The 288,358-nt window shown below is 44.6% G+C and overlaps 3 protein-coding genes across 7 annotated transcripts; 2 read left to right on the forward strand and 1 right to left on the reverse strand.

Annotated features, from left to right (window-relative positions):
- The first annotated feature begins 100,760 nt into the window (after window positions 1–100,760).
- LOC118701504 (protein C18orf25-like) lies at window positions 100,761–211,146 on the forward strand. Of its 5 annotated transcripts, none has more exons than XM_054517765.1 (6): window positions 100,761–100,873; window positions 119,778–120,585; window positions 145,280–145,396; window positions 147,360–147,542; window positions 199,282–199,408; window positions 207,489–211,146. In XM_054517765.1, exons 2-6 carry the CDS (start codon window positions 119,871–119,873, stop codon window positions 207,565–207,567), a joined length of 1,221 nt encoding a protein of 406 aa, XP_054373740.1. In that variant the 5' UTR covers window positions 100,761–100,873; window positions 119,778–119,870; the 3' UTR covers window positions 207,568–211,146. The 5 variants fall into 5 exon arrangements, with proteins under 5 accessions (XP_054373740.1, XP_054373742.1, XP_054373739.1 ...); XM_054517767.1 differs by lacking the exon at window positions 207,489–211,146 and adding an exon at window positions 203,934–205,538 and having other exon boundaries at window positions 100,763–100,873; XM_054517764.1 differs by lacking the exon at window positions 207,489–211,146 and adding an exon at window positions 202,612–205,538 and having other exon boundaries at window positions 100,767–100,873.
- A 103-nt stretch (window positions 211,147–211,249) lies between these two features.
- Window positions 211,250–223,101, forward strand: LOC118701489 (uncharacterized). The gene is made up of 3 exons (XM_036406120.2): window positions 211,250–211,339; window positions 211,796–212,501; window positions 220,421–223,101. Exons 1-3 carry the CDS (start codon window positions 211,250–211,252, stop codon window positions 220,504–220,506), a joined length of 882 nt encoding a protein of 293 aa, XP_036262013.1. The 3' UTR covers window positions 220,507–223,101.
- Window positions 223,102–280,451: 57,350 nt separating this feature from the next.
- LOC129046995 (clumping factor B-like) lies at window positions 280,452–283,115 on the reverse strand. Its single transcript, XM_054517751.1, has 2 exons — window positions 281,874–283,115; window positions 280,452–280,466 (listed from the first exon to the last, which is right to left on the reverse strand). Exons 1-2 carry the CDS (start codon window positions 283,113–283,115, stop codon window positions 280,452–280,454), a joined length of 1,257 nt encoding a protein of 418 aa, XP_054373726.1.
- Between the last annotated feature and the right edge of the window lie 5,243 nt (window positions 283,116–288,358).

A 288,358-nucleotide genomic window follows, 5' to 3' on the forward strand; every position in this document is an offset into this window, starting at 1 on the left:
AACAGAGTGCTGAGCCTGCAGAGATGCTGAAAACCTTTGTTGCCCCTCACCCTGAGCAAAGATCTCATCTGAACCAAGACCGCGAGCCGAGAGTCAGTGGAGAGTTGCGAAATTGGGATATAGCGCTGCTACTCCCGTGAGGGCGAGATCTCCAGCTCTGCCCCTAGTGGACAAAGCTGCGCATATCCTTCTCCTCCGAGCTAACCTGGGAGAGACGACTGAGACTGCAGACCTGTTGAGCTTCCCAGTCTTGAACTGATCACGTTTTAATAAAAGCATTAAAAAGAGAAAAAGTCTCCTGCCCTGTTTATTTCAGCTGAGGACTCATCCAGGATAGCCACGCCCGAAGAGGAACCAGGACTGGCCATCTTGGATCTTCAGGACAGCTGGCTATCAGGACCAGAGAGATCGGCTCGGGACCAGTGACACCAAGGAGCACCGGACTGGTGAGAAATCCAGTGGCAGGAGTAGGAGACGAGCGAGTGTGTGTGTGATTGAGACGAAGGCCGGCAGCTTGGACCCTTGGAGCAAGAATGGACCTCTTAGTACCGCGGTTCCGGACTCCCGCTGATAGTGGAGCCCTGGAAAATATTAGAAATAGTCTTTGAAAATATTTGGCTTTGTGTTTTCTCAGATCACTGCACCTGCGTAAGCAGTATGATAAAAGATATAATTGTTAGATGTGCTGATTGTTTAGTAATTAAATATAATTATTATATAACCATAAAAAGAATCGTGAGAAACTATGTTGGAAATTTAAAGGGGGCTATGTTTAGCTGAAATCTGTGTATACAATAGAACAATATAAGTTTAATAATTAACATGAAAGTTATGTAATGATAGAGTATAAAACACGTTCACCTCGAATGTATGGTCGAATGTATGGTCGGAATCAGATTTGGGTGGAAATTACCCCTATTCCCAGAGCTCTTGAATAAAAAGCACCGCATATAATCACTTATGTGATTATGTGTTTTTGAACACTAACACCGCGAGGGGGCTGGCCGAGAATGGGGGGAAGCGCGTGGAATTAGCGTGAGCGAGTTGTCCCCTAAGGGGGAAAGAGGCCCCCCCCCCCCCCCAGGCATGTGGAGGAAATAGTGTATGAGTGGCACGCACCCCCAGAAGTCCTGACAGAGGGAAGTCAGGCAGATTGCAAGTCCCTAGGAAGGTTTGGGCAAGTTCACAAGCCCTGCAGGCAAATTAAGTCCTGACAAAGGGGTCAGGCAGAAATCCCAGCGAAGGAAGCTGGGGTTTGTTTTTAAGCCCTGATATGGTGCGGCCTAACATTTGGAAGGTTAGGCAAACTAGAAATCAGGCAGTTGTTTTTCCTGACAGAGGGGCGTCAGGCACGAACCGGCTTCTTACGCTGGGGTTTCGTGTTTTTAAGTCCTGATAGATATAAGACCTGACATTAGTAAAGTTAGGCAATCAAGAGATCAGGCAGTTGTTTTAGTATAAAGTCCTGAGCGTCAGGCAAAAATATGAAGTTCAGTGAGGAGGCTGAAGCTCCTCAAACAAGATTTTTCTTGAGATTACCTGTCAGTAGAGGCACATTTGGGATTTTTTTCTGTTGAGACCCGAAAAATGGGAAAGTGTAATAGTAAGAAGACAGGCAAGAGATTGAGGAATATACCTCCCAATAGTCCCTTAGAGGTACTGTTAGAAAAATGGGATTCTATAGAGACCACGGAGGGATTAGATAAAGTGAAGATGATCCACTACTGTGTAGAAGTCTGGCCAGAATTAGAGGTGCAAGGAAGATGGCCTTGGTGTGGGACAAAAGACAAGTGGATGTGCCAACAACTGAGTCATTATCTGACAGCTCGGAAGGATACCATTCCTGAGCAATTACTGTATGTAGCTTGCTGGTTAAAGACCACTATTGAAGATGAAAGTGTGAGAATTTGTAAGGTGCAGAAGAAGAAAGATGGGAATGAAGGAGGGGATGCTGAGATTGGTAAAAGATGGGACCCCCTAGATTATTTGCCTCCTGCTGCCCCTCCACCTTATAATCCTCTTCCTCAGGCACCTCAAATGGCAGATCGGGTTCTTCCCCTGGCTGCCATCTCATTACCGCCTCCTCTAATTCCTTCTTCTACCTCTTCAGCTTCCTCTATAGTAGACCGGGTATCTCCCTTAGTAACCACTCCCTCACCACCCCCTTTGGCTCCTCCAGTTCCTTCTGCACCACCACAAGTGCCTACTCCACCTGCTGCATTCTCCACCCCTTCTCCAGCTCCACTTAATATGTACCCAAGCTCTTCTCCCCCTCCTATTGCTGTCCCTTTACCTCCTCCTAGTTGGGACACAAATACCTCCTTGCCCGGTAAACAGTTATCACAAAATACACCTGCTGATCTGCAGAAAGTTCAGGGTAACCCAGATATCCCTCAAACTAGTAGTTTGGCATCTGAAGATGGGCCGTACTGTAGTACCAGATCCAAGACCTCCAAGGCAGAGAGACTTTTTCCCCTCAGGGAAGTTCCTATGGGAGGAGTAGTGGGAGGTGTTGGCTTCGTGAATGCTCCTCTAACAGCTTCTGAGGTGAGAAGATTCAAGAAAGAGTTAGAGCATTTAGTTGAGGACCCAGTGGGCATAGCCAACCAAGTAGATCAATTCTTAGGTCCCAATATCTACACTTGGGAGGAGATGAATTCCATTCTAAATATATTATTTTCCCCAGAAGAGGTCCAGATGATTAGGGTGACTGGCATAAGAATCTGGGAGAAAGATAACCGTCCGGGACCCCAAGTGCCATCAGGTGAACAGAAATTGCCACTAACAGATCCCAGCTGGAACCCTAATCAGGAGGAAGGGAGGAAGGCCATGACAGAATATAGATCTTTGATAATATGGGGGATCAAAGAGTCAGTTCCCAAAGGAACTAATACCAAATTGGCATTTGAGGGTGCACAAGAGAAGGATGAAGCTCCTGCTACTTGGCTCAATTGCCTAAAGCGGAACTTCCAATTGTACTCTAGAATAGACCCAGACACCACAGAAGGTCATGTGTTACTAAAAGTCCAATTTGTTACCAAATCTTGGCCTGATATATGGAGAAAACTGGAAAAGATTGAAGATTGGCAAGAGAAAGACATAAATGAGTTATTGAGAGAGGCATTAAAGGTGTATTTAAGGAGAGAAGAAGAAAAAGCAAAGGCCAAGGTCAAGATCATGGTTGTGGTAGTTAGAGAAAGTGTGAGGTGGGTGAGTCCACCACCAGGAGGAGGCAGAGATAGGCCAGTATTGTCAGGTACAAGAGGGATGGAGAGGCCTCAAGTCCCTTTGAGTGAACGACACTGCTATTATTGTCAAGAGGCAAGATACATCAGGAAGTTTTGTAGAGAACTCAGTCTCAATGAGGCAATAGCCAGGGAACAAGAAGCCTTGGAGAGAGTTCTCAGAGGTGACGATTAGGGTGTCATGGGCTTTACACTTTAGAAGACCCAATGCAATATCTAGCAAAACCCTTGGTAAACATTGAAGTGAGACCCCTAAATAAAAAATTTGAATTTTTAGGTAGATACAGAAGCAGATAAGTCCTGTCTCAACAAAGTACCAGAGAGTATAGTGAAATACCCAAAAACATCTGAGGTTAGACAAAACAGCTAAGTAGAAAGATATCCAATAGCACTGAGACTAGACAGTAGCACTTAACTTATAATAAGTGATGTGAAAGTAAAAGGTACCTTATTGTTGTCTTGTTGTGTATGTGAGAGTGAGTCACAAAGTCAGCCTCAACTTCCTGGGCAGGTGGGAAGGGGGCAGTGGAAAGGCTGTGTGTGACCTGCAAACCAGACTAGTGTTCCCCAGACGTGAGAAGGGGCCGTAGCTGTAAGAGCATGAGTAACACGCAGACAGCCTCACAGGTGAACGGGCACCGGGGGCAACCAGAGTCAGGGCCCTTCCAAGAGGCCCAGTGATACTGAGACCTGTGGGCCAACCCCAAGGTGAGGGGGGCCACAGAGACCCGTGATTTTCTAGCAATAAAGATCCACTTTGTGTCTTGAGAGTGTGAAGGAATGTGTGAAAGTGAATGTAGACGAATTAAAGTATAGGTAATGTAGATTGTGCATTATAAGTTTTACCACATCTCCTTGGAGGGAAGTGTATTGTGTTGAAAAAATAGTGTGAGAAAAAATTTGTTTTAAGTGTAAGGGATTGAAAGAAAAGTAGTATTTAAGCTGTTAGTGAAAGTAAGAAACAAAGGCAAGAGATGAATAGATAAGATCTTGAAAACAGAAGAGAAAACCCGTAAGTTAAATACACAGAAAATAAGAGAATAAAAGCACTTTAAGAGTTAAGTTAGCTAACAGAAATACAACTCCTTGCAAAATACAGAGTATGCAAGAGTTGATGAGAGAAACATTCAAGCTATGGAAAAAGAGAAATTAACCAATTATACATTAACTGAAGAAACTGAGCTTTGATAGAATCATAAAATAGCAGACCATTAATGCCTATATTTTAAAGCCCGTTTCAGGTACTCCTCATTGCTAATTCGACTGTGCAAACCAAAGGAAAAAACTTAGACCCACATCACCAGATTCCACATCACTCTCACCCCCTGGCATTAGACCACGATTCAACATCAGTTTGTCCCTCTGGCACTGGACCAGACTCCACCCCATTCTCCCTCTGGCATTGGGCCAGACTCAACATCAGTTTTTCCCTCTGGCATTGGGCCAGAGTCCACACCACTCTAACCTCCGGGCACTGGACAAGAGTCAACCACATCACAAGTTAATTCACCCGAGTATACCGTGATAAAAGGACCAAAAGATTTAAAGTTAACTCTCAGAAGGAAGAGTCAAAAAGACTGAACTGTATGGGAAAATAATTAGTATCAGAGCCCTAACATAGCTTAAAATGTTTCAAGACAGTTCTGTGTGTAAAATAAGTTTGTAAAAAAGTTTAGGACTGTAAATAAGTACTTCTAGTTAAGTTCTCCCAGTTTAGTTCTAAAGACTCCAGGTTAATCCTCTACAGAGCACTCCCCTAAGAGAAACCAAAATTGGTGGGGAACAGACCAAGAGAGGTTTAACCAGAGAAGCAGGTAGAAGAGACTCTAAAGAGCTTGGAAGCTTCTTCTCAGTAAAATTCCCCAAGAGGCAAGGCCGGGTGGGCAGGCTGTGCAAGATGACCCATACCGGACTCTTGAGAAGGGTAGTAATGATGGCTCTAATTGCTGGTGGTGCTCTGGGGAGCCCAGGAGAGCCGTGCAGTAAGTGCTACCAACCCCTCTATGAGAAGGAAGAAGTAAGCTCCTTGTCTAGAGTCCACACCAATTCTAACCCTAATTGTGTTAACCTCTCCCGATTAGTCCTTTATCAGAAAAATAAGAGAACGTATTAGATAGCGCAGAATACTGCCACTTTTAGGCAGCCACTCCTGGGAGAGTGCCCTATAGGAGAAGCCTGGTTGTGCTTTGAATGTGATGCTGCTGAAGTAAGTTCAGTAGATCTAGTTAAAAGAAAAGAAATGGTAAAAACAGTAAGAAAGATGGTTTGTAACAAGTATTTAGCAGTAAAGAATTCGGCTACACGGCAGATCCCAAGAGATCCAAATAAATTAGAGTCTGTTGAGAAAAAAGAAAGAGACAAGTGTACCCACCATGAAGTATATGAATGTTATGAGTGTACTGAAAAAGAGATAAACCCCTTTTGGGAAATGAAAGAACTGTGTAAATATTGGGACTGCCCAACAGAAACTGATAACACATTTCAAGAGAGCCCTAAACACCTAGTTTTGATCTCTAGTACTACAGCATACACTAAATTGTCAGGAGACTGGTCTGGCAGCTGGACCGCTAGAATGATAAAACCAGCTTTCTTCTTATTACCCAAAGAAACTGGATCAAGTTTAGGAGTTGCTATATACAATGATTTAAGAGAAACCAAACAGAAGAGGCAAAGTGCAATAGAAATTGAGAAAATCCAAAGTTGTAAAGGCCAAGTTCAGACCCCAATATCTATGTTAAACAGAATCATCAGGCTCCAGGCAGTATTAGAGAAAAAGAATGCAATTATTAGAAACATTTCAAATGAAAAAAATTAGCATGTGTAAATAACCAAGAACAAACTCCTACACTTGATTCCAGTTAGTGAGATAACCTATAGATTTTCAAAAAAGATGTATGGGAAAAAGTAGTTTTTCACACTGTGTGTATACTTAGAAGATTGCTCTTTTTGCTATGCTTATTTCCCTGTTTTATTAAAATAGTAGTATTGGCTGTGCAGACCAACCTAAAGATCTTAAAAAATTCTAACCTGAAGAAACCAAGAAAGGTAACAAAGTTAAGTAACCATGATTACGAGCCAATGCAGAATTAAGAGATTAGAATGATGTCTAGACGTGAAGAACAGAGTGCTGAGCCTGCAGAGATGCTGAAAACCTTTGTTGCCCCTCACCCTGAGCAAAGATCTCATCTGAACCAAGACCGCGAGCCGAGAGTCAGTGGAGAGTTGCGAAATTGGGATATAGCGCTGCTACTCCCGTGAGGGCGAGATCTCCAGCTCTGCCCCTAGTGGACAAAGCTGCGCATATCCTTCTCCTCCGAGCTAACCTGAGAGAGACGACTGAGACTGCAGACCTGTTGAGCTTCCCAGTCTTGAACTGATAACGTTTTAATAAAAGCATTAAAAAGAGAAAAAGTCTCCTGCCCTGTTTATTTCACCTGGCTCCCCATAACCTCCCCAATTCCCAATCCCTATCCACCTGTCATAGCTGAAAAGAGCTTGTCAGCTAGAACTTTTATCCCGAAACCCCTCCAACCTTTTAATCATTCTTATCCAATACCTGTCTACTCTTCATTTCCCTCCCGTCCTCATCGAGTAGTTTTTACAGTTGTGCTTTTCTAGTTTAAATGTGTGTTCATATTGCACATTGTCCTGTTTTCAGTTTTATAAAGCAGGGGCCTGTCAGGTCACAATGGTAGATCCAACAAGAAGCAGTTTTCATTTGTTTCTTTAATAGCGAGTGTTCAGATAGTATTAGACTGCTGAATCAAAATCGCTGTTGGGTGTATGCTGTCCTCAGTAGGTTCTGAGGTTGACTGATAACCTAAAATGTGTCTGGGAAAGTATTTTAACGGTTTTTGTGGTGAATGCTCCCTGAGTATAGGTAGTAGCTAAAGACAAATTTCCTTTTTTTCTGTTTGTTTTTCTTTTAATGACCTAAAATCGGGGGTCTTCTGGGTTCAACCGGTTGGAAGGTGAAAGCAGCGATAAAGCTCAGATCCAAGGGTGAGAATCTGAGGCCAGAAACCAGCCTGGAGTCCAGGGGGCTCCAGGTGATTCCCTGTCCCTGAGAGGGGGAGCAGAAGTCAGCGCCATAGCCTAAAACTGGGGGCTGTGGTGGCCCGAAAAGCCAGTTGGAAAAAGCTAGACACTATTGGACCAGTCACGCTGAAAAGGCCAATCCCAAAACTCTCATATGAGCTTAGTGCCAAAGGCTGAAGCCCTTTAAGCACTTGCCCATGCTTTAAATTTGTTTAAAATCTGCAATATGGACCCACATAACCAGTTTATTACAACTAAATGCTCATTTTATCTTTGTGCTGTGTTAAAATAACTGTACCTTGCCTTTTCCCAGAAAAATAAAAAAGGTTACTCCCCACCAGCTGCAAAGTATTTAGCACCCTTTCAGAACTGAACAATACCTACCATCAAAGGCAAACATCAAGTCAAATGGACTGTTTAAAACATAATCTTCACTGCAATTGTATTTATTTTTATGCTGCAAAACTGTGTAATTACTGCTTCATTTCATAAAATTTTAATTGTCATATTTCTCTTTATCTTTTCTTTCTAACAAAAAAAAGGTGAATTGTGGTGTTACATTTTGGTTAAATGGTATGCTCTGTCTCACCCCTCGAAAATGTACGGTTTATTCCAAGCCTGTGATCCTCCCCTGAAGTACCATGTATCTATCTGTAATCCCATTGGCCCAAGTCTTATTTTGTGCCCACTTTGAATCTCCCTGTTAAGCTGTGCGAGGGAGACCAGCCCCTCTCTTAGCTCTTTCCTCCTTAGGCTCTCCCTCTGTCCCCCCCTCCCACCCCCTTCCCCCCTTCCACCCCCTTCCCCCCTTCTGCCTCAGAAACTATGCTGCTCCCGGGGGTGGGACCCCCAATAAACCCTCATCTAATTAGCACCCTCAGAAGCTGTGTGGAGTCTCTTTGCCTGCCTGCTGCTACCAGCGAACATGCAGCTTAGGGGGGCCCCCCAGGAACTCCCCGGGGACCACAAATGAACAGCAACAGGGAGGGACTCACAAGGATCATCCAGTTCCAATTGCTTAAGTGTCTAATTAAGCAGCTGTGCTTAATTAGATTATATTGGCTGATAAAACCCAGAAGCAAGGAAAGGTTTTATCTCTCTACTTTCCCCAGGATATATGATCTGTAGCTTGGGGGCAGATGAGCTCTTCAAGTTCTTTCTTGTGGTTCCTGTTTGGCGTTTGCAGTTGCAGAGGAACCCAGGTGACTTTATGATGGAGTGGGAGAGCAGCAAGGGGATGGCTTGGCTGGGTTTCAGCAGTACATTTATGACTTCTGGAGCTTGGCAGCCCACAGCACACCTTGGAAAATGGGTGTTGTTTAAATGTTACTCGGAAAGTGTTGGAATTCAGGACATCCCTCTGGATGTCCTAGATTGCCAGGACCCCTGCCAGGGGGCTCAGAGACCCTGGCACAGAGCCCAAGACACCTGTGGTTTTGATTATGACCCATGGAGCAAGTTACCAACCGTATATGAAGATCTGCAAGCCACAAAAGTGTAAGTAGAATAATAATTAGTTTGTCACGGGATGAAAAATAGATTTTTAAGGTTTTTAGAATGGTGGTTCAGGGGACAAGATGGAGGAATCTGGGCATGTCCAGCCTTTCTCCTTCTTCTTCTTGGCCTCCTTCTTCTTCTTGGTCTCCATCTTCTTCTTGGTCTCCATCTTCTGCTGTGATGTTGGCACTTTTAGATTAGTTTAGAGTACAAGCTCACTGTCTAACATAGGTGATAGGTATTGGAAAGTAATTGTAAATATTGTACGCGTAGTTTTTAGTATAAAAAGATAACACTGCCCCAGGGGCAGGCAGAGTGCCTTTGTCTGTCCTGCTGAGCAGACCTCTGCAGGCCAGGAGAAAGAGTTTTATAGATAAAAAACAAGAAACAACCTTGAGACCAAGAACTGAAGAGTTCTGACTCCTTCTTCGACCTCCAAGCTGGGAAAAGAGACTTTCTAACATATCTTGGGGTCACTCTGACCAGCTAAAGTCCTGAGAGGAAAGTAGAGTTTCTATATATTCCTTCTGCAGAGGATGCTTAGTCATATGCCTACAGATGCTGCCATTGTATGCATGGGGATGGATCTTAAAAACTTATTCTTCAGTCTGGAGCTAGGGGAAAACTTTTGGGCTGGGGAAGAGATGGGAGCAGGGAGGGAAGAGCTCTGCTTCTCCTGCCAAGAGCTGGGTGAGGGAAGTCAGTCTAGAATCCTTATGCACCAAAGTGCTCTCACAATCGACTTTGATATGGGAGCATGGCTTGGGGCTGCTCATGGATCTGCTCCACTGATGAGCTAATTCCCTCCCATTGTCTTTGGGGAACCACAAGTGCTGCAGAGGAGAGGCAGCAGTGGTGGTGATTGTCCCCTAGAAGCTCAGGCAAGGGGTTGTACCACTGGGCCACTCTGTAGCTGAAGGACCCTCTGCTGTTCCCTTCCCACATGTTCCTTTCTAGAGATGTCCCACCAAGACTCCCATTTCCCAACCTCATTTCTTCATGGTTGAGTAGTTCTTATTGCTTCCTAACTGAGGTAACTAATGCTGAAATAACTTTGTTGCTGATTTTAGGGGTTCTCTAAATACAGGCACAGTCTAGTTAAGAAAGGAGACGTTTATTCTGCACAGGGTGTGAGGTAGAAGTTACCACAAATCAAGCACACTGAGGGATAAAGTTACATCTTTTATACAGTAAAATTTACATGAACCCATCTATCTAATACATATTCTCTACCTACCTAATGAATATTTATTTGTGTGATGTAATCTTATGCAATGCTTGAAAGACCAAGTTCTTTTCTGTATTAAACAACCTAAGCCTGTGGACTGCTGTAATTCTGATAAGGACAGCAGAACAGAACAGCACAACCTTGTAGCAATAGATAAAGGATGTAACTTAGACAAAGAGAAATCATGCAAAATGCAAGCAGGATGACAGCTCAGGTCTGCAAGGCTGACAAAATAGAAGTTATGCAAGACTTATTGCACTTACTTAAAAGCAGGGATCAAAGTGATGCCTAAAGAGGCTGACCTGGAACAGATGCTAGACAATGTTAAAGGAATAAAGTAGGTATTTATTAAAAGGCCTTCAAAGGAAACACCTTGGGCAGTACAAGAACCCAGCCGTGGCTATACACCCAAGATGGACCCAAGATGGATGCAAGATGGACAACTGATCATGAGTCTTCACACTTTTATAAGTTTTGGTGCATTTACATATTGGGGTTAATTGTCCAATTACAGCTTCAGATTATGAAGTTCCATCCTCCCAGTTTTCTCTCCTCAATTCGCTGTTGTTTACACCTTTTCGGCCTGAAGCTGCAACAGCGTCCTTGGTTCTAGGGTTGGAAAAAAATTGTTTTGTCTAAGTAAGCTGTGAAGAGAACTTACTAACACTAAATATGAAGTTCAGAGTTACACAGTAAGGCAGTATAGAATCTGAAAAATATGAAAGCTAAAACTTAAGGCATTATTTACCCCCTTTAGAGTCTTGACAAGGCCTTTACCTTGTCAAGTCTCTATTCTAAATATCTACTAATAATAGGTATTTAAAAACAGATAAGTATCTAACAGTAGTAAATAACTAACAATGATAAATATCTATCAACACTAAATATCTAACAATAGATAAATATCTAATAACAGTAAATATCCAATAATAGATAAATACCTATCACTAATAATAATAAACAGTAATAAATTGAGGCTGCTCCGGGGTTTTCAGGGTCCCCCTGAAAACAGCTGGGGTGGGTGTCCCAGACAGAGAAGTGCAGTTAAGCACAACCTGTCTGGGCCCCTCAGGCAGGCTCCAGGGCCTTAGGCAATCTTAGCAAGCTCAGCTCTTAAGTGAGATCAGCTCTTTAGTGATTCTCAGCTCATTAGTGATTTTCAGCTCTTAGCTTGCTAAGTGCCTCAGCAGCAGACTCTGGGAGAGAGAGAAGTGCTGTATGAGGTTCTACAGAGATGTCTTTATTGGTATCTTTTGCAAAGGGTCTCAGTGACAGCTCTTGTGCCAAACTGGGCAAAAGTAGGAGTTTATATAGGGTATAGGAGTTTTAGGAAACAGTCCAATAGTAAGGGTCGAGGAGAAAGTGACCTATCGTCTTACAGAGAGATAACAAGGGTCTGAAGGCGGAAGAGGGGTTTCTTAGGTCCAGTCATCATGACTAGGCATTTATCTTAGACAACTGACTGCCAGGGAGGCCTTGCAGGCCCTGTGCCTGCTACAATAAATATCTAACAGTAGTAATGTCTTGCACAGTCGGCTATCATGCAAAGAAGAATAATGATTAGTATGAGGAATTCTTTAGACACAGAAGAGGAATAATTTAAAATGTGTTTTCATCAGCATCAGTCTCTGTTTTTACAATTGTTTCTGGAACAGAAGTGTTGGGAAAGATGAAACAGGAAAGCCTTATAAATATGATTGCCTGGCAAAAGATTTTGAGAATATAGAAACTATAAGCGAGATTGAAATGAAAGCAAGCTTTGAGATACCAATCCTTAGTCACTGAACAACTGGAAAACAATGGTGTGGCCGGCTGAAGGTAATCCCCTTTTGATTAGACAATAACGTCTGCTTGCAGACAGGTCCAAGGGTCAGAGCAGACCCTACTAGCTTGGCAGAAGGGGTCTAAAGAGTAGTTTTTAGGGTTTAAAATGTTACACAGTATGGTAATGTGATGATTCTTATAGGCTGTCCGTAAATGCTATAGGATTTGTATCTTGTACTAGATTGGTTAGTGAAAACTAGAATATTCAGCACAGAAGAAGATTTATTGTATTGTAACGGGAACTCTGCTCTCTTACTCTCTTGTCCTCTCTTTCATCCTCTCTTTTCCTCTTGCTCTCTCTCGCTCTCTCTCTCTTTCAGGCCTGCTCTGAGCTGCAGCTGGCAGCTCCAAGCAGGGCCCCTGCACTGACGCCCTTTGCAATAAACTGCAAGTTCCAAGACCTGGCTTCAGAGATCTCTCGTCTCTGTCCGTCCTGACCGTACTACCCACTGTCGCTCCTCCACAGAAGCCTTCTTAACTCTGGAGCAGTTAATCCAGGGTCTTTTGCCAGCAACTTTGACTGTGGTGAGGGTGGTCAGCAGGACTTGGAATGGTCCTCTCCACTTAGCTTGTAGAGGATCACTGTCCCACTGCTTAACATAGACCCAGTCTCCAGGTTGGAAAGGATGTGCAGGTGTATCCAGTACTATTGGTCTGGAACACACAATGTAATCCTGGAGCTTCTTCAAAGTGGAACCTAAAGCCATTAGATATCTCTGCAAATCAAATATCCACTTCATGTGAATTTCACTTGGAATATGAGGAATCTAATATGGTCTGCCATACAGTATTTCATGGGGACTGATGTTATCCCTCTGCCTTGGTTGTATGCAACTTCTCAGTAAAGGTATAGGCAAGGCCTGAACGCATGTCATGGATGTTTCCTGACAAATTCTGCTAATTTGTGTTGTAAGAGTCCCATTTGTCGGGAATCGGCGGAAGAATTGCAGCACACAATATGCGTGAACAACAAATCTCAAAGTTTATTGATAGCTCACACATATTTATATTGGTGTTAATGAAGCTTATACATATTGCAAAGCTGAGCTCATTATTGGTTAAAATACACATGAATCAACCACACCTACTTCTATGCTCTAATGATTATTTTGTTTCTATGTTTACATTCTTGTGGCTATTCTACCTAGGCTATCTTCATTTTTCTGGCAAAAGATTTTCTCCCCCATCTTCATGTTGCAGCAAAGGTCACCATGACCCTTGTCAGTGATTGGACACTGACTATTTAATCCCCAGCTTGTTTCCCCTTTCCTTATCCAACGGTATCACATCAAAGTGGCCTTTCTCAGCTAGCCAATTATCCACAAAGCTCTCCACATTTCCCCCGTTTTTCTGTTGAACAAGCATGGTTTGATTGAATGTGGCAGATATCATCTTTTGCACCATATTCTGTAAGCATATACAAAAACACGGTAAAATTAATACTAACAACAAAGCTACAATGGCTACTACAATGCCAACTTTAACAATAGAGCATAACCATGATCCTAAGCTTAAAGATTTGAGCCATCCATCAATACCAAGGCCTGATTCTACCTGTAAGTTCCCAGTTAACCTCCTCAACTCAGAGAGCTGTGAGTGAACAGACTGTGCATGATCAGAAAGATTCATGCAACACATGCCCTCAAATTCTTCACAACCATGGCCTTGGGCAAGTAAGAGAAAATCAATTGCAGCCCTATTTTGAAGTGTCGCATGGCAAATAGAATCAACATCAAGCAAAAGACTAGAAATTGCCAAAGAAGTTGCATTTGTTTGTTTAGCAAGCCAACATCCTAACTTGTTTAAAATAGCATGAGCACCTGCTGCTGATACCCCTGGAGTTAAGAAAGATGCTGCAACTATGGCCGCTGGAGACCAAAACTTTACATCATCCCGGCAGTCTGCTGCAAATGCATGAGCCATTCGTTTGTTTCTACGATGGCGGCTCATGTTCAGTATCATGGACATGTTGGGTGTAAGTAGAGACAGCCGTCCAATTGTACATGGTCCCCCGTGCAGCATGGATGGGATACCGGCCCAAGCACGGTCTCCGCATATCAGGAAGTATCCTGCTGGCAATTGAATAGGATCATTTGATGAGACTGACACTCTCTTTGTCGTATAATTGCACCAGGCCGATGCATTACGGTAGACAGCCATGCTGGAAGTTACAACATTAGAATGGTTTTTCACTGACAGCAGGCTTCTATAGTTAAAATGAATACATGCATCTGCCATCACTGACCCTAACAGCTCCAACTCCTGGGGTTCCTGCGGTGCTATAGGAAAGTGAGAAACCCATTGATCCCAATTATCCACACTCGTCCTAGCATTGCTGACCTTACAAGTTGGTATATGTGAAGGGCACGGCCAGGGATCTGCTGGCAATCCAACCAAACAGGTTGTGAATGGATTGCCAGGAGAAGATAATGACAGGCAAATAGCCTCCTGTTTAGTTAAGTTTGCCAGGGTGACCCATATGTTAGTCTTGGGCTGAAGTGGGGCCCATGCCTGATGGTCTACACTGTCCACAAAAGAAGCGAAAATTAATAAAGCAATAGCATAAGGTCTCCATCTCACCCTGATCTTTCCAGGCACTATTTTGAACCACCCAGCCATCATGTCTGTCACAAACTTTTAAGAATATCTCTTTTTTCTCAGATTTAGCTTCTTTAGGTCCTTCAAACAATCCTTCCACACTTGGTTGGGATCCTGACCTTCTGAAATAGGACCTATCACACTTGACTGTGACAGAGGAATATTTTTACCACACTTAGTCTGTAAAATGCACGACTGAGATTGCCCCAAAACACGTTTGACTAAGTGTTGTGTTTCCCACCTAAACCATGCAAGGATTTTCTGTTCTGGGGATTCATACAACTGTAACCCTTGGAGGCCAGGTAGTCCTGTAAACATTTTAAGTTCTCTTTGCCAAGAGTTTAACTGCCAATAGAAACTACACTTTCCACACCACAATTCAGATAATTGGGATTGATGTACCCACTTAGTTTCCTGACAACCTCCACAAAAAAGCAGTATCCATGCAGCACAATATCTATCTTGACACTTAATACAAGCTAAATTTCTAGGCCCTTTAAATTCAAAATCAGAAAACATTGAATGCAAGCTTAATATGTTATCAATAGATTTACACCGATCAACTGCTCGATCGATGGCAGAATTACACTGTCCTTTCAGTTTAAGAAGTATCGGTCGAAGGATAATCAACAGCCTCGTCTCCACTCGCTGACGATCTTCTTTGCTCAGTTGATCGAGGTGTTTCATCTAACACAGCTGCTCAGGTCCATTTAGCAGGTACCCACAGAGATCCTGTAGGGGTAGAAACACAAAGATATCCGCGGCCCCAATATAACACTTTAGCAGGACCTTGCCATTGTCCTGTTTTAGGATCTCTGTATCTTACCCATACATCTTTCTTCACACCATCTGTTTCTTGTACATAGTGACGAATCACAGCAGGAACCTTATTTTCCCCGAAAACACACAAGTGGTTCAAAACAAACAAACACTTTAACAATCTTTCTTGTGGCTCTCTGGTATCCATATATTTACTCAGATATCTTTTCAAAGTACCATTTGCTCTCTCCACAATCGCTTGCCCTGTAGGAGAATTAGGGATGCCTGTCACGTGTTCTATCTCCCACATTTGCATGAATTGCTTTATTCTTTTGCTACAGTAAGCAGGCCCATTATCTGTTTTGATGCGCTGTGGCACTCCCATTACTGCAAAACAACTACTGAGATGTCTCTCTACTCGCCCTGCTTTCTCAACCGTCTGTGCTGTGGCCCATATAAAATGACTGTAAGTGTCTATGGTAACATGCACATACTTCAACCTCCCAAACTCAGCAACATGTGTGACATCCATTTGCCAGGTCTTGTTTGTGCTCAGCCCTCTTGGGTTAACTCCCAGACCTAGTCCACAGCCTCCATTATGATGACTACATATAGGACAGGCTTTGACTATTACCCGTGCCTCCTCCATAGATATCTGAAATTCCCTATGGAGGCCTTTTGCATTCTGGTGGAACATGGAGTGTGCCTCTCTGGCTATGGTTTGCTTGGGAATTGGAGTTGCGTGTGTGATTGAGACTAATTTATCTGCTCGCATGTTACCCTGTCCCAGACCAATATCCCATTTGTGACTTCTGATATGGATAACACAAAAAGAATGCTTTCTTAGCTTAATTGCTCTCTGCAACTGCATAAACAGTTCATGCAACCTCCTGTTTTGAACCTCTTTTATAGAGGCATCTTCTATTCACTCACACACTCCTGCAACATACAAAGAATCTGTTACAATGTTGAGAGGTCCAGAGAAATGCATCATGGCCCATACAACAGCCAATAGCTCCATCGTTTATAAAGTATCCATCTCGGTAGCTTGGAGTATATGATGATGCCATTGTCCTTCTTCTTGCCAGGTCACTGCAGCAGTTTTGGATTTTCTTCCTGCATCTGTATAAACAGTTATAGCATCCGATAAGGGCTTTAGTGATCTTTTTGGACATTGAATCCAACCCCACTGTCCTATCCAATTCAATGGTATATTGGGAATATCATCAGTGGCAGTCACACTACCGGCTCCCAATAGAGCCTCTTGTAATTCCATGCTGTTTGTTAGGTACCAGGTCAATGTATCCTTCTTCATTGGTATCTGTATCTGATCAGGTTCCTTTCCCGTAATCTGTAACGCCTGTTCACGACCCTTTTTGAGCAAATCAGCCAAAATTTCAATTTTTTGAAGAAGGGTTTTATGTTGTTGAAGTGGAGGAGATATCCATTCCAAGGCCCATATCTCCCCCGTTTTTCTGTTATGCTAAGTAAGTGCACCCAGTAAAAATTTTGTTCCACACCAAGCTGTCAGCTGTATGGGAAGGTCAAGATCACGTCTCCGAACACTGCCTTGTGTGACAGTCCAATATCTGTTGCAGTGTCTCAACCTGTTCAGGGGTTATACGAACAGGCTGTGCCGGATCAGTTCCCTTTAGCAAAGGTCGAAGTTCATCTAACAGTTCATTAGGGATACCGACAATGGGGCTCAGCCACTGTAGGTCACCAAGCAATTTCTGAACATCATGCAATGTATGTAATTTAATGTGTAATTGCAATTTCTGAGGGGTAACAATTTGATCAGTAAGTATCCACCCTAAATATCTCCAAGGTGCAGATAATTGAATTTTCTCAGAAGCTACAGTCAGTCCATAAAGCTTCAAAGCATCATATATTGCTTGAATTTGTTGACCTGTAAAAGGTTGTGGCTGCGCAAATAAAATATCATCCATATAATGATAGATGATTGTTTCAGGCCAGGCATGTCGTAAGGGTTGTAAAGCATTGTCAACATACAGTTGACACAAGGTGGCGCTGTTGCGCATGCCCTGGGGAAGAGAAACCCATTCAAATCTTTTGTCTGGCTCTTCCCTGTTTAGAGCTGGCAGAGTAAATGCAAATCTCCGAGTGTCTCGAGGGTGAAGAGCAATAGTAAAAAAGCAGTCCTTCAGATCAATAATCAAAAGTGGCCAGTCCCTTGGCAACATAGCCGGATTAGGTAATCCTGGTTGTAAGGCTCCCATAGGCTCCATTTGTTCATTTACAGCCCGCAAATCATGTATTAAGCGATACTTCCCCGACTTCTTTTTAATAACAAAGATAGGGGTATTCCATGGGCTTGTTGACAACTGTAAATGTCCTTGTTTATATTGTTCATATACCAGTATGAGAACCTGTTCGAGACTCTCCCTTTTTAATGGCCACTGCTTAACCCAGACTGGAATGTCCGTGGTCCAGGTTAATGGGATTGGGAAAGTCCATGCAATGGCCTTTAGCCCAAAGGGTGCTCATTTGTCAGTACTACTCCCATCTGAGCCAAAATGTCCCGACCAATAACGCACTGCACAGTAGGAGGCAAAGGTACAACTGATAAAACACTCCGCACAGTTTTGCCATCAATAGTCACAGATAGCATGGGTGTTTTTCTTGCAAGTGTCAGGCCTCCAACTCCGGTTACTGGCATTGTGGATGACTGCAATGGCCAGTTGTGGGGCCAAAAATCCGGACTCACAATGCTGGAGTCTGCACCAGTATCTAACAATCTTTCCAAGGTTTGCCTTTCACCCCAATAATCCAAAATTACAGTGCGCTTTGGTCGTTCATTCAGGTTCATTGTTAAAAGAGTAAGCCCCCCAGTGGAACCAAATACATGCTCTCCTCTCGACTGTGCTTGACAAGGGGGTAAAGTTTTAGCCAACTGTTCCAAAGGAATCAGTTGAGCTATTCTTTGTCCTTTTTCTATTTGCATAGGTGGAAAAAGAGTATGCACCATAACACAAATCTCTCCTGTATAATCAGCGTCTATTACTCCAGATAAAACAAATAATCCCATCATGGTAGCCGAGGAACGACCTAAAAGCAAAGCTCCCATAGGTAATCCATCAATAATGAGTGGTCCTTTTATTCCGGTTGGAACCTTTTCTGGGTGGTCATCAAAGTTATGGTTGCTGCGGCTGCCACATCCAATCCGAGGCTCCCGGCGGTGGCTGGTTGAAGGCAGGTTGAGCTGAGGTGTTGACAGCAGCTACTTGTGTCTGAGCGCGGCGGCTGGTGGGCGCGCTGACTCACCCGTTTCCCGAGCGGCGTCTTCAGGCTCCGGTGTTGTGGGTATCCAAGCGACAATTGTGACACCAAACACTGATTGCGGGACAAGCCCGTCGCGTGTGCCCTATACCTCCACACCGGTAGCATTTGAATCGGCCAGTAGATGGAGCTCGTGGAGTATTTATTGCTGCTGCCTGGAGTGGAGCGAGGGCGGCTAGCATTTGGCTTTGTGATGATGCTGCCTGTTTCTGTAACCCGACTCCTATCTCTTTAATAGCATTTACTAACATTGCTTGTGATCCCACTGGAACATTTGCCAATCGTTCTAAAGCTTCCTCTGTAGACCAATTAGCTCCCAGGGTATTTAACACATTCTTAGTAGGCTGATTACTGTTCTGGAGAGCACATTGCTTTAGCAAGGTCCCTTTCATGAACTCAGGGACTCCTGCCCGTTCAATAGCGTTGGCTACCTTATCTATAAAAGCTCCAAATGACTCATCTCTATCTTGCTTTATTCCCATGTAAGAAGGAATTCCTCCCGGCTCCTTTATTCTATCGATAGCTAAACGTACCAACCGCATAGCTTCCCTACATTTTTCAGGACCAATTAATGCTTGTGCTTCCGTTTGAAGAAAAGGCCCGAGCCCCATTAATTCCTCCAGCGTTACCCCATGTAACGAGTCGCCTGGTTGTCTTGCTATTGCGACTCATTGCTGACAGATCGTCTGCCAATGAGCATTGAACAAAAGCTGCTGATGCTGAGTGAAGATAAGCTTCACTAATGCCCTGCAATCTGCCGGCAGCAGAACCTGAGTGCCCCAGATGTAATCCAGCATTTGTTTTGTGGGCTCACCGGTTACTCCAAATTGACTAACCGTGGATCGTAACTGTGATAACAATTTCCAATGCAAAGCAGTTATTGTAGCCTGAAACCCTCCCCCCACCAGGGGAGAATAAATCACTGGACAGGAAATTTCCATGGCAGCTGTTATAGCCTCGTCATCCCCCGTGTCCATGATTTCTTTTGCTACCGCTGCCCATGCCTCCCTTCGCTGCTGTGCAATGGCCCCTGCTAGGTCATTTTCTGACCCAGGGATGGGCGCATTACTAGGAGGAGGAGGTGTAGGGTTTGACACAGGGGCAGGCGGTATCCCATCCATGCTGCACGGGGGACCATGTACAATTGGACGGCTGTCTCTACTTACACCCAACATGTCCATGATACTGAACATGAGCCGCCATCGTAGAAACAAACGAATGGCTCATGCATTTGCAGCAGACTGCCGGGATGATGTAAAGTTTTGGTCTCCAGCGGCCATAGTTGCAGCATCTTTCTTAACTCCAGGGGTATCAGCAGCAGGTGCTCATGCTATTTTAAACAAGTTAGGATGTTGGCTTGCTAAACAAACAAATGCAACTTCTTTGGCAATTTCTAGTCTTTTGCTTGATGTTGATTCTATTTGCCATGCGACACTTCAAAATAGGGCTGCAATTGATTTTCTCTTACTTGCCCAAGGCCATGGTTGTGAAGAATTTGAGGGCATGTGTTGCATGAATCTTTCTGATCATGCACAGTCTGTTCACTCACAGCTCTCTGAGTTGAGGAGGTTAACTGGGAACTTACAGGTAGAATCAGGCCTTGGTATTGATGGATGGCTCAAATCTTTAAGCTTAGGATCATGGTTATGCTCTATTGTTAAAGTTGGCATTGTAGTAGCCATTGTAGCTTTGTTGTTAGTATTAATTTTACCGTGTTTTTGTATATGCTTACAGAATATGGTGCAAAAGATGATATCTGCCACATTCAATCAAACCATGCTTGTTCAACAGAAAAACGGGGGAAATGTGGAGAGCTTTGTGGATAATTGGCTAGCTGAGAAAGGCCACTTTGATGTGATACCGTTGGATAAGGAAAGGGGAAACAAGCTGGGGATTAAATAGTCAGTGTCCAATCACTGACAAGGGTCATGGTGACCTTTGCTGCAACATGAAGATGGGGGAGAAAATCTTTTGCCAGAAAAATGAAGATAGCCTAGGTAGAATAGCCACAAGAATGTAAACATAGAAACAAAATAATCATTAGAGCATAGAAGTAGGTGTGGTTGATTCATGTGTATTTTAACCAATAATGAGCTCAGCTTTTGCAATATGTATAAGCTTCATTAACACCAATATAAATATGTGTGAGTTATCAATAAACTTTGAGATTTGCTGTTCACGCATATTGTGTGCTGCATTTCTTCCGCCGTTCCCGACATTTTACTACCTTTCTTAGATGTTTAAAAAGATTTTCAACCATGAAATGTGTGTTTTCATGTTGACTGAGCTAGCTCCTGAAGGATCAGGGATGTGACTACAACCTGATTCGCTGGTGTAACAGCTCATCCACTTTCTGTGATCTCAGCTTTAAGAAACTTGGTTTGTGATCTGCTTGGTAGTATTTTGGGGTGAACCCTGACAAATCAATCTCTTTTTGTGGAATTACTGCAAGAATACCTTTTTTTCTGCAATTCCTCTTGCTGCTTTTTCAGCAATACCATTTCCCAGTTCTGGAGTGGTTTTCCCTTTTTGGTGACCTCTGCAATGCGTGATAGTTACTTCTGTGGGTTTTTTAATGCTCTCTAACAGGGGGCAAGTATTTGTTCAGCATGTTTGATTTTATTACCTTGAGCCTTCAGAAGTCTTCTCACTTTCCAGATGAATCCATGGGTGTGGACAACACTAAATGCATATTTAGAGTCAGTCCATATATGTTGCAGTGTGATTTCCTGTTTCACCTATCCCAACCCCCCCAGGTGTACCAACCTTCCCCCTCCCCCTTTTGCCCTCCTCCTAAGAGCTGTCCATCAATCTTAACATTCCAGCAAGGGCATCGTGTGGTTGGCAGAAGTTCAAAAGATGCTGCTCAGGTCTGGGCTCATTGACCTGTCCAAGCGTCTATATCCCTTGAGCCTTCCCCTCCTCCCACCTGGTTGGCCCTCACCTGTCCCTTCCCCTCCGCCTGTCCCCAGGGCTTAAAAGGGGATGAGACCATGCGGCCCAGAGTTCTATTGCGAGCTGTTACCACATTCAGAGGTCTACCATCCTAAAATAAAACTCTGGATTAAGACTCTACGATAGAACCCACTCTTTTCTCTTCACTGTCGCGTGAACCTTTTCCACCAGAGGTAAACTGAGTTCCTACTTTGCCTGGATTTGTTCTGAGTGCCCAGCTGCAGCATCCAGCCGGACAAAGGTATCTCTGAGGTAAAACGCCACAGCTGCTGCCTTTGGTCCAGCAGCGAGTGCTAGACAAAGCCAGGCACCCCACACCCGGAAACATTGGGATTTAATATTCTATACATATATTTACATTATTTCCATTGCTCAGGTCTAGGGCTCTCGTTAGTACAATCAGTTCATCTTTCTGTGATGTCATATCTGCTGGCAGGGCCTTTGCCTCAGTTACCTTGTCCTGAGTGGTAACTGCATAGCCTGTCATTCTTTTGCCATTTTTCATTAAGCTGCTCCCATCTGTAAAAAGCTCCCAATTTGGATTTTCCAGAGGCACATCCTTCAGGTCAGGTCAGCTGGAATAGATCTCTTCAATTGTCTGTAAACAGTCATGCTCAGGCACATCATCAATTAAGGTGGAGGACAGAAACATGGCAGCATTAACAACAGAAGTTGTTTTCAAGTTAACTGTGCTGGTTTTGCATTGGAGCCACCCTCAGAAGTGATTTTTTCTGAGTGGAGCTGCTGAGAGCTTCTTTCATGCCTAACAACACCAAATAGTGACTAGTTTTGAAGACTGACAACCACTTAGACCACTTAAACAGTTAAATCTGCCTCTGTGAATACACATATAAAAATGAACAAACCCCAGGATTTCTGTCTTTTCCTTCTGGCCTGGGAACAGGTAACAAGGCCGGTCTGGCCCCTGTCTCAGCCAGGCCGGACCCCTTTTCAGGGAGCCCGCTTGGCCCCCATCCCAGCCTAGCTGGGCCCCCAGTGTCTGCCAGGAAGGGGGAGGGGAGGTTATCAGCCACTGAGATCCTGGCTGCTGCCCCCCCAGCGCAGATGCCAGAAAAAACCCTCTACCGTAAACAACTCCAGCTGCAACATGACGTGTTGTCTGGCCAAGGGGCTGTCCCAGTGCTGCAGAAGATCATGTGGCTGAGGCCAGAGGCAGTCCTGCAGCCAGTGCAGAGAGTGGCCTTGCAGCTAGAATTGAACGCAGCAGGGGCTGGAGACTGGTCATGCGGCTGATCCTGACACAGCCTTCAGCACGGCTTGAGAGATCACATGACAACCTGTGGGCCTGGGTGAGATTTAACTCTCATTGCACAGATGAAACTTGCAAAGCATTAATCCTCTCTCAAGTGAAAGAAAAGAAAGAGAGTGAAGACACGTAGAAGACAACATGAGACACTGAGGTCAGTAAAGAAGTCAAATTCCAGATGGGAAGGAGAATGAGGAGATACCTTTAGTTTTGGGCTGAAATCCTCTTGTAAAGCTATGGAGAAGAATATAATTGATACATCAGACTATTTTTCCCTGTAACTCATTGAAAAGTTTGGGGGATGAAGTGTTCAAATTGTAGATATGAGCAAAGGCATCTATGCTAAAGAAAGCAGATGTTGAAGTAGCTGTGATCCCATGAGAAGTTTGAACAGAGAGAGAGAGGAGTGATGAAGACCCTTTGCCTCCAGGGAAAGAAGAAGACCTCTGTTCCCAGATATGAAGATGATCTCAGAGATAAAGAGAACCTTTGCTCATGAACATCTCATCCTTAAAATAGTACCCCATAAGTTGACATGGCCCATAAACGCAGCTGTGGGAAGGCTGCAAAAAGATGGGGGCACTTCATGATTGCAGATTCCTGGGCAGCTGCTATTCATGGAAATTAAAACCACAAGAGAACTGTTTTCTTGTGGAGATGTCTCCATAAAATGACAAGAGAGACTCCTCTCCCTAAGTGAACTGAAGAAAAACTACTCTAGAAACGATAAACTGACTGAATTGTTTCTCTATGGTGTTAGTGGAAAAGACAAGATTGCAGGGGGGAGGAAAAGTGTTCTGAAGATTTCATTCTGATTCTTATTATTCTTTCTTTTAGTTACTGATAATAAAGTTTTTTTTATACGCTCTTAAAGTTTTGAGCCTGCTTTGCCTTCCTCCTAATTCTATCTCACATCAGGAAACTAGTAAGTATATTTTAGTGCATGCACTGGTGTTTGGCCAGCGCTAGACCCACCACAGTAACATCATGCTGTTCTAATAACAGTGGTTAGTATTTAAGCATCCAGTAGCCGGACAACCAATGTACTCCCTTTTGTTCGAGTACAGCTGCTGCAGCATGGGGTACATACACTACAGAGTGTCGCCCAAGGGTGAGTTTTTGGGCTTCCTGGATCAAGATGATAGTGGCTGCCACAGCCTTCAGGCACCCCGACCAGCCTTGGGAAACACTGTCTAGCTGTTTGGAAAAGTAGGCCACAGCCCTCCATTAGTTCCTGAGGTGCTGTGCTAGTACCCCCAAAGCCACAGTCAGTCTCTCATATGTAAAAAGTTCAAAAGGCTTAGTTAAGTCTGACAGTCCCAGTGCTGGAGCTGACATCAGAGAGAGTTTTAGTTGTCTAAAAGCTGCTCTGGTTTTTTCAGTCTATATGATAATTCTTTTTTCAGCTTCTTTTAATGTTCCATATAGGGGTTTTACCACCAGTCCATAATTTGCTATCCGCAAATGACACCAACCTACCATTCCCAGGAAAGCTTGCATTTCTCTCATGCTATGGGGCTCTGGGAGTCGACATATGGCTTCTTTCCATTCTTTGCTGAGCTGTCGGTGTCCGTGAAAGATCTCAAGCCCCCAGTAAACTACTGCTTCTTTGGCAATCTGGGCTTTGTCGCAGGAAACTCTGTACCCACTCAGTCCAAAGAAGTTTAATATACTTACAGTAAATTGTATGCAGTCATCTCTGGTTTTAGCTGCAATCAGGATGTCATCCACATTTGAAGAATAACTCCTTCTGGCTCCTGTCTTTTCCAGTCTTCTAATTCCTTTGCTAGCTGGTTTCCAAATATTGTTGGGCTGTTCTTGAAACCTTGGGGTAAAACTATCCAAGTGAGTTGACTTTTCTTCCGTCTCAAGATTTTCCCACCTGAAAGCAAAAAGCTCTTGGCTGTTTTTGTGCACAGGAAGGCAGAAAAAGACATCCTTTAGGTCTACAACAGTAAACCACCCTAATTCATCTGTGACTGTGGTCAAAAGGGTGTAGGGATTGGCTACTACTGGGTGTATGTCCAAATTTTGTCAATTGTTCTTAAATCTGGTTCTAATCGATCATTGTTATTATTTGCTTTCTTAACAGCTAAAATGGAAGTGTTGAATTTGGACTTATATTGCACTAATAAACCAGGTTGGAGAAATTTTTCAATTACAGATACCAATTTCTTACAGTTCTCTAATTTCAAAGGGTATTGTTTTTGCCTTACCGGTGTAGCTCCTGGTTTGAGTGCAATACTCAGTGATTCTGCTCCTTTAGATCTTCCTGGGATATCACTGGCCCACACTATTGGATTGACTGCATTTTCAGCTTCAATGGGAATTTCACCACATTTTTCCTGTATAAAAAGTGCAGCGACTTCAACAAATTTAGATTCAGGAATTGCAACTCGTACACCCTTCCCCTTTTAAATTTAATTTCTCCTACCAGTTTTTCTAGCAAATCCCTCTCCATCATTCAGAGCTTCAGCTGCTTGAGCTTTGCACTACTGTGAGTTGGGGAACTGGGGATTTTTGTTTCAGTTCTGGACAGTCATTCTTCCAATGCCCCCATTTTTTACAATAGGCACACTGATCCTTCTCTGTAGGGGAAATTTTCTTGGATGACTTTTCCTGAGTTGCCTTCTTACTAGGTTGGGGTCTAACTCTTTCATTTGGGCCCCTGTCCTGGAATGCCTTCCAGGCCACTTCTAGCAATTTATCTATGTCTCGAACTCCCTCTATCTTTTGTAGCTTTCTTCTTATATCATTTGTGGCTTGACCCATAAACAAGAGAACTATATGTGCTTTCCCATCAGAGGACTCCGGATCTAGATCAGTATATTTGATGGCAGATTCTCTTAACCTATTTAAAAAATCAGCAGGTGATTCATCATAATTTTGCCTTCCTTTGTAAAGCTTTGACCAATTTATAGCTTTAGGGACACCATGTTTTAACCTATATACCACAAGACTTCGATATAGTTTTAACCTCACCATATGTTTTGGAATGTTCACATCCCAGTCAGGATTTTCTAATGGGAATATTTCTGAAACTGTGCCTTGGATCAATCCATTAGCTATGCTTGCCTCTATTGATGTTGTAATCACTTTATTAACCATTCATGTCTCAGTGGGATCAAGTAATGTGTCTAACATAGAGTTCAAATCAGCCCAGTCAGGGTTTTGTGAGGTAATGGCCCTTTCTACTAATGTTGCCACCTTAACTGGATTCTCTTTATATTTCCCCACACTAGTCTTCCACTGCTCTAACTTGTTCTGAGTAGAAAAAGCTGCCCATTTTTTTAAAGGTTGCAGAGTTCAAAAGTTAAACCAATTGTTGCCAAGTTGGAGTTCTAACTATTGTTAATAATTTCATGTTGTAATCTCCTGTTAACAGTTTCCTTTTTAATTACCTGCTCTCAATAGTGCCTCAAGCCGGCCCGCCGCTGTTCCGGCGGGGCCCCACCCCTACCTTTTGGCATGGGCCCGCCCATGCCGGGGGTGACCCAGGACTGGCAGGGCACCCTTTCCCTCAGCGCGGGTCCTGGCTGGGCCGGGGGAGCCCCGTGGGTGATGCCCCCAGGGTGCGGACCTTCCCCGAGGAGCAGCGGGGGCGCTCCCCCTGCCTCGGTGCGGGTCCCGGCTGTGACAGGGGTGCTCCGCGGGGACCGGCCCGGGTTGCCGTGTCCCGTGGGGGCAGCTTCTGACCGGCTCCCTTAGTCAGGCGTCGTCCTGCTGCTTCCTGGAAGATGGCACCCAGACAGTGAAGGGGAAGGGACATCGAGTCGGCATGCAAATGACATCGGATCCAGCATTCAATGGGAGGGATCCCTCACCAAACCTAGCCAAAAATCCCTAAAACAATGAGCCAACACAAAATTGATGAATCAAAGCAATGCCTAGATGTGAAGAACAGAATCTAGTATCCGCCAAGACCTTTTTACCCCTCACCCTAACCTAAAAAGATGTCGGCTAGACAGAGGACCTCGAATGTTGAACCAGAAAGCAAGGGAATTTCCTGATGCTCTTGTGAAGACGGAACCCCCAGCTCTGCCCACAGACCAGTGGACAATGCTGCACTCTTCCTCCTCCTCCGAGTCACGCCTGGGACCAGTGGCGGCATGAGCGAGGACCCGTCGGTTCTCCCCACCCGAGCTGATCACTTTTAATAAAGGCATTAAAAAGGAGAAAGGTGTCCTGCCCGTGTTTATTTCAGCTGGGGACTCGTCTGGGATAGCCACGCCCAAAGAGGACACCAGGACTGGCCATCTTGGACCTCCAGGACAGCTGGCTATCAGGACCAGAGAAAATTGGCTTGGGACCAGTGATGCGGAGGAGCGTCGGACTGGTGAGAAGTATCCGGTGGCGAGAGTAAGGGGCAAGCGAGTGTGTGTGAGTGAGACGGGGGCTGGCAGCTCGGACCCTCGGAGCGAGAGTGGACCTCCTAGTACCGCGGTTCCAATCCCCTGCAAGGGGGCCAGCCGGGAACGGGGGGGAAGCGCGTGGAATTAGCGTGAGTGAGTCGCCTCCTAAGGGGTAAAGAGGGCCCCCCTCCGGGCATGTGGAGGAAATAGTGTATGAGTGGCACGCACCCCCAGAAGTCCTGACAGAGGGAAGTCAGGCAGATTGCAAGTCCCGAGAAGGATTCGGGCAAGCTCACAAGCCCTGCAGGCAAATTAAGTCCTGACAAAGGGGTCAGGCACGAATCCCAGTGAAGAAGGCCAGGGTTTGTTTTTAAGTCCTGATGGGTAAGTTAGGCAAACTAGAAATCAGGCAGTGGTTTTTCCTGACCAAGGAAGTCAGGCACGAATCCCGGCGAAGGAGGCCGGGGTCTCGTGTTTTTAAGTCCTGATACGTAAGTCCTAGCATTTGGGGAAGTTAGGCAAATGAGAGATCAGGCAGTGTTTTTTTTTTTAAGTCCTGAGGGGTCAGGAAAATCTGAAGTGCAGTGGAGGAGTCTGGAACTCCTCAAATAGGATTTTTTCTTGAGATTACCTGCCAGTACATTTTTTTTGAGCAAAGGCACCTTTGTGATTGTTTTTCTGTTGAGACCTGAAAAAATGGGAGGATGTAATAGTAAGAAGAGAGGCGAGAGACTGAAGAATATACCCCCCCCCACAGTCCCTTAGGTGAACTGCTAGAGAGATGGGATTCTATAGAGGCCACGGAGGGATTGGATAAGGTTAAGATGATTCACTACTGTGTAGAAGTCTGGCCAGAGTTAGATGTGCAAGGAGGATGGCCGTGGTGTGGGACAAAAGACAAGTGGATGTGTCAACAATTGAGCCACTATCTGACAGCTCTAGGAGATACCGATCCCGAGCAACTATTATATGCAGCTTGTTGGTTAAAGAGTGCTATTGGAGATGAAGGTGTGTGAATTTGTAAGGTGCAGAGGAAGAAAGAGGGGAATGAAGGAGGGGATGCTAGAGTTAGAGAGAGTAGTAAAAGGTGGGACCCCCTAGACTATTTGCCTCCTGCTGCACCTCCAACTTTTAATCCTCTTCCTCAGGCACCTCAAATGGCAGATCTGGCTTTTCCCCTGGCTGCCAACCCATTACTGCCCCCCTCTAATTCCTTCTACCTCTTTGGCTTCCTCTACCGTAGACCTGGTATCTACCCTAGTAGCCATTCCCTCACTACCCCCTTCGGCTCCTCCAGTTGCTTCTGCACCCCCACAAATGCCTACTCCACCTGTTGCACTCTCCACCCCTTCTCCAGCTCCAATTAACATGCACCCAGGCTCCTCTCTCCCTCCTATTGCTGTCCCCTTACCCCCTCCTAGCTGGGACACAAATGCCTCCTTACCTGGCAAACTCTTATCACCAAATACAGCTGTTGACCTACAGAAAGTCCAGGGTAATGCTAATACCCCTCAAATGAGTAGTTTTGGGTCAGAGGATGGGCCATACTGAGGTATCTGATCCAAGACCTCCAGGGTAGAGACACTTTTTCCCCTCAGGGAAGTTCCTAGGGGAGGAGTAGTGGGAGGTGTTTGCTTTGTGAATGCTCCTCTAACCGCTTCTGAGATGAGAGGATTCAAGAAAGAGTTAGGGAATTTAGTTGAGGACCCAGTGGGCATAGCCAATCAAGTGGATCAATTCTTAGGTCCAAATATCTACACTTGGGGGGAGATGAATTCTATTTTAAATATATTATTTTCCCCAGAAGAGGTCCGAATGATTAGAGCTGCTAGCATAGGAATTTGGGAGAAAGAGAACCGTCCAGAACCCCAAGTGCCATCAGGTGAACAGAAATTGCCACTAACGGATCCCAATTGGAACCCTAATCAGGAGGAAGGGAGGAAGGCCATGATAGAATATAGGTCTTTGGTAATTCAGGGGATTAAAGAGTCAGTTCCCAAAAGAACTAATACCAAATTGGCATTTGAGGGTGCACAAGAAAAGGATGAAGCTCCTGCTACTTGGCTTAATCACCTAAAGCAGAACTTCCAATTGTACTCTAGAATAGACCCAGACACCACAGAAGGTCAAGTGTTACTAAAAGTCCAATTTGTTATCAAATCTTGGCCTGATATACGGAGAAAACTGGAAAAGATTGAAGATTGGCAAGAGAAAGATATTAATGAGTTATTGAGAGAAGCATTGAAAGTGCATTTAAGGAGGGAAGAAGAAAGAGCAAAGGCCAAGGCTAGGATCATGGTTGCGGTATTTAGAGAAAGTGTGGGGGCAAGCAACTCTATCCCACAATCCAAGGTAACAAAAGAGTGGGTGGGTCCACCACCAGGAGGAGGCAAGGATAGGCCAGTTCTGTCAGGTACAAGAGGGATGGAGAGACCTCAAGTCCCTTTGAGTGAAAGGCGCTGCTATTATTGTGGAGAAACTGGACACGTTAGGAGGGTTTGTAAAAAGCTCAGTCTCTATGAGGCAATAGCCAGGGAACAAGAAGCCTTAGAAAGGGTTCTTAGAGGTGACAATTAGGGGTGTCAGGGGCTTTACACTTTAGGGGACCCGATGCAACATCTAGAGGAGCCCTGTGGTAAACTTTGAGGTGGGACCTCTAAATGAATTTGAATTTTTGGTTGATACAGGAGCAGATAAGTCCTGTCTCAACAAAGTACCAGAAGGCATGGTAATTGGTAGAAAATTTTGTGAGGTATTAGGGGCTGAAGGGAAACCATTTAGAGCCTCAGTGATTGAAGATGTAAAAATAATTGGAAACTCAAGACAGTGTAAAGCTAATTTTATTTACCTACCTAAACTAGAAAAAAGTTTGTTAGGAAGAGATTTACAGGTCCATTTGGGGGTTGAGATTGTCCCAAGAGAAGGGAGGATGGTGGTACAAATAATGAAGTTATCCCAAGGAGATGTCACAAAGATAAACCCTGAGGTATGGGCTGAAGGGGGAAAGCGAGGCCTATTAGACATTCTGCCGATGACAATAAAAATGCAAGATGATACGTCACCCATACGGGTTAAACAGTATCCGATTTCCCTAGAAGGAAAGAAGGGGCTTGCCATAGTTATTGAACAACTGTTACAAGAAGGAATTTTGGAACCCTGTATGTCACCGCACAATACCCCTATACTGGCAGTTAAGATAGTTGAAGGGAAATATAGGCTGGTGCAAGATCTGAGAGGTCAACAAAAGGACCATTGCTAGACATCCAGTTGTGCCCAACTCATATAGTCTTCTAAGCCAAATTCCAAGAGAACATGCTTGGTTCACTGCTATAGATTTGAAGGACGCTTTCTGGACGTGTCCCCCGGCAATGGAATGTAGAGATTGGTTTGCCTTTGAATGGGAGGACCCAAGCACAAAAAGGAGACACCAGCTAAGATGGACCCGATTACCACAAGGGTTCACTGAATTCCCCAACCTCTTTGGACAAGCCCTGGAAGGTTTGCTAGAACAGTTTGTTCCTGAAGAGGAAGAACATTCTGCAATATGTTGATGACCTGATGGTGTCAGGGAAGAGAAAAGATCAGGTCAGAACAACTAGTATTAAGCTTTTAAATTTTTTGGGGGGAAAAAGGACTAAAGGTTTCCCAAGAGAAGCTACAGTTCGTACAATCAGAAGTAACATACCTGGGGCACATAATAGGGGAGGGATATAAGAAATTAAGCCCTGACAGAATTTCGGGTATTTTATCTCTCCCAGCTCCAAAAACAAAAAGGGATGTGAGAAAACTCCTGGGCCTGTTCGGATATTCCAAGTTATGGTTGGATCAATACTCGCAAAGTGTAAAATTTTTATACAATAAGTTAGTAGCTCCTGATCCCATAATTTGGGCAGCAGAAGATGATCAACAACTGAAGAGCTTAAAAGACAAGTTGTCTTCTGTCCTGGTCCTAAGCTTACCAGACCTCAGGAAGGGCTTTGATTTTTTTGTGAGTGCAGAAGGGGGTATAGCCTACGGTGTACTAACTCAAGAGTGGGAAGGCTGCAGGAAACCCGTGACTTATATCTCCAAATTGTTAGATCCAGTGGCTAGAGGCTGGCCAGTTTGTATACAAGCAGTAGCAGCTACTGCTATCTTGATAGAAGAGACCCAAAAATTGACCTTACAAGGAAAAATTAAAGTACACACTCCTCATGATCTTAAAACAGTGCTGAACCAGAGAGCTCAGCAGTGGCTAACCGATGCAAGAATATTAAAATATTAAATAATACTAATGAACACAGATGATTTAGAATTCATCACGTCAAATGCCCTCAATCCAGGACAGTTCCTTATGGGAGAGCCTATAGAAAATTTAGAACATAATTGTCTTGAATTGATTAACCTTCAAACAAAAGTTAGAGAAGATTTAGAAGATCAGCCTCCAGCAACTGGAAGAATCTTGTTCATAGATGGCTCTTTGAGGGTAGTAGATGGAAAAAGAGCTTCAGGTTATGCCATCATAGATGGAAAAACTTTACAAATTAAAGAAAAAGGGAAATTACCCCCAAACTGGTCAGCCCAAAGTTGTGAAATATATGCCCTGAAAAGAGGATTAGACTTACTGGAGGGAGACTGGGGAACTATTTTTACAGATTCCTAATATGCATTTGGGATAGTTCACACATTTGGGAAAATATGGGAGGAGCATGGATATCTAAGCTCAAAAGGAAAAAGCTTAGCTCATAAGAACCTGGTCAAGTTTGTATTAGAATCTTTACAGAAACCAACAGAAATAGCAGTAGTCCATATAAAAGGGCACCAAAAAGGAGACAGTCTTGAAGTTAGAGGAAACCGACTGGCTGATCAGATAGCAAAGGAAGCAGCTTTAGAATCAGGAGATCCAGTGAAAGTTTTTAAAGCAGAAACCACACCTGAGGGGGGAGAAAGAAGAGAGGAACCCATATTTAGTGAAAAAGAATTGGAAGTTATAAAAGATTTAAAGTTACACCAAGGGCAACGAGGGGAGTGGTTAACCTCGGATGGACGGGTGTTTTTAAACAAAGCACTTGCTCGGACAGTGCTAACAGAACTACATAAATTGACCCATTGGGGAGTCCAAGGATTATGTGATCATTTCTTAAGAAACAACCTATGCATAGGCATATATGGCCTGGCAAAAGCAATTACAAAAGGGTGTTTAATTTGTCAAAAAATAAACCAGAAGGTTATGAGAAACATAGCACCCAGAGGGAGAGAATTAGCCCTAAGACCTTTCCAGAGCATACAGATAGATTTCACTGTGATGCCCCCAGTGCAGGGATTCAAATATTTACTGGTTATAGTAGATCATCTCATCCACTGGGTGGAAGCCCTCCCAACTAAAAGGGAAACAGCCCAAGTTGTGGCAAGAGTAGTCCTGGAGAACATTATCCCCAGATATGGAATGGTGAACACCATAGACTCAGACTGAGGTCCACATTTCGTGGCCCGAACATTGCAAAATATAATCGAAACTTTAGGAATGGAATGGAAATTACATACTCCGTGGCACCCCCAGAGTTCTGGGAGGGTAGAGCGGATGAACAAAACTCTCAAAAATGTATTGACTAAATTGATCGAAGAAACAAAAATGAATTGGCTAAAGTGTTTGCCCCTAGCACTTTTGAGCATCAGAACAAGATCCCGGTCTGATATAGGGATTTCACCCTATGAAATGATGTTTGGACTGCCATTCTTGTTAACACCCTATAGCACAGGAGACTATTTGGAAGGAGAAGAAGCTACCAGAAAATATTTAGAAGTCATTGGAAGAACCCTGGAAGGACTTAGAAAAAGAGGATACCTCCCCCAAACTTCCCCTCTGGACACAAAAGTACATAACATTAATGCAGGAGATGGGGTTTTGAAAAAATCCTGGAATAGTGGACCATTAATGCCTAAATTTGAAGGCCCCTTTCAGGTACTCCTCATCACTAATTCAGCTGTGTGGACCAGAGAAAAGGGTTGGACCCACATCACAAGAATAAAAGGACCAGTCTCATCTCCGGGCACTGGACAGGACTCAACATCTGTTTCTCCCTCTGGCATTGGGCCAGAGTCCACACCACTCTCACCCCCTAACTCAGGACAAGATTCAACCACATCACGAGTTAATTCACGTGAGTATACCATTATAAAAGGACCAAAAGACTTAAAGCTGACTCTCAAAAGGAAGAGCCAAAAAGACTGATAAACTGAATAAGAAAAGAATTTAGTATCAGAACCATACCATATCTTAAAGTGTTATAAGACAGTTCTGTGCTTAAAATAAGTTTGTAAAAAAGTTAAAGACTGTTAATAAGTAATTCTGTTTAAGTTCCCCTAATTTAGTACCAAAGACTCCAGGTTAATCCTCTACAGAGCACTCTCCTAGGAGAAACAAAAATTAGTAAGGACGGACCAAGAGAGGTTTAACCAGAGTGTTAGCGTTCAGAAACATATAATAACGAAAACGATCATATGTCGGTGCTTCATTGAAGAGCTCTGGGTGTCAGGGGTATTCAACCCAAATCTGACTCCGACCATACATTCAAGATGAACATGTTTTTATATTCTATCATTATATAACTTTCATGTTAATTATTAAAGTTATCTTGTTCTATTTTATACATAGATTTCAGCCAAGCATGGCTTCTCATGGCCCCCTTAAATTTCTAACATAGTTTCTCATGATTCTTCTTAGGATTATATAATAATTATATTTAATTACTAAACAATCATCACATCTAACAATTATATCATTTATCATACTGCTTACACAGGTGCAATGATCTGGGAAAACACAAAGCCTAATATTTTCAGAGTCTATTTTTAACATTTTCCAGGGCCCCACTATCATTGTCCCCCCTTTGAAAGCATTTTCACTTTACTATAGGTGTAAATGTTTTCACTTGATACACTTGATACAGTCCTTTATTTCTCAATTTATACTTGACATTCTTCAAATCCATGGTTGATGTAAACGTTGTCGTGGATGCTATCACGAACTGGAGAACTAGAAGATGGTGGGCGTGGATCTCATGTCAGTGCCTTTATTATTTTCTGGTTCCAGGACGTTTTCTTCTGCATCTCTCCTTTTAAGATGCTGTAAACTGACCAAATTGCTAAGAATACAATTAGTAAGATTATCACACTCTCAAGAACAGATTTAATCCATGAACTCACATTCCACCCTAACCCTTTAAAGACTTTTTTCCCTAACCAGCTTGTAGTCAAGTCCTTTTGCTCTTCTTGTGCTTCATGCTCTATTTGTTTCAATTGATCGATGTCATATTCTACATCTGCAGTTACATTTGGGATGTGGACGCAGCAATGATCAATCCGTCCCTTTAAAAATCCACATACTCCATGCTCTTTCAGGAGTAACAAATCTAAGGCTAATTGATTTTGTAAAGTCATTTTTGTGGTGGCCTGTAATTGTGCGTTTAATTCTTTAAATCCTTCCCGGGTGACTCTTGCCAGTCTATCGACCTGACCTGTAAGTTTGTACAGCATCTCCCTACTCTGATAGTTTGCTATAGGACCAAGTAATGACTCCAGGGCCCACCCAAATTTCACTCCACCAGAGGGTTCTTGCCAAGTGTCATCTGGATTTTCATTGTCTAGAACTTCTCGTCTTTCTCTTATCTGCAGAAGTTCATGTTTTCCGTTAAATGGGGACTTTTTCTAAATTGGACATGAGGTTGGAAGGCCTAAAGTAATCTCCTTTACCTGACACCCATCTACAGGCAGATGTGTTGTCCAGGTGCCATCGCTTCTTGCCCATACAAATTGTCCTGGACTTCAGACTGTACTCCTGGTACATCCTACAACTACTTTATAATTCACTCTGCCTTGTTTATGTTTGATCCCTCTGCAAGCACAACCAATTTGTAGGGCTATTGCCAGGGGTGGCATCTGTTTTATTTCTGCATCATCAGAAGTGCAGTCATAAGTTTTATTACATGCCCACCAACTTACTTTGTCTGCCCTTGTTCTGCTACTAGTGGCAGTGTACATTACTGTTAGATCTGTTTCATTCTCGGAGCCTTCCCACTTTATACACCAAGGGGTGTTTGCCATATATTGGTGTCGCAGACATCTTTCATGAAAAATCCTTTCTTAGGATTTTTCCTTGTGAGAAGCTGCAGTTTCAGCAACCAAAAGTAAACAATAGTTATCTGCTGCTGTGGAATGCAACAGGTAGACCCGTGATTGGTCTCCTGTGGATGTTTGGATTTCCTGACAACTCATGGCAGAGCTGGCTCTTGCTCTGTCTGAGACACAGATCTTTGTTATTCATTCTTTTCTATTCTTAGCTTAGCTAGCTTCTGAAGAAACCTTTTCCTTTCTATTTCTTTTTAGTATAGTCTTAATGTAACATATATCATAAAATAATAAATCAAGCCTTCTGATCATGGAGTCAACATTCTCGTCTCTTCTTCATCCTGAAAACCCTTGTGACCACGGTCACATATTGGAATCTTTGAAGAATACTCACAGACCACACACTGTCCCAAGGCTCTATCTGATCTTTCTGATCCTTGGCCTCACACTTCCATACCAGAGTGGTTTCTGTAACATTTTCTATGATCTTTTTATAGTGTGGCAAATAGCATTGCCATTGTGTGACGCCTCCCAACTCTCCCATAGGGGTTCCTAGTATGCCGTCACTTAGAATACAGACTTTCTGGCCCATGGGTCTCATCCATGGTCCTATTTTCTCTCAAGTTGCCTCGACTTGCCTCGACTCAGGTACCTGTTTGCATGCAATTGTTTTGTTCTTTTGTATTTCAGGTAGTTTTGATGTTATGATTCCCCAATTTACTGGGTCTCCTGCTGCCTTTGGTATTGGCAGACAGGCAGTTATTCTACTGGTGTTTTGCATTTTGGCAAAATCTTTGACTAATCCAATGATTACATTCTCAGCCCGAACTCCATTAGAAACTTTTATCACCTCTGTTTCTGCTTGTACCTCTGTCTTCATTCTAGAATGAAGAGTGATTAGTTGATCATTTTGCATTCCACATCCCAAAGACATTAATGACCATAACGTTAGCACAATTTCTGATAGCATTCTCAAAGTAATTAAACACATCTTATCTGCAGCCTTGTTGGTTCCACAGTTTACACAGTCAGTGATTCAGGATGGATTTTCTTCACCTTGGTATAGCGAATCCAGGGGTCCACGCCGGCTACTTTGACTGCTGTAAAGGTGGTCAGCAGTACCTGATGGGGTCCACTCCACTTTTCTTTCAGCGGTTCTTCGTTCCAGTTCTTGATGTACACCTCGTCTCCTAGATGTATGTTACGAACTGGGTTCTCGAGAGTCAGCAGTCTATTCCACACGAGGATGCTCCGGAGCCAAGTAAAGTTTTCCCGAGAGACAGAACATAATTATACACTTCCTGCTTTCCTGTGACGTGTAAATTAGGGTTAGGCTCAGGAGATTCAAATGGTTTCCCATATAATATCTCATAAGGACTGACTGACATCCCACTCCTAGGCTTTATCCGAATCCTCAACAGTGCTATTGGCAAAGCCTGCGGCCACTGCAATTTGGCTTCTTGGCATATTTTACTGATTTGCCTTTTTAGAGTTTGATTCATCTTTTCTGCCTATCCACTTGACTGGGGTCTCCACAGTGTGTGGAGGTCCCAGGTTATCCCCAGCAATCTACTTACCTCTCTTACTATTGTAGCTATGAAATGGGGCCCCCTATCTGATGATACCCCTAGGGGTGCTGTCACAGACATCTTTTTGTGAAAATCTTTTCTTAGGGTTTTTTCTCTTCTGAGAAGCTGAGGCCTCAGAAACAAAATGTAAACAATGGTTATCTGCGGCTGTGGAATGCAACAGGTGTATCCGTGATTGGTCCCCTCTGGATGTTTGGATTTACTGACCAGTCACAGCAGAGCTGGCTCTCGTGCTCTGTCCGAGCCAGCTGCTTTAGTTATCATTCTCTCCTTTCTATTCTTAGCTAGCCTTCTGAGGAAACCTTTCCTTCTATTCTTTCAGTATAGCTATAATGTAATATATATATATCATAAAATAATAAATCAAGCCTTCTGAACATGGAGTCAACATTCTCATCTCTTGCCTCATCCAAGAACCCCTGTGAACACTGTCACAGGGTACCTCGAACCTGGGAATAATCTCCTGTAGGAACCACTTAACTGTTTCCTTTGCTTGGTTTGTGCGACAGGGAAGGGTTCTGGCCACACAGAGAATGTGTCAACCCCCACCAACAGGGATTTGTATCCTCGAGTTCTTGGCAGTTCTACAAAATCTACCTGCCAGTAGTCTCCTGGCTCTATTCCTATCCGAATTCTTCCTAGCTGTGCCTGTCGCCTAGCCACTGGGTTGTTTTTCAAGCAGATATCACATTTTGACATTACTGATTGTCCCATTGTTAACATCCAGACCGAAATTAAACTCTGCTTTAGCAATTTTACCAATGCCTCTGCACCTCAATGACGTTCGCTATGTTTAATTTGTAGAACTTCTCTCATTATCAAGGGGGGTACCACTATTTGTCCTTGTGCAGTCACATACCATCGCTTTTGAATTCTTTTGTGCATTTAGCAAACGTGCCAGTCTTTCATCTTCTACTGAATATTTTGGTTTTGGAGGCAAATTGAATTGGGATACATTAAGCTTTAAAGGTATCATTGCCATTGTTGTTTGCATCTCTCGAGCAACCTGTCGGACTGCCCAGTCTGCCTTTCGATTTCCCTCACAGATTTTGGAGTATCCTGATTGGTGTGCTTTACAGTGTATAATTGCCACTTGTTCAGGTTTTTGTACTGCTTTTATCAATTGCAGGACTGCATCCTGATGTTTAATGTGCGTACCTTGAGAAGACAATAGTCCTCTTTCTTTCCACAGTGCTCCGTGTACATGCACCACTCCAAAAGCATATTTTGAGTCAGTCCAGATATTTACCTTTTTTGCTTCACTTAATTCTAGTGCCCTGGTTAAAGCAACCAGTTCTGCCTTGTGGGCAGATGTATTTGGTGGTAATGCCTTTGCCTCCACTACTGTACTGATTGTTGTTACCCCATATCCAGCGTATCTGGTTCTGTTTTCCACGAAGCTGCTCCCATCTGTAAACATCTCCCACTCTGGCTGCTCTAGTGGGACGTCTTTCAGATCTTCTCTTGCTGAGTACTTGTACTCTATTACCTCTACACAGATGGTGCTCTAATGGGCCTTCTTCAGTCGTGGTACCTAGGAACAAAGCTGGATTCAAAAGGTTAGTTGTTTTTAATGTGACATCATCCTGCTCAGTCAGGACTACCTGGAATTTCATCATCCTGCTTGGAGATAGCCAATGGCCCCCCTTCTGTTCTAAGACAGTGGTTACCATGTGTGGTACACAGACATCCATGTGCCTTCCCATAGTAAGATTCCTGGCTTCTTGTATCAGCATCACAGTGGCTGCGTCTACCCGCAGACATGGAGGCCACCCGGCACTTATGTTGTCAAGTTGTTTGGAAAAGTAGCCCACCGGCCTTTTCCAGCTTCCCAGATGTTGGGTCAGGACTCCTAGTGCTAGGCACAGCCTTTCATGTACAAACAGCTGAAAATCTTTAGACAGATCAGGTAACCCTAAGGCTGGAGCAGTTGTCAGTGCTTTCTTTAATTTTAGGGAGGCTTCTATTCTGTGGCTTGCCCCAGGTGAATGGCTGCGTCTTCTGAGCTTTATACAGGGGCTTTGCAATCAGTCCATTGTCCATGATCCACAGGCGACACCATCCTGCCATCCCGAGGAAGACTCGCAGCTCATGTAAATTCTGGGGCTCTGGAATAGCACAAATAGCTTGGATACGGTTAGTACCTAGTTTTCGTTGCCCTTGTGAAATTTCACATCCCAGGTAGATCCCAGTCTGTTGGGCAATTTGTGCCTTTCCTCTGGATACTTTGTAACCTCCCATTCCCAGTAAATTTAAAATCTCAATGGTTACCTTTATGCAGGTTGCTTTTTCTTCTGTAGCTATTAGTATATCATCAACATATTGCAACAACAGGTATTGGTCTCTTGGTACTTGCCCATTTTCGGTCCAAATCTCCAGCTCCTTTGCCAGTTGGTTTCCGAATAGGGTCGGCGAGTTCTTGTTGTGTCCTGGTGAGCTGGGTCTTTCTTCCATTTCCTGGGTTTTTCCAGTCACAGGCAAACAGTTTCCTCCTTTCTTTGTCAAGGGGTATGCAGAAAAGGCATCTTTTAAATCAATTACAGTAAACCATTTATATATCTCTTTTACAGATGTCAGCAATGTGTAAGGATTTGTTACCACTGGATAAATGTCCTTTGTTATTTTATTTATTGCTCTCAAATCCTGCACTAATCTAAATTCCCCATTTGGTTTCTTTACTGGAAATATTGGTGTATTAAATTCTACTGTATAATTATGACAGATTCTTGAACCTGTTTTACAGATTCCATGTCTAGTCTGCTTTTATATTCGCCTTAGACCATCGCCTTGGCAACGTTTTCCTGCTGGAACTGATTGCCCTGGTGAAAACCGGTTGTTCAAGTTGCTTGGGCATTCCCTTTTCCAATGTCCCTCCTGTTTGCAATACACACATTGATTTAGGCTTAACCCTTGCATAACTGGTCTTCTACCACTACTACCTCTGCCACGTCCCCTGAAATTTGGGTTCCCTTTTCCTTGTATTTACTGCCAAAAGATTTTGCTGCTGCCTTTTACTAGCTTCTCTTTCGTGATTATTATATACCTTCCAGGCTACCTCAAGTAGTTTATCCAAATTCCGTAATTCCTCCCCTTCTAATTTTTGAAATTTCCTTTGGATATCGTCCTGTGACTGGCCCAAGAATATGAGAGCGAGCTGAACCTTTGCTTGTTCTGTGTCTATTTGGAGATCTGTATATTTCCTTGCTACCTCCTTAAGCGTCTCCAAAAACGCAGAGGGAGAGTCTTTCTTTTCCTGTCGAACCTCATATAGTTTAGATCAATTCATAGTTTTGGGTACAGCATTCTGAACTCCTATTTGGATCCACTCCTGATATTTCCGTAGTCTCCTCATACCCCAAGGTAAATTAGGGTCCCATTTTGGATCTTCAATTGGGAAATTCTCATCTAAAGTTCCTGTTACGAGTCTGTTTCTGATGTCCTCCCTTGCCCTTTCTTTGGCTGCCTTAAGTACCAACTCTTTCTCAGTAGAATCCATCAAAGTATCTAATATTACTTGTATGTCATCCCAGTCAGGATTCTGAGTTTTTATAACCATTTTTACTACTTGTGCCACCTTATCAGGATTTTCTCTATAAGTTCCAGCTGATTGTTTCCAAATAACTAAATCTGCAGGAGAAAAAGGCACCTTTACAAACACTGGCCCTTCCACTCCTACACTTTGTCACAAGGAGAGCAATCACTGTCCGTTTTTGTTTGCCTGTGTGTTTTCTACCCATGACCGGGGCAAGCTTTGACCAATTTCGAGTTCTGTGGGATATCGGTGTCACTGATTCATTACTATTGCTATCTTTTTCACTTGCATCCTTCCCCTTCCTTTCTATCACAGTTAGGTTTTGCTCATCTTCCAAGGAAGAGGGATCAGGTGACGGTGGGAGAGGAGGATAAAGAGAGAAAGGTGTACTAGATGAGACAGGTTCAGGGTTAGGTGAGGTAGGGGCAGACGATGGGATAGGGAAAGGTGAAGCAGGTGGAATAGGGCTAGGTTCTCTTGGTCTTATTGGAGCTACCTGTAAAACAATATCTGTATAATTTTCCCTACTCAGACTTTCTTTCAACGCAAAGTGTTCTAGACAATGTTTCTCACAAACCCTACACTTATCACTTGCAGATGCTCTAACCACCATTAATCCACATTCATCTTGCCATTCTGGCTTTCCCCGTAAATAGAAAAACAAATCAACATACGGAACTTCATCCCATTTTCCTTCTTGTTTACAAAACGACATTAACTGCAAAATAGTGTTATATTGTAGAGTCCTGTATTTTGGCCATTTTCGCCATTCTCCAAGACATATTCTGGCCACCATGTATTACAATAATCAATCAACTTAGCTTTACATAATTCTTCCCCAAAATTACCCTGTTTCCAATGTGCTAATAAGCACCCCAAAGGAGAACTTTGCGGAATAGAGGCATTTCTGCCCAAAATCCCTTTAAGCTTCTCCATCCAAATATACCACAAATGCCGTACCTGTAACGCTTACGGAACAGCGCCTAGGCTTGTACCACCAGGAATTCCTTTAGCCCAACCAAGTGTAGCTTTTGCTACATCTTATTGGCAGGCACCCAAACCAATGTAAAAGCACTTTACCTCTCTCCCGGGGACGTTGTGAGCGGCAGAGGCGGGTCGCGGCCGATTAGCCCCCCCAAGAATCCCTCGGTGCTGGCTTGGAACGTGATCAAGTCGTGAACTCGCTCAGCAACACTCACAAGGTCCCATCTGGGTCGCCAAAATGTTAGCGTTCAGAAACACATAATCATGATTATATGTAGGTGCTTTATTGAAGAGCTCTGGGTGTCAGGGGTAACAACCCAAATCTGACTCCGATATGCATTCAGGATGAACATGTTTTTATATTCTATTGTTATATAACTTTCATGTTAATTATTAAACTTATCTTGTTCTATTGTATACATAGATTTCAGCCAAGCATGGCTACTCGTGGCCCCCCTTTAAATTTCCAACATAGTTTCTCATGATTCTTCTTATGATTATACAATAATTACATTTAATTACTAAACAATCATCGCATCTAACAATTATATCATTTATCATACTGCTTACGCAGGTGCAATGATCTGGGAAAACACAAAGCCTAACATTTTCAGAGTCTATTTTTAACATTTTCCAGGGCCCCACTACCAATAGCATCCACTTGAATATTTGCAAAAGCCAAAACTATGTGTTTATCACAATTCCTTTTTCATTTTCTATCATTGCATGAATTGTTAGATTGAAATCTAAAGTTAATATTCCCCATTCCAAAGGTTCTTCTACTGATTTTGGTAACAGTAGGCATGTGTATTGGGTCTGGTTGAGATAGAGTTCATTTTCCCTTAGCAGCCCTCACAGTGCTGTGCTTTCTATCATGTGAGAAATGGCTGATCACTTTTAAAATTTCAAAGGTTTCTTAAACTTTAACAAAAAATACAACAAAAGGACTAAATACGGAAAAATTACAGTCCTGGGTGCAAGGATTAAAGCACCATGTGCTCATCTACAAAATGGATGCTCCGCCTTTTATATCTCTTGCCCCTCCCAAAGTCTTGACAGTCAACTACTTCCTTGTCGTCCAGTGGTGGAGATCATTTTCTTACATCTTGATTGGAGGTCAGGGGCTACCATAGTGTGAAAAATGCCAATCCTTTGTTTTAAAATTTTAAAATATTAATAGTAATAAAATGGTTATAAAGATAGTAATGCAAATTAGAGCAATAAGAATTTGGACAATCAGAGTTAGGACAATAAAGAACAATAAAATCCAAAGAATAACAAACATTTGGATGCTTTCCTCAGAAAAGCATGTCCGCTAACAAAGGATTAACCCTTAAAAGCAATAGCCTGTTGCATATTCATTTATCTCATACATGATCCAAACATTCCTTTCAAACTAGGGATTTTTCTGTTTATTGTCAACTTCTCCCTCTTCATCTTGTAAATCATGGTTTGGCTCCATGGAGTCTGAAAGGAAGTAGAAAAAGTCTGGTTCTTCCTGATAAGGAGGCAATAATTCTTCTCTTTGGGATTTTAGTGTCTTGTTCCTGTTATCTCTGTGCGAAGAATTTCTTGATTATCTTATCTATTCCTTGAGCTAGTTAGAAAAGTATCTTACATAGCATAATTTCTATTTTATGTTGTAGCTTAAAACTATATTTAACACACTACTTAAAAGGATTCATACAACATTACTTTCTAACATAACACATATTCATTTTAATATTTGCAAAAAGCCAGTCGTATAATACGCATTTTTCACACATAGTAACAAGCCAACCCTCCCCAAATGCCTCAACTACCAAGGCCATCCTGTGATAACAATGCAAGGGGGAGGACATATTACAGTAACATAACTATACATCTACAAAACTCCTCTTAACATACACATAATGTTCACCCCTTAATTGTGAGAGCCAATCATCTCATTACTCATCTGTAACAATTAGTAGCTAGAAATGTGTTGCTAACACACCAGTGTTTTGGCTACTGCTGAGCAGCACTAGCACACCATCAGTTTTGGCTCTCAACATCCCCCTGTCAGAGACTGAAATAGTTCATGCCTCAAACATTGATATAAAGTTTTGCTTATTATAACAAAAGCTGTATAAAGAAGCTACAACTAAAGAAGCCTTCCTGAAAATACCTGACTGGGACTTTGGACTGTACGTTAAACCACTAAGCTTAGATACAGGGAAAACCCATTCTTTAATCATCTCAGGCCTAGGAAAAAACAAACAAAGCTGAAGGAGAGGAATGTATCCACAAGAAAGCCAAACACAACAGAGATTCTTCTCTGGCTGAGTCTAGGATGGGGGAGACCACAACCCACAGAAGCCAGGTTTACACAGACTCCCCCCCTCTGGAAATGAGGTTGCGGGGGAGGAGGTTAAAGGTGTAACCTCTGGTCAGAGACAGTGAACACCCATTCTCCCTTACACAAACTGGCCCAGCTGTGGAACCCCCAACCCCACAGGCCACATACACAGGACATTCATGTGAGAGACAGCTGAGGGTATATCATAATCCATCAAAGACCCTCTGAAGTGGGCCCCCCTGCGAGTCATTCCTGAGGCCTTGCACCACAGGACTGCATGTGATGCAACAAAACCCAGAGTCTGTTGTAAGAGACAATGGAAATTTCTCCCCCCCCCCCCCAGAGTTCCCTGGATTTTCATACCTTCATCCCTGGCCTGAGCATGTATTAACCCATCGGATTCTAAGTTTTTGGGAGGACCTTCACCACAAAGACCAGGAAGTGGCCAGATATTGCTTGCTGATGGGAAGTAGTGAATAAAATTATTGTCTTTTCTCTTTGTGTGAAAAATGCATATTATATGATTGGCTCTTTGCAAATATTAAAATGAATACTATATGTGTTATGTTGGAAAGTTATGTTGTATTAATTTTAGTAGTGCTGTATTAATCTTTTTAAGTAGTGTGGTAAATATAGTTTTCAGGCTATAGCATAATATTAAAATAAAAACTATGTCATGTAAGATACTTTTTGTAACTGACTCAAGGAATGGAAAAGATAACCAAGAAATTCTTCTCATTATCCTTTCTGGATGGAGATACAACAGAATTCCAAGAAAAGAATTATTGCTTCCTTGTCAGGAAGGCCCAGACACCGAGGAACCAGAGAAGATTGATTTACAAGAGGGGAGGGGAAGCTGAAGTTAAGCAGAAAACATCCTATGTTTGAAAAGAATTTTTGAATCATGTACGAGATGTATGAATATGCAACAGGCTATTGCTTTTAAGGGGAAATCCTTTGTTAACGAGCCATGCTTTTTGGGGCTTAATTCTTTGTTTTTATTGTCCTTTATTGTCCTAACTCTGATTGTCCAAATTCTTATTGCTCTAATTTTTATTACTAATTTTATAACTATTTAATTATTATTAAACTTTTAAAATTTTAAAACAAGTGATTGGCATTTTTCACACTTTGCTTGTGTGTGTGCCACCTTTTGCTTCAGTAAAATGCCTTATTTCAACCTCTGAGTTGTTTTCAATTTAATTTCTCTCCCATCCTGATGGAAAGGGGAGTGATAGAGCGGCTTAGTGAGTGCTTAGCATTCAGCCAAGGTCAACCCACCACAGTTCTTCTCATAGGGAAAATCACACTATGAAAAACCAGCGTCCATAAAGGAGACAGAGGAGTCCTGCAACTTTATTCAAATGAAGGGAGTCCACTGGGGCACATGCCCACAGGGTTTTCTCTCTCGAGGTTTTGGAGGATGCAGCCTGCTTTTATCCTAAACTCCCGGCCACATGTTGCACTCTCCCTTTCCCCATTGGCTGAGGTACTAGGAAGGTATAGCGTTCCTGAACCGCCTACCACGTCCCCCTTTGAACCTGGCATTTTACACCAAAGTTCAGACACTCAAGTTTGCGTAGAGCCACTTGTCTGTTTCAGGAGCCAAGCTGTCTGGGTTCTGTAACAAACCTGCTGCTTGAAGTTAATAGAGACATTAAGACCCATTTCAAAGATGTTAACACCCATACCCTCACTCATAGAATTGTTTGTAAAGACATAGAACACACCTTCCCTATCATTTTTGATGCCCAATGTGGGAAAAGACAAAGGTAGTTTTATACATATATATATATATTGCATGCTATAGTAAACAGTAGTTACTGAGTACAAGCTCCTGTGTAGGACATGGAGTGTGTAAACTGCACTGCTTATCTTTTGCTGAGTTTGGGAACATGTTAGTACAAACAGTAGTTCTGGGCTTTGCCATTACGCTGATGGCCTTGTCATGTTGGGGGAATTATCCTCTGTGAACGATGAGGGAATACACCTCCCTCTGCCTGCCTGAGATTGATGTAGATGCTTTTATAATGCAGGCTTCCATGGTCATTTCTCATCCTTACTGTCTTAGTTTAAGACAATTTAAAGGAGAACACTCTGAAATTAGGTGCCTCCCTTTATAGCTTTGAAGCCCAAAACTGGGCAAGAAAATAAAACTTTATAGTCATATGGCTACAGAGCAGATATTGGTTTATTTAGCACTGGGAGTGAGGGGGATCTCTCAGCCACACACTCAGTCTTCTTTAGCCTTCAGTTACATTTTAAAAGTCCTTCTGTGCAACGTCACAATTACAACATATAATTAGCATACTCATATTTGCATAAAGCTGTGTCATGGTTTTACAAGTTTGTTGCTTTCACACACACATCAGTTCCTTCTGTGGTGGTCTTTTGATGAAGGCTTCTGTAGTCTTCCTCACGTTTCAACTTTTTATCTCTATCTTCAGCGCGTGCTGGGTGCTTCTTGTTTTTCAGTCTAATCTGTTTTAGCTAATTTTGCAGTTTACAAGTTCCATTAAAACTTGCTATCTTGCTCTTGATGGTGTTTGTTATCTCACTGGCTTTGCTATCTTGCTTTCTTTGCTATCTTGCTTGCTTTACCTGCACATCTTGTTACAATAGTACTTGTGGTTAACCTTTTGGTACATAGCACTTAGGATTCAGGTTCAACCAATCCCTTTCAACCAATAAGGAACGAATACGAGTAGATTTAAGTGAAAAAATCCCAGTTTGTTAACAAGCAGAACAGCAACAGTCAAGAAATAACAGTGAATAACTACCCGATTTAAAAAGGGCTATATCTCGCGACTCCCCTGAACAAAGAGACACCTAAAAATGCTGGAGGCACCCCTCCCACCAAGATGGCGCTCTGCAGCCGAGCATGTGGTTAGAAAGACAAAGGGAAAGGCAGTGTTAGTCTTCCCCCCACCATCCTGCTTATCTCTCTGGTAGCAAAGTTCTGCTGAGAAAAGACAGCTGGCACCTCAGTCAGGGCCCGAACCTGGGGAGGGACTTCACCCTTCTCTCATCAGGAGACAACAGGGGCAGTCAAGGCAAGGCAGCTGGGCTGAGGTGACTAGTCTTCTCAGCTGGGCACCTTGGTGAGCTAGATTGGCTTGCTGGAACAGGTTTGCTGAAGCGAGGGCCATTGGTGAGTTGGGCGATGCCAGTGGAATTCATCTCCAGGCAGCTCAAAACCACTAAGTGCAGTCTCTCCTAGATGAGAAAAAAACTGAAAAGAGAATCCAAAAAGGAATGTGAGAAACAAGGCTCACTCTTTAAAATTTTAAAAAGTTTAATAAGGGATAAAAGGGACAGTAAACAGTGTGCTGGGTGCTTGGCAACTGCTAGAGGCATGTCACTTGGCTTAAAAGAACTTTCTTATATACTTTTTCATTACATTGGTCAAATGCATATTCATGAGGATTATACATATTCAAACATTCCTTTGAGTTTACATGTTCTGGGAATTCTTTTGCTTGGTTCAAGCCTAGACCCATCTTCTTAAAGTACATGCCATACTGCAAATGAAATTTGTATCTTTTATTTCCCCTGCTTTGTGGTTTGACAGTTCTTGATAACTGAAGGATCAGTTGTAAATTCTTCCTTGCATTCTTTCTTTTGATGTCTAATTACTTGGTTCTTTTCAGTGTTATCTTATTATACAGAAAAGATACCTCACAAGTACATTAAATCAACATGAGCCATTTCAAGAAAAATTATCCGAGTTATTCTCAATATTGTCAGTTAGTTACACAAACAATAGCATTAACTACTTCTGCAAAAGTTAACATTACAATGCTCAAAACATAGTCTCTATTTTAATATTTTGCGAAAGCCCAAACTATAATATATATGTCTAGCCCACTAATATATATAAGCTACACAGGGCATTGGCCACAAAAGCTGACAAATTATACTATATTAAAGCAGTTAAAAGTGATTATAAACTGTACTATATCAAAATCGTTGTGATTAATAATTATTTTCAAAAGCCAATACATAATAGCAAAAACCAACAACTGCATAGTTATTTATAACAGGAAGAACCTCTGCCTAAGGCAAAGAAACCAAGAAGCCGGCGAGGCAAAAACCACGCTACAAAAAAGCATGAGCTACCTTCCTGAGTTGACTTTAAAAGCACCTGTGGTACCATCCTACCCCCAGTTACCTTGCTGCATGGTCTTAAAGACACAGTAACAATTTTTGGCACACATACATATGGAATACAATAACCTTTTGGGTTACCCACAACACTTTTGCAAGTTGTTTAATACTGTTAATAATATTAACTAATATTGTTGGCACACTATGGGATTTGTGTAATCTGGTCTCATTGTGGTGTAAGAGAAAACAAACTTTAGGTGAGGAGATATTGAAATATGCCCTGAGGTGTCCAGTTCCTGGGCGGCAGGGTGTGTAGAAGGATTGGGGCAGGTTTCTAGGGCAGTTATCACCTCCCATAGCCTGAGACTTTACACCTGAACAGGTAATCAACCCTGACAAACTGATGGATCACCTGATAGAAGGCTGCCTTGCCTACCACAATGAAAACCAGAAGCTTCTCACCTTGTACTAGGGCCTGGTCTGTGCCTATCAAGCCACAGTTCAGTACTCTCAGAGGACTGTGGCTGAGGCAGGGACCCAAACTGCATTTGAGGACACTGTGGCTGAGATAGGGATTCAAACCATAGCTACAGTAATTGCCCAAGTAGTGAAAAAGAGAAAAAATGGATAAATCATAGAATATACTGAGTTGGAAGGGACCCATCAGTATGACTGAAGTCCAACTCCTGACCCTGCACAGGACACTCCAAAAACCACACCATGTGACTGAGAGCATTGTCCAAATGCTTCTTGAACTCAGACAGACTTGGTGCTGTGACCACTTCCCTGGGGAGCCTGTTCCAGCACTCAACCACCCTCTGGATGAAAAACCTTTTCCTGACATCTAACCTGAACCTCCCCTGACTCAGCTTCATGCTGTTTTCTCCAGTCCTGTCACTGGTCACAAGAGTGAAGAGATTGGTACCTGCCTCTCTGCTTCCCCTTGTGAGGATGTTGAAGACTGCAATGAGGTCTGACCTCAGTCTCCTCATCTCCAGGCTGAACAGACCAAGTGACCTCAGCCACTCCTCATAAGGCTTCCCTGCCAGACCTTTCACTGTAGAAGCAGCAGCCTGCTCAGGGCATCCTGACCATTTTTAACAGCTCTTCTCTCATGGGAAGGTGCATACCAAAGGATCAAGTCCAGCTATAAATACCTGTGCTTTGACATACAACCCAGAAAAGTGGGCTGTGAATGTGTGTGGGATGAATTATAAGAGGCAGAAACATCGGCTCTACTCTTCTTGTTTTTGTGTGATTGGTCTCTCTTCTACTGGCTGGCTGTGTAGTTGATCCTAAAACTTGTACACAGAAGAAACATATAAATACTCATGTGTGTTTAATAAAGATGATTCTGCTAGATGACAAAGTGGTGGTCTGTTATCCTCAATTGCTACAAAATGGCACCCTCACAAGTATCGGATTTACAAGGCGACCCCGAGCAGGAAGAATGATGTGCAGAACTCCATGATATCAGAAGGCTAATTAATTACTTTATTATGCTATATTTTACTATGAATACTTTACACTGTATTACACTAACAAGAACTATACTAAACTGAAGAACTTGTGACTGTCTGCTGACCAGTCGACACAGCCTGGACCTGATAGGCTAATTAACATAAACAATGTCCACCAGAATCCAATCAAGCAATCACCTTCAGGTAAATAATCTTCCAACACGTTCAAAAACACAGGAGCAGCAAATGAGATAAGAATTGTTTTGATCATTCTTTTCTCTGCTTCTCTCTGTTCAGAGGGCATGTGAATACCACACACAAGGGACTCAAGTAATGAAGGGACACAAACAGTGAAGGGACTTAGAGTGAATCTCCAGGAGCAATGCCCTGTTTGAACTGAGCTGTGTGGCAGGGGATCCCTGACCCTTGTGTCTACCCACTGGACAGGTGAGACTGCGAACGAGGAACTATGGGACAGTGTATGTCTCCCGAACAGAAGCGTTATTTAGAAATTTTGCATAGAATTTTAAAAGAACAGGGATTTAAACCCCCAGCAGTTAAGTTAGCTGCTTTATTAATATGGCTGAATAGCAATTCTAATGTATTCCCCCTGCCATGGTTCCTACAATGCTAAAGTGTGGGAAAAGGTGGGAGCTGAGTTAGAGACACAGAAAAAACAAGGGCAACTGATCACTAACTATATGTTAGTTACAAAGAAGACTGCATATACTCGTCTAAAAACTTTGCAGCCTGCTGAGCAAGTTTGTGAGTGCCCTGTCACAGATATTTTAAATTAGGAGACTGCTTCAAGTGTTAGCAATGTTCATGCAGAAGTGCCTGCTGAATTGGGCGATGAGTATTCTCAGAGGCATGATGATCCTTTTGATCCTGGCCCTATTAATACTGAGAAAAAGCCTGATCTTTATCATCCTTTAACTCCCGTAAAAAATTCGGCTGCTGTGCTTCCTGCTACAGCTCAAGTGTTAGCTAATTCTTATCCCACTCCTCCACTACCCCCATACCTGGTTTTCCGCTGCAATCTCATTCACCCTGACATTTACAGAAAAATGCAGGGAAGAAGACCTAAAAAACAGGAGGTATTTCCATGTTCCTAGCCATGTGTCTCAATTATCAGCCTAAGAAATCTGCTCAGTATGTACAACCTCTGTTTGAATTATTAAAAGAAGTTTGTAAAGCTGTCCGAGATTATGGACTGCAAATGCAATATACTATGGGATTGATTGACTCTATTAACCAAGGGAACACTATGGCTCCTAACGATTAGCGAATGCATTTTAAACTTATACTAACATCAGCACAATATATGTTTTGGCTGGCAGAATGGAAAGATCTTCCTACTGTACAAATTATGGATAATATTGCATATTTAGAAGCAGGTGGTCTTGATGAACTGCCAAGACAAGGCGCATATGGTGACCCTGCAGCCCAAGATAATTTGTCTTGCGCAATAATACAGCAGAGTTCTGAGCTAGCCATAAAGGCTCCTAAAAGAGTCCCAGAGATGGGACAAAAGGACTCTGCATTCATTTGGCAAGGCCCTCAAGAATCATATGTAACACTCATTAATAGGTTGCAGACAGCCATTAGTAGGCAAATAAAAAATGAAGAAGCAGCCACTATATTGTTATTACAACTAGTCTTTGAAAATGCTAATGTGGATTATCAGAAAGCACTGCTCTCAGTAAGGAATGAGCATGCTAATTCACCCGTGCTAATTCACTTGCCTGACGCTGCGTTCTGATCGCGGGAGGAGGGGGTGGCGCCAGTCTCCCATGTGCTCTGATCTCCTTTCCCTCGGCGCACGTCAGGAGTGGCCGCACCCTGCCTCAGCCACCAGCAGGCAGGAGGTCAAGGTTTGGCCACAAGCTGGGGTCCCGGACCAACAGAAGTGGCCGATAAATGTGGACCCACGTCGAAGGATCAGGGTAAAGGAATGAAGGAAGGACTCCTTGTTTGCGTCTTTGAACTGTCTTTATTCTTTCCCTTGACGGGAATGGTGCAGGTGCCGCAGCACCGCAGCTCGAAGGGGAGGCAGAGGCAAAAGACCGCGAAACAAAGAAAAACGGCAGCTTTTAAGGGGAGGGCTGCCTCCTGGGGGGAGACTGACTAACAATGAATAAAAGGCTAAATAGGAGGGGTATGGGGGGGATAAATGTAAACATAAAACCAATAGAGAAGAGGAAGGGAATGGTGCATACCAATGAGTGAAGGGAAATATCATAACTGACAACAAAGCTTCTAGATAAATGGGTATAGCAAATTATGACAGACAAGCTGCAGGGGCAGGATTTTTGAGGATTGACAGGGAAGGATCTGGAAATATCATAACTGCCGTGAAGAAAAGGTGGGAAGACAGGTGGTAAATAACTTTAGGGAGAGACCATTAGGAAAGCTGAACAGGGTTGAATAGGAACAAACCATTACAACATTTTAAACAATTTCTTGAACAAATAAACTTCAAAACCCCACTGCCACATTTGCCTACATCAAAGTCTGTCAGAATGTGGGGACAGAGGAGCACAGAGCATGTGTTTTAGCTGCTCACTTACAGCGAGCCTCTAATACACATAAGAAAATGGGCCCCTGCTGTTTGAATTGCCACCAAGAAGGCCATTTACAAAGTTGTTCCACTTGAGGGAAGGGAAAGGAGGGCTTCTGCCCTGCCCTTCCCCCCCATTCCCCCCCGTGTGTCTGTGATGCAAAAAAGGTTATCACTGGAGTAGAGGTTTGGACTTACCCCTCTCAGACGATGCCCTAATTATAGATTCAGCTGTTCATGTGCTAAATGCAGGGGTTTATGGACCTTTAGAAGAAGGATTATTTGGACTTTAATTGGTAGATCCTCCACCGCAAAGAGCAGTCTCACAATACATGTTGGTGCAATTGATTCAGACTATTTAGGGAAAATTAAAGTGATGGTTTTAACTAACACCCTACCTTGTTTTATCTCAAAACCTTAAAAAATTGCACTGTTGCTATTACTTCCATTTTTTGTTCTGGCAGTCCAAGGGGCCGGTGGGTTCAGTAGCATCAATGTCGTCCATGTCCAGTGGATCCAGCAAATTACAAGTGAAAAGCCCTCACTAACTTTACAATTAAATTACATATCTTTTACAGACTTATTTGACACCAGTGCAAATGTTTCCATCATTTTGGCATCTTCATGGCCCCCACAGTGGCCTCTTAAAACAGCAGATGCCTTAGTGAAAGGCATTGGAGGCCATACAGCCCCTAAACAAAGTGCACTTATTCTTACAGTCACAGGGTTGAATGGATGCCAAGCAACTTTACAGCCATTTGTTTTGCCTTCTCAATTTACGCTGTGGGGCCGTGATTTACTTTCTCAATGGAATATTACTCTTGCGGTGAATGTGGCAAATTTAGCAAATCGGTAACTGATGTAAATCCCCCGCTCAAATTGAGGTGGAAGACAGACACTCCCAGTTTGGTCGACCAGTGGCCATTGAAAGGGGAAAAATTGACAGAAGCTGAAAAGTTTGTTGGTGAACAATCAAAATTAGGACACATTGTACGGTCTGCGTCTCCGTGGAACACCTCCATATTTGTGATACTGAAAAAATCAGGCAACTGGACTGCTTCAAGATGTCAGAGCAATAAATTGAGTGATAGAACCTATGGGTGCCTTGCAACCAGGGTTAACCACCCCTTCAGTGATTCCCTGGGATTGGTCAATTGTTGTAATTGATCTTAAGGATTGCTTTTGTATGATTGCATTGCATTCAGAGGATTGTTATTGCTTTGCATTCTCTTTACCCAGCGTAAACTGTGAGACACCTATGAAAAGGTATAATTGGGTTGTTTTGCCACAAGGTATGAAAAATAGTCTGATAATTTGCCAGCTTTTTGTAGCCAATACCTTGGAACTGATCAGACTGAAGTTTCGTAATGCTTTGATATATCACTATATGGATGATATTTTAATTGCTTCACAACATCAACCTGAGCTTGACACCATCCTTTCACATATGATTCCGAGGCTGGAATTTTGGGACTTACAAATACCTCCTGAAAAAGTACAAAATATGGCACCTTGGAAATACCTTGCATGGTATATAGGTGAGAAATCTATTTGCCCACAGTCCCTGAAATTGGTGCCTTCTGTAAAACATTACATGATTTGCAAAAGTTTTTGGGCACAATAAATTGGGTTAGGCCTATGCTCAGCATCACAAATGAAGAAATGAGCCCTCTGTTCAAATTGATGAAAGGTGATGCTGAATTGTTGTCTGCATGAACACTTACAAACAAGGCACATCTTGCCCTTGAGATAATTGCTGACAAAATCAGCTCCTATAATGGGGCTCATTATGTTGAGGATTTACCTGTGACTCTTTTTGTAATTAATAACACTTTTCAGCATTTTGCCATTCTTGGTCAGATAGCCACAGGCAGCAAAGATATTTATTTTTTAGAATAGATATTCCTCCCCCATACTTCTAAGTGAACAATAACCACTTGTTTAGAAATGTGCCTTGATGCTGTTACCAGAGGCAGACAATGCACCAGTCAAATATTAGGGCGAGATCCTGATATCATTGTCATTCCTTTACAGAGGCACAAATTTGATTCTTTACTGAGACTCAGTAGCTTGTGTTGTCTCTTTTGTTTGATTTCCTAGGGAAAATTTAATTTAATTTACCATCTCACAAACTCCTTCAGTCTCTAAACTCTCTTCCATTAAGCATTAACTCCTTTGTCACCTCAGCCCCAATCCCTAATACCTTAACTGTGTTTATAGATGGATCAGGAAAAACTCACAAAGCTGCAGTGACTTGGCATGATGGAGTCTGTGGCAGCTGTGACTTTAAAGGTCCGCCTGAGCCCATCGTCCCCGCCAGCCAGCAGACGGAGCGGGAGGAGTGCGCAGTTTCTCGGCGCGGCACGCGGGAGCCGCTCCGCTGACAGGGGCGCGCCAGCTCGGCAGTCAGCTCTGCCAGAGGCGGACAAAAAGGCACGGGACCACAGACAGGGAATGGGAGAGCGTCCCCCCGACCGGGGCAAGTCCAGGTTTTATTCCAGAACGCGGAGTAACACCCAGGGGAAGCTGCCGGACCGAAGGGTGGCGGGGGGAGGGAATACACGTGTTATATAGGAGAAACAGGAGGGGGAGAGCTCAGACAGGCAGCGAATGGGGGCCCATGGTGAGCGCGGCCTTTATTAGAGTGACAGAACGGGTAGCCAACCGAGGGAGCTCAAAGGTGGGACCCCGGTCCCCGGCCCAATAATTCCATGTATAGCACCGAAGATGCTGGATAAAAGGGGGGTATTTGGGGGTGACAGAAAGGGCGCGAGTTTCCAGGGTAACCGGTGATGGACAGATAACTGGGAAAGAGGAGGAATTCCAGACAGAACCACTATACAGAAAAAGGGGGTAACAGAACATTCCAGCTTAAACCGGGGGAGCATAATAACACAACACAACATCTCCCCGTTTTTTGTTTAAAAAAAAATAAATAAATAAAAACTTAAAATGAGGTGAACTGAGTCTGACTAAGGCAGCCTGAGTCCGGGATGGAATCTCCGAACCAGGGGTGGCTGAAAGGTGCAGAAGCCCATTGGTCGTCATCCACGGCTGAGGAGGCCTCCGATCGATCCGATTCCGAAGCTTCTGCTTCGCTGTATGGTCCCGGAGCCACCACCTGGTTTACCTCGAGGGTAGGAACAATCCTACCCAGCAGTCTCTTCATCAGACTCCAAATTATAGAACAAGCAACTAAAACAACAACTAAAATAAAAAGAACCAGCAGAACAGTTTTTAGAATTGGCCTCATCCAGGCTGAAAAGCCCCATCCTGAAAAGATGTCCCCCAGCCAGTCTGATGTTTCTTTGGGCTGAGGGACAATCCAGGTGCCTGAAGGTGGAAAGTGGGACCCGAGTGCTGTCACCAGCAGCAGGATGGTAGATGGAGAAAAGGCCATTTGAATGGGTGTCACTGAAACATCAAAGAAAACAGGGTGAAAAGGTGAACTTAAAATTTTGGTTCTGCCCAGAGGGAAACTTAGAGGACATCAAAGTCAAGGGAAAAGGGTTTCTGCCTCCTCCTCCAACAAGCCTCCTCAACCTGTGCCATGCCTCCAACCTTTGGTGCCTTTTTCGGAAGGAAGGGCCTGACCCACTTAGATGGTACCCACTAAAGCCCTGAGGGAGTGGACACGCAAGCGTATCCCCTCCCCCAGGTGACCAGGTCAAAAGGCCCTTTTGTTTTCCAGGTCTCCGGGTCCTTAACTAGGACCGGAGGCCTGGCTTTCAGCTGCAGCTGGTTGTGTTGCCCGAAGTGTCGCACTATTGGAGGATTTAAATTCTCAAAGGAACAGTTTAGAAAATTCATAGTAAAAAGTGCTTTTGCGAGACGGACATGGGGAGATTCTACCTTCACAGCCGTATGTTGTTGCTCTAAAACCCTCTTAAGGCTCCGGTGGGTCCTCTCCACCACGGCTTGGCCTGTTGGGGAATAGGGGATGCCTGTTTTGTGCTCTATTCCCCATTGCTGCAGGAAACTTCACAGTTCCCTGGACTTGTATGCTGGGCTGTTGTCGGTTTTGATGACCTTGGGGATGCCCAGGACAGCAAACGCCTGCACAAGATGTTTTTTGGCGTCAGCTGCCTTCTCACCTGTGTGGGCAGAGGCGTAGACTGCACTGGAGAAAGTGTCCACTGAAACGTGTATGTAACTCAACCGGCCAAAAGAAGGGATATGTGTAACATCCATTTGCCACACCTCGCAGCTAGAAAGACCTCGGGGGTTAGCTCCAGAGCTGAGTGATGGGAGCTGATGGGACTGGCACTGGGGACATGTAGCCACGATCGCCTTGGCCTGTTCGCGTGTGAGCTGGAACCGACGAACCAGGCCAGGGGCGTTCTGATGGAACTGCTGGTGGCTGATCTTAGCTTGACCAAACAGATCTGGGAGCAGGGCCATCTGAACAGGAGCAGCCAGGGCATCAGCTCTTCGACTGCCCTCTGCAATGAACCCCGGCAGATCAGTGTGTGACCTGACATGCATCACAAAGAAAGGTTGTTCTCGGTGGGAGATCAGTTTTACCAATTTTGAGAGCAAGTTAAATAGGGGAATGTTGGACACCTCTTGAAGAACTGCTTCTTCAGCTCTGGACACTACACCAGTGACATATGCTGAATCAGTTACAAGATTGAATGGTTCAGAGAACCTCTCGAAGGCCCTGACGACAGCGTCCAACTCAGCTACTTGTGGAGAACCTTCTACCTTGGCAACATCGGCCTCCCACCGCTGAGTTTGAGGATCCTTCCAAGTCATTACTGACTTGTGGGATGCTCCAGACGTGTCGGTAAACACAGTCAGTGCCTCCAAAGGGGTTCAGCTCTGAATTCTTTTTAATGATAATGAAAATTCTTGATTAAACAATTTGTGGGCTGGCCGATCAACTGCAATTTGGCCGGTGTAACTGTCCAGTGCAAATTGCAACATTTCATTAATCTTGAGCAGTTCATCAAAGGTTTTCTTTTTGAATTGGCCCGACTCTAATTTAATTGGAATGTGGATGCATTCAAAGTCACACCCCGCCAACTCCCTGATCCGCGATCTTGCTTTTCTGATCAATTCTGCCATCAGCTCTGATGGCCGTGTCATCCTTTTGGACCTGTGGTGGCTGAGGAAAACCTACTCTATGATCAAGAGGCGGTCCTCCGAGCCTAGGTCTTTGCCTTTGATAGAATCGTCCCATTGAAAAATCACCCCATGGAGGTGTGGCAATTTCCCTAAGATGATAAATTTGAACGGCCAGACCCGGTTGGTATCTGTGGGCCTGCCTGGCCAAAATGGATTGCTGGATTTTTTCCAGTGCTGCCTGAGCCTCTGGAGTAAGGGCCCTAGGAGAACTAAGCTCCTCTCCCCCTTTCAATAAATTGAAAAGAGGGGCTAGGACATCAGTAGGAATGCCCAGCCAAGGCCTTACCCAGTTCAAAGACCCACACAGCTGATGGGCATCTGCCAAGGTCTTGATATTTGTACGAATAACCAATTTTTGCGGAACAGTGGTCCGCTTATTTATCTCCAAACCCAGATACTTCCAGGGTGGCATCCTTTGAATCTTGTCCTGCTGAAGCTCGAACCCTGCAGCAATCAATGCATTGATTGTCAGGTCAAGTGCGTGTGTGAGTATGTCGTCGGTCGGAGCACAAACGAGGATGTCATCCATATAATGATATATTATTGCATCCTCAGCAGCTGCACGAATGGGGGACAGCAAGGAAGCGACATACCACTGGCAAATCACAGGGCTGTTCTTTACTCCCTGAGGGAGAATACGCCAATGGTAGCGCTTGCTTGGGGCCTCATGGTTGATGGCAGGAACCGTGAACGCAAAATGTGGGGCATCGTCCGGGTGAAGTGGAATATGGAAAAAACAATCTTTGATATCTATAATTGCCAGATTCCAATTTTGAGGGAGCATCTTCGGGGACGGCATCCCAGGTTGGAGGGGACCCATATCTTCAATAATATTATTAATTTGTCGGAGGTCGTGAAGGAGCCGCCACTTATCTTTGTTTGGCTTTTTGATGACAAACACTGGGGCGTTCCACTCTGACATGGTCTCCACCAGGTTGCCTTTAAGTAACTGCTCCTTGACGAGCTCATTGAGCGCCTTCAATTTTTGTATATTGAGCGGCCACTGCGCTACCCGTACTGGTTTGTCCAATTTCCAATTCAGTTGCCAGGTAGAGCGCTCAGCAGCGACCGCTAATTGAAAAACCTGAGGAGCCACTGGTAGGTCAATTCGGGCTCCCCACTGGGCAAGGAGGTCCCTCCCCCACAGGGGTTCCGTATAATCCAAAATGAATGGGCGTATAGACGCCAATTGCCCATCCGGCCCCTTAATTAGCACAGTGCTCTTTGATTGTTTGGCCAATTGAAGACCCCCAACACCACGGACATGACCAGCCACGTCCTGCAATTCCCAATGCGACGGCCATTCCCGAGAAGGAATGATCGTCACATCTGCCCCTGTGTCCAAAAGACCCTTAAGGGGTATTTGGTCTCCTCCCCTCGAGAGTTGACAAGTAATTTTTGGTTTCTCCCGCCCAAGGATCTGAGCCCAGGCCACCGTAGGATGTTCGTCTTGTGGTGGTGTAGAGGGTGGCCCTGGAACCCAGGTTAGCTCAGGCACTGGAATGGCCTGAGCAATAATCTGTCCCTTGGGCAGGAAGAGGGGAGGGCGGACACAGTACAGCCCCATTGAGAATTGCCCCCGGTCTGATGTCAAGAGACCCGGGACAATGTTTACCTCTGATGGTGTGAATTTTGTGTCTCCAACAACTACATACCCACAGTTGATCCGTCCCCAGTTACCTGGGCACTCTGGGCACACAGTCACAAGATGAAAATCGGAGTCCTTCAGATGGAGTGGCCCCGTCAGCTGCAGCCTGAAAGGTTCAATTTTGGAAAAGGTGGTTAGAATAGGCATAGGTCGGAGGCATGATAAGCATGACAAGTCCGGTAAAAAAAAGTCACATTTGGTTGAGGTGGCAGGCGGTTTTCCCTTTTTCCCCTCCCTGCATAATGTGTTGAACCCACCTTATTTATTTCTGCACACAAGGGGGAACTGCGCTCAGTTCCTAGTTTTTTGGCGGGGGGTTCCCTCGAAGTCCCTGCCCCCTTTTAAACTCATAAAACTGCTTCCGCAGGGGGCAGTCAGGCATCCAATGCCCTAACTGTCCACACAGATGGCAGGGGGAAGTACCCCTGAGGACCAGCCCAGGGATACTGGATGGTGGTGGATGGCTCATCTGGGAAGCAGGAGCAGGGTCAACTGGAGTGGCATCCCAGGTATCAGCAGCAGCGACGCGTCTGGGCGGTGGTCGGGCCCTTGGGTCAAGGTCCCCGGAAGCCAAGGAGACTGCGGGTGCAGATCTCCAGCATCCGCTGCAGGGTTGGAGGAGGGTCCAGTGGCAGGCTCAAGATAGCATCCCTGCAGGCTGGATTGGCATTGGTGGAGGCCACTTCCTTTAGGAGTTCTTTCCTGGTCTCCTCCCCCTGCACCTGCGATTCAATGGCTTTCCGGAGACTCTCAACAAAAAGAATGAATGGCTCGTCAGCTTGCTGCATGATCTTTGAATAGGAAATTTGGGGCACCCCTGATGGCAACCTTAAAAAAGCCCTCTCTGCTGCTCTCCGGCTCTCCCTTAATACTTCAGGTGGGATGATTCTGGCCTGGAACTGCCCATCAGCAAAAATTCTCTCCCTACACAGGTGTTCAAGCGAGATGCCTTCACCATTACGATCGAGCCCCATGTGGGGGTTCACCCACAAAGAGGGAAGGATCCCCACCACCTCCCTTCTCCATGCCGCCTCCCACATCTCACATTCAGTGGGGTTGAGGAGGCATGAGAAAAGGTTTCAGAGGTCATAGGGAGTGACTTCCGTTCCTGCTAAAGTGGCCCTTAGAATCCCCTGGAAGTATTCACTCTCCCAGGAGAAATCCTTTTGGGCCTTGCAGAATTCTTTAATTTGGTGGTGGGGAAAGGGAGTCCACTGGGCCTGGGTTCCCCCCGCCCCCTCAGGGTGGTATGAGACTGGAGCCACTGATGGGATGGAAACCGGCTCCGGATCCCGGGTCCCTTCCCCCCCTCCCCCGGATGCCGAAGAGTGGGAACCAGAAGGGAGAGCGTGGGAACCGGAAAGGGGAGGGGAGGGGGAGTGGCTGGAGGACTTGTCGGAGGACTGGGCAGGGGCATCAGATGATGAAGGTGCCGCCCCAAGGGAGGAGTCAGTGGTCGTGGTTTGCTGGTAGAGAGTGGGAGGAGAAAGGGGAGGTGCTGATGGAGGGGGGGGGAGGGAAGTTGGGAGGAGTCTGGAGAGAGGAAAGGGGTTTTTTTTGACCGAAAAGGATTGTGGGGAGAAGATGGAAAAAGGGCAGGAAAAGCCATGTGGCCCCCTCCATCTTGTGCTCCACAGGAGCCATCTTGGGAGGGGAGCTGAAAACGAACTTGAGAGGATTTAACTGGGGATTTGGGAACCGGGAGAAAGGGAGAAGGAAAAGATCCCCTAAGAGTCTGGCCAGGACTCCTAGGCCGGGGGGATTGGGATTTCTGAGAAGAGCCAGGGGAAAGATGACCACCCTGCGCCCTGCTGGAGCAAGCTGCTCTTCTCAGAATCCCAGTATTAGGACAGGCAGGGGAGGGAAAAGGGCTAGGATCAGGGTTAGAGGGAGAACTGGGTTGCAAACTCGAAGAGGACTGTTTTCTCAATTTAGAACCTGATTTTAACAACGTTTTAACTTGGGAGGACCAAAAGCTGATTTTTGCCAGTTTTGTCTCTCCATTTTTTACAGAGTCGTGCAATTTCTTAGTTATAAGATCCCAAAAACTTTATCTAATTGGTCAGTGGAAACTTCAGGAAATTGAGAAAACAGCCACTTTATTAATTTTTTGGACTCCTTTTTTGGAATATGAACCCCCCCCCCCCCCCCCCAACAAGGATATCCCCAACTTGGATAAAGGCTCTCTCTTGAGCTGCTGACTTCTTTGCACCCATTGCAGAGATGTTAAGAGCAGCTCAAACCACCCACCACTTCAGGAAAAGGAAAAAGAAATCAAGAATAGCTCCACGCTGGCCCCTGTTTGAAAAGGGAGTGGCTGCGCAGCCGAGGAAAGAGGAAAATTGCCTCTGCCCACCCAGGGCAACGAGGAATAAAAGGGTTAAAAGGACAGGGGGGAGAAAAAGACTCATGGAATTCCAGTGAGGGCGAAAAAAAAACGTCTGGAGTGGTGTCCTGTCCCGGGACAACTCCTGAGGTGCTTCAGAGCTGCTGTCCCGTCCCCGGGGAGTACAGCGTGCTAAAACGCCGCCGCATTCACCCCCGGGGGGATTTCGCGACCAATTGAGACTGTTTGTCTCGGTACGTGGGTCCCGCGATTCTCTTCGGCGAGGCGCTTACCGGCGCTGCGAGTGCCGAGAGAACACAAAGGGGCCCCACGTTTGGGCGCCAAAATCTATGGCAGCCGTGACTTTAAAAGTTCCGCCTGAGCCCATCAACCCCGCCTGCCAGCAGACGGAGCGGGAGGAGTGCGCAGTTTCTCGGCGCGGCGCACAGGAGCCACTCCGCTGACAGGGGCGCGCCGGCTCGGTGGTCAGCTCTGCCAGAGGCGGACAAAAAGGCACGGGACCACAGACAGGGAATGGGAGAGCGTCCCCCCGACCGGGGCAAGTCCAGGTTTTATTCCAGAACGCGGAGTAACACCCAGGGGAAGCCGCCAGACCGAAGGGCCCGCGGGGGGAGGGAATACACGTGTTATATAGGAGAAACGGGAGGGGGAGAGCTCAGACAGGCAGCGAATGGGGGCCCATGGTGAGCGCGGGCTTTATCAGAGTGACAGAACGGGTAGCCAACCGAGGGAGCTCAAAGGTGGGACCCCGGTCCCCGGCCCAATAATTCCATGTATAGTACCGAAGATGCTGGATAAAAGGGGGGTATTTGGGGGTGACAGAAAGGGCGCGAGTTTCCAGGGTAACCGGTGATGGACAGATAACTGGGAAAGAGGAGGAATTCCAGACAGAACCATTATACAGAAAAAGGGGGTAACAGAACATTCCAGCTTAAACCGGGGGAGCATAATAACACAACAGGAGTCGAGTGGAAGGATCATAATACACAGACAGGCTCTGCACAAGTAGTTGAGCTCAGAGCTGCAGTGGAGGTGTTCCATCTTTTTCCTAACTCACCTTTTAATCTCATAGCAGATAGTGCATATATTACTGGAATACTTCTGCAAATGCCTGATGTTTCTCTGCACTTTATAAATACTGCTGATATAACCCTATTACTTGTTGATTTAATACCTCTCATTCATTCTTGTTGTACACCATTTTTTATCATGTGTATTCGCTCTCATACTAACTTACCAGGTGCCCTAACAGAGGGGAACACTCATGCTGACCGTTTCATGATGACAGTCACATCTAATCAGACATTTATAGCTGATTCAGAATCTCATGCCTTTTTAAATCAAAACACTACTGCTTTATCTAAAGATTATAGTATTTCAATGTCCCAGGCACACATGATTGTTAAGGCTTGTCCTGACTGCCAGCGTTTTTCTTCTCCTAATGTGCCCAATGGAGTAGTACATACAGGGCTTGCAGCCTACTAGTTATGGCAAACTGATGTTACACACATTCTGTCTTTTGGTCAGCAGAAATGTGTTCATTGTTCTATTGACTTATTTCCAGGCTTTTTAGTTGCCACCACACATACAAGTGAATCTGCAAAGGATGTTTGTCACCACCTTCTCTGTGCATTTGCGGCAATGGGCTGGCCACAGGAAATTCACACTAATAATGATGTAGTTTGGTTTTTGCCTTTTTTTCTTTTATATATTCCCTGTATTCTTCACACATATATTTGTAGCTCTGCAGCCTATTGTATTAGTGGCTAGTTTTCCCAGTACTTTTCCATGGCCTTTCCCTAGGCAGAAACACAAATTCCAGAGCTCCAAGCCCCGGGGGGTACAAGGCCCCTATGCTATCTTGGTTCTTCCTGGGAACCAAGGTTGAGAAAAACTCTTCAAGATACATTTTCATGGACAAAGTACAGCTAGTGGTGAAGAGGAGGGACTCCAGAGAAGGGGCTTGACCTGGGGGGAAATTGCATCACCACTTGTCCTCCTAACTGTTGCTTTTTATCAATTATGCTAATTTCCTAAAACCTATAAAAATGTACTCACCCGTAGGGGAGTGGGCTTTTGTAGACATCTTTCCATAAGTGCCACTGAAGGCCTTCAAATAAAGATCCGCTCTTATATTACCTCCTTACTAAAATTATCTCGAGTTTCATTTCCAGGTTGGGAAAAAGGCAACAATGATGGCCCTGCTTATCAATCCAATTCTGTTGCTATGTTTTTACAGGCCTGGGGTATTCACCACTCCTTTGGAATTGCCTGCAACTCCTCAGGGGGTTGTGGAATGGATGAATTGCACACTCAAAAATCTCCTTGTCAAACAGAAAAGGGAGAACTCTGGAGTGGCACTGCAGGATGAACTGGATTTTGCTTCTTTTACTTTAAATTTTTTTAATCCTTTTATTGACCCTTTTGCCCTTACAGCTGCAGAATGTCACTTTAAAATCCCCAAAGATAGGCTGCAGCATCCTAAGGTATTATATAAATTGCTTCCTGATACAACCATCTGGCACAGACCCATTGATCTATTAACATGGGGCCTGGAACATGCTTGAGTTCTATCCCCTACAGGTCCATTGTGGGTACCGACTAAAGCTGTCAAACCGTACCATGAGCTGGAAGGACGCCCAAGAGAATCCTGTACAGGAGATGATCAAATTGAAGCTGACCAGCTCCTCAACAGGGAAGAAGAGTAATAGAAGTGAAAACATAACATGGGGTGATCTCAAGGTTCTGGATGCTGAGACGTCAAGAATGATGCAGCATGTGGGGGCAGAACCCAGTGCTGCAAATACCTTCTTGGCCTATCTGGCCATTGTATTGGCTAACTAGAAAGTAAGACAGTAAGAACTTTGCTTTATGTTTTGCTGTTTAGCTCTTGTGTTATGGGGGTCAACACACAAATTTACTGGGCTCATGTTTATGACCCTCTGGTGTTTCATCCAGTAACCTGGTGGGACGTGGAAATTCACATTTCTAATTACAACTCTAAAATGCTAGGAGGGGCATGGCTCCCTCCATCTGGGTCATTAACTAACAGGACAGATTGGCTATTAGTTGAAGGAAATCAAACTTTTGTAGCAGACTCTTATCCCCTATGCTTAACTCCTCACAGTGACAGCACTTGCACCCCTTTCACATTACACATGAATTTGATAAAAAATTACACTGGCAAAAAGACCACCCTACAAGCAATTGAAATTGCAGGGGTTAATACATCACATAACCCTATAAACACCACCATAGCTCTGAATAATATTCCCATATGTCATCCTAAAGTTGTCTCATCCTCAGTGCATATTTCATGGTCTCCATGCAGGATGGAAAAACCTGAGCAACATCAGATACACTCCCTTAATATATCAGTATCAGAACGGGGCCCAAAAGGTTATTTTTTATGTAACAATGCCAGACTTGATGTGAATAGCTCCTGCTCAGGAAACTTTGGCTGGAGGAATGGAGGATTCTCAGGGTCTGTCACACAGATCTGTGATGCCAATGGTGAATTCCTCCCTCATACAGTTCATTGGGAATTAATGTTCCCCTTCCTGCCTCCATGAATATGGGCTTTGTGTTATTCTTGTGTGTCATCTACATACTGGATGAATGCCACATATCAAAACTCTTGATACCATGATCCACACAACACATCATTATGCATTCTTATTAACAACAAGCATGACAGTTGAGCCTTGTAATCAATCATTTTGCATCACAGCTGTTAATCTTATGTACATTTCCTGCATGACCCCTGAAAATGTAGTGAAAAAGAATTTTACTTCTCTTGTAGTGTCTCAATGTGAGACTCAAAAGCTGAGAGCAAATGAATCTGTTTATTGCAGAGGTAAGACAGCACATATACTCTTAGTGTGAGAATCTCTGTTCAGTTCTTTGCACACAACCCAGTTGCAGGCCTATAATAAATCCATCAGCCTGGCAGTTTGTTTTTTTTTCTCAAGGTTTGCAGGCTTTGAAGAAACAAGATGCCTTTCCTGTTTGTCCTGGTTTAGGGCAAATTTGGGAGAAAACCTCCAAAGGGGCCCCCTCCAGAAAGCAAATCCACACAGCCCCTCCCCCCAACCAGTTCAGGAAGGATTCCTCGGAGAGAAGTGGAAAGAACCTGTTTATTTAATAGGCAAAGCACCCCCCAGCACACAAAATGAACAATACCGGATGACAAAACTCTTTCAACTCTCTGAAAAAGATGACAAATTCAGAAAGTCTCTCCTGGGAGTGGTCGCTCTTTTATCGGTCCCTCTGGTGCTGGGAATAGCTGCTGCAGGCCACAAGGTGCAAACTCAGTGTTTCCCAGGTCCCAGTCTGGAGCAGGTTCGAGTGGTTCCAAGAAAGGGAAAGAAAAACAGTCCAGGGAAAATTCGGACTGCCTAGCTAAGCTAACTAACAAGCAGAAGCAAAAGCAAGAGCAAAGCAGGAACAAGAGCAAAGCAGGAAAAAGAGCAAAACAGAAAAGCCGCACTATGTACTGCCCCATCTGTGTACCGCCGACTTTTGGGGGAGCAAGCAGACTGATAACAAAACAAAACAAAGCTTCGCTCTTCAGAGCCAGTCTTGAAGGCACAGAACATAATATCCAGCATAAACAGAACACACAAATGGGGATACAAGCATCATAACGTCACCCTAGGACACTTTTAAGATTTTGCATATTCTGCTTTCTTCTGTGTTTCCCAGGGTTTTTCTGCAGCGCCAGGCTTCCTGTACCTCCACATGTCCTCCCTTTCATTTTTATTGGGGTCATAGATTAAGATAACCATGAATTGTTTTTGCATGCTTTTAAAAGCTCTGATTATGTTAAAAAGGTCAAGACAGAATATTAAAAAGGATATAATTGCCAGACCACCCAGTGCAATAAAAACCCAAACTCGTAAATTTATCCCAGAAAACCAGTTTTTCAGATGTATCCAAGAAAGATAATTTTTCAGATATGTCAACACCTTCTGTTCCTGCAGAGTTTGTAAAGTTCTGAGTTGATCTTTTAATTGAGTGTGAAGTGACTATATTCTGTCGTAAGGTTTTTTCAAAGGCCACTTGGAGGTGGTTTTTAACTGCCTCCCAATTCTGTTCCGTGCCATTCCATAGAAGAGGAGTGACACATAAAGAATTATGGGTATGTTCCCAATCACAATGCAGGGATAGACGAGTTTTTTGGGCCTCAACTCTCTCACCTACCCATAAAGGAGCACTTTCCAAGGTGTCTAATCCACCCATTAGTTCTTTATCAGTTTTCTTGTGTTTGTTATTCTTTTGTGATATTAGTTAAAGCCTGTCCCACGGTATGGGCAGTTTAACTGAAATTAGTTAAGGCAGAGACAGACACAGAGGCTGCAGTTAATGGTATTGTGGCAGAAACAATAGCAAAGATTGACCAACCCAGAAATTTGCAAACTCTTTTCTTACTCATTTGGATTTCCTCTTGGACTATTCGAGCCAATAGCGAGGGACCATCTTGGCCTTCCCAAGTCTGAGTCAGATTTGCAGGTATCCAAATTTTAGATCTTCTTTTAAATGGAAGAACAGAATAGTTATGCATATCTTCATAGGTTATGCATGATTTGAAAATAAAAAAATCAGTAGATAAAAAATACAAACCATTTCTATAATCTATCAAAAAAATCATTAGCCAAAGCAAAACCATCTGGGTGTGAAGTACAAGTCATTAGTAATTGCTCCTCCAGCAGTGTTACATTAGAAATTGTAGCATTCTTATCTAATTTGATTTGGTATATACTATTGCCAAAAGCAGTTAATGATATTTCTCACAAATGTTTTTGCACATGGGACTGATTATTACATAAATAATACCTGAATTAATGATCTGGCCATCCCACCATCACGCCAAACAATACTGCGGTTTGCCTTTTGGGACAAGAGGATGGTTGTATCGGTCCCACTTTCTCTAAGGATACCACGTGGTCCCCAATCAGTTACCCTCCCATACTGTAAGAATTGTTGTTGTGGCCGTTGTCCTATACATGATTTCCATTCCAAATGCTGTATATTGGACATGGGTGTAAAACAACATTTGGGGAAATGAGGTGGAGTGGCATCCACAGATTTGCTGAAGATAGAATGGCCGGCAATGTAATAGCATTCAATTTTCTTGCATTCTCTGAGTGTACATTTATTAAATGCAATTGCATAGAAAATTTAGCACAAGGTAAAGAGGTACTTGTTTGATTCCATGTTAAGCATATAGGTGGTAAATCATTAACAAAAGTAGTGTTAATACTATATGTATCTACAATATACTGATCTAGGGGTGGAAACCAAGTTCCACCTACATATTTTGTTCCATTGTTGCTTAGGGAAGGCTCTGGATCCCACCAAGTCCGAGGCTGAAACAGCAGAGGTTGAATCATGTGGGCCCAGTAGATTCCTCCTTCTGCCACTTGAAAGCAGTATAGCAGTAGAAAGAAAACAAGATTGATTGTTGTCGTCCTTGGCTGGGTTTGATGTATCTTGCTGGCAGCCAATATGGTCCTGTAGGTAAAGAAACATCCATAACCTCTTCTGCAAGCTAACAGTAAAAGTGGACCTTTCCACTGACCACTATGTACATCTCTGTATGTAATTCTGGGTAAACTCCTTCTCCATCAGCAGTCTGACCTAGGAGCCTTTTACGTGCAGTTAAGTCGTCTCTAGTGGAGAGATTAAAAAAATTTAAAACATAGGGTGCTTTGTCAAGCTGCTTTTGAGGGAGCATACCTGATAGTGGAGCCCTGGAAAATGTTAAAAATAGTCTTTGAAAATATTTGGCTTTGTGTTTTCTCAGATCACTGCACCTGCGTAAGCAGTATGATAAAAGATATAATTGTTAGATGTGCTGATTGTTTAGTAATTAAATATAATTATTATATAACCATAAGAAGAATCGTGAGAAACTATGTTGGAAATTTAAAGGGGGCTATGTTTAGCTGAAATCTGTGTATACAATAGAACAATATAAGTTTAATAATTAACATGAAAGTTATATAATGAGAGAGTATAAAACACATTCACATTGAATGTATGGTCAGAGTCAGATTTGAGTTGAATACTCCTGACACCCAGAGCTCTTGAATAAAAAGCACCGCATATAATCACTTATGTGAGTATGTGTTTTTGAACGCTACATTTTGGCGACCCAGATGGGACCCTGCGGGTGCTGCTGAAGCGAGTTTCGCAACTAGACCATGCTCCAGCCGGCACCGAGGGATTCTCGGGGAGCTCAATCCGCTGCAACAGCTTCTGCCGCTCGCAACGTCCCCGGGAGAAAGGTAAGGTGCTTTTTACTTTGGTTTGGGTGCCTGCCAATAAGACGCAGCGAAAGCTATGCTTGGTTGGGCTAAAGGAATTCCTGGTGGTACAAGCCTAGGCGCCGTTCCATAAGACAATTGCGAAAGCGTTGTGGGTTAGGCAATTTGTGGTATATTTGGAATGGAGAAACTGAAAGGGATTTTGGGCGGCAACACCTCTATCCCGCAAAGTTCTCCTTTGGGGTGCTTATTAGCACATTGGAAACAGGGTAATTTTGGGGAAGAATTACGTAAAGCTGATTGATTATTGTAATTCATGGTGGCCAGGATATGCCTTGGAGAATGGCGAAAACTGGCCAAAATATGGGACTCTGCAGTATAACACTATTTCACAGTTAATATAGTTTTGTAAACAAGAAGGAAATGGGATGAGGTTCCGTATGTTGATTTGTTTTTCTATTTACAGGGAAAGCCAGAAAGCTTGCCCCAGTTGTGGATAGAAAAGACATAAACAGACAAAAACGGACTGTAATTGCCCCATTGCGACAAAGTGTAGGAGTGGAAGGGCCAGTATATGTAAAAAAGCCTTTCTCTACTGCAGATTTAGTTATTTGGAAACAAACAGCCGGAACTTATAGAGAAAATCCTGATAAAATGGCACGAGTAGTAAAAATGGTTATAAAAACTCAAAATCCTGACTAGGATGACATACAAGTAATATTAGATACTTTGATGGATTCTACTGAGAAAGAGTTGGTACTTAAGGCAGCCAAAGAAAGGGCAAGGGACGACATCAGAAACAGACTCGTAACAGGAACTTTAGATGAGAATTTCCCAATTGAGGATCCAAATTGGGACCCTAATTTATTTTGCAATACAGGGGGACTACGGAAATATCAAGAGTGGATCCAAATAGGAGTTCAGAATGCTGTGCCCAAAACTATGAATTGGTCTAAACTATATGAGGTCCGACAGGAAAAGAAAGACTCTCCCTCTGCGTTTTTGGAGACGCTTAAGGAGGTAGCAAGAAAATATACAGATCTCCAAATAGACACAGAACAAGCAAAGTTTCAGCTCGCTCTCATATTCTTGGGCCAGTCACAGGACAATATTCGTAGAAAAATTGCAAAAATTAGAAGGGTAAGAACTGAGGAATTTGGATAAGCTACTTGAGGTAGCCTGGAAGGTATATAACAATCGCAAAAGAGAAGCTAGTAAAAGGCAGCAGCAGAATCTTTTGGCAGTAAATACAAGGAAAAGGGAACCCAAATTTCAGGGGACGAAACAGGAATGGTCAAGGTAGGAGACCAGTTACACAGGGGTTAAACCTAAATCAATGTGCATATTGCAAGCGGGAGGGCCATTGGAAGGGACAATGTCCAGACATGAACAACCAGTTTGGCCAGGGCAATCAGTTCCAGCAGGTTACCAAGAAGATCGTTTTGGGGGAGTATACCAGCTGACTAGACATAGAACCAGCAAAACAAGTTCAAGAGCCTGTTATAAATATACAGTTAGGGCATAAGGAGGTCAGATTTCTAATAGATACAGGAGCTACTTACTCAGTATTGAATGATTTGCAAGGACAAATTGGGGACAAGGAAACAACAATAGTCGGCACTACAGGGAAAGAGGAAAAACGGCCATTCTTGCAACCCCTAGATTTGTGTTTTGGAAACAAGGTTATAAAACATGAATTCTTATATGTACCTGAGTGTCCAATTCCACTTTTAGGGAGAGATTTGCTAGCGAAACTTGATGCGGTAATAACCTTTGAAAATGGGGAGCTTAGAATGAAAATACCTGAATCAAAGACGGGACAGATATTAATGATCAAAGAAAAACCTGTTCCCTCTATCCCTAGGGAGGTTGAAGATGCAGTGATTCCCTCTGTATGGGAGACAGATATACCAGGGAAATCTAAATTGGCACAACCAGTGCATGTAGATTTAAAAGAAGGGGCGAGGGCTGTACAAGTCAAACAGTATCCCATAAAACCAGAAGCATGGCAAGAATAGTAAAGATTATTGAGAAATTCTTGAAATACTGAAATTTAGAAGAATGTGAATCAGAATTTAATACACCAATATTTCCAGTAAATAAGCCAAATGGTGAATATAGATTAGTGCAGGATTTGAGAGCAATAAATAAAATAACAAAGGACATTTATCCAGTGGTAACAAATCCCTACACAATGCTGATATCCGTAAAGGAGATATCTAAATGGTTTACTGTAATTGATTTAAAAGATGCCTTTTCCGCATACCCCTTGACAAAGAAAGTAGGAAACTGTTTGCCTGTGACTGGGAAAACCCAGGAAATGGAAGAAAGACCCAGCTCACCTAGACATGATATGAGAACTCGACGACCCTATTCGGAAACCAACTGGCAAAGGAGCTGGAGATTTGGACTGAGAATGGGCAAGTACCAAGAGACCAATACCTGGTGTTGCAGTATGTTGATGATATACTAATAGCTACAGAAGAAAAGCAACCTGCATAAAGGTAACCATTGAGATTTTAAATTTACTGGGAATGGGAGGTTAAAAAGTATCCAGAGGAAAGGCACAAATTGCCCAACAGACTGTGATCTACCTGGGATGTGAAATTTCACAAGGGCAACGAATACTAGGTACTAACCGCATCCAAGCTATTTGTGCTATTCCAGAGCCCCAGAATTTACATGAGCTGCGAGTCTTCCTCAGGATGGCAGGATGGTGTCGCCTGTGGATCATGGACTATGGACTGATTGCGAAGCCCCCATATGAAGCTCAGAAGACGCAGCCATTCACCTGGGGCAAGCCACAAAAAGAAGCCTCCCTAAAATTAAAGGAAGCACTGACAACTGATCCAGCATTAGGATTACCTGATCTGTCTAAAGATTTTCAGCTGTTTGTACATGAAAGGCTGTGCCTAGCACTAGGTGTCCTGACCCAACATCTGGGAAGCTGGAAAAGGCCGGTGGGCTACTTTTCCAAACAACTTGACAACATAAGTGCCGGGTGGCCTCCATGTCTGCGGGTAGACGCAGCCACTGTGATGCTGATACAAGAAGCCAGGAATCTTACTATGGGAAGGCACATGGATGTCTGTGTACCACACATGGTAACCACTGTCTTAGAACAGAAGAGGGGCCATTGGCTATCTCCAAGCAGGATGATGAAATTCCAGGTAGTCCTGACTGAACAGGATGATGTCACATTAAAAACAACTAACCTTTTGAATCCAGCTTTGTTCCTAGGTACCACGACTGAAGAAGGACCATTAGAGCACCATCTGTGTAGAGGTAATAGAGTACACCTACTCAGCAAGAGAAGACCTGAAAGACGTCCCACTAGAGCAACCGGAGTGGGAGCTGTTTACAGATGGGAGGAGCTTCGTGGAAAACGGAACCAGATACGCTGGATATGGGGTAACAACAATCAGTACAGTAGTGGAGGCAAAGGCATTACCACCAAATACATCTGCCCACAAGGCAGAACTGGTTGCTTTAACCAGAGCGCTAGAATTAAGTGAAGGGAAAAAGGTAAATATCTGGACTGACTCAAAATATGCTTTTGGAGTGGTGCATGTACACGGAGCACTGTGGAAAGAAAGAGTATTATTATCTTCTCGAGGTATGCACATTAAACATCAGGATGCAGACCTGCAATTGATAAAAGCAGTACAAAAACCTGAACAAGTGGCAATTATACACTGTAAAGCACACCAATCAGGAAACTCCAAAATCTGTGAGGGAAATCGAAAGGCAGACTGGGCAGTCCGACAGGTTGCTCGAGAGATGCAAACAACAATGGCAATGATACCTTTAAAGCTTAATGTATTCCAATTCAATTTGCCTCCAAAACCAAAATATTCAGTAGAAGATGAAAGACTGGCACGTTTGCTAAATGCACAAAAGAATTCAAAAGCGATGGTATGTGACTGCACAAGGACAAATAGTGGTACCCCCCTTGATAATGAGAGAAGTTCTACAAATTAAACATAGCGAACGTCATTGAGGTGCAGAGGCATTGGTAAAATTGCTAAAGCAGAGTTTAATTTCGGTCCGGATGTTAACAATGGGACAATCAGTAATGTCAAAATGTGATATCTGCTTGAAAAACAACCCAGTGGCTAGGCGACAGGCACAGCTAGGAAGAATTCGGATAGGAATAGAGCCAGGAGACTACTGGCAGGTAGATTTTGTAGAACTGCCAAGAACTCGAGGATACAAATACCTGTTAGTGAGGGTTGACAAATTCTCTGTGTGGCCAGAACCCTTCCCTGTCGCACAAACCAAGCAAAGGAAACAGTTAAGTGGTTCCTACAGGAGATTATTCCCAGATTTGGGGTACCCCTAGGGGTATCATCAGATAGGGGGCCCCATTTCATAGCTACAATAGTAAGAGAGGTAAGTAGATTGCTGGGGATAACTTGGGACCTCCACACACCGTGGAGACCCCAGTCAAGTGGACAGGTAGAAAAGATTAATCAGACACTAAAAAGGAAAATCAGTAAAATATGCTAAGAAGCCAAATTGCAGTGGCTGCAGGCTTTGCCAATAGCACTGTTGAGGATTCGGATAAAGCCTAGGAGTGGGATGTCAGTCAGTCCTTATGAGATATTGTATGGGAAACCATATGAATCTCCTGAGCCTAACCCTAATGTACACGTCACAGGAAAGCAGGAAGTGTATAATTATGTTCTGTCTCTCGGGAAAACTTTAGCTTGGCTCCAGAGCATCCTCGTGTGGAATAGACTGCTGACTCTCGAGAACCCAGTTCGTAACATACATCCAGGAGACGAGGTGTACATCAAGAACTGGAACGAAGAACCGCTGAAAGAAAAGTGGAGTGGACCCCATCAGGTACTACTGACCACCTTTACAGCAGTCAAAGTAGCCGGCGTGGACCCCTGGATTCATTACACCCGAGTGAAGAAAATCCATCCTGAATCACGGACTGTGTAAACTGTGGAACCAACAAGGCTGCAGATAAGATGTGTTTAATTACTTTGAGAATGCTATCAGAAATTGTGCTAACGTTATGGTCATTAATGTCTTTGGGATGTGGAATGCAAAATGATCAACTAATCACTCTTCATTCTAGAATGAAGACAGAGGTACAAGCAGAAACAGAGGTGATAAAAGTTTCTAATGGAGTTCGGGCTGAGAATGTAATCATTGGATTAGTCAAAGATTTTGCCAAAATGCAAAACACCAGTAGAATAACTGCCTGTCTGCCAATACCAAAGGCAGCAGGAGACCCAGTAAATTGGGGAATCATAACATCAAAACTACCTGAAATACAAAAGAACAAAACAATTGCATGCAAACAGGTACCTGAGTCGAGGCAAGTCGAGGCAACTTGAGAGAAAATAGGACCATGGATGAGACCCATGGGCCAGAAAGTCTGTATTCCAGCTTGGAAGCAGGGGTCCTCTCTCTCCACCTGTTCTTCCACTGGATCACAGCCTCCTCCAGGCATCCAACCTCTCAGCATGGGCACCTCCCCCACAGGCTTTGGATGGATCTCTGCATTCCCTGTGGATCCATGGGCTGCAGGGGAACAGCCTGCTTCACCACGATCTTCTCCACAGCCTGCAGAGGAATCTCAGCTCCGGTGCCTGGAGCACCACCTCCTCCCACTCTGTCCTGGGTTGTAAGATATGTGTGTGTTCTATTGGCCATCTGTTAGAGGTGGGGCAGTTATCTTCTGTTAATTGGGCAGTTTTCATTATCTCTTCCACAACCAATCCTCCCTCTGGAGAGATATCTTCTGTTAATGGACCACTGAGTCTCACTTCATGACTGATAAAATTACATCATCCCATTGTGAGAAGCTCCGCCCAGGGGGAGGACCCAAGCATTCCGACCTGGATAGAATCTGAGATTTAGAACACCAGAAGCAGCCTTTCCCCACTGGATTCCAAGAGAAGCAGCTTTCTTTTCCACTGGATTCCTAGAGGAAGGCCAGGCCCATCTAAAACACCACTGGACCTTCAGAGGAAATCCACACCCTTCTACAGGATCACTGCTTCAACTGAACCACACCTGTCACTACAGGAGGAATGCAGCCACCATTCAAATAGACTGCTACCAACACCCTGACCAACAGGGTGTCAGGTTGTATTCTTACTCTGTCAGAGGTTTCTTTTTTGTTTGTATTATTGCAGTTGTATTTTTAATTTTCCCAGTAAAGAACTGTTATTCCTATTTCCATATCTTTGCCTGAGAGCCCTTTAATTTCAAAGTTATAATAATTCAGAGGGAGGGGGTTTACATTCTCCATTTCGAGGAAGTCTCCTGCCTTCCTTAGCAGACACCTGTCTTTTCAAACCAAGACACCCTCCTTCTCCACTGACCTTGGTGTCACCATGTTGTTTTCCCTCACATGTTCTCATCTCCACCTCTTCTTTGACTAGAAGCAAACCCCATGACATTTGCTTTGATTTTCTTCTTAAACATGTAATCGCAGAGGCATTACCAACCTCTCTCTTTGGCCCAGTTTTCGCCAGCAGCATGTCCATCTTCAGAGCCATCAGCCATTAGCTCTGCTGGACATGGTGGGAAGCTTCCAGCACCTTCTCAGAGGAGCCACCTCTGTGGCCCCCCCGCTACCAAAAACCAATATACAGGGACAAAATTGTCTGACCCATAATTATCTGGGTGAGGCTTTGGGGTTGGAATTTATATCTCTGTTCCCTGGTGATGTGCAACAGACAGTCTTTAAGCAGTTTTTGGGATTTCGTTGTGACTTGCCCCATTATAAGAAATGCTTCCTGACGGCTCACAAAGGCTAACCTGTTCTATAGCCAGTGATGAAAGGTGCTCCTTGGTGATCAGCTGAACACACACATGCTTGGTTTGGTCAGGCTATGCCACCGGACTGGAAGACATCCGTAGTAATGATGTCCCTGTGTCGAGGTTTAGGGCAAATTTGGAGGAGAATTTCTAAATTAGGGCTCCTCCAGTAAGCAAACCCACACAGCCCCTCCCCCCAACCGGTTCGGGAAGGATTTCTCGGAGAGGAGTGGAAAGAACCTGTTTATTTAACAAGCACAGCACCCCCCAGCACACAAAATGAACAATACCGGATGACACCACTCTGCAAAAGATGACAAATTCAGAAAGTCTCTCTGGGGGTAGTCACTGTGTTCTCAGTCCCTCCGGCGCTGGGGCTGCTACTGCAGGCCAGAAGGTGCAGGATCTTGGTGTTTCTCAGGTCCCAGTCCAGAGCAGGTTCGAAATGATCAGAAAAAGGAAAGGAGAAACCGTCCAGGAAGAAATTGGACAGTTTAGCTGAACTAGCTAAAGAGCAAAAGCAAGCAGAAGCAAAGCAAGCAAGAGCGAGAGAGCAAAAGCCAAAAGCAAAAAAACTGCAGTCTCTGTGTCCTGCCAGGCTGATAAGAAAACCAAAACAAAACTTTCCCTCTTCAGAGCCGGTCTTAAAGGTACAGAACATAATATCCAACATTAACAGAACACATGAATGGGGATACAAGCATCCTAACGTCACCCTAGGACATTCCACCCCTTATCCCCATATCATCAACATACTACCACACATATCATTCTCACCCCACAATCAGATCTCCCTGTGGTACACATCGTGTTGTTCCATCTCTTTGCATTATCCACCATGTGCAACCTGGTCCCTGAGCAAAGACAACCCCACGAATGGGTTTGTCTGTACTCAAGGCAGAATTGACCCACACATTCTTCCCTAACAAACCTCTAACATGTACCACTGGGACTTTATCTCCATCTGTTACATTCAGGGACTCAGACTGGGCAGGACCTGCTCGGTTGGTGGAACCTCGGGTGTTAACTAACCAGGTGGCCTTCGCTAAATGCTGCTCCCAATTTTTGAAAGATCCCCCACCCAAAGCTTTTAGCTGGGTTTTTAGTAGTCCATTGTACCTCTCCACTTTGCCTGCAGCTGGTGCATGGTAGGGGATATGGTACACCCACTCAATGCCATGTTCCCTAGCCCAGGTGTTGATAAGGCTGTTCTTGAAATGAGTCCCATTGTCTGACTCAATCCTCTCAGGGGTACCATGTCTCCACAGGATTTGGTTTTCCAGGCCCAGGATGGTGTTCCGGGCAGTAGCATGAGACACAGGGTAGGTTTCCAACCATCCAGTGGTGGCTTCCACCATGGTCAGCACGTAGCGCTTGCCCTGGCGTGTCTGGGGCAGTGTGATGTAGTCAATCTGCCAGGCCTCCCCATACTTGTACTTGGACCACCGCCCGCCATACCATAGGGGCTTCACCCGCTTGGCCTGCTTGATGGCAGCACACGTCTCACAGTCATGGATAACCTGTGAAATACTGTCCATGGTTAGATCCACCCCTCGGTCTCGTGCCCACTTATAGGTGGCATCTCTGCCCTGATGGCCTGAGGCATCATGGGCCCATCGAGCTAGGAATAACTCTCCCTTGTGTTCCCAATCTAGGTCTATCTTTGACACCCCTATCTTTGCTGCCTGGTCTACCTGCTCATTGTTTTGGTGCTCCTCATTGGCTCTACTCTTGGGGACATGGGCATCTACATGGCGGACTTTCACAGGTAGCCTCCCTACCCTGGTGGCAATATCTTTCCACTCATCAGCAGCCCAAATTGGTTTTCCTCTACGCTGCCAGTTAGCCTTTTTCCACCTCTCCAGCCATCCCCACAGAGCATTGGCTACCATCCATGAATCAGTGTAGAGGTAGAGCTTTGGCCATTTCTCTCTTTCTGCAATGTCCAGGGCCAGTTGAACGGCTTTGAGTTCTGCAAGTTGACTGGATCCACCTTCTCCTTCAGTAGCTTGTGCAACCTGTCGTGTGGGGCTCCATACGGCTGCTTTCCACTTCCGGTTCATCCCTAAGATGCGACAGGAACCGTCAGTGAAAAGAGCATAGCGTGTTTCCTCTGGGGGCAGTTGGTTATATGGAGGGGCCTCTTCAGCCCGTGTCACTGGTTCTTGTTCTTCATCTGTGACACCAAAATTCTCACCTTCGGGCCAATTTGTAATTACCTCCAAAATCCCAGGGCGATTCAGTTTACCTATATGGGCGCGCTGAGTGATAAGAGCAATCCACTTGCTCCAGGTGGCACTGGTGGCATGGTGAGTGGAAGGAACCTTGCCTTTGAACATCCACCCCAGCACCGGTAGTCGGGGTGCCAGGAGGAGTTGCGCTTCTGTACCAATCACCTCTGAGGCGGCTTGGACTCCTTCATAGGCTGCCAAGATTTCCTTCTCTGTGGGAGTGTAGTTGGCCTCAGAGCCTCTGTAGCCTCGACTCCAAAATCCCAGTGGTCGACCCCGAGTCTCCCCAGGCACCTTCTGCCAAAGGCTCCAGGACAAGCCATGGTTCCCGGCTGCAGAATAGAGCATGTTCTTCACATCTGGTCCCGTCCTAACTGGGCCAAGAGCTACTGCATGAGCGATCTCCTGCTTGATCTGGACAAAGGCCTGTTGCTGCTCAGGGCCCCAGTGGAAAGTGTTCTTCTTGCGGGTGACCAGGTAAAGAGGGCTCACGATCTGACTATACTCAGGAATGTGCATCCTCCAAAAGCCTATGGCACCTAGGAAAGCTTGTGTCTCTTTCTTATTGGTGGGTGGAGACATTGCTGTGATCTTGTTGATGACGTCTGTAGGAATCTGACGTCGTCCATCTTGCCACTTCACTCCCAGGAACTGAATCTCACGAGCTGGTCCCTTTACTTTGCTCTTTTTAATGGCGAAACCAGCTCCCAGGAGGATTTGGATGACTTCCTTCCCTTTCTCAAACACTTCCGCAGCTGTGTTCCCCCACACAATGATGTCATCAATATATTGCAGATGTTCTGGAGCCTCACCCCTTTCTAGTGCAGTCTGGATCAGTCCATGGCAGATGGTAGGACTGTGCTTCCACCCCTGGGGCAGTCGGTTCCAGGTATACTGCACTCCCCTCCACGTGAAAGCAAACTGAGGCCTGCATTCTGCTGCCAGAGGAATGGAGAAAAATGCATTGGCAATGTCTATAGTGGCGTACCCCCTAGCTGCCTTGGACTCAAGCTCGTACTGGAGCTCTAATATGTCTGGCACGGCAGCACTCAGTGGTGGAGTCACCTCATTCAATGCGCGGTAGTCCACAGTCAATCTCCATTCTCCTTCAGATTTTCGCACAGGCCAAATGGGGCTGTTGAAGGGTGAGTGGGTCTTGCTGACCACCCCTTGGCTCTCCAGCTCTCGGATCATCTTATGGATGGGGATCACAGCATCTCGAGTGGTTCTATACTGTCGTCGATGCACTATGGAGGTGGCAATTGGCACTCGTTGCTCTTCTCCCATCAGACATCCTACTGCAGATGGATTCTCAGACAGCCCAGGCAAGGTGTTCAATTGCTGGATGCCCTCTGTCTCTACAGCAGCTATCCCAAATGCCCACTTGAGTCCTTTTGGGTCTTTGAAATACCCACTTCGAAGGTAGTCTATGCCCAAAATACATGGGGCCTCTGGGCCAGTCACAATAGGATGTTTCTTCCACTCATTCCCAGTCAGGCTCACATCAGCTTCCACCAAAGTGAAATCCTGGGATCCCCCTGTCACTCCAGCAATAGAAACAGACTCTGTCCCCACATGTCTCGATGGAATTAATGTACATTGCGCGCCAGTATCAACCAAAGCTTTATATTCTTGTGGTTCCGATGTGCCAGGCCAACGAATCCACACAGACCAGAAAACACGATTTTCCCTGGCCTCTACCTGGCTAGAGGCAGGGCCCCTCTAAGCCTGGTTATCCTTCTTTCCCTGGGCATATGTCTTGGATGTTCCTTCAAGGGGATCAGACGTGGCATCATCAGCATCATACCTGGTGGTTCGGCTACGGGCAACTGGAGCTGCTTTCTTCCTGTTGGCTTCCTTCAATTCACGCACCCGTCATGCCAGAACAGCAGTAGGTTTTCCATCCCACCTCCTCATGTTTTCTCCACAGTCACGCAGGTAGAACCACAGCTCTGTTCGTGGGGTGTACCTTCTCTGGCCATCTGGGGAACGTCTGCCTTGGATACCAGAACCTCTGATCTGTACTGCCGAGATTTGGAGAAGGTCTTCTTTAATCTCCTCTCTGAGCTTCTTATGATTCTCCTCTATCTTATCCTCTAAGTTCTGCAGACGTGTTTCTACCACTGCAATTCTGGCATGTGTTGGGCCATGCACAGCATCTGCATATGCTCGGAGCTTCCTTGCCATATCCAGCACAGTCTCATCCCTCTCATCCCGCTTCATTATGGCTAGGGCAGAAGCATATTCGTGTGGCCCAAGTCACACAAGTTTCCGCCACATCACAGACGTGCATGGCACCAAGTCTGGGTTCCTAGTTGTCACATCATCTGAGAAGATAATCTCTGCCACTGCCATCTCTCTCAGGCGTTGGATCCCTTGCTCTATGGTCTTCCACTGTGTCTGTTGCATATAAAGATCATCTGCACACAGGTATCTTTGTGCAACACTTTCCAAGACCCGTGCCCAGAGGCTCTGAGGGTTTGCCCCCCTCATCATTCCTTGGTCAATGACAGGATCATGTGATAGGGATCCCAAATGCCTCGCTTCTGTGCCATCCAGAATTGTAGCCTCGCCTGCAGCATCCCAGAGACGGACTAACCAACTAATTATAGATTCATCAGGTCGTCGGGTGTAATCCTTCCGTAAGCCACGAAGGTCCTTCAGGGAAAAGGACTCAATATTTGCATCTGGTCTTGCACCTGCTGCTTTGACTCCTGATTTTATGTCAGGAGGCATTGAGGTTCCTTCTGCTGCATCATCATCATCATCATCATCCACTGGTCGATTGGTCTTGTCCGTGCATTTCCCACTTCTGGTACTGGTAGCAACAGCCATTGGTTTAGCTGCTGGCTTAGGCTCACTATCTGGTTTGGCTGCTGGCTTTGAGCCTGTGGTGTTGGCTGCAGTCTGAGTGACTGGGATAGCTGATTTATCTCCCTGCCCCCCTGCCTCCGTCTGCTGTCCTACAGTCTCCAACAGAGTGCGATAAGCATATGCCAGGGCCCAGCTCACTGCAATGACCTTTCTCTCCTTAGGCTCATCCTGGTATTTCTCTTTCAGATATTTCCCCACCTCAGCTGGGTTCTGAATTTGTTTATGGGGAAAATCCCAGACTATAGGGTCGGAGAATTCCTTCAGGATGTGGCCCATTTCCTCCCATTTCCCACACCACTCAGGATGTTTCACACCTGGGTCTACTCCTGAGTCAGGGGTCTCATCAGCCCGTCTAGAAATCTCAGCCCTCATTCTGGAGAGACAGCAGACTGTATAGAAGAAGGTTACCAGATTGAATACAAGAAAGATGGTTTCTCTAACATTCAGGGGAAACTGAACATCCTTCACTACTGATGCAACCGATTCATAGGAGAAGAAGGAAAGCAAAGGCTGAAAAGCCTCATTCCCTACTGCTCCTCCTCTAACAAACTGGACGAATAACCATAACCAAGAACCATTCATACCTGGAGCAGACCCCAACATGTTTATAAACTTCTTGCACATCATTGCCATCAAGCCCAGCAGGATAGCTATTCTGGTCACTGCCCCTCTGCTGTAAAAACTACGTATGAGGGACAATACTAGAACTATTTCAGGATAGGAAAATAAACCTAGGGACCACAGAGGTATTAAAATCTCGAAAAACCCTAGGGACCAGAAGCACATGCAAGACTTCACCCCAACACTCATCATGAATTCAAAAAGCATGGCTATTAACTGCTTCAAACAAACAGAGTAATGGCAACCAAAATACCCTCAAAACAGGGTTTTTCCACTCACTCTCTCAAGCCCAGCGTTGGGCGCCAAAATTTTGTCGAGGTTTAGGGCAAATTTGGAGGAGAATTTCTAAATTAGGGCTCCTCCAGTAAGCAAACCCACACAGCCCCTCCCCCCAACCGGTTCGGGAAGGATTTCTCGGAGAGGAGTGGAAAGAACCTGTTTATTTAACAAGCACAGCACCCCCCAGCACACAAAATGAACAATACCGGATGACACCACTCTGCAAAAGATGACAAATTCAGAAAGTCTCTCTGGGGGTAGTCACTGTGTTCTCAGTCCCTCCGGCGCTGGGGCTGCTACTGCAGGCCAGAAGGTGCAGGATCTTGGTGTTTCTCAGGTCCCAGTCCAGAGCAGGTTCGAAATGATCAGAAAAAGGAAAGGAGAAACCGTCCAGGAAGAAATTGGACAGTTTAGCTGAACTAGCTAAAGAGCAAAAGCAAGCAGAAGCAAAGCAAGCAAGAGCGAGAGAGCAAAAGCCAAAAGCAAAAAAACTGCAGTCTCTGTGTCCCGCCAGGCTGATAAGAAAACCAAAACAAAACTTTCCCTCTTCAGAGCCGGTCTTAAAGGTACAGAACATAATATCCAACATTAACAGAACACATGAATGGGGATACAAGCATCCTAACGTCACCCTAGGACACCCTGTTAATCAGGAGGCCATTTGTAGGGTATCAGTGCAAGACTCAGAAGCTAAGAGTAAATGAATCTGTTTATTGCAGTTAAGACAATACTTACACTCTTAGTGTGAGAGTCTCTGTTTAGTTCGTCACATGCAACCCAATTGCAGGCCTGTAATAAATCTGACGGCCTAACAGTCTGTTATTTTTCTCAAGGTTTGCAGGCTTTGAAGAAACAGGATGACTTTCCTGTTTTTAGATCATGTGTAATCTTCTTTCTTCTGTGCTTCCCAGGGTTTTTCAGGCCAGCAGTTTCCTCACAATCTCTTACCCCTACATAAACATGAGGAACTATGGATTCCTGTGAATCTTTGTCCTGGATTGCCAAGCAAATTGTATTCTATTTGCCATCTCTATGGCAGTTGTCTTCTGGTAGGTGGGCTGTTTTCCTTATCTCTTCCACAACCAATCCTCCCTCCGGGGAGACATCTGCTGATAATAGGCTATTGAATGTCACTGCATGACTGATAATAACTATAGCATCCCATTGTGAGATGCTTCACCCAGAGGGAGGAGCCAAGCATTCCTACCCAGATATAATCTTGAGTTTCTGGAACACCAGGACTTCTTCTCCACTGGATTTCCCAGAGGAACAGCTGCCTCTTCCACTGGATCTTCAGAGGAAGACTACACCCTTTCTACAGGATCCCTGCTCCAACAGAACCACAGCTGACACTCCAGGACGTCTGCAGCCACAATCCCAATTGGACTGCTACCAACACCCTGACCAACAGGGTGTCAGGTTGAGTTCTGACTCTGTCAGTGTTGGTTTGGTTTACTGCATTGTTTATATTATTTTTTTGTTTTCTTCCCTAATAAAGAACTGTTATTCCTGCTCCCATATTTTTTGCCTGAGAGCCCTTAATTTAAAATTTATAGCAATTCGGAGGGAGGGGGTTTACATTTTTCCATTTCAGGGGAGGCTTCTAGCTTCCTTGGCAGACACCTGTCTTTTGAAACCGAGACAATCTTAAAGCAGAATGGGAAGGAGAATCAGAAGTTGTCTATCTAAAGTGTTTGTTTTCAAAGGAATTCAAACAAAAGAAGAGATTTATTGTTTGTTTGGTTGTTTTTATTGTATCTGCTATTGCTATTTAATTTTGTCTGCTATTGTTATTGCTGCCTTTACAGAATCAGTAAAAACAGCTCATGAAGTTAGTTCTTTAAGGAGTAATTTCACAGCGGGAATACAAATGCAAACAGTAATTGATCAACAAATATTGGCACGCTTAGATTCCCTTGAGGCTGCTCTGCTATGGGTAGGAGAAAAACAAGATGTCCTAAATACTTGCTTGTGTCTTCATTGTGATTGGCAGCATACTGATGCTAGTGTGTGTTACCCCTGTAGAGTGGAACAGTTCTGAAACTTCCTGGGATAAGGTGAAGCCTCATCTAAAAGGGAAATTCTCTATAAATATGGATAAAAACATTAATGCATTAAGAGATAGCATTAGGAAACAACCTCAAAAACTTGAAACCATGTTTGCACAGAGTTTCTATGATACACTTGCTAACAGCTTTGCCTGGCTTAACCTGAAATCTTGGTTTAAGAGTCTGAATTAATGCATATGGCTGTTTGGCGCTTTGGGGACAGGTCTCTTTCCTTTTTTTATTGCAGGATTTCTTTTACTCTGGAGACTGTATTCAATCAGCAAAAAGCCAGAAGTAGATGCAATGGATGACTTTGTGATCAGTTCCTCCTTAAACAAATGAATTGCAGAAAAAGAAAACAAGCTCCACAACTTTGTCAAAGTTGTAAAGCTGGTATGTTTATTAGAGTGCTGGACGCATGTGGGGATCACTCCCCTTAAAAAGATGTGTACCTCTGGGAACTCCAGATCCTTTTTTTATCTCCCTTACTAATCCATTTGCATGGAATTTGACAATAGGTTCATACATATTCATTTTACTGATTTTGCCTTACACTTGCAGCTAGTTACCCTTGCAGCTAGTTTTTTATCAGAAAGTACAGAAAGAACTCCTGGGTCACCCTGCCCTGCCTCCCGCAGTCTCTTCGTCTGTTTGTCCTTCGGCTGAAGCAGTTTCTTCGAGCATAGGTTTTTGCGAGAACAGGCAGTCAGACCAAACAGCTGTGTTTGCAAGCTACCGACTTCAAAGTTCAAGGGACCCCCCCTTTATCTCCAATTCAAAGATGTACATTTTACTTAAATTGAAATGGATTTTAACTCTGGATAATTTCCACTCTGTCTCACAAAGAAGGGGGAGATGTAGAAGTAGTGGCCTGCTAGGGCCATCCTGACTTGGATTAACAGCTCTTCTCCCATGGGAAAGCACATACCAAAGGATCAAGTCCAGCCATAAATACCTATGCTTTGACATTTAACCCAGAAAACTGGGCTTTGAATTTGTGTGGGATGAATGATAAAAGCTAGAAACATTGGCTCTACTCTTCCTGTTTTTGTGTGGTTGTTTTCTCTCTCCTACTGCCTGGCTGTGTAGTTGGTCCTAAAACTTGTTCAAAGAAGAAACATATAAAAATCATGTGTGTTTATTAAAGATAATCCTGCTAGATTACAAATTGGTATTCTGTTATCCTCAATTGCTACACTTCACCATCCTCATGACCCTCCTTTGGACCTTTTCTAATAGCCTAATGTCTTTTTTATATTGTAGTGCTGAAAACTGCCCCCAGCACTCAAGGTAAGGCTGCCCCAGTGCAGAGCAGAACAGGACAATCAGCTTTGACTGGCTGGCAAAAATTAGTTAGTGCACCAGCACTGTCTTCCTGCCTTAGATAAACCCTTCTATCTGTTTGTAGATGTAGAAAGAGGGGTAGCTCATGGAGTACTTGCCCAGGACTGGGGAGGATCCGGGAAACCGGTGGGCTATTTATCAAAACTACTAGACCCTGTCAGCCGGGGATGACCGACTTGCATTCAGGCAGTGGCAGCGACTGCCATACTCATAGAGGAAAGCAAAAAATTAACCTTTGGGGGAAAACTGAAAGTATATACCCTGCACTCAGTTAGAAGTATCCTAAGCCAAAAGGCTGAGAAATAGCTCACTGATTCCCGAATGCTCAAGTATGAAGCCATCTTAATAAATAGTGATTTAGCACTATCGTGAGTAACCAACTCAACCCTGCCCAGTTTTTATATGGAGAACCAGGTGAGGAATTAATACATAATTGTCTAGAAGTTATAAACTATCAAACTAGAGTAGGAGAGAACCTAACAGATCAACCACTCCAAGGTGGAAAACGATTGTACATCAATGATCTTCATGGGTAATAAAGGGGCACAGGGTATCAGGGTACACTATAGTGGATGAAAGGTTAGTAGCCATAGAAAAGGGAAAGTTATCTTCCAACTGGTCAGCCCAATTGTGTAAGTTGTATGCCCTAAAATGAGCTCTGGAAATATTATCACAGAAAAGGGGAACAATATATACAGACTCAAAATATGCTTTTGGTGTAGTGCATACCTTTGGAAAAATTTGGGAAGAGAGGAGGCTATTAAATTCAAAGGGAAAGGGACTGATTCACGAAAAACTTGTTTTAGAAGTGTTAGAAACCTTACAATTACCAGAAGAAGTAGCAGTGGTATATGTTAAAGGGCATCAAAACGACTATGTCTAAGCTTAATTAATCACAGAAATAAAAACTATATCTTTATAACAAAGTTACTTTAACATCACACATATAAAATCCATTTTTACATTTGCGAAAAGCCAATATTATAATATGTATCTATAACAAAACCTTTGTAAATTTTTGGAAGTGAGCAGCATTTCTCACAGCAAACAATTTAACAATTAGCTCTAGCTTAAGCATCTAATATTCATTAACCTATCATCTGCCTAAATTACATCCTGATCAGTATGAATTGCTTCTAACCCTCAGCTGAAATCTTAACTCTTTAAAATCATGATTCAGTAAGCGAGATATATGAGAAACTTTGCAGCTGTAGCTGGAACCACGGAGTGTCCCAGAAGGTAGGGGGTGCGGGGCTACATTGTAGCAAAAACCTGGAGCAGTGGCAAAGAAACAGCGGGGGCTGGGCAGTGACAGCCCAGCTCCCGAACACAGATGGGAGAAGCTCCCTTGAAGGGGAAAAGGGCTTGGGGTCCTGGGATTTCCCCTGAGGCACCTGAACAGATGGTGAAAGTCCTTTTTTTAGTGAGGTAGAGTGTTAGCAAGGTCCCAGTTCAGTGGCTGCTCTTATGAGCAAAGGCTTACCCACGACAGAAGCAGGATAGGGATGAGCTCCAGTGGTGCCAGAGAATTTTCCCCCAGGAAGCAGCAACCTGACTGTCCTCCTCTGAAGCAGAGAGACCAAGAGAGCTAGGAGCTGTGCCCAGCCCCCTTTTCCCCAGCCCAATTCTTGTGGTATCTGTGCCCTTCCAGGAGAAACCCCCCGCTAAGAGAGTTAGCCAGCTGCACCCTTCCCGTGGCAACTTCTTTTGTCTCTCCTAAGTACCAGTAGCTATGGTTTCTGTTATAGATAAATATTATAATATTGGCTTTTCGCAAAAGTTAAAATGGATTTTATATGTGTGATGTTAAAGTAACTTTGTTATAAAGATATAGTTTTTATTTCTGTTGTTAATTAAGCTTAGACATAGTAGTGAAATAGCTATGCTTGTGTTAAAATGCCTGGTTGGATGGGATAACATCCAATGAACATAGGATGAGGGCACCTGCTACAGATATGCTAACTATCAGCACTCACTGTCTGAAGAAAGCATGGACCAAGGCCGGAACTGGAAGTGATAAAGAGAAGGAGCCTAAACCACAGCCAAGAAACATGCATGCTCTAAAAAGGCAGACCCGAGGAGGGGCCATGTCAAATGGTTCCTGGAAAATGTGAACTAGTTTATGGATATACATAAGCGTCTAGGAATATGCAATGGGCTGATGTAAGGGAAAAAGTATTTAAGGGGTATCCCCAATGGTAACAGCGTGGTTTTGACTGAGTGCCAAGATGCACCCAGCTGTAATAACTTTTGCTCTATGGTCCTTGTCTCCTATTGTCCTTTAATAAACTGTTTAAATTTTCACAGGAGCGTGAATGTGTTTTTCACAAATGGGCACTCGTCCCAGATGTAACACCTCTCTCCCAAGACCACCAGGAGATCCTGAGCGAGGAAGGCGCGCCCTGCCAGGTTTAGGCAGCCTCACTCTGTTTCTCCTGGTGTGATCGGCGGTTGCAGGTAGAACACCCAGTGGACAAGAGGAGACACATAAAGCAAAGGAAAAGGGAAGAAAAGGCTCCCTAAAACCACAGTAGCCCCATAAATTCTTGTGCACGAAGACTCGAAGAAGAAAAGGGGATTGTAAGTACTCTTTGGGGGGGCTGGTACAGGGGGATGAATGTGTCTGTGAATGAGACGCGGGCTGGTTATTCCAGACCTGCAAAGTGAGTGATGAGTCTCGCAGACTGCAGTTCCCTTCTTTCACGAGAAAAACCAGCCAGTAAAGAGACGAAGTGAAAGATAAAAGTAGTGAGAGAATCCCCAGGGGTAACTGGGACTGGGTCTCAGGGAAGGGGTGGGACCCTTTAGAGAGAGAGAGCGGAGGGTTTTCCTGGCACAATCCACTGGGAAAGTGGGATAAAAACTGGAGGGGGCCCCTAAACACTCTGCTGGGTTGAGGGCTAAATATGCCCAAGGGCATCCAGGGTTGAACGACACAGCTGGATTGAGGGATACCCAAGAGCATCCAGGGTTGGCCAATAACATTTTGAGATTTTATCATACCTGTGGGTGGATATTAACAAGCGACTTGAGAACAAAGGTACATTATTTTTGTGTTGTCCTGTTGTGAGTGGGAGTGAGCGAGTCATATTAAAGAAATAAAAGTGAGTGAGTGTGAATGAATGAAAGCATATATGATATGGATTGTGGATTTAAAGTTTAACTTTTCTGGAAGAAGGTGGATTGTATTTTTCTGTGCTGTGAAGAGTGGGAGGTGTTCAAGTTGTCTGGGGAATGGATTGGATGTCAGGGGAATGGATTTCTCACAGGCAAATGAGACGGGGAGCCAGAGAAAGGGGCTGGGACCTCCTGGAAATGTTGCCTCTCCCTGTCTCCAGTTTCTCTGCTCATGCCAGGAGCTCCAGTCTCTCTACCCGTATCAGCTTCTCTGCCTGTGTCAGGAGTTTCAGCCCTCCCCGCCCATACTGACCGTGATCACTCCTGTCCCTGCCGTGACTCTGGAGCTGCTTGCTCCTACCTTTGTTTCTTTGTTGATTCCAGCTTTCCTGCTGACTTCTGCTCCTAATTCCATCCCATTTTTGGTTCCAACTTCACTGCCGACCCCCACTCTTGTCTCTGCTCCCTCGGTGATTCCAGCTCCTGCTGTATCTATGGGAGGGGTTCAGGAGGGGGGCAGAGCCCTGGTGTGGTCAGGGTCCCAGGGAGGGACTAGGGATGCCTGTTTCTGCTGCAGTGGGGGAGGGCACCCACACTTAGAGGTAGACTTGGAAGTACTTCAGGGGAAGTGCCCAGTTAAGGTGTGGGAAGATCATGGGCCCCGTTTTCTGGGGAATTAATGCCGTCTGGAGCCTTTGATAACTTGGGAAGCAGGACCCCAAGAGGAATAATTGGAATTTGTGGTTGATTCTGGGGCAGAGAGAACTTGTGTTGGGGAGATTCCAGGGAGATGTGATATGGGTGGTGACACGGTGGAAGTGGCAGGGGCAGAAGGAGAAAGGTTTAAAATCCCTGTCGTTGAAGATGGAGTAATTAGGAGAGAGACTGGCATGGGGATAGGAGATGTCTTGTTGATTCCTGGGGCAGGCATCAACTTGTTGGTGTGGGAAAGACATTTCTGTGCTGTTCTTGTGAGCCAGCAAAGGCTTCTTGATGAGGCAGAATAGAAATTTTCCAGGGTAGAAATCTGTGACGGTGTTCACAGGGGTCTTATGTTGAGGGAAGAGACTAGGATCTGACTCCATATTTCAGAAGGCTTGATTTATTATCTTATGATATATATTACATTAAAACTATACTAAAAGAATAGAAGAAAAGGTTTCATCAGAAGGCTAGGAAAGAATAGAAAGGAATGAATAACAAAGGTTTGTGGCTCGGACAGAGAGCCGAGCTAGCTGGGCTGTGATTGGCCATTAATTACAAACATCCATCATGAGCCAATCACAGATCCACCTGTTGCATTCCACAGCAGCAGATAACCATTGTTTACATTTTGTTCCTGAGGCTTCTCAGCTTCTCAGAAGGAAAAAATCCTAAGGAAAGGATTTTTTATAAAAGTTGTCTGCCACAGAAATCCATTTTGATTCAAGTGAAATGTACATTTTTGAATTGAGTCTGTGCTTAGAAAACATAGCTATTTAGCCTGACTGCAAAAGCCTAGGCTCAGAAAAACTGCTTCAGTGAAGGACAGAGACTGAGGGTGATAAAGAGAGACAGAAAGAGTGCTGTGAGAGCAAGTCAACCTGACCTAAGAATTCTTTCTGATAAAGAAGAACTAGCGGCAAATGTCACGCTAAATTCGTAAAAATGAATATGTATGAACCTATTGTAAAATTGTATGCATATGTATTGGGGAGGAAGATAAAAAAGGACCTGAAGTTCCCAGAAGTACGCATGTCATTTTAAGAGAACAATTCCCACATCCAGTCCAGTGCTGTAATAAATATACCAGCTTTACAACTTTCACAAAAGTTGTAGAGTTTTGTTTATCTCCGCAAAACATTGAAGATAAGGAAAGCCTCATATTTCTCTCAAAGAATTTACCAAGGCTATCACCATGACAACGCGAAGAAAGAGAGAAGAAAAAAGTATAAGCAAGAAGATCTGGACTTTGGTTGGCTTACACAGTGGTGTGGCTCCTTTCACCTTCTGAAAGCTTTGGTTTTTCTTTATGACCAATGGGCAGTGTATGTGTTCGTTAAGTAAATGTAAGCATCTTGTGAAACTATAAAAGCAACATGCTGCTTTAATCAATAAGTCTAAACAGCCTTCTGAGTGACTTCTGGTGCTTTGTGCTGCATGGGGCTCTATAGCAACATGTTGGGGAGAGACTTCCAGATGCAACTGGAAGTGGGGGTTGTACCAGAAGAGGAGAAAGCTGTGGACTTACTTTTAGAGATAAACTATTTGTGCATACACCGTGTGCGGTCCAAAGTGTGTTAAATCAATGGGAAAAAAAGAGGGGAAAAAAAGGGGGGAAAAAAAGAAAAAAGAAGAAAAAGAGAGGTTTGATTTGCGGAAGCAAACAAACTCCACAACTTTTTTGAAAGTTGTAAAGCCGGTATGTTTATTACAGCGCTGGATGCATGTGGGGATTGTTCCCCTTAAAATGACATGCGTACCTCTGGGAACTCCAGAGGTAATCCATGTGCATGGAATTTCACAACAGGTTCATAAATATTCATTTTACTGATTTTGCATTATACTTGCAGCTAGTTTTTTTATCAGAAAGTACAGAAAGAACTCCTGGGTCATCCTGCCCTGTCTTCTGCAGCAGCCTCTCCGTCTGTTTCAGAGTTCAAGGGGCCCTTCCTTATCTCTGTCCTTCAGCTGAAGCAGTTTCTTTGAGCATAGTGTTTTTGTGAGAACAGGCAGTCAGACCAAACAGCTATGTTTGCAACTACAGACTTAATTCAAAGATGTACATTTCACCTAAATCAAAATGGATTTCTACTCTGGAAAATTTCCACTCTGTTTCAGGTTGAATGTTGAAAAAGAAGAGTTGTTAACAGACTCTAGGATGTTGGAATGTGGGATAATGATATCTTGGTACTGGAGGAGGACAGGAGTTTGAATATAATTTCTGTATGAAGGGCAGGGAAGTGCCTTAACACATGGATGTTTGGAGGTTTTTCAGTGCCGAACTGGGGTTCGGGAAGGTTTAGCAGAACAAGCCCTCCTTGAAGGGAAAAGAAAATATGTCGATGGTTTGTCCAGATGCTTACTAAGGAGAAAGAATGTCAGGAGCACCTGGGGATGCCAGGTTGGGGGTTGTCAAGGTTAGGATGTGTTTGGCTGCTCTCGTGCAAGCGGCAAGGTCTTGGGGGCTGAGGCAGGGGCCAATTTATGGGGGCGACCCAGGGTGGCAACTCCCAGTGTTTGCCCACCCAGTGAAGGCGGCGCAGGGCGTGGTTTGCATGGGACGCCACTGGGGGTTGGGGGCTGGCTTGGTTGTGTCAGGGTCCTGGAGGATGTGGGGTTGATGGATGCGCTCGCCAGCCCGGCAGTGGTGCTGGGTGCGGATAGTGCGGGTTTGCTCATGAGGAGCTGGCTGGCTCAGTGACGGAGCTACCGGGGGTGGCTCCCAGCCTGCCGAGGTCCCGAGTCCAGGATGGCAGCCTCGGCAACGGCAAGTGGGTCGAGGGAGAGAGAGAGAAGGAGGGGGTGAAAGGGAGGCAAGGCACGGCCCCAGGGTCCCCACGCAGGTGGCTGTCTGTGAGTTCCCCCCTGCTCCCGGAGCGAGCTGCTAGGGCAGGGTTTGCCTGGGCCAGGGCCGCTGGGATGCAGTGGTGGCAGCGGGGCAAGGGTGAGGGACTACGTTGAAAGGGCTGCTGTGAAAAGAGGGAGAGAGCGGCCAGAGCTAGAGATAAGACCAAGGCAGAGATATCCTTAATCTCTTGCTAATTCTCCAAAACTTGCAAAGTTCGTTTATTTTTAAAGCAAGATTTCTTTTTTCTTTCTGTTTCTTTCTTTTCTTTTTTCTTGCTGTTAGGAGAGGGGCTTTTCTTCTGAGGAATGGGTCTGTGATGCTAAAACAGTTAAATATTGCCCAGAGGGTAAAAAGCAATAGATGTGATTCATCTCAGGACTGTTTTGGTCAGAGAGTTCTCATATTCTGGCCTTAGCCTGTGACTTATACAAAAAAGAGGGGGAATTACAATTTCCATCAGTGCCATACTGTATACTCTGTTTTATTCATCCCAATACTGGACACCCTAGCTGGGTTATAAGTAAATGCTTGAATTGTGGGAATAATTGGTATTGTAGTTCACACAATCGATGCTCTCGTTGCAGGAAGTGTTGAGAACTAAATCTATCCCCTATCCAGATAGAACTCAAAACAACTGAAATAATAACTTTGTTTTGTGGATGGAAATTATTAGTGCCTGTTGAATGAGAGATACCTGAGGAATGGTGGGAAACCACAGTTAAGGAGTGTAAAAAATTATTTGCCTGGAAATTAGTAAAAAGGAAGTGACAAGAGAAAAAGAGAGCAAGCCTGGATTGACCACTGTACTCACCACTGAGAAGATCATATACACCTGCTATGGGTTGCAATCCCATAGGCAGGGAAGGTGGGGGTATAAGCCATGCCAGACCTCTGTTATTCCTTTTTCTTTCACTCATTTGTTTTCTTTTACCTTTCGGGATATCGGCAAGATCGTGTCACAAATGCTACCGAAAGCATTACATGGAAAGAAATCAAAGTTCCTCTTTTATTACACACACCCATGTCAACAGTGACTGTTATAACCCATCCAAATAAAGTACCTGCAGGAAAAACAGGGAAAAATATTGGATTACAAGAAACTTAGGAAAAAGTGGTAATAGATTTGGAATTGAATGTCCAAAAGGAGAGAGATGGATTATAGTCCAAGATCCGGTAAAAGAACAATTAGTAAACAAAAAGGTAAAATCAGCACAGCAATCTAACTCTGTATTGACCCCAAATTATATGCTGAATTGTATTATAAGACTCCAAGCAGTTATAGAGATGATAACAAATAAAGCTGCTCAGGCATTGGAATTAATATCAAGTCAGCAAAGCCAAACAAAAACTTTACTGTATCAGAATAGGTTGGCTTTAAACTATTTATTGTCTAAATTTGGGGGTGTTTGTGGAAAGTTTAATGTATCATATTGTTGAAAGTAGATGACAATGGGGATGTCATTCTGGAAAAAGCAAAAGGTATCAGAAAAATAACCCAGGTACCCATCCAAAATTGGGAAACAATATTAAAAAGTGGCTGGTGGGGTAGTGTATTGGGGATAGAATGGTGGAAGAAATTAGGCTTCTTCATTTTATGTGTTACAATTGTTTTGATATTTGTTCCTTGTTTAATCCCGTTTTATTTGATTACCAGCATAGTCCAAAGAATGCAAGTGGACAAGAAATATTTCTCAAGCCAAATGATTTATAAAGAAAAAGAGGGGGGATTGTTATAGATAAATATTATAATATTGGCTTTTCGCAAAAGTTAAAATGGATTTTATATGTGTGATGTTAAAGTAACTTTGTTATAAAGATATAGTTTTTATTTCTGTTGTTAATTAAGCTTAGACATAGTAGTGAAATAGCTATGCTTGTGTTAAAATGCCTGGTTGGATGGGATAACATCCAATGAACATAGGATGAGGGCACCTGCTACAGATATGCTAACTATCAGCACTCACTGTCTGAAGAAAGCATGGACCAAGGCCGGAACTGGAAGTGATAAAGAGAAGGAGCCTAAACCACAGCCAAGAAACATGCATGCTCTAAAAAGGCAGACCCGAGGAGGGGCCATGTCAAATGGTTCCTGGAAAATGTGAACTAGTTTATGGATATACATAAGCGTCTAGGAATATGCAATGGGCTGATGTAAGGGAAAAAGTATTTAAGGGGTATCCCCAATGGTAACAGAGTGGTTTTGACTGAGTGCCAAGATGCACCCAGCTGTAATAACTTTTGCTCTATGGTCCTTGTCTCCTATTGTCCTTTAATAAACTGTTTAAATTTTCACAGGAGCGTGAATGTGTTTTTCACAGTTTCTTAGTTTTGCAGTGTGTTTTTATTTAGCAGGTTATTGTTTGATTTGTGTTTTGGTAGTCCTTTTGGGTTTTTCCCCCCCCCCTGTTTTAGAGGGACACAGACCTGCCTTTGTTATTCAATTGAGCCAGGTGTTGGTTTATCTGTTGTTACTTAGCTACTTTCCTGCCAAGTTTCAAACCCCTTCCTCCCACATCCAGTTGTTAACCCCTCCTGTCCCAAGCAGTTTTCCTCCCTTGTATTCCCTGCCTTGTGTCTCACTTACAGTTCTCTTGATTAGTTGAACATTGTATCCTCCCTTGAGACCTGCCCCCCTTTATAAGTTGTTGTTTGGTCCCAGTTCTATCACCTGGGACCTCGGTACTTGGGGAATTTACCATCAAATAAAGTAACCCCAGTGCTACCCAGGCCCGTGCTGTGCCTTTTTGTTCCGCGTTGCGCCTCCACTGGTAGCTGGGATTCTGTGGAGCCCCGAAAGAGGGGGACTGTTGCCCCCCCCCACTGTCACTATCTAGCTGGGACATGCAACATTTGGCGCCCAATGTGGGGCTCTACTTGTGACTCTAAGAGGAGCTGCTGTGAGGAAATTTTAAAGCTCCTGGACTCTCTCCCACCCTTTCCGGTTTTCGGATGCTTACCCAGAGGCAGAGAGAGAAAGCTTGCCAGAAGGCCTTGAGCAGACAGCAGCGGGGAGCTGTGTGGCAGCTGCAGGCAAGGCAAAGTGCCTGCACTGGGATGGGCACACCGGGAACCTACAGTGGCCGTGCCCAGGGCTTCAGGGACAAGTCCTGAAGCACCGGGAACACCCAAGTCCCTGGCACTGGTGAGCCGAGAAAGAAAAAGTCCCCAGCCTACCAGCAACCATCAGATTTATTCGGCGAATCCTGGTAAAGAGAGGGACAGGCGCAGGCAGATTTCCAGTCAGTTGGAAGACCAGACACCCGAACTTGGAGGGTAAGCGAGTCAGAGCGGGGTTTTCTTTGTTTTCTTTGGTTTTTTTTCTCCGGCGGGTGGGATCTGTCCCTGAAGGCTGTTGGCCAAGCCCACAGGGACCTCCACATCTGGTTCATTCCCCTCTCTCACTTATCAGAGAGGTGTTCTGTCTGCTTTCTGGTTTTTCCTCCCTCAATTCAGGGCTCTCCCCCAGGGACCTGGGGCATCCCTTGAGAGGGAGACAGCAGAGAACACCAAGGCAGGGCAAAAAAAATTTTTCATCAAGCAGCAGCACGTCTAAATTCCTGTACCCTCTGTCCCTTAGACTTCCTGAAGCCCTTCCCTGTCCTCACTTGGAGCTAGTGTTGGCTGAGCTGCTCCGAGTGCCCAGCCGGACAGTGTTCAGACCTCACTAGGGAACTGCAATGTACCAAGCCCCCCCCCCCCCGCCTTTTTTGTCCAATATGGCGATGGCCACGTCGCTTGGACCATGCTTTCCCTCGCAGCCCTTCTTTTCCAGTCCCGATCTTGCCCCCAGCCCACCCCTTCTGCAAGGGCCACCCCCCCCCCCCCCCCCCCCCCCACAGTATGGGTTGTAGGCCAGTCCCCTTTGCAGGGGAGGGGTGGGACTGAAGCAATCCTAATCCTTCTTCCAGTCCCTCCTCTGGGGAGAGTGTGTCCAGTGGGACCGCCCCTCCTCCAGGAGGGGCTCTCTCTCCCTTGTGGGAGGGGGGCAGGAAACCCAAATCCAGAAAATCCAGAAACTGCCATCTTGCCCCCCTCCCCCAAGATGGCAGTGCCCGGATCCACCTCCCTATCTACTCCCTTTGTTACCTGAGCAGCCATCAAATTTGTTGTAGCATTTCCTGTGAATTAGAACAAATTCAAATTCAATTGGCATTTAATTTTTATAAAGATTTTCCTTGAAAGATTAGACTCTTTTAAACCCCTGAAAAAGCCCTTTTAAATTATAGATTTGCAAGCTTTGATTAAAATAAAAGAGAGACAGTCTAAACAAAATAATGTTTATAATCTTTTTGGTGATTTTTTACATGTTTTTAATAATTTAAGTGTTTTAAACTTTTAATTGTAAAGGTGACTGCTCAGGTTCCCTGTCCATCTCCCTACTCATTCCATACCCAGTTTCCCTTTTAATTTTTATATTATTATGAATTGGCAAAGACATTAATATTGATTTGGTTTATATTTATACAACTTTGATGAGTTCAAAAATTAGGTTATAGAATTACCTTTTATACCCTGAGCATTTCCTTGCTTGCAAAGGGCCCTGCAGAAAGGCCATTCTCACGGTTGTGATAATAAAAGGTGAACTTAAAAATCAAGTGTTACAATTTTAAATTGAACATAAATTTTTTAAGAGTTAATCCCTTCAGTAAAAATTTCTTAACTTGAAGAGATGTCTTCAATTTCATTTTAAGTTACAATATGCTTTTTTAAGATTTTGGGAACAACATGTTTTTATAAAAATAAAATTGTTAATTTGATTAAATTTATAAAAAGTTTAATTATTGAACATGTTTTAAATTTTGAAAAAATATATATTCCCTTAATTCCAAAATTAAAATGTTAGATGCTTTGTTGAATTTGATTTAGTTATTAATTAAGCAGATTTTTTATCCCAAACGTATGTTCTTATATTGTTTTAAAAATAATTGCCTGTCATATTTGGAGTAATTTTGAAATTAACCCAGTTGTTAAGTTTTATATTATAGAAAGAAGATTGTAATCTCACCAAAGTTTACTATGCTATACTCAATCGTGACCATTCGCTGAACTGAACTCTTTGAAGAAAAAGACCTTCAAACTCGATGTTCTCCCATGAATGAAGAAGATAACTGAAGTTTTTTAAGTGCAAATTAAGATAATTGTCCAGAAAATCAGCCAATAAAGATCAGCCAAATTAATGTGATGAACACCTCACTGTTTTACGTTGTATTAAAAAATAATTTGTAATTGTATTAACAATAAGAAAAGTTAAGTTGTTAAAAAATAGTAACCAGGAGCCAGTTTATTTTTAGTCAATTTAATACTACATTTTTTAGTTTTAAATCATAAATTGAAGTAAAAATTAAAAGAAAATTAGGAACTGTTTAGTATGAAATGAATTTTTTTTTATACATTTAACTCCTGGATACTATGAAAGATTAAGTCATTTTAAGTTTACTGTTTTTAGACTTTTTAGAGCCCATTTTTTTAAGCTAACTGTAAGAATAATTGACTCCCCAAAGCAGATTCAAGTTTCAGAAAAATTTCAATTAGTTTTCTTTTGTAATCAGTTACCTGGAAATTCTACTTTGTTTTGTAAAAGGTTCATTGAACAATTAATCCAGCAGTTATCAAAATTGGACACATTTAAATCATTTGTTCCTTTTTCAATAGTTTTAAAATTTTTTACTTGTTTGTATCCTATGTTGTGAAGTATTTACCTTTTGCAAGTCCATTTAAACTTTGACACTTTTTCCCTTGCTTTTGTAAAAAAAACCAAAACTGGCAGATGTTGCAGTGTGTTTTTATTTTGCAGGTTATTGTTTGTGTTTTGGTAGTCCTTTTGGGTTTTTTTCTCCCCCTGTTTTAGAGGGACACAGACCCGCCTTTGTTATTCAATTGAGCCAGGTGTCGGTTTATCTGTTGTTACTTAGCTACTTTCCTGCCAAGTTTCAAACCCCTTCCTGTTGCCCCCCCCACTGTCACCATCTAGCTGGGACGTGCGACATCTTAGCAACAGATGGGACAAAATTCCATGAGAGAAATAAACAAAGGGGAAAATCCTAAACTGCAACACAATGATAGCCAGCCATAGATTTATAGGGGCCCCTCTGGAGCAGCAGAGGAGAGCTACAGGTCTCTATCATTGATTAGAAAGGGGGGAAATGGTGCCTTAAATTTTAGCTTTCATATTTTTCAGATTCTGTTCTTCCTAGTCGTGTAGTTCTGAGCTTCATATTGTGTTGGTAAGCTCTCTTCATAGACTAGGTAGACAATTCCTTTTCTAGCTTGGGGCCAAGGACAACCATTACAAGTTTCAGGCCTAAGAGCATAAACAACAGTGGACTGAAGAGAGAAAACAAGAAGGATGGAACTTCATAATCTGAAGCTGCAATTGGACAATTAACTCCAATATGCTAATGGACAAAAAATTATAAAAGTGTGAGACCTCGTGACCAGTCGTCCACTTTGTGACCATTTTGGGTTCATCTTGGGTGTAGCCCTGTCCAGGCTCTTGTACTGCCCAAGATGTATTCATTAAGGCCTTTTAATAAATACCAACTTTATTCTTTAACTCAGTCTGGCCTCTGTTCTAGGTCAGCCTTCTCAAGGCATCAGTTCAAGAAGAAGCAGGAGAATCAGGAAAGGAGAGGTTGCGGTAACCGTGACTTTAAAAATCCTGCCTGCACCGCCGTTCCCGCCTGCCAGCCGACGGAGCGGGAGGGGAGGCGGGGGGGGGGGGGGGGGGGGGTTGCGCGCTCCGTCGTCAGGCGCGCGCTGGATCGGCGTTCAGCTCTGCCAGAGGCGGACAACAGGCACGGCACCAACAGACAGGGATGGGAGAGTGTCCCTCCGACCAGGGCCAGTCCAGGTTTTATTCCAGAATGCGGAGTAACACCCAGGGGAAGCCGCCAGACCGAAGGGCGGTGGGGGGGAGGGAATACACGTGTTATATAGGAGAAACGGGAGGGGGAGAGCTCAGACAGGCAGCGAATGGGAGCCCACGGTGAGCGCGGGCTTTTCAGAGTGACAGGACGGGTGGCCAAACGAGAGAGCTCAAAGGTGGGACCCCGGTCCCCGGCCCAATAATTCCATTTATAACACCGAAGCTTCTGGATAAAAGGGGGGTATTTGGGGGGTGACAGAAAGGGCGCGAGTTTCCAGGGTAACTGGTGATTGACAGATAACTGGGAAAGAGGGGGAATTCCAGACAGAACCATTATACAGAAAAAGGGGGTAACGGAACATTCCAGCTTAAACCTGGGGAGCATAATAACACAACACAACAAGAGGTCATTTTTTAATGCCTCCAGCCTGCTAATTCTTTCAGTTGTTCTTTGCAAAAAATGTGATAAATGGAAAGGAGCTCAAATATGAGATGAATGCTCTCACCCTGATCTGTGTCACTATGCTTTTCTGTATGCCATCTAAAACTGCATTGCCTGTTCCTGACTGCTGTGTCCTAACATCTGTGCAACAGTATGCACTCCTCCAGGTGTCTTTCAGGAGTTTTGCCTCCAAAGCAAATCCTCCCATGTAAATGCAGATTCTGGATATTTTTTTCCCCAAAAATAGCCAGCTGGGTTGTGGAGGTTGATGTAATTTGTTGGCAGTGCATAACTAAACCTACCTAAGAAAGCAGAGCAGCAGGCTTACAGCCCCCAGGAGCCTGGTGCAGGGCAGGTTTTATCTTTTCTTAAGTGGAGATTTCATTAGCACCCTGAGTGTTCCTACTTATGCTGATACTGCCAATATTGCTTGCACAACTGATGCTGATTGTTGTAGTGCGTTTTTATACTTTGTAATATTTTGAAGTAGTTTTGTTTTGTATCCCCATATTTTTCCCAAATGGTTTATCCCAAACTGTAACCCCCTCCCTTTACCTGTGTTATCCCTCTCCTGGGATGAGATCATCCCCAAACCCCCACCCTGCCTCTCTGTCAATCACTCAGCATCCCATCCCTCCATCCAGAAGTTTCGGTCCAAGTTGTCGAGTGATTAGCCAGAGGCTAGGAGTCAGCCCCCCAAGCCTTGCCCCATACACTGTCCTAAATGTCTATCCCCCAGTACCCATCCCTTAGGGTCACTTATTGGTTGGTAAAATGTTATCTACTTTTGGTTTCCACCTCCCTTTAAATGTAACCTTGGCACATTTCCCGGGGCGCTCTCGGCGGGAGGCCCCCTGAGGTGCAGGAGCTCCTTTGGGACTCCTAGAATAAAACCTTGGATTAACCCCTGCTAAGAGTCGGCCCTTTATCTTCTACCGATGTCTCTGGTGTCTCTTCTGCTGCAAAGGCGACCAGCCTAGGTGCCCTCAGTACCCTCAGGGCACGGGAGAGTGTCTCCCCACTGTTGGCCGTGTCGAGGCTGCCCCCCAGTGTCTGCCGACTCGGGACTGGCCGAGGGTTCCTGAGAGGCTCGCAGAGGGACCGAGACAGCTGATGCTCTTGCAAAGGAAGTTTTTACATGTTTGGTGAGAAGTATCTTACAAAGTAGTTTTAAAAAAGAATCATTAATTCCTGACTACGTAGCTCTACTTTTACTTTAATCTGTCTCTTATTTCTCCTAATATGATCAATTCTTTTGAGGTAGTATGTGGTGTCTGTGTTTTCTAAGTCAACGTATATGATTTGGATGGTGATGCAGGTAGATGCATGCACATGTTTCTATACTACCAACCCTATGACTGATTTTGTGCCAGAAGCAGTGGCTGTGGAGGATCAGGATCCTCCAAGGGTACCTCTGTTGTATGATGCATGTTTAACACTTGAATTTCCCAGGCATTTGTAGGTCCAGATCAGGAATTAGGAACTATACTGAACTGATTGCTGCCATATGTTTTCAAATTGCAGAGCACTACCTGCAATGTATTGTGCAGTTGTGCAGCATATATACCCCAGGGATGCAAAACTAAATACCCTGATTAAGAAACATCAGAAGGATGTTTAATGTATGCATTACAATGTCACCCTAATGGCACATCACCTTCCCCTGCCCAGTCCCCGGGTCTCTGATCTCAGGGAGTGCAGAGGCAGGATCACCAGGATGTTATAAATAACAAATATGGTTATTGGCTTTCGCATTTATGTATTAGCTTTTGCAAGTTATTATTGATCACAAAGCTTTTGATATAGTACAATTTGTAATTCCTTTTAACTGCTTTTTGGTATAGTATAATCTAACAGCTTATGTATGCACGGTATAGCTTATATTAGTGTAAGAAACATATCTTAGGCCTTAGCATAATATTAAAATAGACACTATGTAATGTTAAAATGCTTTTATTCATGTAACTAACTCAGAGAATGGTGTAAAATAATTATGTGGTTTCTCACATTTGTGGACTATCTTATCATTCAGATAAGATAGTAGTGACAAAAACCAGAACACCGAGGGAAGAATTTATTAACTCTTACTCTTATCAGGGAGTACAATAACAACAGGATAGAACTACGAGAAGAAATAAAATATATTGATTTAATCTACAAGATGGCATGAAGACAAGTCAAGGATTAAAACCAAGCAGAAGAATTCCGAGAACATCTAAACTCACAGGAATGTTTGAATATGTATAAACTCTCATGAATATGCATGTAACTCACGTAACCATATACAAGAACATTGTTTTAAGCTAACCGTGTGTTTTTGGAGTATTGCCAAACATCACAGAGCTGGATATTAAACTTTTATCCCTTATTAAACTTTTATTAAAAAAAAAAAAAATTAAATAGTGATCTCTGTTTCTCACAAGGATCAGTGTCGTAAGAAGATGGAGCGTTGGACAAGGGACCGGGGAGAGCGTTTGCGGTGCCGGGATCCTGACGCCTTCACCTGCGTCTCTCCCGAGCTCAGCCCTCTTCGTCGCCCGGCCCCTGCGCCAGGGAAAGACGTTTCTTTCTTCTTGTTTCCTTCAGCTTCCTCCTCAGCTCTTTTCCTTTGGTGAGTCGCTCCGACTACTGTGCTTGCTTTACACACTCTACTTCGCCACTGGCGAACCACCACCCTCCGCTCCCCTTAGGGCTTGAGGGCAGGGGAAGGAGGGGACGGGGCTTCGGCCGCTCTGCGCCGTGGAGTGGTGCTCGTGGGCTCGGCGGCCGTTCTGCGCGGTGCTCAGTTGTTCCGGCGGTGGCGGAAAAAGGAAGTGACGCCACATGCAGAGCCTTGCGGCCTCCGGTGACATTCTGGCGCTGGGGACGCGGAGTGGCGTCCGCGCGGCTAAGACCCAGCTCCTTCCGGCCACCCATGCCCCAGCTGTTACCCCCCTGGTGGAGGCTAGGACGAGCCTTGCGGTGTGCAGGTGAGTGAGGCTGGCGCGGCCAGGGCTCACCCACTGCCCGCTTCTGTAGGGCCGGGCCACCGTGCCCCAGCCGCGGGGGCGCCGGAGCCGTTGCCGTTAGCCCGGCTGCGCGTGGGCGAGAGACGGCGAGGCGCCGTGGGAGAGGCGGATACTGGCCTCTCACTCCCCCAACCTTCCCCCGGGACTGGCGGAGGCGGGAGGGCACACTCCAGGGGCCCGGTCCCATCAGGGTCGGGAAGGCCCGCGCCGGCCGAGGGCTTTTCAGGGAAACATGGGAGTCTGTTGGGAGCTTTCAGTACTGACTGCTTCGGTAATAGTGATCTCCATCGCGGCCCGGCCCGGTACTGGGACCGCGGGATCCAGCCTAGCCGCCTCTTTTCAGCTCTAACCTTGCCTGGAGTCAGCGGATGAAAGCCTCACCACATCTCCTGGAAGCAATTTTGGCCACTTAGTCTTTCCTGGGACATCTGTAAAGTGCTGTGAGATCGTGTTAGCTCTTTCGAAAAAACCCTTTGAAAAACAAGGGGTGTAAACTGCTTCAGTTTTATGCTTCTCTAGTTGTTTTGCTTCTTTGTTCACCTTGTGGGAAGCTATATTTTATGTGGAAAAAAGTTCCAAATTGTTCGTTGCTTATGTAGCCTGAGTTCTCCTTGAACTCCTAATATCTAGGTTGCTGCTGAGGCTTTGAGCAACACAGGCATCCGTAAAGAATGTAAAATTTAACTGCTACCTTTTTCTTTTTAGAAGGAAAAAGGTAGTCTGAGGAGACTTTGAATAATTTAACTATTACCACAATTCCAATATTGAAACTTTCTTTGCCTTTATTTTTAATTGTATTTTTGTATTAGTTTGTTAATAGCAGAATAAGGCAACTTGTTTTAAAGTTTGTAGGTACTTTTGTGAAACCATAACTGTAATAATTTAGTTAAACAAGGTCTTGGTTGTAACTAGTTGCACACTTTAAACCAGCACAAAGTACCTAACTGTTTCAAAGGCTGGGAAAAAATCTTGTCTATAGAGATTCTATGGCATAACTCAGTCCTGGTTGGTATTGTGGTTTGGTTTTTTTTCACTGTCAGGTAATTCTAGCTTTTAAAAACAAATAATTAGTAAATATTTGGACCTTTGAGCATCTCTTTAAAAATGTAAAATTTTTCTTAATTCCCACTCCCAAGAATTTTTTTCATTTTAAGTCTCCTCTGGTACTTTTCAAGACCATAAGACCAAATAATAGTTTCACTTATAGGCAAGGGCTAGCCTATTTTCAGTTTTCAAGCTAATGTTTTAAGTCCAAACAGTAATAGCTCTCCCCTTAGAACAGCAAACAAACATTAAATTTAAAAGGTTTCTCTTAAAGTATCCTACATTGCTTAAGTCTATTAAAAATGTGATGTTTGACCTTGAGATGGATACTGAGTATGGTACTCTTTTGCGGTCTTCATCTTGTGGTTCTCCTGCTTTAGTTAGCACCTGTAATGACCATTTCTATGATATAAGAGCCGAAAGTCAGGCAGTCACAACAGCACAGCTTCTCCGCTACTCTGGAAGAGGGTAACATTGCTTTTGCAGAGCAAATAGGTTTGTAACAAGCTCTAAGGAGTCATTAAGTTACTTGTTATGTGTTTTCTAAGCCCAAATAACTTTCCCCCCCATCCTTCATGTATGGTACAAAAACAGTGAGATGAAATGTGGAGAACTCAGCTGTCTGACAGCAATCATTTTTAAGCATAATTTTCTGAATATTTCTTACCTTTACTGACCTAGCATAGTTTGATGCTGGCAAAAGAAGCTCCAAAGGGGGTGATTATGTGGCTGCTAAAGGCTTATAAAATAGTGCTTTTTGTGGTTCATATATACCAGTAATGCTAGTATTCTGTGTAGGGACTTAGGAGGAGGGACTGTGGGGGTAATGGAAGATAGTACATGAGTTTGGGCAGCTGATATTTATGCCCAAGTATGAGGATAACACTTCTGACTCATTTTTAAGCACTTTATTTTTTAATTATAATGTGTCGACTATTTCTGTTTGCTCTTTAGCCTAATTGCTGGTTGACATGAAGAGGTGCAATGAGATTCCTGAGAAATCAGGAAGAGGAAAGTGACCGTAGTCTTACGCACGATGTGTATTGCAGTACAGCCTGGGCATTTATGCTTTCGCTTGATAAGTGCATGCAGTCTGCCTGCCTGGTAGAAATTAAAGTGCACAAACAACCTGGGAAATGAGTGTATACATTAAACTGGGTACTGTGAAGGGAGGGGAAAAGGTAAGGAACCTGATGCCAACCACAAGGCAGTTGAGAAAGGTCGATAGAGTGATCACAACACAGAAACTAAGCCCTGCTCTAACTGATAAAAGAGAAATAGGAAGGATGTTTGTGTACATTTCACAAATGAGCAGATCACACTGGCAGCTGACAGTGTGGAGGAGGTGGGGATTAATCAGGTAAAATAAGATTGAATTACCAAGAGTAAATATGGAGAATCATGAGAAGCTTTGGACACTAAATGTTAGGGAGATAAGTGGATACAACTTGATCTTGTTATAATGAGACCAAGTTATATACCGAGAATTTGGATGCTTTTGTGTATGGATTCACTGTGATCTGAAAGATTCATGCAACACGTGCCCTTGAAGTCTTTGCAACCATGTCCTTGTGATAACAGCAGGAAGTCAGTTGCAGCTCTATTTTGCAGGGTAACATGTCTGATACTGTCAACGTCTGTTAGTAGCTCACTTAGTACCTGAGACATGGCATTGGTTTGCCTACTCAGCCAACGTCCTAGATTGCCTAACATTTTCAAAGCTTTTGCTGCAGCAACTCCAGGTGCCAATAGTGAGGCTGCTATTCTTTTTCCTTTACTCCAAAAATTAATTAAGCCTTTGAAATCTAGTTCAAATTGCTGGATAAATCTTTTACGCCTAATTTTTTGATCACGAATTAAGGCAATCTCAGGTGCTAGCACAGTAAACCTCCCCAAGCTACATGGTCTGCCTGTCTTGGTTTGAAAAGGTAGGTGTCCGCTAAGGAAGGCAGGAGCCTTCCTTGAAATGGAAAATGTAAACCCCCTCCCTCCGAATTATTATAATTTTGAAATTAAGGGGCTCTCAGGCAAAGATATGGGAGCAGGAATAACAGTTCTTTACTGGGAAAATTAAAAATACAACTGCAATAGTACAAACAAAAAAGAAAAACCACTGACAGAATCAGAATATGACCCGACACCCTGTGGGTCAGGCTGTTGGTAGCAGTCCAATTGAATGGTGGCTGCAGTCCTCCGGGAGTGACAGGTATAGTTCTGTTGAAGCAGTTATCCTGTGCAAGGGTGTAGTTTTCCTCTGAAGGTCCAGTGGTGGTGTAGATGGGCCTGGCCTTCCTCTAGGAATCCAGTGGAGAAGACAGCTGCTCCTCTTGGAATCCAGTGGGAAAAAACTGCTCTGGTGTTCTAAATCTCAGATTTTATCTAGGTAGGAATGCTTGGCTCCTCCCCCTGAGCAAAGCATCTCACAATGGGATGATGTAATTTTATCAGTCATGCAGTGAGACTCAATGTCCCATTAACAGAAGATATTTCCCAGAGGGAGGATTGGTTGGAAGAGATAAAGAAAACTGCCCAATTAACAGAAGATAACTGCCTCACCTCTAACAGATGGTAAATAGAATGCACACCTCCAGCTAAATCTTTCAACCTAAGACACCTCCTCTGATGCAAGATGGAATGTCAGGCCATGCTTTGTTTCCACAAATGAGAAACATCCCAGATCATAACTGTAACTGGGAATCACTGGACCAGGAAAAGATGGGTGAGGTGTAGTTACACCACATCCTTTCATTTTTATAGAGTGGGTTATGTGGGGAAACATCCCACCATGTATTTGATTGCTTTCTTATAGCCTGGACATCAGTGATACTTCATATTAATTCGGGAGTCTTTTTAATATAATGAAATCTAACACAAAAATCCATTTTTACAGAGCTCAGAATTTCCAATTCTTGGGATTCTAGTGGTGCATGTGGTAATTTCCCGGCCCAGTAATCCCTGTTATCAATGGGATTGTGAATCCATTCATTGCGGGGACACAACACACGGATGGCGTACTTGGTTAGTGGCCACACATCCATTGGTAACCCAACTAAACAGGTGGAAAAGGGGTTGTCACAGGTGGCTACTGACAGACACAGGGTTTGCTGCTTAGTGTTGTTAGCTAATGTAACCCAGACATTTTTCTTTGACTGCGGAACTTTCCAGGTCTTAGCAAGGAGTATGGCATCGATCAGAATGGGAGTAGCATGTAGGAGTCCTTTAGGAGTCATGTCTGGTGGAACAATCTGTGGATTAAACTTAAAAATTAATAATGCTTAAGGAGTTAAGAAACCAGTGGTATTAATCAGTAATGGGTAGGAGGTGAGGGATGGTTATTTGCAAGCCTCAAGGTGTCTTTTCTGTAGGTTCTTCCTGGGGTTCTGATGGGTTTTCTCCTCGAGCCAGGTCTTATGAGCTTTCAGAGGACCTATCACACCCGAGATAGCCCAGCTACCTCAAATGGCATAAAATTAGCAGGATGACTTCTGAGGTAGTGTTGGAAACAGAAAAGGTTTTAATAAAAGGCAAAATAACAAAGCTCTTGCAGAGAAAACCCGAGCCAGGGTCAAGAGGTTCTTGTTCCTGCTAAAACACCCCACAAAAGCAATTATTTCCTTTTTTCTCTTCTTTTTCTAGTGAATTACTTAAGCAGGACTTTTTGGCTTCTGTCCAATTGGGTAGCCTTAGGTTTGAGATGAAGTCTCAAAGGTCCTATGAGGTGTCTTTTTACCAAATTGAGGAGAGAAACTTCTGGGCTTTTTTCCTTTTTAAGGAGACAAAGGATAATTTGGTCACTCTGTCAACAGGGGGCACATTCCTATAGGGTTCCTCCTGTTGAGCTTCTTGATGATCTTGTAGAGGCTGCAGATATAGCTTAATGTTCTTTGCTGGAACCCACCAAGGTCCTTTACCTGTAGAAAAACACAAGTATACCCTTTCCTCCAAGTAATTAGAGGAAAGGGTCCTATAATTTGGCCTGTTTCAAGATCTTTGATTAACACTGGGGGGGGGGTCTCTCTTTTAATTGTGCCTGCATTGTATTAGAAAAGTGCCTGATAATTGGGGGATTTGGTTCCATAAAGGAATTCTTAAAAAATTAAATACAAATGTGGCCTTAGCAAGTCTTTCTACTGTGGATAATGTCTCTATTCCTCCTTTTTGTTGTTCTAGCAGGTGTTTAAGAGACCCACGTGTTCTTTCAATAATTGATTGGCCTTTGAGAGAGTGTGGAGTGCCTGTGATATGTTTGATTCCCCACAGATTAAGAAATGGCTGTGTTTTCTGGGAGACATAGGCAGGCCCATTATCTGTTTTTATTTCTTGTGGGATGCCTAGAGTTGAAAATGCTTGTAGGAAATGTTTAATAACATCTTTTGCCGTTTCACCTATGTGAGCAGAGGCAGAGATTGCTCCTGAGAAAGTGTCTATTGAAATATTTATTATATTTAAAGCAACCAAAAGATGCATAATGGGTAACATCATTTTGTCAAATTTGTAAACTGTGAAGCCCTCTAGGATTTACTCCTGCCTCCATAGACAGCAGAGAATATTTTTAGCAGTCAGGGCATGTAGTGACAATGGCTCTAGCTTGGTCTCTGGTGATATTAAACATGCGTGTTAGTGCAAGTGCATTTTTGTGGAAGAATGCATGGTTGAGCCATGCCTGCTTGAAGATGTTTGGAAGTGTGGTTTGTATGGTCATCGCAAGGATATCAGCTTGTCTATTGCCTTCTTCTAGGAATCCTGGCAAAGAAGTGTGAGAATGTATGTGCATGACAAAATAGGGATGCTGTCTCTGAGAAAGAGTAAAAATTATAGTTTTGAACAAAGAGTATAACTGATCGTTAGAAACTGTTTTTAGGAATGAATTTTCAGCTCTCTCAACTGTTATGTTGGTGTTCCTATGTCTGAGACATAACATAAGACAGACCATGTGTGTTTCCTCAGAAAAAACAGCCTGGTTTATTGTCCGGAGCTTTCTTTTATAGCCCATACAAAACTCCCAGGTTGAAACAGGTCATTGGTCTATCTGTGTGCCCCCAGACTCTGAACCAATAAAATGCCTGCACCCTAGGAGAGCTCCCATTGGATGTGAGCTTCTGTCAGTCAGCCCACAGGCTGGTTCATGGAGCTGAGCTGGACTGCTTATTTATAACTTGATTAATGCTAACTACAGATCAGCTTTCAACGCAACACTCAACGATACCTACAACGTAAACAGAATCAGTTACCAAATTAAAAGGGTGTATAAACTTAGAAAAAGCTCTAACAACTGCAGCTAATTCAACTATTAGGGTTGAACCTTCTACTGTTTCAATGTCAGATTCCCAATCGTGTTACAGGGTTTTGCCAGGTTATAACCAATTTATGGGACCATCCTGATCCATCGGTGAAGATGGTTAGGGCATTAAGGGGTACATCACTTTTTAAAGGTTTAGGAATTAAGCTAAGAGAGGAATGTAACAGCCTATGTTTAGGGTGATGAATTGAAATTTGCCCAGTAAAATTTTCATGTGTAATTTGCAAGCATTATGATTGTTGTAATAGCCAATCTAAATATACAGTAGTTGTAGGTAAGAATATAGTAGAGAAATCTTTCCAAGCAAGAGAAAATAAATGTGACCTGGCTCTTATAACAAGCTGAGCCATCATCTCTGGCTTTGTTGTTATGGTTTTGCCAGGCTGGTGGGGTACAAAAACCCATTCTAAAATTAACAAAGGATCAGACGCCTCGGGGTCCCACTGAAAAATTAAAACATAGGGTTAGGGTCCTTTTTCCAAAATAGCTAGCAGGAATGGTAAGTTTGGATTTATTCTGTGTGCCTGATGAGTTTGAATGGCATAGGATACCTTATCTAAGGCATCCCTTGCCTTGTCAATTAGCTGCCTAGGTGAATTTAACTCAGAATCCCCCCTTAACAAAACAAACAATGGAACAAAATCTTCGTTAGTAATTCCAAGCAGAGACCTAACACAATTAATAGTTCCTAACAGTTTTTGTAAATCGTATAGTGTTTCTGGTGTCTCATTTAGTTGCAATGGCTGGTGCTGTACAGTTTGAGAGAGAATTTTAAGTCCCAAATATTTCCAAAGTGATGTCATATTTTTTCTTCTGTGATGGTAAGTCCTGCTTGTTGGATGGCTGTGACAGTGGCTTTTAAAGTTGTATCTAAAGATGAATCATTTTCAACTGCAATAAGTATATAATTCATATAATGGTAAATAATCGCTTGTGGATGGTCTTGGCGAACCGGAGCCAAAACTTTAACCACCAACCATTGGCATATGGTCAGGGAATTTTTCATGCCTTGGGGTAGTACCATCCAGTGGTACCTCTGGAGAGGTGCCTGTCTGTTGAGGCTTGGTATTGAAAAAGCAAATCGAGGGGCGTCATCAGGATGAACGGGAATGTCAAAGAAACAGTCTTTTAAATCTATAACAGTCAATTTCCATTCCTTAGGAATCATGGCAGGGGATGGTAAACCAGGTTGTAGTGTGCCCATGTCTTCAGTGACCTCATTGATTTTACTTAGGTCTTGTAGGAGTCACCATTTATCACTGTTTTGCTTTTGATTGAGAAAGATGGGTGTATTCCATGGGCTTGTGGCCAGTATAATGTGACCCTTTTGGAGTTGTTCTTGTATTAAAGACTTAAGCGTGATGAGTTTTGCTTCAGGGAGGGGCCACTGATCAATTCACATGGGTTTATCAGTTTTCCAGATTAATTTAAGGACGTCACACTGCTCAATGGCTCCAATTAAAAATTTGTCTCTAGGCGCATTCCCCACTGGGAGAAAATGTGTCTTCCCCACAAAATTATGGGGGCTTTTACCATGAAGGGTCTGGTGGTGGTGATATGGCCTTTGGGTCCCTCAAACCTAATCAACTGCATACTTCTCAGGCTGTCGCTGGTACCTCCAATTCCTGATAGCGTTCCTGAAGCAGGTGTAAGAGCCCAGTCGGGAGGCCACTTGGGCTGTGAGATGACTGTCACATCCGCACCTATGTCAACGAGTCCTGAGAGAACAATCTTTTTGGTGTTAAGTTCTAGAGTGCAGATTAGTTGAGGCCGATTGCGGCTTATTATCCTAGTCCACATTACTAAGGATTCTGATGTGTTGTTAGAGTCCTGTTCGGGGAGCAAAATCGCTTGAACAATTACCAGTCCCTGGGGGATAAAGCAAGGTGGGTCAGGGCACATAGCTAACACAGTGATTTCTTGTTGGAATGTCACTGATAACACAGAGGGCAACACAAAAAATCCCTCAGTTCTTGATCTACACATCCCCAAAATTAACAGTTCACAGGGCCAATCTTCAGGCCCAAGTTGACCTGTTCATATGGTGTGTGTAAAATAATCGGTCAGTGTTACTGGGTTGGCACTTGCCAGCTCCAATCTGGAACCTGGGGGCAAGGCTGCTCGTAGCCCCGGGAGGAGGTGTTGAAGCTCTGAGCTACCTGGCTTCCAGTGGTCATGGGCAGAAATGGCTGAGGCATTTGTGTCATGGCGCAGGGCCATTCTGCATTCTGCTGGAAGTTTCTCTAGGCCAGCTTGCCATAACCCCCCTGTTTTGGGTGACATTGGTTAGTGTGAGAGTAACTCCTTTTACGTTTGGAGCAGGCAGGAGCCTTGGCCCTTGCTCCTTGTTGGGGACAGTCACTTTTGAAATGTCTGTGTTTGCCTTATTCAAAACATGGGCCAGGACCTTGTTGTTGTGGTCCTTGGGTGACAGTTTGTGTGGCAGAGCTAGGACCTGACTGTTGTTGAAGTCCTTGAGGAATAATCTGCATTGCTGCCAGAGCCTCTGCTATGCTTTGCCCTACTGCCTGAGCCTTTAGGGTATCCAAGTGTTCCGGTGTTCCAAGGCGATAACAGGCCTCAATCATTTGCAATAAAGTTGGCTCAGGCTCAAGAGGAAGGACACATCATACTTTCTTGCCCTCGGGATTTGCATTTGACATGCCTAATTTTTTAGTAATTTGTCTTTAGCTTTCTCTTCTATGATTTGTTTTTCAATGGTTTGCTTAAGGTGGTCAATGAATTTCATGTATGATTCACCAGGCCCTTGCTTTGTATCTACAAAATCATGTGTAGGTGTGTTACCATCTGGCACTTGCATGAGTGCTTTCTTTGCTGAGTTTTTAATATCATCAAGCACTGCCCTTGGGAGGTTTGTGGCTTGCTCACTGGGCTGGGAGTATGCCCCTTCTCCAGTTAAATGTTCTAGTGTTAGCATTGCCCGTGTTTGGTCCTTAGCACAGTCAAGCAACAATTGTTATAACAGTCTTTTTCACCCCCCTTCCCACAGAGTGAATTCAGTGGAGGATAGCAGCACAGTCATCATATGTTTTAAGTCATGGGGAGTTAATACGTGTGCAGTAAAAGTAGCCCGTATTAGATTGTTAAAAAAAGGAGAATCCCTTCCATGGTCTTTGGCAGCTTTGCACAGTTCTTTTATTTCCCCATAGGCTAGAGGTTCTCATTTAGGCCTAGTTCTCCCCCTTCTCTACTGCACTGGAAAAGCAGTGATTTTTTAAACCATTTCCCAATTCCTATCCTTTACCACATTTGTCTGTATCCTTTCCTATGGATCGATGGAATCACTGGATCCAGAAGAGGTTAGGTCTTCTTCCGAGGAGGAAGGGGAGGATGCAAGCACAGTGTTTTTATTGCTGGATGGGTAAAGGCAGAGCTTGTTCTCCAGCACAGTCACCGACATGAGTGCCACCATGTTGGAGAGCAGCACTTCTGGGACCATGGTGGGCATGGTTCTGGTTTTCCCAGGAGGGGTGTGGCCCAAGGCATGCTGGGAGTTGTAGTCTGAAGCGGGAGCGGTGGGACCCGGAGCGACAGGGGTGGAGCTGAGGGAGGAACCTTGAGGCAACATGGCGACTCGAGTGGCATAGACGTCAGAAGGGTGTTTAGCAGGTAATACAACAGGATATTTGGATGAATAGGAGGGAGGTTGGGATGGTGAAGGAACAGGAAAGGCGGGGGAGGAGGATCCAAGACAGCATGGCCACTGTTGTCTCGGATCCCAAGTGGAGGAATTGGAGGTGGACATGGGTTGGCGAAGTAACGGGGCGGACTGATGTTTCCTTTGAGCATGCTGGCAATGTTGGCCCCATGTCCCAATCTGGAGTAGAGAGAAGGGCGAGAAAGGGAGGGGTACGAAGAGGCAGGAGTTACAATTTGTATGGGCTGCTGTGTCTGGGACGGGCTCCGCCCTCGTATCATATCCTATCCTCCCCCAGGGTTAGAAGGGTTAAAAGCAGTCTCGGTTTGGGAAGGAATCGTGTGTGGTGGGACGGCCCTGGACCTCTCAGGAGCGGTGGTGGCTCTGTGGGGAGAGTCCAAACTAGATTCACACTGCGATGGCGAAGTGGGGGTGGGGCTCAGCGATGGGAGTCGCTCCTCTTCAGCTTTTAGTGTTTTGGAAATCAGGCAACAGACGCGCTGCGAGGGGGTCCCCCCTAGTAGCTAGGTCATAAAGCATGACCCCTACCAAGTCCCAAAAGCCCACGGAAAAAATTTTACAGTTTGTGCTGTTTTCCGAAGCACCATGTGGGGCCAAGCTGGCAGCAGGTGTGGCTGTCCTGCAGGCTGCGGCTGCTGGGCTGGCAGCAGGTGCGGCTGTCCCATGGGCCATGGCTGCCAAGGCAGAAGTGGCGGTGCCGGCAAGCAGGGCTGGGGTGGAGCAGAGCCTGGTGGGCAGACGAGCACGGGGGGTGGCAGCACTGATGGCTACAGTTGCTGAGAAGTTGCAAAATACCCACTTTAGAAGATTTCTTTAACTTACGCTTTTCAACCTTTCTTCTGTGGACTGCTAACAAAAGTTCAAAACGTCCATATACGTCCCTTTCTAATCTTGACAGTCTTATTCCAATCCTGTAGAGTAATTGGGATTAAATGGGGTATGCCCACCTGGTTGGGGTAGGTGCAACAAGAATAAGTGTCCCTTTTCTCCGCTTACTTGCTTTTTGGGCAGGCATCTGAAGGAACCGAGCCAACTCTGAGGGTAGCTCATAACCACATCAGGCCTGATGATTTAATCCACAGAAAAGAAAAAAAAGTCCTACCGGTTGGCCAAGACCCAGACAAACTGAACTGAGAAGGTCCCTCAATATGATGTCCCTGTTCTTGCATGCCAACTGTTGCAGTCTTCGCTCACTGCGACCCCTAGTCCGGCTTGGCTGGGGGGAACATGGCAAAATGAAGGAATGGGCGCGATGGACTTGCCTGAAAATAAAGACTTTAATAGCAAAATAACAAATGTAGAAACCGCATGATTAAGGGTCAAGATCCAAAGATGGGAAGGATGTGGCAAAGGCAACAAGGTATAGGAGTAATCTGAGAGCAATCATGAACGTGAACTTGGAACATGACCTTATTTGTTACGGGTTCCGAACCAACTGAGAACAAGAACCAGAAACCTGACCAAGTATAGAATAGTTCCATTAACATTGATTCCCATGACCACACTCTTCTCGCCATGACCTGACTAGATGTCCCTTTTTCAGTATCCTGTTTCCCATGGTCTTCGGTTGATGCCTCCTGTATATGCTTCTGAGACTAAACCACTATTTATCCCAGCCAGCCCTGTTTCCATATACTTCTTGCTTACTGAGTCCCGGGACCACTGTCACAAGTGTTTTCTTCTTTAGGAGCATTTCGGACATGTAAAGATTGTGGTATTGATTGTTATCAATCTGGTGGGTGCTGAAATCAATTGGTACCTCTTAATACTGGTCAGAAAAGATCAAGGTTTGGTGGCAAGAGCAGCCCAACAGCAGTTGGTATCTTACTGTCAAATTTTCATAATTTGAATGCAACATGACTTTACCTTTAGTGTATTGATACCATTTATTTTTCAGTAGTATGCCTACTGCAAATCCACGTTGCAATATTTAGATTTTATTCTATGAGCTTAATAATTAAATAAACAAATAATATTAGTGGCTTGTGGCTGAGAAAATTACTTGAGGTGAGGGATTGGTTGGCTTACAGCTCCTTTCCAGCCTTTCTGTAGAATTTGGGCATGTCACCTGTTCTCTCAGTTGGCCAGACCATATGTCCTGGTTTCAGTAGTGATAAAGTTAATTTCTTCTCAGTAGCTGTTATAGTGTCGTGTTTTGGATTCAGTATGAGAATAATGTTGCTAACACAGTGATGTTTTGGTTGTTGCTGAGTGTCACAGCTATAGCTGGTCTGTAACCTGAACAGATGAAATAGGCCATAACAGACCCCAACTCCCAGCTTAGTTTGTTAGAGAATAGAAGTAAACAAGTCCCCAGGTAAGACGATAGGTTGGATTCAAACTCAAACAGGGGACCCCAGCCAATCCCATTCAATCCTGAATGCAGAAATCTAATTGGCCAGTGAGCTGGGCAGTGTTAAGATCTCAACCAATCAGGTGTTTGGGAATGGGAATTTTGAACCCCCTCACTAAAAGTTGGCTGTTGTCGCATGATCTCGGCATGTTCAGTTGTGTGCCTGTCTCCAAAATTGCAACAAATGTAACAGCTGAGTAGTGCTTACCCAGGTCAAGGACTTTTCAGTGTCTCATGCTCTGCCAGTGAGGAGGTGCACAAAAAGCTGGGAGCCTAGCTGGGACAGGTGACCCAAACTGGCCAAAGAGATTCTGCACCATAGAATGTCATGTCCAGTATATAAACTGAGGCAGTTACCTGGAAGGGAGGCTAATCACAGCTTGAGGATGGGGTTTGGCATCAGTCAGTGGGTGGTAACTGTATTGTGCATCACTTGTTTTTCTTGGGTTTTCTCTTTTTTATTTACTATTATTATTCTTATATTTAACTTTGTTTCAATTATTAAACTTTTCTTATTTCAACCCACAAGTTTTACTTTGTTTGACTTAAACTGTTGCCTTTTTCCCAACTTGGAAATGAAACTCGAGATAATTTTAGTAAGGAGGTAATATTAAAGTGGATATTTATTTGAAGGCCTTCAGGAGCAGTTATGGAAAGATGTCCACAAAAGCCCGCCCACACAGGGTGAATACAGTTTTTATAAGTTCACCAAATCAGCATAATTGACAAAAAAGCACCAATTAGGAGGACAAGGTCAAGCCTCCCCTTCTCTGGAGCCCCCCCTTCAGCAGTAGCTGTACTTTGTCCATTAAAATGTATCTCAAAGAGTTGTTCTCAACCTTGGTAGCCAAGAACTAAGATAGCATAGGGGTCTTGTACCCCCCAGGGCTTGGAGCTCTGGAATTTGTTTTGTGTTTCTGCCTAGGGAAAGGCCATGGAAAAGTACTGGGAAAACTCATCACTAATACAATAGACTAAAGAGCTACAAAAATATGTGCAAAAAATACAGAGAGCATTTAAAAGAAAAAGATGAAAACCAAAACGGCATCAAAACCTCACACCATAAAATGAGTGAGTTACTGCTCCATGCCAGGAAGATACTGGCTGAAAGTAAAGACATTAATTGGAATTGAATGAAAGTATTTAAGCTTTAAATTACCTGAGAGTTGGCTTTGTTTATTTCCTGTGCTTATACGCGTAAAAAGGTCTGTCCTGGGTTGTAAGATGCATGTGTGTTCTATTTCCCATCTGTCAGAGGTGAGGCAGTTATCTTCTGTTAATTGGGAAGTTTACTTTATTTCTTCCACAACCAATCCTCCCTCTGGGGAGATATCTTCTGTTAATGGGACATTGAGTCTCACTGCATGACTGATAAAATTACATCATCCCATTGTGAGATGCTTTGCTCAGGGGGAGGAGCCAAGCATTCCTACCTAGATAAAATCTGAGATTTAGAACACCAGAGCAGTTTTTTCCCACTGGATTCCAAGAGGAGCAGCTGTCTTCTCCACTGGATTCCTAGAGGAAGGCCAGGCCCATCTACACCACCACTGGACCTTCAGAGGAAAACTACACCCTTGCACAGGATAACTGCTTCAACAGAACTATACCTGTCACTCCCGGAGGACTGCAGCCACCATTCAATTGGACTGCTACCAACAGCCTGACCCACAGGGTGTCGGGTCATATTCTGATTCTGTCAGTGGTTTTTCTTTTTTGTTTGTACTATTGCAGTTGTATTTTTAATTTTCCCAGTAAAGAACTGTTATTCCTGCTCCCATATCTTTGCCTGAGAGCCCCTTAATTTCAAAATTATAATAATTCAGAGGGAGGGGGGTTTGCATTTTCCATTTCAAGGAAGGCTCCTGCCTTCCTTAGCGGACACCTTTCTTTTCAAACCAAGACAAGGTCTGATCATAAAAAATTTACAAACTGTAGTGGCTTAATATCTTATAACTCATCTTCACCAAATAGGCTGTCATAAGTCCAAACCACTTCTAGTTCAGTGCCTTCAGCTCTTAGATAGCTGTAAGAGATGGAGAGATGCTGGTGAGTTGCTGAGTGAGCTACGGAAGTGCCCATAAGACAGCCAGGCTGGTTGTAGTGTCAGTTAAGTAGGCAGCACTGTTACTGGAAAGGAACATCGCAGAGAACTCGAGAAAACAGCTCTCTTATCTGCTGAGAGTCAGATGTCAAGGGTTGTGCAATTTTGGAGCACTGTTTTGCAAGATCAGGTGAATCTCCAATGCTCTCCCTTGCTCCAGGCCCATGGCTGCTGTCAGGCAAAATACTCACCTTGCTGTCCTTCTGGACTCTGACTGATCTCATTAAGTCAACTATCCAAGGTGCATAGCTTTCTTCTGTGAAGTTGAATAACAAAAGGAGTTGATGGGGGCTCACTGCCCCAGCATGTAGGCAGTTCTGTCTCTTAACAGCCCGTGCCTCATGGCACTCATTTCTGCTTCAATATTTCCAAATATCAGCAATAGCAAGGTACATTTGTGCCTATCTGTGCTGGACCAGATTTGATTTTTTTGAGAGACAACACAAGACCTTCTCAAATGAATACTGCTGTACTGAGATAGGTTTACTACTTTGAAGTTACATTGCAGTTGTCCTGATCTGCTAACAAGTTATAAGTGAATAATTCAGTGTTTGATTACTTTCAGGATATTTGAGGTAAATGTTCTTAATCTGAAAAGCATGATTAATTTACTACTATTATGCGCAAGCAATTTAAAATGTGGCTTTTTTGGTGAGCATTACTTTATTGACCATGGTAGAACAATAGATAAACATTTGTTGGAAAGAGGAGATTTATTTATATAGAACAGCATGAACCAGCAGAGGAAACACAGAATACATTTCCTTTGAGTAACAGAAATGGATAGGTAAAGTGGGAAAATTTGTTAAAATCTTATAAAAACATGGCACATCCTTTCCCAGATAGGGGTGGTTAGATGTTTAATGGCTTCTGCATACTGATGTGTTCTATGTGTGCCTGGAAAATAAAATAATTTCGGATGGAAAAATCTAGCACAGACGTTTTTACGGAATTGCCTTTTCAAATAAGTGCAGTATTGGTGCATCAATGAAAGGAGAATAATATTTCTAAGCAATGTCTGATTAAGTATCCATCTGTGTCAGTAAGCATCACAACATTTTTCAGTGCTGTGTTCTCATTTAAGTAAAAAAACTGGTCTTTCTTTAGCATCACCTCAAGATTACTTTTTCTAGTACTGTTACTAGAAAAGTGAGTGGCAAGAAAAGAATGTGATTTTTTCACTATAGCCTCTTCCTCTCTCTGATCTATAAATTTCTCAAGTAGAACTAAATAAGGACATTAGTTTTTCTTTCTTTGAGACAAGGCTTTCCTTGGCATAAACATTTTCCCCTGAACTTTGTTCTTCCCTGCATCAAACTCTGAGTCACAGTAGACTTTTTTTCCACTGAGATAAAGACAAAGTTATATTTTATTTACATACTAATACTTGCTCAAATTTTTGATGTCTAAATAGCCAGCTCAGGGGACCTAGAGAGTACAAACCTCACCAGAGCAAGTATTTTTTCCACGTATGCAGGAACACAGATTGATGTTGACCAGATGTAGTGTTGTGAGATTACTAGTCTCTGTGCTGTCATCTCACTGAAAATATAATTCACTGATCACTGTATGAGGGATCAAACCAGCATGGTTTGAGTAGTGTGAAAAACGCTAATCACTTGTTTTAAAATTTTTAAAGTTGAATAGTAATAAAATGGTTATAAAAATAGTAATACAAATTAAAGCAAAAAGAATTTGGACAATCAGAGTTAGGACAATAAAGGACAATAAAAAAGCAAAGAATTGCGAATGTTTGGATGCTTTCCTCTGGAAAGCATGGGTCGCTAACCAAGGATTAACTCTTAAAAGCAATAGCCTGTTGCATATTCATATATCTCATACATGATTCAAAAATTCTCTTCAAACAAAGGGTGTTTTCTGGTTATTGTCAGCTTTCCCCCTCATCTTGTAAAGCAGTCATCTTTGTCCCCACCAAGTCTGGTTCTTCCCGACAAGGAGGCAATAATTCTTCTCTTTGGGATTTTAGTGTCTTGTTGCTGTTATCTCTGTGTGAGGAATTTCTTGATCTAGCTAGAAAAAGTATCTTACATTGCATAGTTTCTATTTTAATATTATGTTATAGCCTATAACTATATTTAACACACTACTGAAAAGGATTAATACAGTATAACTTTCTAACATAACACATATAATATTCATTTTAATATTTATGAAAAGCCAATCATATAATATGCATTTTTCACAAGTAGTTAAAGTTCCTATTTAATGATGAAAAAAATCTTATAAAAACATTGTAATTAGACTGTTAGCAAGGTGGCAACATGTAGATGAAACATTTTTTTTTTTCTGGCTCATAGTCCAGAGAGATGGAAAAGCAAGTACAGGTGTTCTTATAGTCCCTTTGGAAGCTGCTATGTAGATGATATTTCCAAGTAGGATATTTGTGGAAAGTCTCTAGTTCATTTTGGCTGCCCTTTAGATTCTTGTCAAGCTCTCTTCTTTGTTCTCTGGGCTAAAAGGCTGAATAGTGCAGAAGCTGTTCTGCACTTATTAGTATGAATATTTAAATATATTCATTTTGGCCAGACTGGTACTCTTTTGATATGTGTTTGAACAACCAAATTTTTCCTTGCATATACATTTAAAAATTCTTAGAAAAGCTGGGAGTTGCTCTAGCAGGTACAATACAAATCCCACTGTGTATAACACTTGGTTAGTCATTCAGTCATCAAATCTATGTTTTACTTACCCATGTAATAGAAGAATTATTTGATAATGAAGATTTGTGGGTGAAATAGATAGAAATAGTGATTTTATTACAGTATAGGGATGTATTTGTGTCTCAACATGTATACTCATTTGGGTTTGTTGATGTTGTGCTGTGGCCTTGGAAATAAATTGGTACCTACATTAAATTACACTTTCTGAAAATTCTTATTTTAAGTTGCTTTTAAGAGAGTTTTACTCAGTATTGACAAACATTTTTCCTTTATATGTATGTTCTTGTATTTTCTGGTATGTATTTTATTCCTCTTTTTGTTTTTTGGGAAGTAAAATGCTTTGCTGTGTGTTTGGGGTTTTTCTTTCTCATTTAGCAGATGTGAACTTATCTTTCTTTTGTTGTCTGAGATTAACTAACCTTTCTTTCCTTAACACTGGTGTTTCTCTCCCATAAGTATTTTCATCATTCCCTTGCACCATACAGCATTTCATTCATTAGCCCAAAGGAAGCATGAACTCTCTTTTAATTTTCTTTAAAAATGAAGTTTCAAAGTGGGTTAGGGTGGGCAGAACAACACTGAGCTTTTCACAGCACTTTTTAGAATTGTGGAAGTAGCCTCATGTTGTGCTGCAGATGGGGGGGGGGGGAACAGCATGCAATTACAAACATACAGGAAGCTTGGGATGGATCAGGAATCTGATGAAGGATTGTCCAGGTACTGAAAAATCTTTCTGAGCCATCCATGCTTTCTCGGGCTCTTCAAGTACTAATTGCCCTTGTCTGCAAAAATGCATTTTTTAAAAGCAGTAAATTAAAAATTCTACTGATTTTTCTCATCTACACTTTTTAAAGTGCTGTAAATTTATTGTTTCTATACTTCTAAACCCATAAATTATTTGTTCCATACCATTCATCTGTAAGCAAATGTGTTGAATGAAAGATCTTTATTATATGTTGAATTACAAGTGGAGAGGGACTTCGGCAAGGGGGAATGGCTTCAAACTGACAGAGAGCAGGTTTAGATTAGATATTGGGAAGAAATTTTTGACTGAGAGTGGTGAGGCACTTGGAACAGGTTGCCCAAGGAAGTTGTTGATGTCCCATCTCTGGAAGTATTCAAGGCCAGGATGGGATTTTGAGCAACTTGGTCTAGTGGAAGGTATCCCTGCCCATGGCAGGGGGTTTAGAATGAGATGATCTTGAAGGTCCCTTCCAACCCAAACCATTCTAGGATTCTATGAACATACTGTCTGTAACTGAAAGCAATGTCTTGTTTAGGTAATACTGTGAAGAGCAGGACTGAGTTATTTGGGTAAATTATTCTTCCTCTTCTGTTCTTGTTTAGGCTGCTGTATTGCTGAAGACCTTATCTAGTTCACCCAATCTTCCAGACCATGTGCTCCATGCTTTGAGATCAGGAGGACCTTAGTGTTCTGAAATGAAGATGGAGACAGTGGGAAAAGCAGAACTTGTTGATTCAGTTCCACCAAAGACTTCTGAAAAGCAAGAAACTGATCCTGATGAACATGGACCTATAGAACTTGAGACACAAACTCAGAAAGACAACATGCGTGCTGCAGCAGACTCAGCGGTGCTTTCTTCAATGCCTTGCTTACTGATGGAACTGAGGCGAGACTCTTCAGAGTCTCAGTTGGCATCTACAGAGAGCGATAGGCCAATGGGTGGTCGAGTTTATGAGAGCGACTCTTCTAATCACTGCATGCTTTCCCCTTCCTCCAGCGGGCATTTGGCTGACTCAGACACGTCTTCTGCAGAAGAGAATGAGCCCTGTCAAGCTGAAGGTACTGTAGAGGGAGACCTTTCTGCGGTGTCTGGGGCTGCAGTTGGGAGGAAATCCAGGAGATCCCGGTCTGAAAGTGAAACTTCAACAATGGCTGCCAAGAAAAACCGACAGTCTAGTGATAAGCAGAATGGTCGAGCTACCAAGGTAAAAGGTCATAGAAGTCAAAAGCACAAAGAAAGAATCCGTCTCTTGAGACAGAAGCGGGAGGCAGCTGCTCGCAAGAAGTACAACCTGCTTCAGGACAGCAGTACCAGCGACAGTGACCTGACGTGTGACTCAAGCACAAGCTCATCAGATGATGATGAAGAGGTTTCAGGGAGCAGCAAGACAATCACTGCAGAGATACCAGGTAGAGGATGTTTTTTAAACTGAACTGTAACACATCTGACATAATTTTTCAGCTGTCATGCTAAATTAGATGAGTCACACTTAAGAAAAACCAGAACTGCAGCTCTGTGTAAATTTGAAGACTGCAGTGTATTAAGACATGGGCAAATTTTAAAATCTGTCCTGAGGTTTCAGATCACTTTTGCACACCAACAAAGCATAGAAATGGTAAATTGGAGGAAGGACTATCTTTGAATTCTGGAATTTTTAGATATTTTCATTTATAAGCCTAGATAAGCTCTTGTTAGTGCTGTCAAATCCCATTAGATGGTGATAATCTAATAAATACCTTCTGAAGATAAATAGCCAGCTTTGCTTTAATATCTTAAGACCACAGATTGGCAGCTGTGTTAAAAATAATACAGCATACCTCTTGCCTGTGTTACAGTAAGGCCCTGTTCATTACTGCACTGTCCTTTCAGCTCTATGTTTCAGTGCATGACAAACCTGCTTAGCCTTATTGTAAGTTCTTGCAGATTGCAGCTGGTCACCTATTTTAGGATATAAATATGAATTTGTTTACTCAGGTGCCCAAGCTATATCCACACCTAAATTTTCAACATCTTAGACAAAGCTGTTACCATTTTCCTATGTCATAAGGATCTATAATTTCTATATTTTTAATTTTCTGACACATCTGTGTTAAGATTATAGGCAGCAAATTATAGGGGCCTTCTCATAATTTTATTAGCAAAAGAAACATTAATTCTTCAAGTTTTTTGTCTGCTGAGTCTTTGTTATTAGCTCAAGTGCTGTGGACAGGATTTTGTGTCAAAAATTATTTCAGCATATTATACCACAGAACCATCATCATATGGCAATCAAAAATAAAATCACATAAAAAGAAACTTTTTGGCTTGCCAATTTTTACTAGATTACATGCTTTTATGCCTCTTGTGTTAGAAGTTGGGTGTTATGGCTTTTTTTTGAGATAAATATCAGCTTGCATAGGGCAAGAAGATTTAAAGGAAAACTGCAATAATTAGTCTTGAGTTGCTGAACTAATGTTTGCTAGATGAATTAAAATATTTGCAGCAGATTTTGCAAATAACTGTTTTAACTGACTTGGTTATGGTGAATAATTCTGTCATCATGAGAACTGGGATTTTTCCCACATATTGCTAGGAAGCAGGTTGCGCAAAGTAAATATTTATTATTAGAAAGTCTGTGAAAGGCATAGTCTATAATTATTGTGTAGTAAACTCTTAATAGAGATCTAAAAATATTTGCCAATTTAATAGTTACTCAGACTTCTAGCTTTTATAATTTTATGCCTTTTTCTTTGCTATATTTATACTTTGCTGGGCAATTAAAGCCTCATTTAAAGCCTGTTGAAGAAGACTACTTCATTGAGTTTTGGGACAGGTTTCTCGCCACCTCACAAACCCCACCAAACTTACACAATAAGTCCCCCAGGTTATATTCTTTTTTTTTTAAAGTCATTAAAGGATCTTGTGACCCAGGAAGGCACCACAGGGTATTTTCACATCTGCTTAGATTTCTGACTTCCATTGGAGAGACCTGAAACCACTCTAGTGTACGTTGTGTCACTAGGCTCTTCTGTATTTGAGTTCTTGGTCTTAACCATGAGATGTTTGCAGTGAAGAGTTCCCATTGCAGTACACAGAAAAACTTGATTATTTAATGATGATTATACTAAGGCCCAGTTTTGCCTGTGATGCAAGATATGAGAGTGCACAAACCATCCTGAGGAACAATGATGCTTATTCATAGCACATATCATTTGCTTTATGCTAAATTCCACTTATGACATTCAAATGTTTGAGCTGTCCTTTTGCTGCAATTAGGTGCAATATGTACCTGCCACATTGTGGTTTTCCTTTAAATAGAAATGACTTTGGTTTGTGGGAAATGTTTTCCAAGTACAAGTGAAAAACATTCTCTTTAGACATAAGGACAAGGTTGTCCAAAAATGCATCCTATGCTACTTGTGGTTAATGAAATATTGTGGTCTTAACAGATGCAGTGGAGTTGTGAGTCTGAGTAGGACTTAGAGCTCTCCATTGCAGTGGTAGTTTCACATGCCATTTGCAATCCCTCTTATTGGAACTGGCAAAGTACTTAAATTCTTTTTCTTGACTAGAAAGCTGCTTTAGTGCACTTGGTATTACACTGTGAATTACTTAAAAATTTAGGGAATGAACACATAGAAATTATTATAAGGTATCAAAAACATTACTGGAAATTCAGTGCATGAATGTCCTCTGCACGCAGGTTTAAAGAGGTTTAACTTGATGCTTGAACTTTAGTATCAGGACATAAGCATGAAAAACCTTTTGCAGTTACTTTTTAAAAAGTCTGTATGCATTGATGCATAAGAGTCTTACAGGTAGTCTGTGTTCCCCTCAGTTTTAGTGTATTTGGACATTTCAGCTGTAGTGCTGGTTACTGTCTCAACATCGCTTATTATTGGGACTGATTTTCAACCACTCTGAAAAATAGCTTTGCCAACAGAGATGCTCTAAAATTTTCAGTGACAGTTAATGTGGCCTTCATGTATGAAGGTTATGCATACTCTGGCTCTTAACCTTCTCTCAGTGCATGTATTGTAACAGCCAACAGTTTGCTTGTGTGTGGTCTGAAAATTGAAGTGCCACATTTGAGAATACAGTAGTCTTTCATGTTGTGTAACTAAATTTTGTCCATTTAAATAGCGTGGGTTTGGCTAAACTAGTAAGGTAAGGAAAATGTTTAGTGAATACATAATGCCATGAAGTTACAAACAGAGCAGTTATGCTGTAGAGAGTCAGTTCTCGCTGCTGAACTCAAATGTCCTGTGCATTAAAATACTGTCAGGCTTGGTTTTCTTCTCAAGAAAGATTGAAGAGTAAAGAGTTGAGATCTTACTGGTGATACTTCAATACAAGTATTGTGAGCTCCATAGGACCTAAGCACAATATAAGTTATTTTATTCTGAATGCTTTCTGTGGTGTTAATTTACACCTGAAAATACAGGTTCAATCTAAACTTCAAGGGTGTTACTTAGAATCTTCTCACTGAAGTGAGCAGTCATAAGCTCAGACTCTTTAATTCAAGGGAATGCCAGGATGTTTGAGTTACTGCAGACGAAGAGCAATTTCTTATCTTTTAATGACTGAGCCTCTCTTTTGGCATTTAAGATTTTGCCATTCTTAAACACTAGATAGCATTCACAGCCTAAGAGGATGATCTTTGAATCCTTGAATAGGTTCTGCTAGATCTGCTGCTGTTAAAAGTTTTTCCTTTAAACAATTTTGAATTTGACCATACAAATTAACTCTGAATGAAATTGGCATGAGAGCAAGTTGGGGAATCAATATTTATTTCTATGCAAACACTTTTTTTTGAAAGAACAAAAAGGTTTTTAAAAATTCAAATATAATAGAAAAATATTGGCATTTCACCATTATTGTGCTTTTTACAGCTCAGAAAACTCTGAAGTGAAATAAGGGTGACTCATGTTTCAGGCTTTCAGAAGAATCTGTTGAAAAGTTTGAGTGTTGACATTGAAAATGTGTTGCAGCTCACTTTGTTAAAAAAAAAAGGAAAAAAAAAGATTTTTTTTTAATATTAAGAAATCCAAAGGGGAGGGCACAGTGTGTATGTATGAGGGACTCTCAAGCAGGTTACTTCCTCTCAAGAACTGTACATAGACCTTGGAAAAAGCATCTTGCAAGGGATAAATTTGGTTCAAGTAACTCAGGATGACGCTTATAAGAACAGGGAGGAAAAAAGAATCCATTAAGGAGGATTTGCTGTAAGATACTCATTTGCAAATGTCAGTAAGCATAACAACATGGAGGAATAGACCATTGCTAGTTAGAATGAAGATGTAACATATCTCCTTAAATTGTTGTCTTGTCAGAGTTCCTATATTAAATAACTGTAGATTTGGTTATTATTTAGATGATACTTAATAGATCACATAGTGTCGATGCATTTCTTAAGTGCTGTTTTGCAGGAGGTAGTGTTTTGTGGAGATAAACAAAACTCCACAACTTTTGTGAAAGTTGTAAAGCTGGTATGTTTATTACAGCACTGGACGCATGTGGGAATCATTCCCCTAAAATGAAATGACATGCGTACCTCTGGGAACTCTAGGTCCCTTTTTATCCCTCTCTCGAATCCATATGCATGCAATTTCACAATAGGTTCATACATATTCATTTTTACAAATTTCGTGTGAAATTTGCTGCTAGTTCTTTATCAGAAAGAATTCCTAGGTCAGGTTGACCTGCTCTCACAGCAGTTTCTCTGTCTCTCTCTGTCTCCCTCCCCTTATCTCTGTCCTTCACTGAAGCAGTTTCTCTGAGCCTAGGCTTTTTACAAGAACAGGCAGTCAGACTAAATAGCTATGTTTTCAAACTACATACTTAACTCAAAGATGTACATTTCACCTAAATCAAAATGGATTTCTACTCTGGAGAATTTCTACTCTGTCTCAGTAGTTTTGAAAATATTATACGAATCTTGGCTTCTGACCCCTTTTGTAATTGCAAATTTCTCTGTGTTTTAACTTGGCATAATTAAAAAAACCAAACTATAGAGTTGTAAGTTTACAGATAGCAAAGAGACCAGTTAGATAAATGCTAATATTTTTAATATGAAATGCATTTTTATTAGGCTTGATTTTTTTTAACCCTGAAAGCTACAAATAAAGATTGAATAAGGCTTGTTATAAGACCTGCAAGGGGAGCATTTGAAACACTGATTTGCTGCTACTGTATATTGTAGATGTACTATGAACGATGCCTTTTGAAAATAGTATTGTAGGGTACTATACATTTCAATACCTAGTTTCTTCAGTTTGCAAAACAATTTTATCAACTTTGACCATGATAGTTCATTCTTAACTTTAAAAACCTGGCTAGGTTGTCTCACATACTATCATAAATAGTTTTTATTTAAATTGCAATTAAAACTTACTCAATGTTACTCAGAGGTGTCTGTTCATAAGCCTGTGGAAATCAGAAAGACTGTCATTTAGTTATTTGATTTTAGGATAAGATCCCTGACTAAAGATGATCAGTATCATATTGGATGTTCAATACTAGGAGTATATGAATGGAATGAATATTTTTTTTCAGGGAGGAAAAAGACATTGAATATATAAAAGGAACCACATTTTAGGAAAAAGGTACCATTTTACGTAATTAGTTAAAATGCAGTCAGAGGAATGTTAATTAGTTACTATATAGTCTATATTTATTTTTGAGTAGAAGACATGAATGCTAAATTTCCAGCTTGTCTGATAGGTAAACAGATGGGGGTTTAATAGAATATTTTTAGCCCCTGATGGGTAGTGTTGCTGCTGCTCAGAAAAAAGATGATAATCCTGGGCTTTGTTTAGCTGTTACTGAAGGTCTTATATATACCTCATTTATATAGCTCCAAAAAAAGAATGTGTTGTTTAAGCAATACTGTAATTTAATGTACACACTGAAATCCAAAAAAAAAGATTTAGTGCCTTATATTTTTATTAGTAAATATTTGGTTAGGTTGTGCAATGATTTCTCTCATTCTTAGGATATTTTCTATTATTCTTAAGCTAGAGGATCCCACAAGTTTCATATTTACATATTAAATTGTCAGGTTCTGTTGCTGCTTTTTGTATTGTAATATGATGCTTGTCTTGTTTCAGAATTACCTTAGGTAATGTTTGTGTGTTTGGATGGCATGCACATATTGTTTATTATTCCTCAAACAGGTACAAAGTCTCAGGTTTTTTTTGGTTTTATTGCTTCCTAGATGATTCCTCTAAACATAAAAATATAGATACTGCTGCCTTTTTTATTGATATGTAGAGTAAGGTAATAAGGATGGCCTTTTCTTCTTGCTGCTAAAGTTCTTTCTGATAATCCCAAAGCCAGTCATTTTAACCATCATTTTGATGGATAGAAGGAAGGAGAACAATTTCCTTCGAACTATGCCCTGTTTTCTGCCTTGCCTAGGATTAATGCTAGGAGTGCTGCACAGATGGTGGCTCATGTGAGGAAAGGCACATTTCTAGTTGTTGTGAGGTTGACACCTCTACATGTCATGTGTATTAACCCTGTGATGGAGCTGTGTCCATCAGACCTAAGAGAGGTTGCTTTTACCTCATATATTAGCATAGCATTCACATATCTTTTCATGCTTGTGTGTTTTTGTTATCTTCTTCATTGGTGTTTGTGTTTTCCAAAATTAGACCAAGAGCTTTGGGCTTAGCTACTTTGGATGCTGCAGTCACTATATCAGCCTTTATCTCTATCTCATGTAGAATTTTGTCTGTGTTTAACAGTCTGTTATAAAAGGGTTCAAGTGTGTAAGTACAATATGCATAATTATTCACATTTAAAGTTAATAGTATTTTGGATCACAGCTTAACAGAACTAAACATGTTATTGTATGATGTTTTTTGACACCTTCAGTCGAATTAAAAACAGAAATTGCAAGGGAATTGGACTAATTTAGTTTATTTATAAAATAAAACCTTAGACAGAATTGTCTGAGAATTCTAGAATAAAAATAATTTTGAAGCCAAAATGTCTATTATAACCTAAGTGGGTGTAATTTTTTTTTTTACAGTAATACTGTTGGCTGATATTTTCTAATTCCTCCCCAATTGTCATATCTAAGGGACAGCATTAGAAAAGCTGTTTTCTTGACTTAGCATGCCTTAATAAGCAATAATATGTTCTTACTTAATGATATCTTATCAAATGGCCTCAATGTCTTTAAAGCTGGCTTCAGTCGTGCTGGGGCATCTGGAGAAACGACCAGGGAAATTCCAGGATTGCTTGACAGGGGCACCGTGTGGGATAGGAACTGCATAGGCAATGTCCTGGAAGAGGCCATGAACTGCTTTGCCAAGATGCAGAGGCAGACATGTGACGGTGTTCACAGGGGTTTTCAGATGAGGGAAGAGACGAGGATTTGACTCCATATTTCAGAAGGCTTGATTTATTATTTTATGATATATATTACATTAAAACTATACTAAAATAATAGAAGAAAAGGTTTCATCTCAGAAGGCTAGCTAAACTAAGAAAAGAAAAGAAAAGAAAAGAAAAGAAAAGAAAAGAAAAGAAAAGAAAAGAAAAGAAAAGAAAAGAAAAGAAAAGAAAAGAAAAGAAAAGAAAAATTATAACAAAGGTTTGTGGCTTGGACACTGTGTCCAAGCCAGCTGGGCTGTGATTGGCCATTAATTCCAAACATTCACATGAGACCAATCACAGACCCGCCTGTTGCATTCCATAGCAGCAGATAACCATTGTTTACATTTTGTTCCTGAGGCCTCTCAGCTTCTCAGGAGGAAAAAACCCCAAGGAAGGATTTTCATAAAAAGATGTCTGCGACAAGACAGAGGAGAAATTTCGCATGTGGATAGAAAAGCTTACTCGTCTTGACATGGAAAAAGAAAGCAAGCAACAACTGGAGCCCAGAGAACCTAAAATTCAACTAGTTGTCCAAAGAACCCCCCCTACCACACAGTCAGGGGCTTTCATACAGATGCCTGATAGCCAAGTACTTCCACAGCAGTTGTTTAATTTTTACATGGGCTATCAAAATGTCAATGCTACGTTAGAGTTTCCAGTGATTTTTAATAACAGTTTTCTACCTATCTTTTCAGAGAATGGGAATATTGCAGAGCCTGATCTGAATCAATAATAAACTGAAAAAAAAAAAAAAATCTCATCTTTGCAATTTTGATGTTACTTTGGATTATGCTAAAAACAAGGTTTCCTTTTCTCTCCATATGTTTGTTTTGTTTTCTCTTTTGGGTTTTAATACCATTGTGGGTTTTTTTTTTTTTTTTGGTTTTTCATTTTATAGCGAATATATATGTTGCTTATGCATGTGTCAGCACACACATATAAACACCTTTAAAGATTTGTAGGGGAAACTACCCTAAGCTTTCATCACCAAACTTGAGAAAATAAAATCCTTGTTTAGATAACCCAAAATCAGTAGAGGTATGTTTGCTACAGTAGGAGCATTCATCCAGATGCTCTTTTTGCATGTTAAAACATTTATATAAGTACCAGACTAGATACAAACTTATAGCATTTTCTTAACTATGTTTACTTCTGAGTTTTTCAGCTTGAACATGTCATACATTAGTGTTCTTTTTCATTTTAGGCAGAAATAATAAATAAGCTTACCTTTAAGATTTAGTTATACATAACAAATGTGCACAACTGATTTTTTTTTGTCTCCCAATTAGTGGTTAATTTTCTGTCTAGAATTTTTATTAATGTCTCTGCTGTGTTGCACATGGCATATTTATGGAAGCAGCTGTCTTATATTGTGTGCACAAATAGGCACGTGTACAAATATATATATGTTTGGTTTGGGTGGAAGTAATCTCTCATTTTAGGTGTTTAGTTTGCTGCTCCCTGGATCTCCTGAGTCAATGGGAAGAGAGAAGCACCTACAGAGGATACCTTCTGGCAGTCTTTCTCTTGTATTAGTTGTCTAAACCTTCCTTATCAACAGTTTAGAATAGATAACTTCTGGCTGAAATGAGGTGAGATAAATTACACCCAACTGCATGTGCATGCATGACCTGTGTCCACAAATGACTTCTGCTTTCTTTCTGTTTATGCAATCAAACTGCATTCTTCATGATGGAATAAAAATAGTCTTGTCAGTCCCTAAGATAAGCAGCTGTCAATGGATGGATTGAGCCTTGACACAGGATGTTAGAGTAAGGCCTGACAGTCAGGTAAATAAACTGCAGTGGTCTGGAGATTGCTGCTCTGGGTCAGACAGCAAGAGCTTCTTCTGAACCATGTTTGAATGCTACTGAAATAATTATTTATTTGTGATGGGGAATGCCAGAACATTAGTTTCATTTAATTAATGCAAAAACTTGCTATTGTATGGATCTTTTTATACTAATAGTTATCCTGAATAGACAGGCTTGAAACTGTGATATTTAAAGTTGGATTAATTTAAACTATATATTAGAATTCTCTATTTAATTCTTACTATTATCACTATACACTGGAATTTTATTGGTTACCTTTCCATTGAGACCTATCTTCATGTCAAATAACTTCTCTGTAGCTGCCAAAAATGTATATTTTTCATCAGTTAAACTTGCTAAAAGTTTCTAATGCAAATTAAATCAGAATTTTAGTAATGGAAATTGAAAGTCTTTATAGAAATAGTTTAAGAGAATGCTATATGTCTCCATAAGCTCTGTTATTTTGCTTTTTGAAAGAGACATTTTTTTCCTAATTATTTTAGTGTAATTCCTTTTCTTTCTATGGGAAATATCCACTGTATCTTCTGTAAGTCTGATTTTTTTTTTAAATCTCCCTGAAGTCAGTGGGAGTTTTTTCATCAATTTTTATTGGGGTTTGGATCAAACATGTAACAGAAACTCAAGAAATTATTGTTTTTAATCAGTATATTAACACTGGTGGTTTTACATTATTCTTGGCCTAGACTTACTTTTATTTTAAGTATATGATGCCTTCATTAAAAAAAATTAGATTAGAGAGCTGTATTATTTTCAGAGTAACTGTTGGAAAGACTCTGCAGGAGATCATTTTAAGTACTGGAATGATTTCTTTCCAGATTACCTTCATGTATAATTTTGATAAAGATTTTGATATGAGTTTTTATCTTGGTTTGAAAAGGCAGGTGAGGCAGGAGCCTCCCCTGAAATGGAAAATGTAAACCCCCTCCCTCCAAATTGTTATAATTTTGAAATTAAGGGGCTCTCAGGCAAAGATATGGGAGTAGGAACAACAGTTCTTTATTAGGGAAGAAAATAAAAAAATTAAATAAACAATGCAGTAATACAAAACAACACTGATATAGTCAGAATACAACCTGACACCCTGTGGGTCAGGATGTTGGTAGCAGTCCAATTGAAATGGTGGCTGCAGTCCTACTGGAGTGACAGATGTGGTTCTGTTGAAGCAGTGATCCTGTAGAAGGGTGTAGTCTTTCTCTGAAGGTCCAGTGGTGGTGTAGATGGGCCTTGTCTTCCTCTGGGAATCCAGTGGAGAAGGCTGCCCTGGTGTCCCAAAATCTCAGATTATATCCAGTTAGGAATGCTTGGCTCCTCCCCCTGGGTGGAGCATCTCACAATGGGATGATGTAATTTTTATCAGTCATGCAGTGAGACTCAATGGCCCATTAACAGAAGATATTTCACAGAGGGAGGATTGATTTGTGGAAGAGATAATGAAAACTGCCCAATTAGCAGAAAATAACTGCACCACCTCTAACAGATGGCCAATAGAATACACACTTATCTTACAATCCAGGACAGCTTGTTAGAAAAATCCCTTATCTAAAATTGTGTGCATTTCAGGTAAAAGTTAAACAAGTTATTCTATGTTTGATTGTAATTTAATAAACTTGTTCTCATCTCTTTAGCATTTAATATCCTTCAGGGTAGATTATTTGCTGATATATATGGGAAAAAATAATCAAATGCTTCTGGTGTTCAAAGATTAAATATATATAAATATATAAATACCTTTATGATGATGATAAGAGCAGCATATTTTAAAGCATGACAACTTTACAAGTGTTCCCATGCATGTAGAACCACCTTTTTGCTGTGACTGCTTTCTTTCAATGTGTAAGAGTCCCTGTACTGGCTTAAGAATGGTATTCTCCAATTTAGTGTTCACACTGAAACCACTCCAAACTATTTGCCGCTTGCTCACAGAGAATTGGAGGCACAAAAGGTAAAGATCATGGGTTGAGATAAGAACAATTTCCTGGAAACAGCAATGAGATAAGAAAAGAAACAGTAACAGCTATGATACTAATACCAAAAGTGTACAAGAGAGGTGAGCAATTCACTGTGCAAATGCTCACCACTGTACCACCAACCACAACATGCAACTGCTGCCACATTACCTCAACCCAAAAGGGACCCCTTTCCCCATTCCCAAAAAAACTTGTGTGAAGGAGTATGGAATAACCTCCTGGTCCTAGCCATGACCCATCCTGGCTACTGTAAAAATTAACCCTGTCCTGGACAGAACCAGGACATGATCCAGTACTTATTCTACACCATCTATGTTATGCCCAGATCCTACACCTTCCAACTATATACATATGCGCACATGTATACATATATATACATATACAAGCACAGGTGACATTTCCATAGTCAATGGCTGTTCCCTCCAAGATGTTTGTTGAGTTTATTTAGTCCATGACTGTGGGTTTTATCCATCCTAGATGTCTTTGTGGACAGAAGGGCTTGTGAGTTGTTAGCTGGTTACTGTATCACGAGCTCATGACTGGTGTATCTGGAGCAGTCCCTCCCCATTGTCCATGGTAGTTATGGCATACAGTGGCAGTGTCATTCTTCAACCAATATTATACAGTTCAACATTGGTGACTGTTCTCACCCAAAAATCAAATCCCCTTAAGATATACATTGTGTTTCCCTATCCCTCTGCATTACCCACCCAGGCCCTTGAGCAAAAACAATCCCACAGATGGGTTTGCCTTTGCTTGAGGCAGGACTAATCCAAACTGTCTTCCCTAACACATTCCTCATATATACCATGGGGGACTTTATCCCCTCCTATGGCACGTGGTGGTTTTGATTGGGCCGGGCCAGCTCAATTGGCAGCACCTCTAGTGTTAACTGACCAGGTGGCCTTTGCTATATGTAGATCCCAATGTTTGAAGGTTCCCTCACCCATTGCTTTTAGTGTGGTTTTTAACAGTCCATTGTACTGTTCAGTTTTCCCAGAGGCTGGTGCATGACAGGGAATATGATACACCCACTCAATCCTGTGCTTTCTGGCCCAGGTGTTTATGAGGTTGTTTTTGAAATTAGTCCTATCATCCAACTCAATTATTTCTGGAGTGCTATGTCACTGCAGGACTTGCATTTCAAGGCCCAAGATGGTGTTTTGGGCAGTTGTGTGAGTCACAGGATGTGTGTCCAGCCATCCAGTGTTTGTTTCCAACAATGTCAGCACATAGTGCTTGCCTTGGCAGGTTTGTGGGAGTGTTATATAATGTATCTGACAGGCTTCCCCATATTTATATTTTAACTATTGTCCCCCCCATACCACAGAGGCAATACCTGCTTGGCCTGCTTGATTGCAGTGCATGGTTTACAGTTATGGATAACCTGGGAGATAGTCTCCATGGTTAAGTCCACCCCTTGGTCACAAGCCCATCTGTATGTTACATCTCTTCCCTGAAGACCTGAGGAGTCATGGGCCTACTGAGCCAGAAATAATTCAACCTTATGGTGCCAGTCCAGATCTACCTGAGACACTTTATTCTTGGCAGCTAGATCTACCCGTCTGTTGTTGCGATGCTCCTCATTAGCCCAACCCTTAGGTACGTGTGCATCTACATTATGGACTTTGACAGCCAACTTCTCTACTCAGGCAGTGATCTCTTGCCACAGCTCAGCAGCCCAGATGAGTTTTCTTCTGCACTGACTATTGGTCTTTTTCCATCGGTCCACCCACCACTACAGAGCATTTGATACCATCAACAAGTCAGTGCAGAGATGTAGTGTTGGCCATTTCACTCATTCAGCTGGAGCCAGCTGGATATCTTTCAGCTCTGCAACCCGACCTGATCTGCCTTTGGGACAGTTTGTGATGATCTCCAAGATCCCAAGGCAGTTAGGATTTCCTATCTGAGATTACTGTGTAATCAGTGATCCACTTAATCCACAAAGCACCAGTGGCATGATGTGTGGAAGGGACTTCCCCTTTAAACACCCAGCCCAGCACTGCCAGTCAGGGTGCCAGGGGGAGCTGTGCTTTGGTGTCAATCACTTCTGAAGCAGTGTGAACCCCTTCATAAACTGCCAGTATCTCTTTTTCAGCTGGGGTTTAACAGGCCTTGGATTCATTGTATCCCTGACTCCAGAATCTGAGGCCATGTTCAAGTCTCCCTGGGTACTTCTTTTCAGAGACTCCAGGAAGGACCATTCTTCCCAGCTGTGGAGTAAAGCATGTGCCTCACATCCTGTCCTGACTGGCCCAAGGGCTACTGCATGAACGATTTCCTGTTTAATTTGTCCAAAAGCTTGTTGCTGTTCAGGATCCCACTTGCAATCATTCTTATTCTGGGCCACATGATAGACAGGTCTGTTCTTACTGAAGTTCCAGCATGTCCAGCACAGCGGCACTCAGTGATGGTGTGACTTTGATCAGGCCACGATAGTCCACTGTCAGCCTCCACTCTCCATTGTACTTATGCGCTGGCCATATAGAACTATTAAAAGGTGAATGAGTCTTGCTGACCAATCCCTGGCTCTCCAGTTCACAAATCATCTCATGGATGAGAGTCCAAGTTAGTGTGGTGTTGTCAACAGTGTAGTGTTGTGGTAGTGATTGGTACCTGTTGTTTTTGGAGCCTCAGCAGTCCCACAGCAGAAGGGTCCTCTGAGAGACCAGGCAAGGTATTAAGCTCTCTAATTTCCACTGCCTCCACAGCAGCTATCCCAAAAGCCCCACAATACCCTTTTGCGTCTTTGAAATACACTCTCCTGAGGTAATCTATGCCAAGGATGCATGGAGCCTCTGTGCCAGTCACAATGGGGTGGTTTTGCCATTCGTTCCCTGGTCAGGCTTACTTCAGTTCCAGTACAGTCAGCTGTTGGAATCCCCCTGTCACCCCTGAAAGAGAAATAAACTCTGTCCCTACATATTTCAGTGGCTTAGGGTACATTGTGCACCAGTGTCAACTGAAGCCTTATACTCCTGTTGGTCTGATGCGCCAGGCCATCAGATCCACACAGTCCAATAGATCTGACTGTCCCTTTTGTCCACCTGGCCAGAGGCAGGGCCCCTCTTGTTCTGATCTGATATGTGGGGTCATGGTTGGAGAGAGACCCAACACAACACCGGTGGGTCATCAGCAAACAGACACAAGTTTAATATGGCTGCCCCTTTTATAGGGCTTTGGATTTCCCGGGTTTAGAATTGGATGAGACCTCTCTCTGCCCAGCAGTGTATCTGCATCTCAGCTAGAACAGGGTTGGCTGAGGCCTTTGCTTGGGTTTGAATCCAACCCATCCCACCTTATCTGAGGACTTGTTTTCTTCTCGGTTGGTTGAGTTTAGGGGGCCGCTTCAGATCAGCTGCAATGCGACAACACTGGTCATAGTACTTGTTGCTCACTTCATGTAAATATGCATTGGAGGTCCCTTCAAGAGAATCTGAAAAAGCATCAGCCCTTTTTTCTGTCTGAGGACTTGCACACTAGAAACTGGTGTAGCATTTATCCCTGATGAATTTCCTGTGGCGGGTCTTCTTCCTCTCATTTCACATCCCCATGCTGCTAGGCCAGGGGTAGATTTCAATCCCACTTCCTCATGTCTTCTCCATGGACGTGTGTTGTCATTATATTGCAAAGGTTCCATATTGCTAGAATTTCATACCTCCTTAACATTTCTTGTAGGCAGCTCCTCTAAGCACTGACTCCAGTTCCCCTCAGCTAAACCATCCACTCTTTTATAACACTTTTCTTATTGGCTACAGCTGTGGCCTGTTAAAATCAGGCCTGCTCCTAATATTTAATAATTAACCCAGCTGCAACTCTTTAGGGGGTAAGATTACTTTCTATACTACCTTTATTTACTTATATTCTATCCTCCTACAGTCATGCAGGTAAAACCACAGATTACCTGGTGGTGTGTACCCTTTCTAGAAGGGGAGCGCTTGCCCCAATAGCAGAGACTCTGGTCTGTTCTTGCAGGGCATGGGACATTTCCTTCCTAACTTGCTTGAGTCTTTCAAGTCTGTCTGCAGTCTTGGACAGTTGTTACAGAGCTGAGGTGCAGGTGAGTAGGGAGGAAAAAAGATGCGATTGCTGGAGTCAAGTAGTCAACTAAAGCACTGATTGTTCTTCTTTCATTGACATCAATGCTAACGAGTTGGTGTACGATGATGATACACTGTACAAACTTCCATCACACGGACTGTGTACACTGGACCTCATCTGGATCTAGAGGGGACTGCTTGGTATTTGAATCCCTATAGATTACCTCCAGCACAGCTAATTCTCTCAGATACTGGATATCTTGCTCCATGGCATTCCACCTGCTTGGGTGCACTACTGCATCATCCTTGAGAGAATACCTTTCCCTCACGCTTGACAAGTGTCGCTTCCAGAGGCTGAGAGTTCCTGTTCTTTTACCAATCCCCTCATCAATGCCCATGGATGCCAGTTGCTTGGCTTTACTACCATCTAGTTTCATGTTATGAGCCATGATATCACAGCATGGGAGCAGCCAGGTCACCAGGCGCTCACCTGATTGGTGACAAATCTTTTTGCATGTCTTGCAGCTCACTCAGGGATAAGGATCGGACTATTATCTCTGACTCTGCCTCTTCCTCCTGTTGCGAGGGCCCTACTTTCTTTTCATCCCCCACTAAGCAAACTGATTTGGTCTCGGATTTCTTCTGTACAGGAGTGACTGCTACTGGTACAAGTTGTTCCTCTGGTTCAGCTGCAGTTTGAGTTGCCACAGTGACTGTTGGTCTGCTTTTCTCCTCCTCCCTCTGAGGATTCAGTCTAGTATTGAGCCACGTCCAATAAATAGTAGCCAGCGCCCAGCATGTTTCATAACTTCGTGCCTCTCTGGAATTTCCACATCATTTTCCTTTCACATATTTTTTCACTTTAAGAAGGTCCTGTAGTTCAGGGGTGAATTTCCAGACTATCAGAGAAGTCCTCCAAATACTGGCCCATGTCCTCCCACATTCCATACCACCTATGACTATCCACCTTCGAGGCAGATCTTTGAATGGCCTCCCTAGAAATCTCTTTTGTGACTCTAAATGGGGTGTGGACCTTACTGAGGAGACCTGGCAGACTTAGCAACAATAACATGCTTTCCTTAGCATTCAAAGGAAATTGAAAATTCTCAGAACCTTTTCTACCAGGCCTGAAGGAGGAAAAGGGGGTGAAAGGCTGGGGAAAGTCATCCTCCCCTGTTCCCTCCACAGACTGGGTATGATTATTAGTGCACTCCCAAAAGTAGTGCCTGAAGTAAGGGTAGGAGAGCAGCACTGAATACACATCCCAAATGACACTCATTGCCCTTGATGTTATCATGTCATAAGGTGATATCCCTCAGTACAGCAACAAAGAAATCCTGATCCCTTCTCCCTGCTCTGAAAAAGACCACTGTGATGGGCACATTGCATATACAAAGAATATATACAGGATTAGGTTCCACAATCACATGAATGAACAGAACAAGCAACATTGTGACCAGTGGTTCATTGCCTCATACAACAGATGCTTAGATCAAATTTGTTTCCAACCCGAGATCGAGGCAGATCTGTTGCTATCTCAACCCTTTGTGCCTCACATTGGGCACTAAATAAGACTGTCATGGTTTAGGAATGATATTCTCCAATTTAGTGCTCCCACTTGCTCACTCCACCCTCCCTCTCCTCTGCTGGTCTGGAGAAGAGAATTGGAGAAACAAAAGGTAAAGATTACAGGTTGAGATAACAATTTCCTGGAAACAACATAAGGAACAGTAACAGCAACAATATTAATAACAAAAGTGTTCAAGAGAGGTGAGTGATTCACATGCAAATGCTCACCACTGTACCACCAACAGAGCCTGACAATACCAGACCTTTGTCTGGTCTGGGAAGATCCCTTCCCTCCTTCCCGGAAAATGACCCTGAGGTGGTATAAAGTAACCTCCTGGTCCTAGCCATGCCGATCCTGGCTACTGCAAAAATTAACTCTGCCCTGGCTGGAACTAGGACAGCCACTTAACACAGTATGTGTAAAAGCATGCCTTTAACCTTTTTTATAAAATAGTATATATGGAGCAATTAGGTATTTGTAAACAAATTTTGTAAGGAGATCAGTTTAACTTATTTATCTCTCAGACTGAAACACCTTTATATACAGATCTCATAAATGGATAATAACTTTGTTCGCAATGTAGCCAGTGAAATTTCTGCCAAGCTTAAATGTCTCAGTCAGGTAGTTAAAAAAAATTTGTAATAATTCTGTGTATTAATAGATAAAATTTGGATTTGGTTAGTAAGAGTCAAAATTTAAAACCTTTTAATTTCATCAATTTCAGTTAATTGTTTATTTCAGTGCAAGCAACTTTGAATGTGAAAGAACAAGCAGAGGATGACAGCAGCTGAGCATAGATTTTAAATTTGCGTTCTTTCCAGGATAAAATTATCCCAAGGTACCCAGAAGACTGAGGGAATAGTTCATATAAGATATAATTTAAACCTAATTTCCCCATAAAACCTATCTAGTGTTAAGAACACTTGTGTAAGATCAGTGGTTGTAAATGGTAAATATTAATTTCTTTGGTCACTCTTTTCACTTGCCTCAAAACTGGAGCCAGGTCTTCACCTATCATAAATCAGCTCCTCTGAAATGAAAAGTGTGTGTTGATTTACACAGTTGAATAGCTGGTCCATGAGCTTGTTTTCCATGTGAAGCAGTATGTTTCTCTGTGAATGGAGAGGGGAACCCCGCCTTTCTGTTGTTGTTCTGGTGTAGTATAATCTACCTGATGAAGGATTTGGCAAGCTGTGCCATTAAACAGGAACATCTCTTTTCTTGCTTTGTATTGGGAATTTGAGAGATTCAGAGCCCTGAAGAAACCAATCTTCAGATACCAATAGTAGTGATGAGTCTGCATTTTTAATAAGTGTGCGACAGACTTTGCCATCTCTTTGAGAAAACAGATTCCCAATACATATTTTCAGATTATGTTTTTTTTTCTTCTGGGAATTCTTTTGCTATATTAAATGCAGCCATATGTTTGTCATGATTTCCATTATAAGGTCTTATTTTTAAAGGACATTGACTACGAATTTTTGGGAAGTTAAAATTGCTTCAGCTGAAATTTTCATATAAATTTTAACCTCATCCATTCTGTATTTCATGAAATCAGTCTGACTTATTTTAAGATTATCAGAAGGAAACTCCTACTTTCCAACTCAGTTACATTTTGAATGTATGTTTATGCTCACATCTCAAGAAATTACTTGAAAACCACCAAATGTAACAAGTAGAGGAGAAATCAGTAGTTTTTCACAGATGTGGAGAATCACAGATGATAAGGTTTCTCTAATTTCCCTAAGTTTTATACTTCATAATGGAGTAAAGAAACACTTCATTTTCTTTAAAGAATTTTTCTTATGGTTTCAAAGATTAAATACATTGAGTCAGATTACCTGGTGTAAACTGGTGTAATTCTGGTGTATATTCCTAGAGGTCAGAGAATCATAGAATAGCTTGGGTTGGAAGGGACCTTAAAGACCATCCATTTCCAACCTCCCTGCCATGGACAGGGATACTTTCCACTAGACCAGGTGGCTCCAAGCCCCATCCAACCTGGACTTGAATACTTCCTGGGATGAGGATTCACAACTTCTCTGAGCAACCTGTTCCTATATTGTAATTTTTAATATTGAATTACATGTTTTCTAATGTGGCAGCTGTTCCAGCATAGGAGTAATGGGACACCCGTACCACTGTGGAGTTAGGATTTAGCAGCAGGTGAAACACAGCTTCCTTTGCAAAAGAAAAAAAGTTTGTATAAAGGCTTCATTTAAATGTCTCTAAATGTCAAACTGAGAGCTCAGTAAATGAAAAATTAAAGGATTTTCTCCTAGAATTTGACTATTTTTAGGAATCCTTGAAAGTCCAGGTGTTAGCGTTCAGAAACACATAATCACATAAGCGATTATATGCAGGTGCTTTTATTAAGAGCTCTGGGTGTCAGGAGTATTCAACTCAAATCTCACTCCGACTATACATTTGAGATGATCGTGTTTTTATATTCTATCGTTATATAACTTTCATGTTAATTATTAAACTTATATTGTTCTATTGTATACATAGATTTCAGTCAAGCATGGCTTCTCATTGTTCCCCCTTAAATTTCTAACATAGTTTCTCATGATTCTTCTTATGATTATACAGTAATTATATTTAATTACTAAACAATCATCACATCTAACAATTATATCATTTATCATACTGCTTATGCAGATGCAGTGATCTGAGAAAACACAAAGCCTAACATTTTCAAAGTCTGTCTTTAACATTTTCCAGGGCTCCACTATCACAGGGGCTTTAATGTGCAGTGGTTTTACCGACTTATCTGCACGTTCTTTCCCAGGCATCTGTGCTGCTTCCCTCCCTCAAGTGGGGTTTGGCAAGCAAGGTCTTTAGGAAGTTCTACCCTTCACACTTTTTAAAAATCTGAATATCTGAGATTTTGCTTCAAACATCTGAATTCTCCATTTTTATTTAGAAAAAAACATTGAAGTAAAGGCAGTGAAACTTTTTTCAGTTTTTCCATTGCAAAACTTAACTGAGCAAGGAAAAAAAGAAGTCTTCAACCTTTCATATATACTAGACTTCAGTATAATTTTTAACAGTATTTTGATAAAATAATTCAGGCAGAAATATACATCTCTATTTTTTTAGTTCACAGTGTCTTTTGGTGTTTTTGCAGAATAGTTAGGTTATTTTATCTGAGCTGCCAGAGTTAAGACTGGATGACCAATTTTAACTTCAATGAAACAGGATTATATTTGGTAGTTATTTTACAAATTGAAATGTGTTTACTTTCACTCATTTCTCTTGTTAATATATTTTGCCTCTTCCTGTATCCACATACTGTAAATCTCTTTTCTTTATAAAGTAATATTTTGAGTGTGTTAAGAAATTAAATTCTAGCCCTATTGATATTAGTAGAAGTTTGCTATTGGTTTTAATGGAGCTAGCATTTAATCTCATTAGAAATTAAATTATTCTGTAGTTTTTGGTCAGATCCTTCAGATGAATTTCAGGGGAGTCTTTGCCTGATGAGGGTGTATAAATCAGACCAGTTGAGTAGATATTTCTAAAATAATTAGAGTCTGCACTGTGACCACTGCAGTTACATTTGGAAACAGTAGAACAAATGCACTTTGTAATTTGTACTGTAAAAGCTAAAATATTTGGGCTGATTGATAGAAATAGTACCTTGAAAACATGAAGCTAGAAACCAGTCTTTCTCACAAATTTTGTTAGTTTCATAGTGTTAGATCATCAAAATGAAGGCATGTGAAAAATAGGCTTATTAAGTTAGAAGGAATTTCAAGCACTCTGTTAAATCTCACCAACTGATGGGAGCAATGGATTAGTCTGGAACATCAAAAGCTTTGCATCAAGGCTGTATCAGTCCTTTTTTGGGAAAGTGCAGTTTGTACTTGCAAAAATGTGATGTTTTCTGGAGGGGTATGTAGGGGGTGTGTGTTTGCTGCCTTTTCCTAATGTAAGTGGTATTTACACCCGGAATTTTTTTTTTATTAACTGTCATGGCTATGTAAGAGTGTAGGTTGTGATGGTTTCCAAAAGCCTCCTGATAGACTTTTGCAAGTAAAACTGGGGAAGAGATCTGTCTAATATATCTGTTTCCATAATTAATGAATCAGTAGATGGCATCAGGGTAAATAAATCCTGTAATGAGAAATAGAGGCCACTTCCCAATAATTTCAATGCACAGCCATATTCCATGTGCCTTTGCTTAACACACAATGAAAAAGACTTTATTATATCTTTATATGTAATTTGATTAAACAAATCCAAGATATTTTCCATCTAGTCATCAAAAAGCCTGAAAGAATGAATTTTGATCAGCAAGAGTTGAATTTTTTGAGATCTCTTTTGATGTGATATATTAAAAATGATCCAGTCTGAGAACAGATACTCATTTGATAATGTTGTTTTGATTTTATTATTTTATTATGGTTAAAAAAACAAACCCAAACCCTTTGCTTTGTGAAATTAAGGAAAATTGGAGGAAAGTGGGTTCACCAATAAAGTTCACTTTATGATTTTGGAAGGAATGCTGTTACACTATTTTTTAATGCATTTACAGTGTATTCTTTGCCTAACTCTGTACATTTTGAAATGTAAATACTGTAACCTCAAATAAATAAATAAATAAATAATCATCATAATGAAGTGTTTCATGTTGCTAAACAGCATTAAAAAAAGCACAGATCCTGCCCCCCATCCCCTCATGGGAATTGTTTTAGGGTCTAGCTAGTTTATGCCATTTGAACTGTGCATACTTTATGAAACAGTAGCTCTGGGTCACATTTGAAATAAACAGGGTTGTATTGCTTATCTAAACAAAAAGGCTGTTAGCCTGTAGTCTTTTATATGAAGCCTTTCTGTTTGGATCAAAGTTACTGATGTGTCTACTGTAAAATATTTTAACAAATTTAAGATGAATCCTCTAGGTTTTGACACACAAAAGATTTCAATTACTGTAATGATCATCTGATCTTAAAATTTATATAGGTCTAAGACTCCATTACATGTTTTGTGTAATCTTGAAGTAAATGGCGTTATTGCTTAAATTTAAATGTCAAGTGTAATTGAGGGCATTCTTAACTCCTATTATTTTAAAATGTTTCAGTATTTCCTTTTGTTATATAAAAATACATCCAATTGAGTTTGAGAGATTGAGACAATGCAGTACCTATATTTACAGTAAAGATGTAGAGGTGAGGCTGGAAGAAGCTGTGTCTCTTTTGGCTTTCAATTACTTAGGTGCCTCTGTGTGTCACCGTTTTAGCTTTTGCACATTTCATGAAAGCATTCCTAGATACTATTTTTAAGCTCCTCAGTAATTTGAGGGGACTATTGCTTTCACCAGAGCTGAGCTCTTCTGACTGTTAGCCTTGAGCAAGCTGCAAATCTCTGCTTGCCTCAATTTCCCCCATAGGCAAAAGGAGGTTAATAAGCACCTCAGAGTTCTTTGAGATCCTCTAATGGAAAGCTTTCTGTGAGAGTTAAGTGCTGTAATTATTATTGCTTATATTATTGTACCTGTTATGTGTGTTTTAAAGCTTAGTGTGATATTTACACCTAAATAAGGCTCCACGTCTCCTTCATTGTAAACACACTGATGACTCCAGAGTGCAATTCAGACCACCAAAATTAGACTTTTAATTCTGAAATTATTTTAATCGGAATAGCCTTCTGGAGATATAAGTCTTTTTCCTCTACTTCTAGAGAAAACAGCAAAGTTTAAATCCCATTCCTAAAGCTGGAATTAATCTTGCTGAACTTCAGAGATGTAAAAGTTAGGTGCCTTGGCTAAGGTGGCTGCCTAAGGTCTTTGTGTTTACTAGGGAAGGAAGGGAGATGGTGATGCTCCAGGCTGCAATTTCCAGGCTGGGATTACCTTACTCTGAACAACTTGTCTCTGGCTACAGTGGTAGGGAGTTTAGGTGATGATGAGCTTGGAAGAACTTGCCTAAATTTAGGAAAGCTAAAGTAATGATTTAGAGTCAGTCTCATGGAATGGTTTGGGTTGGAAGGGACCTTAAAGACTCCCTAGTTCCAACCTCTCTGCCATGGGCAGGGACACCTTCCAATAGACCAGGTTGTTCAAAGCCCCATCCAACCTGACCTTGAACACTGCCAGGGATGGGGAATTCACAGCTTCCCTGAGCAACCTGTTCCACTGCCTCACCACTCTCAAAGTCAGTTCCTGTCCAATATCTAATCTAACTCTGCCCTCTGTAATTTTTAAGCCATTCCCCCTTTTCTTATCCCTGCATGCCCTTGTCTAAAGTCCCTCTCCAGCTCTCTTGTAGCCCCTTTAGGTACTGGAAGGTGCTCCAAGGTCTCCCCGGAGCCTTTTCCAGGCTGAACAACCCCAACTCTCTCAGCCTGTCTACATAGATTTAAAGGTCTAAATTCCCCATTCAGGTTCTGCTAGCTAATATCTTTTTGTTTCCTGTGCATTGGTACACAGTGGTTGCAGTGCAAAAGTATGGTGCTTCTTATAGAATCACTGCTTTTAACCTATAGCTGAGATTTTACTGTTGATTCTCCCATTTTACTTGTGCTGCCATTATAATGAAATAAGGGATAATAGGAGCATGGATCTTACAACACAGTTTAGACCACTGAATGTCGAGATGTGGCTCTATGAAAAACATGGGAGCAGATAGCAGATAAGAAATTACTGACTTTTCTATGTTGCAAGCTTAAAATGAAGGTTGATATGTGTAGACATGGATTTTTGTGCATGTGACTTCTGATTTAGTTGTCCTGTGGAGTTAGTTTTAATGTGTAAAATAAGGGAGAATTGGACACTTGGGAACATTGACCCCAAACTGACCTCTGCTTCTGAATTCTTTAAAAATAAAAAATGCAGTCTTTCCCTCCTCCTATTAATATTAAATGTAAACAGCTGGATTTTTCTGCTGGTATTTACTAACTTTCATCTTTGCCTTTTTCAAGCATTTATTGCTTTAGAAGTGAATTATAGCTTATCACCAGGGGATATGTACATCTTCCAGCTACCTTTGTTGCCTTTTTCCCAACCTGGAAATTAAACTCGAGATAATTTTAGTAAGGAGATGATATAAGAGCGGATCTTTATTTGAAGGCCTTCAGTGGCACTTATGGAAAGATGTCCACAAAAGCCCACCCCCTCCAGGGATGAGTACATATTTATAGGCTTTAGGAAATTAGCATAATTGATAAAAGGCACCAATTAGGAGGACAAGTGGTGATGCAATTCCCCCCCAGGTCAAGCCCCTTCTCTGGAGTGTCCTCTTCAGCAGTAGCTGTACTTCGTCCATGAAAATGTATCTTGAAGACTTGTTTTCAACCTTGTTTCTCAGGAAGAACCAAGATAGCATAGGGGCCTTGTACCCCCCGGGGCTTGGAGCTCTGGAATTTGTGTTTCTGCCTAGGGAAAGGCCATGGAAAAGTACTGGGAAAACTAGTCACTAATACAATAGACTACAGAGCTACAAATATATGTGCAAAGAATATAGAAAACATAGGAAAAAAAGGCAAAACCCAAGCTGGCATCACCTTGGCTTCTCAAAAGACACGATTTTTCTTAAACAGATTGTTTAAATTACTGATAAGGGAACCTCCTAATTGTGTTACATTGTTTTGATTCTGGCATGGTTTGTTTTGGTCTGTTTTTCTATCTGTTGAAATCCCATTACAGTAAGTAATTGCAAGAAGTGGCTCTATTGCAAAGAAAATATTATAAAGTTCCATTTTGCTTGTAGTTAATCCTTTTACCTTTTCAACCTGAAAGCATTTTTTCACTTTATTTCCAAGCTGAAGCCAATCTTCTTTATTACTTGGTACTACACATAAACTTTGCATCATGTCACAAGATGATCACATAGTTGGCTAGGGAAGTATTATTTATTTCCAAATTTAAGTGCTCCTGTCCCATCCTTATAGCACTGAAAAGGAAACAGGCTTTTGGGAACAGAGGATTTTTTTATATGCCTTTTCTGCAACTTTTATCTAGTTGTAGTTCTCTGCAACTTATTGTTTGGGCATTTTTAAACACACATAGGCACTTATTGCTTATTTCTTCTTTTATACATGCTGAGAATCCCGGAACTTGCAGCATTGTGGCTATTGTCTTTGTTGGTCGTTTACTTGTGATAGATATGGTTAAAACTGGTGTTGGGCCCTTATGTTTTCAAATGTGATTCTGAAAGACAAGGTTGAGAAAAAAATAGATCTCTGGTGTGATTGCTTTGTAAATAAGCAGCTTGTTTTTTTCCAGATTGGTAAATTGGTGGCTCTTACACTGACAGATGTAATGACAGTATTTAAATGATATTGAAAATATTTTTGTCTATTTGATGTATACTAAATTGAAGTGGAGTTATACGGTGTTCTGTTTGGAAGTGTGGAAGATACAAGAGTGGAGCTACAGATAACAAGTTTATGCTTGTATTTCCTACTGATGAAGACTTTCACACAAGTTATTTCTATGGGTAGGTGATGAGAATATCACTCTGCATGTATATATATTTATAATACATTTTTGCATGATTATACATGTAGGAGTGGTACAATTTTGACTTGAGACTATTGGTGCCTTTTGTCCCAATGCAATTTTATTTGTGTAGACATGTCTATCTAAAAATAAAATTTCACTTCTGCTTTTGGAGATCTGAATAAGAAGTGAGACAAAGACCTGAAGGAACAGTACGTAGCTCCTGAAATTTTAGATAACCTATTGAAAAAATGGGCAAATAGTCAATATTGTACTTGACCCTCGTATCTTCTCCACTTGACTGTTTATTTTTATAGCTCATGTTATATATGTTCACACTGAACTGTAATGATAATACTGAAAGACAACATGCCTCTCTGATTCTGTCCAGTTTTAGCTTATGCATGTAATTTAATCATCGGCTGTCACAAATAATTAACTGAACATCAGCCAGCTTAATTTTGAACTTGGTCTTCCGTTATTTTGTAAGTCTTTTAAAAAGACAAAGATTGCCTTTCAGTTAATTATCATTACTTATTTTCCAGTCATAATCATCAGTTTTTCATGTTGCAAGCAGTTTGACCTTTAATACATTGTCATTTAACTGCCCATTTATTTTTGTGAGGTCTGTTTTAAGTTTCTAATATAACATCATTTTATGAAATTGTTGATTTGGAGGCAGGTCTGATTTGAAATATTTTGTGAATTTCTTCATACCTTGTTGCCATACTGACCTTTAGTATGACTTAAGTGATATGGTCACTCTTCAACGAAGTGTGTTGCTGATCACAAAATAGGCGCTTCTGAAAATAGTGAGTTGAATTATGTTTCAGGCACCAAGTTACAAAAACCCAAACTAAACACAACCAAAACAAAAGAAACCCCACCCTAAAAACCTCAGGAGAAACAGCTTTTAAGAGAATTAAATTTGAAACTTTTTTCTATTTAATCCTTGATTTTGTTGATGAAGCCTTGGCGGAAAGAGTTTTGATTGCCTCATTTGGAGAGTGGGAACTCCAGCCACTTTCATCCACTATGAGTCAAGCTGTAGCTGGGGTGAACCATTTAAGTTAAACTGCACATCCTTTCAGAATTATTTTTGCATTCTCTCTGCTTCTACATTAATCTTTGTCTTGAATTTGACTTTTTTCTGAGCCTCTTCTGTTTCTAGCATGTTTTCCAATTATAAGTGATTTTCATTCATTACAAAGAATATAGTTGGTCCTAACAAAATAGCTTTTTGTTATTCCTCAAGAACAGATTTCAGAATCTAATAAGCTATTTTCTCTCCCTCTTACCTTCTTCACTTTGGTGACCAAAAATGCATATGGTAATCATATTGAATTAAAAGCACATTTATCACTGCATATGATAGTTTTGTTTCTTGTTATCCTTGATTTTAAAAAAACATCACCAAAAAACATTGCTACTTTGAAAAATTCCCTGCCCTTGACAGGTAAATGTTATGAAAGGAAAGTTGCCTAATGTTAAATTTATTGTCACTGGATCAGTTATATCAAAAAGTTAGTCTTATTCAATCAACCATAATGTAATGTAAACTCTCACTTGACTTTTGTAAAATTCTCTAGATATTTTGTCTTGCCAAATTTAATGTCCTGTATCTTATTATTTTTATTTGAAACTGAATTTTTTTAAGATTGTAAATATAATGTCATCAGATATGGAGATGTTGATGCGTTAATGTAAAAGATAATACACAAATAAGTGATAATTTCATAAATGAGTTTTTCTGTGTATGCAAAGGTTAAAATGTCTCTGTAATCTCAGACTATGTTCATTAACTGAAGTTTAATGATTCATATAATGAATGTATCACTATAAACCATAAGCTGCACGTAGGAGATGGTATTAATCCTTAAATTATTGTTCTTTGTACTTTTAGAGGGGGTTTTCACAGTATGCAGACTTCTAATCTGTGTTGTTTTTCTCTACTTCTGCAGATGGACCTCCAGTTATAGCTCACTATGATATATCAGACACAAACTCAGATCCAGAAGTGGTAAATGTGGACAATCTGTTGGCAGCTGCAGTAGTTCAAGAGCACAATAATTCTTTAGGAAATCAAGACTCAGGATCTACCTGGAGAACCAGAGGGCCGCTAGATGAACTGAGTGCTGATACAGGTTTGGTTAAATTCTCTTCCTCTGACATTTGTTCCAACATCTCAGTAGGTATCTCTCTCTTTCTTGGTTTCAGTATTTTTATAGTTTATACAGCTTTAAAAGCTCCCTAAGTGGATTTTTAAATAAAAAAAAAAACCAGTACTGGCGCTTATTAAAAAGGTCTGACATTTATTCCAAAATATAACTCATAAAAATTGACAGATTCCTGCAATGTATTTTTGACACTAATTTTCTTATTTATTTTTTCTCCTTTGTTTCCTTCTAATTACTGTTTGGAACTTAGGTCTGGGGTTTTGGTGTTGTTTTTGGTTTTTTTTAATGAAAATGAGCTAAGCTTGTTACTGAATGATTGATTATGATGACCCATGCCACCAGCTGTTAAACTTGTCTGCTAAAGAAGAGGTTGGAGCCTAGGTTCTAAGGCAGAGTTAGTTTATTTCAGCTCAAGCTGGGTGCCTCCAGAGATAGACCCTGAACAAAGAAATTCCTGGACCTTTATACCCTTACAGTCTGTGCACCTGATCTTCACACACCCTGCACGCATCTCTTGGTCCAATGGTGATTTATAGTCTGGGGTCTTCTAACACATCATTGGATTCTTTCCCCATGTCCATATGGGCAGGCCATTAACTGCTCTTACCTTCCAGCTTGGGTCAGCCTTGGGGGCTTCCAGGGTCTCAACCCTTATCTGAACATATTCAGCCTTTCTGTTTTCTCCTCTGTTTAGCCATCCATGCTAACAGAGTTCATTTAAAGTTCACTGTTCCTAAGCTTTAAGCAGGGTCCACTCATGCCAAGCTGTAAGCAAGTTACAATTAAACTTAAACCTATACAATTAATTTCTGATATTTCATATTTAAATGTAAGCTTAATTTGATCCCGAACAGGTGATAATCTAAGTATTGGAATTGTCTTTATCTTTTTTTTCTTTCTCTCTTCATTTCTTTAAAATACAAGCAGTAAATCTTCCCATATACCTTCTGCACCTTAGAAAATCGGACTGACCAGCATCAGATAAACCTGAAGGGTAAAAAGGTGCTGGTAAGTGAGCTTAGCATTTTATTGGGTTTGCATAGCCTGGTTTAGGTAGTGAGGGGGCTACAGGGATGACTTCTGTGAGAAGCTGCTAGAAGCTTTCTCATTGTCTGGCAGTCAATCCCTGGCATCTCCAAAGATGGATGTGCTGCTGGTCAAGACTGGGCCAATTAGAAATGTTGGTAGCACCTCTGTGATAACATGTTTAAGAAGAAAAAAAAAAAGTTATCATGCAGTGGTAATTGGGGCCAGAGAGGAGCGGAGTGAAAATATGTGAGAGGAGCAACTATGCAGACACCAAGGTCAGAGGAAAAGGAGGGAGAGCAGCTGCTCTAGGCACTGGAGCTGAGATTGCCCTGTAGCCTGTGGCAAAGACCATGGTGAAGTAGCTGTCACCCTGCAGCCCATGGAGGAGACCCACGCCAGAGCAGGTGGATGCCTGAGAGGAGGTTGGGACCCCGTGGGAGGCCCGTGGAGAGAGGAGACCCCTCTGGAGCAGTCTGTTCTTGATGAACTGCGCCCTGTGGAAGAGTGATCCATGCTGCAGCAGTTTGAGGAGTACTGTTGTCCGTGGGATGGACTCATTGTTGCAGCCTGAATTGCTGCTAGTAAAGTCCAGGGTAAAGAAACAAAAAGGGCCTTTGCATAATATCCATAGATGTTTAATTCAGCTGTGCCATGAGATGTTCAGGTCCCAGGCGCACCCACACCCCGAGGGTCCAGCTCTCCCCCCCAGGGGCCTCCCGGGCTGACCTTGGTCTTCGGGCAGTATCAAGGTGAAGGCCAATCAGGGAAATGGGAGGGAGTGGCTCAGGAACACCTATGTTCAGACATAGGAACAGGGGAAGGAGCCAATGGGGTGTAACTTAGGGGATGCCCCCTCAGGGCTTCCACAGCTCCCAATTTTTTATATTATTAAGAAAGCTTCTCTGAAGGATTAACTGAATCAACACAAAATGACAAAAACAATCAAAAGCGCCCATAAGACAATTTTCAAAATGCAAACAATTCTGAGTCCTCAATGTCCAAAAAGATTTTCTGGAGTGTCTTAGAGCTGGCAGGAGGGATGCGGGGTTTTCTTAGCACGGTTTATCAGGAAACTGAGTCAGGAGAAAGTTTCTTTAGCAGGGGCTTTGTCTCCTGTGGTAAAATGGTTGGCTGTGATAGACTCTGTACAAGGTAGCGTAGGTGGTGGTGTGCCTGTTGGAAACTCCAAATAGAAATCATTACTTTAGGAAAAAGATGGTTACTTTAGGGAAACTTTCCTTTCTTTCCCTTCTAATCACGCTCTCTCTGGTATTCTGAAGGAACTCTGGGGAAAGGGATTAGTGGAGGGAGACCATGGGAGAGGGGAAAGGGTGGTAGGAATTTGTGGGAACATAAAAAAGGGGTAATAGGACAATGGAAAGGAAAAGAGGAAAGTGGGAGGGGGGCAGGAAGGCCACAGGAACTGGGGAAGGGTATTAGAAGAAGTGGGACTTATTGGACTGGAAGGTTCTTTCATTATCGACATGGGCCTTTGGATGCAGGACAGCTTGCCAGTATTCTGTGCTCTTCTTGCTTTTAGGCTGTTGCTGGTGCTTGATGGTTGTTGGTTTTGGGTTCTATTTCCTTGGTAGGTGTGTGGAGGACTTCTATGATGTGGATAATATTTTGCAGGTTTGTAGTCTGGTGCATGTTTACTGCCTTGCACTGGAACTCCACCAGGTCCTGTCACATTGGCTGCTTGGGGGCCTTTTCTTCCTTGTATTATATTAAATTCCACAATTTCTCCATCTCCTAGACTGTGGAGGTATTTCTTGGGATTATTCTTTTTTATAGCAGTCTGATGAACAAACACATCTTTGTTATCATTCTGGGTTATGAAACCGTATGTTTTATACATTGAACCATTTTACTGTCCCCAAAACGTTCATGGCAAGGATTTTTTTACCTTTGCCAATGGGTTTGTGTTGGTGTTGCTGGACATGTTGCTGGTGCTGGTGCGCTGCTGTGCAAAGTTTGTTCTGCTCCCGGTGCTGGTGGCCGTGCTCAGGCTCGGCCCCCTCTTGGGGGTCTGTCTCACCTGGTGCTTGCAGGCACTGCCAGTGCGGGGCTCTCAGAGCAGTGACGGTGGGCGGGGGGCTGTGGTTTTGCTGCCAGGGCTGCAGCTCTGAGCCATCCCCCAACGCGGCTGTCTGCCTGCCCCGTGACAGCGGCGCCCCAGGTCCGCCGGTCTCGCCCGCCTGCCCTCGGCCCCTGAGCAGCAGGCTGCTGCGGGGTGGGCTGGACAGCGAGTATCGGCCGGCTCGCTCTGGCCTTGCTGACCGCCGGCGGGGCGGCTGCGGGTTTTCTGCAGGGGGGAGAGCCGCAGTGGGGCACGGAGCGGGGGCAGCCCTGTGCAAGGGGATACGGCTCTTGCCACCCCTGCCACGTCTTGCGGTGCTATAGCAACTGAGGTAAACACGTCCATAGGAGGAGGCGTGGGGACCAGAGGGCAGAACGGGAGACCCTGCGGCCCCTGCCATGCGGTCTCCACCATCTTGGGCAGCAGGAGTAGAGATGGGAGAACCTGGGGGAGTCTTTCCTTGTGACAAGGGAGGGGATGCAGGGGCACGAAGAGGGGAACACGGAGGAGGGGTTTTCAGCTGGTGTTCATCCTCAAGATTCAGAACACATTTCATCATCATACTAAATAAAGGATGGAATTCTGTGTTAGTTTTTAACCTTTCCCAAAGTACTTCCAATAATTCATCGGTTAGGACTAAGTTCTGCGAAATATAAGGAAAATGCTTAAATAACCACTGCACAAAATACTTCAACTCCTCCTCTGAAAAGCAAAAATTTTCTTGAAGAAAAGACTTTTTAAGGTAAACTTCTTGTTGTGTGTGGGTGAGTGTTGTCTCCATCTTAGCCCAGTCTCTTTCCAACACCCGAGAGTACCAGGAGGAAGGAACCAAAATTTCAAACTCACCACACTGGAGTAAGGAAATTCTCAGGGTGGTCTAGTGCAGATGTTTTCCAGGAGAAGAGGTCTCAGACTAATCCAGAGGCCCTACGTTGGGCGCCATTTGTTGCAGCCTGAATTGCTGCTAGTAAAGTCCAGGGTAAAGAAACAAAAAGGGCCTTTGCATAATATCCATAGATGTTTAATTCAGCCATGCCGTGAGATGTTCAGGTCCCAGGCGCACCCACACCCCGAGGGTCCAGCTCTCCCCCCCAGGGGCCTCCCGGGCTGACCTTGGTCTTCGGGCAGTATCAAGGTGAAGGCCAATCAGGGAAATGGGAGGGAGTGGCTCAGGAACACCTATGTTCAGACATGGGAACAGCGGAAGGAGCCAATGGGGTGTAGATGCCCCCTCAGGGCTTCCACACTCATGTTGCAGCAGTTCACAAAGAGCTGTTGCTCGTGAGATGGAGCCATGTCGGAGAAGTTCACAGAAAGCTGTCTCCTGTGGGAAGGACCCTAGAGTGGAGCAGGTAAACAACTCCTCTCCCTGAGCAGCGGGAGAAGCCACAAGTGATGAAATGACCATAACCCCCATTCCCTGTCTCCCTGCATCACTGGGGTAGGAGGTAGAGCCAGGAAGGAGGGAGGGGTGATGTCACTGTTGAGCAAGAAATGACACAGATTCACAAGAAGGCTGGTTGGCACAACAACAGCTTTAATATGAAAAACTCTCTTCTTTTATAGACAGCTTTGACACATTCTACTTGATTGGCTAATTAACAAAAACATCTTTCTCACAGTCATTGAGAGGACCAGAAAAACAGAGTAGGAAAACACTACCTGCAGGTTGTTTATACTAACAAGTTATCATCGTTTCTCTACAACTCCCTAAAAAGTCTCACAAGTCCACTGTGAGAAAAGGAATTTAGTTTTCTTGCTGTCTGACCAGGCTGTCACATCCACAGGATGAGGGGAAGGTGCTTTTAAGGTTTTATTTTACTTCTCATTATCCTGCTCTGATTTTGTTAGTAATAAATTCAATTAATATCTCCAATTCTAGCCTGTTTTGCCTGTGACAGTATTTGGCGAATGATCTCTCCTGGTCCCTATCTCAACATATGAACCTTTTGTTATATTTTCTCTCCCCTGTCCAGTTGCGACAGGGAGTGATAGAGAGCAGTGATTCGCAGAAAGACTCCACAACTCATAAAGTTGTAAATTAAGCATGTATTTATTTGGCGCTGGGCGCATGGGGGATAGTTCCTCCAAAAGCACTCGTGCCTCCCAAGAAACCTAACCCTCTTTTTATTTTATAAAATACTACATATGCATTAAGTTTCACAATAGTTTCATGCATATTAATTGCCTAGCCCCGCTTTGTATTTGAATTAGCTTATCAGTCCTTCTGCGCTTACGCAGTGCTCTGGTGGTCGTCTGGTGGTCGCAGGAGGAAAGGCAAATGAGTCTTCATCAATGTGAACTTTTCCCCTTTTCTTCCTGGTGCATGCTCTTTAGTATCTTGGCTGTAGCCCTAACTACAGTGCTGGTCTAAGCTGGTTTAGAGTCCAAGGAGCCTCTCTTATCTCCAACAGCTTTCAGGCTCTCCCATTCCTTATACCTTGTTTTGGGTAATGAGCTCTTCTTATCAGGATCCCTGCATTCCTTCCTGTCTCATATTCACAGGCCTTGCAAGCAAGTTAATCAAGTTAAGCAACATACATCGTCTAAAACAGCTATCCTGAATCCTAAATTAATTTCTAACCTAAATAATTTTCTAACCCCCATGTCTCAGCAGCTTTGGTGGGTGCTTGGAATCCAGCCAGCATCAACCCACTCTTCCGTAGGGTGCAGTCCTTCAAGGACAGGCTGCTCCAGTGAGGGTTCCTCTCTCCACAGGCCTCCCACAGGGTCACAGCCTCCTCTCAGGCATACACCTGCTTCAGGGTGGGTGTCCTCCATAGGCTGCAGGTTTATCTCTGCATCCCCCGTGGACCTCCATGGGCTGCTTCACCATGGTCTTCACCACAGGCTGCAAGGCAATCTCAGCTCTGATGCCTGGAGCACCTTCTCTCCCTCCTTCTTCACTGACCTTGGTATCTGCATAGTTGTTCCTCTCACATATTCATGTATTCTCACTCCGCTCTTCTCTGGCCACAATTACAACTGTGCAATAACTTTTTTTTTTCTTTCTTCTTAAATATGTTATCACAGAGGGGTTACCACCATTTCTAATTGGCCCTGTGAAAAACACGTTCACTCTCCTGTTAAAATTTAAAAAGTTTAATAAAGGACAATAGGAGACAAGGACCATAGAGCAAAGGTTATTACAGCCAGGTGCATCTTGGAACTCAGCTAAAACTTTCAGGGATACCCCTTAAATACCTTTCCAATTACATCAGCCCTTTGCATATTCCTAGACCCTTATGCATATCCATACACTAGTTTACATTTTCCAGGAACTGTTTTACATGGCCCCTCCTCGGGTCTGCTTTTTTAGAGCATGCATGTTTCTTGGCTGTGGTTTAGGCTCCTTCTCCTTATCACTTCCAGTTCTGGCCTCGGTCCATGCTTTCTTCAGACGGTGAGTGCTGATAATTGGCATATCTGTAGCAGGTGTCCTCATCCTATGTTCATTGGATGTTATCCCATCCAAGCAGGCATTTTACACTTGCATAGCTATTTCACTACTATGTCTAAGATTAATTAACAGCAGAAATTAAAGATATATATTTATAACAAAGTTACTTTAATATCACACATATAAAATCCATTTTAATATTTGCAAAAAGCCAATATTATAATATGTATCTATAACAGCCCAGCCTTGACCAGAGGCACATCTGTCTTTGGAGCCACCAGGGATTGGGTCTCCCAGACATGGAGGAAGCTTCCAGCAGCTCCTCACAGAAGCCACCCCTGTAGGCCTCAGCTACCAAAGCTTGGTCATGCAAACCCAATACATTCTACCCTTTGCCTGTGTGAATCACATATTTAAAAATTATCATTAAAATTTGGCCGGCTAGCTCAGTCAGTAGATGATAAGACCCATAGGGTCATGGATTCGGGCTCCACATTGAGTGCCAAAAAGGACTGTACAGGGTTGACCTTGACTGGACACCAGCTGCCCACCAAGCCACTATCACTCCCCTTCCCAGTGAGGCAGGGGATAGAAAATAAGATAGAAAACAGCTAGTAGATTGAGGTAAGGCAGTTTACTAAAGAAAAACAAATTGCCCTCGCGTAAGCAAAGGGGAAAAAAAATTATTCTCCACTTCCCATTGGCAAGCATTGTTCAGCCACTTCCCAGGAAGAAGGGCTTCAGCATGCATAGCAGTGGCTCTGGAATGCAAACATTGTAAATAACAAATGCCCTCCCTGTCTATCCTCCCTTCCTTAGCTTTTATATCTAAGCTGATATCCTATGGTATGGAATACCCCATTTGGTCTATTTAGGTCAGCTGGCCTAGTTATGTCCCCTCCCAGGGTCTTGCCCACTCCTGGCCCCTTGATGGACAGGGGGGGGAGTAATGTTGAGAGACAGCACTGATGCTGTGACAGCCCTGCTCAGCAGTAGCCAAAACACTGGTGTGTTATCACTACCTTTCCAGCTGCCAATAGAAAGCACAGCACTGTGAGGGCTGCTATGGGAAAATGAACTCTATCTCAACCAGACCCAATACATCTTGGTATACTTCTAAGTGCATGTTTGTCAGTACTGGCCTTTTCTTACAGTCTCTAGGATTGCACATTTGGAAAGCAAAATTTTCAAATCTTTCATCTTGTTCACAAATTTCATCTTCAGCCAGTATCTAGTTTAACAGACATTAAAGGATGGGCACCCATGGGAGAATAACAACATAAACTTTATCTAAGTGAAAAATCTTATTATGACTGTATGGTCGGGCATCCCCATCATCTGTAATTTTGGTCCAGATATAAGTCTTGTGCCTTTAAGAGTGAAAGGGGAGGAGAAGTGGTGGAATGCTTTTTCTTCACTTCCTCCCCCGAATTCCTTTCTCTTGGCATGTGTTTCTTGTGGGCTTAAGAAAGTGGGCCCAGCTAGCTCAGTCAGTAGAGCATGAGACTCTTAATGTCAGGATTGTGGGCTCGAGAAAGTGGAAAGGAGCAAGTCAAAGCTCCCATAGCAGTCAGTAGCGGGATCACACCTTTTAGCCACTGCAGCATAGCCTGGCTAACTCAAAGACACGTAGGCTTCCCTTTTTTTAATTCATGAAGCAGTTGGGGAGGGACTTCTGGAATCTGCCTTTTCAGAGGAGATACCTTTTGGACGTTTCCTCCCAAATTTATTTCAAACCAGGACAAAAGGCAAATATTTTAGACTGTTTTGCAAGCCTTTATGTTGTAGGACAGACAAAACACATTGGACATCATCCTAATGTTCATGAAAAGAAATTAACAGCATAGGCATGTTACTAGGCATGAAATTAATATGGCCAGAGGCTGTAAATTTATCTGTATGTTATAATCTTGATTGACACTCAGCTATGCTTACAGTATTTACTCTGCTAAGCATGGTTTCTCTACTGCTATTTATTTTTTGTCTGAACTTAAAACTATGGTAAGATATGGATGCTCTTTTGGAGCTCCCCTTTATATATCTGGGGATTAATTTGGGGGCTATTTAAGACTCAGCTTGCTTTACTCCTTTGCCAGGCATTACACTGTCAAGCAAAAGGTGCAGAATGGTGATATGTCATCAATACATTAATACAACATAATAAAGTGGGTTGATATCCACACCAGTTTGTGTGAATCAATGGCCAAGGATTATGTTGCTCTTCTGCTGCCTGTATTACCAAAAATTCAGAAAAAAAGCCCCAACTCCTTAACACCAATGTAGCATTAAGAAGCAGGCATTTTTTTTTTGGCCAGATGCACAAGGGGATATGTCCTCCAAAAATTGTGCATGCTGAATACAGGAAAGTTTCTGTATTTTACATACATATTCATTGATTGTCCTAGAATAAACATATGTATGATAATCATTTCCCCAAAACTGTTAACATATTTTCTCTCCCCTTTACGCATGCATTCTTAGTGGTCAGGGACTCCAGCATTATAGCTGACCTGGTAAAGCTGGCAGAACACTAGAGCTGGTGAACTTCCAGTTCTTCTTATGCAATGGGCATTGTGCAGTTCCATATGCCTGTGGTTTTTGAAGAATAAGCATTGTGTTATCTCACCAGGTGTAGACAATTTATCATCTGGTAACATCCCTCCCCTTTGAGACTTGTGAAGCTTGTCTTCCCTTCAAGCCTTCATAAGCCTCACTTTGCTTTTTTACTAACATCATATAAGTTCCTTGTCTTGCATTAGCAATCATGTTTTTTATGCAGCTTAAGGCAAGTAACATAATCACAATTATTACTATGATCACAATTATACTTTGCAAATGTGAGGCCAACCAACCAGTTAGAGGAAATTCAAATCCTTGAAATATTTTACTTAACCAGCTGCTTTCTAATCCTGCCCTTAATTCTCTGATAGATGCAGCAACTGATTTTATTCTCTCTACCTGATCATCCAATTTAGCAGTCACATTCAGAATGTGCACACAAGTATTGTTTAAATTCAAGTATCTACATACTCCATGTTCATGCAACAGTAATAAGTCTGAAGCCAATCTGTTTTTTAAGGTCATTTTAGTCATGGTTTGCAATTGTTCATCTATTTCAGTAAACCCCAACTGAGTTGCATTTGCTAAAATTTCCATTTGCAGAGTCAAATTGTGTATAGCTAGTCTGTTCCTAAAGGTAGATATTTGAGGAGTAAAGATGGATTCTTATATCCATCCCACTATTGTTCCCTTTATCTTTCCCATTTGTGTTACCAGATTTTTGTCAAATTGCTGACTAAAGCTCCCCACAGAACTGGATTTTCTGCAGAGGTTGGTGTTAGCAAACAAGCTGTTATAGAAGTTAAATTCTGTAATCTGCCAAAATCTTGCACTAACTTGAAGACCACATTCCCCTTCCCAGAAGATAAGAATGTAGTTTCTATTATTATAAGTATGCAATTATTTATCATCTTCATCTAGATCCAATAAATAGTATCCTCTTAGAAGATCATATTCTTTACCTAAAACAACAGAATTTATATATTAAAAAACCTACACAGTGTTAGTCAGTCTTGTTTCTGCTGTGTTTGATGTGTGGTTGCTGGTTTTACCTGCATGTGATGAACCCAGTGTTTGATTCCTTCTACCTTGAGTGCAGTGTAGGTTACCAGGAAGACTTGATATGGTCCCTTCCACTTCTCCTGGATTGATCCAAAGTTCCAGGTTCTGATGCACACCATATCTTCTGGTTGGAAAGGATGTACATACAAGTGCAACCCCACTTATCTGTTGATAATGATGTACCTTTTAAGACTTGAAAGAGTTAGTCCCAATGCTATTAAATATTAATTTTAGAAAAACTTTTGACATTTCCCTTGCCTTGTTGGTGTGACATGGAAAAGTTTCTGGCCATCTAGAAAAAGTACCAAAATACTAAAAGTACTAATTCCCATTCTTCCCGGGCAGTTCTTCAAAATGAATTTGCCAAGAATCACCTGGTGAATTCCCCTGTTTTACTAGCCCTGGAGGTGGCCTTCTTCCTTCCTTGAGATTATTAGGCAAAACAAATCACATATTTTGCAACAACTGATCTATGAATTTCTGCCATCTTTGTGCTTACTATATTCCTTTGTAAACTAGTTACCATGTTGTCTATTTCCTAATGTGTTTTGATTTTATTATCTTATACATTAATTGTGGAGGTGCAATTATCTGCCTGCATGAGATTACCAATCACCTTCTAATGATGGGGCTGCCTGTCCTGATTACTATAATTTGGTTTTTGTTCCAGGACATTCAACTTTTGCTAGGTATTAGTGCAAGGATACCTTTTTCAGCAATGTCTTTAGCATTTTTGTCAGTTGAGTCCCTATATTAACTGGAGAGTCTCCAAACTGATGAGCTTTACAAGGGCACCATGGCCACTTCTTTTGACTTTTACTTTTGCATACTGTAGTAGTTGACTAACTTCTTCTTTGTACTTAATAGGAGACATCTGTGCCAATAACAATCTTCTTCCATATGGTTTCATGGGGGAGTGTATTATTTCAAAAATATATTTTAAATCAGTCCATATGTTTACTCTTTTTCCTTCAGTGATTTCTAGCACTCACTGTAAAGTCATTAATTCTGCTTTTTGTGCTGAAGTGTTAAAAGGTAAAGCCTGGGCTTCTATTACCTGGGTCAAGGTTCCCACTGCATACCCAGCTACCCATTTTCCATTTCATACCATGCTGTTCCTACCAGTGTGCACATCCAGTTCTGGCTCCCAGATGGAATCACTATTGAGATCCAGTATGCCAGAACATACTTGTTCAATAGTTACCATGAAGTCATGGCACAAAAGTATCTGGGCTTCTTCTGAAGCTTGGAGAAACATGGCTGGATTCAAAGCAGTGGTTACCTTAAGTTCAACATTGTCCTGCTCCAGTAGGGCAACTTGGTATTTCAGCATTCTGCTGGCGATATCCAATGTCCTCCTTTTTGTTCCAAACCAGCTATTATTATGTGGGGCACATATCAGCTTTTGTGTGATTTGTGGAAGCAAACAAACTCCACAACTTTTGTGAAAGTTGTAAAGCCGGTATGTTTATTACAGCGTTGGACGCATGTGGGAATCGCTGGATGAATGTGGGAATCGTTCCTCTTAAATTGACATGAGTACCTCTGGGAACTCCAGATCCTTTTTTATCTTCCTCTCAAATACATATGCATGCAATTTCACAATAGGTTCATACATATTCATTCTACTGATTTCATGTGACATTTGACGCTAATTTTTCTTTATCAGAAAGAACTCCTGGGTCATCCTGCCCTGTTTCCCCACAGCAGCCTCTCCGTCTGTTTCAGAGTTCAAGGCCCCCCCCCCTTATCTCTGTCCTTCAGCTGAAGCAGTTTCTTCGAGCACAGGCTTTTTGCGAGAACAGGCAGTCAGACTAAACATCTATGTTTGCAAGCTACAGACTTAATTCAAAGATGTACATTTCACCTAAATCAAAATGGATTTCTACTCTGGAAAATTTCCACTCTGTCTCATGTGCTTCTCTGCAGCTACCACTTCTCTCAAGCATCTGGGTCATGTTTTACTCACATTATCCAATTGTTTGGACAGGCTTCTTCCATGATCCCAAATGCTGTGCCAGTACCCCTAGTGCCAGGTGGATCCTTTCACACACAGATAACTAAAGTGATTTGGTTGTGTAGGAATCCCAATGCAAGGGTTGGCGTTAGGGCTTTTGTAGGGCTTGAAAGGCCCTCTGACTCTCAGGAGTCCATACCAAGTAATTTTTCATTGGACAACCATAGAAAAGTTTTGCCAGTACCCCATAACTGACACCATCCAGCCATACCTAAGAAGGCTTGTAGACCTTGGCTCTGGAATCTGGCAAAAGGCTTTTTTTCAGCTGCTTCCCAAGATTCTTTCTTCCTGCAAGATCTCAAAACCAAGATATATTACTGTTTTTCTGCCTATTTTGTGCCATTTTCTTTGACACCCTGTATCCAGATTGTCCCAAGAAATTTAACAGATTTACAGTAACATCAAGGCACTTTCTTTCAGTCTTGGCAGACTATCATCTACACATTGTAGTAAATTTCTTTCCAGATTTTCTCTTTCCAGGTTTCCAATTTTTTTTTTTTTTGCTAACTGATTATCAAATATAGTGGGGTTCTTTTGAAGCCCTGGGGTAGCACAGTCCATGCTATCTGCTCCTTCCACCCAGTGTTTGGATTCTCCCACTCAAAAGCAAACAATTTCTATCTGGGTCAAGAGGTATTGCAGCAAAAGGCATCCTTAAGATTGAGCACTGTGAACCATTTGTATTCCTTTTTCAGTGCCACCAAGAGTGTTTATGGTTTCGCTACTACTAGATAAATATCAGGTACTTTTTATTAATGGCCCTTAAATGTTGTATTAATCTATGTTCCCCATTTTGCTTTTTAACTCATAATATCGGGGTGTTATACTCTGACTCATACCCTTTCAAAACCCATATTCTAAAAATTTGTCTATAAGCTTTTCCAACCCCTTCCTTGCCTCCCACTTAATAAGATAGTGTTTTTGCTTTACCAGTCTGGCTTCAGGTTTGAGAGTAATTCTCACTGGTGTGGCCACCTTTGATCATCCAGGCACCTCAGTTGCCTATACCAACATGGTTACAGCATTCTTTACCTCCTCTGGGATTTGTTCCAACTCTTTTCATTCCTGCGACATAAAATCTTTGTCTCAACAGCTTTTTATTTGGGTATTTGAATTTGTATTTCCCCATCCCAGAAAGTTATTTGAATAACCAGTTTTCCCAATAAATCTCTCCCCTAACAAGGGGATTGGGCATTCAGGCATATACAAATTGCTGTGGTCCCCCCACTGTTTTCTTAATTTAAATAGTAATAGTTGTAAAAAAGGCCTGTTCTCTTTCCTCCCTTAGAGAGTATTAACCCCGATGTTTCCGGGTGTGGGGTGCCTGGCTTCATCTGGCCCTTGCTGCTGGACCAAAGGCTGCAGCTGTGGTGTTTTCACCGCAGAGATACCTTTGGCCGGCTGGGCGCTGCAGCTGGGCTCTCGGAACAAATCCAGGCAAGGTAGGAACTCAGTTTACCTTTGGTGGAAAAGGTTCTGGCGACAGTGAAGAGAAAAGGAGCGGGTTCTATCGTAGAGTCTTAATCCAGAGTTTTACTTCAGCATAGTAGACCTCTGAATGTGGTAACAGCTCACCGATAGACAACGGCCACATGGTCTCGTGTCCTTTTAAGCCCCGGGGACAGGGGGAGGGGAGGGACAGGTGAGGGCCAACCAGGTGGGAGGAGGGGAAGGCTCAAGGGATACAGACACTTGGACAGGCCAATGAGCCCAGACCTGAGGAGCATCTGCCAACCACACGACGCCTTACTGGAATGTTAAGATTGATGGACAGCTCTTAGGCAGGAGGGCAAAAGGGGGAGGGGGAAGGTTGGCACACCTGGGGGGGTTGGGATAGGTGAAACAGGAAATCACACTGCAACATCTCCCCCTAGTTTTGTTTAAAAAGAAGAGGACTGGGTTTGTGGTGCAGAATGCTTGCCAAACCATGGTTGGTAAATCGGTTCCTCCTCTACAGGAGGTTCAGTGCTTTCTACTGAGGGTTCTATGTCATTCATTGGAGCACTAAAGGCTTCCAAATGGTAAACTTCAGGAGGGGGAGATGAGCTTGAAATCAACTTGAGAACCATGCGTTTGACTAGTCCAAAAACAATGCTAACAACTACAACAACAATAACTAATACAAACAATACTAAAAACACAGTTTTCAGAATAGATCCCAACCAGCCCGAGAGTCCCCAGCCTTTGAACAGTCCACTCAGTCAGTCATCAGTTTCTCTCTTGATGTCCGAGGTCTTTTGCCAAGGTAGTCCATGCGTGCTTTGGGCTGAGGGACTATCCAGGAGATCGCAGATGGGATGATCACAAGTAGGACGAGGAGCAGGCTTGGTCTCATGGCATCTTGAGGCTACACACGAACCATGGGATCTAAACTGGTACAAGGAACTTAAGACAAACATATTACAAGCTATTCCAGATAGGAGGCTTACATGGAATTTCCTCCAGAGAACGCGTGCGGCGTTTCCTTCTCCAGGCAGCATTGGCAACCTGGGGCCCTTTGTCGATTTCTCTGAGACCTTGGGAACATAGAGCCTTACCCATTTGGAAGGAACCCACTTTAACCCAGAGGGGGTGGACACACAGGTGTATCCACATCCCCAAGTAACCAATTTGTAAGGTCCCACTGTCTTCCAAGTCTCAGGGTCCTTTACTAAAACCGGAGGCTTTTCTTTCAACATACAACTGCTCCCCGCAAAGTGGCGTAAGATGGGCGGGTTCAGGCTGTCAAAGGAACAATTCAGAAAATTTATTGTGAACAACGCCCTGGACAACCGGCTGTGGGGGGGTTCCACCTTCAGAACCTGTTGTTGCTGGTCCAGGACTCTTTTAATATTGCAGTGAGTCCTTTCTACAAAGGCTTGACCTGTAGGGGAGTAGGGGATGCCAGTTTTGTGCTCTACTCCCCATTGCTGCAGGAAGCTCCCGAATTCCTTGGATTTATAGGCAGGCCCATTATCAGTTTTCAACTCCTTGGGGATGCCCATGAAAGAAAAAGCCTGTTAGAGGTGCTTAATGGCATCATTAGATGACTCTCCTGTGTGGGCAGAAGCATAGACCGCTCCAGAAAAGGTATCTACACTAACATGAACGTATTTCTGCCATCCAAATGACTGTATGTGTGTAACATCTGTTTGCCACAGTTCACAACTGTTCAACCCCCTAGGGTTTGTTCCCGCACTCACTGTAGGGAGTGCATGTTGTTGGCAATTTGGGCATGTGTCCACAATCGCTTTGGCCTGTTCTCGAGTGATGTGAAACTGACGAACCAGGCCAGGTGCATTTTGGTGGAAAAGCTGGTTTTGCCTGTTCAAAAACTTTTGGAAGAGTGGCCATCACTGCAGGTGCAGCAAGAGCATCTGCCCTTCTGTTGCCTTCAGCGATAAACCCTGGCAAGTCGGTGTGTGACCTGACGTGCATCACATAAAATGGTTGCTCTCGGTGAGCGACTAACTTTACAAGTTTTGAGAGCAATTCAAAAAGTGCGATGTTAGACACTTCTTGCAGTATTGCTTGATCTGCCCTGGACACTACTCCTGCCACATATGCAGAACCCGTAATCAGATTGAATGGTTCTGAGAACTTTTCAAAAGCCCTAACAACAGCAGCCAATTCAGCAACCTGAGGTGAACCTTCCACCTCAGCAATGTCTGTCTCCCACTGCTGGGTTTGAGGATCCTTCCAAGTCATAACAGACTTGTGGGACCTCCCGGACGCATCTGTAAAGACACTCAGAGTGTTTTTTAAACGTCTCCTACTCTAAGCACTTCTTAATTTCAGAGTAAATTGGACATATTTTTCGAACATTTTGTGGGCAGGCCGGTGGACAGAAATTTGTCCTGAGTAGGAATCCAGAGCAAACTGACACTTCATTTTCTCGAAACAATTGTTCCAATATTTGCATAGAATTTTGACCTGATTTTAACTCAATTGGCATGTGAATGCACTTAAAGTCACATCCTGCTAACTCCCTGATTCGGGTCTGTCGCAGACATCTTTCATGAAAAATCCTTTCTTAGGATTTTTCCTTGTGACAAGCTGCAGTTCAGCAACCAAAGTAAACAATGGTTATCTGCTGCTGTGGAATGCAACAGGTGATTGGTCTCCTGTGGGTGTTTGGATTTCTTGACCACTCATGGCAGAGCTGGCTCTTGCTCTGTCTGAGACACAGATCTTTGTTATTCATTCTTTTCTATTCTTAGCTTAGCTAGCTGCTGAAGAAACTTTTCCTTTCTATTGCTTTTTAGTATAGTCTTAATGTAACATATATCATAAAATAATAAATCAAGCCTTCTGATCATGGAGTCAACATTCTCGTCTCTTCTTCATCCTGAAAACCCTTGTGACCACAGTCACAATTGGTGACCCCCGACTGAGGAGGACAATCATCACTTGGTGAGACCACCAGAGGAGCATTGCTGCACTGGGTAAACCCTGAATGTGTGGCATTGATGGTTGCTTCACAAGTGACCACAGAAGTGGATTCTAGCCAGGAGCTGAAGAACTGAAGATCCGAATTTGGACAGAGTTCACAGCAAGGCTGACCACAAAGGGAGCCTTCTGAAAAGCCTCCAGGAAGATGTTCGGAAAGCTCAGCAGAACCATGCAGATAGCCAGAGAGTCCTGGACACTGTCACAAGGTACTGTTGGTTTTTCCCCTCCTGAAGATGAGGTCAGTCGCAGTTTGTGGCTGCTCATCTGGAGGACTCCTCCCCTAGAGGATGAGGTTCCATTCTCCCCTTCAGAGGAGAAACTTATTGCCCTCTGGCAAAAATGGGGTGAAGAGGACAGAATTCTCCTGTTGGAGGCAGATCTCTATGAGTTTTTTCGATGGGCGAAGCTCTTTGGGTTTTTTACGAATGTGCTATATGCCCTCGATATGTTTGTCTGGGAGTGTATGGGCTCCATTTTCCAATTCTTTTTATACCGGGGGTTCGGATGCCCCTCGATTTATCCAACCTTTTTGAAGCTCTTTCTAGTCTTGAAACGGAGAGCAGCTGTTTTTCCCTGGATTGCTAACTGCAAGGGCAAAGCCCCGTTCCCCCCAATTCCGGGGGAAGACCCTTTGGAGGGGGACGCTCTGCTGCTTTCCAGCCCCCCTGAACCACAGTGGGGGGGCGAAGTTTCGCCCGCAGCCGAAGTTTTTTTTACTGCGTCTTCGGAGCCTGCTCAGACGGAGCCGTTTGTTCCCCCCTCCCGTTGCTCTCAGGGGGGATGGGAGCGGGCGGCGCCGCCCCGGCCAGCGCCGCGAGCACCACCCCGGCCAGCGCCACGGGCACCGCCCCGGCCGGCGCCACGGGCACCGCCCCAACCCGCCCCGCGGGTGCGGGCGGTTCCCCCCGCGGCCGCCCCTCCGGGGGAGCCTGTGGGCGCTCCGGCCGCGGTTCCGCCGGCTTCCCTGCCTGCATCCATCTCAGAAACACCGCTTCCCGCGGCTGCACCGATGTTGCTGGGCAACAGCGATCCACCGCTCCCCCCGGCCGTCCCGCCGCCTTCTGCGACTGCGGTTCCGCGGCCGATGTCAGAGTCCGGCGCAGAAGCTGCCGACCCCGTGCCGCCCCCGCCGCCTCCCCAGGCGGCCCCGCTGCCCGCCCCTGCGGGGACTCCGTTCTCCATGTCCGCGTCAGAGGCTGCCTTGGAGCCGGCGGCAGCAGCAGAGGCGCCTCCTGCATCCAGCGTGACTTCCTCCCCGAGTTTTTCGGGTTGTCCCGGGGCTGCCCCTACGGGGGGAGCTGGGACAGGGGAAGAGGGCGTCAGCCTGTCCTTCCGTGGAGGAGGCATGGCCCGACAGCTGGCTGTGGGCGCAGCCCGGCTGCCTGTTTTCAAGATCAGCATACTTGGCGGGTTGGGGGGTGTTTGGTCCGGGGTTTCCCCCTGGGGGATGCGAATCTCTCTGCCGCCCCTCGCGCGCCCCAGCGGCGAGGGGAAGGTGGGTCCCGAAAGTTCTGCCCCTGGTCCCCAGCCCAGAGCGGGTGGCGGTGGTGCCGTGAGGCAGATGGGAGGAACACCTGGTGCATTTGCATTGCAGAGGCAGAGGGCACAGCAGGAAGCGAGCATCGCTTGTCTGCTGTGGGGAAAGGACATCCCCAGACCCGAGACGAAGTTTCTCGGGACAGCTTCTGTCTTCCCATTGCCGGCATGCCTCGGTGATTTTGGGGAAAGGAAGCGTTTGGTCACCCCTTCTGCCATTGTACTGGCAGCAGCGTGCGGGTCTGTGCCAATGCAGAGCCTGCCTCGGGGGCTGGGCCTGGGCTGTCTGCCTTGGTTGCTTGGGCCAGGGCCACCTCCCGGCCTCCTGTTGAGTTTGGGGGCTTTGCTTCCCCCTCCTGGTCCTGGGCCACCTTTCAGTGGGCCAGGTCTGGGGTTCCTGATCCTTCCACATGGGCCAGGGCCCCCAAGGGCCTCTCTCTGGCTCCTCTGCTGCTGCTGCTGCTCTTTCCGACAAGACAAACAAACAAAAAAAACAAACAAAAAAAAAAAAATTAAATTGAATAAAAAAGGGTGAAAGAGCTGGCAGCAGCTCAGAGGCATTGAGGAGCCAGGGATTGGCTTCAGCCCAAGTTGTTCAATGAAGGGCTGTGGCAAGACATTTCAGAAATTTTCTAATTTTCTCAAAATTGTTTGAAGACTGTCAATGGACTTTTGATAAATATTGATGGACCTTTCTGTAGCAAGCCTGTTTCAGGACCAAAAGAAACTTTCAGATATGGCAAAGAGGAACATCTTCAAGCCATGGACTTTTCCTGAAACTCAGCTGCTTGGACTTGAATTTTCTTTGCATTGTTTTTGCATTTTCTTATATTATAGAATTGTTTTAGTAATATGATAGAATTTTATGTTCTACAGGTAAAGAAATTCCCAGTGCATTCCACAGGAGCACTTGAGTGGAGTTTGATTGGCAACAGATAACCTGTCAAGTGTTTGTCTTTTTCTTCGGCATGAGTACAGCAGAGAAAATTACAAACACTTTTTCCTTTTAATTTAACTAAATAAAAAAAGGTGACATGTCGCAGACATCTTTCATGAAAAATCCTTTCTTAGGATTTTTCCTTGTGACAAGCTGCAGTTCAGCAACCAAAGTAAACAATGGTTATCTGCTGCTGTGGAATGCAACAGGTGATTGGTCTCCTGTGGGTGTTTGGATTTCTTGACCACTCATGGCAGAGCTGGCTCTTGCTCTGTCTGAGACACAGATCTTTGTTATTCATTCTTTTCTATTCTTAGCTTAGCTAGCTGCTGAAGAAACTTTTCCTTTCTATTGCTTTTTAGTATAGTCTTAATGTAACATATATCATAAAATAATAAATCAAGCCTTCTGATCATGGAGTCAACATTCTCGTCTCTTCTTCATCCTGAAAACCCTTGTGACCACAGTCACACGGGTCCTTGCTTTCTGGATCAGTTCTGCTACCAGCTCCTGAGGCTTTGTCATTCTCTTGGACCTTTTGTGACTGAGGAAAACCCATTCTATGATCAAGAGAGGGTCCCTCTGGTCCTGGCCCTTTTTTGGTGTGCCCTTTGCCTTAGGTGTTTGTTTTTCCTCCCACTGGAAAATGATTCCATGGAGGTGTGGCAACTTACCTAAGATGATAAATTTGAATGGCAGGTCAGGCCGGCATCGGTTGGCCTGTTTTGTGGACATGGCAATCTGATCCTTTTCTAGAGCTTTCCGTGCCTCTGGGGTAATAGACCTAAGAGCACCTGGGTCCTCTCCCCCTTTCAAATAATTGAAAAGAGGGGCAAGGTCTTCGTTAGTCAGACCGAGCCATGGTCTTACCCAATTCAAAGACCCACACAAATGTGGACATCCACAAGGGTCTTGATCCTTGGATTGATTTCTAGTTTTTGAGGAACAATGGTCCTATTTCCAATTTCTAGGCCTAAATATTTCCAAGGTGGCATCTTTTGAATTTTCTTTTCCTGGAGCTCGAACCCTGCAACAATCAATGCATTGATCGTTAGGTCAAGCGCATGTGTGAGTAAATCATCATTGGGGGCACACACAAGGATATCATCCATATAATGATAGATGATGGCCTTTTCTGCAGCTGCACGCACTGGGGAAAGCAGGGAAGAGACATACCACTGCCAGATCGCTGGCGAGACCTTAAGGCCCTGAGGGAGAGCTGTCCAATGGTACCTTTTCATAGGGGCTTCCATGTTGATGGTGGGGACCAAGAATGCGAAATGCGGTGCATCGTCAGGGTGGAGGGGAATATTGAAAAAACAATCTTTTATATCAGTAACAGCTAATTTCCAATCCTGGGGAAGCATTGTTGGGGATGGCATACCAGGCTGGGGAGAGCCCATATCTTCAATGACATTATTAATTTGTCGGAGGTCGTGGAGGAGCCGCCATCTCTTTTTGTCAGCTTTCTGAATGACAAGCACTGGAGAGTTCCACGGGGACGTGGTCTCCACAATGTGACCCTTTTTCAGTTGCTCTTCCACTAGCTCCTCAAGCGCCTTTATTTTTTGTTTACTGAGCGGCCACTGTTTCACCTCAACTGGTTTGTCTGTTTTCCACTTCAGTTTTTTGTGACCATGGTCACAAGGGTTTTCAGGATGAAGAAGAGACGAGAATGTTGACTCCATGATCAGAAGGCTTGATTTATTATTTTATGATATATGTTACATTAAGACTATACTAAAAAGAAATAGAAAGGAAAAGGTTTCTTCAGAAGCTAGCTAAGCTAAGAATAGACAAGAATGAATAACAAAGATCTGTGTCTCAGACAGAGAGCAAGAGCCAGCTCTGCCATGAGTGGTCAGGAAATCCAAACATCCACAGGAGACCAATCACAGGTCTACCTGTTGCATTCCACAGCAGCAGATAACCATTGTTTACTTTTGGTTGCTGAAACTGCAGCTTCTCACAAGGAAAAATCCTAAGAAAGGATTTTTCATGAAAGATGTCTGTGACAGTTTTTGAGTGGGGCGCTCTTGTTCAATGGCTGCTGTACAAAAATCCTGTGGAGAGTCTGGAATATCAATTGTGACACCCCACTGGGCCATTAAATCTCTCCCTAACAAAGGTGCCAAATAATCTAACACTAATCGACGGATATTTGCCAATTGTCCGTTTGGTCCCTCGATTTAGATGATGCTTTTGGATTGTCTTGCCAATTGCAGGCCTCCTACACCTTGAACGTTACCAGCAACGTTTTGCAAAGGCCAATGTGCTGGCCAGTCTTGTACTGGGATCACTGTGCAGTCTGCACCCGTGTCTACAAGCATCTCAATGCGTTTTGACTCCCCACCCCCACTGACATTACACCATAATTTGGGTTTGTCTTTCCCAATAACTTGGACCCGGGCAACTGTGGGCCCTTGTTTTTCGGTGCCTTCAGGCAAAAACCGTACAGGGATAGCTTGTGCAACAATTTGTCCTTTGGGAAGAAACAGGGGTGGGTGGAAACAGTGCAGCCCGAGAACGAATTGCTCAGGATCTGATGCTGTCATTCCTGGAGCAATTTCGATCTCTTGTGGTGTGTGTTTGGTGTCCCCAATGACGATGTACTTACAGCGAATTCGGTGCCAAGTACCCTTCTGTTCTGGGTTGACAGAGACAACATGCCAGTCCGTGTCTTTCAGGTGGAGTGGTTCTGTCAGCTGCAACCTGTAAGGCTCATTGACAGAAGACGTGGTTAACATAGGTTCACCTAAATCATAACAAAGGTTATTTTGTTGCACTTTCAACAGTGGACCAGCAGACCTGTTCTTTGAAGCATCTGCTTCACTTACAGAAATAGTAACATTACCGTGCGTTTGGTTTGTTTTGGTTCCCTTATTCCCTTGGCCTGTTCTTTTTATGTCTGCACACCTGGCAGGCCGGTGCTCCCCTTCTGGGTTTTTTTGTTGTTGTTGACCCCCTGGAGTGCTTGTAATTTTCCTCCTGTGCCATTTCTAAATTCATCAAATTGCTTTTTCAGAGGGCACTGGTTACTCCAATGCCCAAGGTTATTGCAAAGCAGGCATGGCTTTGTGGGGTCAACCATTGGTGGTCTTCACTGCTGCCCAGGGTACTGCTGTGCTGAGGGAATGGGCGCAGGGCTGGCAACGGTGACACGCTGAGGTGGTCTTGGCAGCAGCCTTGGTCTGGTGTCTTCAGCAACACTCATCAGAGGCACTTTCCTGTTACAGACCAGAAGCATATCTTTTAGTGTAGGGGGAGGTTCTAGAGGGAGACTCAAAATTGCCGCTCGACACTGTTCATTTGCATTTGTAAATGCCATTTCCTCTAAAACCTCTTCCCTTGCATTCTCTTTTTTAACTTGGATTTCAATGGCTCTAGTTAACCTTTCTACAAATTTCAGAAAGGGCTCTGATGGCAGCTGCTTGATCTTACTGTAGGGCTCAAAAGGCCCCTCAGGTTGGAGGGAAAATAATGCTTTTTCAGCTGCTTCTTTTACTTTCTCGAGTGCTACTGCAGGAATTACAGTAGCTTGGATTGAGGGTGCAGACCACTGCCCTTCACCAGAGAGATGCTCAATGGTAATTGGCATGCCATTGCTATCTTTCGCTGTGTTTGGATCAGCATGCAAGCCTGGGAGAGCCTCCTTTAACAGTTGTTTCCATGCTAATTCCCATAATTTGAATTCTGTAGAGGACATGAGGCATGAGAAAAGCTGTTTTAAATCATGCAGGATTACCACAGTCCTGCTCAATTCGGAATTTAAAAGGCCGCGGAAGTATGGACTGTGTGGGCCATACTCCTTGTGAGATTTACAGATCTCTTTAATCAATTGTCGTCCGAAAGAGCTCCAATTAGCAGTTTGGGCTGCTCCTCCTTGGGCTGCAGGCTGATACGAAACAGGGGCGAATGACAAAGTGGGACCCTGTATTGGGTCTGCCGTTTCCTGCCCTGTATCCCTTGCATTGGAAGCATTGGGATAACAGAAGCAGGTTTGGGGACATGCAGTGGGCGTGCCCCCACCGTGGGAACCTGGGGAGGGGGCGGGGATGCAATGGGAACAGGGGGCAGAGACAGGGGGAAGGCAGGGGGCGGGGATACCATGGGAACAGATGGCGGGGAGACCTGGTGACATCACATCGGCAGACGCCCCCTGGGAGGAGTAGAGGGGCGGAGCTGAGGGTACAGCAGGTAAGGGAGGGGGAGGGAAGGTGTCACGAGGAACAGGAGGGGAGGGGGATGGGGAAGGAATCCTGCTCTGGGAGTCGACTTCCCAGCGCATGAGCAGGATTTGCTCTCTTTAAAATACCAAGTTTTGGGGTAGGAGGTTTAGGGCTGGAAGGGGGCAAACAGAGAGAGCAGAGGTACATGGCTTGATATTTGGCTTTTTCTCCAATTCCCTTTGTTTGAGCAAGGCTGTCCGCATTTGTAGACTCCAGAACACAAATTTAGCTGAGGATGTATTCCCAGACTGTCCCAAGGTTATCAATTCATGCCCTACTTTATCCCAAAATTGAATATTGTGGACTTCCTCAGGAGAAGTTTGTGGGAAGTGTAGAAAAAGCCACCTTATAAACCGTTTCAATTTTCCTTTAGAGAATTTTACATTTGCACTAACTAAAATTCCAATAATGTGATAATACACTCCTTTTTGTGCTGTGCTTAACTTCGAGCCCATGTTAGATGTAAATGGCACAGAACACAGTCCCGCCGACCGAATAGAAAACCAAAATCAGCTACCGATTTCTAAAAAGACCACAGTTAAAAAGCTATATCAGATGAAAGCTTTTACAATGCAGCTGTATTGCTTTTAAAAGTGCCGCGGCAGCAGCAGCAGGGAAACGGGACCCACCCCGGCCGCGTGGAGACAGACAAAGCCTCCCCCGCTCGGGAATGCAGCCCCCCCCTCGCCACGTGGCGAGCCGAAACCGGGGCCACCCCACACCACACTGAGAGCCAAGGGAGCGCCCCTCCCACACGCCACATGGCGAGCCGAAACCGGGGCCGCCCCACGCACGTGTAGAGACAGACAAAGCTTCCCCCGCGCCAAGAGAGCTACCCCCCCGCACCGAGAGAGAGCACGCTGTGCTGCCGAGCCGGGGGGAGGGGCAGGCAGAGCCATCCTGCTCCTCCGAGCCGGCATGAATTCTAAAAACCGTGAAAACACACCACAGAGTTAAAGCTTTACAGGGAATCATGTTCGCTCAGCAGGGCTGCGCAGCCTAAATACAAGAGCAAAAAAGGAACACGTCTCACGGCAGAGACGGATTTTTGAGCTTCTACCCCCCCAAGGAGCAGAAATACCGAAATCGAAGCTGTTGCTGGCAAAGTCAGGCAGGCTGGTCCCATCACTGAATAGGACCCCTTGGGCAGGAGGGGCTCCCCTATTCTCCCCTGGAAAATTCGCTCACCAGAAAGGAGCTGTTTTTTCCAGAGGTGCAATGCGTTCCTCGAGGCTTCTTGTGGGATCAGTCCCAAAGTCTCTCTGGAGAGCTGTGCCACCACAGCTCTTCCAGCGGAAGCAAAAGCTGCTGTAATGCTTTTCCAAGGTTCTGAGGTTCCTTTTGGGGCTGCAGATTCGAGCAGCCTGACGTTGGATGCCACTATATAGAGTATTAAGCCCGATGTTTCCGGGTGTGGGGTGCCTGGCTTCATCTAGCTCTCGCTGCTGGACCAAAGGCTGCAGCTGTGATGTTTTCACCGCAGAGATACCTTTGGCCGGCTGGGCGCTGCAGCTGGGCTCTCGGAACAAATCCAGGCAAGGTAGGAACTCAGTTTACCTTTGGTGGAAAAGGTTCTGGCGACAGTGAAGAGAAAAGGAGCGGGTTCTATCATAGAGTCTTAATCCAGAGTTTTACTTCAGCATAGTAGACCTCTGAATGTGGTAACAGCTCACCGAAAGACAACGGCCGCATGGTCTCGTGTCCTTTTAAGCCCCAGGGACAGGGGGAGGGGAGGGACAGGTGAGGGCCAACCAGGTGGGAGGAGGGGAAGGCTCAAGGGATACAGACACTTGGACAGGCCAATGAGCCCAGACCTGAGGAGCATCTGCCAACCACACGACGCCTTGCTGGAATGTTAAGATTGATGGACAGCTCTTAGGCAGGAGGGCAAAAGGGGGAGGGGGAAGGTTGGCACACCTGGGGGGGTTGGGATAGGTGAAACAGGAAATCACAATGCAACACTCCCTGTCATACCCACAGTGCTTACAGCTTTCAAACTAAGTTTTCCCTCTGCACATATTCAGTACTGAATAAGTTGCTTCTGTATCAATTTAAAAATTTACCTTTTCATTCCCCAGCAATAATGTAACCAGGTGCTCAGCTAAAGATGATTCCCCTGGTTCCCTTTCAGGGTAATTCTTCATCTTCACTTAGGGTCTTGAACTTGATGGCTTAAAGAGTTGGGTTTAGTTTTTATGTCTGAATGCCCCTACCTTGGGGACACTCCCTTTTTCAATGTCCCCTTTCTTTACAAATTGCCAAAATATACTTCAGCCACCAATCATTACAATACAAATTGCCAAATGTAGTTCAACCACTAATTTTTACAATAACCAAAGTATACTTCAGCCACCAACTATTAAAATATTCAACCAATTGTTTTCAAGTGAGGCCCTCCTGAGTCCTAATTATGGTTTCAAATACTTTAGCAACTCTAACTGGATCTTCCCTATAAACTCCTGCCACTTTTCTCCATGACATTAAATCCACTATTAAAAATGGGTTTTTTACTGTTACGGAACCATGATTCCTGACCACCTCCTGGAAGGGAACCATTAGAACTTTCCCAGCATCTCCCCCATCATCTCCTTTCTGCCTTGTGGTGCATCCCACAATCAGACTAAAATCCTCCGATCCCCTAAAAAATTGTCTACATTCCAGTCCACTTTCCCACAACCTCCTCATACATCTAAACGTATTCCTGGGTGATTGATCATTTCCCCTCCCATTCTTTGCTGAGGAGCAACCATCAGCTCTAAATCCTCCTCCTCTACTCACCTGCACTTTAAGCACCTCTGTCCTATTCTACACGCAGAACAACATATCTTCAACTATTTGCCTTTCTTTTCCTTTTCAAGGGCTATAATGAATGGATCTTGTGGGGTTGTCCTGCATTCCTTTTGCCATTCTGGATGATTTCTTAGGCTGAAAATACAAGTGAACATAAAGAACTTCATCCCACTTATTCTCCCTTCTACAAAAGAGCATTACTTGCAATATGGTATTATACTGTAAGGTTCCATCCTTAGGCCACTTTTCTTATCTTCCAGTATGTAAAGTGGCCATCACTGATTACAAAATTTTATATGTTTTATTGTGTAAGGGGATCACCTCCAATTTGTTTCCAAAGTTTCAAGATACAGTGCAGTGGAGATACCTGTTAAACTCCTTTTGAAGTTTTGTTTCCCATTACAACCAATTACCATTTAGGAGCTCCTAGAAGGGACTCTAACCCTTCCCTGTTCCCTCCTACCTTAGGTACCTTCAAACCCAACCCTGCAAAGGTTTTGCTGGGCCTAACAGGCAGATTAACAGTTAACACCTTTAAAGTAAAGTAAAGAATGCCTCTATCTGACCAGGGGTCTTGCTTTGATTTTCTATGGACTGGGGCTTGAACGTTCTCCCTGAGAATCCCTTGATGCTTACTGGAGGTCCTGTGATCCCTCAGATCTGTTGAAATTCAGGAGTGTGTTCCACCTGGGTTGCCAAAATTGTTACCTAAAATTCGGTAAAATAAAAAAAAACTCCTTAACACCAATGTAGCATTAAAAAGCAGGTATTCTTTACTTGGCTAGATGCACAAGGGGATATCTCCTCCAAAAATCATGCTGTAGCAGCAGTGACATTCAGAAGAGGGGAGATGAGAATCTCTGAGATGGTGATCATAAACGCATCAAATGGTTTAGGTTGAAAGCGACACTAACGGTCATCTCATTCCAACCCTCCTGCCATGGGCAAGGGCCCCTTCCACTAGACCAGGATGCCCAAAGCCCCATCCAACCTGGCCTTGAACACCCAGGGACGGGGCAGCCACAGTTTCTTTGGGCAACCTGTTCCAGTGCCTCACCACCTTCTCAGGAAAGATTTTCTTCCTAATATCTAATCTAAACCTGCCCTCTGTCAGTTTGAAGCCACCAGCACATGAATCAAAGCCTCTGAAGACATCAAAGTCAGTAAAGAAGTCCCAGATAAGAGAGGTTAAGAAATATCTTGTTTTTAGAGCTGAAATCCTCTTGTAAGCTATAGAAAAAAGACTCTTTTTCCTTAAAACACATGAAACTATAAAGAAATAAAAGTGTTCAAATTGATATGGAGTAAAAGCCTCCATGTTAAAGTAAGCAGATGTTAAAATGGCTGTGATCCCATGAGAAGTTTGAACAAAAAAAGAAAGAAATCCTGTACTTCCAAAAGAAAAAAAAGGTCTCTGTTCCCAAAAACAAAAATTATTTTAGAAATAGATAATAAGAACTTTTACGTTTAAACAGCTCATCTTTAAAACAATACCCCATAAGTTGACATGGCCCATTTACAAGCTATTAGTAGACTTGTAGAAATGAGAAAAACTTCGCAATAGCAGGGTTCCCCAAGCGGCTGCTATTTGTGACAAAATTAATAGCCACAAGAGAACTGTTTTTTCCTCTTGTAGAGAAGTCTCCATAACCTTAACAAAAGAGACTTCTCTCCCTAAATAAACTGAAAAAATACTATTTTAGAAGTAATAAACTAAAAATCTAAAGTTTAATTTCTTTACATTGTCAATAAGAAAGAAAAAGCTATGAGGGGAAGGGAAGTGTTCTAAAAAGTTTATTTTAATTCTTACTACTTTTTTTTCCTTTTAATTACTTTTAATAAAATCTTCTTAATACCCTTTTAAAGTTTTAAACCTGCTTTACCTTTCTCTTAATCCTATCGCACAACAAGAAGTACCTTAGTGATTAGCCAACACTAAAGCCCACCACACTCATTAGTTAAGAAATCTCAAAATTAAAAAAATCTAAAATTAGTAAACCAAAACCACTAAGCAAAATTGGTGTTTCTGCCCGGTTCCAAACTAAAGCCGCCACATCTTTTAATAGAAAATACAAACAATTAATAAACACTGTAAAATAGAGAATTTATTAAAAGAAATTAATAGCAAGACATGTATTAGATCATAAAAGTAAGTAAAATGATAGTTAAAAAGTTTTATTGTAATTATAGTAAAAGTCTAAGAGTGAAAGTTGAAGTTTTTTTCCCCTTCTGTTTAATTTAGTAAGTTTTATTATTCTAAGTTGTATAAGGAATGTAATTTTGATAGTAGTTCTTTAACATGTGTATTTTGCAGAGGCAAGGGGTAGAGTGTCATGGTTTAGAATGGGCAGAAATTCAGGGAAGTGATGCAAAGCTTTTTGTGCAATTGACACTCTGTTGAACCACTGAGAAGCTAGACACGCCTCTGTAAAACACACGTGTTAAAGACAAAAAAACCCAGGAACTCTCCCTTTCCAGTCGGCAAGGAGGTAGCGGGCCCCTTCCCCCCTCCCCGGGCCGCCTGCTGGACCTCCCACCATCAGGCCCCATTCTGGCCGGGCCAGACCCCATCAGCTACCCGGCAAGAAGACAGGGGAGGCTGCAGAGCCTTGGCTGGAGCAGGGCTAGCCACAGCTGTAAAGATCATGCCATCAGGTTCCTCCTCCCAGCGTGGCTGAGACCAGAGACCCCTACAACCCATACAAAAAAACCAAAAACCAACCATGAGGCCCATCCTAACACAACCCAACCGCAGCCCCTCGCCACAAGTTACCAGCAGGTCAAGTAAGCCTCAAATGTAATGTTAACCCTTTCAGTACTTCAATCAAAATGGCTGTAATCCCATAAAAAGCTTGAACAGAAAAAGAGACAAGAGTAGTCCTGTACTTCCAAGAGAAAAAAAAAACAGCTCTGTTCCCAAAAATGAAAATTATTTTAGAAATAAATAATAAGAACTTTTACCTTTAAACAGCTCATCTTTAAAACAATACCCCATAAGTCAACATAGCCCATCAACAAGCTATAAGAAGACTTATAGAAATGAAAAAAACTTCACAATAGCAGAGTTCCCCAAGCAGCTACTATTAGTAACAAAATTAAAAACCACAAGGAAACTGTTTTTCCCTCTTGTAAAAAAGTCTCCATAACCTTAGCAAAAGACATTTCTCTCCTTAAACGAACTAAAGAAAAACAATTTTAAAAGTAATAAACTGACTAAAAATCTTAATTTCTTTACATCTTCAATAAGAAAAAAAAGTTATAAGAAGAAAAGTATTCTAAAATGTTTATTTTAATTTTTACTACTTTTTTCCTTTTAGTTACTTTTAATAAAATTTTCCTTATACTCTTTTAAAGTTTTAAACCTGCTTTACCTTTCTCCTAGTTAGTCTGCTCAAAGAACTGGCAGTCTAACTTGGCAACACTCACTACTCCAGAAACAAAGGAAAAGATGGAATGCTCATTCTCTACTCAGCCTTGTGAAGGCTGACCTAGAACAGAGACTAGACAGAGCTAAAGAATAAAGTAGGTATTTATTAAGAGATCTCAAATAGATCCACCTGGGGCAGCACAACCCAAAATGGCCACAAAAAATGGATGATTGGTCACGAGGTTTCACACTTTCATAAGTTTTGGTCCATTCGCATATTGGAGCTAATTGTCCAATTACAGCTTTAGCCCATGAAGTCCCATCCTTCCTGTTTTCTCTCTTCGGTCCACCATTGTTTATGCTTTTGGGCCTGAGATCTGGATCGGCTTTCCTTGGGTCCCCAGCTACAGAAGGAATTGTTTTGTCTACCTATTCTGTGGAGAGAGCTTACTATCCCCTAATATGAAGCCTAGACTTATACACTAAAGCAGAATATAATCTGAAAAATATAAAAGCTAAAACCTGAGGCATCAATAGAAGGACCATCCGATTGATGATCAGCATCCTGATCATCATTTGATGGTTGCCTGTTGGCCACATTCTGCTTTTGGTGTCGCAAGTCAGGGCAAACACACCTTGCAGGTTTCCACTGTACCCCAGAATCTGTGGAAACGCATGCATACCCACAACCCCAAGTGATAAGCTCACATGGGCCCTCACACTTATTATTGGTTAGATCCCATACCCAGACTTTTGCTAGAGGCAGGTGCGTCTCACCTGAAGACTGCAACGAAAGAAAGTGATTTAAAATTACAGGATTGTTTGAATTCTGTGGCCCTGTAAGGTGATTAATTATATATAGAGCCTTTTCCAATCAACTGTGTGGGGTTTCTCCAGGCATTCCCCCTTTTTGTTTTTCAAGAACATGCTTTAAAGTGCCATGAGCACATTTAACAATAGCTTGACCAGTTGGAGAATGTGGAATACCAAATTCATGTGACATTCCCAATAAAAGTAAAAACTTCCACGTCTTCTGTGAGAAAGGCGGGGCGATTTGTTGCCTTCTTGTGAAGGCCGCGATGACCTGGTATCGGAGTCCAGCACTGCGATCTTCTCCTTGGGATCCTTCGTGGCCAATAACGGACGCTGACACCAATGTGGTGGACGGTTAAAGACGTTTATTGAGGGGTCTCGAGGGTATTTATGGACTAAGGGGCTTCTCTACGTCAGACGGGGGTCTGGCTATACTTTCTAGGGTTAGTATGGAGTGGAAAGTTACTGGCATGCATAGGTTAGGGGGGCTACACGTCTGGCTACATTCCAAGGGTGATCCTTATCTATGGGGAGAGGGGTAGAAGGATTCCTGTAATTTTCCGTCACAGCCCGAAATCTTCCGAACGCCTGTCCCTATGCCTACTACACTTCCCCCCCCTCTTTCACAAATGAACGAGGTAGTCTTATACATAGGCACTGAAATGAGGTAGGAGGTTGAGATCTGACTAGGGAAAAGGGTCTTGGGAAACCTGAGTAAGTTTCTGCCAGGCAAGTCTCTCGTGACTGGCAGTGTTCTCTGTTGAATTCACAGTAACTGTTGCTGTCCCACGAACAGGATGTTAGTCCATTCTAGGCGGGCCTGAACGAATGAGACTAGCTTGTTCAGCAGGCATGGCCCGAAGGTAATAGCTAAAAGCAGCATTGCCAATGGACCTATTAGGGTAGAAATCAGGGTGGTTAACCATGGTGATCGATTGAACCAGGATTCGAACCAGCCCTGTTGGGCTTCCCTGTCTTTCTGTCTCTGAGCCAGTCTGTTTCGGAGTTCTGCCATGGAGTCTCTAACGACTCCTGTGTGGTCAGCGTAGAAACAACATTCTTCTTTCAAGGCGGCACACAGGCCCCCTTGCTGCATGAACAGGAGATCCAGTCCTCTCCTGTTCTGCAGGACCACTTCCGAGAGCGAGGAGACTGACTTTTCTAGAAAGGAAATGGATTTTTCGATCCTCTGCAGGTCCTCATCGATGGTCATCTGCAGCTGAGACAGTCCTTGGTGTTGAGTTGCTAGGGCTGAGACACCTGTTGCCGTTCCAGCCGCTCCTAGGCCGAGCAGCATTGCGATGGTTATACCTGTTAATATCTCTCTCTTGTGGAGCCAGCTGTTTTCCTCGAGAAGGTGGTACACCTCCTCGTCTGAGTGGTACAGGATCCTAGGGATGATCAGAACTTGGACACAAAAGTCGTTAGAGTTATCGAATTTGGCAAGAGACACGCAGGGACTCACTCCAGATCTCTGGCAAACCCACATTCCGGATGCGGATGGGACTACCCACTTATTATTCTTCCTGTCAGGCTCAACTACTTCGGCGCAGACGTCGCCTTTCCGCTTAGCTAGGGTTGCATTGCCAAAGCATCTGCCCTGACCTGTGACTTGACTCAGGGTAATTCCTTTGCGGGGTGTGTCCCATCTGCACTGGCGAGGGGCATCGGCTGTGGAATAGCTGAAGGGGGTATCTAAAGCGATTCCTTCATAAAAAGGGGGTTTAACGTCGTAACAAAGCCAGCAGGAGTCGGTTAGGTTAGGGTTAGATTCATTCAGGGATAGAAAGGTAGCTTCTAACATGTGAAGGATTGGGTCCGGGTCCGACCTGGCTGAGCGGCCTATCTGGAAGGCTTCCTCATCGCCAGTCGGGACCTCGGTGACCCTTGTGGGCAAGGGTTTGGGGTAGGTCATGTTTCTCCCTTTCTGTGTGCTTTTATCTGTGGGAGCATAGGGTATGAAGATCCCCTGCCCCACTATGGGTTGGCATAGATGGGCCGTCTCGCATCTATAGCGGGAGGGGGCTGAATCCCACACGTCCCCTCCCTCTCAAAAAGCATACGGCTTATTTGTACTATATCAAGAGGGAGTAAATCATCATTGCTAAAAAGACCGTCCACGAGAGTGGAAACCACTCCTGAGTTAATTCCTTTTTCTGAAATAGCTTTTACTATTGTTTGAACGTCTTTGGAATTAACGGGAGTATACGTTCTTTGCTGGTTCCCCTGGGGTCCTGTAATTCTCACCGGGAAGGCATGCACCGATGCTGCGGGTGCCCATCCCGCGCATTCGATTTTGATTTTACCCCAGTCAGTGAGTTCGTATTGGGGCTGGTTCCCGACTGTGTTAAAGGTTTCATTCGGTTTCGTCCGAAACCGCATTGGTTCTGTTTTCTCTGCTTCCGAGTCGCTGCTGGACTCGGTGGGCTCTGTAGAGCTATCCGAAGAGCTGTGGCTCTCTTCAGAGTCGGAAGTCGACTGCCAATGAACTTCCGGTCTCTGCTGCCGTTTTGTTCGGCTTCGGCCCCGCTCCTCCCCTCGGGGGCGGTGCCGCTCCCGCCCCCTGGGCTCGCCCTGCCTCCCGCAGGGAGGGATCTCTCCCATATATGGTGGCATCAGTGGGCGCGGCTCCCGAGTGAGTGTCCGCCCTCTGTCGCACCCCCACGCATGCGCGTCTGCTGGGATCCACAGCTCCCGGCTGGGCATGGGCTCAGCGCTGGTTTCCCACGCATGCGTGTTCGCGGCTGGCCGTGCCTCCGGGTTCTTCCCGCCGTGGACTGGCGGGCTCCGCCCCTCCTCCCGGCCACCCGCGCCATATTCAAACGGGTAGGGCGGCGGATCCCCTCCACCGTTCGCCCGCGCGCCAGCCCTCTCGATATTTCGGGCTTCTGCCGTCAACCCCTCCCAAAAGGACCGTGCGAGTCCCTCCGCTTCTTGCGCTAAGTCGGCTATCGGCGGGGAAGGGATGGGCGAGGGGTCCGCGGGCACCCCGGGGGGCTCCGGAGGTGGTCTGGGCCCCGGCGGGTTCCCCGAAGGGGTCCGCGGGTCTCCCGGGGGCTCCGGGCTCGGGGAGGGATGGGATGCGCCCGGCCCCCGCGTTTCCCCGTTTTCAATCGGGTCGCCACCGGGGGGGGTTCGCGTTATCGCCCCCTCCCCCCGCTGCGGCGTGATTAACAGACAGGAGCGCGCAGTGTTCCACGCCTCCTGTTCTTCTAATGCTTTGCGTAGGGCGGCTTCTGCCTTCCCCCACGCTTTCAGGCTTTTGCTGCTGCCTGTGGCTTTTGTGTCCTCTGCTAGCGCGACAGTACATTTCTGCCACACCTCAGAGTGTAATATATCTATGGGTCGAGCAATGACCCCAAGCTCCAAGAGTCTCGTCAATGCGAGATTAAAATTCTTGAGCTCACATTTGATTCCCCATTGCATATGTATCAAACTTACGACCTTCGCTATCGCTTCCATACGAATCGCGGGTCCCGGGGCGTCCCCCTTCTTTGCTATAGCCGTTCCGGCGTTGAGTGCTGTCCCCTGGCCAGGAGTTCCCCCGTCGCCCGGACTCGTTCCCGGTCCCGGGTTTCGGCACCACTATGTTGCCTTCTTGTGAAGGCCGCGATGACCTGGTATCGGAGTCCAGCACTGCGATCTTCTCCTTGGGATCCTTCGTGGCCAATAACGGACGCTGACACCAATGTGGTGGACGGTTAAAGGCGTTTATTGAGGGGTCTCGAGGGTATTTATGGACTAAGGGGCTTCTCTACGTCAGACGGGGGTCTGGCTATACTTTCTAGGGTTAGTATGGAGTGGAAAGTTACTGGCATGCATAGGTTAGGGGGGCTACACGTCTGGCTACATTCCAAGGGTGATCCTTATCTATGGGGAGAGGGGTAGAAGGATTCCTGTAATTTTCCGTCACAGCCCGAAATCTTCCGAACGCCTGTCCCTATGCCTACTACAGCGATTTTCAGTTTTCACAGAATAAGGTATTCCCAAGACTGCAAAAGCCATCCTCCAATGGGCAAATAACATCACGACCCTTTTCTCCAGTATGAGCAAATGCCCACATAGCAGAGGAGAAGGTGTCAATAGACATGTGCACATTCTTAAATCGGCCAAATTCAGTGATGTGAGTGACATCTGTTTGCCAAAGCTGCAAGGCCTTTAGGCCTCTGGGGTTTACCCCTGCTGGTAAAGGTGCAGCAAGTGTATGACAGTCAGCACAAGAACTGACAAAGTCATGAGCCTCAGTTGGGGTCAAATGAAACCGTTTTTGCAAAGTATGTGCACTTTGATGGAAAAAATCATGCGATGCTTTGGCTTGCGCAGTTTTGTCAGGCTGAGCTGCTACCCATGCAGGGTTAGCTAACCTATCAGCCCTGGCATTACCTTCTGTTATGAAACCTGGTAAATTGGTGTGACTCTGAATGTGAAGAATGTAATATGGATGAACTCGGGCCTGAATTGCACACCACAACTGAAACGTTGCATTATTGACTTCCTTCGGAAATGAAAAATCCAAACGTTTGGTTATGTCTGGTATATGACCAGAATCAGAGGTACCTGAGAAAATTGCTGGAATGCCATGGCAACAGCCTTTGATTCAACCAACTGGGCCAAGCCTGACTCTTGGCCTTCTAGCACCTGCCACCCAGATTCATCCTTCCAAGCAACAATGACTTTCCCTGTTTTCCTGAGCCGTCAGTGAAGATGGTGGGTCCTTGCACTGAAACTGGGCTATTTTTTGGCTGCAAAGACAAATTAGTTGATTTTGCCAACTGCAATAACTTATGACTGGGCAGAGGATAGGCAATCTGCCCTGAAAAATTCTGCAGCACACTTTGTAAAGGAGCGCTGTTAGCAAAGCTCCATTCAAAGTCTTCCCGCTCTACTGGAAGAATAATTTTTGCAGGATCAGCTTCCATTAACTGCAAACACTGTTGACGGCATTTGATTATCAAACGAGCAATCAATTCAAACAATGTGGGTGCTGTCTTTTTTGGTTGATGGGGCAAGAAGACCCATTCCAAAATGTGCAAAGGATCGTACCATTTTTCACTCATTTGGCCAATGATACCTGTAGGATGAGAATCTGGATTGGTAATGAAAACAGTGATATCAATGGAGGGATCTACTTGATAAACCTGATGAGCCGAAATAGCTTGTTGAAATTCCTCCAGAACTCGTTGCGCCTCAGGAGTCAATTTCCAGGGTGAATTCAGATGAGGGTCCCCCTTTAAAATGTTAAACAACAGGGACAATTGTGTTGTGGAAAGCCCCAAATAAAGACGTAACCAAGTGATGGTACCCAGCAATTTCTGGGCATCATTCAGAGTATTAATAGAATCCAAGAATTGCACCTCCTGATGTTGAATGACTTGATTGAAAATTTTGACTCCAAAGTATTTCCAAGGAGGATGCTGTTGAACCTTCTCCAGAGCTACTTGCAGCTCATAAGAATGCAGAGCAGTGAACAGCTGAGGCTGTATCCTCAGCAGCTCATCCTGGGTGGATGCCGCCTCCAGGATATCGTCCATATAGTGATAGCAGTATGCATCAGGAAACTGCTCACAGACTGGGGACAAGGCCTGAACCACATACCATTGACAAATAGTCGGGCTGTTCTTACAGCCCTGCAGCAAAACTCTCCATTGATACCTCTGCACAGGTTCAGCATCATTAATTGCAGTAAAGGCAAATTTTGGCTTGTCATCAGGATGCAAAGGAATTGTGAAAAAAAATCCTTCAAATCAATGATCAAAATTTTCCACCCCATAGGGATCATGGTGCATGAGGGCATACCAGGCTTCAACGCCCCCATGCTTTCCATCACTGCATTGATTTTCCAGAGGTCCTGTAACAGCCTTAATTTCCCAGATTTTTTTCTTAATTACAAAGATAGGAGTATTCCAGAGACTCGTGGAAGACTCAATGTGTCCCTGCTGCAATTGTTCCTTAACCAATTCACGAAGGGCGACCAATTTTTCTTTTGTCAGGGGCCACTGGTTTTGCCAGATGAGTTTGTTTACTAGCCACCACAAAGGCAGCATAGGGTACTGTGCACCCTTCAGCACAGTGGCCACCATCAAAAATATGTCCCAATCCGTACCCCCCAGGCTGCCAATACATTCCGCCCCCAGAGGTTGAGTGGAGCTGCAGTGACATAAGGCAGAACTCTAGCCATCTGCCCCTCTGCGTTTTTGACCAACACAGACTGTTGGCTTACAAAGGTCCGTGGTTGTACCTCCCAACCCTTCGATGGCCGAACCTATGGAAGCCAAGGGCCACATAAGAGGCCACACAGAGAAGGAAATGATTATCATGTCAGCCCCTGTGTCGATCAAACCTTGAAGCTGGATCTGAGACAGGCTGGCATCCAGTAGAATCAGGGTACACGTCATCTGTGGTCGCTGAGTAGAAATATCTGCAGTCCAGAAAACTTGCCGCAATCCTGTAGATCCAAAGCCGCCATCCCGATGACTCTGCTGATCAGTCCTGGGGACACATGACTGAAAAGACACAAGTTGAGCAATGCGAGTCCCTGCAGGGATAGTGACGAGGGGGTGGGTGTGGAAACCATGGTACAAATTTGGCCTGTAAATTCAGCGTCAATGACTCCTGGATGCACAAAGATTCCTTGAAGGGTCACACTAGATCTCCCTACAAGCAGTGCACTCAATCCCCAACCCAAAGGTCCAAATGCATCCAGAGGAACTTTATACACATGACAAGATTCTAAGATGACTGTTGCTGCAGTGTGTACATCCACCCTGGCTGCTCCTTGGGTACTGCCCCTAAGCTGGCTGAGTAAGCCTGTGCTGATACCATGCCCTGGGGAATCACTTGTGTCAGAGCACAGTTCCCCTTTGCGCTTTTTCTCCTGTTTCCCGAGCCTGATGCAAAAAGCTGGCCATTGGCATGGTATTTAGACTTACATTGGTTTGTATAATGACCTGGCCTCTCACATCTAGCACACAAAAAATGACCCTTATTTCCTTTCTGCTTCTCTGTTACCTGTTTTTGCTTGCACTTATTTTTCACATCTCTGTTGTCCACACCCACAGGATGCCCAGGCTGGCTGTAAAGCAACAGCCAAAGCAGACATTTTATAGTCTACAGAACCCACTTTAGAGCATGCTTGGACCATATCCGTTCATGTTGGGTCACCCAGAAGAGCCTCTATGATCTTTCTACAATCTTCATTGGCATTATCCTTTGCTAATTGCTTACATAAAATCTGTCTCAAGTTGTCATCCTCAACCTGCTTTTCTAAGGCTGCTGCAATTTTCTCAACAAAGGGCAGAAGTGGTTCCTTTATTCCTTATTTTCACATATCGTGGCTTGGAAGCAGCTGTTTCTATAGTTTTTAACAGTGCCCCAATGCCTATCTTTTGACCCTGCCCAAGAATCCGAGGGTCCCAGGTAGCCTGAACATCAGGATTAGAAAAGATACCCTTCCCCATAAGAGCATCTACTCCAATGGCATATCTGGGATCATCCTGAGGCAATCACATGTTATCTGCTGTAGTCTTATCAGGCACCTGCCTCCAGTTGTCCTCAAAAACTCTAAATTGCACAAGTTGGAACAACACTTGACATAGATGTTTAATATCAAATGGAGCAAGCAGATCAGTGTTTCACACCCTAATAACTTGCATAACTTCTGAAGAACCAAGCCCATATTTTGCTACTTTATCTCGCAAATCCTGTACAACTTTCCATGCTATGACATGCCTGTCGACTTGTCCCATATTTGGAACAGCCTTAAACACAGGAAAGGCTTGGACACCCCCCCTGTGGGGCTACACTGCCTCCCTGATCCACCTGCATCCCTTCTTCAGATGCTGGAACAACTACTTGACTTTCCCCTGTGTCTCTTCCCCCTGCATCTACGGTCTTGATAATTCTGCCCTTGGGCATCGCCATCTTCTCTAGCAAGTCCCAATTCCTGATTTCCAGAGCTCGCAATTTGACCAATTCCCAAAAACGTCTCGGGTGCTTTGGTCGCACAGTCACCTGACACGGTACCAGTGTCTACAGGTGGCTCTGGGGTGGTCTCACAACATGTCGCTGCCAGCACTCAGCTGCCGGGCCACTCCCCTGCTGCAGGACAAGCTGTCGATCTTTATCAGTGTCACTGTCTGCAGCACGTGGGACAGCCTGAAGGAAGTGGAGGAGGGCAGGCCGGCTGGAAGCGCCGAGGCGGGGGGGCAACCAACTATGGCGGGCGCTGTGGGCAGTGGTGCCGAAACAGCAGAAGGCACCGTGCCCGCAGTTCCACATACAGCAGGGGGAGGAGGTGGTGCGGACGCTTGGGCTGACCCTTCAGATGGGAAAGGAGGGGCTGAAGGGACAACAGCTCCAGCCGCGTCACCTGTCTGCAGTGGAGGCACTCCCACCGCTGCTTGCTATGCAGAGAAAGGAGGGGCTGGAGAGGGGGAATGGAACTGGCTGCAGCAAAGGCTCCCCTGCAGCCGTTTGCAGTGCAGAGAGGAGGGGCTGAAGGGGGCAACCATAGGGGGACACTCGGCAATTTCTGGCAGGGACTCAGCTAACAAAGCCTTTGCAAGCTGTGTCACGGGTGACAGATACTTTGGCATTACAAAATCACAGGGAGCAGGGTACTTTGGGGGAACATAATCTTGTGGCAATGGATAGATTTTACGAGCAATTTCTGTGTCTCTCAGGGGTCCAGGCAGAGCCGAAGGAAGGCCGCTAGCAGCCCCCTCAGCCCCCTCGCCTTCTGGCATGTCAGTGTCCATAGAAGGATTGTCCTCACCCTCTGAGTCTGCCGCATCTGTATTGCCCTCCTCCAATGTCCAGCACTGCAATGCTTTAGAGAGAATGCCCCATGTAACTGCTAATTCAAATGCGTCCTTATCTCTGCTGGAGATTTCCTGCCACAGCCAGTCTCCTAGTGACTGCCAAGTGTCCAGGCTAAAAGTGGTCTCAGCATCTACCAAAAATCCATGAGCCTTTGCCCAACAGAGAAGGGCACACAGGGAATGATCTGATACAGCAATTCCCATGTGTGGTAATGCACCCTTCTACACAGAAAGGATGATTTGTTCCTCTGTACAGGTTTGATTCCCCATATTGTAGGGAACCCTTCCCCATCAGCCCACCTAAGCAGTGGTTTGCTCCAGAACACAAACTCTTTGCTGGGGCCCATCCCAACCAGCTCTCAGGCCGGTTCCAGTACCCTTGGTCACAAAAGACCAGCCCCCTCTAAGAGGGCGCAGGGAAAATACTGCCATACCTCTCTCTATGGAGTAGGGAGGGTGACCCCGGTCCTTCAGTCTTGGCTGCAATGAACGTCAGCAGTCACCAGATGTCGCTCTTGTATTAGGGACGGCTGAATGAGACTCCAAGGTCTCAGAAGGCAAATAGTGAAGTTTATTACACATCACATTCTTTTATAGACTGTTCCAAGAAAGCTGGATCTGATTGGTCCTCAATCAACACCCCTCACATCATTGGCCAATTAGGAACAACACCCTTCTTGTAAACATAAGTAAACAATATGTTCAAAACACCAGCTGCAACAGTTAAAGATTATTTTAATTCTTATTCTAATTCTTTCTCTAAGCTTTCTCAAGCTCCCCCAGAGTAATGCCTGGGAAAGTTTATCTGACTTTTTCTCTGACCAGACTGTCAGCATTCACACCTCTGGATGTTAAGGAAAGCATAATTTTGTTGCTAGCTCTGCTATGTCTCCTCTGTACAGTCTGCATTGTGTTTAGAGACAAGACAAAGATTTATAGGGAAGCTGTCCAGAGATCTGCCCATGGGGTGGATAGCCATGAGTGTGGGAGGACGTGAGCAAGTATTTGGAGGGTTTGGAAGTTCACCCCTGAACAACTACAGGACCCTGTTAAACAGATTAAATGTCTGAAGGGAAAATGATGTGGCAGCTCCAGAGAGGGGCGGCTTACTGCAGCGTTCTGGGCACTGACCACTGTCTACTGGATACTGCTCATAATGGTACAGCACTTTCCAAGGGAAGGAAAACAAATCAATGGGCACCGTGGCCACACAAATGGCAACCCAACCAGACAGACAGCCCAAGCCAGTAGCAGTCACCCCTGTTCAGAAGAGGAAATCCAAGACCAAATCAGTTTGCTTAGTGAGTGATGAAGGGGAGGCGTGACCCTCACAACCAGCAAAAGAGACAGAGCCAGAGATAATCATGCAATCCATCTCCATGGGTGAGCTGCATGAGCTGCAGAGAGAGTTCTCCTGCCAGACAGATGAGTCCATATTGACCTGGCTGTTTCACCTCTGGAATGTCACAACTGAAGACATGAACCTAGATGGTAGTGAAGCCAGGCAATTAGGATCCCTGTCCCCGGATGTGTTTATTGATAAGGGGATCGGAAAAAAGCAAAAAAAATCTCAGCCTTTGGAGGTGACTCCTATCAAGTGTCAGGGAAAGATACCTTCACTGTTGTATTGGGTTTGCATGGCCTGGTTTTTGGTAGCTGGGGGCTACAGGGGTGGCTCCTGTGAGGAGCTGCTAGAAGTTTCCTCAGTGTCCAGCAGAACCAGTCCCTGGTGGCTCCAAAGATGGATGTGCCGCTGATCAAGGCTGGGCCAATTAGAAATGGTGGTAACACCACTGTGATAACATATTTAAGAAAAAATCAAAACAAAAAGTGGTGATGCAGTTTTAATTTCAGCCAGAGAAGAGTGAGAATATGTGAGAAGAAAAACTATGCAGACACCAAGGTCAGTGGAGAAGGAGGGGGAGGAGATGCTCCAGATGCCAGAGCTGAGATTCCTCTGCAAACCATGGTGAAACAGGCTTTCCACCTGCAGCCCATGGAGGAGACCCACACTGGAGCAGGTGGATGCCTGGCTGTGACCCCATGGGAGACCTATGGAAAGAGAAGCCCTGTTCCCATGCTAGAGCAGCCCGTCCTTGAATGACTGCACCCTGTGGAAGAGTGATCCATGCTGCAGCAGTTTGAGGAGTACTGTTGCCTGTAGGATGGATTCATGTTGCAGCAGTTTGCCGATCTTTTATTTTGTGAGATGGACTCACATCAGAAAAGTTCACGGAGAACTGTCTCCCATGGGAGGGACCCCATGGTGCAGCAGGGGAATAACTCCTCTCTCTGAGAAGCGGGAGAAGCCACAAGTGATGAACTGACCATAACCTCCATTCCCTGGCTCCCTGAGCTGCTGGGGTAGGAGGTAGAGCTGGGAAGGAGGGAGACATGGGGGTAAGGTGTTTTTAAGGTTTTCTTTTACTTCTCATTATCCTGCTCTGATTTTGTTAGCAATAAATTCACTTACTATCTATAAGTTGAGCCTGTTTTGTCCATGATGGTATTTGGTGAGGGATCTTTACAGGTCTTTATCTCAACCCCTGAATCCTTTCTTAAATTTTCTGTCCTCTGTCCACCTGTGGAGGGGAGTGAGTGAGCAGCTTTGGTGGGTGCCTGGCATCCAGCCAGCAACAACCCATGACAGCAGGGAAGACCAAGACCTCTATGAGCAGCAAGGCCAGTGAAGCAGCATAGAGAAAGGTAGCCGGTGCCTGAGAGAAATAGCTGAGATGGAGATAATTTTTTCAGATGATGAACAATTCCCTAAAAGTCCAGACTGTGTCCAGTGTACATCACAGATGTGGACGAAATTCATATGGCTCAGGTCGAGCATATATTCCTACTACTTAGCACCCCTGCAATGAAAGGAGAGAGAAGACACAGTGGGTACTTTGGCTACCAAACTTTGGAGATAAAGACACTATCGTCCTGTTTGAGGCCCACATCTTGGCCATGGAAACAGAACTGGACAAGCATACCCAGAAATTGGAAGAGAAAAATTGAAGAGGGCCATCAGAAACTCAGAGAGTAGCTTAGGGAAAGAATGTTCCATGTGTCATCAGTACAGACCAGAGCCCCTGCTATTAGGAGCAGGCATCCCCCAGATGGGAAGAAAGAAGGTGCACACCACGAGGTAATCTGTGGTTTTACCTGTATGACCATGGAGAAGACACAGAGATGGGATGGAAAACCCACCTCTGCCCTAGTAGCACAGTTACTGGAGTTGAGAGGAAGAACAACTGCCACAAGAAACTCATCAAGGATAAATGCTTCTCTGGTCTCTCGTGGGCAAGCCCCTAGGTAGAATAGAAGAGATGATGCTGTCTGATCCTCTGGAAGGGACTTCCAGTTCATACTTACAGGGAGGAAGCAACAAGCACTGTGAATAGAACTAGAGGGGCCCTGCCTCTGGCCAGGTAGAGGCAAGGGACAATCAGATCTATTGGACTGTGTGGATCTGATGGCCAGGCCATCAGATCCACAAGAATATAAGGCTCTAGTTGACACTGGTGCACAATGTGCCCTGATGTTCCATCAAGATATGTAGGGATGGAATCTATCCTTATTTCTGGGGTGACAGGGGGGATCCCAACAGCTGACTGTACTGGAAGCTAAAGTCAGCCTGACTGGGGAAGAGTGGCAAAAACACCCCATTGTGACTGGCCCAGAGGCCCCATGCATCCTTGGCATAGATTACCTCAGGAGAGTGTATTTCAAAGACCCAAAAGGGTACTGTTGGCATTCGGGGATAGCTGCTCTGGACACAGAAGAAACAAGACAGCTGAATACTTTGCCTGGTCTCTCAGAGGGGCCTTCTGCTGTGGGACTGATGAGGGTCAAAGAAGAACAGGTATTGATCACCACTGCAACAGTGCATTGTCGCCAACACCACACCAACTGAGACTCCATGATTTCCATCCATCTGTAAACTGGGGAGCCAGGGAGTTGTCAGCAAGACTTGTTCACCCTTTAATAGTCCTATATGGCCAGTGCGTAAGTCCAGTGGAGAGTGGAGGCTGACAGTGGACTGTCATGGCCTGAATGATGTCACACCACTGAGTGCTGCAGTGCTGGACATGCTAGAACTTCAGTACGAGCTGGAGGCCAAGACAGCAAAGTGGTGCTACCATCAACATTGCTAATGCGTTTTTCTCCATTCTTTTAGCAGCAGAGTGCAGGCCACAGTTTGCTTTCCCCTGGAGGGCCATCCAGTACACCTGGAACTGACTGCCCCAGGAGTAGAAACACAACCCAGTCATCTGCCATGAAAAAGGGTGAGGGTCCAGAACACTTGCAGTACATTGATGACATCACTATATGGGGAAACAGAGCAGAGGAAGTTTTTTGAGAAAGGAGAGAAGATAATCCAAATCCTCCTGACATCTGGTTTTGCCATAAAGCAAAGTAAGGTCAAGGGACCTGCCCAGGAAATTCAGTTCTTAGGAGTAAAATTGTCAAGATGAACATTGTGTGGTGGTTTGACAGGAAATGTGTTTTTTGGGATGCTTCGGTCAGGCCAATGGATGTTCAGACTTTAATATTGGCATCTAACCTGGCCATTAGGACATTGGACACGCCTCTGAGAACACGGGGTTAAAAGCAGAGCTCTCCCCTGGGAGGCTCTCTTGGGTTCTGGTGAGGAAAGAGATCAGATCTCTCCCCCGTCCAGCTGCTGCTGCTGGGCGGGAGAGGGGAGCCATGCGGCCGAGTGAGGTAGGCCGAGGCTTGGACCGAGAGGGGAGGTGAAGAGGCCCCCGAGGATGGAAGGGTGGGAGAAGTACCAGGAGGCATCGGGCAGCCCCCCGCCAAGAGAGAGTACAGCCTGTGCCTGAGACTGTAACCTTGAAACTTGATAAACATGGGCCTGTGCCGGCAGCACGGCTGGGAAGGAGAAGAAGGGGGGGGGTGCAGCCGGCCGCTTGTAGGAGCTTTTAACCCCTTTTCGGAGAATGAGAACTTTACAGAACATTGACCTTTCCTAGAAGAGAGATAGAGTGGAAGATGAGGAAGGAAATGTGCAAGTGTGAGAGAGGTCTGGGCGAGTGAGAAATAGTGGAAGAATAGAGAAGAATCCTAGTGGGAAGAGATGATGGAGTGGCTTTTGCTGGACTCTTTTTGTACAGCCATGGACAGAACCATGTTCCTTGTGATACAGAGACTGCATTCTAGGGGGAGGCAATGCCTCAGAACCAAGAGGGTTCAGTGTTGGTACCCCTCGGCCCCAGGGGGTGACAAATATGGAGGGGGACAGGTGTCTCAAAGGAGAGACTGTGGGGACAGGTGTTCCAAAGGTGAGACTGTGCTCTTTTTGGAACGGGACAAAGCATCCTTAAAAAGACAACCCTAGAAGCAGCTCTGGTCTGTGTTCAGTGGTGACAGCACTGGACATGAAAGGAAGAGGTCACGACGGCAGATGTACTCGGGGCAGTGCCACGAGTGACACGGAAACACACGAGGCTTCAACTGTGTTTCCAGGGGAAGCCCATGGTACAAGAAGGACTCCTCTCCTCTTGATGAACTGAGGGTTGATTGTCTGAAGGGTGGTGCTGGACCAAGAGTTGGTGATTTGGGGAATAGATGCATTGTATTGGAAATTTGGTGGGGGGAGGAGGAAATGTATTTGTAAGGTTTTCATTTTTCCTGTGTGTGTTCCTTTTTATATATAGTGTAGTGTAGTTAATAAAGTTTTGGTTTTTTTTCTTTCCTAAGTAGGAGCCTGCTTTGCTTATTCCTGGTCACATCTCACAGCAGAAACCAGGGAGAAGGTATCTTCATGGGGGCACTGGCATTGTGCCAGTGTCAAACCACAACACATTGTTAGATTGCAGTGGATGTGATTAACAAAATAGCAGCTATGTCCCCACTGACCAGCAAGAAGGAAACAGGCTTTCTTAGGTACTGTGGGTTTTTGGAAGATGCACATCCCAGAGTAAAGTCAGATTTTAAGCCCTCTCTATCTTGTGACCCAGAAGAAAAATTATTTTAAACGGGGCTATGAACAGCAACAAGGTTTTGAACAGATTAAACAGCAGATTGTTCATGCAGGAGCCCTTGTGTCACAGACATGTTTTATGAAAAATCCTTTCCTTAGAATTTTTTCTCCTGAGAAGCTGAGGCCTCAGGAACAAAATGTAAACAATAATTATCTTCTGCTGTGGAATGCAACAGGTGCATCTTTGATTGGTCTCATGTGGTTGTTTTCTAATTAATGGCCAATCACAGTCCAGCTGTATCGGACTGTCTGGTCAGTCACAAGATTTTATTATCATTCCATTCTTTCTTTTCCTTGCAAGCCTTCTGATGAAATCCTTTCTTCTATTCTTTTAGTGTAGTTTTAATATAATATATATATAATAAAATAATAAATTAGCCTTCTGAAACATGGAGTCAGATCCTCATCTCTTCCCTTGTCCTGGGACCCCTGTGAACACCACCACTTGGGCCAGTCAGGACAAGACAGGATGTGAGGAACATGCTCTACCCTGCAGATTGGAAGAATGGTCCTTCCTGGAGCCTCCGGCAAAAAATACCTGGGGACACTCAAGGACAACCCCTGGGATTCTGGACTTGGGGGTGCAGAGGATCTGAGGCCAGCTACACCCCAACTGAGAAGGAGATCCTAGCAGCTGATGAAGGTTTTCAAGCTGCTTCAAAAGTGATTGGCACTGAAGCACAGTTCCTCCTGGCACTCTGACTGCCAGTGCTGGGCTGGATGTTCAAAGGGAAAGTCCCTTCCACACATCATGCCACTGGTGCTTTGTGGATTAAGTGGATCACTCTGATCACACAGCAAGCTCAGAAAGGAAATCCTAATTTCCCTGGGATCTTAAAGATCGCTGCAAACGGGCCTAAAGGTGAAAATTTTGGACTATCATTAGAAGAGGAGGAGGACAAGGTGAGAGGGGCTAAAGAGGCCCCAGCATATAATCAGCTACCCAAAAGTGAAAAGCAATATGCTCTCTTCACTGATGGGTCCTGACGTATCACAAGGATTCATCAAAAATGGAAAGCTGCTCTACACAGTCCCACACAATGAGTCACAGAAACTATTGAGGGACAAGGTGGATCAAGTCAGGTTGCAGAGATGAAAGACATCCAGCTGGCTTTATATATGGCTGAAAGAGAGAGATGGCCAACAGTCTACTTCTACACTGACTCCTGGATAATAGCAAGCACCTTGTGGGGATGGGTGGACCAATGGAAGAAGGCCAATTGGCAGCACAGAGGAAAACCCATCTCGACTTCTGAATTGTGGCAAGAGATTGCTGCCTGGGTAGAGAAGTTGACTGTGAAAGTACATCATGTAGATGCACACATACCTAAGAGTTGGGCTAAAAAGGAGCATCACAACAACAGACAGATTGATCAAGTTGCCAAGAATAAAGTGTCTCAGGTAGATCTGGACTGGCAACATAAAGGTGAGTTATTTCTAGCTCAGTGGGCCCATGACGCCTCAGGTCATTGGGGAAGAAATGTAACATACTGATTGGCTCATTACCGAAGGGTGGACTTTACCATGGACATCATCTCCCAGGTTATTCATAACTGTGAAATGTGCTGCAATCAAGCAGGCCAAGCGGGTAAAGCCATTGTGGTATGGGGGATGATGGTCAAAATATAAATATGGGGAGGCCTTTCCGATTCATTACATCACACTCTTGCAAACCTGCCAAGGCAAGTGTTACGTGCTTATCATGGGGGAAGCAATCACTGGATGGCTGGAGACGCACCCTGTGCCTCACGCCACTGCCTGGAACACCATCTTGGGACTTGAAAAGCAAGTCCTGTGGCTTCATGGCACCCCAGAAATAATTGAGTCGAACAATTAGACTAATTTCAAAAACAACCTCATAGACACCTGGGCCAGAGAGCACGTTATTGAGTAGGTGTATCATATTCCCTATCATGCATCAGCCTCTAGGAAATTTCAACAGCAGAATGAACTATCAAAAACCACATTGAAAGCAATGGGTGGTGGGACCTTCAAACACTGGGATCTGCATTTGGCCAAGGCCACCTGGTTAGTTAACATCCGAGGTTCTACCAATCAAGGTGTCCCTGCTCTGTCAGGACCCTTATGTACCACAGAGAAAAAGTCCTTGTGGTACAAATGAGAAATAAAGACAGATTGGATTAGCCCTGCCTTAGGCAAAGACAAACTTATCGGTGGGATTGTTTTTGCTTAAGGATCTGGTTGCACTTGGTGGGTAATGCAGAGGAATGGGGAAGCACAATCCCTCAAGGGGATGTGATTTTTTGGTTAGAACTGTCTGTAATGTTGAATTATATATGTAATATTAGTTGTTGAATGACGCTCCCATTATATATCATAAATACCTGACCAATGAATTTGGACTACTCAAGTTACACTAGTCATGGACTAAAATTAACAAAATTCTTGGGAGAACTGTCATTGAACACTTAAATAATAACTGTGTTTGTATATAGTTATTTGTATGTGTATGTGTATACATTTTAAAGCTATAAAATCTGGGCATGAGATCCATGGTATAGAATAAGGGGTGACAATGTCTTGGGTACAGAGACAAGGAGGTGGAGCTTTCAGTGCTGTTTATTCAATATTCAATACCATTTTACATCATAACCATGGGCATGTGTTGGGGTTTGACACTGGCTAGAAGCTAGAAGCCAGGCACCCACAAAAAACCATTCACTCATTCTCCTCTGCTATAGTTTAGCAGAGGAGGGGGAAAGAACAATCAAAGGGGCTCATGAGTTGAGGTAAGGATTGGGAAGAAACACTCTAAGGGCAAAACTGGCTCAAAACTTGAAAGCTTTAAAGAAAAATTTATTAACAGAATTAAAAGAGGATAATGTGAACTAAAATAAACTTTTAGAACACCTTTCCCCTCCCCTCCAGCCCTTTCCTTTCTACCGACAATGAAAGGAGACAAAACATGGGGTTTTGAGTCAGTTTGTCACTTCTAAAAAATCTTTTTTCAGTTTGCTTAGGGAGAGGAGTCTCTTTTCCTATGCCGTGGGGTCTTTTCCATGGGAGACAGTTTGCTGCGAACTTTTCCAGCATGGTTCTAATTTTCACAAGTAGCAGTCCCGCCCGACCTGCTGCAACGTGAGTCCCTTCCACAGGCAAACAGTCTTCCCACAACTGTTTTCAGGGGTCATTGGTTCATGGGGTGTAGTCTTTTAAGGATGAGCTGTTCTAGTCTGGAAGCTAGGGTCCTCTTTCTATATCTCAGAAAGCAAGGGTCTTCTCTCCCTGTTCAAGTTTCTCACTATATTACAGCTTTTTAGCATCCATGCCCTCCAGTGTGAGCACTCTTTTTCATGGGCTGCGCGTGAACTCTGCATCCCCCCCATACACTTCATGAATTACAGGGAAACTGTTGTATTATAGTCCTCACCATGGCTTGCAGAAGGATTTCATCTCCAATGCCCAGAGCACCTCCTCCTCTCCCTCCCTCCTTTGCATCAACCTTAGTGTCGTCATGTTGCTCTCCTCATGTGTCTTCACCTTTTCATTGACTTGGGAAAGAATTGGTGTTTGTAGGTTCATTTGTTCTCAAGTTCTATCAATTGAAAAGTTTTTATAGAATTCTGCAGTGCTGAAAGGTTGATCCCATCCGGGTTCTGCATTGGGGAGCTGCTTGCCATGCCCTTCGCTGCTGGCCATGTAGTCCCTGCCAGAACCGAGCAGGTGGTGCCGGCTGCCATTTAGGGCTTCTGTTCATGCAGGGCATCGAAAAGGAGAAGCTATTGTCACTGCCCCTGCTCTTCTGTCCACAGCACAGCTGGTTAAAAGTAGCTAAGCAAGTAAAGTTCATTGCGAGCCATGCTGTGCCACCCCGACTGCACCGCCCCAGCTGTGCCGCCACTCCCAGCTCTGCGATGGCGGCGGCCGTGTGCCTGCTCCTGGCCCTGGCCACCCCCAGTGCCAGCCACAAGGCTGCTCTCAGTGCTAGGAGGGCACTGGCACCTACCCACCCCTCTGAGGAAGAAAGAGAGCTTCCCATGGCTTTTTTCTTTCTTAAATATGCTATGACAGAGGCATTCCCAACTTCTCTAATTGGGTCAGCCAATATGTCCATTATCAGCGCCTTCAGGGATTGGCTTTGCTGGACATAGTAGAAGTTTCTAGGAGTTTCTCTCTCAGAGGCAGCTTCTGTGGCTTCCTCCACCTCCACTAAAAGCCAGGTTGTGTTAAACTAACACAGCACACTTTTGGCAGGGAAAATGCCATGGCCAGAAATGGAAAGGGGGCCATTTTTGTTTGGCTCACTCCAGCTAAAGGACCTGCAGATCCCAGCACCCCATGCCCCACCATTTCCCCCCATTTCCCATCCGTCCAGGATGTTTTTGCAGAACAAGGGGCTGAGGAGAGACATCGGCACCACTCCAGGGGGATGGTGCTGAAGTGACAGCTCTGTGATGCAGCTGAGACCAGTGGAGCCAGGGCTGCACAGCTTTCAGTTCACCATGGGACCAGTTCTTCCCCCCCTTCAGGGTAGCAAAGTGACCTGGAGCAAGGACACTGATTATAACTGAGTCTGGCCAAGCCAAGAGGGAGTCCAGCTGAGCCGAAAAGGAGCCCAGTGAGGTGGTAAGAAGAGGCAGTAAGGTGGCAGAACCAACCTCCTCACACACCCCCAGTGGTAGTGGCAGTGCAGGAACCTGGTGTCAAAGTGAACTCAGCAGGGAGAGATACTCACTGCCACGACCACTGCCACTGCTGCAGTGCCTGGGCAGGAAACCCTCCACTCCAAATCTGGAGCTGCTCCAGGCAGCACCAGCTCCTCCCATCCCCCATTGGAATTGCTCCCTAAGTCCCTGCCATCTTTTCTTTGTTCCAGAGAGGCCACATGATATTGTTGACTTTTTCTGAGTGTGGAAATGAAACTGGAGATAATTTTAGTAAGGAGGTAATATATAAGAGCAGATCTTTATTTGAAGGCCTTTGGGGGCAGTTATGGAAAGATGTGAACAAAAGCCCACCTCCACAGGGGTGAGTACATTTTTATAGGTTTTAGGAAATCAGCATAATTGATAAAAAGCAACAGTTAGGAGGACAAGTGGTGATGCAATTTCCCCCTAGGTCAAGCCCCTTCTCTGGAGTCCCTCCTCTTCACCACTAGCTGTACTTTGTCCATGAAAATATATCTTGAAGAGTTGTTCTCAACCTTGGTTCCCAGGAAGAACAAAGATAGCATAGGGGCCTTGTACCCCCCGGGGCTTAGAGATCTGGAATTTGTTTTGTGTTTCTGCCTAGGGAAAGGCCATGGAAAAGTACTGGGAAAACTAGCCACTAATACAATAGACTACAGAGCTACAAATATATGTGCGAAGAATACCAAAAACGTATAAAAGAAGAAAAGGCAAACCCCAAAACATCATCAACACCTTGCTTTTGTTGGTTAAACCACTCTTTTGTACAATTTTCTTTTTTATTGTTGTGTTTATTGCTATTTTATTTACTAAAAATGTGTCTCTAACCTTTTTTAACCTCTTGTAGTTTCATTTTTTGGTATTTTTCTTCCCTCCACTGTCATGAGGAAGGGAAGGGGGAAAGGGCTCATTCAATCTTAAACTTTTCATCACTGTAAAACTGTTACATCCTCTCATCTTTGAAGACATGCCTACTCAAGCTAGATATACATAATATATTCACCTCCTCTCAAATTTCCTGCTTGACTACTGATTCTTCCCTTGTGTAATACAGATGAGTGAGTGGTTCCCAAGGAGTAGGTAGTGTCATCTGCTTCAAGGCTGCCCAGTATACCCCAGGTTACTGCTAAAGAGACAGTAGAAATAATTGTCTTTTTTTGTTCCCTAAAACAACATTTTTAAAAATAAAAATTATCTTTTTCAATTTAAATCTTATTTTTAATTGATTTTTAAAAATAATGTATTTACTGTAAAAGAAATAATTTGGTCTGGTTTGTGTTTTCTATACAAATATTATTTAATATGTCCAAACAAAGCTTCACTAATTGGGGTTAAGAACCTTCTTAGTGTTTAGAGAGGACAGACTGAGGAACTAGATATCATTGAGGAACTGTAATTAAAAAAAACACTGCTGTATATGGGACTTGAGAAAAACAGAAGGTTTTTTTACAAGTCTTTGCAATAATGTTAGAGCAGATGTGTGAAGCAGCATGGCCAGAAACTGATGGGTTTATTGTTTTTTATTTCATTGACTGGCTTCCCCTATTTAAAAAAAAAAAATTCCTCAGTGTGTGATATTTATGTCCAGCCTATAGGCTTTATTTTTCACAGTATCAAGTTTTATTTATTTGCATTAGATGGTCTTGTTTCTTTATTTAACAGGGGTTTAGGCAGTCTAACTCAGCATTGTCATAAAAGAACAGCTGGAAATCCTAATTACATTGAATGTTCTTGATGCAACAATCAGACTTGGTTCACATTTGTGTGATAACACTATCACTGGAGCTATTGAGACTGGATAAATCCAGCGGTCATCTTGTATTGGGTGATAAACAGAAAGTTGGATAACTTAATCTAAAACTATTTCCATTTGCAGTGTTTCAGTATTTTGGTTTCTTTTTTGTTCACTTGGGAAATTCCTTTTTCAGCTGATTTTTGAGTTATGTAAGTTGTTAAACATTGGCTGTATTTGCATTTTCCCCATCTATAGGTCATTTGGATCCAGGCTTCCTTGCAGGTGACAAAATATCTTTAAGTAATGTCCAGATCAATAATGAAATTAATATCGCCTCTTCTGATAGTGAAGTAGAGATTGTTGGAGTTCAGGAACATGCCAGGTATGAATTCCTTTTTCTTGTTCTAATATTTATTTCATTTTATCAGAATATCTGTATTGCCAAAATTAATAAAGAAAAAAAATGCTGACTTTCACTGCTTTAGTTATCCATCCATGACTGATGTCCAAAAGGTAGCAAATGTTGCACTCGTTTTTTCTGTTCCACTGGTCACGGTGATATCAGAATGTATTTTTCTTTAGAACATTACCAACTTGATAAGTATTCATATTAAGCTTGTGATTTGATATCAAACATTAACAGGCTAAAGATATGTACTATTAAAGTACCAAATATTGAAATACCAAATGTATAGACATCAGGACTTCAGATTTTAAAGGCATAGTGTGAATATGCAAATAATGAAACTAAAATATTTATATAGGTTCTTGTTTCCTTTCAAAATATTAGCTTTAAGCATTTAATCAGCTTCCACTTTAATTAATCAGTAGTTGTAAAAATGCTATTAACTTTTCAATAGCTTATATCTTAAGATAACCCCTTTAGATTGAAAATCATATCTTCATGAATCTTGGTTTTATTTCAGGATACAAGAGAGTTCAAATCCCCAAAGTAAAGGAGGGTACAGAAACCAGAGGTTTCAAGCTCAGATAGAAAGCTGTCCAGCTGTGCTTCAGGTGTTATTCTTACTAGGCATTTTTTAATGTTACTCTTCATCTTTAATCTATGATCTTTCTTTGCCTTAAGATATCATGAAGCAGTTGAACAAGACTGGCATTTGCATATAGTATGGAGTGTCAATTTGGTGGAATAAAAGCAAGTTAAAACACTATACGGACAAGGTCTCTCTAAAACTAGTCTGCTGCCTGGTGGATGTGGTGGATGCTTGGAGTCAGAAAAGGCATGTGAGGGGCAAAGCAGAGCTGTTCCTTGTTGTCCCTTCACCACATCTTTCTTTGTGAAAGGAAGAAGGAAGGTGTGTAGGACCCAGTTTCCCAGGCAGGAAACTGTCTTTGCTTTTAGAATAATGAAAGTCCTTGAGTGGCTAACTCTTTTGGAAGATACTAATTCCTTAAGAAGTAGCTGTCCTGACTGTTTATCCAGCAGACCCAGGGCTTGTAGTATCTTTATGCCAATAATAAGCAGTGTGGACTTGTCCTACAATACTAGTTTGTGTAAATCTGTCTAGCACTATGCATGCACAACCCTTCTGTTTGAGGTCCCCTATTCAAAAACTTTCCATGCCGCTTCCCTCAATAATATTTACTGTGTACAAGAAGGGAAATGTGAAGTAAATGCAGAACTGCCGTTTAAAATCAGTTTTAGTAGATATGGACTGAAATAATTTCAACAAAGGCAGACTTCACACTTTTGTGCTTTCCTTTGTTCATGTAACTATCTATCATCTCCCACAGACTAGTTTTTACTGGCTCTGTTAAATACTCACGTGTTTCAGTTGTTCAAATCCTATTTAGAATTGTATTTCTCTTGCAGGTCTAGGCTTGCAGTTATGAAATATTGGTGGGCTTCTTTCAGGGTTGTCTTTTGGAAAAGGTTTAGGTTTTTGATCAGTATTTTTACATGCTTAGCATGGTGTTTGGATTCTGTTCTCTTGCTCACACTGTTTTTTATCATGCTCCATATTCCATGTCATTATTGGACTGGTGTGAGTCATGACACCCTGGAGTTTGTCCATCATTTGTAGTTTTTCAGATTATGAACGTATTGGTGCAGTTTTTCATCATTAGAATATTACTTGGCATCTACTTAAGACACAAAGACTATTTTTTTTTAGTTTGTTTAATTTTTTCCAGTTATGCTTAAAAATATTTCTTCTTAAAAGAAAGAAATCAGATACATTTGTTAGAGTTCCGGTCTCTTATTGCTAATTCTTTGTAGATACATACTTTAAGTATGTATTTTTAACACTGAAGAAGTAATGAAAAAGTCATTTTAAACATCAAAACATCACATCCAAAAGTAAATAGTGTATCTGAGAAGGCAATGAGACATTTATATTCAGAGAAGTTACAGCTCAGAGAATGAGATTTTTCATTCTATTTAATGAAATTATAACAAGAACCAAGAGAGATGAGCATAACCTAAGTAGTTCTGGAGAAAATAAATTGCATTGCCTCAAAAAAAAAAAAAATTAAAAAAAAATGCCTGGGATATTTGAGCAACTCATAAAATTTAGGTTCCTGAAATACAGTACATGCACATTCACAAAGAAATGGGAAAAGCTTACCCCAGCAGCCAAAACACCTCCTACTTATGTGTGCAGCCACCATCAGTGCTTATAAGAGGCAAACCAATTTTTGGAGCACCAGATAGCAAGTTTTCCTAGTGTTTGTTTAAAACTTACAGGTGGAAATTATCATCTTAAATGCTCCAGTAAATTCTTGTCATCACTTTATCATATAACAAAATTGGTCTTTCATTGTGTTGTGTTTTTTTACTAATTATTATTATCTTGTGCTTCAATCATATCTACTATGAATGTAATAAGTAAAAATACTATGCAAATAAGTAGATATGTACCTTGCTTCAGCAAGGCACTTGAGTGTGTGTTTATCTATCTTTAAATATATTATTTAGTCTCATTGACTATAATCACTGAAAGATTCATTGTTTTGCTGAAGTTGGGCTGTACTGTTATCAGTGAGCATTTCTCAGCATTATTGTAATTTTAGTTAAGAAGACCAAAATAAATATCAAATGCAATGACTGTAATAATGGAATTGACAAGCTTTCTTTTTTAAATATTGTAATTAAAGTATCATTGCCTCCTTATATTAACATGGGTTTGATTTCATATAGAAAGATAGCTTTTCTTTGTCACATCCAACCTCACTTAAAATTTTTCTCTTTTTAAGTCCAGCGGGTAAAAGTGCTATCAAGAAACTATGCTTCTCAATAGTGCATGGTATTACACATAATAGGGTAGACTTCTTCAAGATCCTTGGGATCCGTGCACATATTTTATAAGGAATATCACTTTATACCCACTGGCAGAATTCAGTTCTTAAAAATAATTTTATCACCACCACCAAGTTTAAATTTAGTCTCAGCTTTGTTTACTGGGTATTTAAGATGTGATTGACTCTACAAATGGAAAATCCATGAGGACATTTTAGAGAGGGGCATGTTAACAAGATGCCTATGTGATAAAACACTGCAGCTAAGAATTTTGCTCCTCAATTCAATAGTAGATTTATTCCTTTGTGGTTTTTGCCTTGCTACAGGTATGTGCATCCCAGGGGAGGTGTGATTCAGAGTGTGTCATCTTGGAAGCGTGGCTCAAGCTCACAATATATTAACACTCAGCAAACACAATCATGGACAGCAGTGACTCCCCAACAGAACTGGTCTTCACCCCCAGAAGTAGTAGACCTCACTTTGGATGAGGATACAAGACGCAAATATCTACTGTAATGCAGTGTCCCTTTGTTTCTGTCCCCACCCCTTCTCCCCTTTGTGGCACAGAAGTTCATTGTTAAAGCTTCAACTTTAGAAGCTCCCTTCTTGGCTTTAAGAAATTCAAACTCATGATCTTTTTCATTCCCATAAGAATGTAGTATGATTTCAATATAATTTAAAATGGTTTTGCCTTTTCAAAGAAGGATTCCTCCCACAATTAAAACCTAATAGCACCAAATTTAAAACACATCTACAGTTTCTAACATGTGTATGTTAATCTGAAGAAATAACTGTGTGCAGACTTATGTCCACCCACCCTTTCTCAGCTCCAATTTCAGAACATTTTTAATTTATCAGTATATTGAGTTGGTTAGTAGAAGTTAGTGTTTTGCTGTGTGAGCATCAGTGATTTTGAAAAATGCTGTGTCCTCACTGATTTCAGTGGAACTGAGGGGTATTCAATACTTCTGAAAATTGGGCCAAGAGTATTTTTACCCAAGCTGATTTGGATATTTTACCAGCAAGAGGGACTGTCTTTAATGCAAACGGCCCATAACATATGCACTGAACAGCTTTTATTTTAAGAATTTTTATTTTCAATATAATTTATAGTTTGCACTCTTCAGTTGTATTTTATCTGACTACTGTGTTTCACTGATCATTTATCATGTCTTCTTATGGTTTAAAATAGTAATAGTAGTGACTTAGTAGCAGATGATTATGGCAAAAGCACAGGAAAAAGAAAAGTAATAAAAAGGCCCAGCATCCCTCTCTTTTTTAAATAGAGCTCTTTTTTTTTCCTAAATGAATCTTGCCTGGAGTAGGAGAGAAATGAAACATTTTGCTTGCAGTCCTCATTTCTACTGTTGCTTATTTGCGTCATTCACCATCTCAAAAAAAACCCAACCCCAAACAAGTTCCAAAATCCTAGTCTGGCAAAGCACTTTAGCAGCTGTGTAACATTCAGCAAGGACAGTTTGCTGAAACTAGATGGACCATTCAAGTGCTTAAAACTCTGTCCTAAAAGGTGTTGCAGGATAAGAACTTAAGGTTGTGATTTTTAAATTTATTTTTTTTAATAGATCTGGACTATTTTCCTGGCTTTAGGTCATGTCTCTTATACTAATTTTGGAATTGTTTTTTTCAGATATGATTCAGGAAACACTTTCTACCAGAATATTTACTGAAATCAGCGAAACTACTTACTTTAGCAGGCTGTAGTTTCTGTAGTGTATATGGAAATTCTTGTCACTCACCTGTCATTTTTAGCCTTTCTCAAGGCAAAAACCAAAGATTAGACTTTACAAGATTATATTCATTTTAAATGTCTATTGTGCAATTACAACATTTCTTTGTATTCCTGTTGTTTCTAGTGGGAATTTTGTACAGCTCTATCATCAGATTTTCTGCCATTTGAGGCTGAACAGGCAGTAATGAGGACATGGGAAGTTCTGTTTTCTTTTTGTGTTGGCTGGTTTATAAATTTTATTTGGCTTCCAATCATTTTATCTGCAGGCAAAAACAAAAACAAAAAAAACCAGAACAGCTCAGACTGCACTTTAAAGAACAATTAGATAAGGGATTGATATTCCAATTTCAAGCTTTCTAAAACATTGAATATAAGTATATTGCATGCCCAGAAAAATGTATGTGGTGCTTCTAGTGACTGATTTCTTTCTCTGGGGGAAGGAAAGAGGTAGGGAGGGGAGTGTGGATGGAGCCCATTCACACTGTAGTAGGGAAAAGCCCCATGCTATTTGGTCACTATAATCAATAGTGGCCGTCAATCTTTTCTCCTTGCATTTTAATCACACAACTCAGCCATTATTTTAGTGAGCTAGCACACATTTTGCAACAGTAACTTAAACAGTGACATACTGTGGCTGCTTTTTCCTGTTCCACAAAGTCTTTTGAACATCAATTGTGAAGAAAGTTGCAGAAATCCATTCGTAGTCCTTCTATTAAAAATGCAAGCTAATGCTCTTGTTTTTCAGTTTGTATATGATGTGAGTTCCATGTATATATAAAAACAACTGCGTCCTAACCAAGCTTACTCCAATTGTGCACTGTGTTTGTTTAAACAATTTATGTATTGTAGTCTGATGCAAGTTTTCTTTTATTTAAAACACTAAACGCTACATTTTTTTTCTTATTCTTAACAAATTTGAAAGGGTGATGAGTAATCTGAAAACTGCAATCACTGTATAGCTAGGAAGTTGTTTGGTTTTCTTTTTTTTTTTCCTTTTTTTTTTCTTTTAATAAGAGCAAAAGGTGCCTGTGTGATTTTGCTCTTCTCAACAGGAAACAGAAATGATAGCCATTGTATGGCTAAGAACCAATGCACTTGGGCCTGATCCAAAACCCATTGGAGTTGATGGGGGACTTTCCATGAACTTATGAACTTTAGTATGCATTGCCTCAAGCCCTTCAGGGTTTAGCAGTTCCTGAATTGCTGGAGTGTGAACTTGGAATCTTCTTTAGTGAAAACAAAGCATTGCTTAGAATATAAATGTTTAAAACGTGGAACCCTAGTTAAAAATTCTAAATTGTTCTCAACAGTCATTATTTAGTTCTCATTTTCCATCTAGTATTTAATGGTCTTTGAAGAAAAAATAATAATAAAACAGAGTGGTTTATATATATATATTTTTTTTTTTTGTGCAAGATAAGACCTTCTGTTTTTTGAATCAAGTCCGTAGCATAAAGGTTAAACTATTTAAAGACAAAATAAAATGGTGTATTATTTAAATAATATAAATTTGTTTGGGATTTCTTTCCACTTGCATCAATCTGCTTTGTCACATCGCCAAACTAAAGCCCTAAGGTCCGGGTTACAACTGTCCAAATTAGCACTTTTCCCCACTCTAATGTGTTTAATTTTGCACATTTAGAATGTAAAAGTGATTTCCTGACTGTAAAAGCTTGCTTTTATCTGTCAGACTAGAGCAGGACCATCACTTCTCCCTGTAACACTGGTGGGGGGTGTCAGGGAATGTCCAGGTACCAGTAACAAGCAGCTGCTGCCCATCATAGAACCATACAATGATGTGGGTTGAAAGGGGCCTTAAAGACAGTTGGCAGGGACACCTTCCACTAGATCAGGTGGCTTCATGCCCCATCCAATCTGGCCTTGAACAGTGCCAGGAATCAAGCAGCCACAGCTTCTCTGGGCAACCTCTGCCAGTGCCTCACCACCCTCACAGTAAAGAATTTCTGTCTAATATCTAATATAAACCTGCTCTTTGTCAGTTTGAAGCCATTTCCCCTTGTCCTATCCCTCCATACTCTTGTCCAAAGTCTCTCTCCAGCTCTCTTGTAGTCCCTTTAGGTACTGGAAAGTGCTCTACGGTCTTCCCAGACCCACCTTCTCCAGGCTGAACAACCCCAACTCTCTCAGCCTATATCTATAGCAGAAGTGCTCCAGGCCTCTGAGAATCTTTGTGACCTCCTCTGGACTTGCACCAACAGGTCCACATCCTCCTTATGTTGGGAGCTCATTGTGCTCTGCAGGATCCCTTCTAGGCATGTGGTTTCTGCACAGCCTCCATGTCCCCACACACAGCAGTCCTTAAGGTGTCTGAGCAACCTTCACACCAGTATTTCTCTGACTGTATCCCCTTGTCCTATTCTCCCAGCTTTCAATGAGCTCCCAGCTGGTCAATGAGACCAATGTCACACTCAGATTTTCTCACACAGACAGTGCTGACAAGCTCAGACCTACTGCCATTCGAAATAGATGTGTAGACTAGCTATGAAGCTCTGGGCAGGTCCTTGCAGACCACAAGAGGTGGTGCTAGGCTGAACTGCATTTTGTTACCACTAAATTATACCAGGGAATTTACAGCCACAAGTAAAGAGAAGGATAGTAAGAATAACTGCTGTGCTAAACTTGGGGTCCCACTGCCTGCCAGTCTTCTCATAGGCAATATGGAAATAGCAATAATAATAACAATAATAATAACAACTCATTACATTTCCAGCTAAATAGGGAGTTTGCTTCAGTTCCAATGTTTTTATCCTGTGAGAAGGCTCTCAGTGGTGAGAGGAGAGACATTTATCCATGCCTTGTAAATATCAAGAGGGGCGATGAGAGTGAATTGAGTTGGTTTTCAGCCCCACTGAGTTCTTGGCTTTTGTGAAGCTTGAAAATACAAATTCTGGGTCTGGTGGTGGTTGTGGAGGTAGACACCAGACTTGGATTTTATTTCATATATATCACCACTTGAGGGAAAACATTGCTGTGCAGTTTGGTGCAGATGTGGGAAGAGGAGAACTGACACATCTCCTGAATTTTTTTTTTCCACCAGCAAGACATACTCATTGTCTTTAGACTTAAGGATACATTGAATGGAAAGCTTCAAATTCCTTGTGCGGTACTTGGCACCTTGTGGCTCAGGCCACTTTGCTTTTATGTAGGAGCCACATGGCTCTGGGGGAATTGTCATTTCAGGGGCAAAATAAAAACTGATGAAAACTACCCAAAGAGGTTAGATTTTGTATTGTTTTCTCCAGTGAATTTGTTGCAATGCAGATTAATTTTGTGGCTGAAAATTTAGTTTATCTGCCTTGAAATGGGGACTGAAAGCTTTTTATTAATTGAATTAGTTCCCCAGTTCCCTGGAGAATCTGTAAATGGTGTGCTTCGCTGAGTGCATCACCTCCATTTGCTGAAATACTACTTCGTTTTGCCTCTCCTTTTTAGGGTCTTAATCTATGAATGTCAACTGCTGTGGCTTTCTCTCCAGAGCATCCCAGGGACGCAGTTTCCCTTCTGTCTGTAAAGGAAAGGAGCAGCATGCCTGCAAAATGCAAACTTGTGATGGACAAACCCTGCATTACTTTTGTCATTTGGTGCAAAGAAGGTGAATGTCTTCCTTTTACTAAAACTGAACAGCAGATGAGGATCCAGCCCTCCCTGGTCTATATTTTGATACCAAGAACTACGTGGAAAGTAAATGAGTCCTTACAACTACTGATTCATAAATGCCCCTTGGAAGTTTTTTCTTGGAACTGGTTAGTCTTCTGGATTTGTAATTCAGTTTAAAATTAAAATTGAGTGACAGCTTCTGGGAAGGAAGCATTTTTCAGACAGTAAATCTCAGGGCAAAGCTGGAGTGGACAAGGGAAATCTGTCTGCAAGTTTAATTTCAAATAATTTTCTACATTTATTATCTGCATTGGCAGCTTTGTGTGAATCCAGAGCAACCACATCAGAGCTGGGAAAAGAAACAAGTAAGAGTCTCCTGTCAAAATAATTTTTCAGTGCTGTAGGCCACACAAATTGAATGTTGAACTCATGGATCCTGACTAGTGCCTTTTACAGGGGGGTTTCTACATGAGCCTCTGACAAAATGCCATCTTGTACATCTGAGGATCGCATTTGCTTTATCCATGGCTTAATAGCATTGACAGCTTCTGGCTGGCCCATGATCACGGACACCCAAATCTCCCATTTCCATTCTGCCAGGTCTTTGTGTGTCTACCTCAGACTTGACATCACTGAACTCCAGCATCATGCCCATCATTCCAGTTCATCCAACCTCATACACATCTTCCAGTATTGACAGTACTGTTACACTGTATTGCAGTTGAGACAGACATAACAAAACACTCCAAGGTTCATGAGGCAATAGCAAACTTTATTATTCAGCACTTGCTTTTATATGGTTGACCCCAATTGGCTAGAATCTTGGTGCCACCCAGTTCACTGACCAATAGCTGCCTGCGTACGTGCTCGTCAGGGATTGACTGGCGTCTGTTCTCTGCAGCCAAGTCCCTCCACCTCTCAGTGCCCTCTCTCACAAAGACATTTCTATCATAGGTATAGGCTGATCAAGTTAAGGTCAGGGTTACTTGTGCCTGTGAGGCTTTCAGGCCAGTTGTTTAACATCACAACACTGCTCAGTATGATCAGCAGTTTTTAGTAGAAATCTCAGTTGAAATCCTGGATGCTGAGAATTTTAGACTTTCTGTGCTTAAAGGCACAGACCCACAAGAGAACACTGCATTTGACCTGAGGCTGTGAAGAAGGCTTCCAAAATTGATTGTAGTACTGGGATTACGGGTGTGTAGTTGGTTAGAAGTGTGCAATATCACAGAGTAGAAAACTTAGAGTTTGGGATTTTAGAATATAGTAATAAATATGAAGCAAGATGGAGGTTTTAGGGTGGAGACAGGTTGTTCTTCTTTACCTTCTTCTTCCTGGGTTTGGGTGATGTTTTGTAATTGGACAGAAAAGTCCACATTGCAGGCTTCCAGGGATCAGTTATTGGGTTAAAAGGGAAAATAATTTAGGTGTCCTTTCTTAATTGGATAGTTTAGTCTTAAAAGACCTTGTAACAAGAGATAGTTAGCCATTTTGTGCCTTCTAATGAAAAGCTGCCGAACTCATGGTTGTGAGACTGTTTTACTGATAAGAAATAATAAACACTTAAGTCCGAACATGAACTACCATCTCAAGTGCCTTCAATCCAGACCCAAATAAACCAATAATCTCCAACTCTATATGCCTAAATCACAGATCACAGAATATTCTGAGTTGAAAGGGACCTACAAGGATCATCAAGTCACTCATAAAAATAGTGAATTGCCATTGCTTCCTTGGAAATGCATATTTTAGAATGTTACCACTGGAAAATTTAGCTATTTACATCCTAAAATACTCTTTATTCCCCCTCATCATTAAAACTATAGCCCTCTGGATGCCCCACTGTATGGCCACATGGACCTCGAAGAGAGGCTGCCATCTCAAATCAAGGGATATTCAAATCCTCCCTCTTAGATTGTAGATACATAGGAAATATTTATCCATGTTGTTATGAGCTGTGTTATAGATACATATTATAATATTGGCTTTTCTCAAATATTAAAATGGATTTTATATGTGTGGTGTTAAAATAACTTTGTCATAAAGATATAGTTTTTATTTCTGTTATTAATTAAGCTTAGACATAGTAGTGAAATAGCTGATATAAGTATACTTGTGTTAAAATGCCTGCTTGGATGGGATAACATCCAATGAACATATGAAGAGGAAACCTGCTACAGATATGCCAACTATCAGCACTCACCATCTGAAGACAATGTGCGCCGGGGCCCAAAACTGAAGGTGATGATAAAAAAGGACTAAAACCACAACCAAGGAATATGCATACTCTAAAAAGGTGGACCCAAGGAGGAGCCATGCTAAACAGTTCTTGGAATATGTAAACTAGTTTGGGAAAAAAGTTTACTATGCATAAGGGTCTATGAATATGCAACAGGCTGATGGAAGGAAAAAAGTATTCAAGGGGTATCTCCGAAGATAACAGTGTGCTCTTGTCTGAGTGCCAAGATGCACCCGGCCGTAATAACTTTTGCTCTATGGTCCTTATCTCCTACTGTCCTTTATTAAACTTTTTTTTAATTTTCACAGGAGAGTGAATGTGTTTTTCACAGCTGGTAGTGTTCCTGTAAATCCCAAGAGGAGCTTTCATGTTTGAGGTGGTTGAGCTGAAGTGATGCTTCTAAGATCCTAATGGGAAATGTGTCACTTGTGTTATGGATTTTTGCTCAAAAATCATCTTACCTGGCACAGAATATGATAGATTCATGACAGGGCAATTTTTTTTGCTTTTCCACATGATTACACTTCCCATTTAAGTCCATTTATCTACACTATCCCTGAACTGCATGTCACAAAACCACTGAATAAAAATACCCCTTGCAAAAGCTCTGCCAGGTTGAAATCACTGGATGAGTGCCTCAGATTTATATTCTGACATTTCACTAACACCTCCCTTCTACTAAAATTTTACGGCTCTAATGGGATCTATCATCTGTACAAAGAGCCAAGGTGAAGATCTCCGTGATGCACTGGAAACCACCTCCCTGGCTGGGCTTTCCTTCTTCTCTTGGTCAGCAGTATGTCTCCAGGTGGAGGTTACCCCCACCTCACCTCTGTATTGCTCAGTGCAGCAAGGGGGGAAGGACACCTTCAGAAAATTGTTTTGCATTTAAATAAAGGGGTGATGTGGTTTAATGAATATATTTGGACAAAGCAGTGGTTCTTCTGAGCATTCGAGGTTGGGTCTTGAAGGTGAAGGACTGTGGATGTGACAGCCTAGTCAGAGAGCAAGAAAACTAGATAAGTTTTCTCACAGCCAACTTGTGAGACTTTTAGGGAGTTGTAGAGAAACTATGATAGCTTGGTATTAGAAACAACCTGCAGGTGGTGTTTTCCTACTCTCTGTATTCCTGTTTGTCTCAAAGATTGTTTGTAAGAAAGGTGCTTTTGTTAATTAGCCAATCAGGTGAAATGTATCAGAACAGTCTATAAAAAGAGAGAGTTTTTTGTATTAAAGCTGCTGCTGTGCAAACCAGCCTTCTGGTGGATCTGTGTTGTTTCTTACTCAATAGCGACATCTGGTGACCACGCTGTTTTTTGCACGGATCAGCCCCTCATGGATCGCGGGATGGACAGAGATGCCCGGGACTCCCACCGGACCTCCGCCGGGACTCCATGGCACCCACGCGGTCCGTCCGCATCCAGACTCCCTCTGTTCCCCCGGAGAGGTAACAACCTTTCCCCGTGTCCTCCTGGAAGGTACTGGGGTCGCGGTTTTACCCTGATAGCTTAGAACAGGGAGCAGGGACAGATCACCCAGAGCAGCGGACAGTCCGTGTTTGTGCTGGGGTTGGGTGCCGGTGTTTCCACGATGGGAAGTCACGCTTCTAAGAAGACGCGATTGTTACTGTGTGGAGGGACATGAATTCCTTTATGGGACTCTCTGTGTCAGATGATTCACTCTGCGCTCTCTTAACATGGGCCAAGTCTCATGACTTTCTGGTGGATGTGGATGCTGCTTTTAGTCCAGTCCTGTAGGAGGCATTGGGCTACCGGCTCACGGAGGAGTTTTCTGGAGGGGATTTTGCTGTGCTTTGACTTATGGTTATATAGAGATACCTGTTCCATGCCATCCCGGCCCTGGACAGTGGATTGGAGATGGGGAGTTCAAAGGGCGGACATAGTGCCAGCACCCCGGGGGAAAGATTGCCGGACCGGGTGGCTGCCAGTTTTTCTCTGGCTCCACACAGGCCGGCAAGAGGCTTGGGGACTCCCCACGGAACCTATCTCTCGTCTGGAGATTATGTTCCGCCGACAAGTCCTGGTTCCTACATCTCTGGGAGGTCACCGTCTCCTCCTTCCGCAATATCAACGCCGCCAAGAGCGATAGCCACCTCTCAGCCGCACCCAGGAGACGGTGCTCCCCCGCTTGGGCAACTTTAGACCCCTCCGTCACCACTGGCGGCACTGGAACTATCGCTGCCACGGCTGACAGGTCAGTTCTCCCCTTTCCTGCAAAGACCGGCTGGCGGGCCGCTGCAGAGCCGGCCCCGCCTTCGCCCTCCCTGCACACCAGGGACCGACACTTTCACGACCAGCAGGAGCTGCAGTTCCTGGCTCAAGATCCCCCCCCCCCCCACATCGCGGGTGAGGGCGGAGTCATCCCCACCATTGGCAGTGGCCACAACCACACTGGCTGCTCCGTCAGCTTCCTTATCATCAGCCACGGAGCCTGCACAGCGGTACCAGCCACACCCATTGTCAACACCTTCCGGCGGGTGTCTGTTCCAGCCGACATCAGGCCCCCAGCTGGCTTCCCCCTCCTTTTCCATGGCGCCTGCGCAGATGACAGTGACCTTGACCGCCGCATCAGCACCGACTCTCCGAACGGTAAATCACACAGCAGGGTCTGTGTCTCCTTTCATTCCCCCATCTATGGTTGCAGAGCAACTGCCTTCTCCTCCTCCCTGTGCTGCGGCTGACTTGGTTGACTTAATGTCTGTGAAAAATGCATATTTTATGATTGGCTTTTCGCAAATATTAAAATGAGTATTATATGTGTTGTGTTAGAAAGTAATGCTGCATTAATTCTCTAAAGTAGTGTGTTAAATATAGTTTTAGGTTATAAGAAATGTTAAAATAGAAACTATGATATGTAGGATACTTTTTTTAAAGAAAGGACTCGCAGTAAGATAGCAGCCACAGGACACCTAAATCTTCCAGAGAAAAAGAATTTATTGCCCTCTTATCAGAAGAAACTAACTTCTTCCCACCTCGAAGGCACTGTTAGGATTCAGAGGAAGAAGTTGACTGATGACCTGACAGAATGCTGTATTTGAATGGAATTTATGCATCATGTATGAGGTGTATGAATATGCATTAGGGTATTGCTTTTAAGGGTCAATCTTTTGTTAACGGGTGTCCTTTTTCGGGCCTGTGCTGCCCAGAAAAAGGTACCTGGACATCTGTAACTCTTTGTTTTTATTGTCTCATATTGTCCTAATTAAAATTGTTCAAATTATTATTACTCCAATTGTATTACTATTTTTATAACCATTTTATTACTATTAAACTTTTAAAATTTTGAAAATAAGTGATTGGCGTTTTTCACAATTATGGTAGCAGAGGATGGTTAACACCTCGCTGCTGGTGCTTCAGGAGAGTCAGAGTGGGGAGGTGCGCCCTGCCCTCTTTGGCAGCCTCACTCTGTCTCCCCTGGGGTGACCGACAGATCGGTGGACAAAAGGAGGTAATAAAACAAAGAGAAGGGAAAAAGGCTCCACGGTAATTTGCCCCCTAAGACTAGCAGTGTGCACAAAGAACCCGGGAAGGGAAAGGGATTGGTAGGTATTTCTCGGGGGGGCAGGTACAGGAGGAAGATGAATGTGTGTGAATGAGAGGCTGGTTACCCCAGACCTGCCAAGTGAGTGCTGGAGTCTCCCATTCTACGTTTCCATCTTTTCACGAGAAAAGCAGCCAGTAAAGAGATGAAGCGAGTGATATAAAAGGAGTGAAAGAATCCCCCGGGGTAACTGGGACTGGGTCTCAAGGAGGGGTTGGACCCCTCGGAGGTAGGGAACAATGTTTCCTAGCCCAATCCACTAGGAAACAGGACAGGAGGGGCCCCTAAAAACCTGCTGGACTGAGGGATTTACATTCCAAGAGCATCCAAGAGCAGGGTTGAGCAGAATTCTGTCGGAGTGAGGATATACCCAAGAACATCCAGGGTTGGACAACACAGTCAAAAAACAAATTAAATGCCCAAGAGCATCTGTAGTTGTACCACACCTCTGGGTTGAGGGACTGAAAAACACCCAAGAGCATCTGGAGTTGAACAACACAGCTGGATTGAGGGAAGAATACCCAAGAAAATCTGGGGTTGGACAACACATCAGGATTGAGGGGAAAATTGCCCAAGAGCATCTGGGGTTGGACAACACAGCTGGGTTGAGGGATATCCAATAGCACCCGGACTGTCCAGTAACACCTAAACTTGTAATGGGTGATGTGAAAGTAAAAGGTACCTTATAATTGTCTTGTTGTGTGTGTGAGAGTGAGTCACACACAAAATCAGCCTCAACTTCCTGGGTGGGTGGGAAGGGGGGGGGCAGTGGAAAGACGAGTGTGTGACCCGCAAACCAGGCTATTGTTCCCGGGTAGGTGGGGGCTGTGGCTGAAGAGTGTGAGTGACCTGCAAACCAGGCTAGTGTTCCCCAGGCATGTGAGGGGGCTGTAGCTGAACAGTGTGAGTGACACACAGACAGACTCACAGGTGAACGGGCACTGGAGGCAGCAAGAGTCAGGGCCCTTCCAGGAGGCCCGGCGAGACTGAGACACGGAGGCCAACCCCAAGGCGAGGGGGGCCACAGGGACCCGTGATTTTCTAGCGACAGGGATACACTTTGTGTCTTGAGGGTGTGAAGGAATGTGTGAAAGTGAATGAGAAATAAAATTGAGTGAATGTAGACGAATGTAAGTATAGGTAATGTGGATTGTGCATTTTAAGCCTTACCATATCTCCTTGGAGGGAGGTGTATTGTATTGAAAAGTAGTGTAAGAAAAAGGTTTTTTGGGTATAAGTAGTTGAAAGAAAAGTGGTATTTAAGCTGTTAGTGAAAGTGAGAAACAGAGGCAGAGGATGAATAGATAAGATCCTGAAGATGGAACAGAAAACCAGTAAGTTAGATACAGGAAAAAAAGGGGAAATAAAAGCATACTAGAAGACATAACCCCAAGGTTGCCCTTTGGGAGTTATGTTAGCTAACAGAAATACAACTCCTTGCAAAATACAGGGTATGCAGAAGTTGATGAGAAAAACATGCAAACTATGGAAAAAGCGAAATTAACCTTAAACTAGAAGGCTCAAACTTGTGAATTATATACTTTAAAAAGAGCACTAGAATATTTAACACAAAAGAAAGGAGTTATATATTGATTCTAAGTATGCCTTTAGAGTAGCACATACCTTAAGAAAAATTTAAAAAGAGAGATTACTTAATTCAAGAGGAAAAGGATTAGTACATAAGAAACTTATTTTAGAGGTTTTAGAGGCATTAAAATTGCCTAAGAGAGATAGCTATAGTACATATTAAGGGACACCAGAAGGTAAAGACCCCAGAAATAAGAGGAAATAATTTGGCAGATCAGGAAGCTAAAGATGCAGCAGAAAATGGAGCTGAAAGAGTTAATATTAACTCCAAATGAGGAAAAATTGGAAATTCCAAAGTTTAGGGAAGCCAAAAAGGGGAATTAAAACAAGACAGGTGGTGAACAAGATAAATTGGGGAAATAGAAACATCTTGATAGAAGAAAATTAGATAATAAAATGCTTACTAGGGAATATTAGAAGACATGCATCAGAAAACCCAGTGGGATACTCAGGCTTTGTGTGATCTTTTTTTTTTAAGGATCTATGGGTGCATTGAGATTTTTGGAGTAGAAAAACAAGTAACTGAAAGATGTATAATTTGCCAAAGGATAAATAAAAGGGTGATGAGAAAAACAACATTAAGAGGTCGTGAGTTAGCTCGTCGACCATTTCAAAGTATCCAAGCAGAAGTTTGGATTTGTTAAGCTCTGGATTTATTTGTAAAAAAACGTTTAATCCAGAAGTAAAAGAATATACCACATGCTGGGGGAGGGGGGAGATCGTAAGAAAATAACATCTTTAAAAATATCAAAAACCCCCAAGAAAAAGCAATAAAAGAAAAACGGTGAAAGAAAAAGGCTGGGAACAGAAGATAACCTCCTCCATTCTGTTCGTTCCCACACCCATTCGCGGCTGCACCCCCTAGCCCCTGTGCCGGCTCTGTCCCAGTCCGTCTGCCGCAGTCCCGGCCTCCTGGCCCGCGGCCGCTCCGCTGCCTGTGCCCACGGGGGTGGGGGTCTGTACTGCCGTGTGGAAACCTGGTCACCACGCCGACCGCACGGAGGCGGAGGGAGGGGGGGGGGGGTCCCGTCTGTCCCATCTGTCCCATCCCTGGCTGCCCTGATTCTGGTCAGCTACTGCCGCTACAGCCGGGGTGTCTCGCCTGCTTTGTCTCTGCTGGATCAGCCACCATTAGCCATGTGGGGCCTATCCACGCTCCAGCTTGGTCTGCACCGGAAGATCCCCCTCAGGCGATTCTGGCTGCAGACCCCGCCTTCGGAGGACCGAGACTCGGAGCTATGCCGAGTCCCACCCGTCCTGCCCCGAGCTCCGTTCCCTTGGTAACTACAGCTCCGGCTGTTCAGGGGAACTCTCTCTCTCTAAAGGAATCACCTTATCGAAACATTAAAAGTTCAGTTAAAAGAAAGCCCTCTCCTGATTCTTCCTAAAAACACAGGAGAAAGGCTATAGATGATAAAAATCCAAAAAGAATGTGTGATAAACGAGTTCACTGGATTTAAGGATCATACAATTACATTATTATTATTATTATTATTATTATTATTATTATTATTATGCAAGCAAGAATAAGCAAAGTTCAGCACTGGGCGGCTGGGAGTCTCCGCTCCTCTAGGCTGGCACCGTTCCTATCCCCAAAGTTCACCTTTTATTGCCTTCTTCTCCCGGGTCCAGGGATGACGTGGTCTGTCTTTTGCGCTTGCTCGTTCAGTTGCTAGGGGGTCTTTTTCTGCCTTCTGGTGGTCGTGGGATGAAGGCTCCAAGTCTTCCTCTTTAACCGCTGAGTGAACTTTTCCTTATAAGGCATACCTATACAGTGGAATTTTCAGAACACTATACGGTTCCTGCAAGCCTAAGCAATTCTTGCGAATTTAGGGATTGTTGTTACAGCCTTCCTCTGTGACCTCTGGGTGAACTTTTCCTTATAAGGTATATCTTTACCATGGAATTCCCAAAGCACTACACGATTCCTGCAAGCCAAGCAACCAGATGTGGCTGCACATTTAAGAATCAAGCGGTTTTAGCTATTTAGTTATTGCTTTTATATTGTATAATTATTTAGTTATTGATTTAATTAATGAACAAACGTATTGCTACTTATTACAGAATGGGATAAAGGGATTGGTCTATTTCCATTAAGAGAGGTTCCCATAGGAGGGGGGGACCGGGGTTTGTAAATGCTCCTTTGACTTCATCTGAGGTCAGAAATTTTAAGAAATAAATAAAAGGGATATTTGGAGGATCCCATAGGTATAGCTGAACAATTAGACCAATTTTTAGGTCCAAACATTTATACTTGAGAAGAGATGCGGTCTATAATGAAAATAATATTTTTCTCAGGAAGAAAGACAATTAATCAGAGCAGCTGTATTAAAAGCTTTGGAAAAAAATATCATCCGCAGGGACCCCCAGAGAAGACAAAATGCCAACTGTACCTCCTGAGTGGGGTCAAAATAATGAGGAGGGGAGGAAACATATGAATAAATATCGTAATTACATAATCAAGGGAATAAATGCAAAAAAAAAAAGGTTTTTAAGGGACAGATTTTTAGAGGGAAAAGAAGAAACTCCAACTAAATAGATAAACAAACTTAAGAGAAATAGGAAAATGGTCCTAAGCAAGCAGAAGATCTGAAAATCTTTAAAGAGATGGACACAGAGGAGGAATAGGGAGGTCATAGACTCTATTTTGGTTTTTTTAGGGGACAAATACCATCTGGATCCTGTGATAACTTTAAAAGTGGGTCCCCAAGAAGAAGAATTAGAATTTGTAGTAGACACAGGGGCAGAGAGAACCTGCCTGTTAAATATTCCAAAAGGCTATAGTCTGAGCAAACATACAGTGAAAGTAACAGGGGCAAAAGGAGGAAGTTTTACAGTTCCAGTCATTAAAGATGTGGTAATTGAGAGGGAAACTAAAATTTGGATGGGAGATGTCTTATTGGTCCCAGGGGCAGGTAGCAACTTATTGGGAAGAGACATACATGTGCAATTAGGAATAGGAGTTATACCAGAAAATGGGAAAATGACAGCTAGAGTTTAAAAATTAGGCCAAGAGGATGAAGAAAAAATTAACAAGGACGTTTGGGCTGGGGAACGAAATAGGGGAGGATTAAATATCCACCCCATAAGGGTTATGATTGAGAGAGAAGATTGTCCTATACATGTACGTCAACATCCTATAGCCTTAGAAGGAAGGGAAGGTTTGAAGCCAGTAATAGAAGGACTAATAAAGGATGGGACATTAGAACCTTGTATGTCTCCTCATAATACCCCTATTGTCCCAGTAAAGAAACCCAATGGGAGTTATGGACTAGTACAAGATTTAAGGGAGGTTAATAAAAGAACTCAGACTTGCTACCCAGTGGTACCAAACCCTTATACTCTTCTAAGTAAAGTCCCACCCCAGCATCAGTGGTTTAGTGTGGTGGATCTTAAAGATGTTTTTTGGGCCTGCCCACTAGCCAAGGAGAGCCGAGATATTTTTGCCTTCAAATGGGAGGATCCAAAAACTGGGACAAAGCAGCAACTAAGATGGACAAAATTACCACAGGGGTTTACAGAATCCCCAAACTTATTTGGGCAAGCTTTAGAAACAATACTACAAGATTTCCCTACTCCTCCTGGAATACAAATTATCCAATATGTGGATGATCTTTTACTATCTGGGGAAGCTGAAGTTGAAGTGAGAGACGCTACTATACAACTTTTATATTTTCTCGGGGAAACTGTAATTTGTAGAACCAGAGGTAAAATATCTTAGACACTTAATAAATAAAGGTATCTGGAAACTCAGCCATGAGAGAATTGCAGGAATTTTATCCCTTCTCCCTCCCTCTTCAAAGAGGGAGATCAGAAAATTACTTGGATTATTGAAATATTATAGATTATGGATTGATGGGTACACACAGGCAGTAAAATTTGTGTATGAAAATTTGACAGAGGGAAATTATATAAAACGACCAAGGAAGATACTGTTAAATTAAAAGAGTTGAAGTTAAAACGAGCCTAAGAACCAGCTTTAAGCTTACCCTTGTTAGAAAAATCCTTTATCATTTATACATAAATACAGAAAATGGAGTACCTCATAAAATTTTAATTCAGGAGTGAGGAAGAGTAAAAAAACTAGTAGCATATATATATATCACAAAGATGTTAGACCCAGTAAGCCACAGCTAGACAGTGTGCATTTAAGCTATAACAGCTACTGCAATCCTAGTAAAAGACAGTTGTAAGCTTACTTTTGGAAGTAAACTAGTTGTGTACACCTTGTACCATCTGAGGTGTGTTGAATCAAAGAAAAAAAAAAGTAAGTAAAGAAGAAAGAGACAAGTTGAAGTAGGGGGGTGTTTAGCAAACTCTGGGATGTTGGAATGTGGAGTGATGACATCTTGGTGCTAGAAGAGAGCAGAAGTGTGAATGCCGGGGTTTTTTTAGATGAAAGGCAGGCAAGTGTCTTAACACATGGTTGTTAAGAGCCGAACTGGGGTCCGGAAAAGGGTTTAGCAGAACGGGCCCTCCTTGAAGGGAAAAGAGGATAAGTTGACTATAGAAAGAAAAAGAATGTCAGGAGCACCTGAAGACACCAAGTTTTGGGGTTGTCAAGGTTGGGAGGTGCCTGACCGCTCCCTACGAGCGGCAGGGTCTCGGGGGCTGTGGCAGGGACCGGTTCATGGAGGTGACCCATCGGCGGTCCTAGGAGCAGATTACACAGGTTTGCCGGCCAGGAGCGGGCTAACTCAGTGGCAGAACTGTCGGGGTGGGTCCCAGACTGTCGGGGTCCCGAGTCCAGGATGGCAGCGTCAGCCCTGGTAAGTGGGTCAAGAGAGAGAGAGAAGGAAAGAGAAAGAGAGACAAGAAGAGAGAGAGAAGGGGGCAAAAGAGACCCAAGGCATGCCCCCAGGGTCCCCATGCCCATGGCTGTTCTCCCCTGCTCCAGCTCTGCAGCAAAGTGGCAGCAGCGGGGGAAGGGCAAAGAACAGCATTGACAGCAAGGCTGTGAAAAGAGGGGGAGGGGGTTAGCACTAAAAGATAAAATCAAAGCAGAGATTGCTGACTCTCAAAACTTCACAAAGTGGTTTGTTTTTCTTAAGTAAGAAGTTTTTTGTTTTGTTTACTGTTTAAAAGAAGAAATTTTTTTCCTGAAGAATGGGCGTGTAAGGCTAAAACAATTAAATGTTGCCCAAAAAGTAAAAAGCAATAGATGTGATACATCTTGTGTTAAAATCGACCTGGCCTTTCTTATTTAACTAACTGAAACTCACAGAAAGAAGAATTTGCCTCTGCAGCTATTAGCACAGCTGGATATTAGAAGAAGAGGCTGCTGTGGAGAAAGCTTTTAGCTAAACCCAGAAAGTTTGGAAGAAAAGCAAATGGTAAAAGTTAATGCAGTATTATCTTTCTTTTATTATTATGCTATTAGGAAGTCCTTTCTGGGTACTACTGAAGCAACAGTCTGAATCATGGAAAGAGGATGAATTCATGCCAGCAGAATCAAAGGACTTGTAAAAGAATCTGAAGAATGGACTATCACATTTAAACCGAGTGATACCGAACTGACTTCCCAATAGGGATTGAGTGGTAATAGTTTGGGAAAACCCCAATGATCCAAGAAATGTACAAGGAATAACACCTAATTAAGAAATAAGGCAACGCTTATATCACTGGTTTCAAGCACTGCCTGAACAAAACATCGCCTGGGTGAGGAATACTTCAGACAGAGGGGTCAAGACTGTTTTTGTATTCTGACCTTAGCCTGTGAATTGTACAGGGGAGAGGCCGAATTACCATCTCCATTAGTACCATACGGTAAACTTTATTTGATTCATCCCGATATTGGACATGCTAGCTGGGTTATAAGTAAATGCTTGAATTGTGGGAATAATTAGTATTGTGGTTCACAAAATTTATGCTCTTGTTGCAAGAAGTGTTAAAGTAGAAACTATGTTTTGTGGACGGGAATTATTAGTGCCTGTTGAATGAGAGATACCTGAGGAATGGTGGGAAACCACAGTTAAGGGGTGTCAAAAATGATTTGCCAGGAAATTAGCTAAGACAAAGTGACAAGGAAATACAGAGCAAGACCAGATTGGCCTGTGTATTCGCCACCAAGAAGATCAAATACACCTGCTGTGGGTTGCAACCTCACAGGCATGGGAGGTGGGAGTATAAGCCATACTGGACCTCTGTTATTCCTGTTTCTGGCACTCATTTGTTGTCTTTTCCCTTTCGGGACACCAGCAAGATCATGTCACAAATGCTATAGAAAGCATCGCATAGAGAGAAACCAAAGTTCCTCTTTTATTACACACACTTATTGAGACAGAGTAAAAATTTTCCAGAGTAGAAATCCATTTTGATTTAGGTGAAATGTACATCTTTGAGTTAAGTCTGTAGTTTGAAAACATAGCTGTTTGGTCTGACTGCCTGTTCTCGTAAAAAGCCTAGGCTCAGAGAAACTGCTTCAGTGAAGGACAGAGATAAGGCGGGGGAGACAGAGAGACAGAGAAACTGCTATGGGAGCAGGTCAACCTGACCTAGGAATTCTTTCTGATAAAGAAGAACTAGGGGCAAATGTCACGTGAAATTTGTGAAAATGAATATGTATGAACCTATTGTGAAATTGCATGCATATGTATTTGAGAGGGGGATAAAAAGGGATCTGGAGTTCCCAGAGGTATGCATGTCTTTTAAGGAGAGTAATCTCCACATGCATCCAGCGCTGTAATAAACATCCCGGCTTTACAACTTTCACAAAGTTGTGGAGTTTTGTTTATCTCGGCAAAACACTAGGTCAACAGCCACTGTTATAACCCATCCAAATTAAGAACCTGTATGCAAAATGGAGAAAATTATTGGATTACAGGAAACTTAGGAAAAAGCGGTAATAGATTTGGAATTGAATGTCCAAAAGGAGAGAGATGGATTTGTTTTACATTTAACCTTAAAGATACGGTTCAAGATTCGGTTAAAAAAAAACAAATAGTAAACAAAAAGGTAAAGCCAGTACAGCAATTTAACTCTGTATTGACCCCAAATTATATGTTGAGTCGTATTACAAAACTCCAAGCAGTTATAGAAATGATAACAAATAAAGCCGCCCAGGCATTAGAGTTAAAATCAAGTCAGCAAAGCCCAACAAAAACTGTAGTGTATCAGAATAGATTGGCTTTGGACTATTTATTGGCTAAAGAAGGGGGTGTTTGTGGAAAGTTTAATATATCAGATTGTTGAAAATTGATGACCACAGAAAAGTCATTCTAGAAAAAGCAAAAGAAATCAAAGAAAAAAAAATATATATAATAACCCTGGTACCAGTCCAAAAATTAGAAAACACTGTTAAAACCTAGCTAGTGGGGTAATGTATTAGAAGAAATTAAGATTTTTTTATTTTATGTGTTACAACTGTTTTGATATTTCTTCCTTGTGTAATCCCCTGTTTTATTTTGCCAGCATAGTCCAGAAGATGCAAGTAGACAAGAAATATTGCTCAAGCCAAATGATTTACAAAGAATAAGAGTGGGGATTGTGAAAAATGCATATTTTATGATTGGCTTTTTGCAAATATTAACATGAATATAATATGTGTTGTGTTAGAAAGTAATGCTGCAATCATTTTCTTAAGTAGTGTGTTTAATATAGTTTTAAGTTGTAAGAAATGTTAAAATAGCAACTATGCTCTGTAGGATACTTTTTTTAAAGAATGGACTCTCAGTAAGATAGCAGCCACAGGACACCTAAATCTTCCAGAGAAAAAGAATTTATTGCCCTCTTATCAGAAGAAACTAACTTCTTCCCGCCTCGAAGGTGCTGTTAGGATTCAGAGGAAGAAGTTGACGATGACCAGACCGAATCCTGTTGCATCATGTATGAAGTGTACGAATATGCATTGGGGTATTGTTTATAAGGGTTAATCCTTTGTTAATGTGTGTCCTTTGCCGGGCTTGTGCTGCCCAGAAAAAGGTACCCGGACGTCCATAACTCTTTGTTTTTATTGTCTCATATTGTCCTAATTAAAATTGTTCAAATTATCATTACTCCAATTGTATTACTATTTTTATAACCATTTTATTACTATTAAACTTTTAAAATTTTAAAAACAAATGATTGGCATTTTCACAATGTCTTTTGCACCTTTGCCATTGCAGCCCGCAGCAGCGGCGGTAGTGCTGCCAGCCATGGCCGCGCCATCCGCATCTGGGCCCCTGGCAGCAGCACAGCTGGCGGCCAGCCTTCGTGTGTCTAGGCTTGCAACCAGCCCTTTGGCTTTGCAGTCCACGGCCGGCCCCTTGACTTCAGAGCCTTTGGCCAACCCACCACTCCCTGCTGCTTGCAGGCTGTCCTCCCCATCCCTGGATGGGGACAGCAACAGCGATGAATGCCAGTGGCCAGCCCCCTAGCAGTGGCAGGCCCTGGTGGTGGAATGCCGGCACTGACAGGCGGAATCATCATTCGTGCATAATCTCTGGACTTTGCCTCCCTGTGCGCCCCAAGAACCCTTGCAGCTTTTGTGACGCAGTTAAGATGTGAGTTTCAGAAGCTGGGGATGGGGACCTGTCAGACAGGGCAGGTAGGCCACAGTGTACAGCTGACACCACACTTGATCTGGGGGAAGGGACCACAGATGTTGGTCAGACAGCTTGTCTAGCATCTGTGAGGGGGACACAGGTGGTTTGGGAGGACCATGTTCTGACACAAGGCGAGGTTCAAGCTCTTCCCATGTATAAACCTGTCCCAAATTCAGGACATGCCAACAAGCATGATGTGATTGCCTGGTGGGTGATCCAGGATTTGCAAGAGAAGGTTGCAAAATATGGCCTAGGCTCCCGTGCAAGTTATGCAGACTCCCAGAGTGATAAACTCGGACCTGCTTGCTCCATTTGATATTAAACATATTGCTCAGGCACTGTTCCAGCCTGTGCAATGTGTGGGTTTTTTTGGACAGCTGGAGGCAGACTGCTGAAAAGGTTGCAGCAAGCAAAAGGCTTCTGCCTCCAGAAGACCCTAGGTATTGCGTGGGGGTGGACTGTCTCCTTGGAGAGCAGGCCTTATCCAATCCTGATTTTCAGGCTATCTGGGACTCTACCGTTCTTGAGCAGTGTCAAAGGGTAGGATTTATTGCATTGTTGAAAACTATTGAGACGGCCTCCCCCAGGCCGCAGTTTACATCGATTATTCAAGGAGCAGGTGAGCCTTTTTTGCCATTTGCCAAGAACCTTGCAGCTGCCCTGGAGAAACAGGATGAGGATGATACTTGAAGGTGGATGTTATGCAAGCAGTTAGCTGGGGGCAACTCAAACAGTGAGTGCCAGAAGATCATAGATGCTCTTCCAGGCAACCTGATGCTAGCAGACATGGTCAATGCATGTGCCAAGACAGGTTCTGTAGAACACAGGGTGTCTGCTCTGGCCGCTGCTTTGCAGCCAGGCCAGACACCATTGGGGGATGGACAACAGAAGAAGAGCAAAAATAAGGGCAAGACAAAGCAAGGAAGATGCAAACCGACAGGGCCAGGTGCCACCTTCTTGTGCTCTAGATGCCTAAGGGCAGGTCATTGTTCAAATCAATGCAAGGCTAAATTTCATGCCAATGGCCAGCCTTTAGCAGGCCCAAGAAACGGGAAGACGAGCACAGAGAGGAATTGCGCCCTGACACAAGTGATTCCTTAGAGCATGGTGCCGGCTCAGGTCTGCCCAGCCAGCTCGGAGGCATCACCCATGGCTCTGCGGGTGTGAATGTATGTTCCACCAATGCAGTCATCTTAGAAACCTGTCGTGAACATAAGGACCTTTGGGACACGGACTAGGAGCACTGCTTGTGGGAAAATCTAGTGTCACCTACCAAGGAATCTTTGTTCACCCAGGAGTCATTTGCTCTGATTGTTCAGGTCAGATTTCTGCCACGGTTTTCATGCCCACCCCCCCCGTCACTATTCTGACAGGGACTCTGATTGCTCAACTTGTGCTTTTTCAGCCATGTGTCCCCAGGACTGACCAGCAGATTCGTGGGAGTGGTGGCTTCGGATCCACGGGACTGTCACAAGCCCTCTAGTCTGCGGACATTTCTGGTCAGTGACCTGAGATGGTGTGTACCCTGACCCTACTGGGTGCCCACCCGCCAAAGATCGGGCTTCAAGGTTTGATCGACACAGGGGCAGATGCGATAGTCATCTCCTTCTCTGCATGGCCTCCTACGTGGCCTTTGGCCCCCATGAGGTCACCTGTCGTAGGGGTGGGAGGTGCGGCACGTACCCATATGAGCCAATGGTTCGTGCTGATCAGTAACGTGAATGGGCAGACAGCAGCAGTTTGGCCCTATGTCATTCCAACTCCGATCAGTCTTTGGGGGCAGGATGTATTGGCTGCCTGGGGAGTGCAAATTGGGAAGGATTTTTAATTGGGGCCACTGTGTTGAAGGGTGAAAATATCCTATGCTGCTTTACGGTGGCTGGTGGACAAACCCATTTGGGTTTACCAGTGGTCCCTGACAAAAGAAAAATTGGTCGCCCTTTGTGAATTGGTTCAGAAGCAACTTCAACGGGGACACACTGAGCCTCCTACTAGTCCCTGGAATACTCCTGTCTTTGTGATAAAGAAAAACTCTGGGAAATGGAGGTTGTTACAGGACCTCTGGAAAATTATTGCAGTGATGGAAAGCATGGGGGCGTTGCAGCCTGGTATGTCCTCACCCACCATGATCCCTGCGGGATGGGAGATCTTGATCATTGATTTGAAGGATTGTTTTTTCACGATTCCTTTGCATCCTGATGACAAAACAAAGAAACAAAGTTTGCCTTCACAGTGCCTTCAGTCAACAATGCTGAACCTGTGCAGAGATAACAATCGAAAGTTTTGCCACAGGGCGGCTCAATAGCCCAACTATTTGTCAGTGGTATGTGGCTCAGGCCTTGTCCGGAGTTCACAAGCAGTTTCCTGACGCATGTTATCATTGCATGGATGACATCCTGGCAGCAGCACGCACCCAGGATGAGTTGCTGAGGATACAGCCTCAGCTGTTCGCTGCTCTGCATGCTTATGGGCTGCAAGTAGCCCCGGAGAAAGTTCAACAGCACCCTCCTTGGAAGTATCTGGGGGGCAAAATTCTGGACCAAACTATTCAGCATCAGGAGGTGCAATTCTCAGATTCTATTAAGACCTCGAATGATGCCCAGAAATTGATGGGTGTCATCAGCTGGTTGTGTTCCTACTTGGGACTAACCGGAAAACAATTGTCCCTCTTGTATGATACCCTTAAAAGGGGACCCTGACCTGAGATCACCTCGGGAATTGACTCCTGCGGCGTGACAAACACTGGAGGAGGTCCAAAAGGCTGTTTCTGCTTGTTAGGCTCATAGAATAGATATTTCGATTGATATCACTGTTTTCATTACCAATCCAGATTTTTGTCCTATGGGTATCATTGGCCAATGGAGTGCCAAGTGGTCTGATCCCTTGCACGTTTTGGAATGGTTCTTCTTGCCCCATCAGCCAAAAAAGTCGGCACCCTCATTGTTTGAGCTGAATGCTCGTTTGATAATCAAATGCCGTCAACGGTGTTTGCAATTGATGGCAGCTGATCCAATGACAATCATTCTTACAGTAGAATGGGAAGACTTTGAATGGAGCTTTGCTAACAGCGCTCCTTTATAAAGTGCACTGCAGAACTTTTCAGGGCAGATTGCCTATCACATGCCCAGTCATAAGTTACTGCAGTTGGCAAAAACAACCAATTTGTCATTGCAGCCAAAAAGCAGCCGGGTGCCAGTGCAAGGACCCACTGTCTTCATTGACTGTTCTGGAAAAACGGGGAAAGCCATTGTTATTTGGAAGGATGAATCTGGATGGCAAATGTTGGAGGGCCATGAGTCAGGCTCGGCCCAACTGGTTGAGTTAAAGGCCATTGCCATGGCATTTCAGGAATTTTCTCAGGTGCCTCTGAACTTGGTTACTGATTCTGCCTATATTGCAGACATAACCAAACGTTTGGATTGTTCACTTCTGAAGGGAGTCAATAACGCAGTTTTGTTTTGGTTATTGAAAGTCTTGTGGAGTGCAATTCAAGCCTGAGTCCATCCGTATTACATCTTGCGCATTCGGAGTCACACCAATTTACCAGGTTTCATAGGAGAAGGCAATGCCAGGGCTGACAGGCTGACAGGTTGGCTAACGCTGCGTGGGTAGCGCCTCAGCCTGATGAGATTGCGCAAGCCACGGCGTCTCATGAGTTTTTCCATCAAAGTGCACCATACCCTGCAGAAACAGTTTCATTTGACGCCAACTGAGGCGCATGACATTGTCAATTCTTGCACTGACTGTCATGGACTTGCTGCACCTTTACCAGCGGGGGTGAACCCCAGAGGCCTAAAGGCCTTGCAGCTTTGGCAAACAGATGTCACTCACATCGCTGAATTTGGCCGACTTAAGAATGTGCATGTGTCTATTGACACCTTCTCGTCCGCCATGTGGGCCACTGCTCACACTATAGAAAAGGGTCCCGATGTGATTGCCCATTGGAGGATGGCTTTTGCAGTCTTGGGAATACCTTATTCTGTGAAAACTGACAATGGCCCCGCCTATGTCTCACAGAAGACATGGTAGTTTCTGCACCTATGGGGAGTGTCACACAAGCTTGGTATCTTGCACTCTCCAATGGGCCAGGCCCTTGTTGAACGTGCTCATGGTACCTTGAAGTGTGTTCTGGACAAACAAAAAAGGGGAATGCCTGGAAAAACACCACACAGTCAACTAGACAAAGCTCTATATACAATCAACCATCTTACAGTGCCACAGAATTCAGAGAATCCTGTCATTCTAAATAATTTTTTCTCATTGCATTCTTCAGGTGAGACGCACTTGCTTCGAGCAAAGGTCCGAATATGGGACCTAACCACTAATAAGTGGGAGGGCCCATACAACCTTATCACTTGAGGCCACTAGTATGCATGTGTTTCCACAGATACTGGAGTGCTATGGGTACCTGCAATGCGTGTCCGCCCTGATTTGTGACACCAAAAAGAGAATGTGGCCAACAGGCAACCTCTGAACGATGATCAAGATGATGACCATCAATCAGATGGCCCCTCCACGAGTGGGGAATGAACATTCCATCCTTTCTTTGCTTCTGAAAAAGGACTGTTGACAGGCTAAGACTGTCAGTTCTTTGAACAAAATGATAAGTTGTTATTATATTAGACTTAGTATTGAGATTCTATTAGAAGAAGTAAATGATTTTATGATTAAGAGTGCATTTCTTGTAAGAGAGAATCACAAGATCCAGTCTCTCTGACCATTTTAAATTGGTGTCCAATTGAGGTTCTGATTGATAACTAGCAACTGTTAGAGGAAACTCTGGAGCTGTGTTTGTTCCCCTTTATGCAAGGGGCCTCGCAGAGGATTACAAACACCACCTCCTCCTTTAAACAAAAAGGGTGACCTGTGGATGTGACAGCCTGGTCAGAGAGTGAGAAAACCAGGTAAGTTTTCTCACGGCCGACTTGTGAGACTTTTAGGGAGTTGTAGAGAAACAATGATAGCTTGTTATTATAAACAACCTGCAGGTGGTGTTTTCCTACTGTCTGTTTTCCTGTTTTTCTCAAAGATTGTTTATAAGAAAGGTGTTTTTTGGTAATTAGCCAATCAGGTGAAATGTATTGTAATAGTCTATAAAAAGTGAGAATTTTTTGTATTAAAGCTGCTGCTGTGCAAACCAGCCTTCTGGTGGGTCTGTGTTGTTTCTTACTCAATAGCGACAAAGCTTGCTCAGCTTCCTATCTTGGTTGCATGGGACTTGGGAATAATGAAGGCGTCCTCACAACCCAGGGTACCAATAAGGATGAGACCCACCAGAGTGGGATGTCATCAAGGGTAGCTGCTGAGTGACTCCTTAACAGCTCCTCCAGCTTTGCCTCTTGCTTCAGGAGAAAATTCCCAATCTCTGGACAGAAAAGTCATCTCCAGCACGATGGAAAGATGTGACCAAAACTTCAGCTTCTAAACACATCCCTGGTGGTGATACAAGGGAGTTAGGGGTTAAAGAGTGATTGATTAGGGGTAGCTAACTAGACAATGCTTAACATTTACTGTGCTTGCAAAAGCAGGATGAAAGAATGCAAGGCTACTTTGATAAGAAAGACTGTTTGAACCCCTAAACTGGCCAAAACCAGTCTTGCAGTTTGAACTGCGACCAAGAGACCGGAGAACATGCGCAAGGAGATGAGGTGAAAAGTTCACCCCTGAGGAAGATGTTGGAAAGCTTGTTTACTTCCTCCCTATGACTACCAGACAACCACCAGAGAGCGGTGCGCAAGCGCAGAAGGATGGCCCCTTAGTGGAGATAGCCCCTGGAGGGAGTTATCAGGGCTAAGTCATGGAGAATATAAAGAACACTGCCCCGCATATCTTAACAGCTTATGTAGATGGTAACAGAATGCATACTTTAGTTGCAACTTACATTGTAACCTAAGACAGAGGCATAAAAGGTAAAGATCATGGGTTGAGATAAAAATTATTTACTGTAAACAGCAATGAAATATGAAAATGAATAGTAACAGCAACAATATTAATAACAGAAGTCTACAAGAAGAGAAATATTATTGCTCTCCCCTCTAAGGAAACTCCTGACAATAGCCAACCATTCACTTTAACATGCTACCCCAACCTGGAAGTGAGCCATTCTCCCCTTCCTGGAAAATGACACAAGGTGGTTTAGAATAACCTATGGGTCCTAGCCTTGCTCCCTTCTGGCTACTGCGAAAAATAACCCTGTCCTGGACAGAACCAGGATGTTATCCACTGTGGTTGTGACAGCCTGGTCAGAGAGAGAAAGCCAGATAAACTTTCCCTGGAATTGTTCTGGGGAGTTTCAGAAGGCTGCGACAAAGAATTAAAAACAATCTTGCAGCTGGTGTTTTGAACAGTTTTCTGGTAAGGTGTTTACCAAAGGGTGGTTTCTTAATTAGCCACTGGTGACGGTGTGTTGATTAAAGGACCAATCAGGTCCACCTGTATTGGAATAGTGTATAAAAAGGAATGGGTTTCTAATAAACTGGATTATTAGCCTTCTGGAGACCTAGAGTCTATGTGTCACTTCTTCACCCGTTCCTGACTCAACAGTGACAATCCCCCCCGTCTTAGGTTGCAAATGGGAGTGTGTATTCTATTGCCATCTATTAGAGGTAGGACAGTTATTTTCTATTAATCGGGCCACGTCTTAAAACCAGATGAGGCAGTTTTCTTTATCTCTTCTACAACCAATACTCCCTCTGGGAAATATCTTTTTGTAATGGGCCATTGAGTCTCACTGCATGACTGATAAAATTACATCATCCCATTGTGAGATGCTCCACCTGGAGGAGAAGGCAAGCATTCCTACCTGGCTATAATTTGAGATTTAGAACACCACTGGCAGCCTTTTCCACTGAATTCTCAGATGAGCAGCTTTCTTTCCCACTGGATTACTAGAGCAAGAACAGGCCCATCTACACCACTACTAGACCTTCAGAGGACAACTACACCCTTCTACAGGATCACTGCTTCAACAGAACCACATCTGTCACTCCAGGAAGACTGCAGCCACTATTTAATAGGACTGCTACCAACACCCTGACCAACAGGGTGTCAAGTATATTCTGATTCTGTCAGTGTTGTTTTGTATTACAGCATTTTTATTTTATTTTTATTTTTTCCCTAATAAAGAACTGTTATTCCTACTCCCATATCTTTGCCTGAGAGCCCCTTAATTTCAAAATTATAAAAATTCAGAGGGGAGAGGGTTTACATTCTCCATTTCAAGGGAGGCTCCTACCTTCCTTAGCAGACACCTGTCTTTTCAAACCAAGACAACCCCTTATACTATACCATCCATGTCATGCCCAAATCTTACACCTCCCAACTATATATATATAAAAACTATATATATATAAAAGCATATGTATCATTCCCATAGTCAGTGACCATCCCTCCAAGATGTCCGTTGCGTTTATTTAGACCATTACTGTGGATTCTATCCAACCTAGATGTCTTCAAGACCAGGAGGGCTGGTGTGCTGTCAGGTTTCAATGAGCTTCTTAACAGTTCATTGTACCATTCAATTTTCTCAGAGGCTGGTACATAATAGGGAATATGATATATCCACTCAATACCATGCTCTCTGCCTCAGGTGTCTATGAGGCTATTTCTGAAATGAGTCTCGTTGTCTGACTCAAATTTTTCTGGGGTGCCATGAAGCCACGGGAACTTTGCAAGGTTTGCAAGAGTGTGATGTAATGAATCGGAAAGGCCTCCCCATATTTATATTTGAACCATTGTTCCCCATACCACAATGGCTTTACCCGCTTGGCCTGCTTGATTGCAGCACATTTCACAGTTATGAATAACCTGGGAGATGATGTCCATGGTAAAGTCCACCCTTCGGTAATGAGCCAATCAGTATGTTACATTTCTTCCCCAATGACCTGAGGCGTCATGGGCCCACTGAGCTAGAAATAACTCACCTTTATGTTGCCAGTCCAGATCTACCTGAGACACTTTATTCTTGGCAACTTGATCAATCTGTCTGTTGTTGTGATGCTCCTTTTTAGCCCAACTCTTAGGTATGTGTGCATCTACATGATGTACTTTCACAGTCAACTTCTCTACCCAGGCAGCAATCTCTTGCCACAATTCAGAAGTCGAGATGGGTTTTCCTCTGTGCTGCCAATTGGCCTTCTTCCATTGGTCCACCCATCCCCACAAGGTGCTTGCTATTATCCAGGAGTCAGTGTAGAAGTAGACTGTTGGCCATCTCTCTCTTTCAGCCATATATAAAGCCAGCTGGATGTCTTTCATCTCTGCAACCTGACTTGATCCACCTTGTCCCTCAATAGTTTCTGTGACTCATTGTGTGGGACTGTGTAGAGCAGCTTTCCATTTTTGATGAATCCTTGTGATACGTCAGGACCCATCAGTGAAGAGAGCATATTGCTTTTCACTTTTGGGTAGCTGATTATATGCTGGGGCCTCTTTAGCCCCTCTCACCTTGTCCTCCTCCTCTTCTGATGTTAATTTGAAATTATCATCTTTGGGACAGTTTGTGATGACTTCCAAAACTCCTCAGTGATTGGTGTTTCCTATTCAAGCTCGCTGTGTGATCAGAGTGATCCACTTAATCCACAAAGCACCAGTGGCATGATGTGTGGAAGGGACTTTCCCTTTGAACATCCAGCCCAGCTCTGGCAGTCAGAGTGCCAGGAGGAACTGTGCTTCAGTGCCAATCACTTTTGAAGCAGCTTGAAAACCTTCATCAGCTGCTAGGATCTCCTTCTCAGTTGGGGTGTAGCTGGCCTCAGATCCTCTGCACCCCCAAGTCCAGAATCCCAAGGGTTGTCCTTGAGTCTTCCCAAGTACTTTATGCTAGAGGATTCAGGAAGGACCATTCCCCCCAGCTGTGGAGTAAAGCATGTGCCTCACATCCTGTCCTGACTGGCCCAAGGGCCTATGCGTGAACAATTTCCTGTTTAATTTGTCCAAAATCTTGTTGCTGTTCGGGATCCCACTTGCAATCATTCTTATTCTGGGTCACATGATAGACAGGTCTGTTCTTACTGAAGTTCCAGCATGTCCAGCACAGTGGCACTCAGTGATGGTGTGACTTTGTTCAGGCCACGATAGTCCACTGTCAGCCTCCACTCTCCATTGTACTTATGCGCTGGCCATATAGAACTATTAAAGGGTGAATGAGTCTTGCTGACCAATCCCTGGCTCTCCAGTTCACAAATCATCTCATGGATGAGAGTCCAAGTTAGTGTGGTGTTGTCAACAGTGTAGTGTTGTGGTAGTGATTGGTACCTGTTGTTTTTGGAGCCTCAGCAGTCCCACAGCAGAAGGGTCCTCTGAGAGACCAGGCAAGGTATTAAGCTCTCTAATTTCCACTGCCTCCACAGCAGCTATCCCAAAAGCCCCACAATACCCTTTTGCGTCTTTGAAATACACTCTCCTGAGGTAATCTATGCCAAGGATGCATGAGCCAGTCACAATGGGGTGGTTTTGCCATTCGTTCCCTGGTCAGGCTTACTTCAGTTCCAGTACAGTCAGCTGTTGGGATCCCCCTGTCACCTCAGAAATGGAGATGGATTCTGTCCCTACATATCTCAATGATATCAGCGTACACTGTGCACCAGTGTCAACTGAAGCCTTATACTCCTGCTGCTCTGATGTGCCAAGCCATCAGATCCACACAGTCCAATAGATCTGACTGTCCCTTTTGTCCACCTGGCCAGAGGCAGGGCCCCTCTAGTTCTGGTCATCGTACTCGTTGCTCACTTCATGTAACTATGCACTGAAGGTCCCTTCAAGAGTGTCTGAAGTAACATCAGCCCTTTTTTCTGTCTGAGGACTTGCCCACTGGAAACTGGAATAGCATTTGTCCTTGAAGAATTTCCTGTGGTGGTTGTTATTCCTCTCATTTCACATCCCTGTGCTGCTAGGCCAGAGGTGGGTTTTCTATCTCACTTCTTCATGTCCTCTCCATGGCCATGCCAGTAAAACCACAGGTTACCTCGTGGTGTGTACCTTCTTTCTCAAGCAGGGGGCAGTTGCCCCCGATAGCAGAGACTCTGGTCTGTACTGGCAGGGCATGGGACATTTCCTCTCTAACTTGTCTGAGTCTTTCAAGTCTGTCTGCAGTCTTGGACAGTTGGTACAGAGCTGAAGTGCAGATCGGTAGGGATGAAAAACAGTGATATTGCCAGAGTCAAGTAGTCAGCTGAAACACTGATTGTTCTCTTTCTTTCATTGACATCAATGCTAATGAGTTGGCATACAATGATGACACACTGCGTACAAACTTCCATCACATGGATTGTGTATACTAGACCTCATCTGGATCTAGAGGGGACTGCTCTTTGCTCGAATCCTGTTATGAACAGAGACGAGATCTTAGACAAGTCTTGACTTTGACTCAGATTTCTGGCAGTAGCTCTGTTTGAGGTGGCCTGCACCCCAAATGTCTCTCATTCACAAGTTCTTAAGAATGGCCAATTAGGTCTATTACAAAATGAATTATTTATTGAATAGACACAAGATTAACAGACATAAGACTTTAAACAGACTACTTACTACACAGGAATAAAACAAAAAAACTACTAGTAGATAAAATACAGTGCACAATAAATGTACCTATGTTACAGCTAGCAAATAAATAGTATAGATTAGAATTCAATGTAACTTAGCACCAAATTAATGATGGAGTACTCATAGAATTCTTTCACTCAATTCCCAGGAAAGTATCTGTGGAATTTGCATCCAAACTCTGTGGGAGAAGTTCTACATGTTTCCAAGGTGGATGTAGGAGGCTTCTGCCCCCATGAAAGCTTGTATAGCTTTTATAGTTTGTAAAGTAGTGTCTCAGTCAAGAATTCCAGCTTATGTCCCCCCATCCTGTTCTCATGTCTAGTTGTTTATTGGGAATTCTACCCCTGGTGCCAGAGAGAGAAATAACTCACTTGCCAGTGAGGACTTACTAGTCAGACAAACTGGCCTGGGTTATCTCATCAATTCATGTGAGGGGGAGAACATCTGGAGCTATACACCAGCTGATGGACAAAGCAGATAAGCTCTTCTGTGATAGGGGTGTGAGAGATGCAACTCACTTCCAAATATTTAGAAAAGTTTATTAAACCTTATCAAAAATACAACAGAAGACTGAATAGAGAAAATATTACGTCGCCGGGAGCAAAGGATTTTTCCTACCGTATGCTCATCTACATAATGGAGGTTTTGCCTTTTAACCCTTTTGCCCCTCTTAAAGTTCTGTCCATCGACTCCTTCTCTGTCCAGTGGTGGAGTTTACTTCCTTAAATCTTGATTGGAGGTCAGGTGTTGCCATAGTGACAAGCTGACCCGCTCTAATGTCCTAAACCCAGGCCATCCCCTGATAAAAATGCAAGGGGGTAAAACATAACTATTAATCTATTAAACTTCTCTTAACATATATACATGATATTTGCCTTTTAATTGTGAGAGTCAATCATCGCATTACTCATCTATCACAAGGGGAATGTCCTGCCACAGTAGGGGGATCGTAGGGGTGGTTGGGTATTGTCAGGCTCTATTGGTGGTACAGTGGTGAACATTTGCATGTGAATCACTCACCTCTCTTGAACACTTTTGTTATTAATATTGTTGCTGCTACTGTTCATTTTCTTATCTCATTGCTGTTTCCAGGAAATTCTTCTTATCTCAACCTGTGATCTTTACCTTTTATGCCTCCAATTCTCTTCTCCTGACTGCAGCAGGGAAGGGGGAGGGGGAGTGAGCAGCACATGGCTTGGAGTGATTTCAGTGGGAACTGGAGAATACCATTCCTAAACCATAACAACCTTATTTAGTGCCCAAAGCGTAGCACAAAGGGTTGAGATAACAGATATGCCCAGAGTGGATTGGAAACAAATTTGATCTAAGTGTTTGTTGTAGTAGGTATGTGTTGCCTTCTTGTGAAGGTCGCGGTGACCTGGTTTCGGAGTCCAGCACGGCGATCCCCTCCTTGGGATCCCTCGGGGCCAATAACGGACGCTGACACCAATGTGGTGGACGGTTAAAGGCGTTTATTGAGGGGTCTCGAGGGTATTTATGGACTAAGGGGCTTTTCTACGTCAGACAGGGGTTTGGCTATACTTTCTAGGGTTAGTATGGAGTGGAAAGTTACTGGCATGCATAGGTTAGGGGGGCTACACATCTGGCTACATTCCAAGGGTGATCTTTATCTATGGGGAGAGGGGTAGAAGGATTCCTGTAATTTTCCGTCACAGCCCGAAATCTTCCGAACGCCTGTCCCTATGCCTACTACACTTCCCCCCCCTCTTTCACAAATGAACGAGGTAGTCTTATACATAGGTACTGAAATGAGGTAGGAGGTTGAGATCTGACTAGGGAAAAGGGTCTTGGGAAACCTGAGTAAGTTTCTGCCAGGCAAGTCTCTCGTGACTGGCAGTGTTCCCTGTTGAGTTCACAGTAATTGTTGCTGTCCCACGAACAGGATGTTAGTCCATTCTAGGCGGGCCTGAACGAATGAGACTAGCTTGTTCAGCAGGCATGGCCCGAAGGTAATAGCTAAAAGCAGCATTGCCAATGGACCTATTAGGGTAGAAATCAGGGTGGTTAACCATGGTGATCGATTGAACCAGGATTCGAACCAGCCCTGTTGGGCTTCCCTGTCTTTCTGTCTCTGAGCCAGTCTGTTTCGGAGTTCTGCCATGGAGTCTCTAACGACTCCTGTGTGGTCAGCGTAGAAACAACATTCTTCTTTCAAGGCGGCACACAGGCCCCCTTGCTGCATGAACAGGAGATCCAGTCCTCGCCTGTTCTGCAGGACCACTTCCGAGAGCGAGGAGACTGACTTTTCTAGAAAGGAAATGGATTTTTCGATCCTCTGCAGGTCCTCATCGATGGTCATCTGCAGCTGAGACAGTCCTTGGTGTTGAGTTGCTAGGGCTGAGACACCTGTTGCCGTTCCAGCCGCTCCTAGGCCGAGCAGCATTGCGATAGTTATACCTGTTAATATCTCTCTCTTGTGGAGCCGGCTGTTTTCCTCGAGAAGGTGGTACACCTCCTCGTCTGAGTGGTACAGGATCCTAGGGATGATCAGAACTTGAACACAAAAGTCGTTAGAGTTATCGAATTTGGCAAGAGACACGCAGGGACTCACTCCAGATCTCTGGCAAACCCACATTCCAGATGCGGATGGGACTACCCACTTATTATTCTTCCTGTCAGGCTCAACTACTTCGGTGCAGACGTCGCCTTTCCGCTTAGCTAGGGTTGCATTGCCAAAGCATCTGCCCTGACCTGTGACTTGACTCAGGGTAATTCCTTTGCGGGGTGTGTCCCATCTGCACTGGCGAGGGGCATCGGCTGTGGAATAGCTGAAGGGGGTATCTAAAGCGATTCCTTCGTAAAAGGGGGGTTTAACATCGTAACAAAGCCAGCAGGAGTCGGTTAGGTTAGGGTTAGATTCATTCAGGGATAGAAAGGTAGCTTCTAACATGCGAAGGATTGGGTCCGGGTCCGACCTGGCTGAGCGGCCTATCTGGAAGGCTTCCTCATCGCCAGTCGGGACCTCGGTGACCCTTGTGGGCAAGGGTTTGGGGTAGGTCATGTTTCTCCCTTTCTGTGTGCTTTTGATCACTTTGTTGGGTCCAACTGCTCTGGGTGCTGACGGTTGGCGTCTGATAATTCGCACATTCACCCATTTTCCTGACCCTTGAAGGACTACTGTCCACGTTTTGCCCACGGCCCAGCTAGGGTGATTTGGCTGCAAGACTGTCATGTTATAGTGAGTGCATTTCCGGAATTTGGGGATTTTATGGTGGTTTCGATAGAAACTGCCTTGAAGGAAGACGGGTGTTTTGCAACCTGCGGGTGTCCAGGTGAACTGTAAGAATCTGTCGGGCTCTTGTGGGTCCCACCCAGGTCCTGATGGCCTGGCGTCTGTAACTATTGTTTCGCAGCCCCAGTGCCCACAGTATCCCCACCCTGGGCGATTGCAATAACTTTTTCCTGGGTTTGATGCTGGGCACCAGTAAGTTAGGTACATGTGTGTGGCGTGTGAAGAATGGGGGTCTACCTTTGGCTGTTCCGGAAACAGGCTGGTGATGCTAAGCACGAAGGACGGGGCGTTTGGCGTGGTGATGTCTCTGAGCATCTTGTCACCATCAAGATGCTGCATGACCCACCTGAAGGGCTGGTGAGGGTAGTGGTCTGGGCTGGCTTGTCCTCTGGCAACAGGCCCCAATAGCATAATCACACAGAAACACCGTTGTAGCTTGGGTCTCGCCCGTGTGGGTCTCTCGGGTGCTGTCCGGCGGCTCGGTGGACTGTCACTTTCCTCTGGGAGGGGAACATACGCATCCCGGGGACGACCCATAAGCATGTCCTGTAAATAGAAACTCACAATTCTCATCAATCTTGTCCCGCCCAGTGTGAAGGTCGGGCTTGATTGACCTAAGCGGACACCACCTAATTTCGCCGTCCTTTTTGACAGCTGCGTACCCTCGTCCCGTGAGCATCAACCTCCAGCCCTGTTCCCATTCGCCTAGCTCATTTCTAATTGCAACCTGTGGGCCTTCCTCTAACGCCTTGGTGGCCCAGTGTTTCTGGATGGGGCTGTTTGTTTCATCCCCCCTAGGGAATTGATTCAGTGCTAGCAAGGCGGTTGCTAGTATGTGTGCCTGATCTCCCGGGGGAATAGAATTGGCAAAACCCTCTGCTTTTGCCAACACCTCCAGCCTGGTTTTCAGGGTTTGATTCGCCCGCTCGACTATGGCCTGCCCGGTACTGTTGTACGGGATACCCTGTACTAATGTGATGCCCCATTTCGAGGCGAATTCTTGTACTGGTTTGGAGGTGAAATTGGAACCGTTGTCAGTTTTGATCTGTTTGGGGATGCCAAGCCACGCCATGGCCGTCAGCCAGTGCTGAATTGTGGCTTTAGAGTTAGTTTTGGGGTGCTGTGTGGCCACGATCATTCCGCTGAAAGTGTCCACCGTCACGGCAAGCCACGCTTGGGGCTTCAGCAGTTGACACAAGGTGAAGTCTGACTGCCAGATTTGTGAAGGCTTGAGACCTCTCGGGTTGACTCCACTGGTCCACGGGGTGATTTCTGGCAGTAAGGACAGGTCGCCACCACATGTCTTGCGTCTGCTGTAGAAATCCCACACCTCTTCGCCAGGGCCTTGGCCCCGATATGGAGTGATTCATGCAGCTGACGAGCTTCCTGCAACGTCCATACGCCTTTTGCTGCGGCGTCCGCCTTGTCGTTGCCTATCTGGAAGTAACCTTTGATTGGGTCGTGGCTGTTGGCGTGAATGATGGACACGGTGCCCTGTCGTGAGGAGAGCGCTTCTTCCAGCATTAGGGCTGCTGTAGATGTTGACACACCTGGTCCTGCCATGGCTAGGCAAAGCCTCACCACGAATATAGAGTCCGTTACTATATTGAGGTGTTCATCTTTGAAAAGTTCGCACGCTAAGACCACTGCTGTCGCTTCCAGTTGCTGCACTGACAGTGTGGGGTCACATGCTTTAATGCAATGCCATCGTTCCCCTGCCTGCCACACTGCCGTCGCAGTAGAAGTCGTGGAGGAAGCGTCCGTGAAGACCGTTGGTCCTGGCTGCAGTCGGTCCTTGACCTTTAGTGGTATGTCTATGTCGACGATGCTCAGCAGCCGAGTCCAGGGTGGTTTTGCAGAGTAGGAGATTTCTCCTCCGAAGCCGGTGAGAGCAAGGGCTAGGTGCTCTGAAATTGCGGGTGACTCCACAGACGGTTGCTTGCGAAAGGGAAGGTGTATTCTCGTTGGCTCAGTTCCTAGGTGTCTCAAGGCCAGTTTCCTGCCTTTTCTGATGAGGTTGGCGACGCATTCGATTCCCGGGGAGAATGCACGAGCAGGTCTCCCGAGAACTACCCATTGGATCGGTCGGGATTTTTCGGAAGGTCCTTGTGCTAGTGCTCCCACTCCGCCCTTTGGTGTGAAGTGAATGTATAAGTCCAGGGGCATGGCCGGGTTCCACCTGGCTAGCGTGCTAGTGGACATCTGCTGGTCGATGAAATCGAGGGAGCTCGCCGCTTGTGGTGTCAGTTCCTTGGGTTCCCAGGGGTGTTGTCCCTTCAGGAGGTCATATAAAGGGTCCATGACCTCGGGGGGGATCAGGACGACGTTGCGGACCCACTGCAGCGATCCCACCAGGCGTTGCACATCGTGAAGTGTCTTGATATCCCGGTTGATCTTTACCTTGGGAGGAGTCACGTAGGAACTCGTGATTCCCACTCCTAGGAAGGTCACGCAGGGTCCTCTCTTGACCTTTGCGCTTGCGATCTCAAAGACGTTGGCCCGGAGGGTTTCTGTGATTGTAGACACCAGGTGGTCCACCTGGCTCGTCGATGGTGCAGCGACTAGGATGTCGTCCATGTATTGGATGATGGTTGCGGCAGGGTAGGAATGTCGGACCGGCATCAGTGCTCTGTCCACGGTGATCTGGCAGATAACAGGACTGTCCACTAGGCCCTGTGGAAGCACCCTCCATTGGAAACGGAGGTTAGGCCGATTACTGTTCGGAAATGCCACGGAAAAGGCAAAGAGTTCTCTGTCGTCCGGATGCAGGGGTATCGAGAAGAAACAGTCTTTGATGTCCAGCACTGCGCACGGCTGTCCTTCAGGGATAGCTGAATTCATGGGTAGCAGTGTCTGGACTGGACCCATGGGTCGAATCGTCTTGTTCACTTCTCTCAGGTCGTGGACGAGACGATAACCCTCTCCGGACCTTTTGGGGATTACAAACACAGGGGTGTTCCACGGACTGGTGGAGGGTTCTATGTGACCCTTTTGTAGTTTGCGGTTGACCAGTTCCAGCAAAGCTGCCACTCGAGGCTCTGACAAAGGCCACTGCTCCCTCCAAATAGGATCTGACGATTTCCAAGTCAATTTGATTGGCAGCTGAGGGTGTACAGCAGTGGCCCCTATGATAAATTTGTAATCTTGACTCCTAGCATAGCAAGGACGTCCCTCCCTATTAGTGGTGGAGAGTTTTGCAAAATGTAGGGGTAAATTGCTACTGTCTGTTCTGGTCCCTTGTTCGTGTGAAGTGTTATAGCCACCAGCTGGGTGCTTTTCCACGCCCGGGTTTGTCCCCCCACCCCGTTCACTGGAGGGACTTCCTTAAACTGCCAATGTCTGGGCCAATGCGATTGGGGGAGAATCGTGCAGTCTGATCCCGTGTCTACCCAAAACTGAAGTCCTATGATGTGGGGGTCCCGACTGCCATAGAGGCGGCATGTCCCCCACACCCTCGGGGGTTCCTTCCCTATTTTCATGGCCAGGGCCACCCAGGGGTCCCGGTTTGGGGCGTCCCCTGCTGGTCCTGTAGCGCTTGCTTGGCTTGTGATGATGGGTGGTGTGAGGGCACGGTTGGTGGTACTGCATAGCTCTGCCATTGTATCGTTGGCGGGGGTGTGATACTGACTGCCTCCTGTGGGAGCATAGGGTATGAAGGTCCCCTGCTCCACTGTGGGTTGGCATAGATGGGCCGCCTCGCATCCATAGCGGGAGGGGGCCAAATATGGCCCGCACGCCCCCCCCTCTCCCGTTTCCCCGGGGCCGGGATCTACAGTCCCTAGCGAGGTGACCTCTCCTCCCACAGTTCCAGCAGGTCCCTTTGGGGCGCTGCTGGGGCGAGGGTGTCGCCTGAGGAAGCTGTGCTGGCTGGGGGCAGCTGGCCGCGACATGACCTGACTGGCCACATCTGAAGCAGGCCATCGCACTGGTTAGGGTGTGGACGGCTGCTTGGAGTGGGGTCAGCTGTTCTTCCCTCACAACATGCTTAATCATGTCAGCCAGGCTGGCCCCGGCTGGCAGGGAACGCAATATATCTTTGGTTACGGTGTTACATTGCTGCCGAAGGCAGTCGGTTATCACCGGACCTTTAGCAACAGCGGGTAAGTTAGAAGAGTCCACCGCAGCCTGAAGGCGGTCAACAAATTGTGTAAAGCCTTCACTCTCCCCCTGTTTGATGGTCGACCATGGTGTCGGTCTGTCCACAACCCTGGATGCGGCGCGTATAGCTTCTCTGGCCGCCCGGGAAGTCGCCCTGACTTCCTCAGTCCGAAGCTGCGCAGCTTGCTGCTGGGGTGTGGCTACTTCGTCATGCTTCCCCAACAACCTAGATAAACTCGACCCGTGGAGTGGCTGCCCTTCCCCCGCTGCCTGAGCGAGCATGGCCGTACATCGGTCTGTCCATTCCTGTTTAAATATTATCAAACCCGCCCCATCAAAAAGCATACGGCTTATTTGCACTATATCAAAAGGGAGTAAATCATCATTGCTAAAAAGACCGTCCACGAGAGTGGAAACTACTCCTGAGTTAATTCCCTTTTCCGAAATAGCTTTTACTATTGTTTGAACGTCTTTGGAATTAATGGGAGTATATGTTCTTTGCTGGTTCCCCTGGGGTCCTGTAATTCTCACCGGGAAGGCATGCACCGATGCTGCGGGTGCCCATCCCGCGCATTCGATTTTGATTTTACCCCAGTCGGTGAGTTCGTATTGGGGCTGGTTCTCGATTGTGTTAAAAGTTTCGTTTGGTTTCGTCCGAAACCGCGTTGATTCAGTTTTCTCTGCTTCCGAGTCGCTGCTGGACTCGGTGGGCTCTGTAGAGCAATCCGAGGAGCTGTGGCTCCCTTCAGAGTCGGAAGTCGACTGCCAGTGAACTTACGGTCTCTGCTGCCGTTTTGTTCAGCTTCGGCCCCGCTCCTCCCCTCGGGGGCGGTGCCGGTGCCGGTGCCGCCCCCTGGGCTCGCCCCGCCTCCCACAGGGAGGGATCTCTCCCATATATGGTGGCATCAGTGGGCGCAGCTCCCGAGTGAGTGTCCGCCCTCTGCCGCACCCCCACGCATGCGCGTCTGCTGGGATCCACAGCTCCCGGCTGGGCATGGGCTCAGCGCTGGTTTCCCGCGCATGCGTGTTCGCGGCTGGCCGTGCCTCCGGGTTCTTCCCGCCGCGGGACGGCGGGCTCCGCCCCTCCTCCCAGCCACCCGCGCCATATTCAAACGGGTAGGGCGGCGGATCCCCTCCGCCGTTCGCCCGCTCGCCAGCCCTCTCGATATTTCGGGCTTCTGCCACCAATCCCTCCCAAAAGGACCGTGCGAGTCCCTCCGCTTCTTGCGCTAAGTCGGCTATCGGCGGGGAAGGGATGGGCGAGGGGTCCGCGGGCACCCCGGGGGGCTCCGGAGGTGGTCTGGGCCCCGGCGAGTCCCCCGAAGGGGTTCGCGGGTCCCCTGGGGGCTCCGGGGGCTCTGGGCTCGGGGAGGGATGGGATGCGCCCGGCCCCCGCGTTTTCCCGTTTTCAATCGGGTCGCCACCGGGGGGGGTTCGCGTTATCGCCCCCTCCCCCCGCTGTGGCGTGATTAACAGACAGGAGCGCGCAGTGTTCCACGCCTCCTGTTCTTCTAATGCTTTGCGTAGGGCGGCTTCTGCCTTCCCCCACGCTTTCAGGCTTTTGCTGCTGCCTGTGGCTTTTGTGTCCTCTGCTAGCGCGACAGTACATTTCTGCCACACCTCAGAGTGTAATATATCTATGGGTCGCGCAATGACCCGAAGCTCTAAGAGTCTCGTCAATGCGAGATTAAAATTCTTGAGCTCACATTTGATTCCCCATTGCATATGTATCAGACTTACGACCTTCGCTATTGCTTCCATACGAATCGCGATTCTTTGGGGCGTCCCCCTGTTTCGCCACAGTCGTTCTCGCGCTGTGGACGCTGTCCCCTGGCCAGGAGTTCCCCCGTCGCCCGGACTCGTCGATCCCGGGTTTCGGCACCACTATGTTGCCTTCTTGTGAAGGTCGCGGTGACCTGGTTTCGGAGTCCAGCACGGCGATCCCCTCCTTGGGATCCCTCGGGGCCAATAACGGACGCTGACACCAATGTGGTGGACGGTTAAAGGCGTTTATTGAGGGGTCTCGAGGGTATTTATGGACTAAGGGGCTTCTCTATGTCAGACAGGGGTTTGGCTATACTTTCTAGGGTTAGTATGGAGTGGAAAGTTACTGGCATGCATAGGTTAGGGGGGCTACACGTCTGGCTACATTCCAAGGGTGATCTTTATCTATGGGGAGAGGGGTAGAAGGATTCCTGTAATTTTCCGTCACAGCCCGAAATCTTCCGAACGCCTGTCCCTATGCCTACTACAGGTATGGACCCACTGGTCATAATGTTGTTTGGTCTGTTTATATGGGTGTGGCATCTATCCCTGTATATGTTTCTGTACATGCACTATGTGCCCATCATGGTAGTCTTTTTCAGAGCAGGGAGAAGGGATCAGGATTGCTTTGTTGCTGTACTGTGTGACATCCCTTTATGACATAATAACATCAAAGGCAATGAAGGTCATTTGGGATGTGTATTCAGTGCTGCTCTCCTACTCCTGCCTCAGGTGCTGCTTTTGGGAGTGCATCAATAACCATACCCAATATATGGAGGGAACAGGGAAGGATGAATTTTCCCTGCTTTTCACACTTTTTTTCCTCCTTCAGGCCTGTTAGAACAGGTTCTGAGAATTTTGAATTTCCTTTAGATATTATGGAAACCACGTTCTTGTTGCTATGCCTCCTCGGCACAGTCTTCACCATGTTAAGAGCCAAAACAGATTTCTAGAAAGGTCATTCAGAGCTCTGCCCCGAGGGTGGATAGTCATGAGTGACATGGAATGTGGGAGGACATGGACTAGTATTTGGAGGATTTCTCTCCTCCAATAATCTGGAAGCTCAGTCCTGAACAGCTACAAGACCCTGTTAAAGGGATTAAAAATGCAAAAGAAAAATCAGTTTCCTTAGTGAGGGATGAAGAGTAAGCAGAGCCCTCACAACAGGAGGAAGAGGTGTAACTGCGCGGCTGCGGTCACAGGGAATATGTTCTCTGGCCAGGTCACTCCCTGAGATCGATGGGCAGTCACAAGAGAGGCCGTCCCCGTATCTCTACGGAGACCTTCCCGGGTGGTGCTGTGTACAGGGGCTCGCAGCTCCCTGCAGCAGACGGTTGTGGTGCAGATGACATAGCAGCAACCCAATATGAGGGACCGAGGCAAAGGAATCAAGAGGGATCACTTGTTTCAGTTCTAAGGAAGGTTTATTTCCCCAGAGGAGTCAGGGACAAGTGACAATAACTGAGGGCAAAAAACTGCTTTTTAAGGAGGGGAGGGAATAAGGGAAGGACACAACTTTTTACCAATAGGAAGGCATTAGGGAAGGAGTGCAGGGTAAGGGCTATCCAATAGAAGGCAACAAGGGGAAGGAGCAAATCTTGCAATCCAATCTTGCTTCGAGGAAGGGATGAAGGACAGGGAACACTCCAGAACAAAAGGCTGTGCTATCTTTGATAGACAGGGGGATTGACATACACTTGGCAGGAAAATCTTTGAGTAAACAACTCAGGACTGAACCATCAGGGAAGCCAAATGGGGAACATGGAATGAACCATTACAAACTTATAACAAGGAATATTTAAAACCTACTACAGAAGAACAAACTGTAAAATAACAGACTACCACAAAGAGGTAGGGCCAGAAAATCACCTGATCCCTATCCCCAGGTGGGCTGTGAGAATATGCAAAAATATTTCAGCTGCCAGTCAAGAGAGCCTCTGGGGAACTGGTTACTCCAATGCTGGGATATCACAGCCCACAATACAAAACTAGATAGTAGTAAAGCCAAGCAACTGAGATCCCTGTCCTGGGATGTGGGCATTGACAAGGGGATTGGGAAGAGAACAGATATTCCCAGTCTCTGAAGGCAACACCTGTCAAGTGTGAGGGAAAGGTATTCTCTCAAGGATAATGTAGTAGTATGCGCAAGCAGGTGGAATGCCATGGAGCAAGGTGCCCAGTACCTGAGATAATTAGCTGTGCTGGAGGCAATCTATAGGGATTTGTGGCTGGATGTTCCCCCTACCACAGAAGAGCTTATCTGTTCTGTCCATCAGCTGGTGCAATGGCTCCGGACATTCTCCCCCCTCACATGAATTGATGAGATAACCCAGGCCAGCCTGTCCGGCTAATGAGTTATCTCTTGCTAGTGAGTGTCTCAGTTTTGAGACAAATTTCAGGAGATAACACCCTGGAATGAATGTTTCCTTTAAGGAAAAAGGGCTTCAATAACTCCCTTTCCTTCTGCCAATGAGAGAAATGGATACCAGGGGGTATAAGTGAAAAAGAAATGTTTATTCGCAAAAACAAACAAACAAACAAACAAAAAAACCCTAGATATTGAAATTGTCTGACCTCTGACCTTACCCCCCAGAAACCCAGTAATAGCCTTCTCTTGGCTGCAGGTACTTTCCCCTTTGGTGTAGTTACGGTTGCAGCTGCCAGGGGCACTGGTGGCTCCCCAGCCGGGCAGGGCAGGTGCAATGATTCTCCCGTGGCTGCAGGGGCTGCTGTGGTGAGAGTTTGGCCGTCTTTCTCCACGTGGACAATGGTGGATGTAGCTGGCGGAGAGGGATGGAGAAGGGGCTTCCTTTACATCTCACAGAGGCAGCCAATCCTGGTGCCCCCTCTGGACAGCGAAAGGGACTGTAGCAGGAAACCTCAGAAGCAGCTAAGCCGGAACAGCAGGGCGGGTTCCCCCGGGGCAGCAAGCAAGAGGCATCAGAAACTGCAGCTGTAGCTGGACCAGCAGGCAGGGGTGAAACAGATACAGTGTAGTAAAAAAACCTGGAGCAGCAGTAGAGGCACGGCAGGGGACTGGCAGGCAGCAGCCTGGATCCCAAACACAGCAGAGAGAGAGAGAGAGACTCGCCAGGATTTCTCACTGGCGCTGGCTGGTCCCTGGGGCCAGGCTATGCAGAGGGTGGAGGGACAGCCCCTCGGCGGGGAATGAGGGCGGTCCCAGGATTTGATGGGACATGCTCTGGCTCTGGGCTTCCCTACAGCAGAGCAACAACAGAAGCCAAGCCGGTAAGCTCAGTCACAGTGACAAAGGAAAAAGAAAAAAAGAATCGGGCAAAACCCACAGAAACAACAGGATCCCTGGTCAGACATACTGGCCGCGTGCGTCCAGTTGAGCAGCCTGTGCCAAAAAGAGGAAGGGCTGCCTCTTGCCCTGCCCCCGACTCCCTCTGGATACTCCAGCTTGGCTCCCATTCATCACGATAGCCCCAGAGCCAGGGAGAATGGGGAGTGTGGGGGGTGGGGCAGGGACAGTAGCCACTCTGGGCACAAACAAAACAAAGAAAAAACCCCAAAAATAGTATGGGATAATAAGCCATACTCAAGACAGTGAGTTATCGCTCTCTGGTGCCAGAGGTGCAACTCCCAGTTGACAGTAAACATTTTGTCTTGAGAACAAGATGTAGGGAGATAAGCTGCTGGAATTTCGGATTGACAAACACTTCACTTTACGAACTGTTATAGATGAGTAATGCGATGGTTGACTCTGACAATTAAGGGGTGGATATTAAGTATATGTTAAGAGAAGTTTTGTAGATGTATGGTTATGTTTCCCCTCCCCTTTGCATTGTTATCACGGGATGGCCTTCGTAGTCAGGGCATTTGGGTGGGTTGGCTTGTTACTATGGCAACACCTGACCTCCAATCAAGATGTAAGAAAGTGATCTTCACAATTGGACAGCGAAAAAGGAGTCGATTGACAAGACTTTGGGAGGGTCAAGAGGTAGAAAAGGCAGAACATCCATTTTGTAGATGAGCACATGGTGACTGAATCCTTTGCTCCCAGTGCTGTATTTTTCCTTATTCAGTCTTCTGTTATATTTTGATAAGGGTTTAATAAACATTCTAAATTTTTAAAAGTGAGTATCATTTCTCACAAATGGGGACTTGTCCGGGATATACACCTTGCCTCCGTGACCCAAGGAGTTTTCGATAGAGAGGCGCGCCCTGCTAAAAGTTCAGCAGTTTGATCGGACTCTCCCAGAACCACCGATGGTCATAGGTTGAAACCCTGAGGACACCAAGAGACTGAATAATAAAAAAGAAGAAGGGGAAGGTGAGTACCATCCTCATAACTATTTTGGCCAGATTGTTATTCTGTAATCTGGATGTACAAACGTCAGCTTCAGACAAGTGGTTCATGGGACCAGTCCTAGTCTGTTGAAGCTTCAGGATAGTGGATGGTCGGAAATAATGGGCGGGACACGTGGGAGAGAAAAGGGGGGACCCCGTGGCCAAGAGGAAAGTGGGGATCCTGTGGCCAACGGGACGCATGAGATTGAAGGATTTGAGGGGACTTGGGAGCATCAGGGGGTGCTGTGTTGAGAGTCCCCAGGTTTGTGGCGGGGGTCACCCATCAGTGGAGACCGTGCTCATGTTGGGGCAAGGAGTCGCTGCAATTTTTCCAGCCCATTGGCACAAAGGAAGTCAGAGAGCTGCTCTGTCACCCTGAGTTTTTAAGATTCTCTAAGCCTTCTGATGTTGACATTCTTGTAGTGAATTTTCTCACACACTTTCTGTAAATAACTTATTGTTTTGCATTCCTCTATGGAGGAGGAGAGAGTTGATGGACTGTTGGTTTAACCAGTGGCATTGGAGAGGTGCCACTGTCACCCTCCAATCCACTGTCACTTTTGGAAAACTATAAATGTTGGAGTCAGAAAATAAACGGCCTTTTCTCTCGTTCACCTTGAGAACGGTGTGAGCGTGTGTTCCTTTGTGTCCTATAGCGACATTTGGTGACCCTGACGTGTGTATTGCAGCAGATTGCGGTGAGGTTTTCCCCCCCCTCTCTTTGGTGCTTTGCCTGCGGTTCTTGGGGTAATGGCGAGCGCTGTGGGTTTTGAGGAGGATCTCCTCCTTTTGGATCTTTGGAGGGGGGTCCTGGAGTGGAAACAGATTTCTGTTTCCTGGGATGACTTTGAGAGGTTGTTTCTGTGGGCCCGGGAGCGAGGGTTTCTTTCGGGTCCTGAGAGGGTGTTCTCCAGGGAGGAGTGGTCTCGTGTGGGGACCTGCCTCATGGAGGCCCTTTTTGACGATTGCACGCTAGATGCGGGACCGCTGCTGGTGCAGTGGAAGAAATGTATGGAGCTTTGGGAGGGGTCTGGCTCTTGTACCCCTCGGAGCTCCCAGGGAAGCTCTTCTGCCTCGGACGTGGAGGAGGGGGAGTTTGAATTTTTGTCCGATGTGGAGTCCCCCTCCCCGCCTCCGGACGGTGTGCTGGGGGGCGGAGTCCCGTGGGTTTCTGCGGGCTCTGTGGATTCGGCGGGCCGTCCTCGTCCTGCTTCGCCCGGCATGGGCGGTGGGGTGGGGGACGGGTTGCCTTTTCTTTGTGCCTTTCCGGTTCTTGAGGGCCAGCCTCCGCCTCGGCTTGAGTCTGGTTCGGTGACGACCTGGTGTCCGAATTGCGGTGTTTCCACGAAGTTCCCTCTGGCCACGGCGGGGGCGGGGTCGCCCACCTCCGGGCCGGGCTCATCGGCGGGGGGGGCGACTTCGCCCGTCCCTGGACCTGCGCAGCCTGCTGGGCATGCGCAGTCGGTGGAAGCACCCGGGGGCGGGATGTCACCTGCCCCTGGGCCGGCGCAGCCCGCTGGGCGTGTGCAGTCGGTGGACGCAGCCGGGGGCGGGGCGTCGGTCGGCGGTCTGTCCGGCCCCGCTCCGGTGGGCGGGCAGCCCGCCCCTCTCTGCTCGGTGGGGGCGGTACCCGCTGGGCAGTCTTGTGGTTTGGGACGGACCCTCATAGGGGGCTTGCCGGGCTCCCTGGTGCCATCCCGCAGCGACGCAGCTGTGCGGACTGCGTCTCTTTCGGCGTCCCGTTCCTCCCCTGTGTCGGGGGCCGGGGGCCCCGCGCCGGTCTCGTCCCGGCCCGCGCTGGATTTGCGGGCCGGGACGGTACCTGCGTCCACCGGGGCGCCCCCTGCTGGAGCTGTAACACGACAGGGCGCTGGGGTGTTTACCTTTAGCGCACCTGTTGACACGGCCAGCGGGAGGCCGGTGAGTGCCTGGGGCCACGGCACTTCCTCGTCGAATTCGTGGACGCTTCCTGCCTGTCAGGTGACCGTGCGTCCCAGGCATCCCGAACGTTTTTGGCCAGAGGCGAAAATCAAGACTGACAAGATGAATGAGCCTGTTTCCTCGCGGCACCTGCAGGGTCGCGGGGCGGGCTCTTTTGGCTCTGCCGGTGCTGCGGGGGGCCCAGGGCCGAGTGGTGTTGGCCTGGCTCCCAGGCGACTTTCGTCTTTTGCCCCTGTTGGGCCTGAGGACCAGGGAGCGTCAGGTGCGGTGGCTTTGCCAGGGGATCCTCAGGTTTTTCCTGTGCTCAGGGGTCTTGCTCATAACACCTATGAACCCCTTTCGTATAAGCTGGAGAAGGAGCTCCGTGAGGCAGTTGCTCAGCATGGTTTGGGGTCCACTGAGGTTATGCGGACTCTCCGGAGGGTTGATTCAGACAGGCTCACGCCTTACGATCTCCGTCGTGTGGCACGTTCTCTTTTTGACCCTGTGCAGTATGGTGTTTTTGAGACCAAGTGGGCTCGGTTGGCGGCCCACGCGGTGTTGCGGAATGCTACGCTGGGTCCGCAGGACCCCAGGCGTTTGGTTGTCGCTGACATGCTGCTGGGAACAGGGCCTTATGAGGATGTTCAAGGGCAGGTTGGATTTGATCCCCTTGTGCTTAAACAATGCCACTCGCTGGGCATGGCTGCAATTGTTCAGACCCTGGAAATGGCTGCTCCGAGGCAGCCGTTCCCGACCATTGTCCAGGGGGATGACGAGCCTTTCATGACGTTTGCAGAAAGGCTGATTGCATCTGTGGAGAGGCAGGTGCCTGATCCTGTGGCAAGGAGCGTTACGATTACGAACCTTATCAAGTGCAATTGCAATGCTGCTTGTAGGAAAGTCATAGTGGCTCTGCCTGGTGATCCTACTGTCTCTGAGATGGCAGAGGCCTGTGCGGACATTGTCCCCCAGGATCGGAAGTTGGCTGCCGTGGCTGCCACTGTGCAGCCGGTTTGGGCGGCGCCGCAGGGCAAGCGGCCGCAGCGGGGGAGTGCACAGGCTGGCAAGAAGCAGGGGAAGAAGGTGCAGAAGGTGAAGTTCCCCATGTTCTTGTGTGGTCGGTGTGGTAGGCCGAATCATATGTCTGATGTGTGCAAGGCGACTGTTCATGCTAATGGCCAAGCTTTGCCAGGCTCGGGAAACGGCAAGCGGAGCGCGCAGGGGGGACGCGTGCGGACACAAGCTTCTCTCCAGACCCCGGTGCCGATGGAGGTCTCCTTTGCCGGCTTGCAGCCAGCACCCGTGGATCAGCAGGAGTGGATGTCTGCACCGCAGCAACAGTTGTGTTAGAGTCTTCACAGATATGCAAGGTTCCCCTGGATGCCTTTGGTCCCTTGGGTGGGGGCATGAGTGCTCTCCTTATGGGGAGGTCTAGTGCCACCCTTCAGGGCATCATTGTGCACCTGGGGCTCATCGATGCAGATTTCACGGGGCAGATTTGTGCCATGGTCTCCACACCCACCCCCCCCGTGACAATCCCGAAAGGGACGCGGCTTGCTCAACTTGTGCCTTTCAAGTCCTCTGTTTGCAGGTCAGCTGATCAGTCGCGTGGAGCTGGTGGTTTTGGCTCCACTGGGCCACCTCAAGTTCACTGGACTGCTGTCCTGACCAAGGACCGTCCCGAGATGCTGTGCACCCTGTCTGTTCCTGGTGCAACGCCGCCAGAAGTCCGCGTCCGTGGGCTTCTCGACAGCGGTGCGGATGTCACGGTTCTCTCCCTTGTGACCTGGCCCTCAGAGTGGCCCTTGGATCCGGTGGGGACATCTGTCGCTGGCCTGGGAGGGACGGCGCAATGTTATGTGAGCCAACGGCCTGTGTTGGTCACGAACCCAGAGGGACAGGTGGCCTGGGTTAGGCCTCATGTTACTTCTACTCCTGCCAACCTTTGGGGGAGGGATGTTCTGTCTGCTTGGGGGGTGCGCATTGGGACGGATTTTTGATGGGGGCCACTGCAGTGAAGGGCGCAGAGTGTCCGACGCCTCCTATACGGTGGCTGGTTGACAAACCTGTATGGGAAAAGCAGTGGCCCCTCCCTCAAGAGAAGTTGAATGCCCTTCGGAATCTGGTGCAGGAGCAGTTGGACCAGGGTCATCTGGAGCCTTCCACCAGCCCCTGGAACACCCCTGTCTTCTGCATCAAAAAGAAGTCTGGGAAATGGAGGTTGTTGCAAGACCTCCGAAAGGTTAATGCCGTGATGGAAAGCATGGGAACATTGCAGGCGGGCATGCCATCGCCTACCATGCTTCCTGCAGACTGGCCGGTCCTCATTGTGGATCTGAAGGATTGTTTCTTTACGATTCCTTTGCATCCCGATGACAGACCGAAGTTTGCCTTCTCAGTGCCAGCAATTAACGAGGCTGAGCCTGCACAGAGGTATCAATGGAGGACATTGCCTCAGGGCATGCGCAATTCTCCGGCCATATGCCAGTGGTATGTGGCCCGTGCCTTGTCTGGAGTTCGCAGGCAGTTTCCTGATGCGCGTCTGTATCATTATATGGACGACATTTTGGTGGCCGCGTCCACCCAGGATGAGCTGCTGAGGATTCAGCCTCGGTTGCTTGATGCTTTGCATGCTCAGGGACTGCAGGTGGCTCCGGAGAAGGTCCAACAGCAACCACCTTGGAAGTATTTGGGGGTCAAAATTCTGGAACGGACCATCCGTCACCAGGAGGTGCAATTTGTGCATCCTGTGAGGACACTGAATGATGTTCAGAAATTGGTGGGTGTCATCACTTGGTTGCGTCCATATTTGGGAGTAACCGATGCGCAGCTGTCTCCTCTGTATGATTTGTTGAAAGGAGACGGTGATCTAAAATCACCTCGCACACTGACCCCTGAGGCGCATAAGGCGTTGGAGGTGGTTCAGCGAGCTGTTTCGGCTTGCCAAGTTTATCGCATTGATCCCTCCGTTGATGTCACTGTGTTCGTCACCACTCCAGATTCGTATCCCACAGGTATCATTGGCCAGTGGAGTGACAATTGGTCTGATTCTTTGCACATTTTGGAATGGGTTTTCCTGCCCCATCAGCCGCAGAAGACGGCAACTGCGTTGTTTGAATTGATCGCTCGCTTGATAATCAAATGCCGGCAACGGTGTTTGCAATTGATGGGTGCGGATCCCGCAAAGATCATACTCCCGGTGCAACGGGAGGATTTTGACTGGAGCTTTGCAAACAGTGTGTCCCTGCAGAGTGCTCTGGAAAATTTCTCCGGGCAGATCACTTATCATCTGCCCAGCCATAGGCTACTGCATATGGCAAAATCCACAAAAATCTCTTTGCGGCCCAAAAATAGCCAGGAACCCGTGCAAGGACCCACTGTCTTCACTGATGGTTCAGGGAGGACTGGGAAGGCCATTGTTACCTGGAGGGATGGATCTGAGTGGCAGGTTCTGGAAGGCCGCCAGGATGGGTCAGCCCAGTTGGTTGAACTGAGGGCTGCTGTCATGGCATTTGAAAGATTCTCTCAGGAGCCTTTCAACTTGGTCACGGATTCCGCCTATGTGGCTGATATCGCACAGCGGTTGGGTCATTCGGTCTTGAAGGAGGTCAGTAATCCTGCCTTGTTTCACTTACTGAAGACCTTGTGGTGTGCCATTCAGGCCCGGGTTCATCCATTCTATATTCTGCATGTGAGGAGTCACACCACTTTGCCGGGCTTTATAGTGGAAGGTAACGCGAGGGCTGACAAGCTGGCTAACCCAGCGTGGGTAGCGCCTCAGCCTGATACACTCGCGCAGGCCAAGGCATCGCATGGGTTTTTCCACCAAAATGCACATACCCTGCAGAAGCAGTTTCAGCTGACGCCAACTGAGGCTCGTGACATTGTTGAGTCATGTGATGACTGCCATGCACTTGCCCCGCCTTTGCCGGCAGGGGTGAACCCCAGAGGCCTTAGGGCCTTGGAGCTTTGGCAGACCGATGTCACCCTGGTTGCCGAGTTTGGCCGGCTCAAGTATGTGCATGTCACTGTGGACACGTTCTCCTCTGCGATGTGGGCTTCGGCTCACACTGGGGAGAAGGCCCGCGATGTCCTTGCCCACTGGAGGCAGGCCTTTGCCGTTTTGGGCATACCTTCTGCGGTGAAAACCGACAATGGTCCTGCTTACGCATCCCAAAAGGTGCGGCAGTTCCTGCGGTTGTGGGGTGTTTCGCACAAGTTCGGGATCCCTCATTCCCCAACTGGTCAAGCTATTGTAGAACGCGCTCATGGTACTCTGAAGCGGGTTCTTCAAAAACAAAAACGGGGAATGCAGGGTGAAACCCCGCACAGTCGGTTGGCAAAAGCTTTGTACACAATCAATCATCTCACTGTGCCACAGAACTCGAATAACCCTGTCATTTTGAATCACCATCTCTCATTGCAGGCTGCGGACGAGGCACATCAGCCTCGAGCGAAGGTTCGGGTGCGGAATTTAGTCACCAAACAGTGGGAAGGTCCCTACGACCTTATCGCTTCGGGGCGCGGGTATGCTTGTGTATCCACAGATACTGGGGTACGCTGGGTACCTTCGAAATGTGTTCGCCCTGACCTGCGACCGCAGAGGCAGAACCCAGCCGATGAGCAAGACGGAGACCGTGACCAACCTGAAAGGGATCAAGCGGGCAGATCATTGAGTGATGACTCAGATGCAGATGACGGGAGTGATCGCTCTGATGATTCATCCGCAAGTGGACACTGAGCATTGTTCATGTTTTCCTTTTTACATTGTTCATTTTCTTTTCTTTTTCTTTTTAAATGGAAAAAGGGTGAGATGTCACCCTGAGTTTTTAAGATTCTCTAAGCCTTCTGATGTTGACATTCTTGTAGTGAATTTTCTCACACACTTTCTGTAAATAACTTATTGTTTTGCATTCCTCTATGGAGGAGGAGAGAGTTGATGGACTGTTGGTTTAACCAGTGGCATTGGAGAGGTGCCACTGTCACCCTCCAATCCACTGTCACTTTTGGAAAACTATAAATGTTGGAGTCAGAAAATAAACGGCCTTTTCTCTCGTTCACCTTGAGAACGGTGTGAGCGTGTGTTCCTTTGTGTCCTATAGCGACACTGCTCCACGTGGAGGAATGGCATGCACGGCACGCAGAGCTGGAGGGCTTTTAGTGCATGGTCACCGCGATAATTTCCAGAACCCACCAAGCCAGGAGTGAGGTGGAGACAACGCCCACTGAGCCAGGAGCAGGGCAGGGCCGTCACTTGCTGGGTGGGGACTGGGGCAGATGCTGGGCTGTACTGGCTCCCCTGTAATACACACTAGCATAATGCCATGAGACCAAAGCATTGAGCCAATGAGGAGAGGAATGGCAGGGACCAATCTGGTGATACGGGAGTCCCTGGATTGTAGAAGAGTTCTTTTTTTTTTACTTTTTGGAAGAAAGGTAAAGGTTTATTTTCTTTTCTTTCTTTCTTACTCTTTCCTCCTTTCCTTGTTTCCTTCCTTTCCTTTCCCCTCTTGGGAAGGTGGGCCTTGTTAGGAGGGCCTGTGGTTATCTGTCGGGATGGGACTGGGAACAAGTAGGGAATCCCCTGGGGAAGAAGGAGGAAGTGAAGAGGTACCAACAGGTATACCCCAGATAGCCCACTGAGAAGGAAACTAGCCCGGTGGAAATATGACCCCAATACCAGAAATAAGGACGAACTCAAAATGATTTAGTACTGCATGGTAGAATGGACTAAAAGAGAAATTGGGACCAATCATGTATACTGGCCTAGATATGGATCAGACAAAAGATTAATATGTCGGGCATGACACATCTATGTAAGAGCTAAGAAACCATTCAATCAAGAAGACAGTAACTATGCTGCCTGCTGGGAAGGGAAGACTTCAGCCTTGAAGGTGAGCATGTTTAAAGTATCAGAAAATAAAGAATGGGACCTGTTAGACCATTTGCCCCCTCCACCTCCATTAGCATCAACTGCACCTCCCTTGCTCGCTGATAGGCCTAGTCAAAACACTAGAAACAGAGTAGCACAGCAAGAGGAAAGCAGATCAGGAGATGGGAGCCAAGCAGTAGGATTATATCCTATGAGAAAAGTACCACTGGGTGGGGTGCAGGGAGGAATTGAATTTGTAACCATACCGCTCAATTCCTCTGACGTGAGGATGTTCAAAAAATAATAAAAAATATTACTAGAGGACCCCATTGGATTAGCAGAACAGTTAGACCAGTTTCTGGGGCCTGTCTTAGATTGCAAGGCAATGTGTATTCTATTTGCCATCTGTTAGAGGGGTGGCAGTTATCTTCTGTTAATTGGGCAGTTTTCTTTATCTCTTCCACAAACCAATCCTCCCTCCAGAGAGACATCTGCTGTTAATGGGCCATTAAATGTCACTTCGTGACTGATAAAAATTACATCATCCCACTGTGAGATGCTTCTCCCAGGGGGAGGAGCCAAGCATTCCTAACTGGATATAATTTGAGATTTTTGGGACACCAGCACAGCCTTTCCACTGGATTCCCAGAGGAACAGCTGCCTTTTCCACTGGATCTTCAGAGGAAGACTACACCCTTCTACAGGATCACTGCTTCAACAGAACCACATCTGCCACTCCAAGAGGACTGCAGCCACCATTCCAATTAGACTGCTACCAACACCCTGACCCACAGGGTGTCAGGTTGTGTTCTGACTCTGTCAGTGTTGTTTTGTTTTACTGCATTGCTTGTTTTATTTTTATTTTCTTCCCTAATAAAGAACTGTTATTCCTGGTCCCATATCTTTGCATAAGAGCCCCCCTTAATTTCAAATTTATAACAATTCAGAGAGAGAGAGTTTACATTTTCCATTTTAGGGGAGGCTCCTGCCTTCCTTAGTAGAAACCTGTCTTTTCAAACCAAAACAGGGCCCAATATTTACACATGGGAAAAGATGCAATCAGTAATGACCATATTTACACTGGAGGAAAGACAGATGATCCGGGTGGCTGGAATACAGATAGGGGAAAGAGAACATATGCAGGGACCTCCTGGGGACCTGAAAATGCCCACAGTGCACCCCAATTGGGACCACAAAAGCACCGGGGTAAGGCAAGACATGGAGGAGTATAGAATAATAATTATAAGAGGTATCAAGGAAGCAGCTCCATGAAATCAGAATGCTCATAAGGCTTTTGATGAGCAGCAAAAGAGGGAAGAAACCCCAACAGAGTGGCTAGAAAGATTAAGGAAAAATATGAGGCAATATTCAGAGGTTGACCCTGATACAGTGGCCAGACAGACCTTGCTAAAGATAAATTTCGTCACTCACACTTAGCCGGATATATGGAAAAAGTTAGAAAAGTTAGATGGTTGGCAAGAAAGGAGATTAGAAGATCTTTAAAGAGAAGCACAGAAAGTATATGTGAAGAAAGATAAAGAGAAGGCCAATGTGAAGGCCAGAGTAATGGTAACTGCCATTAGGGAAGGAAACCAACACGTAAAGAACAACCCATGTAAGGGAAGGGGACCCCAAATGCGAGAAGATAGACGTAGGAGGGATGCAGCTCCTTAGCACTAAACACAAAAAGGAGAATTTGGGAAACAAGGGAACCTAGGACCAGTTTGCTTTTACTGTAAAGAGAATGGACATATCAGGAAAAATTGCCCCCCCTAAAAAAAGGACCTGAGGGTCTATGAGACTGAAAAAAGGAGAAGTGGAAGACTAAGGGTGTCAGGGGCTCTACTTCCTGGAGACAGAATACCATCAGAAGCCCTTGATAACTTTAAAAATAGGTCCCCAGGAGAAAGAATTTAAATTCTTAGTAGACATGGGGGCTGAAAGAACTTGTGTTTGTAAAATTCCAAAGGGGTATTAAAAGGGTCAAGATACTGTGCAAGTAGGAGGTGCAAAAGGGGAAGGGTTCAAAGCCTCATTTATAAAGCAAGTAAAGTTTGAAAGGACAAATAAAATAGGAATTGGGGATGTTTTATTAGTTCCAGAAGCAGGGTGCAATTTATTAGGACGTTATTCACAGGTACAGTTGAACACTGGAATACTCCCAGAGGAAGGGAAAATAGTAGTTAAGCTTCTCCAATTAAGGGAAGAAGATGAGGAAGAAATTCATTAAAAAAACCAAGGTAAATTAAAAATGAAACCTATAGTAATAAAAAATAGTTAAATGAGAACCATCCAGTTCAGGTATGACAATACCCACTCTCCCCTGCTTGGGATTGAAGGTACTTGAGACAATAGTTCACGTTCGAACTCAGGTGTTTATTGTTTCTTATCAATGTTACAGACTCACAGCTGTGAGTTCTGCAGCCCTTCATGAACAAGGCGCAAAATGGCTATCTCTTGTTACAAGGTCTTTTAAGACTAAACTATCCAATTAAGAAAGGACACCTAAATTATTTTCCCTTTTAACCCAATAACTAATCCCTCGAAGTCCGCACTGTGGACTTTTCTGTCCAATTACAAAATACCACCCAAACCCATGAAGAAGAAGGAAGAAGAAGGTAAAGAAGAACAACCTGCCTCCACCCTAAAACCTCCATCTTGCTTCATATTTATTACAATAGTCTAAAATCCCAAACTCTATGTTTTTCACCCTGTGATATTACACACTTCTAACCAACTACACACCTGCAGTCCCAGTGCTATTAATCCATTTTGGAAGCCTGTTCCATGGCCTCAGGTCAAATGCAGTGCTCTCCTGGGGGTCAGTGCCCATCAGCACAGAAAGTCTAAAATTCTCAGCATCCAGGATTCCAACAGGAGATGAGGACTGCAGCCAGTGATCCAGGACCTACTTGAAGAGGGGACCTTAGAACCATGTATGTCCCCCCATAATACACCCATGTTGTATTGCACTAAATAATTTCGTTAGCTATTATTTTGCACTGGGTGGTCTTGTTGTTTTGCACCAAATAGTTGATGTTGTACCACATGGTTTGTTCGATTCTCCCCTCTCCCCCAAAGCCCCGTGGTGGTGGTGTCTCCCCAGGTTACTCCTCCCCTCACCCCTCCCATCAGTTGTATCCCATTGGCTGTGGTGCCTCTCCTCTGCCCCCCTCCCCTGGGTTTAAAATCTCCCATGATCAGACACTCGACCTTTTTTTCCCCTCCTGGACCCCCTGGAGTAGTTCCACAATGAACCGTGGGACATTTCGCCTGAGGAGAAAGAGCACCTCCCATCTTTTGCTTTTGTCCTTGTTGAATTGAAGCCAGTGGTCCAGAGCTAGCTGAAACGGACTCAAAAAGCCCCTTTAAACTGACACATCCATATTACCAGTCAAGAAGTCAGATGGGACTTACAGGCTTGTCCAAGACTTGAGAGAAGTGAATATAAGAACAGTGAATCGATACCCAGTAGTGCCTAACCCCTATACACTATTGAGTAATATTCCCCCATCACACTTGTGGTTTAGTGTGATAGACCTAAAAGATGCTTTTTGGGCTTGCCCACTGTAGCAGGCCCAGGGCCTGCAAGGCCTCTCTGGAGGTCAGCAGCCTAAGATAGAAAATACCTAGTCGTGATGACTGGACCTTAGAAGCCCTTTTTTCCACCTTCGGAAAGGGCTTATGTCTCTGTAAGACTATAGGTCACATTCCCCTCGACCCCTAATATTGGACAATTTCTAAAACTCCTTGTCCTGGTTCAGGGCAAATTTTGGAGAGAACCCCCCAAAGGGGCTCCTCTAGGAAAGCAGATTCAATCGACCCCTCCCCCCAACCGGTCCGGAAGAAAATACCTCCTTGGAGAAAAGTGGAAAAAAACTGTTTATTAAACAATAAAACCTAAATAACATTAAACAATAAAACCCCTCGCTGCTCCAAAGGAGATGACAAACTCAGAAATTTCCCTCCCCGGGCTGCAGTTCAGCTCAGTCTCTTGTCAGTCCCTCTGGTGCTGGAAATGCTGCGGCCCAGGCCCGGCCTGGTGGGCCACAGATGCAAGCTGCTGGTGCTCTTCTGGGTGTTCAGTCCAGAGCAGGTTTAAACAGGTCCAAAGAAAAGGAAAAAAACCCACAGTCCAGGGAACTTCTTTGCCTCAGCTAGCTAAAGTAACTAAAAACAAAGGAGAGCTGTCCTGCTGTCTGTCCATCCACAGACAACACAGTCCAGGAGCAGGAATGTGGAGGAGTGAGTGCAGTGTCTGAAAACAAACTGCGTGCTTCTTCTCTCTCCCCTTCACTCTCTGGAACAAGTCTTAAAGGTGCAAAACTTATTATTCAGCATAAACAGAACAAGATGATTGGGGATAAAAGCATCATATAGTCAACCTAGGACACTCCTGTATCCTATAAAAACCCCTACTTTTGCCCAGCTTGGCAGAAGAGCTGTCCCTGAGAACCTTCGCAGAAGATTCAATAAAGACACTCCTGTGGAACCTCACACAGTGCTTCTCCTCTCTCTCCCCGCATCTGCCTAAGGCACTTAGCAAGCAAAGAGCTGAAATCACAAAATGAGCTGATAATCACTAAGAGCTGATATCACCTGAGCTTGCTAAGATAGCCTGCAGCGGGGAGCTGCTTGGGAACTCGGACAGGCTGTGCTGAACAAGACTGCACTATCCAGACCCGTTGCAGCCCGCCGGGGATACCCCAAAACCCGGCAGAGGACCCATTACTTGGCGCACCGAACAGAAAGAACTCTGGAGCAGCATTTCTCCTTGAAATTGTTACTGCCCTCACTCACCAAGACCCCCTGAACAAAAGTCCTCCGTTATAGAAGAACAACTCTGAAGGGCATCAGTCGACCCTCACAGCTGACATCTGGACGAGTGTCCGAGGAGACTGACAAGGCAGACCACCTACCGGCAGACCACCTACCAGCAGACCCTTGACCCACATCTTGCTGAAGAACTGTAAGTTTTAAAACAGCCTTTATTGCGTGCATTTACCTTGGGTCCTTGTTTTGCCTTTTTTTCTTTTTTTTCTCTTTTTTACTGCTGGCAGGGAATGGGAAATATGGGATTGAAACAGTACACTAAAGCGATCCCAGAACGAGAGAGACTTATATTTACTAATCCTAGAAATCCTATCTTCTAAGAACTTTTCTTTCTCTAAAGGTAATCTTTTAAAAACTAACCTGAAAAAATTTATAAAATGGATTTTTTTTCCAGTTTCCAGATACTAATACACACACTATCACTCTTAGACTCTTTTTGGGACACAGTTGGGACCAGGATATATACCTTCCAAACTAATCAAGATTTTTCTGTAACTCAGTTTATCCCTATATTTGATTCTATTACCAAAGCTGTAGGGAAAAAAAAATAGAAAATTCAGCCCCTCTGCAATCACCCCCCTGCAGAGAACATTCCAACCTTATCTGTCTCACCAGACACCCTCCCTTCAAATGCTAATCACACTGATAATAATCTTCCCCTCTCAACCCTGGAACCCAGTCCTCCGCTTTCCCTAGGTCCTAATGCCGCCTCTGGTGCTGTCCCACCCCCAACCCCTCTCCCTGTAACGGGGAACACGAAATTCGCGCCCCTCCCACCCACCCCCTCCGAGCCCGTGGGGTTCACGCGGTCCGCCTATTCCCCCCCCACCCAGCCGCGGCAAGCACAAATTCCATTCCACCGATTGCGCAACCTGTGGCATCCTGTGTGTACCCTTCTCCTGCATTAGCCGCCAATGTAACTGCGCCGGTTTCTGTCGGGTCCATGACACCCCCCCACCCCCACCGCTACTCCCTCCCCCCTGTCGTGACCCCCCCCAGTCCCTGCTGCGGTCCCTCCCACCCCTGCCACCGGTCCATCAATCCCAGCTACCACTCCTACTTCTGCCTCCCCCCTCCTCACGTGTCTCCCTACCCCCACTACCATCCCTGCCGCAGTAGGAGGTCTCCCTGTCTGCCCGTTGCAGCCCCAGCAAACCACGCTGTACCCATGGCAACCCATGCCAATCCCAACGCCTCCTCTCCCCTGCTTCTCCCTTGCCCCCATCCCCAGGCTTTCCAGCCGCCCACTCACCCTCAGTGTCCTCCCACGCTAGCACCCCACTTCCCCATGTGCCTCAGTCCTGCGCATGCTGTGCCTCTTGTGGCACTGCCATTCCAGCTCCACTGCTGCCTCCCTCTAGCCAAGCCTTGCCATGTGCCTCCTCACATTCTCTCCAGTCCCATATACCCCTGCAAAATCTCACTCCAAAATGCCATAAAAGGCATAGGGCACAGCCTGCTCGCTCTCACTCCTCCTCTGAGGACAGCAATGACAGTGACTCTAATTTTGATACAGACAACATTGATCCATGGGCTCTAATAAAAATGGAAGCAACTTAGGCAGGGGACTGGGAACTGGCTCAGAAAATCAGTGCCTTCCCAGTAACTTACATAAAGGAAAAAAGAGGTGGGGCTGCTACTAGAAAGATGTGGGAACCTAACACAAATAAAGAACTTATACAACTACGAAATATAGACAAAGAACATGGTAGAAGTTCACATATTTTTAGAAATTTCCTAGAAGCTACGTTCTTAGCACATGTTTTAGTAACCCAAGATATTAAAAATATTGCCCACTTCCTTCTTTCCCCAGCAGAATATATGTTATGGGAAAGGCATTGGAAAAGACAATTAAAAACAGTATCAGACACCTATGCTACAGATGCTTATAAGACAGATTTTACAGTTGAACAGTTGGCTGGGGAGGGGGATTTACAAAAACCCCCTGACCAAGCTGACACCTTACCTAAAGCAGCACTACAAGACTTGGCTATTGCAGCAAAAACCTCCTTACTTCTTACCCCAGATGACTCTATTCCTACCCAACACTTTTCTAATATAAAACAAGGAGTAGATGAAAGCTTTATCAAATTTGTGGACAGAATTAAAGGTGCTCTGGAAAAACAGATAGAGAACAAAGAGGCAAGAAAAGAACTGTTGTGCAAGCTTGCCATGAGTAACACTAATGAACAGTGTAAAACAATTCTGAGGGCTCTACCCTTGGATACAGAACCTACCATAGAGCAAATGCTGGAAAGCTGTACACATCATTTGTCCACTGAAAATATGGTGGCCCAAGCAGTTGCTAAGGGTATTGCTGAAGGAGTTTCTGGTGCATATGCAGTAATGGCTTCTAAAGACCAGGCCCGCTGCTTTCACTGTGGAGACTTTGGACATTTTATAAAGGACTGTCCAGACAGGTCACCTACCCAAAACCCCCATAACACCTACCAAAGACCCCAGAATCAACAGCGCTACCAGCAGCATTCGGGAAACCGTCCAGCGGAGCGCGGTGGAGCCCCGCACAAAGACAACAAATCAAAAGCTGTCCAGACCCAACCACGTATCATCCCAGGAGATTCCGGACCACAAGAAGAGGATCCAACACACGGAGCGGTACAGATGGGAACCCGGTGCCAGCTGGTAATTGCTCTGTCCATTGACTTTAATAATGAGAATGTTTATTGTGTTCCCACAGGCAAGCATGATCTAAAAGGTGGTCCTTTTGACATCTTAATTATAGGTGACACTCTCCATGGCCCAGAGGAAATCTTTGTTGTTCTAGAAGTACAAACAGTGCACTCAGGACAAGAAATCTCTGTCCCGGTGTACTGCACAGACTTACCATTTTACCTTTCACAGGGAACTTCGATGGCACAAGCCTTTCTACTCCCAAAGAATCACAGGGAAAAGCTTCCTCTCAACCCTACAGCAATGTGGGCACGAGTTGTGGGACCAAGTAAGCCTACCATCGAGTGTGGTCTTACCTGCAGAGAAGAGAAGATCCACTGACCAGGGATGCTGGACACTGGTGCTGACATGACCATCATCGCTCCCTCAAAATGGCCAGCACACTGGGAACTACAACCAGTAGCAGGCATGATTTCAGGGATTGGTGGAGCCACAGTTTCTATGCAAAGCAAGAACAACATCCTCGTCGAAGGGCCTGAAGGCAAATTGGCAACCATCCACCCATTTGTGGTAAGGGCCCCCATCACCCTTTGGGGCAGGGATGTTCTATCCCAATGGGAGGCTTCCCTACATATTCCCAGTTGGGATTTCTAATTGGGGCCACTGAGGAGCGCACACTGCCAGATACCCCTCAGCTCATTTGGAAATGCCATGACCCGATCTGGATCGAACAGTGGAACCTCTCTAAAGTCAAATTGCACACACTACAAGCCCTTGTGGAAGAACAGCTTGCCAAAGGCCACATCGTCGAGACCACCAGCCCTTGGAACTCTCCAGTCTTCATACTGAAAAAGCATGGAACAGACAGGTGGAGGCCCTCCACGACCTTTGCAAAATCAACGAGGTCATCGAGGACATGGGCCCCCTCCAGCCTGGCCTGCCCTCCCCATTGATGCTGCTTAGAGACTGGACACTTGCTATCACAGATATTAAGGACTGTTTCTTCAGCATTCCCCTGCATCCCCAGGACGCTCCACAGTTTGCTTTCTCTGTTCCCTCTCTTAACAGAGAGGCCCCACTCAAAAGATATAATTCGTGTTTTCTACCTCAAGGACTAAAGAACAGTCACACTAGATGCCAGTGGTATGTTGCTCACATCCTGTCTCCCATTCTGAACCTATTCCCAGATCCAATCATCCACCACTATATGGATGATATCCTGGTTTGTGCATCAAAAAAAGCTTACTTAGACAAAGCAGTTAAAAAGACCATCGAAGCCATATAAAAGAAAGGATTCGAGATCTGTGAGGACAAAATACAGTACACCAACCCATGGACTTACCTTGGAGTCCAGATCTGGGAAAGGACCATCGTACCCCAGCAGCTCACCATCCGAGATGACCCAAAAACCCTGAGAGACACAGTTTGTGCCGATCCATTAACTGGGTACATCCACTGCTAGGAATTACAACAGAGGGCCTTGCTCCCCTGTTCAATCTTCTTTGTGGCAATGAGGACCTGGACTCTCCACGTACTCTCACAACAGAAGCCCGAGATGCCATCAGCAAGGTCCAAGAAGCCCTGTCTTCACGCAAAGCCCATTGCTTCGAGCCTAGCCTGCCTTTCCAGTTCATCATTCTGGGAAAAGCACCCCATGTGACTGTGGTCACAAGGGTTTTCAGGATGAAGAAGAGACGAGAATGTTGACTCCATGATCAGAAGGCTTGATTTATTATTTTATGATATATGTTACATTAAGACTATACTAAAAAGCAATAGAAAGGAAAAGTTTCTTCAGATGCTAGCTAAGCTAAGAATAGAAAAGAATGAATAACAAGGATCTGTGTCTCAGACAGAGCAAGAGCCAGCTCTGCCATGAGTGGTCAAGAAATCCAAACACCCACAGGAGACCAATCACCTGTTGCATTCCACAGCAGCAGATAACCATTGTTTACTTTGGTTGCTGAACTGCAGCTTGTCACAAGGAAAAATCCTAAGAAAGGATTTTTCATGAAAGATGTCTGCGACATGTCACCTTTTTTTATTTAGTTAAATTAAAAGGAAAAAGTGTTTGTAATTTTCTCTGCTGTACTCATGCCGAAGAAAAAGACAAACACTTGACAGGTTATCTGTTGCCAATCAAACTCCACTCAAGTGCTCCTGTGGAATGCACTGGGAATTTCTTCACCTGTAGAACATAAAATTCTATCATATTACTAAAACAATTCTATAATATAAGAAAATGCAAAAACAATGCAAAGAAAATTCAAGTCCAAGCAGCTGAGTTTCAGGAAAAGTCCATGGCTTGAAGATGTTCCTCTTTGCCATATCTGAAAGTTTCTTTTGGTCCTGAAACAGGCTTGCTACAGAAAGGTCCATCAATATTTATCAAAAGTCCATTGACAGTCTTCAAACAATTTTGAGAAAATTAGAAAATTTCTGAAATGTCTTGCCACAGCCCTTCATTGAACAACTTGGGCTGAAGCCAATCCCTGGCTCCTCAATGCCTCTGAGCTGCTGCCAGCTCTTTCACCCTTTTTTATTCAATTTAAATTTTTTTTTTTGTTTGGTTTTTTTTTTTTTTTTTTTTTTTGTTTGTCTTGTCGGAAAGAGCAGCAGCAGCAGCAGAGGAGCCAGAGAGAGGCCCTTGGGGGCCCTGGCCCATGTGGAAGGATCAGGAACCCCAGACCTGGCCCACAGAAAGGTGGCCCAGGACCAGAAGGGGGAAGCAAAGCCCCCAAACTCAACAGGAGGCTGGGAGGTGGCCCTGGCCCAAGCAACCAAGGCAGACAGCCCAGGCCCAGCCCCCGAGGCAGGCTCTGCATTGGCACAGACCCGCACCCTGCTGCCAGTACAACCAAACGCTTCCTTTCCCCAAAATCACCGAGGCATGCCGGCAATGGGAAGACAGAAGCTGTCCCGAGAAACTTCGTCTCGGGTCTGGGGATGTCCTTTCCCCACAGCAGACAAGCGATGCTCGCTTCCTGCTGTGCCCTCTGCCTCTGCAATGCAAATGCACCAGGTGTTCCTCCCATCTGCCTCACGGCACCACCGCCACCCGCTCTGGGCTGGGGACCAGGGGCAGAACTTTCGGGACCCACCTCCCCCTCGCCGCTGGGGCGCGCGAGGGGCGGCAGAGAGATTCGCATCCCCCAGGGGGAAAACCCGGACCAAACACCCCCCAACCCACCAAGTATGCTGATCTTGAAAACAGGCAGCCGGGCTGCGCCCACAGCCAGCTGTCGGGCCATGCCTCCTCCACGGAAGGACAGGCTGACGCCCTCTTCCCCTGTCCCAGCTCCCCCCGTAGGGGCAGCCCCGGGACAACCCGAAAAACTCGGGGAGGAAGTCACGCTGGATGCAGGAGGCGCCTCTGCTGCTGCCGCCAGCTCCAAGGCAGCCTCTGACGCAGACATGGAGAACGGAGTCCCCGCAGGGGCGGGCAGCGGGGCCGCCTGGGGAGGCGGCGGGGGCGGCGGGGGCGGCACGGGGTCGGCAGCTTCTTCTGCGCCGGACTCTGACATCGGCCACGGAACCGCAGTCGCAGAAGGCGGCGGGACGGCTGGGGGGAGCGGTGGATCGCCGTTGCCCAGCAACATCGGCGCAGCCGCGGGAAGCGGTGTCTCTGAGATAGATGCAGGCAGGGAAGCCGGCGGAACCGCGGCCGGAGCCCCCACAGGCTCTGCCGGAGGGACGGCCGCGGGACGGGCCGCGCGGGGAACCGCCCGCACCCGCGGGGCGGGTTGGGGCGGCGCCCGCGGAGCTGGCCGGGGCGGTGCCCGTGGCGCTGGCCGGGGCGGCGCCGCCCACTCCCATCCCCCCTGAGAGCAACGGGAGGGGGGAACAAACGGCTCCGTCTGAGCATGCTCCGAAGACGCAGTAAAAAAAACTTCGGCTGCGGGTGAAACTTCGCCCCCCCACTGTGGTTCAGGGGGGCTGGAAAGCAGCAGAGCGTCCCCCTCCAAGGGGTCTTCCCCCGGAATTGGGGGGAACGGGGCTTTGCCCTTGCAGTTAGCAATCCAGGGAAAAACAGCTGCTCTCCGTTTCAAGACTAGAAAGAGCTTCAAAAAGGTTGGATAAATTGAGGGGCATCCGAAACCCCGGTATAAAAAGAATTGGAAAATGGAGCCCATACACTCCCAGACAAACATATCGAAGGGCATATAGCACATTCGTAAAAAAACCAAAGAGCTTTGCCCATCGAAAAAACTCATAGAGATCTGTCTCCAACAGGAGAATTCTGTCCTCTTCACCCCATTTTTGCCAGAGGGCAATAAGTTTCTCCTCTGAAGGGGAGAATGGAACTTCATCCTCTAGGGGAGGAGTCCTCCAGATGAGCAGCCACAAACTGCGAATGGCCTCATCTTTAGGAGGGGAAAAACCAACAGTACCTTGTGACAGTGTCCAGGACTCTCTGGCTATCTGCATGGTTCTGCTGAGCTTTCCGAACATCTTCCTGGAGGCTTTTCAGAAGGTTCCCTTTGTGGTCAGCCTTGCTGTGAACTCTGTCCAAATTCGGATCTTCAGTTCTTCAGCTCCTGGCTAGAATCCACTTCTGTGGTCACTTGTGAAGCAACCATCAATGCCACACATTTGAGATTTACCCAGTGCAGCAATGCTCCTCTGGTGGTCTCACCAAGTGATGATTGTCCTCCTCAGTCGGGGGTCACCAATTGTGACTGTGGTCACAAGGGTTTTCAGGATGAAGAAGAGACGAGAATGTTGACTCCATGATCAGAAGGCTTGATTTATTATTTTATGATATATGTTACATTAAGACTATACTAAAAAGCAATAGAAAGGAAAAGTTTCTTCAGATGCTAGCTAAGCTAAGAATAGAAAAGAATGAATAACAAGGATCTGTGTCTCAGACAGAGCAAGAGCCAGCTCTGCCATGAGTGGTCAAGAAATCCAAACATCCACAGGAGACCAATCACAGGTCTACCTGTTGCATTCCACAGCAGCAGATAACCATTGTTTACTTTGGTTGCTGAACTGCAGCTTGTCACAAGGAAAAATCCTAAGAAAGGATTTTTCATGAAAGATGTCTGCGACACACCCCAGTTCTATGGACTGATTTTCCAATGGGACACTCAACTTCAAGACCCTTTACTAATACTGGAATGGATCTCTACAAAAAAACAACCTACAAAGACAATTACTACCTTCCAAGAAATCATGGCACATCTAATAAAAAAGGCTAGAACTCGCCTCCACTCTCTTGCAGGGTGTGAGTTAGCATGCATGTACTTGCCACTGACCACTGGGGACCTGGAGCATTTGCTCCAGACCAATGAAAATCTTCAGTTTGCCCTAGATAGTTACACAGGCTAAATTTCAGTTCATATCCCAAAACACAAACTTTTTAATCGTGATGTAACCTTTCATCTGACCCCAAAATTAGTCCAAAGTAAAACACCTCTCAAAGCTCTAACCATTTATACAGACGGCTCAGGGTCATCCCACAAGTCTGTAATGACCTAGAAGGACCCTAAGACCCAAAAATGGGAATCTGACATCCAAATAGTGGAAGGATCTCCACAGATTGCAAAGTTAGCAGCTGTTGTCAGAGCCTTTGAAAATTCAAAGACAAACCCTTTAATCTGGTCACAGATTCAGCTTATGTTGCTGGTATAGCTATGAGAGCAGAACACGCTCTTCTCAAAGAGGTTTCCAATCCAAAGTTACACCAATTGATTTCTACATTAACACACTTAATCTCCTACAGAAAGCAACCTTACCATATCATGCATGTGAGGTCACACACAGACCTCCCAGGTATTATCACAGAAGGGAACAAGAAAGCGGATGCATTAGCCATGGCATTAGAGACTGCTAATGTCCCTAACATCTTTGCCCAGGCAAAGTTGTCACATGCATTTTTTTGTCAAAATGTGCCTGCCCTTATCAGAATGTTCAAGCTCTCAAAAGATCAAGCAAAAGCTATTGTTGCCACATGTCCAAACTGTCAAAACTACCAGATACCATCTATGGGGACGGGAGTCAATCCCCAAGGTTTGAACTGCTGCCAGCTGTGGCAGACAGATGTGACTCACTTCCCACCTTTTGGGAGGTCAAAATATGTGCACGTGTTGGACGACACATTTTCTGAAGCAGTATTTGCATCTGCACATCTAGGAGAAACTACACAGCACACCATAAAACATTTCCTCCTTGCCTTCGCTACCCTAGGAGTACTAAAGGAGATCAAAACAGATAATGGACCTGCCTATACCTCTTGTAAGTTAAGAGTTCTTCAGCGAGTGGGGAATAGAACAAAAGAAAGGCATACCTGCAAATCCCACAGGACAATCCATTGTAGAAAGGACACATCAAACCCTCAAAAGAGTCCTCAATCAACAGCAAAGAGAAACAAAAATCATATCTGCAGTTGAGAGACTTTGCAAGGCTCTCTATGTCATCAACTTCCTAAATTGTACAACATCAGAGCCTGACCCCCCAATACTTCGCCGCTTTGTAAATACCACCCAAGCAAAGCTCACTGAGAAACCACCTGTGCTAGTGAAGGACCCAGAAACACATCAAATTTCTGGGCCTTTTACAATTAATTACTTGGGGGAGAGGGTATGCGTGTGTTCTACTACCATCTGGTCCAAGATGGTACCCAGGAAAAAACATAAAACCATACCTAAGCACTGCAAACACTACTTCCACAAACAAAGACAAGCATTCCCCTGAGTCAAACACAAGACCTCCTCAAAACCAAACCAGTTCTGCCTGGAGACTAAGATGTCGCCGAATGTCCACACACAGAAGAAAAGACCATCCCATCACGCGACAGCAGACAAAATAGAAAGCTGAACAACATAATGCTGCATCAAACCATAAGCCAGACACAGCCTAAACACAAAACTGTTTTCTGAATTATATGTTGTTACCCCTTTTTACGGTAAAAAACACTATTATTCCCTTTTCTCAATTCTTACCAAAACCCCCTAACCTTATACCCACTCCCCCATCCTTAGCTTATAGAGGAAAAAAAAAAAAAAGGAGGGGGGGAAAGAACGGAGGAAAGGAACAAGGGAGAAAACCGTAACACTCCCCTCTCATCATAAAGATAACAAATTTTGCTTATATTCCCAATCAGAATCCCTATTCCTGTCCAAAGATGAAAAATATCTTCGTTGGTGCTGTCCTCACTGCTGCCTGGATGTTCTTCACTGTACCATATGCCTTTGGCTGGATTAGCCCACAACCTAGCCATAATGTTTGGATAACCTTAGCAAGGACATTAAAACAGGACAATATTGTAATAAAATCCCAATATTACCAGGTGGAACATGCCTGGGCTCGTCTGACCCTTGCTGCTGGGCCAAAGGTGGCAGCTGTGGTATTTCACCTCAGAGACACATTTGGCTGGCTGGAAGTTGCAGTTAGGCACTCAGAACAAGTCCAGGCATGGTAGAAACTCAGTTTACCTCTGATGGAAAGGCTCCAGGCTAGGTGAAGAGGAAAAGGAGATGGATTCTGCAGAGGGTTTAATCCAGAGTTTATTCCAGAGTCACATATGTCTGAATCTTGTAACAGCTCCACAGAATCCCAACCGCATGGCCTCCATGTCTTTTAAGCATGGGGGCAGGGGGAGGGAAGGGACAGGTGAACCACCAACCAGGTGGGAGGGGGGGAAGGCTCAGGGGACAATGACATTTGGACGAGCCAATGACCCCAGGCCTGAGGGGCATCTTTTGAACTTTTGCCAATCACACGACGCCCCTGCTGGAATGATAAGATTGACTGACAGCACTTAGCAAGGAGGCAAGGGGGAGGGGAAGGGAGAGGTTGGCACACCTGGGGGACTGGGATAGGTGAAACAGGAAATGGCATCACACTGCAACAGGAATACATGTGCTTATCTATGAGGAGCACTGTTTACCCACTTTCCACATGTCTGGTAGGAATTCCCTTCATAGCAGATGACTGGCCCGTCTATAACTCAGAGCTCCTCCGCACCACAGCTGAGACCCAACCCGGTAGATACTTGGGACAAGTGGACAAAAATGTTGCCCAATGCTCTAGAAGAACCCCAAGATCTGGACCTGTTGGGGTCCTCCTAGGACACAAACTGTGTCAAATTTTACTTTAGATGTCCGAAAAATAATTGATCAGAAATTGACCAGAAAAAAAACACATACCGAAAAGACATATCACCCATTAACAAAGCCTATAACTATCCTGACTGGTGTAATTACACGACTCGTGTGATCTCTGTGTCCTCGCTCCACCCCAAAGTATTACCCAAGGGAACGTTTCTCATCTGTGGTGACAGAGTATGGGCTGGGATCCCCTCCCAACTCCAGGGAGGTCCCTGTACCCTTGGAAAACTTTCTACCCTCGCTCCAAATATCACCTTGTTATGTAATTGGAGAAAAGAAAGTGAATTTAAACGCCACAAAGATCCTACATGAAATTTGATTAAAGTTGCGATCCCAAATTATATGATTGGAACAAACCAAAAAAGATTGCTGTCTCCCTATTCCTACCATGGGTAGCTGCAGCTAAAGCCCTTGGTGAAATAAATAATCTCGGGTGCTGGCTCAGCAAGCAAGCCAACACTACATCGACTGCCCTGAGCGATCTCTTAAAGGAAGAAGAAATCACAAGACATGCATCACTTCAAAATCGAGCAGCAATTGACTTCCTGCTGCTTGCCCACGGACACGGCTGCCAAGACTTGGAAGGGATATGCTGCTTCAATCTCTCTTCACGCTTGGAATCCATCCATGCAAACATCCAGGAACTGAAGGAACTTGTGAAGGACTTGAAAGTAGAAAACAACCCCGACTGGGTCAATGAACTTTTTGGTCAATGTGGATGAACAGGATGGGTTGCATCTTTGGTTAAGGGAATGTTGTGGATTTTCCTTGTAAATGTCATTGTATTAGCTATGTTCTCATGCCTTGTTCATTGTTTCAAAAGAACTATAGGGAATGCCTTTTTTCTAAGTACAGAAAGTGGAGTTGTAGCAGGCCTAGGGCCTGCAAGTCCACTCTGGTGGCAGCAGCCTAAGATAGGAAATGCCTAGTCATGATGACTGGACCTTAGAAGCCCCTTTTTCCACCTTCAGAAAGGGCTTATGTCTCTGTAAGACTATAGGTCACATTCCCCTCAACCCCTACTATTGGACAATTTCTAAAACTCCTGTATCCTATAAAAACCCCTACTTTTGCCCAGCTCAGCAGAAGAATTGTACTAGAGAACCTTCGCAGAAGATTCAATAAAGACGCTCCTGTGGAACCTCACACAGTGCTTCTCCTCTCTCTCCCCGCATCTGCCTAAGGCACTTAGTAAGCAAAGAGCTGAAATCACAAAATGAGCTGATAATCACTAAGAGCTGATATCACCTAAGGTTGCTAAGGTAGCCTGCAGCTGGGAGCTGCTTGGGAACTCAGGCTGTGCTGAACAGGACTGTGCTATCCAGACCCATTGCAGCCCGCCGGGGATGCCCCAAAACCCGGCAGAGGCCGTTTTAGCCCACAAGCAGGAGAAAGTAGAGATATATTTGCTTTTGAATGGGAGGACCCCGATTCAGGAAGAAAGCAACAGCTTCGGTGGACTAGGTTACCCCAGGGGTTTTCCAAATCCCCAAACCTATTTGGTCAAGCACTAGGAGAAGTACTACAACTTTTCTCCATCAAACCTGAGATAAACCTTATCCAATATGTAGATGATTTGCTTCTCTCAGGAAGGGAAGAAAACAAAGCTCGAGAATCCACCATAGTGTTGTTAGATTTTCTGGGACACCAAGGACTTTGGGTATCAAAAGGGAACCTCCAATTTGTAGAGCATGAAGTAAAATACCTAAGACGTGATTTGTCAAGGCAGACAGTGATTGAACCCTGAGAGAATTACGGGGATAGTCTCACTTCCATGATCAAAAACTAAGAGGGAGGTTAGTAGGCTTTTAGGCTTGTTAAGATATTGTAGGCTATAAATTGAAAGATAGACACAGGCCATCAGGTTCTTGTGTGAAAAACTAGTAGAAGAAGAGGTTAGGTGGGAAGAAGATGGTGAGCAAAAGTTTGAAGCTTTACAGCAAAAATTAGTCAGTGCACCAGCACTGAGTCTCCCTGCCTTAGACAAATCTTTCTATCAGTTTGTAGATATTGAAAAAGGGGTAGCTCATGAAGTACTTGCCCAGGACTGGGGAGGATCCAGTGTTGTAGTGTGTTTTTGTTTTATAATGGTTTTGTCTTTATATTCCCTTCTTTTCCCCAAATGGTTTACCCCAGATTGTATCCCCTCCCTCTACGTGTGTAATCCCTCTCCTTTGCTGAGAACATCCCCAAATCCCCACCCTGGCTCTCTGTCAGTCACTCGGCATCCCATCCCCTCCATCTAGAACTTTCGGTCTAGGACATTGAGTCATTAACCAGAGGCTAGGGGTCAACCGCCCAAGTGTTACCCCATATGCTGTCCTAAATGTCCATTCCCCCAGTATCCATACCTTAAATTTTCTTATTGGTCAGTAAATGTTATCTACTTTTGGTTTTCACCTCCCTTTAAATGTAACCTTGGCACCTCTCCCAGGGCTGTCAGCAGGAGGCCCCCTGAGGTTGTAAGGGCTCCCCGGAGCTCCTGAAATAAACCTTCGATTAACCTCTGCTAAGAGTCGACCCCTTCATCTTCCACCGTTGTTCCAGCATCTCCTCTGCTGCAGGCGATCAGCCTAGCTGCCTTCCATACCCCCGGGGCATGGGAGAGTGCACCCCCCCCCCCACCCCCCCCCCCCCCCCCCCCCCCGCTGTCCACCATGTCAGGGCTGGCCAGGGTTCCCTCAGTGGCATTCAGAGGGACTCTGTAGCACTCAGAGGAACCAGAACATTCCAGGAAACCGGTGGCCTATTTATCAAAACTACTAGACACTGTCAGCCAGGGGTGGCTGACCTGCATTCAGGCGGTGGCAGCGACTGCCGTACTCGTAGAGGAAAGGTAAAAAAAATTACCATTTAGGGGAAAATTGAAGATATATACCCCACACTCAATTAGAAGTATCCTAAGCCAAAAGGCTGAGAAATGGTTCACTGATTCCCGAGTGTTAAAGTATGAAGCCCTCTTAATAGATAATGATTTAGAACTAATAATGAGTAACCAACTCAACCAGCCCAGTTTTTGTAGGAGAACCAGATGAGGGACTACTACATAATTGCCTAAAGGCTATAAACTAATAAACTAAAGAAAGAGAAGACCTAACAGATCAACCACTCCAAGAAGGGAAGCAATTGTACATCGATAGATCTTCAAGGATAATCCAGGGGCACCAGGTATCAGGGTATGCTACAGTAGATGAAGAGTTAGCGGCCATAGAAAAGGGAAAGTTACCTTCCAACTGGTCAGCCCAAGCATGTGAGTTATATGCCCTAAAACAAGCTCTAAATATTAACACAGAAAAGAAGAACAATATATACAGACTCAAAATATGCTTTTGGAGTAGTGCATACCTTCGGAAAAATTTGGGAAGAGAGGGGGCTATTAGATTCAAAGGGAAAGGGACTGATTCAAGAAAAATTTATTTTAGAGGTATTAGAAACCTTACAATTACCAGAAGAAGTAGCAGTAGTATATGTTAAAGGACATTAAAAAGTGGTGACTCATGAGGGACAAGGGAACAATTTAGCAGATTTAGAAGCTAAGAATGCAGCTGAATTTGGGACAGAAAAATTAAAAATAGTATTAACCCCCATGAGAGAAATGCAAAAAGTCCCCATATTCAGTGAGACAGAAGAGAAAGAACTCCTTAAAATAGGAGCCAAGAAAGATAACGAAGGGAAGTGGAGATTAGCAGATGAGAGCCTAGTGTTGAATAAACCCCTTGCCAAGAAAATGCTGGAAGGCATGCATAGTACAACACATTAAGGTACTCAGGTGCTGAGGATCAATTTCTAAGGGACTGGGGCTGCATAGGAATTTTTGGAATAGCTAAACAAGTAACTAAACAGTGTGTATTATGTCAACAACTGAATAGGAAAATCATGAGGAAAACACCCAGAGGAGGGCAAGAACTAGCCTTAAGGCCCTTTCAAAATATCCAAGTAGACTTTACTGAACTTCCCCAGGTACAACAGTTGAAATTTTTGTTAGTGATAGTAGATCACTTGACTCATTGAGTAGAGGCGGTACCCACTGTTAAAGTCAATACCAATATTGTGAGTAAAACACTTCTAGAATCAATAATTCCCTGATATTGGATAGTAAACAGGATTGATTCAGATCAGGGAACTCATTTCACATTGAAGATATTGCAGAAAGTTGTTCAAGCCCTGGGAGTGAAATGGGAGTTACATACTCCATGGCATCCACAGAGTGCTGGTCATGTTGAGAGGATGAATAAAATTCTTAAAAGAACCCTAGTTAGGCTGATGATTGAAACCCAAATGTCATAGATAAAATGTCTCCCTTTAGCCTTGTTAAGAATTAGAATCCAACCCCAGTCAGATCTTGGGGTGTCACCCTATGAAATGATGTTTGGGTTACCCTTCCTGACCTCACCCCAGGGAGTTGCCTCCTATGAAGAAGAGGAAGCCAATGCCAAGAAATATGTTACGTCTATAGCACAAACCTTAGAAGGGCTAAGACATAAAGGGGCAATTCCTCAAACTACCATCCTTGATTTCAGAATCCACAATATTAATCCTGGGGATTAGATATTGATCAAATTATGGCGAGATCAGCCTCTAACTCATCAGTGGGAAGGTCCCTTTTAGGTACTGCTTACCACCTGTTGCCGTTACTGCATGGCGACCTGGTTCGGAGGGGTCCGGCACGGTGACCCAAGGCCCAGGGTCACTCGGTCCAATGCTACATACACCAATGTGGTGGACAGCAAATGGCCTTTATTGAGGGGTTTCAGGGGCATTTATGGACTGGGCAGTCTGTGTCATTTCCCTCTGCTCACGTCCGGCCGGGTGCGGCCAGGTACAGAGCAAAGGTCAGACTGCAGGGTGAGGGGGAGCTTCTTATCTACCCGTACAGCCCGAGATCTTCCGCACGCAGGTCCCTAGCTCTCCACATTTCCCCCCCCCCTCATGATTAGTAAAAATCTTATAAAATGTAAAGGTTACAAAATTTCATGGGTTAGTAGAATTAGCATAAAATCGTAAGTGTGTTAGTAAGTGGCACACCTTAAAGTAATTGTCGGCGCTCGAGAAACAAAATGTTAGCCGTTTCCAAATGCCTTTTAACAAATAGCACCAGTTTGTTTAATATGCAAGGCCCGAAGATTAGGGTTAGTAAGATTATAGTGACTGGGCCTATTAGGGTAGAAATCAGGGTGGTGAGCCATGGAGACCGGTTGAACCACGACTCGAACCAGCCCTGTTGAGCTTCTCTATCTGCTTTCCTTAGGTTTAGCCGATTTCTCAGTTCGGCCATGGAGTCTCTGACGACTCCGGTGTGGTCTGCATAAAAGCAGCATTCCTCTTTCAAGGCAGCACACAGGCCTCCTTGCTGCATGAGCAAGAGGTCCAGTCCTCTCCTGTTTTGGAGGACAACCTCTGAGAGTGAGGAAAGGGATTTTTCCAGGGAAGAGATGGATTTCTCGATCCTTTGCAAGTCCTCAAGTGTCATCTGCAGTTGTGCCAGTCCCTGATGTTGTGTTGCAAGGGCCGAGATGCCTGTGGCAGCGCCAGTAGCTCCTAGACCGAGGAGCATTGCGATGGTGACGCCTGTTATCACCTCCCATTTGTAGAGCCGGTTGGGTTCCTCGACCAAGCGGTACACCTCTTCTTCTTGGCGATACAGGACTCTGGGGACAATTAGAACTTGGACACAAAAGTCAGTAGAATGGTCGAATTTGTCAAGGAGTACACATGGGCTTACCCCGGATCTGTGACAGACCCACATTCCCAATGCAGCTGGGATCACCCACTGGAACTTCCCTCCCTTAAGTTTGACGAATTCCTTGCAGACGTTGCCCATCTGCTTTGCCAAGGTTGCATTGCCAAAGCATTTGCCCTGGCCCGTAACCTGACTTAGGGTGATACCTCTCCGGGGGGTGTCCCATCTGCATTGGCGTGGATTGTTTGACTTAGAGAAGATGAATGGGAGATCGAAGGCAACACCTTCGTAAAAAGGGGGTTGTGCATCATAGCATAACCAGCATGATTCTGTGAAGTTCGGGTTGGATTGGTTTAACGATAAGAAGGTAGCATTTAACACACTTAAGAATGGACTGGAGAGGGTTGGTTTGGTTAAGAGATCGGATGGGGAGGCTAGTTTCGACCTCTGTGTTTCGCGGCTAGAACTACCGTTAGCTGCGATCTCTTCCCCGGGTCTACTTACTACTAGAACCGGATTGGGTCCGACTGATTGGGATACTGAAGCTGGGAGTCTGGCAATTCGCACATTCACCCACTTTTCTGACCCTTGAAGGACTACTGTCCATGCTTTGCCCATGGCCCAGCTAGGGTGATTCGGCTGCAAAACTGTCATGTTATAGTGAGTGCATTTTCGGGATTCAGGGACTTTATGGTGGTTTCGATAGAAACTTCCCTGAAGGAAGACGGGTGTTTTGCAGCCTGCGGGTGCCCAGGTGAACTGTAGGAATCTGTCAGGCTCTTGTGGGTCCCACCCAGGTCCTGATGGCCTGGCATCTGTAACTATTGTTTCACAGCCCCAGTGCCCACAGTATCCCCACCCTGGGCGATTGCAATAACTTTTTCCTGGGTTTGATGCTGGGCACCAGTAAGTTAGGTACATGTGTGTGGCGTGTGAAGAATAGGGGTCTACCTTTGGTTGTCCCGGAAACAGGTCGGTGACGCGAAGCACGAAGGACGGGCGTTCGGCGTGGTGATGTCCCTGAGCATCTTGTCACCAGTAAGATGCTGCATGACCCACCTGAAGGGCTGATGAGGGTAGTAGTCTGGACTGGCTTGCCCTCTGGCGACAAGCCCCAACAGCAAAATCACACAGAAACACCGTTGTTGCTTTAATTTTGATAGCACGAGCTTCTCAGGGGATGTTGGGTTGCTCGTTGGCCTCTCTCTCTTTCCCAGTAGTGGGGCATATGAGTTTCGGGGACGTCCAATGATCCAGTCCTGCAAACAAAGTCTCACAATTATCATGAGTTTCCCTATGAAGGTCTGGTTTGATAGATTTGAGTGGACACCATTTAATGTCCCCGTCCTTTTTAACGGCCGCATATCCCCGCCCCATGAGCACCAATCTCCAACCCTGTTCCCACTCCCCTAGTTCATTTTTGATCACCACCCGTGGGCCTTCCTCTAGCGCCCGAGTGGCCCAGTGTCTCTGAGCAGGACTGTTTGTTTCGTCCCCCCTAGGGAATTGATTTAACGCTAGCAGCGCAGTTGCCAGCATGCGCGCCTGGTCACCCGGAGGAATGGCATTGGTGAAGCCTTCTGCCTTTGCTAGCACTTCCAGCTTAGTTTTCAGAGTCTGGTTTGCTCTTTCGACGATGGCTTGCCCGGTGCTGTTGTATGGGATGCCATGCACCAAGGCGATGTTCCATTTCGAGGCGAATGCTTGGACTACCTTTGAGATGAAGTTTGGGCCGTTATCTGTTTTGATCTGTTTTGGAACTCCAAGCCATGCCATGGCTGTTAGCCAATGTTGGATGGTCGCTTTGGAATCGGTCTTGAGATGCTGTGTGGCCACAATCATGCCACTGTATGTATCTACGGTAACCGCGAGCCACGCTCGGGGTTTCAACAGCTGGCACTGTGTAAAGTCTGTTTGCCATATTTCTGAGGCTTTGAGGCCTCTGGGGTTGACGCCACTCAACCACAGTGGCGACTTCTGGCAGTGGGGGCACGTAGCGACGACGTGCTTTGCGTCCACGGTAGAAATCCTGCACCTTTTCGCAAGCGCTTTAGCTCCGATGTGAAGGGATTCGTGCAACTGACGAGCTTCTTTCAGTGTCCATACGCCCTTTGCGGCGGCATCAGCCTTGTCGTTGCCTATTTGATAGAATCCTTTGACCGGGTCGTGGCTGTTGATGTGGATGACTGATATGGTGCCTTTCCGTGAATAGAGTGCTTCCTCCAGCATCGTTGCCACTGTGGACACTGACACACCTGGTCCGGACATGGCTAGGCAGAGCTTGGCCACAAATATGGAATCAGTCACAATGTTAAGGTGTTCTTCTGGGAACAGTCCGCACGCTAGCACTACAGCTGCTGCTTCAAGCTGTTGGACCGAAAGCGTGGGGTCGGTTGCCTTGACACATTGCCACTGTTCTCCTGACTGCCATACTGCCGCCACGGTGGAGGTCTGTGATGATGCGTCCATGAAGATGGTTGGTCCCGCCCGCGGTCGGTCAAGTTCTTTTGGTGGGAGGTCGATATCGATGACCATGAGCAGCCGAGTCCAAGGGGGTTTTTCCGCGTAGCGAATCTCTCCTCCAAAGCCTGTAAGGGCCATGGCTAGATATTCCGATATTGTTGTTGACTGCGCAGAGAGCTGTTTGCGGAGAGGCAAGCTTATCCTGGAAGGTTCGATGCCCAGATGTCTTAGGGCAAGTTTCCTGCCTTTCATGATGAGGCTGCAGAGGCACTCTACTCCCGGGGAAAAGGCACGCGACGGTTTCCCCAAGACCACCCATAGTATTGGTTGGGCCTTGTCGGGGGGTCCTTGGGCTAAGGCTCCCACTCCCCCCTTTTTTGTAAAGTGGACATACAGATCGACTGGAGCACTTGAGTCCCATCTGGTGAGCATGCTCTCTGACATCTGACGTTCGATGAAGTCGAGCGAGCCTACCGCTTCCGGTGTCAGGGTTTTTTGCTCCCATGGGTTCTTCCCTTTCAAGAGGTCATTCAGAGGGTCCATGACCTCGGGAGGAATCAGGACGATGTTGCGGAGCCACTGTAAGGACCCTACCAGCTGTTGCATGTCGTGGAGCGTCTTGATGTCTCGGCAGATTTTCATCTGGGGAGGAGTTATGTAGGAGCTTGTGATTCCCACTCCTAGGAAGGTCACGCACGGTCCCTTTTTTATTTTTGCACTCGCTACCTCAAAGCCACTTGTCCTTAAGGTCTCGGAGATGGTAGACACCAGCTGGTCCACTTGTCTCGTGGATGGTGCGGCGATCAGGATGTCGTCCATGTACTGCACAATGGTTACAGTCGGATTGCTCTGCCGGACTGGTGCTAGCGCTCGGTCCACGGTGATCTGGCAGATAGTCGGGGAGTTGAGCATTCCTTGTGGAAGCATCCTCCATTGGAAGCGTAGGTTGGGCCGCTGGCTGTTTGGGAAGACGATGGAGAAGGCAAAACGCTCCTTGTCGTCTTCGTGCAGGGGAATAGAAAAGAAGCAGTCTTTGATGTCGAGCACTGCACAGGGTTGTCCTTTTGGTATCACAGAGTTCATGGGCAGCGAAGTTTGCACAGGGCCCATAGGCTGGATTCTCTTGTTCACTTCTTGCAAGTCGTGCAGGAATCGAAAGCCTTCACCAGATCGCTTAGGTATTACGAAGATCGGAGTGTTCCATGGACTCGTGGAGGGTTCTATATGATTCTTGTGTAATTCACGGCTAACTAACTCAATGAGGGCAGTCATTTGAGGCGTTGACAAGGGCCACTGTTCGACCCACACTGGGTCGGCTGATTTCCAAGTCAGCTTGATGGGCAATGGCGGGTACGCGACAGTGGCCCTTAGAATAAATTTGTCACCCTAACATCCAGCAGGGCTAGGGCATCCCTCCCTAGCAAGGGTGGGCAGTCCGACATCACATATGCAGTGAGGGTGATAGTTCTTCCCGGTCCTCTCTCAGTGCAGAGGGTTATTGCCACTGGTTGGGTGCTCTTGTGGGCTCGGGACAGCCCTCCAACTCCGCCCACCATGGAGGCTACTTCTAGCTTCCATGGTCGAGGCCAATGTATGTCTGGGATGACGGTGACATCTGACCCTGTGTCCACCCAAAAGGGAAGGCAGATGGCCGAGTCGTCGGAGCTGTTGTGGAGACAACACACTGCCCACACGATCAGTGGGTGTTTCCCCACCTTCACGGTGAAGGCCACCCATGGGTCCCGTTCCCATGCTTTCATGGCCAAAGCCACCCAGGGGCCTCGACCCCAGGGAGCTGTTCTTGGTATTCCTGAGGTGCAGATGGGTTCGGTTGAGCCTTTGGCTGGGCGACAAAGTTGGTCATTCCCTGAGAGGGTGGAGGTGGTGGGTATGAAAGCCGTGTGCCCCATTGGGGGTTGCTGTAGCTGGGCCGCTGCATGTTCCAGGTGGGAGGAGGCTGGATACGGCCCGGCTGCCCCCTCCCTCTCCCGTTTCCTTGATGCCTGGATCTGCATTCCTTAGCTAAATGCCCTTTCTTTCCACATGCCCAGCATGGTCCCCTAGGTCTCCCCTGGCGTGGTGGAGCAGCTGCTGGTGGGCGCCCTGACTGGGGGCAGTTTGTTGCCACGTGCCCAGCTTGGCCACACTTAAAGCATGCCATGACACTCGTTATTGCAGTGTGAACTGCTGCTTGAATGGGAGCTAGGTGTTCTTCCTTTGCAACGTGTCTGATCATGGCAGCTAGATTAGACCCTTGCGGCAGTGATCTTAAAATGTCTTTGGTGGCTGAGTTGCATTGCTGGCGTAGGCACTCTGCCAGCACAGGACCCTTTGCCTCTGAGGGTAATGTTGAGGAGTCCAAGGCAGCCTGTAAACGATCCACAAACTGAGTGAAGCTTTCACTCTCACTCTGCTTTATTGTGGACCAAGGCGACGGTTTGGCTATTACTTTGGAAGCAACACGGATGGCTTCTCGGGCAGCACGGGTTGTTGTCATAACCTCATGCGCCCGCAAGCCCTCAGCCTGTGCCTGGAGGGTGATCATTGTAGGGTCTGTGCCCATTAGCCTCTGTATGCTGGAACCGTGCAGTGGATGATCTGCCCCTGTTACCAGGGCTAGCTGCTTAATACAGTTATCCTCCCATTCCTGTTTAAAAACAATCATCCCTGCCCCATCAAAAATCATTCTGCAAGTCTGCTTAATATCAAAAGGTAACATGTCATCCCCTCCAAAAACGCTGTCAATGAGTGTGGAAACCATGGCAGAATTAATTCCCCTATCTGCAATTGCTTTAATAATTGCCTGCACGTCTTTCGGGTTTACCGGGGAATAGGTCCTTTGATTCCCGCCGGCTCCCCCCACCCGAACCGGGAACACCAGTTTCGCCGACGGAGTCCATTCAGCACACGCTATTTTTATTTTCCGCCAGTCTGTAAGCGGAGTTCGATCTTTCTCCGATATCCCCTTCACCCATGCAGGAGCGCTGTGGCTAGTGACCTTGTATGCCGCTGCTCTCCTTCTGTTAAAACCCGAATCCGAGTCGGAACTCCCCGATCCTTTCTCGAGCTCGGAGCTCGAGTCCGAGTCCGAGTCCGAGTCCGAGTCCGAGTCCGAGTCCGAGTCCGAGTCCGAGTCCGAGTCCGAGTCCGAGCCCGAGCCCGAGCCCGAGCCCGAGCCCGAGCCCGAGCCCGAGCCCGAGCCCGAGCCCGAGCCCGAGCCCGAGCCCGAGCCCGAGCCCGAGCCGGAAGTCGACTGCCCGGACGTTTCCGGGCTGCTCTGCCTTTTTCTCGGGCTCCGACCCCGCCCCTTCTTGCGGGGGTCGGGCCGTTCCCTCCCCCTGGGGTCCCCCCGCCTCCTGCTGGGGGAGGTCCTTGCCCTATAAGGACCTAATGTGAACCGAGCGCTCTGATTGGCCTTACGCTCCTCCGCGGGGGCCGCCCCGTCCCCCCGCTCGCCCGCGCATGCGTTGTTAAGCAGGCTGACTGCATTTCCGCCCGCCGTGTTCTCCTTTCCGCCCTGAACACGCGGTTCGGCGCCATTTTCAGACGCATACGGAGGGGGTGCGCTTTTATCCACCCCTTCGGGGTCTGGCGATTTCGCCGCCTCCCGCGCTTCCTCCGTTAACCCCCGCCAAAACGCCCGCACGCGTTCCACCCCCTCTGATGGTAAGGCGGTCTGCTCGGGGGAATCCGGCGCTCGCGGTTCCGCGGTGCCGATCTGATCGAAGCCCTCCGCAGTCTGCGTTGCCGCGCTCACCCCCAACTGCGGCGTGGCTAATAGCCAAGCCTGCGCGGCTTTCCAGGTCTCCTGCTCTTCTCTAGCTTTCTGCAGAGCCTGCACGACTCTGCCCCATGACTTTAGAGCTTTCCCTGAGCCTGAGGAAATAGTCTCCTCAGCTAAAACCTTTGTACAAGTATCCCATATCTCCGGATGGAGAATGTCCACCGGGCTGTCTATCGCCCCCAGCTTAATAAGTCTCGGTATAGCAAGACATAAATCTTTTAGCTTACAATCAATCCCCCATTGAGCATGCATCTGAGTTACGACCTTCGCTATGGCTTCCATGGTCCACGCTGGTCCGGGGGCGTCCCCCCCGCTGCACTAGGCCTGCTGTGCAGCCGCTGGTCCCCTGTCCAGGCGAAATCCTGAACTCCGGGCGCTGCGATTGTCCCGGGTCTCGGCACCAGATGTTGCCGTTATGGCGTGGCGACCTGGTTCGGAGGGGTCCGGCACGGTGACCCAAGGCCCAGGGTCACTCGGTCCAATGCTACATACACCAATGTGGTGGACAGCAAATGGCCTTTATTGAGGGGTTTCAGGGGCATTTATGGACTGGGCAGTCTGTGTCACTTCCCTCTGCTCACGTCCGGCCGGGTGCGGCCAGGTACAGAGCAAAGGTCAGACTGCAGGGTGAGGGGGAGCTTCTTATCTACCCGTACAGCCCGAGATCTTCCGCACGCAGGTCCCTAGCTCTCCACAACCACCAAATCAGCTATGCGAAATGCAGAGTGGAGATGGACTCATGCTAACAGAGTTAAAAGCCCAGTAGGAGAACCCAAAGAATAGACTATAAAATCCAGACCGGGTGAGATGAGATTGACTCTCAAGCAGAGACTGAGAGACAACCAGAGAAACAACAAGCTGTCCAAAAAGTAGAGTCAAGCTTCTGCCAGCCAGCTCGAGGACTGTCTTCCTGTTTTAATAGATAATTACAAGCATCTGCTGAGGCAAAGTATACAAAGAACCGTAAGAGGTATTCGGGCAGTTTCCTTAAGAACCACAAGCAAAGTAAGACAAGGAATGGAAAGCAAGACTGGGTTGGCCCCTTTGTTCACTATCAAGAAGATTCTATAGCCCTGCTGTGGGTAGCAACCCAGTAGGCATGGCAAGGTAGGAGCAAAAAGGCTGTTTTATTCCTCGATTACCATTTAATACAACAGGGACTAGAGGGCAAGACCGAGTTGGCCTCTGTACTCACCATTAAGATATACCTACTATGGGTAGCAACCCCATAGGCATGGTAGATGGGAGTCAAATGCATACTGGACCTCTGTAATGCCCTTTTGTCCAAATAAGTGTGTCTGGGAAAAACCTAAGATTTTTTTCTTCTCTTCCCACTGTCCTTGCCCACATCAACAGATGCTAGTATGGCTCATTTAAGAGAGAGAAAAAATTTTTGAGTTAATTGTTCGAGCCAAATGACTTATAGAAAAAGAAAAGGGGTTTGTTATAGATGAGTAATGCGATAGTTGAGTCTCACAGTTAAGGGGCGAATATTAAATATATGTTAAGAGAAGTTTTTTAGATGTATAGTTATGTTTCTCCTCCTCCTTGCATTGTTATCATGAGATAGCCTTAGTAATCAGGGCATTTGGAAGGGTTGGCTTGTTACTATGGCAACACCTGACCTCCAATCAAGATGTAAGAAAGTGATCTCCACCACTGGACAGTGAAAAAGGAGTCGATTTGATAGTAAAAGATTTTAAAATCATAGAAAATTCAGGGAGTTAGAAACAAAGTTAGGCTTAGTATGCCCTGGGAAATGTTAGGCCTTGTATTTGCTAGATCATGTGAAACTGCGCCTGTGTTGTCAGTATATGATAAATGATATAATTGTTAGATGTGATTAGATATAATTATTGTTTAAAGAATAATGAGAAACTATGTTAGGGGTGTGAGGAGGATCACAAGGAATCCATGCTTGGATGAAATCAATGTATACAATAGAACAATATAAGTTTAATAGTTAATATGTAAGTTACATAATGATAGAATATAAAACATGTTCGGCTCGAAACCATGTCGGGTCAGATCTGGGTCTGTGCACCCCTGACACCCAGAGCTCTTCAATAAAAGCACCTGCATATAATCATTCTGTGATTATGTGTTCCTGAATGCTAACAGATTTACAAGACTTTGGGAGGGTCTAGAGGTATAAAAGGCAGAACAGCCATTTTGTAGAAGAGCACATGGTGACTGAATCCTTTGCTCCTGGCCCTGTATTCTTTTTTTTATTCAGTCTTCTGTTGTATTTTTGATAAGGTTTTAATAAACCTTTTAAATATTTTGAAAGTGAGTATAATTTCTCACACTACCAACTCCTGGGTTCCAGCAATGTTCAGCTAATATAAATTCCAAGAGGAGATAGGGTCAAGATGTCTGATTGCCTCATGTCTCTTCGGCCTTAAATACCCCTGGGCCTTCCTGGGCCCTTCCCCCAGGTGGGACTTCTTGTCATCTGGACACTCAGGAGCTGGATTAGGGGCTCCAGAGGTGGGGTGTGGAGCATTGCCTTTGCTGTGCCCATAATTGGCTGCCACTGTTGGGCTGTGATACTGGCTCTACGGCATGGGGATGTACAAGGCAGTGCATTGTCTAGCCAGGGCATGGCCTTACCTGCCCCTTCCCCCACACACATGCACCCCACAATGTCTTGAGACATCAGTCTTTCCAGTCTCTCACACTGCCGTACAGGAAACACAAAACTGTTGCAGTATCTTGAAGTCTGGCAGAGATTTGTCTCATATGGATATTAAGCAGTTTGCACATGGCTGTGTGTCTTGGTTTGAAAGACAGGTTTCTGGTAAGGAAGGTGGGAACCTGCCTTGGAATGAAAAATGTGACCCTCTTCCCTCTGAATTATTATAACTTTGAAATTATGGGACTTTCAGGCAAAGATATGGGAAGAGGAAGAACATTTCTTTACTAGTATGTACATGGATAACAAGGCAAACAAACAACAACAATGGCAGCAACAACAAACAAAAACAGAAACCCAACAACAGCCTTCTCTCAGCTGTCAAGCACTTTCCTCTTTGGTGTAGTTATGGTCACGGCTGGCGGGGGCACTGCTGGCTCCCGGCCAGGCAGGGCAGGTGCGATGATTCCCTGGGGCTGCAGGGGGCACTGTGGCACAAGCTCAGCCATCCCGCCATGTGGTAATGGCCAGTGACCTGGCAGGAGAGATAGAAAAGGGGCTTCCTTTACAAACCTACAGGGGCAGTCAGTCCCTGTGACCCTCTGGATGGGGAGATGGACTATGGCAGGAACCTTGGAGCAACAGCTGGAACAGCAGAGGTAGGCACACCCAGGGTAGCAAACAAAATGTAGCAGAAACTCCACAACTGCAGCAGGAGCTGCTGGGGCAGGGGAGGAAGAGGGGTCCTGTCCAGCACAGAGTGCCTTGTTAGATTGTAGCAAAAAAAGCCTGAGGCAGAGGCAGAAAACAGCAGGGCTGGGCAGCAACAGCCAGGCTCCCACAAACAGCCCAGAGATGCTCCCTCAGAGGGGAGAGAGGGGAGGGGTCACAGGTTTTCCCCATAGGCACTGGAGTAGATGGTGAGGGTCTTTTCCAGTGAGATTGGGTGTTTGATAAGGTCCCAGTTTACCAGCTGCTCCTACAAGCAAAGCCTCACTCACAGTAGAAGCAGTAAAAGACGGAGCTCTGCAGTGGCAGCGAATTCTTCCCACAGCAACCACAGACCATCTGTCTCCCCTCCGATCCAAGAGTGAGAGAGAGCGAGGAGCTGCGCCCAACCCCTCACCCCTCAGCCAAAAATCTCGCAGTATCTCTGCCCTTCTCAAGAGAAAAGCCCCTGGCTAAGAGGCTGCAAACCCCCACCTTGACCACTTATTTTGTCTCTCTTAAGAACAGGTAGTTATCATCTCTTAGGTAACAGATGGGAGGAAATTCCCAGAGAGAAAGGAAAAAAAAGGAAAAAAATTCAAATCTCCAATACTATGGAAGATAGATAAGCCTTATGTGATGGTGTTCACAGGGGTTTTCAGATGAGGGAAGAGACGAGGATATTGACTCTATATTTCAGAAGGCTTGATTTATTATTTTATTATATATATATTACATTAAAACTATACTAAAAGAATAGAAGAAAAAGTTCTCATCAGAAGGCTAGGCTAAGAATAGAAAGAAAAGAATGATAACAAAAGTCAGCTGTCTCGGACTCTGTCCGAGACAGCTGAGCCTTGATTGGCCATTAATTATTAACATGTAAGATGGGCCAATCAAAAATCCACCTGATGCATTCCACAGCAGCAGACAATCATTGTTTACATTTTGTCTCTGAGGCCTCTCAGCTTCTCAGGAAGAAAAAATCCTAAGGGAAGGATTTTACATGAAAAGATGTCTGCGACAGACTTAATTTACAGTCATTTGATTTAACCTACACTCATTCAATGCAAAATATAACTTGCATATTCAAACTTAGTATTTTATCTGATTAACACTTTAAATTGTTGCCACTCCGACTTTCCAGGATAAACTTGAGCTGTTCTACATACAAAATCAATTTGCCTTGTTATAGATAAAGCTAAAGAACGAGTCATTTCTCCTCCAGCATTTATTCACTCATCCTTGATAGATACTGTGCCTGTTACACATCTACCCACCATAACTTTTAAAAATTTGCTAGTTCAACCACCCTTTCTGAAGCTCAGCTTGAAAACAGTTTAGAGAAAGAATTGGTTTGTGTAAAACCTTTGTCTGGCTTCCTGTCATATCCCCTGCATACCTGCTAGGTCTATTTCTTTGAACTGCTCCTTATTCCAACCTGCCTCCAAGGATGGACTGTGACTAATGCTTTGAAGAATGGTGCCTTTAACTCAGCTGTAGACACCATCAGTTTACAGTCAGGAGAAAGCTCTTCCTGATATTTCATGTTTCACATGAAATCTCAGCCATTCATAAAATAGTCCATATCATCTGTAATTTCACCTTCTTTTATGGAGACGAGAAAAAATTTCATTCCCTCCAAAGCAACAGAACATCAGCAATCTTCCTGACTTTGAAGAGGTTTCCATCTGTTCTAAGTTTGCTTGCAGGTGCCAAGAAGTTGACAGTAACCAGTACTGTGGAGTCTGTCCCTCTTCTGCCACAGCCCATCCCTTCCTGTCAATCAGAAGAGTGCAGCTCTGGGTGAACACAGACAAGCCGCAGCATTGAGCCAAAGTAGTGATGTACTAGTCTGAAAGCAAACCAGTGAGAGATTCCAAGTCAGAACTACGATGTAATAGTAAAATTAAAATAAATGCAATAGTACAGAAACACCGACAGAGTCAGAGTTCAACCTGACACCCTCTCAGTCAGCGTGGTGGTAGCAGTCCAGTTAAATGGCATCTACAATCCTTGTTGGAGTGATGGATGTGGTGCTGTCAAAGTGGTGATCCTGTAGAAAGATCTGGTCTTTCTTCAGTGGTGGTTGGCAAGTTCATATCCTCTGGGAATCCAGTGGTAGATGCTGCCTGTGGTGTTACAAATCTCAGATTATATCCAGGTAGGATTGCTTGGTTCC

Source organism: Molothrus ater, chromosome W (assembly GCF_012460135.2).
Source record: "Molothrus ater isolate BHLD 08-10-18 breed brown headed cowbird chromosome W, BPBGC_Mater_1.1, whole genome shotgun sequence".
NCBI classification, from domain to species: domain Eukaryota; kingdom Metazoa; phylum Chordata; class Aves; order Passeriformes; family Icteridae; genus Molothrus; species Molothrus ater.

What these genes read in the sequence shown, in the direction of transcription:
- LOC118701504 (XM_054517764.1), top strand. Translation starts at nt 119,871, where the DNA reads ATGAAGATGGAGACAGTGGGAAAAGCAGAACTTGTTGATTCAGTTCCA. An exon ending in TGAACTGAGTGCTGATACAG is followed by an intron (nt 147,543 to 199,281) that starts GTTTGGTTAAAT and finishes CCCCATCTATAG; the next exon opens with GTCATTTGGATCCAGGCTTC. An exon ending in GGAGTTCAGGAACATGCCAG is followed by an intron (nt 199,409 to 202,611) that starts GTATGAATTCCT and finishes GCCTTGCTACAG; the next exon opens with GTATGTGCATCCCAGGGGAG.
- LOC129046995 (XM_054517751.1), bottom strand. Translation starts at nt 283,115, where the DNA reads ATGGAAGCCATAGCGAAGGTCGTAACTCAGATGCATGCTCAATGGGGG.
- LOC118701489 (XM_036406120.2), top strand. Translation starts at nt 211,250, where the DNA reads ATGCCCGGGACTCCCACCGGACCTCCGCCGGGACTCCATGGCACCCAC. An exon ending in CCCTCTGTTCCCCCGGAGAG is followed by an intron (nt 211,340 to 211,795) that starts GTAACAACCTTT and finishes GGGCGGACATAG; the next exon opens with TGCCAGCACCCCGGGGGAAA. An exon ending in CAGCACCGACTCTCCGAACG is followed by an intron (nt 212,502 to 220,420) that starts GTAAATCACACA and finishes TTATGCTATTAG; the next exon opens with GAAGTCCTTTCTGGGTACTA.